Raw genomic sequence first — 288,358 nt, 5'->3', positions numbered from 1 at the left:
GATATCGGTAATGAAACTCTATAACAAATATAGCTTACGGAATTTACCCAAAAAGAAACTATGGCCCGTTCCGCATATACAGTTAATGAACGTGCGAGACGGCCGACTTTATTACTTCAATAACTACTTCCTGACCTTCCAGTCCAACTCACTTTCCTAATCAGAAGCTACGTTCTAGTTATTCGTATATACCGTTTTGGCTTGAGGCACAGCAAAATTTAAATGTCAACGCCTATGATGCTATATATAGTGTCCTAGGAATGGGGCAAGTCTAGCTCGGGTGGGAGAGTGAACGTGATTCCGTGAAAGCTATGGTAGACGTAGTGATACTGAACAGAATATCAATTATACCGACGTCACCTTACTGCGTTGCCCAGCCCCGTCTCTTGACAAAGTCACAGAGACATGGTCAGACAACCCACGCATCATGTTATGTAGAAGAAGTAGATGTAGCCAAGTCGTTGATTGAGCCCAATTTTGTCTTGACAAAAGGCTAGTGGATAGACGAATCATTCACGGAGTGAGATCGAAACGATCCTTTGTTTCCCTACAACAATGTTCTACGTAGTCTGCCCAACGTTTAACTCCGCTAAAATAAACCTCTCGTAATATCGTAAAGAAAGTTGCATTAAATTGATTCGAAATCGTGAATGAAACACCTCTCCTGCCTCACCGATCTTCATCGTATCCAGCTAAACGACCCGTCATCTCCATGTTCGTTAGCTTTCATAACTACTAGTGCAGCTACAGTCAGGTATGACAATAATGGCTGTACGAGAATAGCTGGTACTGGATAGGCAATAGGAAAAAAAACAGAAACTCCGATAATCCATAGCAGAACACGCGAACTTCTGGACGAACAGACGAGGGGTCGACTAAAAGTCGGCTTGCATTTCTCACGTAACAGTTACTTATTTTCCGAAGATTCGATCTCAGCGCTATAAAGCTCCTCTTCTTATACTCGTTTTGCGGTTTTGGATCGTCAAGTGCCCAGGCAGGATCCGGGTTGAATTGTTGTGATGAAGTACAAGTGCGTGTCTGTGTAAGAAAAGGAAAGCAAACCACCGATAAATGGTACGAAGTGCTAGCGGGCAACAGCGCCGCCTCAGTGTAGTCGCCCTACAAGCGAGAAGCAGGCGAACCCAGCAAACGCCGAAAAAGGGCAATATCCGATATCGCGAAGCGGAACGGCGATTTCGGAAAGCCATTCAACTAGTTGCTGGCCAAGTGACAAGTGAAATCATCTCTGTACTCATAAAGATTTGTCTGTGCAGGTTATAAACTAGGTCGATATGCGTGAAAAATTAGGTAAATTTTAAGTGGAAAATGCTACTCCTGAGGACTACCTCAGGCGACGCTACTCTAGGGCAGAGTCACTACGCTTAGCTCGTCTCAACCTGAGCTGCATTAGCGGTAAAATATATAGGGAATACCATTGTCAAAACTGCATCTTTATAGATGCAGCTATTTTTAAACTGAGTACAGACTGCATGTATTGATCTTCTTTATTCTCTATGTCGAATGAGCTAGGCGCAGAGGGTGAAGCCATTCTTAAGATCAATTCGTATACATCCCTTTGTATATTGTGCTTGCACGAGACTATACTATATTCTATTTGAGTTTTTCTAAGGTTTCTGCAAATACTTTACAATTGCTGAACCTTCCAATTCCCTTAAAACAATACGCCGCTGACAGTGCATTTACTAATCATTCTGTTCTTATGGTATATATGACTTACACGCAGTGGGCTGAACGATTGGTAGGTGGGCGTATTTATGAGGGCATATGCACGATCGAAGAAAAGCTATGCGTGCCGAATCTATTAATTCACTACGGCTAGTACACAGGCTAACAGCCGTACACAGACATAATCATCTACTCAGTTGGAGGGCCGCACAGGAGATGTTGCTCCACAGGTACTCCGAAGCAGCCTGGGGGGTGTCGTATTTGCTAGGCCGCCAATGTTAGGACTGGACCGGAGTAGCAGATCCGAGACGACGGTTTGGAGGTGATGCCACGCCAGGTCATGACATCATGATGTCCGAATACCCCGCGCATAGAACACGTCCAACCTCATCCACTTGTAAGAAAGACTTGCATTATCTGCTACGTGAATAAATGTGATAAAGATAACGTCGAGAGAATTTTAGAACGCCAACCGTGTCTAGCCGCCGCTGCAGCAAGCGTATGCAACATGTTGCAAACAACTATGCAATATGTTAAATAATTAAATAGAGTTATTTCAGCCTGTTCCGCGACTAATCTTTTCATCACGGTAGATTCACTACAACCTGCTAAACGCTTCTGTGAAGGAGCTCTACATAAAAACGTATTGCATAAAGCTGGAGATTGCAAGGTGGGGCATATGATAACACTGATTTGTTTGTTGATACGACTCTCTGCAGTGCTGCCTTTGCTTGATTAAAAAAATCAGTCAAATTAGGTGAGCCACCTTTGAGTTCGTTACATTTTAGGAATCTCAGAATCTCTTGAATCTTTACAAAGGAACGAGTTTTATGTGTAGGACATGATCACAGGAGATAGTTAATATAAAATAAAACTAAACTTGGATCCCCAAAACCGAATCTGGTCAATTTGGAGCCATTAAACTCTATGAATGTAATAAACATTCTCCATAAATCCGAACGGTCATTCTTATCACCTAAATAACAATAACAGTAACAGCAATAGACAAGAAACAGCTAATCATATCAATGGTCTTTTACTAAGACGAACACCTGCGTATGTACCTCGGACGAAATATAATTCATTCATTTATTCTTATCGTCGCGTCCTCCTCCTTCTATGCTTGTCGACCTTCGTGTACACATAGACGGCTACACTAGACACGAGGCTAACTTAGGCATGAAAAACCTAGCCTAGTCTTCTTTTTGTTTTTTATAATAATTAGAAAGTTACGTTCTTACCAAAGATGAAACTTTTATAGACAGTTTAAATAGGTAAAAGTCGTCTAACTGCCGAAATTTTCTTGCAAAATTAACCCGTGGAATTTTAACCGAATCTTACGCTGTTCATGTTCTGGTCGATTTAGATGTCTAATTAGGCTGACTATATTCAGCCATCTGATAAAGAGGCTAGTGGCGATACCGGATGTAAGGCTCAAAAAAAGTAGAGGCCAACTAGCTAATTGGTGCTATCAACTCGCCTTGGGTCTACTGCAAACAGGGCAAAAGCTTAAAATCAATGTTGTAAAATGTGAAATGTTTATTCCTAAAACATCAGTGCAAAACTAGCCCGCTGCGCTAAATGTTTCTTCAGGCGCAGCTCTCGTGTTCTCATTTACTGTTTCAATTCTACCAGCTCCCTTACCACAAGGGACGTCACACAGACATATATGGGTAGCGAGACCCAGACACCCAAATACGTTTGCAGTAGCACACTGAAACGTAACAGGAATGTTCTGTTGTCTCAGCTTGTATTGCGATGAGCTCTGGCAATACAGTGTCCTATCATAGAGATTACCCTGGCTAGCAAGAGAAAAGAGAATTAAAGGCGTACATTACCTGGCTTTTGATATCGAGCAACTAAATGCGCAGTTGCTAAAAACCATTTCTAAGAAATTTCAAAGTGCTTTTGTCTCCTTACAGATCAACAGACCTAAAGGGCAATCTGCAGCAGGGTGTACAGGGACACTTGTTAAAAACTTCTTCTTAGGACTTCAAAAAAGACAAAAAATAAAGGTATAGAATTTGGCTTATATTTTCGATTTAGTGTGAGAAGATTTACAGGGGGTTAATTCCGACAGCTCTATTTTCCCATTGGCAAAAGGCTCGCTCTTATTCTCAACAAGCAACAATAGCAGAACCATGAAAAATCAGTGGTTAATATATAATAACTGCGCAGATTTACTTAGCTACCGTTTCCAACATCGTTTAGTGCTACTGTTTCTTTAGAAACAAAACGACTAAGGAATTAAATAACAAATTCTGTCTAGTACAAACCGCTGATACAGTACGAAATGTTCGTGTCTTATTTACTTTGGGGTCTCTTAAACCCGGAATCTATGAAAACACTCAACTGTCTGTTTTGTGAAATCGAAAACTATATATATATATATATATATATATATATATATATATATAGCTTTGGGTTTAGTGCTTTAAAACTTCCTAAAATTTGTCACACGGAATGTTTTTGCCCATGGGAGGATTCTACAAAGGATAACTTGTGGCCAGCAGTGGATTGTTATTGTCTAATAGACTCAGTTGTCTAGATTTATTTTATCCACTTATATATATATATACTTTATTACTATTATATATGTGTGTATATCTGCTGTACGTTTGCGCCAAATGCGTTGCACAAAAGAACGTACCTTTCGATTTTTATGATATATGAAAAGATTCATCAGGCTTGTTTCATGGTTATAACTATAGTTTGTTTAATATGGTTAGAACCCGACAAATGGGTAATTAAAGAACCGCAAGAGATGACGAACCGATCATGGAAAGTTAACAGCTGATTTTTGCAATATACATTGACGCAACAAACTAAATAGTAATGTATTTTAGTCCAACAAAAGAAACCTGCACAGCTCTAGTAGCAATGCCAGTTGTTTTTGTTGGTTCAAAAAAGGTAGTGCTTATTATATGAAGGTTCTATCTCATTTATTGCAATTTTATAACCTTGATTAAATATTTCTAGTATCGACTGAGCATCAATTACCTTGTAGTCTCCTGTTCATTATTAGTATTATTATAGTCTCAGATTGTCACTGTCACTATTATCGGATCCGATTATGATTGTGCCTTCGTTTACTATCCTCTGGCCATCATCGATCAGACTTTCGCACATAGGCAATCACTAGAGACGTCGTCACCCTCTGTGAAGATTCAAGAAACTGCATTGACATGTGTGTCGTCCGATCAGATTTTACGGTACACATCCATAGGCAATTATTATTCACTAACGGGATCTATTTCGCCTCGCTGTGGTAGCCTCTACAGGGTAAAAAGATGAGGCCCCGATTTTGTATTCCGGATATCTGATCAATTGCATCACTAGAAGAAGTAGGTGTTAGCACGGCAGATGATTTCCTATAATTCAAGACTCGATACTTCAGAAGAATAGGCCCATCGGAGACTTAAATCATAGAAAAGCTAAACATTGGCTGATTTTCATTTTGGCTGGAGTTTGTTGCGCGAACTAGTTGACAATCTGCTCACACGATTTTACACTACCTATTTAAATTATCCACGATAGAGTTAACGTTGCAAACAATATAGACAACGATTTAACCGCTAGAGGGCTTCAATGATGGTACGAAGAAGAGTTTGAGTAATCCCATTATATCGACATGCTCTTATTATAAATTATTATTTAAACTAATTTTCGATCTTCTGCTTATACATTACCTGTATATAGGTGGTGGACTCCGCCTTTCGCTATTCGCACGTTGGCTTTTAGCCAGAGCGCATTTTTACAAGAATTTTTTTTACTTACGCTTCTCTGAGAACTTGCAATAACTGAAAACTGACATTAGACGGTTGATATAGTTTGTCTAAGGCACAGCTGAAAGTGGCAAAGTTAGATCAGAATGTCAGAGCAAGATCGGGTATTATACTGTATTCAAGGAAACGACAAGTCGCGACACGTACATAAATGTAATAATATATCATACACTTTTGCAAATCAATCCCCTGCGTAATGTCGACGACCTCGGAGGTAATATGCCAACGGCTTATACGAGGTCAGTAAATAAGACCAAGGTAAAAAGGTTCAATTATCTACGGCAGTGAGGCGTATTAGAATATGGTAGCCTCTTTTCTTAGAATTTGACCTATGTCCCCTCAACTGCCCACATTTTGAATTTCAGAGCGGATCGGTTTTGTTAAAGTTTCTAAAATTCATTAACATAAGCGTACAAATTTCGCTACTGTATTATTTGTCTGCCCATGCGGCTGTACTGAAATTGGGTAAGTTCAGATCGACCCATTCATAGACTCCGAGTGATTGTGGCCATCTAGCAGCTCAATGTGCAGAGAGTTTGGCAGATAGCCAACATTTGGGTTACTGGGTTTCAGATGGGTTGGGTCTTTTAACAGAATTACTTTCTATAGGAATGGCGTTAGCCTGTCTATTATGACGTTGAATTAGCGTGCAAGGCCTAACACTTAGTCTAATTAACGCTCCTATCACTATATGTGGCATTAAATCTGTTTCACAAAGAGATCATAGATCATAAAGATTAAAAGTAGAAAACTTAATGAATCCTTGTTAATACGCGCTTCTAACTTATTCGAATATAACATATCAATTGTTGATAAGATACTATATTACACTGGCTATAGTTAAAACCCAGTAAACTAACCAGTTAAATGTATCCTAAATCATAATCGAGCCGGAAACCATCGCACTAAGCTCAATTTGTCGTTATAACTCAAAAAAAAAAAAGAAACATGTTGTCGATACGGCATTTCTGTTTGGAGTTTGGTGAATACAATTCTAAGCTTTTTTCATAGAAGCTATACAAACTTCTGGCGCCTAATAGGTCAAAGGAAATAATAGCCAAACATACAAATCCGGCCGATTCCTTGTTATTACAAAGTATTTCATTGTAAAATATGTATTATCTAATTATAGCCATAAAATCACTGTCACTTATTTCCTAGATGCGTAATTGCAGTTGCCCACTGATGGCGCCTATCTGAGCCTTTTGACTGTCAAAGACAAAATTAGCCATTCCACATATGCAGTTCTTCTTTGTAGAAAAAGCGTCTTATCTGTCTGTTTTCCGGCGATAGCTTTAATCCTGAATAGATCTTCATATTATGAGGGGCGCAGCATAGATAGCACCAGGTCCTTCGAATCATGTGCCTAGTGCACTCCACTTTGTATTCAGAGCCTTGATAATAACGTATCTGGACCCATCAGCCTTACAGCAATAGAATGTTGATAAAAAATTTGCATATTATCGACGTTTATAAAGTTGTTTCTTTCTTATGTAAAGCTTGGTTTTTTTTTATTATGGCTTCCGTGTCGCCTTGACAAAAAAATTCCTGTACTTCATATGGTTCGCTGTTATTGATGAAGTTGAATTGATGAAGTTCAAATCTTATAACCTGCAATGCCGAAGCAAACCAAAACAATACAAGACGTTATAACAGCACTATTTTTATGCATATATATAGGCCACCAAAATACTACTTTTCTAGACGCCAGCCCTTCTACCAAACAAGTGTGGTCATAACCTTAAGTCCAAACTAGATAAGATAAAATTCGTTCAACAGTGGAAGAGGACACGCGATTACCATGCAATCTACAGTGTTTATCTAGCGTCAATCGTCACACAAAATGATCCTTCAGGTAAATGTGCAAGTCATATATTATCAGAAAGTAGTTTGTTATGTTCCGACTACGCGTGTGAGGCTATCATCAACGAAGCTGTCAAGAAATGAAAATAGCACACTTATTATTCTTGGTTCGATGCCAGCTTCTTTTTTTTCACCGTTATCGGCAATCCTCCAAGAGTTTGCTATAAGACTACTGACTGCTTGTCGACTAGAAATTCTCAAGGCTCAACGAGTCGCTTCAAATATGGCGCTTTTCTAATGTGCCAAGACGATTTATCATCTACTGACGTTTAAGGTCATGAAAAGATTTTCCTTTTATATATACTCATGGCTTTACGGCACGCATAGTTAGGTTAGTAGGCGGCGGGGGATTCTGCAGAAGTTGAATGTAGTCTCAGCGAATTCGTTACGAGCTCAAATATAGCTCTAATATATCTACCTCTAGGATTTATACGCATGTGAAAGGCTTAGGGCTTCATCGGGTTCAAACTTCATCTTACCAGCCGATCTACGTGAATGTAAAAAGTCGTTTTTCCTACAAAAACACACCTGCAGAATGTGTAAATAATAGGTTTCATAAATGCATTGTGTGACCTAAAAGGTGACGGCATACGGCATTTATCTAAAATAGAATATAAATGGAGGACGGAGTCTTTGATAAACATAGAGAGGTGCAAGAAGATCGCTAACTCGACTACTTGATTCTTGACTGGGTAAAAGCAAGTTGCTGTTATTATTAAAAAAGGCAGCTGGTTTGATTTGTCGAAGAGGACCTGGAACTACATCATTTAGAATAGATAAAATTGGATATTTAAGTGGTTATATTTCCGACTCATATCCAATATTATTATTATTATTGTTTATGCATTAATTAATCAAGATACTTTGATATCTCAAGTTATACCAAGTCACTTATAATGACAAACAGACAAAAGGTGTCAGTTGGTTTACGTCTCCACGTACAAAAATACGCTGTTATCACAAACATCATCCATATTAGAAAATAATTGATTACTGTAAAGGTATTCAGCGTTATCAGGGGTTTTAATAAGCTTCAACAATGCTTCCGTATAGAGGGGTATTCTCGTCTCTCGTCTCCGAGTCACTCTGACTGCCGAACTTCCGCTCGGCGCGTGAGTTCCTTAGACGGTTCTCAATGCACAAAAGCTTCAACCTTGCCTTCTACTATCTTTCTTTTACTACGCCATGCTTCACTTACCTATTTGCACTGCCCTGATGGACGTCTGTCCTCGGACAGTGATTTCTCTCGTTCAAATCTCCGCAACCTCTCACTACGTTAGGCCAACACTTCATAGTGCAGCGTATTTTACATCAGGGTGCACTTCTGTCGAGTTTTCTCAGTGAGCGTATCGTAGATTCTGAGAGGCGTCGTGCATTAATGACGCATGGCTGCATCAAAATACGTACATGGCTAAATGAACTGAGATAGCTCAAACGAGTACTGAAAAATTTTTCTAAGCTATTCCTCGGATCATAAAATTTAGACCGACCAAGAGAGTCGCCCATCCGGAAAACAACGGCCTACTGAGAGGTACTTACTTGGTTTATTATGTCAATCGGTGAAAAAAGGTACCCGCCTTTAGCAAGAATACATGAATGTATGATTCCAGCTCATATCACCTATTGTAGTCTGGAAGTCGAGCTGAAAAGAATATGCTATTAATATAGTACCAGAGGTAATAAACGAAAACACCTTTTACTCTGTATCACCTTAGGCGGAATAAATGGATAAAACAATAAACCCTTTACTCAACTAGGACAAGCATACGCGGTAAACGCCATATCGTTAAGTACTCATCTGACTGCCTACATTTTAAGCCGCTAGAATGCTGGTTCAATGGCCATCAATCGACCAAAGCATAGTTGAGCGAGAGGATGAGAGGCGTTGAGTGCTGGAAAGGCTAATATCCATTGCTTATATACGGAGGATGGCTCTACGTATGACTTATTTAAAAAAGGTCTTTTTTCAGGGACTAATGTATTGAAGGGCACTGCTTTAGCACGTTCCTGAATCCCCTCATCACGTTTTACATTACGCTCTATAAATGATCTACTTATAAAACAAACGTGGCATTATTTCTCATACCGTCGTTTGTCGTCGAAAAGGAATCCAAAGCGAAACGTACACTGTCAATGTCCTCTTCCGATTTCGTCCTCGGGCTATTGTTGTGACAGTCTATTATACAATAATTCTTAATAGAAATGTCATATGTAGCACCGTCTAGGAGAGTTAAGTATATTCAAAATGCCCTATCGGAGCTTATAAGCGTCGCTTAGGTGCCCATTAGGCAATAGAAGAGTTGAGTGGAAAATGATAAAAACCGACTTAGCTCCTAGTTTTTGTATATGTTTCTAACGAATATTTCTTGGACGCACATACAGCTGATTTTTATCCACTTTGAGATTTTACAAAGGAAAATGACCACGATAACAGATGGTGAAACAATGTTAATTGATTTCGATATTACCCCCCCCCCCCAACGGATATCTCGGGTAATTGCGTAACATTCGAAAAATTGCCGACATTAGAAGATTTTTTTAAAGAGATATGCAATTGTATGGAATACTCTTGGTTAAATAAAATATAAAATCAGCCATTGTCATAGGTCGTATCATCGATCAAGAGAACTATCGTTTGGGCGATGTTAATAAATTGTTTTTAGAAGGCAGCAAGGCACTTAGGCTTTCACATATGACGCTTTTTTTCTATTAAGAAACATGTTCGCTTTTATGCAATCCTATTTCAATTCGTTTATATAAAAAATTGAAACAGGGATCGGATGAATCTCTATAAATCCGGTCTGTATGCGCCACAGGCATGTGACTAATTTCTGAGCACGGAACAACAATCAGGAGTGTTAAACGTACTAGACGTGACGAGGCTTAATAATCATTATTTATTTATTTGCTGTTTCCACGAACGAATTGCGAATCTCGATTTTTACAGAAAGCCCAGCATGGTTTTCTGCAAGGTCTACGTAGGCCGTCTTAATTTTTTTAGCAAATAGTTATCACGAATAGAAACGGATCAAAGTGCTTTTCCTTGTAAATGACAACTGCACGATTTGTATGATTGAGGTCACTGAGATATCAGGTTATCCGACCTATTCAGGCTCGTTGCCCAGTGTAAATGTGCCTGAAGAAAGACTCAACTGTTTTTTTCTAATTATTCTCCTTTCGATCATACAATCGAGACATAGTCTATTTCACGAATCGTACTGTAGACTTCATACATAGGTACCACGATATTTAACTAACTACTAGAGACACACGCGTGTGATCTGTAAATTTCAAATAATATCTATAATAATCACGCGTGCTCTAATTAGATTCGTAATTATCCATTGCAGGATGTAGCTCAGTAATGAACTATACATTTCTCACTGCAGCTGGACGGATTTTAGACTAGACGTAGCATTACTATTACTGCAGACACGACTATATATATATATATATATATATATATATATATATACGCTCTCCTTCAAAATTCAGGCTTCCAACCAGAAAACGTCTCAGCAAAAATTTCTTTGTAGATGTGTAGGTAAGGCCTGCATTTGTAACCACTTTTATTGAAAAAAGTTGTTTCGCCATGTATACATATTGCTCGGATAAAGTATTAAATCGCAAACGCGTGTCTCACTTTAAAAATGACGTAAATCATTAACCTGAAAATAGCAGAAATATATTGGTAATGAATTTGTTTTCTTATAGAGAAACTATTTAGTGAGAGTTTGTATTATAAACCCATACCATGGCGGAAATAAGACGGGCGGCAGTAGATGCTTACCGCGATACCTGTTCGCCGTTCATAGTAAAGCATTCTAGCAGTTATTTGAAGGCGCACGTTCATACTTCTGCGGTATTGTATCAGATCAGAGTACACGCACCATATAAGAGATAGCCTGAAAGAATCGCGTCTCCGATCCTCACCAATTACTATGAAAACTCAAGCAAAAACCCGATGATCTGTGAAAAGCCAAGACTGTAATACAATATTCTTCTGTTAGACAGACTTGACACTAGCAACTATGTAGCTATTCAGACGTACAATACACTCCGACTAAACTATCTAGGTATATATATATATATATATATATATATATATATACACACAATGCAGAACACCTGTGTAAAGATAGCAAATTAACGCTAGTCGTTGTCAAATTTCCGTCAGAGCAACTTACATTTGCCTGGATACCTATCTTGAGCTGAGGCTATCACGGTGCCACAGGCCATGTTATACATCCTAGAACAAGCACAAACTTTACCTCATTCAAATGTAGAATAGCGGCTTACTGTCTGGGATGTGACACACAATCGAAATACCCGATTCAAAGAGCAACAGAGACTGCGTTGGAGAAATAGATACGCTTTTACTGCATAACACCCTATACCCCCGACCTACTCAGGTATCGAGCCACTTGGCTACGGTTGTAGGAAAATCATAGCAAATACTAATTATCGTAATAATATAAATTGTTATTGGAAAAATTTGCTCCGACAGTCACACTACAAAATTTCTCTTGGCTAGATTATTATTATTAAATAAACAATTTTAAAACATAATTCAAAATGCCCCGTAAAACTTTCTCAGATTGCAACTGTATGCGACAAACGTATTTGTTTTATATATTCTCTCTCACTTGACGCAGATGAATTCTGTGCGTAGCTATCTAGCATTTTTAATCGATATTAGTCATGCCAGCTGCATCTATTTATCTTCATTCGTTCTCCCCTTTTGGCCTTTTCCTGCTTGGTTTCTGTTATGCTCCCTGTTCTATTGACGGGCATGACGACGCAGTAAGTACACGAGGTATCTACGTCCGCTGTAAGACGTGCTCAATCACGTGCCGTTGTGAATGTTGCTCTGAAATTGACAAAGAAGTATTTTTGACCACATATCGTTCAGCCATCCACTGTTGATTGCGCGACATGTTCGACACTGTTATCTTGCAGAATGTTATTCTTCGTGGCTTCCTGTCGCTCGAAGGTGTACCTGGTAAAGTCATCCTCTTTCGTTGTTTGTGTGTCCTTTCGCCGAACCCCATCCTCGCAAGCTTCTGGCCACAGTTAAGTATGAGTGACGTGAATGTCACCATAAGCAGGGAATCTAGCCGAGGGTAGTTTGGGGTACGTCAAATGAACTAGGCGAACAAGGGAAGAAGCAACAGCCTCTCGGCCCAATAACAGCTATGCCTAAGGAGCAACGACGATGAGATGGGCCTATGGATCACTCGTGGTTCATGTGAGAACCTGGTTACCTCCAACTACGGTGCCGGATAGCATTGTATGTAGATTCCAATAATACGTTTCACGATGGCAAACACAATCATTTATCATAAGGCAGATTTTACATAATACCACTGTTCCCTGTAATTTACTTTCTAGGTCATGTAAGGTTTTTTGATCGATGACAGAAAGCAATTTGGATCCTAAGAGAATATCTTTTAAGAATATTTTCCATGTTCGCGTTATGCTTATGATATTATATGATGTTGTGTTACTACAGATTATGCTGTGTTAAATTATATTAAAGGTTCCAATTAGTTCACTTTTATATGATTTTATAAAAACATCAACTTTATCCAGATTATTAAATATTTACGCTAGTTATAAAACAAACACACACACATACACACATATATATATATATATATATATATGCTCGTTAATGCCCTTGTCTTTCTGTCCTCGACATGGCGTGCACGATTGTACATACATACTGAATTACAGATACAGAGAGTGCCAGCTGGATAATACTCAGGTAGAAAGTAAGCTTTTCGTGACTTCTTTTCGGTTTGCTTTTCGATTTGATCAAGCGAAAGAAATTACAGGTGGAATTGGGAAAGATCAGTTATTTGTTCAACGCAGATCTCTGCTACAGTTTATGTTTTCAACGGGTGCGGGGAACCGGAGATCTGTACACCGAATCAGGGAAAAATCCATATTGGAAGCCGACTATCCATGATCTATAATAATGTCCTATGGTAATGAAACGGGGAAGCTGACGAATACTCCAATAAGAACAATTATAGCCTATTATAAGTAACTTTAAATACTAAATAAGCAACTTATATTCAAAATAGATATAAATTAAATACAAGTTAACAGTTTTAGTGATATGAGTTTTGTTGATTAGGTGCGAATATATATATATATAGGTGAAAATAAGGGTGAATTTTATTGATAAGCGCTGCCGCTTTGGCGGTATGATGACGTTCTAATGTTGGCTGAACGAGTTTTCAGCCATCAAGGCTAAATGAGCCTGTGAGGGCACGTTTACCTATAAGCAATATGATTGTATAAGTACCTTTATGTGGCTATTAAAAGCTATGGAGCGCCTTTATGTAGGCAGAACACAAAAAGTCTGGCAATTCACATACTGTTTAAAATTTTCGCGCCCAGACACATACTACGCTGTTCCGCTAAGCAAGCATCTGAAACTATCAGTCGCGCTTCTACCTTAATAATCCAGCAGAAAACAGTTGTATGCAAGAATTTTTTTCAGCACGTTAAAATTCAGTATATACAGGCGATAGGGCATATCTTTTATGAAATTTCACTTGAGTCTCATACATTGTGCCGTATTACTGTGCACTAACCTACAAACATGTTGTAGTTCAATATGGGAACTCGTATTCCTTCCGGGAGTAGAAATAGGCGAAAAAAAATGTAACAAAAATTACCTGAGTATCTATTCGTTTTCGAACTACCATTCGTGACTACTAATGCTTGGTTAAGATAACATAAGAACGGACTGCAAACTGAATAAAGTAAGTTAAAGCAGGTGCGTATGCTACCTGGCATTCGAGACAAACTTTTACAGAGCAGTGATACGTGCCGCGAGACGACAATATAAATCTAAAGGAAGTTTGAAATTTTGAAGATGCGCTTCTAGTTTTAATGATAATCTCAACGCACCAGCGGTTCTGCAGCTCTTTGTGTCCCTTGCGCCAGAAAGAAAAGAGACCTGCGACAGATTTTGCAAACATGGGTTACGTTAACTATATGACTTGACAACAGCCGAAAAAACCACGTTAACGTACAACTCGGATTTGTATCTCTCCAACTCCAGTATACAACTTGTAATTAGGAACTGAAAACTCTTTCGATTTACGCCTAGATTTAGGTGTGCATTGCCAATAAATACATAATAACATTCAAAGCAGCTTGCTTCTGTTAGATTATTCGTTTCCGTCTGATAAAAAGCACATAAATTTATTTCGAAATAGATAAAAGTACATAAGTAATAACTAAATAAAAGGGTCATATGATATTGCCTTTATATATATAATTATGTGTCTATCGAAGTAAAGTAAATGTATTAAGCTAAGGAAAATAGAAATATATTTAACCATTTGATGTTCGTAACATCACAGCCTTGATAATTCTACTACTACTTTATATATTTTTTTTAACTGTTTTTACTTTTTTTTTTATTTATCAGTTATGTTAACGCTGCTTGTTATCTAACTCCAAACCATGGTGTCATTTCTCTATTTCAACTTCGATGACCCCGATTCCTTTAGGCCTTTTATTGTTTATTTGCAAAAGTTCGTATAGAAGCAATAGTCTTAAAGGACACGGCCAAATGTTCGCACTTCGTCTACCGGTTTTTGTCCGCATGGCTAAAAAGGGTTAGAAACGTCATCCGTAATTTTTGCTCTTTCTCTTCTGTTTGCTGGCGTTGCATCGAAAAATGAACAAAGAAAGAGGTTGCAACACATTTACGTTTCGCGTCTGTGACAAAAAGAATACATATACGTTTCCATGCGCCTACTCCATGTAGGTCCCTTTCTGTCTTCACATGTATACATAAAAAAGGAACAAAGTAACAAGCCGGTAACGGTGTCGTTTAGAATGCGACAAGGCACTATTACCCTATCTTTCTTATTTCACTGCTGTAAACTCTTTTGAGCCGCTATAATTTCGCTAAGTCTAAGCCTTGGTTCGACAATTAATACTTACTGCTCAATCAGAACTACCCCATTAGGAGTGCTATGCGTCACAAGAGCGTCAAATATTATAGCATTTTTTTAAATTGCTACGCTATAAGTGCGTCTATTGACAAGCCAATGTCGAATACTCAGCGTTCTAGCGTAAATCAAACGGGTGCGTATTATTAATCCTTTCCATCCACTTTGTGACGACTACGGCAGTGAATGTTTTGGTCATTTAAAAAAGCACCAAATCTGAGAAAGATATTAAACATCTGCCTGATTTTTCGAATGGCGCTCGCAAAGATAGTAGACTGTGAGTCAATTTGTAAAATGTCTTGTAAAAGTTAGAAAATCCTCGGGTAAGGGCCTCAAATGATTTACTGTGTTACAAAGTGTAGATGGATTGAAGTGTATGCGGTCAAAAATGTTCGTAAGAATATCACGGTTTCGAAACATAGTATTTATTGAATTTAGTCAAGCCGCACTGACTTCTACGAAGACAGTAAAAAAAAATAAGTACTAAGTTCCCCAAACTAAGACACGCAGTTTACAACTGAACCACTAGTTTATTGACTTTTGGGCGCGACTATAGATTCCGTAAAATGCTTTAGTACCGCCGTACTAAGTCAGTTACGAAAGATAGATATCTCTATGAGGTTTTTAGAGGCCAGGTTAGGATTGATTTGTTGCTAAATAAAAACGTTTGTGAAGGATCTGCGAAAAAAATCGTTATCGATTTTTGTGGTAAAATCGTCTTTTGGGCTTTGAAGGTTTTCCTATCCTCTTAAATACTGGTTTACATGCCGAATAAAGTACCATACATTTTCAAAACGAAATTTTGATTCTCTAAAGCTCCCAGTCTAATGACAACTTACATTATTTCTGAGGGTTTGGATTTCTATTGCTTTACAGTAAGCAATGTTAGCCACTTTCGAAGCTATGATAAATCAACCGCAAGGACAATATTGGTCCTCAAAGCTCTTATTACCCAGATTCGGTCCTTCTAGGTCAGAAACTTTTTGCTTCTGCAGCTATTATTTGGCCTATACGGCTTGGAGAAATTTTCCGGTACAGCACTTTGTGTCAAGCTAAAGTCTTACGTGGGTATGAATTGCAAGGCTATAGGCTTCCACCAAACTGGAATACCATGTCACAGGCAACATTTGCCTGCTGGACCTTGGCTTCGCATTGCTTCGTATGGCGTAGAGTTGACAAAAGAAGCTGGGCTCGTTGAATAGCTGCTTGTCACACGCCCACTAATCCCGTTTAATTCCCAGCCCGCGTGCCTATATATGTGGAATTGCAATGACGGCCAGCCTTGTAGACACGCGAACATCCTCGAGGTGTCGACAGTAGTGCAGATTCCCCATGTGCTCCAAGTTTCTGCTGCGTGCTCTTTTATAATCCGACAGGCTTTCTCAGCATTACTATATTGTTTTAGCTGTCGCTAGTTATGTACTCTTGCGGACACCGCGACGGCTTATGTCGTCTTACAGACAGACCAACTCACCGTTTGTGCCTATGGCTCGCCATAGCTTTCCTATAACCACATTCCCAATGTCAACATTTCAATGCCATTTAATGGTTAGACGTGTTCTGCAGTAACAACTATAGCTGAGTTGACTTTTTGCTTACGTATCGCTCTGTGCAGACCTCGAAATGTCTACAATGTGGGGCACCTGAACGATCGTTGTCCTAATGTAAATGCAAATTGCGTACAAATTTTCTTGCTAGTAATGCCCTACTAGTAAACTATAACAAGCGAACAGAACAACAAAAAGTGGGCTTCATTGAAGACTACTTTCCGCAGTGTATAACATATGGTCATTGGTTTATAATAAGCGTGAACTTATTCATCTCTCATTTTTACCTTTCTATCAACACTGAATATATTTCAAAGACTTATAATCTTTCGCCGGATGCAGTCTTCACATTCGGGCTATACGCGTGTAAAAAAGCCCTAGTAACAGTTACAAAACTTATTGATATCTAGCGTTTAGTGAACAACTCAACTTTCTTTTAGGGTGAGGTACATAGATGAAATGCCTTCGTCTAGATTAAAAGTTACATCTTGAACAAACTTACACTGAATACTTTACCATATATATATAAATATCAATATTTAAAGGCGCAGTTTTCGAGACACGGTAGTGAAACAGTAGTCACAGTAATAGATAACTAGTAAGTTAAGACATCGGTATTATTTTATGATCACCTTAGAGTTTTCGATGTAGATAGGTAATTTCGTAACGTCAAAAGCCTCATCTACGATGCGGAACCCCTGAAGTTTCATCCGAACTTAATGACGTTGATAAATTTTGTGCAATGAATTGATAGGCTCTTCGGGGCATAGCAATTGATGGCAGCTTTGAGGAATTGCGCCCGAAACTCGATTTTTTTGATGATAAGTCGTGTAGTTTTTTTCGGCCTGGCCACACCAACTCTATTCGCAGGCCGTCTATTATAATTAGATCACAAAAATCAAGTATTTACATCACAGCGGTATCCTGACATTCTTAGCACTTTGGTATTCTAATGCAGCGTTAAGACCCTTCAGTTTTAACGAATTGGTAGGATACTTTTGCAAGCATATTTTTCAGGATTCAGATTTTATAGAGCTTTATGCGATATATTAGTTCGACCGATAGGTTCGCTGCCTACGAGTTTTTTTGTATGTGTAGGGCTGCATGGTCTTCGCGTTGCACTATCCGTACTATACACGAATATATCTACACAATCAACTATCTCGTAGCGTACGATACGCTAAGTTATTATACATGGATGTTGGTACAGATTCTTAACATTTGAAGATTCGAATACTTAACTTTATGTAATTTTAATTTGTTACCGCTTCTACTGCAAACGTTTACGTAAGATAGTGCACACTAGAATTTGGTTGGGGTGAAATCACTCGAGGGCAGCAGAAAGCTCGCGTGGCAATGACATGCGTCTTAATATTTCCTTGCGGCTATTTTTTTTGAATTTGGGTTTCACGATCGCTTACCAAACAGATAATGTAGAACACCAACAGGATTTTTGAAGCCTATCAACACGTCCTGCCAACGAATCGAGCTTCAGCTATTAAAAGATCTGTCTTCTATCATACAATACTTAACGTAGCGCGTTGTACCTTACGCATAAGATCTTTAGCATTCAGCAAAGAGCGAGACATCTATTTATAGATCTGTAAAAGTACGTATGATACATCAACCAAGTTAGCTGGTCTTGTATGAGGACATCATTTATTTTGCAAAAAACTAATTAAGGCTATTAGTGAGTCTAATTAATAAGTTGTAATTATATGTGTATGAGGGATACGTGAAGTACAATTACTTATTATTATTATTGTGCTCGGAGTGGTAAGTATTCTGCAAAAAATTAGCGGGTATGCCCCCCTGATTTTACTATGTTTGACCAATTCCATGTGCACCATGCAGTGTTACGATTGCTCCTAGATCAGGCATATATCTGGAACTGTTATTTTAGGAGTTGACAAAGGAATAATTTTTGAAGATGGCCGAAATGGTCTGCATTGGCAGGCTATTAGCCAACGTTACGTATAGGCATAGATTGTCCAAGGCTTTTATGCAGCGATGCGTAAATTGACCCGCAACCGTTCTCTGCTAATCGAACTTACGTAAAGTTCATAAGCAGTGAACTTTTTGCAAGTACAATGTAGGTTTTTCATATACAGGTGACATGACAATCTTTTTTTGATGGCAGATCGTTTAACTGACTACTGCGTACCGATGGGAGACTATGTTTTTTTCGCAGAATATGTTATTGTTGAATACAACAGCTCTTCACATTTAGCCGGTTAACAACAAGCACTCGACTTGTCTTTTCCGCGATTATACACAATAGCTTCGTATACTATTACATACTATACTTAAATGTTCTACTGTAGCAATAACACTTTGTACAGCATAAAGGTGTACGCTAATAAAATGGTACATTTTACAGTCAGTTTTGTTATTACAAAATTAGAGGTCGGACCTATTCCGAACCCAGAGGGAATCTGATGAGAAACAAAAATACGCAGCTTATATTGACGTTAGAATAGACTGATATCTATAAAGCGAAACTTCATACCAAGTCGACTGCATAATATCTGGGCTATCTGGGGTTGATCTAACTTAACTTGTTAGATTACTCTGAAAACACGAGCGATTAGGGTAAACGCCAAACCCCAGCACATTGATCTCCTGTCTTCGTCTAAAATGCTGTAAGTTAACTAGTAATTTCGTAGGATCAGTAAACTGCAGCTTTAAACTTTATCGTCAAATCTATTTCAGTTTCTGCTCGTGGCTACCGAAGGGCGAATGCTGAGATTAAAACACCAGTCATCTATGGCATTAGCCTGCTCCATGTTCTGGTTAGAGGTATATTTCTCAAATTGTGCATTCGAATAGGGTAAATCCATACCAACATTCAGCTTTATTGGCAATGAACAAACGTATTTTGTCATTTTGCTTCTGTTCCATCCTCCATCTGAGCACATCTCTACTCGAAAGAATTGAAGTCCACGACAACACGACGAAAATGACATAACTTCTGCACAAGTTTTAAAACTGTAAACTGATAAACAACTGTGCATGTACGGAAACAACGGTTCCTTCCTTCTTACGAAGCGATGGCACAATCGTTTTTGGTAATACATTGTTATTTTATTATACTATAATGTATAATATTCTTTTATTGGAGATGCGTTCAAAGGTACGGCAAGCCTGCCTCCTTCAGCGTTGGGGAATCACCTGTTTACAGGGTGCTTCAGAGTGTAAATCCTAGGTGTAACTATCGAAGGCTTCGTTCCATTTGCTCTCCAATTGTCCTCGTGTTCTTTTAAGTAGCGGGAAGTTCTTGCGACAAATACGGCAGTGATGCCCATGATCAAGAGCATACCTATACAGCCTGCGATAGCAAATGATTTACAGGATGGAATGTCTTCAGTTCCGGTCTCCTGGACCTCAGAACTGGTTCCAAGGGTTTTAAAGTTGCGTCTTCGGAAACGATCCTTCCTTTTAAATCTCGCCTTGGGATCGTTTTTGGAAAATTCATCATTGGCTGTTGATCGCGATGTCTCAGTTATGTCAATGCGCGAGCTTTCAACGTCTGAACGTGTCATAGCTACTCCAGCTAACTTCGTTTCCAAAAAATATAATGCAATATAGCCTTCATTGCAAACTTACACAAGGCCGCAGGCTTGTAATTACAATGGATTATGCTTTCCGGTGGGTGCATCCACAAACTACAGATTAGGACGAGCTTTTTGTATAAGCTTCTTACTTTGATTACAACACATGGTAAATAAACACACAACCTGGAGGGACTAGATAGTTGGAGAAAGTGTACCAAAAAAAAAATAGACAAAAGATGGTATCGGCACACAAAATACGACCCTAATAATCACGCGAACATGACAAGCTATGAAGTCTGTAGTGTTACTGAAGTGACACTGGGAACTGAAGCAACCTTAGCCGGGTCGTTCAAGCAGAGAAAAACAACGCGCACAATATTTCCTAAAGTTCGTAGATAAATCGGAACAGTTTTATTTATTTCAAGCCATTAGCGCATATTGGCGGAAACTAATGGTATTAATGGTAAACCTGTCAAGTCTTTCAACGCTTAATAGAGTGCATTTTCCATTTATTTTTTTGAAGTGTATTTTGTCCTGTGGACTAACCATTGCAGCCGGTCAGGGCATTTCAAACGAGGGTGTCCACATAGAGATGAAACGTAATTGGCCTTTTTATTTTTCCGTACAATGATTGAGGATAATAGATATGAATAACAACAATAAATAATACAATACATTGGGTTGGCCCTCGTTGAAAATTACCGTTCGTAATAGAAACTTCGAACTTTTATCGAGCGACTTTAAGCTTCTCTCAACGAATATACGCTTAAATCTAGTGAAGGTAGCGTATCGAAGGGCATTCATCCATATGACCGATTCCGCTTTACTCTAACGGAGGAGCAAAGCGACAGACCAGGTACTTTCCATAGAAAGCAGTGTGACTATGTTGTTGACGATGAAACAGTAGATGCGCCATGATTAATGGAAAAAAAAAAGGGTACTGTTTTTGGGCAGATAGCCTGATATGAAATACCCACGCATATATAATAACGCCGCGAAACGTGAATCCCAATACCTTGGGAGCTTTTTAACGATATAAAGCACATAGGTGTACAAAATTCGAGATACAAATTTGAATTAAAGACAATTGCCCTTGGCAGCAGACGGAAATTTCCGTCCGGTAAAAACTGTCAAATGCTACCAACGTGTCATTATTGCCTTGGCTAAACTCTTAACAGGATTCCTGGGTCTGTGATACTGTTAGTGCTGCCCATTTAGAATCCGTGTCGACTTGTAAATTTTAGTCGTAAATTTTAGTCATCGTTGTATAAAAGTTTGTTTGGTTCGATTTCCATTTGCTACGTTCATCGTCCACATAGCGGTTCATCTTTGCGACGAGAATTGCAGTGACGCCCATGACCAAAAGCATACTCAAACACCCTGCGATAGCAAATGACATACAGGATGGGATGTCCTCAGTTCCTATCTCTAGAACCTCGAAGCTCTTTTTTTCGAAGCCGACGGCTTTAATATCGCTCGTTTTGTTCCATTGCACATTTTCCCTTCGATTTTTTTTGGTAGTCGAGTCACCTCTTGCTGCAGCATATATTGTTTCTGTTGTTTCAATGCGGGAGCTTCCGGAGCCTGAAGGTGTCATAGTTATCAAGGTTCACTTCGTTTCTAGAAAACATAGTTCGACACTTACGCCACTGCAAAATCATATAGCTATCGTATATAATAATGTAGGGTCCTATTTTTAGTTGTATGGCAGAATAGTCCTTTGCAAGCGCATCTAATCGGCTGTTATCAACATTGCCGAAAGGCTAGCTGAAAATGTCAAAGGCAAATAAAATGCTTACTGCAATTTCAGCCAAAAAAGTTTTACAATAAAATGTGTTAATTTTTTGAACATTTTACAAAATCATTTGGTGAACAAACAAATGGCGCTGACGTAAATCGATGACGAGCTAAAACTACCTAAACGGCTAATTTGTTTAAAAAAGGGTTTTTCTATAGACAAAGTCTTTTACAAAATAACCGAATTTTGACAGAAACATAGGTTCTATATGTAGATACAGATACAGTAGATTCCTCACACTTTCGTGTTACAGCCCTGAGATTTACTGATGAGAGCGCGAAGAGCTGCGAATATCATCCGGATCGTAACTGTGTGACAAAACGAACCAGTCCTTATTGCGGCAGTGCCTTTTGCAGTGCAAAAAGCACTATGGATTACATGTCCTGAGTAAACGTATAACCGTGAAACTACAATGCACGTTTCATCCACCTGCTACTTCTAGATGTAAAATAAATGCATATAGTAATTGCTCGTGATGTAAAAGTGGTAAATATATAATACAAGTTTGGAAAATAAGTCGTATGACTTATTTTCCAGTAAGCAAATAATGTTTGATTTTCCTTTCTTTCAGCACACGACACGATATGACTCCACGTGACCCTGTACAAAGAGTCATTCTTGTAATGATTCCTGCCAAACAGGCTGTTTGGGGACTTGAACGCGAGGGGTGATGCGGAGGAGTAGTTTCCATTAACGCAAGTAATTACAATAGCCTAGAGCTCGTCCCAAAGGCTAAGTTCAACCCCTTTCAGCGAGGACGATGGCCGCGAACGGTTTTCCCATGAAGCAGAGACGGCTCAGAGCTAACCTATAAGATGGTCCTTCGAAAAACAAGCGGCACACTGCCCCTTCTGCCGCTGCTCTCACTGTTCATGCTTTAGATATATTGGTTCGTTGAGCGGGACACGGAAAACACCGTGGGGTGGAAAGAGCGTGCAGCGGCCAATGCGACGTTATCAGTTTTTCTGCCAGCAGGATCAATAGATGCATGAATTCCTGGAACACTACTAAGCATGGCCAGTTAGACTGCAAGACCAAAAGAACGTTTCTTTTCCGTTAGCCCGTTCGTTCTGTAGTTCTGTGAAGCTGTGTTTCTTAAAGTGAAAGGTCGATAGCAGGCTCCACCTCTTTGTCGCTGCTGGCGTTCCAACGACCACTTTCGGACAGTGAAATGAAGCTTTTCGGTGGTAGTATTGCTCCTCACCTTTGCGAACGGCCACATGCTGCACTGTGTGTCGTATGAATACACGATGGAATGGTCTTCTGTTATCGCATCATTTCGTTAGTTCGGTTGCTTACGGCCTTATTTGACTTATCTGACCGTTCCATACCTACCTAGATTGAGTGTACCGACGTGGAGCTGCCATTGCCAGAGACCGACAACGGTGACTCAACACGTTCTTATCTTGACACGCTTTCCTACATTCTGTTTTTCGTCTCTATGTTTTTTTACGTAGTCTATTTGCTCCCAAACGGAACATCGAAATGGCTAAACCGATTCCAAGTAACGCCAGTATCATACTCATTGCAAAATTTATTAAGGCAAAAAAGAATAGACAGAAACTGTTACAGAAAGTTTTTCTTCGAAAAGACAATAATCCAGGATAAATTCTTGCTCACGACTACATTTATGATTGTAAGTACGCATTATTTCTCGTATGTCGTAAATTTATAGGCTCCGCTCAAGGCCCAGAATGGGCTTGCGTACGCTTGAATTTTATATGACGCCCAAACGAATACAAGTTATAATGACTTGCCGTGGCTTTTTCGCAAAAGTAACTTTACAGCTTGTCTCTAGTCAGAGAAGGTAGAGACAGGCTCTAAAGTTAGCTCGTGTAGAACGGTACGATTTAACTATCATCCTTCAATCTATTCCTTCGATGTGCTCAGATCTAAACTTTTCTAATTTCCAGCTTAATGGGACACAGGGTAGTATCGATAACAAGCAATTTACATACTGGGGTAACGGATAGGAATGTTCTATTCCTTTCAATCTTGCTTATTTGTTTCAACCACAAAAAAATAGAGTTCATGAATACACAATATGATACATTACTATATACTATTGAAGAATCTTCTTCGTCGTAGCCGATTTTTTCGCGCACAAATCTCTGGAGAAGAATTAACCTTGACAACAATAACATTGTCCAGATCACCAAATTCAGTGCTCTCTGGGATACATCAATGAGACTGTGTATTGTGGACCGTTGATTCTGGGTTGTTACAGGTTGTCAGATTTCTATATACATTATATAATAAAGATTGTTGAAATTCGTAAATAATACTGACCAAAATGTTAACTTCTGGAACGAGCTCCAAAAAGCCGGACTGGCATAAAAGTATATTGTAATATAATATAAGTGAATTTTACGGGTCTTTTTCCTAATTGCTCACTTAACCGTGTGCGATGTAACTGCGAACCCAATTTTGTCTCCTTTCAAATTAAATCAAACAATACAATTTTCAAATAGAACAAAATTAAAAGTAAGTACCACTGTATAAGGCAGAAGAAAGGTGCACCAACTTAAACCCGTGTTATTATGAATTGTGGAAATAAAATAAATGAAATGCAAAAAACTTGTTAGGCCTAGTAGGCGTTGGAACTTGGCCCTAGTTGTAATTGTTGGACATTGAAAAACGGAAAGCTCTAGATGTAGCTTTAAAATCCCTTTGTCTTTACTTAGAAGAATATTCATATAATTACATAGAAGAAATCTAGCGAGAGACGTCTAGAGATAAAGTTCAATGTGTCTTACTTATTAAAGCCTTCAGACACAGCGAAACTAGTATTGATAGAGGCCTTAGATACAATGAATACTAAATATTTAAGAACACTTGATAAATTAGCGTCATCCAGGTTGGGCTTCTGCTCATATTTGCTCGTTGTGCCCCAAAAGATAGCTCGACAAAAGGAAGCACACACAAAAGAATAGGCTCACACTAGCGATGGGGGCTCGACAACTGAAGCGGAAATGGGGACAGGTATACCAATAGTTTTTTGCATGCTAAAAAAAAGTACGAAAATAATAGAGTTAGAACAAAGTGGCTGTCATCATCCCGCCAATGGAAATAGGGAAAATTGACTAACAGTGGTTTAGTCTATAGAACTCACTATGTTAGCTAGCGATCTTTGTTGCGTATACTGTAGTGTAACTCGAAAGATTGTTTGTATTACGTTGTTTGTACATTGCTTATCAAAGGCATTATTATTACAGAACTTATTTTTATTAAGTGGTAAAGTTGTTACATATTAATAATCAGTCTGACTGTATTTGCTATATTAACGATGTTAACTTGATGACACAGCAAGCTGGTAATACCAAGATTTCGACATAATATAGCTTTTTCTTTAAACAGCAGCTTGTTTGGAAAATGAACGGCTTTTGTTTTTTTCTGTATCGTCCTGATTAGCTGGATTATATTCATGGAAATCATGGCATTATTTCAGTAGGCAAAAATGGCTTCCTCTTTTATCACCAAAGGCCCCATCAACGAGCTTGTCCTAAATCGAAATATTGTCTAGTGATGTTTCGACTCATGCGAAGTTTACTGTTGTCCATCTTTAATACAAATTAAAACTATAAACTCTAATTGCTTTTTATTTGGTCGCATATTTTGAGCGAACCACTCTTTGGTTAGCTTTCAGTTCGATCGATAAGCTTCAGTCGAAAATCACCGCGTAACGTCTTGTTGGACGTACGACAGCGGCGAACAGGGCTAAGCCATATTCAAGGAGCATTGCAATTTATCCCTGGAAAAGTTAATCTGAGTAAACTTAACCGCTTCAGGACTGCTAGACTCTAAATATGAACTTGCTGCGTCCATCAGTACAATCTTGCGGCCGAATTTGTTTTTTTACTGTATTATCGATAGAGTCGAGCGCTCTGTATTCTGTTGTTGAAGGCCGTGTCAATGTTTAGAACGTTTCTATTGTCAAGCTTCTAGGATAGTCATTTGCATGGTTTTTTAATGCAGCTGAGAACGATCGTGTCGGGGCTTGATGTTGTTAGCCCCTGGGATTAACAGAAGTTGGGTGGCTTCTTTAAAAAAAATCAGCATCTGATATGTTTGATACTTGGGATCATGAAAACAGAGGGCCACAGATGGCAAATGTACCGCTAGGTATTACGAAAAAGCGTTGTCTTCGGCTTGAGTAACAGGGTTCAACTCATCTAGGGCAATGCATGTCGAATCACTGATCAAGGAAAATACACAATGCCAAGTGATTACAATGACTTCCCCTTAAATATGGACCGCTGAGTGGTTTGCTAACATGTGCAATGATTTAACATGGATTTCAACTTTATTTATGATGCAACTCTTTATGATGTAACATGTTGCCCTTGGCGATGCTTATTCGCTAACTTGTAAAAATTGACATTTATCTATACTGATGGACGTCGGGTATGGTCTCAAGCTACTAGTTGCGTAGAGCTCAGGAAACGAATTCACTTTTAGATTTACGCCTATGAGAAGTTACATTCCGCGTTGCAACAATTGCCCGGATCCTTTTTCGATCTACGGCAATAGATAGCTCACTTTCAATACATTACGGCTACTAACAATGTCAGAATGAGCCCAGGTGTATTGGTTTGAGTAAGTTTTAACACACAACGCATATAATTGTGTGTGAATATAACGGTATTATCGACCCTCACGGTGAATGTGTCAACTTGTAGAAAAGACAACTCCAAGAAACTTCTACACGTAGCTATTTAACAAATTTTCCAATTGATAGCTATCTTTCAAATTATGTTAGAATCTATTGGGATTTTGTACTAACTATTCACTTCATTCTCAGAATGACCATGTTCGTTACTCAGCGCATAGCTTTCCGTTGCTGTTGACCTCGTTACGTGCATCCGAGACATGAGCCTTCATTGAGCAAAAGCCTAAAAAACGAAATCCATTGGAGTGAGGTGCGACGTTCGCGGAAATCAGCCTACTCGGCTTCGTCTCGTGGCTTTTTATCTGTTTACAAACAAGTCAACTAATCATTGAAGAGGTACAAGTATAACATAACAGCGCACAGTAGCGTCGTCCTTTTGGAAGGAAAACACTTCACGTTGAATGTTTTCATTAGTTCTAGTAGGACATTATTTAGGCTGGAGAAGGGTTCTGCTCGAGCGCTGGAGATGCCGTAAATTCATCGAACCAATTCTCTCAAACTGTTAGACCTCTCTAGGCTAAAATAGCCATTTCGGTACCCAGCAACGCTCCTCAAAGCTAGGGCTATCAGCCATTCTAGGTGAATTAGGTAAGGCTAAGTAGAAAAATTTGCAGTGCGGATATTATATATAGTTTGGCTGGAAATTCTCTAGGGCTGATTGTGATAAAAGTAAAGAGAAGTCCACGCGAAGTACGACAAGTAGGTAACAATTTCACAGAAGGTACGCAACTAAGAAATGCATATGTGAGTGTACGCCAACTATGTATCTAAAAAAACCTGTAGCTAGAGAATACGGGAACTTGAAAGCCTGATCAAAATCAGTAACAACGAGAACTTAAACTAACAAATATATGAATATTTAGATCTATTCCTTACCCATTATACATCTGCTTGTTTCAAGTGGAGGTAGCATTATCTAAAATTGTGTGAAAAGCTAAAAAAAAAGTAAAAAAAAGCTTTAAAAAAAAGGTAAAAAAAAGCTAAGATAATATATTTTACACATAGACATATTTGTAGAATTGGTCAGTGTGAGGCAAACTCCCACCTTTAAGCGACGAGAGGCTCGCAGTTATGTTTACGTTCAATATTGCCATTCATAGTTCATTGTAAATGCACCCAATGAAAAATAAGGGGACGCCCCCTAGCATGGCACTAGACGTTTGCGCCTGATCATAGCTGATAAAATATACATAGGACAAATCCCACGTCCTTGTGCTAGCTCAGTGGGTAATGTTTTTGCTTGCTAATCTTAGGGACGCGTTGTGGTTTAGGTTTTACCCCGGGCACAGACGCACTTCCTTTGAGACCCAATTGTCTAATAGAATGCTTTACGGCGATGCTGGGCCCCAACTCGACCCATAGATAGATAAAAATTAGGAAACCATATTACATATGTGAATTGAGATTTTTTTTATTGAAAGGTACATATAAATCTTAAAACTCAACACATAAATCGTCACTCAAACTTGATCTATAAAGCGTTTCGATTAAATTAATATCATGTACCTATAAAAATAGATTATTCCTATCTTAGGCAAAGACAGCCGGTCGGTTTTAACGTCAAACCTTTCACCACCTAGTTCTATTAAATAAAGCTAACCCACTTGACGCAGTTGAGAACGTATTACTATTTAAGGTTTGGGGTATTCAGCGCAGTTACGGATAAATACGTAAAGCCAGTTGGAGATGACATATTGTTCAGATCATTCTATCTCCGTCACTAAATACTAGCTTCATTCGGACAGTTCAAGCGTTGCTTATCTCTGCGGATCGAACAATCATCGAATAAAGGATATTTCGAAAACAATCGTTACTCGTATTTAGCTTAATTTTCTGTATACGTTAATGGTGAACTATATTACTTATAATACGAATTATTTTATCGGAGAACCCAGAAACATGCAAGGGACAACAGAAAAAAGTCAGGTCGTCTGAGGTCGCTTTGTTTGACACATTCACAGTGTCGGTAAATGAAAATCGTGCTCTGTCACGATGAGATACAGACACGCCCCTGGGCAATTTGCAAGCACTAAGAGTAATAAATACGAAGGCGTTACCTTCGTTGATATGATATGGCTATTCAGTATTCTTTCTTAACTTTCTCACTGCGCGGTCACCTTTCGTTGAATGATCGAAGGACGAAAGTTTATGCCAAAGTAGACACACTTTAGAAGTTTCCGACGTTTCAAGAATGCAATTTCTCTCCTCTGATGGCTCGTTAAACCGCCTCTACAAGAACCCCGCAGACTACCATAAAAATATCCTACTGGCGTTACCTGGGTTCGACTGCACTCTTATGAAACCTTCCGCAATATATCGTTTCGTCTTTTGAATTTTACGAATGGTTACTGGTTTTATTAGCGTCGGTTTATCTTAAAGCGCTCAGTCTTGACGACAAATCACTATTGGGAGTGAGTCACGCTCACGCGCCGATTATTGCCATAAGGTAAAACAAAGATTAGTGCTTCAAGAGATTAAAGTACTCTCGGGAGTCTTTAATCCCTTTTAAGTTAAACTTTAATCGGGAGTCCATCACAAAGTAGAAAATTCGCTTTTCTCGAACGAGGCAACAAAGCTCAGGATGCTGTTTTGGAAAGCAGGATCATATGCCGATCCGAGCCGAGCGACCTACTTCTTCTCTGAATTGATAATGGTATTTCCGATATTGAATCGATTTACTTATCCCAACGTGAGGAACTCGATTATAGTAACGTCGTTTTACTAGCGAGCCACCTTTGTGCTACTACACATCATAATATAGAAGAAACCACACAGACTGAAGGCCACTGTCATTTAGGGACGAGCAGAAGTAGCAGTCGATATTCTGCTTCCCTGGGGCATACCGTAAAAGAGACGCTATAGCGCTTTTGACGAGATAGTTTCCGAACTACAACGCCCCCTCTTCAGCAATCGACTTGGCAAAGCGCCAAAGAAGTATTAGTGCTGCAATGTAATGTAGTATTTTCTATATAATAGTGTTTGTTCTGTTTAAGCAAAGGCCATTAAGAAAAGTACGAGCAAAAAAAAGAGACGCGCGCTGACCACCGATCCCTGCAACCAGTTCTGTAGGTAGGTAAGTAAGTTTAGCTTCATAAACTATAAATTCGGTAGCTTCCTATTGCTAGCTGATTAACTGTAACCGTCTTGAAATAGGTCACTTGATAAACGTGTCTACTCTACTAATATTATTTCACCAATGGCTAATTGAGGCTATATGAAAGCAAAGTATACATATCGGAGGTTGCCCTACGAACAATAATTAACATACCTTGCTGTCAACGATAGTGACTAACCTCACCCGATCCATATATTGTCGTCCTTGGCCTTCACACAGCTACGGCTTTTGGAACTGAGATGTTTCAGCCCGAATAGCAGTGATATTAGACAACCTGTAGGATGAGTTCCAGCAAAGCGTGCAGGACGATTCTTTGTTTAATGACTTTCTTTGATCCTTCCTTACAGAGAGGAAGTCAGTTTTAATTGACTTCCGCTGTCCGACCCAACAATGGCCAAAGGCTCTGTACCCAGCCATTGGCCATTTCTATTTCGAAGAAGCAAACTCGCCAGAAAATAATATGGCTGGAGAAATTTAGTTAATTCTGGCATTTAGTCAACAAAACGTATTGGCGTTAGTTCGTTTTTATCCGGACGTTACTCGCTGTGTGTAGGCTTTGTTTTGCTATGCGTTGCTAACCACGTTGAGGACATATAATTGCACAGAGGGCAAAGCCTGCAGTTATGAACATCTAGTAACACCACGATCCTATTGAGGGTTAAGTGTGACCAATGTAATTGAAAAAGTTTTTTCTCCCCGAATCGGTTATTGTGATAGGAATGATCTTGACAATTTATCTTGGCTCTATAAAGCGCATGCAGAATACGAGATCACTATATGGAACGTACAGAATCTAACTATGGTCATATTTTTACGCCTGCCAATCCCGAACTATATGTAGTGAAAGCTATATATATATATAACACTATATATAGCTTTGTAATCTATAGTCTAGACTAAGCAAGAACGATCAGTTACATTACCTTGAGGTACGACACGACCAAAGCATAGTGGTAGCTCTATTTCTAAATCATATTGTTCATCATGTCATACGAATGTTCCACCCTTACGATTGATACGGTACATGGGCATAGTATTTGCGTCGTTTTTTCATACGTACCAGACCTTCGATAAAGGGGTACAGCTTCGATCATGGACCGACACATCTAAATTCTAAATAAATATTCTGAAGGGTTTTTCTGAGAAAGGAACAATACTCCAACGTGGAGGCAGCTTCGTTCTCGAATAATTACATATCTTTAGTATCCAGGTTCATTATACTATACTTAATTATAGAAAAACTAATAAAAAATAACAGTACTGAATACCGACGTCCATTGTTAGCGAGTGAACCATGGCCATGGAAACTCAACACAGTGTTTTACGAATGTATAATCCTTTTCTTAGCCGTGTGTTTACGTAGCTTTGATATATACGCATCCGCAAATTACATGTGTGTTTTTTGGTACCGCAAAATCAACCATATTTTCCAAGAAATTATTCAAATCCAGGTAAAAGTTTATTTTCGGCTTTTTCCCGGCGAGTTCTCAAAAGTTGGCTCATCACAACACCGAATACAATCTGCACAATCGCTCATAGCGATTCGTTTTTAAATAATTTTTTTCTAACGAGTTCCTTGAGCGATTTCTCAGTTGGAAACACGTTGAACGTCCATGGAAAATCAACTATTATCTTTTGGAAACCGGTGTTGCCTCATTCAGCACATCTCGATTCGTTAGGCTACGTTCAAGCTCAAACAGCATCTATGAGAGTAGATACTTCGGCCGTCTTTAAGTGTAATGAACACCTGCTCACAGTTGTTGGCTGTTATAAATTGAAACATTATTTACGTACCTTATAAACATAGTACCCATTAGTTGCGTGCAAATAATAGTTTGTCATTTCTTAGTAACAAACAGCGTTCCTGCCGTCTAGCGAAATTATGGGGACGACGTAGACTACCAGATCTTAGATCAGCCCATATTTGCTTATGTATAGTTGAAGAGCAGAACGGTATGAAGAGGCTGATTTTTTTGGCTGTGCTGGAACGTTTCATGATAGGGTTTTCGATACGAGGAGTGGAGTAGGTTAATACAGTTCCAAAACTTGTCGATAAGGAAACAGAAGACGACGCTTTTAGCGGAAATGGGTCGATGGATGCGAGCAGTTAACAAAAATAGAACAATACGGCAAACATAAGCGACCCACAAAGACATTGAATTTCGCTTGTTAGTAATTTGGTGAACATTACCCCATTTCATCGATGAATAGGGGTGGCAAGCTGAAAACAGCAGGTATCGAGGAATCATGCTACCGGTACCACGCCTAAGACCAATATTGAGCTTCAAAGGTAGTTTTAAGGGACATCAGACAAACATGAAACTATACTATACTGATAATGCGTTAACTACTAAGTAGTCAAATAACTAACTACAAGCAAGTAAACGATGGGCAAATGATTTACGTAAAAGCACAAAACACACATTCTGTACATTTGGGTCATGTACAAATGATAGTAGATCAATTTGCAGACAGTATAGGCTGCACCACGGAGGCCTGGTGTACTCTGGTCGTCATTTTTTTTGTATGCGTGGTTTTTAAAGGAAGTTGCCTCATTTGCTTTGGCGGGTCGTAGGACCAGGCCCGCTACTAATCATGTCGCACCACGGAAATATTAGGAAAATAGAACGCAAGCAATAAATTTGGCATTGTGGAAGAAAGAAGCTGGTGCCAAAAATGATTTTCACTTTACTCCTCTAAGAGCTCCCCTACATACGCATACTTCTGTAAAATCCGCAGTGCAGCTCCACTGACATAAAACGTGCCTTTTGAGGATTCGACCTTAGTAGTAGATTGAAATGCCCAAGTACGTCTCTGAACAGCTGACATCTTAAAAAGATGTGCCGGTAAAACTCTAGATTTGAAGCTTTATCTAATGGCAATTAATTGACGTTTCCGGTTTCGAAACATAATAGTATAATCAACGGAACAAATCAAGTAGGAAGCGCAAGGAAGGATTTACGCTGAATGCCCTCCAAAATACTCGTGAGGCCTCACATAGGACGTTTCTTTTCTCATAACGCCCTGTGTATCAACATAATGCATACACAGGAGCTGCGCGAAATCGCTAGCGATCAGTGATAACGTACTTCGGAGACCACAACGAATAAACTCCGTTTAAGGTTAAGGTAAGGTAAAAATTGTCTGATGTTTAAATAATTTAAGCATAGTGGACTCGATGGTCTGTTTGCATATAAGTGAAGCGGGTGCTTATCTCGAGGCCCTTTTGTGAGTAAGGATTTTGCTTTCTGCGAATAAGTTTGGAATATAACGAAAAAAGCTGGTAGATGCCCTGATCTGATACCTAACTCAATAACATGAGCCGACAAAGTTTCATAAAATGTAAGGGGTCTGAGGAACTATACAGTGATAGTTTCCTGTCTCGTCTAGAGTGACTCTACTACAGTATTCCCACTTTAGGCCACCACCAAAGGCCTTCGAGAATAAATTTTACTTCATTAGCTTACGTCATTAAGAAAGTCGTAGATGCATGGCCTAAGTTAGTTGAGTTCCACTTTCATGTTCCACCGTCAACATGTCTTAGAGTATGCTTTTCGACACGTAATCAGTACCAAGCGTGAAACGAGTAGCTTAGTTGCGACGTGTATATATATAATAACATGACTATTTCTAAAGTTTGGATAAAGGGAAAGTAAATGAACGTAATTTCAACAACATGAAAATAGCTTTTTGGCCCCCTTGAGGACGGCTAATGAAACTATGGACCATCAAGGCGCGTTTCTAGCTATAGCTAGTGGTAGGTTAGCTAGCGTCCATTGTTCAGGGAGTATAGGTTGCAAACTCCATTGTATATTAGTCCCTATGACAAACTGGCAATCATTGCTGGGCTATTCCATAATTGAATGAGCCACAGAAATGTTAACGACGGCTTTGCGGACGATTTCGAAAAAGTGCTTGTGATTTTAGCCAGGCCACAATGACGTTGGAGGCTATGTGTACGGTAAATACTTTACAGGGCGGCCTTCCCCTTCGCTGAGAACAGCACACTACGAACAACAGTTCGTAGCGCACTAGAGGGTTCGAACAAAAGCTTCGTTTTTCAGGCGGGCCGTAACTGGGTTAAAGAACAGAAGAATCAAGAATATTATCCTTTAGCTCGCAGCGAACAACAAGGCTACTTTAAAAATCTTTAAAAACAAGCGCCTTAAATGCAATGCCGGTACGCTTCTTTAGCAGGTGTTTGTCGCTCAGAGTAAAAAAACGAACCGCTAACATCTGCCCCGGAATACCGCGACGTTCCTATACGCCCGGCGTAGATCATGAAACAAAACGCCAGCTTGTGTTTTTTCATTGTAATTTCTAATAGGCCGTCCGCTGCGTATGCGCTTGTCTGACAAGCATTGGTATACAATACAATTAAATGAGAAATGGGTAGGAGATTGGATTCGAGAAAAGACTTTTTGCGCGCATCGCCTCCTGGCTCTCCTGCCGATTTGATTGCATTAAGTCTGCACTCAGCCTGACGTAATATACAGTATAGAGCAAGAGTTACCTCGTTACAATTACTTTATTCCACCTAACCTATTTGCAGCTATTTCATAAATATGTCCCAATATGAACGGGCTTGATTGTATAAGATAAACTATAGTTCGATTGCAAACACAGTGTTCTAACCTCCTGTTCCGTTATCCTGCTGCGGTGATTCCATTTCCTTTGTGTGGTAAATTTAATAGGAACATGTATTCCGTTGTAGATATTCTACTTCGTGTATTCCATTCAACCACGGAGAGGTTTTGACACCCTGAAAAGATCCTATCAGCCTGCTTTACTATTTGATTCGTCTTATGCCCAAGCGGGCACACACTGTGACGCTGTAGTTTATCGATACCGGCCAGGCAGCGGATTACAATCTTTCTAAAATTCTGATTAAAGCTGTAATTAAATTCTATTATCTTGTTTCAGCAGTGAGCGATTACGTTGCTAGGATTATTCCATTTTCCCATTAGAATGTCCTAATAATTTCTTTTTCCGTAATTAATCCGTAAAAAGTGCGTTCTATCTGTCCTGCTGCTTAAAGAACTAGCTGACCTCGATTTCGTAAGTGACAATATAAAATCACATGCAGTCAGCTTGTACATGTAAAATTCAGCTCTAGACCTCTTATTTTCGCTGGTTTTAATTGGAACAGTGTTCTGAGATCAATCAGTCGTATAACCCGAACAACCGAATTAATTTAATCGAAGAAAATGCAGCGGGTATGCCAAAATAGTCCAGATCTTATTAAGCATTTTGCAAGCAATATAAGCCTAGCATTACACCCCGTTATCGAAGCGAAGATATATTTGTTTCGAAAATGCATGTATATATATGTACACATAAATATTTGGGACATATCGCCAAAAATCAATATTATGGCCTTTAAGACAAAAAAGCCTTAATCGTTTATGGAGGAAAATTTCATTGAATCAGTTCTTTTATACACAGCTCTATTTAAAACGAAGCCTTAGTGACCCGCCAATAAGGAGTTCGCAGGCTTTGCTTTGTGCCATTTCGACTTTTAGGCCCGGTATAGGCTTAATAAGCCAATCTGGTTGTTATTATCGGATACGAATCGTTCCAGCTCGCGTCAAATAGGCACAAGCTAAAGCTGGGCAGAAATGCTTTCCGTTGAAGGCGCCGTAACGCAAAATGCTTAGGGAAAAATATTCTGATAGTACCGATCGTGAGAAGGCTCAGCCTAACACAAGCGATTTGCTATGAGACAAAAAAAATCGTATATCAGTTGCGTATACCGATTGTGGTAGTTTTATTGAACGTAGCTAGCTAAATTTTGTTTTTGTTCTGTGGTCTGAACCAAAAGCAAAGTTTGAAGCTGAGCAGTGACTAAGCTGATATGTTAACTGATGTATTATGTTGACACCGGTAGTCAGGTTTTACCAGGATTACGAGCCAGTTTTGGAAATTCCATAAAATATGGAGCGATAAAATTTGTATAACCCACATGAGCTATTTAGATTTCCTACTGCCTACCTTTCGACTAGGTTCACCCAGCTCGTTGGATCTATAAGAGAGAGAGAGAGAGAGAGAGAGAGAGAGAGAAGACCCAGTCACGCGGCTCGCATGTGGCCTTTAGAGGACAATATGGTCGGAATCAACCGACCTTTTTATTCTCGCGAGGCTGCTAAAAAATTCTAAGATTGTTTACCCAGTCAACTCGCGTTGCAATTCTTCAATAAGGCTAAAGGTTTCAATATCACAAATATCCTCTCTTTATATTCGAACGGGTACTTCACAGTTTTGTCGTTGCCCCCCAATCGGGTATTGTGCAAGATATCCTGCCCAGTGTTAATAAGACACAAAAGTAGGTGACGTCAGTGCATATTCATAAATTCCCCAGCAGAAAATTGTATTCCGAAAGCGACCTTAAAATATGCAGGAAGCGAAGAGGGTGGTGCTTGGGACAGGAATTGCCTCTAAAGGTAAAGACAATAAGACGCAAGCTGAACTATGTACCGGAAGCTACTACTGCAGCCTCTGGAGAATGGAAGTGTTATTTAATAGTATGCTACACTCGAAACGTTTGCAACCCAAATAATTTTCTAGAGTTCGCGCAAATTGTTTGAAGAAAAAAATCAATTGAAGATAGAAATGTGAAAATTATATCTGATCATTTCGAAAGCTAGAAGTCGAGCCAAGATCAATTCCAGCAATCATCGATGAAAATGTTTTCTGTTCTGCATATATAATTATAATACATTTCTCTTTAAATTGTATTATGGGATTGTGTAGGATACAACGAATGAAGAATAGCTACTTTATTAGAACAAATCGCCGGATACTTAGCGGATGATTTCTGGGCGCATCTGTTGTAGGATCAGTTATGCGAATTAGATAGATGTAATAACGATTTATACTTCAATACGGGTATTCCCATCCGTACATAGAATATCTGCTATTGATTTCATTAACGTAAAGGGCCCCTTAGCAACTCAAATGGCGGAGCCACTGCCAGCCAAAGCAAAACAATCAAATCGAATTTGATAGATGGTATCATATGCAGTCTTTGTCTATTGAAAGCTATAGTGCCGCAATCAGGACATGAGGTGCTTTCTTTTGTGAAAATGTGGGTATCTATCACATTTTTGCGAACACAATCATAGTTTATTTTAACCTTCCCTATGCCTTAAATTTTACGTCCGCCACCACCGTTAGGCAATTCCATCAGATGGCTGACTCGATACCAACATGAAACGAAGTCTGTCTGTGTATGCCCGGATTCGAACCCAGACCACAGTGTGTCGTCAAGATTAGCAGACAAAACCCCTTGTCTATCATCAAAATGCGGTTACGACGTATTCAATTGATCGAAATGTGTCGTAAGCGAAACTTGCCTATCGTTTTTTTTGCTTTTTCAATTTTCAAGAGAATATTACTCGAACTTTATTGCACCCAGTACTCAATTCGCTACTCTGAATCACTTGTTTCACCTAATAATTGTTCGGTTTTTGCATGGCAAAAGCTATTTATACGGAGGTAGAATAGATTGTCTAACAAAATACAACGATCAGCCTCTGTTCACGAAGCGCTTTGATTTGATATGTGACGGCGTACTTGAGAGCGGCAAACAGCGCTGATCTTAAAACGCTCGCAGGCGAAACAAGTCAGAGAGAAAGAAAGTCGGAGTCCGGCACGCTGCCCTTTAGTAGAAACGGTCACGTCGTCTTTGCTTGGTTTGCATGCTCGTTGAGAACTTCTCGCTCGTCAATACACATTAGGGAGTTCGCCGTACCAGCGACCTGTTCGTTCACTGTTCACTGACCTATGCCCGTTTGCGCACCGTAACGTTAAATTTGTCGTCGTCCGTTGCCGCCTACTGGCTTCGCGTGCACGAGTGAGTGTTCATAATAAGCTCAGCGAATAGGGCACGGGGGTAAGGGCAATTTCCGTTGGGGCACACTATTGTTTGCTAGTGGCAGCGTCGGAAAAAACATCCTCGTATCTATTCAACGGCCCTTCATTAAGGAACGACGCTTGAGCAACGTTCGGGGCTTTTGTCACAATCTGTGTTCAATATTGCTCGTAATTACTAGACGAACTCACGGGCTGTATGCCTGTGTATTATTTCCTAATACCGTTGCGATAGTTCCAGAAGACAATCGTTCTACTGCATTTACCTTATCTACATTTATTTACCCTTTAAAATTACTCCAGAATAATATCCGCAAGTACAATTCTAATAAAAGACACGTTCACAGTTAATCATTTGCGATCTTTTTAAAACCATATTGTGCTAATTTCGTTAAACTGTTGTGACATTTTAGCTCGAATATATCCGTAACGGGTTTCAGCTCTATGCCAAAGTGTAAAATGACGTTTTATCATTTCTGAGAATGTACATACAAGGTATAGTTTATAGTCGTGCCTTATGGTTATGTTAGTACATACTGGAGAGCATTCTTGAATTACGCATGATTCAATAATCCTGAATTTGCGATCGTTTACCTATAGGCGCTTTTGACGGTCGTTCTAATAAATCCACTTCGAAATGTACACTCTGTGCTTCATGAAGCAACGTAAGGTCAGGGTCAAGATTATATGCTTACGAAAAACAATGAAGCAAACTCAGTGGTTTAGAGTTCCCTCTACGAAAAAGCCGAATAGAAAAAAAAAAAGACTTCACAGTCGCGAACTGATAGACCATGATCTAAAAAGAAGTCTATGAATGCGTTTTTCCTCATCTTTGTATGTCTGTGTATCTATAAATGTAGCGAACTGGGGAAAGACAAACGGCGGACCCTAAATATGAAATGCTGCTCTGTCGGCAATGGCAATACCAGCAACATCTTCTGAAAACCGCTGAGTCAATCCCAGTGGCAGAAAGCATAGTACGCTGCTAACTAGAGGGGACCTATCATTGAACTTCAAGAACGTTAGCACTGAAATCATGCTCGTCATTTTTCTTGTGCCTTTTTTCTGAAAAATAAGGCTCATGCCGAATAGATTTCGCCCGCCCTGTCTACAATCAGCTAGTAATATGAGTTATACGTCATAGTGTTCCGTGTCTAACTAACAAGGCTCTTGGTTACAAATAAGCTACTCTTTTCCAAAAAACTGGCATTACCTATATTTGATTACTTCATTAGGGACATAAAACTCGTTGTCGATGTGTTCTTGCTGCTGCTGCTGTACGCAAGACATTGGGGGACGCAAGAGCATAAGCTATACAACTGGGGATTGATTCGAACGTCTCATACTAAAAAGTGGGGGGGGAGGGGGGATGTGACCTTGATAGTAAATCAGGTCAAAGAGAGCCCACATCAAATAAAACTGAACCCTTTTGAAGTGAGCCGTAGGGAAGCTTGGTGACCTCTAAGAATACAGTAACTACGTTCCGCTTTTCCAAGCTACTGTTCGTAATCAATAGGTCGTATATAGATAGCTTTTTTCCAATAGCTGGTGAAGTATGCCTTGACAGAATCAGACAGATGTCTGATTCTGTCAAGAGAGATCTATGACGAAGTCATTGCTATTTGTAATTTTGTCATAGCGTCAGGCAGTTTCTATCATAGCGTTGTGGTTTTAAATTTGCAGATGCCATCGAAATCTATGTAACCTGTACAAAGGTCGCTTCACATAAAGCTAGTACAATATGTGTTTAGCTAAGACCTGCTTCTAACACAAGTGAAATGCCCCTGAAGCAGAGAAACTACTAAGCAAATGGGGCGTGACAGCAAGAAATGATGTGTATAACAAGCTGTTATAAATTTCGATAAGTTTTTTTCAACTGCGGAAATTTTGCGTCTGCATAGAATAAGACTGCATTGGCGCAACGATGGGCCATTGATGAGTCAGCTCACCATAGTACTAAGAATAATGTGATAAAGCAGTGATAGATGGGTTCAACAACGTTCACTGGCGAACTCATGTATTGCGTTCGATGTAGTGAGAACTTCGAAAATATTGAGGTCGTGCACGAAGCTATTGTTTAGAATTGGTACGGCACGGTATAAAGCTATTCCGTTCGAAAGACACGAAATAAAATGACGTTTGTCACGCGAAGCTGCTTTTCGAGGCCTTCGAGCCTCGTACAATTACTTGATCAGTTATTAGTAACGTGTGCTTAGAAAGAACGAAGCTCCAGCAATATAGGGTTCTTCCTCTGTGTAGCAACAATGAAATAATTTATAAGCTCTTACGGTCCATCACCGTTTTTGTTTATTCGTGTTCGAATAAGTGTTCATTCTATGGCCCGACGTTTTCTGAAATGGGCCAATAGAATGAATTTTGCTCATTTATGTTGTGAGTAGATGTCGTTGGTTGGTTGGAATCGGCGCACGTCTTAAGTTTATCGATATGCTTTTGCAGAGGCGTAATGTATAAAGTACACTCTCTATTTTGGATCGTAATTTTCAACGACGATAACGATACACCGACCCCGCATTCGTCATTTCAAAGAGGTATTCTGTACGGTTGGACATAAGCGATATATATATATATATATGTATATAGATATGGTAGTCGACAGAACGGTGTCGAGTGGATACCAGATAAAATCATATCTATGATCGCATTTTTGGGGCTGGCATATAAAAAGCGCCTAGTCACTAATTGTTCCACGGAGGACTTGTAAAAGTTTGAAAGCTGATGACGGGAAAATACAATCAAGATGAAACAAAATTTCCAGTCTCCCCTTTTTTGCTTTTAGGAAATGAGCCTACGAAGTGATTAAAACATGAGTTTACCTGATGTAATCAGGAGCGGGCGGACGAGTATTTTTCCTATGCAGATTTTTCAATAACAGTGTCATCGTAGGGGGATTGGACAGTAAGAACAAGCTACATACGCTAATCAATGGTTTTTCTTTTTGTTTTTGCTAAATGCGAGTCCGCTCTTTGATCCGCACAGTTGATGTTCCAACAGAAACATGTAGATGAAGCATTCAAAAACAACGCTCGATGTCGCAGTTATCCGCTTCAGCTTCGAGGAATCATCTTCGCTGATAATTTAATGAAAATGCCGTGACACCAAGCCCTTCCCCAAGTTTCTATACCGTCATTGAAAACTAACTTGAGAAGTTCATAGGGCGAACCATAACCGACAATAGAACTACGATGCAAAAGGAGAAAAAAAAAGGGTTCATATAGTCCTTATAGATTTTCGACACGACCGTTGATTGAATAGTGCTCAATGTTGCTTTACATGTTTAGAACGACTATATTCATCTAGATAAAATAAGTTGGGGGACTGATTACTAACAGAGCAACGAGTAACGCTATAAAATCTGTGTTGTTGTTTGGCCAAAGGCAAGATCACAATACATGAGACAGAAAAAATGTAGCAAGTTCATGCTTGTTCTTCATCTTAAGGGACTTCACCTATGAGATGCATCTTCTGATGTCGGCTCGCTCGTTACGTTGCTACCCACATAAAGGAAACTAAGAAATTTTCTCGATAGAACCTGCCACGCCTTCGTTCAACAAATAAGTTCTAATTTTGTTTTCGGTCCGCCGTGGCCTCTTGTGCGGACGGTAGTCGATAGTTTTGAGAATACGCATAAATTAATATATGCCCCTTAGGCAATTGCTTAATCAGTTTTTAATTAATTTTGTTACAGTCAGCCTACCTATGATTGTGGTTAAGTATGCTAGACATATGTTCCAATATCCAGTGCTACCAAACAAACACGTTAGCGCCTGCCTATCAAAAATACACTAGGATCTATCTGTCGATCTATATGCCAATGACTTGAGGACCATAAAAAGGCAAAACGTAATCTTCTGAATAGATACGAACGTATAGACATTTACTTTGTCCTGGTAGTGGGTTCGTTCAAAAGTTAGTTGAAACGTGTTCAAATAACTTTCTAACATATTTCTATGTAGGCAGGGGCATTTTATAAATCATTTTAGATATGAATAAGTTAAAAAATACTGTACTGGAACGGCCTTTGTATGACATCTCATCTATGCCGCGAAGCGAAATACGGCCCATGCCTTATTAATTTCTATAAGCTGTAAATTAGCTAGCGATTGTCTTTCTCTAATTTGACTAATTGTTATATGACATGGGATGCAAAACATCAACAACGATCTGCTTTTTGGTATGGGAAGCGTTTAATATTTGTAGTCGTAGTCAATGCAGTCACACGAAACCCAAAACACCGCGTTTTCCATGAGCGCATTGCCTGTATTGCGATACTTCATACAGCGCAATATCAGTATGCAGATCGGTATATCGATATCTATACCCATATATATATGGGTATATACATATATATACTGAGACGCTTTTAAATATTTGACAAAATGTTATCACTTTGTTTTGTACGTATACATGCAATAGTAACTCAGTATGATGTGATCGGAACGTCGGTACAGCTGCACACCCGGTATTCGCTGTATATTTAGAGTGCACTATTCTTTATTATATTATATTATATAATAATATAATATAATATATTATATTCGGGCGTTAACAGTGATGCGAAAGTTGCTAAATTTATGATAAGCTAATTATCTCGTAATCAATAGAAGAGCCTGAATTTACGCGTTTGAGGCATGTCTTATAAACGATGGCCTTCAAATCACTATCTGATACAGGTTTAGTCTCACATTGTCATTCTCAAGAGCTGAACCACTAAGAAGCACGCTTAGACCCGGCGTAGCGCGCTTTTTTCCTGAAAGTGCTTGTAATTACGACCCAACGAGCAGAAATTCTCGTATGTGATTACTTTTGCTAAATATATATATAATATAAATATATATATGCGTCAATAACTAAAATGCGTACAATCTCAACACGTCTGATATCTAACTTCAAATTCAGCGTCTGAATGACAATTTTAGCATTGAAATACTACAGCGCTTTTTATTTTACGTACGTAATCTGGGCGATAAAACACATATCGGTTTATAATCAATAGACACTTAAACGTTTCTAATAAAGCATGCAATGTTTAAATGAACATTTTTTAGCATATGTTTATAGCGAAATTTTAATAGTTATTGATAGAGCATTAATAATATTGAAGGATAAGATCATGTGCTATTTTTTTTTTTGTTTTTCAGTAGTTTTACAGTGCTCGCCATTTTGGCAAACAGATGTGGTTAAGCGTCTTCTCATCGAAGCTGTTTCTTCGAAACTTTATGCATAATACGTCTATGCCAGGGGTCCGGAGGCGCCTAAATTGCCTTATTGGAAGAATCTCTACACAAATAAGATGTCAGTCAAGAATCGAACGTATATGAAAAGCAGGCCAGAGCTTTTATGGTTTAACTTGTTAATCAAAAAGCAGGTTACTTACCCATACTGACTGACTGCAAATGAATATGATAGAGTAATAGCAAGGGTGCAGATAAAGCCACACCCATAAGTCTTATGCATCATATGTATAGAATAAGTGTTATATGTATATATAGAAAAATATAGGGAAGGTAGCTTTTGGAAAATGTAACGATGTAGTAGTAGATTCGAGCGAGTACGTTTACGTGTGTTATCTATACAAGTGGACGGAGACTTTTCTCTCTTTAACCGCATTGAAAGGACGAGCAAAGGTTCTTCAAGGTCATGCTCTCTTACAAATCGAAAAGCTCGGGCTTTACTTGAAGTACTGAGGGCTCACGAAGTCCATTTAGGTACTACTATCACTTTGTGCGCCATACAGATGGTAAGAATATTAAAACAATTTTAAGCCTATTCTCATAAATACCCGCCAGGAAGATCACTGACTTCCAAAAACCTCAAAACTTTTTCCATATTTCCCACGCGGATCTCCCTAAATTGCCAATGAGTTCGTGGGTAGTGCGATGAAAGTGTCACGTCGTTAAATGACGGCTTTAGCACTAAAGCATTTGTTAGACGATGAATTTGAAGAAATCCTTGATTTTGTACTGCTTTACACTTCTTTGTTCGCAGAAGATAGTCGGCACTAATTCTTAGGTCAGTTTGCGCTACGACTTTTGTCCGTATGTCATCGAAATGTGCCTTAAGTATTAGCCTAGGGAAGCCCGCGACTTCACTCTAGGCCTGACGAAAGTAACAGAATAGCCTGTTTGGGCGCTGCGTTTGACTATGGTACGGTATCTATGTTTTAATCAATAAACAAATGGTTTACATTTTGCCGTAATTGATTTCCTACTAATCTGGTACCTTGTTTCTCTTATCGTGCCCCCATCCTAGAGAAGAGTAGTACAATCTGATAGAAGAAAATGAAGCATTTCATATTCCGTTACTGCGTTGATTCAAGACATGCTATTCTAGCTAGCTGTATGAATTCAAGCTGACTAGGGAAAAAAAGTACATTTGGGGGTCGCGCTGTTTTACTGCGGTTCAATGGATCATGCACAGTTGTGTCGTTTGTCATACGAATAGATGATGGAATAATCAGCTTTTAGGATTGCGATATGAAAGATAGACAAATATAGCGGCAGATTACGAACTTTTCAGTGATTCGAAAAATGCTTGTCAACCATTGATACTAATCAATTATTTGCCGAAAATGATACGTTCGATGGAATATGTGTCGTTTGGAAAGCAGCAAGAAATCACTTAGGTACAGTTGTGCGAAAAGCATCTCTTCGTCGGAAACGCTCTCGCTGATTTTCCTAATTTTCGAATAGATTTTAGACGTTTAGTTCATTCTTGTTATCGCCAGATTTGCATCGAATAAAATTGACGATTCTCGGAAAACTGATTCATTGCAAGGGTCATCTCCTCAACTGCGTTATGTAAACCGGGCTTTGTGTTTTAGCTAAGAGTAATAAGCCGCGTTGGAACGTAGTAGATTTTTGCCTGACTGGTTAGTCGCTGTTACCCTCTCCGAAGTGTATCATACGGCCTATAGTAATTACTGTATATGGGGCATACCATTTCTCAGAACCCAAAGGCTTCATTTTAACAGTGAGCATATGTGCTATAATTGAACTTGAACCCCTATGAAACGACCACGTCTATTAGAAAACTGGCAGAAAACAGATTTATGCTTTTAGATGTGTGTTGTTGGACAATGCCTGAAAAGGCCATGGGCGATGCCATATGTGTGCTTTTGCACGCCTCCTGCTAAAAACGAACGTCGCGTGTTTCGCCCGCTTTGCCCTAGATCGCTTTTCTGAAGAACGGTAAAACATCTAGGAAGCCATTTTGGAGACTCATCAACTATTCGAAAAGCATTTCAACTTGAGATTAGCAACGGTCGAGAAGAAGCCGGCCGATACAAATAACCAATGAGCTAATAGTTTTTTAATAATGTGAAATTAAATCAGCCAAACCGAATGTTCGAGTGGGCAGTGGAGCTAGTGAGTAGTAGCTGTGATAAGACACGAAATACCACTAACTCCTCTCTCTCTTTGTTATGTGGACGTGTAGCGGTACTTTTTGTTATGGCTTTTTCGGTATTTTAAGCAGTGTGGTATACGGCTTTCGTTATCTTACGCCAACGTAAAAATAATAATCCCTAGGCTTTCGATACGGTATTACGGTGTTTCTGCCCTCGACGACCTGGTGGTCCGGCTGGTCATTTTCCATACACTCAAACAAAGTACAAAAACGTTTCCACGAAGATACTGTTACGGGTGACTGCTGTATCTTTACCGGCAAGCGTCCATACTTAATGCTATACATCTTCTATATTCTACGCTAGCCTAAATTCTTTTTTAGCTAATCTCATGCCATCTCCATTTGAAGGTGGGAGGCAGATACATGCATCGTAACACGCACGGTGCGTATTGAAACAGGCTCTTCGGTTTCAGCAATAGTATGAGTAGAGATGTTAAACAATACAATTAACCTCATTCGTGATCTCTGGTAGTTTCGTAGTAACAATAGCAGCATCACTGTGGCAATGGTACAATATTAACTAGTGACACGGTCAAACAAGCATGCAATGGCTGCCACTACAGCCGCGTTACTATCGCTATACGCTCAATCCATGATCAAACAATCATGGTAGAAGCGCGTACTGTCGGAAAATGTGTATCATTGGCTATTTTGCCATCTTATCGCTGCTTCTTTTATCGTAACGCAATATCTTTACGTTGAGAGAAAAAAAAAAGAGGACACGGATCGACAAGCCATACCCGACGCGCTCGATACCGTAATATTCAATGCGTAACGATCCGTAGCAATAATTTCGCTGGCTACCGTTGCCACAGACGATTGTTAACTCAACTGGGGGCCTATTCTTTCTTAGTTGGAAGAGGAGGCGAGCGCCAGCCAAAGATACGGGACGGGAAACTGACACGGGACTAAATTCACCCTCGCTACTGCCTCCGCCGTTACCATGTACGTTGCGTGAACGACGTCTCGCATACAAACCAGTGGAGTTCTCCATGCATTACTTGCAGTTTAGAATAAACTTCATCGACTCTATAGGCCACCTTGCCTCTACTCTAGCGCCGTTTACGAAGGCTTGCGGCGGCTGCCGACTGCATTGCTAGTTAGTCCATATCTAAGACGTAGTTAAAGCATTATAGAAAACCAAATATATTAGTGCGTCTACTGATAACAAGTGACCTGTTATTTAACTAGTTGAGTTCGTGGAATTCGGAGGGAACTTGTCCCGTAACTAGCTGCATGATAACGCGCGATCGTCGTTGCCGGTAGCACATGCACGACGGCTTGATTCGACAGCCACAAAGGCCTTGGCGAAACTAGTGCGTGCGGTCAGCCCGCTAAAGTACCGATGACAGTGAAGGAGACTGATATCGTCGAAGATGCTCTCTTGCAGGAAGGCCTGAAAAAATATCGTAAATTATTACGTAGAGTAAGTATATATGCAGTATAGCGGAGGGAGGGGGGGCATCTTAAATGCACTACCTCAAACGGTTTCTGTGAATAAATGAGTTGGACACTTTGGCTATGAAGTTAAACTTACTCAAAACATAATTAGCAGACAAAACTCGACCGGATCATTCGTTTCATTGCCCACCATGCGGATACTCTAAAACACGACACCGTAGCATAGTAAATGATGCAACAGATCATTGATAGATTGGTCAATTGGGTATCGAACACACGAGCTAGTCATGAAGCATGATGCCAAATTCGAATTATTTGTAAGCACAAATAGGCTGAGGTGGGCCGATAGTACGTCGTAAAGGTGCAGCGTTTTCGCGTAAAGCGGCGTTGTACTTTGTGCCTAAACTTACATTCGCCTCTTTTTCGTTCATTTAGTCAATCAGTGATGACCTGATACCGATGCAGTAGGATGTCGCAGTAGTAACTGTAAAATAACTTTTGAATTATCTGTTTTATTACTATGTACTTACTATTGAAATCTTATATGATGATATAACTTCTTGCCGATTTCAAAAGTTCGTTTTCATTGGGCAACAATAGTCAAAATGTCAACTTCAAGTGTTCTGTTTTTGTGGTGGACGTTAATGATACTATCTATCAACTGAAACGTACGGTACACTTGTTCTCGCAGTAATTGGACAAAGCTGTACGATCCGTCTCTTAAACACGACGAGATAAATTTGCGAAGGAAAAGTTGTTCAACGTAGTGAAATTGTCAAGGTGTTTCTAGTATATGTACAAATTACTCAGAGAATAGTGATTTCTATTCTAGAATACGTTTTTCGTACAGCTTCGTCGCAAGGCTGAGTACGATTGACTGGCCAGATCGTTTTCACATTAAATGCCGTTATATGTACTGAACAGTAAAAAGCTTACTATCGAAAAGCGACTGCGTTTTCCTATTAGAAAATGGTGAGGATTTTTCTTGAAAAAAAAAAATGGTAATTTATGAGAACAGCGTCCGATAAGTGAAATAGATGACAGGGGGCTTCTTGTAACTTCCCAACTGTTTTTTTGCCATTCGAGTTTCTGCTGTGTCGCGTTGTAGCTACCTGTTGTAGCAACCGTTGTCGCGGAGTAGCTACCTCGCTTACGAGTTTTAGTTGTTTGACTTGATCGTTTTCTCCGACCGTTGACAATACGCGCGAATTAGGACTTATGACGTTATGTTATTATTTGCAGCAACGGTTCATAGTATTTAATAGTAAAACCTTCGTTGACGCAGTGCCTAAAAGCCCGAGTAATGTGATGTTGCAATAAAAGACGAATATATTTCACGTTTTCTATTGAATAGCACGACATATATATATATATATGTCGCACAGAGTGTTATTTGCCGAGAAGCCTACGTTACGAAAAACGATTCGTGGGGTGGCGTGGCGTGGTGTAGTTTTAATAGGTTTAATTTTCCGTACTTGTAGCATATAAATATGGCACGAAGGAAGTATGGTACTTTATGCTACGAAGACTTTTTACCAATGACCTAGTAAAGAAAAACGGCTGCTCTGCAGCGGAACTACTACAGACGTATAATTGTGACGATAGAGTCTCAGACGAGGCAAGATGACCGCTACGCGAAGATGACCAATATCATCGAAACGATGCGCATATTTTTTCCGCAGGGACTAGTACACACTCAGCACCCGTAAGGCACTCAAATACGACAAATAGTGGCATACTCTTGATTCGGTCAAGAAGACTTCATAAGCCCAGATTAGACAGACAGGCCGGAAGGGACATTGTGGTCACCTTCGATTAGCCATATCTATCGCAAATGACTTGAGTCACGCTGCCCACTATCTAAACGGGCTGGAACGATTTTTGGCAAAATCTATTATCTAACACAAATAACATCAATAAGAATATTCTAGATAGCATAGAAAAATGTGTGTATTGGCGTAACGCTGAATCGTATGAATTGTTCACTTGATGCCGTTCTTAACGCTGACAAACGATCTAATCTCTCGCTCCCGGCGGAATCTACTGGCTTCGAACAGTCGAACCTATTATATCACGTAAGGGTGCTTGCTATTTAATGATCTAGCCATGGTAATCTTCATAGCAGTACAGCAGGCAAAAACTACTGCAAATCTAGCTGCCGCTAGTCGCTGCCTCGAGTGGCTGGCCCTCGTCGCGGCACGAAGTAGACTTAGGGATTCCCAAATTTTTCTTACTGTTACTAACGGGAAATGTCACGGAAACTGTGATGTTTCGCGCAGCAGCTTATTTGCCCTATTGGCACCGACGCGACTATCGTGACTCAGTGTATTATCGTACATACGTTTAATATTCTGTCGCTTTACTTTTTGTCATCGGTCAGACTCTTGCGTACGGACGGTCGTTCACAGTTGCCCTCTATGGGCAAAATCGCTACGCTGCGTTTAAGTGAGATCAAATGTTACAGTGAAAAATTATGGTAACTGCTCACCTGGAAATTTGTTAGAGAAGGCCAAATCAACCTTGCCTCATTCTGACGAACTCCACAAAACGAAACCATTTGCTTATTGAATACGCCGTAAAGACGATAAAATCTCCTTTCCTATAACTGTACTATTACATGTAATCGTGTTAGTTGTATCTGAGTAACACTGTAAATTGTTGTGGGTTTTAAGCCAAATAGATTACTTTAAAAAATTGAAATAAACATGCAACTATGTGGCAAAGATCGTTGAAGCCGTCCCGTTTGCGGTACGTCTGGTTGGTAAGCGTGCGTCGGTTGCAGGCGGCCTCAGAGAACGTGCTAAAACTTTAATTTTAACACTTAGCTTAAATCGCAGTTCCAAACTCGTCGTAAAGGAAAAGTGATATTTATTTGATTAAAATTCACAAAATGAATCGCGTAAAATTACATCGGTACTAACTGGAGCAAGATGAAACAGCTCCTTTCTTCTGCGCGGGAATTCTGCGACTGCTGGCGACAGAGCCTTTGAGGCCGACTGGCTACAAGCAAGCAAGCAAGCAGCAGTTATCAGGTGCGCCAAAATCAGATTTTTGCGCAACGCATAGAAACTTATTATCAAATAGCAGTAAATCCTACAATAAACGTAAACTAATATACTAGCATATACGAGTCAGTAACTGAGCGTCAGTCTCAGTGCTCATATGTGGCCATCTATCGATAAAAAAAAGTCCTAAGAGCTTTTGTTCTTCGGACATAGGTTGACTTGTGATGCGCCTAAAGTAGCCTGAACAGAGACATCACTTTCACCTGATTTTTGTGGGTTGGTCAAGTTCCAGCCTGGAGACGGTTGCGGTTTTTTTCATATTTTTCCCATCGAAAAATAACATGTTTTTCTTTGTAGAAATTCTTTACTCTTCGTAACGTACATCGTTGTGAAAGCTGTGAAACGGATTAACCGAATAGCTTAGTGAGACAAGGGCAATTAGGTACTGGGTGGTCAAGGACGCTTAAACGGCAGATTAAAGCTACTTATTAACGAGCTAAGAAAGTAATAAAAGCCTAATTGTTACTCCTCAATAGGACTTTTTGTTGAGTAACGCCTCAGAGACAAATTGGTGCCACGTTGAGGGTCAGAGCTAACCTTTTTTCTGGCTTATACTGGGCACTTCAGAGATTTTTTAGTTAGCCGGCAGTTAGCCGGACGGGACGATTGGGAACCGCCACAGACAATTTAAGTAGGAAAACGGAATTGCTACGAATTGTAAAGCAGCATAGGTTTGAGTGAACTAAGATAAGGATATAATTAGGACAAAAAAAATAGAACAATGAAATCGGGCTGATAGAGTTGCTGTATCTGGCTTTGCACGAGCTGCAGTCTGCCTATAAGTCCCCACTTAACTGGAACTCTTGCCCACGTGCGGACCCACCATTGGGTTGTTATCAGAAGTTTTATTCTCCGCTTTTGGTTCATGGGAATTTTCTAGGACGGTTAATATAAAAGTCATAGGGTGTGTGCATTCGCTTTCGCAGCCTTGCGATTCTAACACGCGTCCTTTCGGTGGGCATTAGTGTTTTTCTCCTTGGAAGAAAATCGTTCTCTCTCGTCGGGTCTCTAAAAATCAGGTTGCGCGCATAATTTTTCAAGTTCATATCCACTACGCTACCCAATATTGCACTTTTTTTTCGCCCTTCGCCCACTGTAGAAGGACCGTACGTCAAAACGAATTCTTAACCTGTCTATCATTGTGTCACTCCGTTAATAAATAGCCCTGTCCTCCTGTAAAAACGTTGCCTCAAGTTATTAAATGTAATGCAGGTTTTTTTGTTATAATTGGTCAATTAATATACATAGACAAATGCATTTCATATATAGTCAAACAAGTCTTGAAGCAAGAAGAGACAGCTATTTATTTCCCCGGGATATGTGTGTGCATCTTCGATACGTAAATAATGCATTATGATATATGTATCTCTGTCAGGTTGGACTTGCCTTCGCATGAAGTTTCGAACACTATTTGGCTCCAGCCAATGTTCGCTCTCTACATATCCTGACTAATAGATCTTCTGAATAGAAGTAGTTCGGCGTTAACAAATTCAATCTACAGAGGTAACTTAGAGGCTAGAAAAAAGTTAAGTTGACTCAGTGCGCTGTCATGCACGAACAGTCTAACTGAAGTTGTTCCACATTAAACTATGAACGAAATTGTTGCACCTATAGGCAAATAACATCGGCGAGTTCATAATGGCGAGAAACTTCTGATCATTTGTAATGATATTTCAACCGCAAATAACCAGTGCCGCTATACTTTCATTGTAGAATTATAGACACGTTTTAATAATTACGACCCGTACGCATGCGTTGTATATTCGTTTACGTATTTCCTTGTCTGCGTTGAATAGTAAACCTTCAAATAGCGAAGGCCATTCAAAGGAACGTAAGCTTCTCTTTTGTGTGCATGCCTTTTACTCAAATTACTCCTGCTATAGTTAAACATGTAGGAAAATGTTGGATGAAAGGTCGTAGTACAATTGTAACTTTCAGGAGGCTGACTTTCAGCACAAAATAAAATACATCCACGCCCGACTTCTATTCAAACCGCCTTACGTATCCCTAAACTTTCTAGGTATAACCGTTACCTCCGAAATAACAGTGATTGCCCTGTTACCAGGAATCTCGCAATATGTTTATTTTTAGTATTTTTCCAGAAAATACACAAACATGGTGGATATTTTAACAAGCTATTCTCCATAAAGAATGCAACTTGGTAGGGATAGATTGCGATGTATTCAGAGTTACTCACGATTCGGATATCGGTGGATGATCGAAAGGGGTCACCTTTGTCAAATGCCTAACTGCAATGGAGTCTACGTAGCTTAATAATGTTCTGGGGCTTAAGTTAATTTCACGCACACTTTTTATAGATTTGAGAATGGCATCAAAGTACAGTTTCCTCCAAATTCCATATCAAGCGCTTGCAAAGCAGACGCTGCATCAAAAATGCAAAATTATTGGTTTTATAGAGTCTAGGGACGTTATGGCTTCGAAGCTGCCGGTATTTTTTATAAACAAAAAAAAAAGATGTTCACTGTTGTAACCCTATTTTATAACAGGGATCCTGTTGTCGTTTCGACTGTACAACGTTGTGCTTGCCAGCGTTTCAGGGGATCCAGTCGAAGGTCACGAGAGAAGTACTGGTTCTCGGACTGCAGCTAGTTGGTGATGATGTACGAAAATCCCAAAGCTGCCTAGATATATTCAAATCGTTTTATGCCACAGACTTACTTTTATACTTACTCAGTACCATATATTGTGGTCGTCCGCTACAATTAAGGAATCAGCTGGCTACCGGTTATTCATAAAATACCTGTGCATAGGTAGTCGTAATTAGAGTGCACCCATTATTCGAAAATGGTGGTGTCACAATGCTGATTATTTACAAATATGTAAGTAATTAAAACTGGCGCCAAAGTTCCTAATCATTATCGCTTCGCCTATATATTTATTTGCATTTTCCAGCAACGATAGCGTATACAGTAAATACATATCGCCAGGTTAACCTTTGATAGAATGTATGTACTTCCATGCGGCATTGGATGCACTCTTAACCAGCATAACGCAATGATCATTATAATATAGAGCAAGCAGTATTTCGAAAAAAAAAAAAACGAAGAGTACAAATGCGAACGCTTTCGCTTGTTGCATCGGGGAAGATAGACAAGACATGATACTTGTAGACACTGAACGATCAAATCTTAAGCAAAACATTCGTGCTTCAAACCATTGCATGTACGTTCAGTTCATGCAGCTCAGCTGTTAATATTTCAGCTTTGAGATTTATTGTAGCGACTAGATGCTTATGCTCCCTAAAGATAAGGGCGTCGTAAAAAACGTACTTCTTTGCTTTCTCAACATCAACTACTACCTCAGCTAGAGATACAGTCTCTGATACAGCCATACCTACTGTTGAAATCATTTGAGAAGTATTAGCGAGCTGTCTAGATGCCTAGTTGGGTTGTGACCGTTGTGGATCGTAGTTATATTGAATAGACACTTCTAGTACGTGTCAATAATTTTCCTAAGATATCGATTGTTATCTCACTACAATCTCAGACACAAGTAGAATTTTCGGATTTGGGTCATTTATATATTATAGCAAAATATATGTGTATATTCAGGAACCTCCGTTCGGAGTGTCGGCTTGTCTATGCGACTATGTGGTGGCATCTGCTCTATTTAGAAAAAGTCGACAGAAAAAAAGACACACAACTATCTCGTATGCCTGTTTCTACTACCATGTAAAAGTTTTTTGATCTCGATGACCTTTTTGCTGTATGTTGACCCAAGCCGTGATTAAGTACACTGTCTTTATGGAGGTATCTGGAGGCGATAATAGACGACTGCATTTACTGCCTTAAATCCCGCTGTTATATTGCGCCGGCACGTAATGCTATTTCGTCTGAACCGTCATCGATTGGGCTAAAATGGAATTTTATGACAGGAGTTCGCGTGGTCAATACGAGATTTACTTTGGTAACAAAACGACGCAGCTTTAATAGACTTCAACGTTCTTTAGGCTGACACCATCCTTAATGCGATATAGGTTACGCAGCACTACGAATCCTTCGTGTAGCTGTTATTTACGAAAGAACAGATGGACTCGGTCCTCGAGTGAAATCTTTAGCCCGCTAAGATATAGCATAGTTCCAAAACGTACAACTATTAACCTCATAGTTCAAAGGCAGCCCTGAGTAGCCTCTGTGATGCTTAACTTATAATCAGTAAAAAGGTTACCTAGTACACGCCTAGGAATTTTCTTTTATTGCTGACGTATACGTGATAGCGGATCGATTTACGACCTTATTTACATGGGCCAGATATTATTTTATAACTACATTTGCAGACGGTGGTGAAACCGAATACAATGATATTGTTATGGTATGCCTACGTGTATATATTACAAAAGGAACAAGTCAAAATAATCATTTGAGAACTCTTCTCCCGTCTGAGTCGAATTGAGATTAACGACAAAAAATCCCTCAGTCTGAAACGAAGCCCATTTGATGTATTTTTTCGTGATGGGCTGTTTTCCAGGTAGACGGCGAGGGTGTCATTCCTTCACTCGTCTTTATTGCAAACGAGGTATCGTTCTTAATGATCATAATGCTCTTCGATCGCTTGCGAATCAAAGCTTTACTTGGAATCGACAAAACAGTCAGCTATCATTGGCAAATTTTCTAGTTTTGCCCTCCAACGACCTAATCCCGACCTCAAACTAGTTTTTTTTTTTTTTACTTTTTTACAAAAACATCCGGTTACAAAATATGTATTGTGTCACATATCGTTTTATAGAATGAATCGGCATAGCTAATCCGAGTCGAGTGTAGCTGGCGGGTAGTAACTATTCAAAGTGAGATTTCATATGTCCTAAGTGCAATGCGCAACACATTAACACAGCTCGCTTGAGTGTCATACCCATTGAATGGACATAAGGGGATCTTCACTTATGCTCCGTTTCGTCCTTGTTTTAATGATTTGAAGTACATTTGACCGCCAGGACAACTGAGGTTTGTTCAAAGTGTCCTTTGTAGTAAATAAAAAAAAAGTATAAAAGGTCCGAAGTTATTTCGAAAACTTTTCTATTGCAGATTGCGTGCATTTGAACCTAGTCTGGGTTATTTTTTTAAAGCACAGGTTTTCTACCTTAGTCGTGTTAGTCTTAGTCATTCCCTCCACTTTGCCTATCGTGCGACGCAGAACTATTGGAAAATGCAAATGTACCTTTACTCCGACATAGCAGTTGCTTTATTAGACTCTCTCTTAACGAAATTAAAGAATCATAATAATAACAATAATGTAAACATTTTTTTAATACATATCGAGAATGTGGTGTATCATTATGTTTAATTAGCAATAAGTCAACAAGATGAGCATTATAGCGTTCCTATACAAGTAACATTGAAAACTCGGTAGGCTTCATACGGCTACTTCAAATTCAAAAATATTGTATAATAAAATGTGTTTCCTATGGCAAGAATAAAGTTTCAGAAAGATACGGTATGATTTTATACAAAGACATTTACTCTTTGATGGCTTAAAATGTCTCTAGAGTCGGCGGAACAAAAGTCAACCACCACAAGGCACCAACATAATTGCTCTCGTTTCCTTGGATAGCAACCTGTTCGCTATGCGAACTTTACGATTGAGTCCTCAGACGCGTCGCCAACACCCTGGAGCGGCCGAACGGTCTGAGGTCCAACAGGTGTGAGGTTTTGTTAAGGTACCATGTAGCTTTTCCTTGTTGGCCTAAAGCCTTCTAAGACCACGAAAATGAGACATCGCTGGTGAAGAACGCTACAACAGTGACAAACCAAGTCAGTACTTCTTCAACGGACGTACGGCGCTAACTGTCTTCTCGCGAATCATAGAGGCCGATTAATATGGGAAAGATGAAAATTTACAAGGAACAGCCACCAGGAAGAGAAGCTTCGTGTACCCATTCCTAGAAATTGAAACAGAGAGTTAAGTCCTTGAACGTATAACTGCTTAATATCGAATTTCAATAAGGTCTTTATAAATAATTGCGCTGTTCTTTTATAAGTTACACGAAAATATTTGCTCAATCAAGTTCTTTTTTGAGATGACTCTATGGAACATGAAGATCTAATGTCAAGAATACGTCCGTATGCATGGTTATTAAAATGCTGATATGCACTATGGTCATGCATATCGGCATTTTAATAGCGTTATGTCGTTGACACGACGAAAACTAACAAAAACATAACGTTTATCCCCTATTGAAATACAAATGAACTCATAACGGTTCCGTCCAGGATTTAAAATAGGTTTATAACGGGATGGACTTTATCGATAGCACTTTTTGTATAAAAATGGCCTCTTATCTAGAAAAAAAAACGGTACAGAGAACCCAGTCCGTGTTAAGTAAGCGAATTCAGTCATCTACCATAAGAAAATAACGGATGCGTTTACCATATTGCGTTACATCACGACAACTATTTGTACCTAAACATACATACCTTCTCTTTTCTACCAGATCAACGACGAAATATGGGAACATCCCGAAATCCGCTTTGTCGAACACCGTGCACACGACCTTCTGACCAAGGTATTAGAAGAGCATCAGTTCAAGGTGACACGCAACTACATCCTAGAAACGGGCTTTCGTGCTGAGTTTAGTCCCGAAAGCGGGAAATATGGTAAGACGAGTAGCAACAGTTTCAAATGCATTTAAAGAACAGATCGACCTAATCCAACATGACACGTCATGGTGGAACTTTTTATAGCTTGCACATTTACGTACTCCTCCAACCTAGGCGCGTATCTGCAACGTTTCATGCTCAGCAGGTATACAATGCAGATATCGTACGCACAGAGTAAGCGAATGTAATAATTTAGATTTTTATTTATTTTACATACGAGGCGCGTAATATGGCTTACAGTGGACAATTTAGAATCAGTACATTAATGGCCTCGAACAACCTTTTGGAAGCCTCTCATTTCCTCCAAAATCACAAGTCTGCTAATCCCAACTTCGTCCAAACACGATATATATATGACACATGAGGCCAATATCAAACAAACTACTATAAAAAGAACAAAGGTTTTTTACTCTTACGCCGAATACTATACAGTACTGGTAGCTACTTTTAACGAGCTTTGACTAAAAAGTTTTCAAGCTAAAAAGACGTGTGCCTATTAGGCATATTTAAGGCGCCTGGCTGGCAGTCTCTTGAATCGGGGTTTCTAATACAATCATCTGCTCCAAACCGTTCCTCTGTGTAACAGCTCGACTAAATCAAGTAATCCGTTTATGCATTTAAAATATGTTTTAGTTGAAATTACATCTTATTTTAAATCTTATCTGAAATTACGCAAAGATGGTCTACAGCTGAGCAAAAACCGTTAGGTTCGTCGCCGTTTTCGACAAGCGTTCAGTATCATTTTGTTGTAAAAAATTTTTTAAGCAGCAGCTTATCTTATCTATTCTGTGATTACAAGTGACTGTTATCTTGAAGAATACCAGCCCGCTATGCGGGTCAAGTAAAATACGAGCTACAAGACACTATGGTAGGCAGCACTTAATTTTTGAATTAAACTTGATGCACTCAGGATTTAATGTTTTAAACGCTACTCTATGATTTATCACACGTGTATCAGACGTAACATATAACGCGTTATGCGTATATTGTATTGAAGCAGAAATACGCTCCAAATGTCCGTATACAAAAACCAGGTAATGATAAACAGCTTGGGATTTACCTGTGCCCAACACACCCAAAAGGGCTTACGCGATGAAAATCAAAGTCTTTGACAATTTCTATAAGGAACTGTAGATTTTCAAAAAGAAATTCGAAAGGCTAGGTTTACCGTCATAATTTTTCCATACAATATAAAGCTCTTGTAACCATCAAAACGCGTTATTGATTGGGATTCTGGGTCTCTTTTTCTGCCTTATATTGATCGAATCTGTTTAACAGCTGTATATTCTCGTAACTGCAGGTTAGGTAGACTCGAATCAGAGAAGGGGGTCAGTTTAGGTTAGCCTTATGGCAGGCGTAGCCTGTCGTTGCGTTTCTACCGTTAGAACTTTCTTAGCTTTAGACAGGTCTCAAATAATTTTATTTAAGTATTACATTGTATATAATTGACTGTTGTTCACTATAAATAATATGTGCCTATTGTAAGTCGATATGCATTAAGCTGAAGCGGATCTAAAAATGTCCGATTGTAAGAATGTAAAATGTCATGAAACTTTTATGATAACAAGTTAAACTGAGTAAAAGTTCTAAAGTTATCAGACATATACGAGAGTCGTCATTATCACGTCCATCTTACAAATGCTTCATGTAAACAAGGAGAGGGCATTATTTCCTTGCATAAAAACACTAAGATTAGTCTATATTAATTAGCCATTAATTATTTTCAAGGAGAACGTTAAATGTACGCTATGTACGAAACGCTTGATGATGTATTCCATATTATCCCTAACTGACCTGATTCTGAGACAGTTAACATCCCTCAGCCAGTGTTATCTTTTCTTTTATAAGTTAGTGACTTAGGCTGTTTTATGCCCTAATCGCCAACTGAATTTTTAAATTCTTAGGCGACGAACAGTGTAGTAATTCACGACCGCAAAGAACAATAATGTAAGTTAAAAAAATGATATTTTAGATTTCAGAGACACGAAAGTCAATAAGCCCCGCCTTTACCGTAGGTCACCCAATACCCGATATCAGTATAGTCGAATATATGCACGAATAGATATACGTTTGTCGCTAAGGCAGGGGCATTCATTACTAAGCTCTGATACGTTGAAATAATGGCCCGACAAACAAAGATGGCGACATACCGCAGCTTTGTTTGTCTGGCCAGACAGTCAGAGACAAGCCTCCCAAGGTCAATCTTTAGCCAACTACCTCTTGTAATTGTTTATCTGCATTTACGAACAGTCGTAAGCCGTAATTTTAGCATGTCGCTGTTAAGTGATATTATAAAAGACTGCGCGAGTGCGTCCAAGAGCCCCTACGTAAAATGTAGCGGGTATTCACTGCGATCCCGTAAAGCGGACGTTGCTAAGCTTCGCGTTAGCTAACGAAATATCAGAGTAAATCCAGGACGGCTTGTGTTAGATTTGCGTGAAACCAATAGCCTGGGTACATTCGTTTTAGTGGCAATATAGTTAATATGGAAATTCACATAAATGATCCCTTTGATTGCAATTGAATAGGTATCAGAAATAGGGTACTGCCTGCGTTTGCCAATAAGTCACAGCAAACACGGATCAATCGATCGTAACGAGTTAAGATGCTATTTGCTTCCAGAGTATTGTTTTGAAAAGGCTAGTAATACGGTTAGTAAACACGAAAATGGCTCCATTTCGAGGTATAATTACAATCATTTCAGTTGCCTACTGAAAAGTTCGGAAGAACTACTTGGGAAGCAATCGATAACGCCCGATTAGTTCGATAGATGGTTAGTAGAGTATAAACACATTTTCAGCTGCAAATGTCACATACGTATCCGTTTAACCTGCACATAATATTTACTTGAATATTTTACAGCGTCTCTGGGCCCGAACGTGTGCTTCATTTGTGAGTACGACGCCTTACCAATAGTGGGTCACGCGTGTGGGCACAACCTCATTGCTGAAAGTGGCATTGCAATGGCCCTTCTCACTCAGCATGTAATGACGGTACGGTACTAAGTTTGCTAGGGAATTATATTCACAATTAAATTCATTTAGAAACAGTTATTTGCGCCTTCATCGGATTCAATGCCGTGCCACATGTCACATACTGCCACTGTTATAATCACCTTCACTTCGTCTCGACTTCGATAAACGCGTAGTCGCGTTTATCGAAGTCGAGACGAAGGCGAGACGCCGATTTACTGTCGCACACTATGACAGCGTCTATACTATACTATAGTTACATATCTATAAGTTCAGAATAAGCCAGACGTAGCAAGTACGTTTGGTATGATTACTCCTGAAAAGGTTGATTTTCTTACTATTGGTCACCATATATGGCCTGCGTTGGCTTACTACAAGTTGGTCCTTGACACTGCGCACAGCAAACTCATGGCCTTGCGATGACAGGTACGCGCTGGGATGAATAGGGTTTTTGGTGCTGAGACTTCCGTATGATCGTTCCGATCGATAATCGCCATATTCTAATAAGCAGATGTATGTTTTCCGGTATTTTATAACCGACCGTTTTTTACTACAGAAGAACATGGCATATTGATACTGAATAAATCTTCCTTACAATGTACTATTCGACAATGCGTCAGGTGGAATGGTCAGAATAGCTACATTAATCATAGACTATCGTTCCGGTTTCATAACCTGCATGATAGGGCCTGGTCAATCGCTTAGGACGAGCGCAAGCTCGTAGTGAGCATTTAGCGCACCGTCCTTACTGTCAGTGGTATCTCTATGGCGCTATGGTATCCTGGACTTACTTTCGTGTTAATAGATTGCCATTTTTATGAGCTATGTTGCAGTCGACGTATGAATGTCTTTACTGGGATCAGCGGTTAGCTGTCGTATGCCGTCAGCGAGGGTTCCATGTAAACAATTTTTTACTGTCTCTACGGGGTTGTTGTGATACGTTTTCACTAATAATCCATAATATGAACTTTTTTAACCTCAACGTTCAGTGAATAGTATAGTTTTAGTATAGTTAATTTATATCCGAACATACCGCGATTACGGCTTGAAAATAGATGATTCAGACCCCGGCCAAAAAAGTTGGATTGGAGACAATGACAAGCAACATTATAAAACGGGTGACTTTTTTTTCCAGTAGAAAATATGAAATCTACGATATTCATGGGAGCTTGTCAATGGCAAAAAAAAAACGATGCTCATTTATTGTCGTTGTAGGCGAACTGGGCCTTTCGTACAGAAAACAATATAAATGTCATTGATATTAGCAAGGGAATGCTCCGATACAAATCGATAATTATACTCATTATTAGTATCGAAAGCTACGATTTTTCCCGTGAAATCTATCACAAACATGAAACACTGTGTGTCACCATTAATGAAATAGGGTTGGTAACTAGCGGTTTGTGTGTAAAGCATTAGATGGTTCTTATTATAGCATATATTTACAAATAATTATCAGTTTAAAAGATCATTAAGTTCGCGAGTCCTGGCGTAGGTGACTTGAGCACTACATAGGGTACCTATATTATTAGAGCTATATAGTAGAAATGATACATCTAGCTTAAATATATTGAGCTCTATTGATGTGCCTAATTAGAGATAACAGCCTTCAAATAACGTATGGATCATAACGACTTACGTACATATGTATATATATATATATATAGATATAGTGCCATCCTCAAAGTTTGCTTTATATGAGTGTGAGTAAGTTTAGGTATGGCAGATCGATAGGCTTCTGCTATAAATGATCGTCAACTTCCAAAAATCCCTTAAAAAGTCCCAAACGAATATATATCGAATAGATCTCAAACCTCAATCCTACGTATTAAATAAACGTAAAATTTGTATTAGTGCAGTCTTTGTTTGTAATCAATCAGTATAACTGACCACCTTACAAGGCTCGCTTAATATGCGAAACCCTTATCAGGCGTAGAAAGAGACATAGTATTATAATTTTATTAACAAATAATGTTTCGCTTGACTGCATCAAGTATCATCGATCGTTCTAGAAACTATCTAGGCGAACTAGGGATACCTGTACAAGCATTGGGTTTGGCAGGTATGGCTAATAGAATATACTGTATGTACATCTATGTAGATTTGTCCTGGGAATGAAATATATTTCCATGTTGCCCTGCTCCAACATTTGCAATGTACATATTAACCTTAACAGCGCGGCTGCATACACGGAAAGGCAAAACGGGATTTTTTAAGTAGCAACTGACGTTGCCACAACAGATATATTAAAGGAAAAATTATTCAAAGAAACACAGAGCTTCGCAATGATCCCGAGAACTCACTGAAGTTGTTGATGGACAGAATCAGGGATGGACCAGTTTTTCACGCCTTTTGCTGTTATTGTGCTGAGGTTTGGTATTCATTTCAATATTAATCAAGATACAGTATGTTGTTCTATAGCAGCAGCAGCAGCTATATTTCATCGCAAGATTGTTAGTCAATGTGTGTACCCACGATTTTAATCTATATTTTCAAGAAGCGTAATTAGTTATGCGCTATGTTATTAGTTAGAAGGTTTTTATTTAGTAGAATACGTAATTGTTGAAGGCCTGGAGTGTTTTTGGCTCAGGATATCACCAGGAAGGATTTCGTTCCGAAACCGCTCCCATATGAACGGTAATGTAACTCACTGGACCATTCAGCTTATAGAATATAATTAGTTGAATAATAGGATCTGTCGTTGAGGTTATGAAAGTGTTCAACTTCAAGTAGAAAGATGCTTGGTCTGCTTGTGCTTTTAGGCAACCTTTTCTAACCAGTTAGGCTGTTTATTAACAGAGTAAGTCTTGATGGCTATCATGACGCTTCCTTTTTTTTCCTGTCAGTTATCAGCCGTATAGATCAATTTGCTCCTATTTCGCTTGCCGGGTTCAGACAGCTTATGATATACTGAACTGCAATAACTCGCGTGCCTTGGATGGTTCATATAGGAAATGAGTCAAACAATTGTTTGTAAGCCTGGACGGCAATAAGGCACACCTAATAACCCATGCACAGTTGCTGTAATGTTTATGGCTAAAGAGATCATCAATTCCTCTAGGAGTGCCCATCTCGATACCCGGGGAAAATCACTGTCATCGGCTCGCCTGGCGAAGAGGGTGGCGGTGGAAAGATTATTATGATTGAAGCGTTTAATGACGTCGACGTGGCAATGATGCTTCATCCATCGAACAAAGGAATCCTGCACACTGAAAGTATCTGCTCGTCAAGGGTTAGTTTCAGTATTATGTACCTCAGTTGAGTATCCTAAACGAAGTCTTTGTGAATCCCACGGCACCATCAGCATCCATATAGGTATCATGGCCGATTAGTTTTGCTTTACAGGAACACTGTATTAATACTGATTCTTCTTCTTCTACATGGCAAAGATTTAGAACGTAAACTTTGCGGAGCGTCAACGTCAACGAAAATTTACAAGTAAAAATTGTTGTGCAGAAACATGTACGCACCGATATTCTCTCAACTGGCGTCGTTTCTTATCAAATTTATTAGAAATATGAAAATGTATGTTGTTGGACAGTTAAAAATGTGTAATTCATTTTATTTATAATGCTTTTTCTGAGCATAGTACCTTTCGAAACAAATGGCAAATCATAAAAGTAGTCATGCTATAACCTAAGTTATCGGTTGATACCATAGTAAGTTCTCAAGACAGCTGTCATTAACCGTAACGCACTTTTGACATTAACTAAAAAAGAGCAGAGAACATGTTTTTTAGTGTGCCTAGGTTACTTGAGACAACTTGAGACAAATAATACACAAAAGGACAGACTATTCCTTTCTTCACATACGACGGCGTAACGATGACTTTTTCCATAGTCGTGTTGGGGAAAATGCTTTACCTATTAACTTCTACCGTCCCCTCAAAAATCGATTTACACCTTTGAAGCACCCCGTACGTTTACCCCCTGTTATAGATATTTGCGGCATACTCCGGTAAGCGGCCTGAAGAAACAGCGCATTACTTTCCTTCGCTTGATCGAATGTTGCCTGGGTCCGAGAGTGATGCTGCTGTTGCCGCATACAACGCGATACAGGTCCTCAGAGCTGAGATGCCACATCAATGGCGAATCGGAGGTGTGTATCAACCGGATTTCTTATGTAGACGTAGCTTGGTGTTGTAGACGGGTTTTCAGCTCCACTAAGACAAACGCTTGAAAGCACGACATAAACGTAGTTACATAGCCTGGCCAAATAATCGTGAAACTAATTGAAAATACTACAGTTTGTGACATCGTTCCGTAAAATGGGTACAATGTTCGAATCAAACTGTAATGAAATTTGCTTTCTTAATACTTCTTGTGTACATGTAAATAACAGAGCTGCCTCCGAACTGACTGAATTAGAGCTCGTTCCATTTATAAGCCTTCAATAGTTCGGAGCAGCCAGTTTCTGATCTACGTCAAGTAAAAGGGCCCAAATCTAGTAGGTTCCCTTAGTCGCGGATAACATAATTCTTTATTTGTGCAGATCTACATTGGTAAAGGATAACAATCAATTCAATGATGGGTTAAATATATTGATTTGAGCACTGCCGTACGAAAGTCCTTCAAACGAAGTCTTATCCGTAGACTTTTTCGCTACTCAGAAAAACGGACACGTGCTAGGCCAACGTCCACTCACTTGACAGTTTACGCCATGCCGCTTGTAGACGTATATGTGCTTTGTGGGAATTTTCGAAACAGATTTATTATGCAGTATTTGCGATTCTAATATATTCGTCTCCAGGACCCCAGGCAGATTTCTCTAGGACTCGTTGTATTTTCAGTAGTGCAACTTGATTCGGAGAACGACTGTGCACGAACATTGACCGTTGTCGCAGAAGAGTGTTTTGTGTAAAATTCGCGACCCTTATTAACTAATTACATCATCTAAATGTGGTATCTTTGTAAAATGTTTGCTATTTATTTACATGATTTAACAGCTGTGATAAAAAAGATCGATCACTCGCTGGGGTTGGAGATTACATACCGGACGTTGCACGGGGCTGACATGTCTGTACTTTGCGCACGCATTGTTAAATGTCTTGAGGCTGGAGGAGCTGCCGCTGGATGTCAGCTTGACTGGCGCTTTACTGATCCATACCTCAATATGTGGCCCAACATCTGCCTCGGATCCACAGTTTACAGTTATCTCAAGCGACCAGGTAAGCACTACATGTTCTACTTAGGCTCAGTTATTAAACCTAAGTTGCTTGGATTATCTGTTTTGGGCATTGTTAGACAACATTTTCTTTTGCAATCTAATCAGCATAAACAGATATCGAATTCATTAAAGACAATCCGATATGCCTTCCTTGAAAAATGGCTTTTAAAATCCAAAAAAACTTATATATACTTTTAATGACGTTGATCTTTTAGAAATTCTTTTTGAATACGGACTAAACAAAGAGTTCAACGCGCTTTTGTCAACCGATATGGGCAACGTTTCGCATTTGGTGCCATCTATACATCCGATGTACTACATCGATACGCCTACGTCCCTACATCACCCAGATTTTGCCAAACAGGTAAACGAACGTTGTCCGTAAAGGCAACATACATTCACGTTAATTTTGATGTACTGACATCTACTTGAGAAGCTTTATATATTGTGATGCGGACATTGGGTCCCAGCAGCTTACTTAATAAACGTCTAATAGTAGAAGGCTGTGGAAGAGCAAAAATGATTTATCAATGCCATTTTTAATATAACATATGTGCGCCCACGACCTCTATACGCACCTGAAGCCCACCCCTATTTGGGATCCATATGTGTACTCAATCTTGGAAGGGAACCCAATATAACGCATTAGCAGAGTAGTATCTGCATAAACGCTACTACTTAAATTAACTTAAATTTCTCCTTATTTCCCTAAAATTGGCTTATGCAGACATTTTCTTCCATTCTCCAGCCCAAAGCAGAAGCTAATGAATGGTTCGTTCCATTGTGTGCATATGTAAAATCAAGGTTCGTGATCGACAGTATTCCCTATATAAACCGTTATTTTTTACACAAAGCCCTCTTCGGACCGTTGAGCTTATTGCATTGTTGCTTTTTGGATCGTTTAGAATAAAGGATGTGGAGGGAAAAATACGCCATATTGACTTTAGTCCGAATACCTAAAGTCTTCCTGAAACAATTGAGACTTCGTTGAACAAATCAGGAAAAGGAATTAATTTAATTTACTCTTCCAATCGGGAAAGGTGCTATCATCCGAGAAAGGTGCTTTACTCGCTTACGATATCCCATGCATAACGAACCTCCAAACTTATCGCAATCTATGACTCTTTTCCCTGTGATTATTACTGTGTTCTTTAAGTTCGAATTCAGAGCTTCGCTACATTACGATAAACAATTAAGAGAAGCTTGTATTTATAGGAACCGTCCAGCCAATGCCGAACGAATCGTAAAATTCGAAATTAGTTAAAAGCCATTACCTAAAACGGGTACACCTTCAAATACACGCATATTGCAGGCGAACACACCGGAAGCGGAGAATCGTATGCTTGACTGCGCCCAGGCAGCTGCACACACAGCCCTTAAGTTGCTCAGAGACCCCAACGAGTTACTCAGGGTAAAAAAAGAGTTCCTAGAAAAGAAGAATTCTGCACAAAAGGACATATAGCCGTATTAATAAAAAAAAAAATCGCAATGTTATCTTTTGTCTTCCCCTATCCAAATGTGTTAAATAATTCTAGTTAATGTTGTGTTAGTTAATAGCATCAGAAGCGAGTGGAAAAGATCTGCTGGATGGAGCTATTGCAGCAGTATACAATATATGCAGCAAGAATCTTCGTCGTAACATGCAAAATATTGTTACGGTGTCCAGATGTCATCGTATTGCTGGCCACGCTGAAGCAAAATTTTCGCACTACGTTTATTCTACCCTGTTATTGAACCTATAGCGATGCATGTACCGTTAGGACTTCAACTGCGAGTCCCATTTTCTTGTTAAGCTAGCATCATTTCTAAGAAGCCACCATTATTATGGATATCGAGTGAAGAACGTCTAAAGTATACTACGAGAGATAACACTGTACTTAGCCAACTAACGCTTATGTAAATTCTATAATATGCAGTACAAATCCGATCTCAGAACTAATCAAATCAAAAGGAAAAATTTCATCCTGCGATTTACACAGGTTCCAGTAAGGCACAACGGACAGCTAAGGAGAAAAAAAAGGCCTCAGAAGTACACACTTCGTCGCATCAGAGCACGAGGAATTGCACAGGAATCGACCCACCGATACAATAAATAGCTTTCTAGATATCGAGCTTAATCTACGGTTTGCTTGAGAAGAGTCATCTATAAGGCACACTGTTTACTTCTACACAGCATAGAGCACAGGTGTTTGGTCGAATTATGTGCTCCAAACGACTAAGATCTTACCGATCTGAAATTTAAGTGATAGCTATTACGTCAGACTGTGTCGATCGGCCTACACTAGAAATATACGGAAACCAGAGGAGCCCGTGTAGTTTACTACAATTAAACCACCGGTGGTAATAGACCCGAGAGTCCGGATAAAGACCATGCACACAATTTATGAATATGAAAAGGAGAATTTTTTTACTGCAGCGGTACGCATTTAGATGACAATTCTACGACGCATCGTGTGATGTCGTATATTAAATTGTGCGTCACCTGTTGTTTTTTTCACACAGCTGTTGCATAGTTTTAATTCACCGAACAGAATTTTTATTTAAATGTCATTTTTTTTTAAAATTTAAAATCTATTGAATTCAAATACGGTGTTTAATAGTGTTTTTAAAACGTGGTAGGGCCTGTTCTAACGAAACGGTTCTTGCACCGTCATCTGGGTATTCGAGGTAGCAATGTAACTCGTACACGAGAACTGTGAAAATGTATTTTTCAAGCTATGAAAAGTTAAAGATAGATATTTTTAACTGCTCGCACGTATGTGAATGCATACGTAAATAATTCAACGGATAATGTGCAAACCGTGAGCCAAAAAAATGTCGGTGTGCTTATCTCATTGTGCCTCAGAGACGCGAAGATCTATCGTCCTTACCAACTAGCGCAGTGACCAATGGTGCCGGTTAGGACAATAGTCTTCCTCTTCGTCGAAACTCATTTGACTTGGGCTAATCTTATCCAATCCCCGCGTGCTGTAATGCCAACTCGTTTAGCATAATGTTCCCTATAGATAAACGCATAGTTTTAATTGTGGAAGAACCTTTCGTTCATCGACAAATTGCTGGAAATCCCCAGTCGATTCCGATGACACCCAAATACCTCTTTCTTTATAGAAATGGCCTTGCCAAGCCACATTATGACACATTAGAACTTTTTGAAAAAAGCGCGCTTTTCATACAAACAGTGGTCACCTACATAATTTTTCTCAATTTTTAATATGACGAACGATACGTCCTTCAACCATGATAAATAAAAGACCAGCTGATGATTACGCATGAAACTAAAGCTTCAGTCACACTAAAAAACAGCAATAAAATTATCATTCCATTTAATAAAGGTTCTTGGAACATTTCGACACGGGTAACTGTAGAGCGAACTAAAGGACTCGATATAGATTTAGGCAGTTGCAAACAAGGTTCTATAATTTCGAACATGAGTTCAGCTACTATTTAGATTTATTCTTTAGACGATCCTGCTGTTCAGACCAGCTAATAACGTTTTGCAAATTGCAAAAAAACACCCGCCGGAAAACAAGCTATTCTTGTTTTATCGTCTCATTTGTTTCTTTCACTAACTTAGTTCCGAATTTGAATATAATAAAATAATAACAGCAGTGATTCAGAGTGACACGTTAGTCTTAGCTACAACTTATCGTTACGCACGTACAGATGCTGAGCAAATGATGATAAGCAGATAGATGAGATGATAGAAAAGATAAAGGTGTAAAGTATTTTGGAGGTAGGAAAGATTAGACGGGCTGCCAGACGACAGCTTCTGCCTGCTGGAGCCACTTTGAACAGTCATCTAACCAGGGAACTGGTGATGGCTATATGAAGGCAGCTTACCGCAGCCAGCACAACTCATCCCGTTAGTCAAAGATGACGAGTACCGATTCTAATCCATTTATCTTTCTCAGTTCAGTGTGAATACTGCATGTTTGTTTTAGGTTTATTGACGTTCTTTGTTCCTTACTAGTTCCTGCTAGTAAGTAACGATGCAAAATATCTGCTCGACCTTTTCAACCCACCTTCGATCCTGCGCTCATCACAATACAATCATTCACGTGTGGTCTAGGCACTTTCACAGTCGCTTCTACGACAAGTTAATTCATTGTCCTACACGAAGTATTTGACCCATTTGCTATCGCTTTGGATATATCGGAAAGGTGCCCCGTCGCTGATACCATACCCACGCGACACTCGATACTTAGGTCACTTGCCTACAGACTATATAAATGATAGCCGTAAAAAAACACTTGGATCTCTCTGTTCCTGTAAACAGCTACATGAATAATTGACCAAATCGTATTCCGTCAATGTTAGGCCCATTCGATATTTTATGCACCCTTTCGACATATGTTCGCTTAGTCCGAAGTGCTTCGCTTAGAGCGAAGCTCGTTAGCTTTCTGAATTAGTATTTTTCTTTTTAGGCCACTTCCAGCCCAGCTTCTTATTTAGCATTATTGCATGCTGATGAAGTAACTGTTCAAACCTATTGAGCTCTTCAGAGATGACTACTTGAGCTTCTTCACGTCGGCTTTAGATACCGCCGCCAGACCCTACAGAAACCGGCTGCCGTTCTGCTGACTGACGTTTGGCTCATTTACAACTAAAAAATCAAGACCCTTCTGCGGCCATGAGCAGATCATGCTTTTGTTTGGAAACCACTATAATCAATAACTCGCTGGGGGTTTAAGTCTCTTTGAATCCCGTTTTTCTCGTAGGAAAAGGAACTGTTGTCCGGTTTCTACTATCTTTTACGGTCGTGGCAGTTTTGACGCCATCGCAGTCCGTTGCCTTCTCTGTAGTGCTGGGCCGAACCATCCAAAAGTCGGTATGGTTTACCTGAAGACACTGCACATGGAGTCAAGTTCCGTGAAAATAACCGTGAAATATTAAATGTCTCTTCAAGAAACATGACATCAATACCCTCAATATTTAATGCGATACCTGCTAAAAAGTTTGTCTGAAACTTTCACTATCTAAACATGTTTGCCACTTTTCATTTTTTCTTTTACTCTACATAAATCGGTCTTTATCTTTTCCTTCTAGTTAAGATATGTTGCAACGCGACTACCTTTGGTTGAAGTATTGGACCCCAGCTGCCTTACACAATGCTAAAATTTAATGTTATATAATTTAGAAATACTCAATAACTTTTCCATTGAACTGAAATAGAAAATGGGGCATATAATCAGTGGTGATCACTATGTTATCAAACTATCACTATACTTGTAAGATAAAATCATATTCAGTGTTTAGAGGATATTTTTTTTTATTTACCTAATAAAAAGCAATACATTTGTTTTCTGCTTTCAGCTCAGTCTCACATGATGCTATTTATCGGCCCGGCGGGCTCAGTTGTCAGCTTAATAATCGAAACTTGGCTCTTTCGGTTCATCTTCGGTGTCACTCTTGTACTGTGTATGATATATCTTCTTTTATAAAGATCTCTTTGCTGTTCGTCGCTAAGCTAACAACTAGGGTAATGATTTGGTGGTAATGAAGGGATTTCTTTAAGCACACGTAGCGGTCGAGCAAGGACCGGAACGTTTCGAGCCTTTCATTGCGCCTGTTGCGGGATCTACACACCACCAACTGCCTCCGCTGCATTGGGTCTTCCTGAAATTAGCCAGAATAACAGTTGATAAAATTCATCATGGTCAGAACGATCATGTCAAGCATTATTCTCCGATCAATGTCACAACGTATGGCTTGGAAAAAAAATTCGGCGCAGCTCCTTTCAATCACTGATGGAAGTGGGTATATTCGTGTAGTTAACACACAGAGGCTATCACCTATTGATATACGTCGGATACGACATCAGCAGTGGTAATCGGCTTAAATATTCTAACTTGAACGGCCTTGTCGGCTATTGTCTATGCAAGAATCTTTTCAAATTCTTAAAGTAATGCTATGGCATCAAATCTTACTTTTTTTTCTAAATTATTATTGATTTGACGACCCCGAGAATCAGCGGCGGGGTAAGTCGCGAGCCGTACGGCTCTGTGGGACTCCACAATACTAGTTAACCGTAATGGTCTTAACCCATAGAGAAGCGACGGCTCTAAGAGGGCATCATATGAGCACCATCTAGTTCATTCTGACCACGCACCCATTTTCCTCGCTACTTTTTAATAATCCAGTCTACTTTTGTGAGTGCAGGGGCATGCCAAAAGATTAGTATTCTTTCACAATGCGGACGTTATTCTAGCCATCTGCCTGTTACCGTCCCCGTTGTGAATTATTCGAGGGTGGTTGACAGCGATTGTTTATCTACCTATACGTTCATCACACTGTCCCAGAAGTAAGACAAAGCTACAACAGATTTGCCCTTATCGAGCCATTTGATAACAAAGACACCCGCTTTACGTCGTTAGACAGCTCATGAGTTCATTGCCATTATATTTTCACATGTTCTACATAATTTTATGTACAATCGCCTCTTTTAGCTTTCGAGTAGCCTTAATGAACCGCGACCTGACAAATAAGGACATACACAGAGTAAGGGCTGTTCTTGGACTGGTAGTGTATATATGTATGCACGTATGACGTGTGTTGAACGGTAAAGACACAAGGGAACTAGCTTGTTTTTTCCACAGTTTCGCTTGCCCGAGAGTTGCTTTTTCAATAGCAAATTACGTTTCATAAAAGCCATTACATTGAGTTATAATACATGACCACCAGGGAGGCTACATGGGCCAAGTTAGGGTGACGTTGTATGCTGTACCACATTTCGAAAATCATGTATAACTAACCATATATCCTAGAGTCATGCGTGACCGCGCCAATTGTATAGTCTTCTGTTCGGGCAAGTTAATTTTGAAGAATGGTGCTTCCCAGTCAAACCGCAATTCGCTAGTTCACTGATATGTTTTCCATAAAAACCCTGGTTCACACTGGCAACAGAAGTTTATGTGTACCTATCGTGGCTGAATTACAACCTAAGATTTGCATAATTTGATAATAAATGACTATGAAGTATCACCCCTCTTAACGATGATCACGGACCTTTAAAGAAAGATATATGATATATATATATATTTTTTTTTCAATTTTCTTGAGTGAGGGATTTCTCCGCCCGAAACCATTAGCAGCCCATATAGCCACTTTATGGGCTTAACGACATAGCTGCCTTCGATTGACATTTTCTCGCAAACAGACGAGTTGTAACGCTTCCACGTAGGCCACACAATAGCATAGTCTTTCGCAAATATAGTTCGTTTTCTTGAGCAGCATCGATCGTGTTCAATACTATCGTTGAACAAGTTTTTGCCTTTTTCATCGCAATAACTTACGCACTAGTGATGGCTACGCACGGACGAGTCATTAGTTACGTAAGGGTATGATTTATTATGGCTGCTAAGCCCTGTCAAACACTGAACATTACTAGATCAATGCTGGTTCAGGTCATGTTATATATAATTAGCGATCCTCTACCAACTCACATGAACAAGCCTATCGATTTATAACTATGTATGTACACTGTGCCTAATTTAAACTCATCTGACAACTTTATCGGCGTAATATAGAGTGTCACCTAGACTTTACTCTAGATGCCTATAGCAGCCAGGCGATGACACAACACCTGTGCAGCATGCGTATGTATGTATGTGTGACTGACTGACACTGTCGATATGAGCACCCTCTTTTACCGCTTATACAGTTCTACAACATTAAAATTTGTCTATCTCTACCACCGCCTGTTAAAGTAGCGCTTGCGACTCCACAAGCAGCATCTTTTGCAGGTTGAGCACATAGTTACAATGCAGTGGACTGCACAGACGTAAGAAGAATATCGAGTGCATGTCCAAATAGGTCGCATTGTTTTCCATTTTGAACTGTATTTATGTGTGCGTGCGCGCCTTTCTAGGAAAGTAATGAACGTGTAGACCTTTTAGGTACGTCGCTACACGTCGTGGCACTTCGTAACCGGCCATGGTGTTTTGCGGAAAGCATGCGGAAGCGACTGGACTTCGGCCGCTAGGGCGAAATTGCCCACCCAGACGTTCGCGCAGCCTTCCAGCGTCTTTTTTTCATGGCACAAAAGCACCTAACGTAGTTTTGATTTTTTGTAGTTAGATTTTGAGTCACTCTGCATCAGAGAGTTTAGGCGACGAGAAAAAGCAAAGTAACCTACGGACTACTCCGGGCAACCTACTCCTACGGGCTACATCAACACCTTACCCGTTTGATATCACTGTAGTGTTGCGTGTTTAATGTGCCTGCATTGAGATCGACAACTTCGAAGACACTTAGTGTATTTCGTAACACGTAAAACGTTGAAGATGAATCATACGACTGTTCCACTGAATCATACATGTCCAAGCTGGAGTCTGTTCAAGACTGGTCAAACTTACATGTATGTTGTATTCGATGCTAATGTTTGCGTTCAACTTACTTGAAAGATCCATCGACTTCACAAGCGAGGCCAGTCTGACCACGCTTTTTCTCGACGTTGTACTTTTCAAGATGGCAGGCACAGGTTTTAGTCCTCTTCGAAGCCTGTTTGATTATTTGACCCTCGGAATCGTAGCATAAGCAGAATCTGAAAAGTTAAAATTTTTATAAGTAATTATTATTGTTATGCGAAAAATAGTTAGCTAGTCGTTGGTAAACTTTCAGTTAGGTAGCTTCCTGCGCTAAAGGTTCACTAATTTATCACGGCCTGTTTGTGAACCTAATCCATTTACATCCACCACTTGTTGCCTTTATTCGAAGCAGAAAGAAATGTAAGTTGAAGTAGTTATTTCTAGTTTTGCGCAGCAGTAGCAGTAGTATGACAATAACACAGTTATATTGATACTTGCCGTCCACCGCCTACAGCAGGGGGAAAGCATTGGAGAGGCTTATAGGTTCCGTCGTCGTTACATTCGACCACCATGCCGACAGTTTCAATATTTGTCTGATTGGCTTTTGGGTTACTTTGGTTGCGGAGTGAGTTTTCACGCCTACGCTGACATTCGGACAAGCCTGCGCTCATGGCGCCACTGAACGCAACGAGAGCCAGCAGCTGAAATTTGGCAAACAGTTATTGCGCATATTGTTATGACTAACAACTGCCAATTGGGACCTAGACAACACAAATCCGTGTACTTTTTCTATTCTAGACATAGTTTAAAATGTCTGTACTGTAAAAAGTCTTTAACGTAGCTAACCTAGACCATGCCAGGGGCGCGACATCTGTTGAGTTCTGATAGCTCCAAATAGTTGAATTTGGTTGAGTGACCACCTTCATCGTTTTTGATCTCATCGTGTAATATTTACGATTCGACAGAAATCTACAGTAGCATTAACTAAAAAAAACAAGTAACAAAGTGGTTTGCGTTACCACGTAACGTTACAAGTACAAGAACGTAATTTACGTCGGCGTCAGTTATCGTCTCGAAGGGCTAAATCTACTGGAAATTATTTGTCAATCTGGACGTCATTCTACACAGGCTTTAATTATGACTACTGAATAGTTGGTTCTCAGCGATGCTGTGTATACATTGAATAGTTTATATACGGCAATGCAGAAAAAAGGAATCGGTCTCTAAAGATTCTGCGCTGCCAAGACATTCTCTGCAAAACATTAAAAAAAAAATCGTTACGTTGAGGTACAAATAAAATGGCATAGGTATTCACCGGTTATCGCTAACAAAGATACGGCTGAATAGAAAAAAGCAAATATAAAACTTCGGTGTTTTGCACAACAGCGCGCGAGGAGATTTCACATTTGGATATTTTTATTTATATAAAGTGAAAATACTCTAAAATTATAGTGTTCCGAACTAAGTATATTATTAGGAGACACTTTATGTCATATATCTAATGATCGAAAGCAAAAAATTATACTTAATAGCTAAGTACATAATTACCGCGTAAAAAAGAACTCACAATGAAGGTCCTCATGGTGATCAAACGTTTAGCACCAAGCACAGTACAATATGTTCGCTTGCAACTGCAAAGGTAGTTTGCTTTCCTGACACCGTATATACATTTATATATGTATATTCATACGTACATATAGATATGCATACACATATATATATATAGATAGATTATTATATATATATACATAGAAATCAGCGCACACACGGCAGCTTTCTGTCCAAGCTACAGCAGCGGCGGCTGATGAACGGCGCTGTGTAATTCCGTTAATTCTTTTTGCGCAGGGTGAAGCGACTCGCTGCTAGCGACCCCTAGTTAATTTGGCACAGTTGTATAAAAAAATTTGTCGCTTTATTAATGATGCTTGAATGTGTAAGGTTTTGTTATTAGGATAAGATCGACTGATCTACGTTTACAGCTTGTTTCATAATTTATGATTTCAGATTATCATAGTTAAGCAGGATTTTTCGAACGTAGAAATACGAGGAGAGGACCACGAAGAATATGATTTATTTTTTTTAAAGTTCTACTTGTTAAGAATAGGCCGTTTCATATTTATCGCTGGGGCTGTGTGTTTTTTCTATAGTACACAAATATGTGAGCTACTGAATAACTAATGAGAAAGAGCTTTCGTATTAAATCTTCCATACAGATGCTAGAACGTACATAATTATAGGAAGTGAATTTCCAGGACAAAGTATTCATCCTTGGTGTAAGTTTTTTCCGCTAGAAAAAAATCAAGCACATCTTGTTTGACCTAAGCTTAAAAGCATAAGCCGCTTTGTTGAGTCCGAAGCTGCAGGTCTCAATATCTTCCAATATGAAACATCGTGATTTCGGCGGACCAGAGCTTATTAGTTTTCACCGCCACGTTTGTTCAGTCGATAAAAAGGGAGAGGAAATGGCCATCCGAAGTGCGACATATCCTTCCACTCAGATTAAAATACTCTGCGATGCATAAGCATATTATATACTACGAGTCAATTTTTCAAAATAAAATATGGTTACCAACGCTGCTACATACCTGACTATGCGTCGAAGCCAAGATCAACGCCCGTCGATAAACTTGCTCTCGCATAAATCTAACCGGCTTTTTCTGCCATTGAAACAAAATTTTCCGCTCTCAGAAATGCAACGATCGCGGGCAAAGCGGACAACGTAACTCATCGTTCCGCACAAGCCTAAAAATTGATTCCCTTAACCAACCATGTAGGTCACCTCATTCTGTAAACTTAATAGTGACAAAATGTTTAATTGCAATTTTTGTACAAAAACTTAATATATACGAACTTTACAATCGCAGCTAGCTAGATAGCCTTTGAAAGAAACGGTTTATAGTATAAATGTTTGATATGATTCGAATGCATTCCGCTGCATCTTCTTATGCCACACCTAAGGATCCCTCACTACATGCAGCTTGCGCCCTTTCCGTTCCTTGTACACGGAGTGCCTGCGCCCCTGTGTGCGTGCAAGCGGTGTATGTGATTGGTCAACAGCCATCCATGAGCTGGATGATATCATGGACAGTCATGTTTTGACTGGAAAATGCGACCGTTTGCCGTTTTGACTCTCGCTTCCTGTCCCCGTCTAGCTGATCGCATTGCCGCCTGGATATCATCACTACCGATGCCTATCTGACACCATGGCACATCTTCAGCGGCACCATACGAGAAATTGCAAGAGGGCTTCCTCTGGTGTGCAACAAAAAAACACTCAAAGCGAGACCGACTGGAACGGAGGATGAACAAGCCGTCACTCGGTCCGTGTCGACATGGTGTCAGGCTCATTCAGTCGGTATATAACGTCGCTATACTATCTAGACAGCTATCGGTAAATTGCATAATGGCCTCCGGCTGGTAGGGATGGCGATAGTTAACGGTGGAAGCTATCGTTGTTTTTGTGTACTTATGGAGCGGGCAGAACTGTCTAGGTAGTACCACCGGCAGTTGCAAACGAGCATGCTTTGCTTCCGGTGCAAAGCCCGCATAGAAAAGTCACTTCCTTTTTAGCTAGCTACCGTTTATTAGGTGAAACGCAATGATAACCGCACACTACAGTCGAACCATCTACCTACTCAAAGTATTAGGCGTTCCCTGAAACACCATTCCGTTAACCACGTGCCGCTGTTTTAAGACGTTTCAAGTGGCTTATTTATCGTAAGAGTTTTTAGATAGTGATCATCGACTGATAAATGAACGGGAAATAGAACAAATCTAAGGAGTCTACCACCTTTCTGTGGTATTCGTGTGTTTGTCGCGAGCTAACAATTCACATCTGTCGTCCTTGAGTCGATGCAAATCTTCTTTCTATTGAGAACAATGAGAATGTCATTTGCGCAAATACTATAAACCACTGTAGCTATTCCATTACAAGGACTACGTTTAGTCTATTGGTGATCACAGCTTTACGCCGAAATTTAGAAAAACTTTACGACGTCATACTATTGTGCAATATAACGATTCAAGTGCGTATTCTTAGAAGAGATTGTATCAGTATTTTGTTTGTGTTGCGTTTTACCAGTGGTCCAGTAAACGAGAATACACACGACGCTTTAATGTACCAAACAACATAAATTAATAGTAGCAACATTAAGTTTTAAATAAACCAGAAAATTTAGTGGGCCTTTATCTGTTTTTTCAACCGGATTCCCAGTAATTACTAAACGCATCCAACATCCGGCTAGACTACCGTCATCTGCTACTTCTCATACACAGCGAAGTTCCAATGGGGTAATCTTTTTCTGCCAGCATCATAAACTCTTGTACGGATGATAAAAATTCGATACTTTGACAAGTGGTAACGTGTATTGCTTTATGATGTTTTTCATAGCCGTCAGTGCGGTTTAAACGTCTGGAAACATTACCACTAATATTTTCGTTTTTTCGATAAACAATTTTTGTTTATCAATGACAGAAACATAATGAAGGCGTTTGTTTATATGCCACTGGCACTGGTGAACATTGCCTTCACTTTAACCAGTTGCTTCAAAGCGTTAGGAAAAGGCGTTTTATTTATTTTCGATTTTGTATCTACTTTTTAACACAAAAAGTCGGTAAAACGTACACATCTAAAAACAGCGTTACTATAGAGCCCTGTTTTCGTCGCTTTTCTTCAATTTTACGAAAAAAAAAGCACCCACTCCATTTTGCTTCGGCGTCCAGTTTTACAGTATCTAAACGCCTGCTATACCTTGCTTGTAAGTTGTTAGTCTTTTGTTTTTTACTTATCACTTACACTTACACTTTAGGCCTACGCTAGATAGGTTTCAGTAACAAAATCTAACAGGTTGATCATGTATATCTATAAAATATAAAAGATTGTTTAATAAGGCCCCGAGTTCGATTGCCAGCAGACTGAAAGAAAGTGGAAAGGAATCAACTTCCGCTAACTGTGTCTAAAAACAGATTAAACCGCTTCAATAAGCTCATAACGTCAGTTTGATCTGCTGCTCTCTAGTTAACAATCTCGTCACATTTTAGAACTGCAAATGAAAAAAAAAAACGAAAAATCTATCATCATAATACATGACGAGTAATAGCTGTTGTTTTTTTTTTTTAATTTTCCAACACTCAAAACAACAAATGTATATAAATACGTCGGCTTTAAACGTTATCAAGCTTAGCCAGATTTTGGCATAACTGGCACCGACTCTTCGTTAGTATTGAAAATAACTTCTTTAAGCAAATAAGCCGACCAGCTCCGATTAAATGCAAAACGCCAAAAGCCCGATTGCATAAACGGACTTCCATACAATCACGATTCCACCTGAAACGTTACGACTGCGAATAAGTGAAAACCGCTTAACCGATGCTACTTCCTATGCGTACTATCGTACCGACTGGCTGAATTGCCATAGATATTACTCTAAAGTAGCGTTTTCTCTTTTCTATTTTTCTACGGAAAACTTCAGTCCAAAAGACACACTTCTTACACTACAGAGCCCTTGCACTCATTTACCGCTCGACTAAAACTTGTTCGCGTTAACGACACCTAGCAAGAGTAAAGGTACTTCTTGTGCTTGCTTGATTATCGCCACACGATATCGAGCAAAGTAACTATGTATATAAGCAGATTCTGCTTGCACCACAACGATCCTTCCACTATTTCCCCACGGGTTTACCTATTGCAGACAGGAAAGCCTCTGTCAATTTAAAAATCTGTATTTACAGACGTTCCGACGATTTCAGCGTACGGCTATAGTGTGGCCACTTTTTTTTTCGGCCGGACAACGATTACTCTGTCCCAGTTCAACGCTCCACTTGGAGGCGGAAATAGAACTACTAGGCAATCTTTTTTTTTAAACAAAAACGCAGGAAAAAATGTCGACGCAGTTCATATCGAAAAGAAAAGAAACACTAGTTTACATATGACTGTGTTTGTTTACGGGTGTCTGCCCACAAACAACGATGAGGGAAATAGTATAATAGCAATAGTTGCTCGCCCCGTACGTTAGGGGACGTGATTTACCGATCCAAATAAGCGCAAATTTTTTGTGAAAATAGGGACAGGGATGAAATGATCGTGACTTGAATATGGCAGCCGCATTCTACTTCTCGACTACCTTATATTAGGTACATATGGGTGACAGTTCTGCGCACATTTGAAATAAGATAAACTGTATACAGGAGAGTAATTGTTGTTCGGCAATAATTTCCTTATTTCTGTTACTCTCGATTTTTCTACACAAACAAATTACATTATTATTACAAGCAAACACAGTACGTTGTTGTGGCTAACAGTTGAATTGGTGTAATCAAGGGGCAGCTTCAATGTACAGGTTAATTACTTCAGCTCACTAGAACTTTTATTCTCAATCGGATTTCCTGTTCCGCTTTTTCGGGCAGAAACATCGTTTATTTAGGATGTTGTACTAAGGAGATGCGTTAGTTTCTTTTCACAAATTATTCTGTGGTTACGTCACACATAATGCCGCAACACTGTTTTAATACAAGCCCGTCTAGCACAAACGTTGTTTAGAATATACTTCAACTTGCTTCCAATGGTTGTTATTATAATTATCGTTATAATTACTTTTTAACCTGATTTGGCAAAGCTTCAAAGATATAATCAAACATTTTTTTTACTATAACCGACTTGATCGTTGCTGCTGCCTTAAATTTCCAAATTTTTGTCCTAAGTATTATCTTCGATAATACAATGTCATAAGTATACGTCACCGCCTTCACCTAGCTAATTGTGATCGATACCTTTTTTTTTTTTTTTTATAATCAATCCTGATCCGTTTGTCGGACAAGCTACTCCATGATCACAGTACTGTCATTAATGCCAGACAGATAAGCCAGCAAAGTTTCCACTTTATGATTGCTTTATATTCACCTATATTTTTTTGTTGCCTTCCTGGCAATCAATGACAGTTGTACAAACCAATCCAGTGCTATCACTGTCAACACTTACTCCCAGGCCTCATTTCAAAACAGCGGTCAGAAGTTTAATAAAGACATTTAAATAAGGCCTGCTTATGCGCCGTATCGTTTGTCTTTCTGTCATTGCAGAAGCCTGAGGGCAGTAGTGTCATGATGAACTGCAAACCAAATAGAATTTGCCACACGCTTCCAAGGTTTATATTTTAATAATGATTTTCAAGATAGGTAATTTTACAGGACATAGTTTCTGTTACTTGATCACAATAAATATACATAGAGTGCTTACCGCGATTTGCCTATCGGACCTAGGGACACTCAACGAAGTGGTTTAGGTTCGAAACCAAATGTGGACAGTGACACGTCGCTTTGTTAGCTGACGCTGCAATGCCAGGCATGAAGAACTACTATACGCGAAACGAGTCTTAACGGAAAAGGAGACCAGATGAATGCTGCCTCAGAAAAGATGGCCATAGTTCGAACGACGCTGCCAGATCTATACGCTAACTACTTTTTCGAAAGAAGGCGCCATTAGCGTGCTGTCGCGATCCCGGATCTACGGAGGACGTCAGGACTACAGAAAGACTGCGGAGAAGGACGAAGCTGTAAGGGCGCTTTAAGTTATCGCCGTAAGAATGGTAGGTTAGTGGAGTAGGTGAGTTGCTAAGGACGCAGCCACAAGGAGGAGACGTGAATGCTACGTGGATGTAGCATAGCTGGTCACGCTGACGAAATGTAATGACGAAGAAAATGGACGACGAGTAGCTGTCGATTCAGACGCGCGTTTAGGGTATAAAAGCCAATATTTTGTCTGTTTACGACTAACTGCCTAGTACAATTCATGATTCGGTAATCAACATTAGTTAACTTTGTCATATGCTTTAATGGAGTTGTGAGTTGTATAAGTTATAATGCGCTTTCCTGATCCTGTAATAGTAATGAGTAAAAAGTTTGTGTATGAGCAAGCTTCATTTTCTGTTGAAAGCTAGCCATTTAGGGTAATACTTAGCCACAAAACCTAACATTGGATTGGTTCATTCGTCCAGTTTTAGTTCTGTTACTGGACGAGTGAGACGCAACACTGAAATGCCGCAATACTAGCGCGTGCGTTAATTGTACGCATAAATTCGAAGGAAGTACCTGGAAAAAGCTCCTCTGCCAGAGATATTGCACAACTGAATTCCTTTCCAAAGAAAACGCTTTGTTCGTTTTAGCGTTGAATGCTTCTATTGTTATTTCGTTCAACATGGTGAAATCCTCTAACCCTCTGCATAAGAGCATTCAGATCAAAAAGTATACGTTTATTCATCTACTATTTTTTCCTGAACTACGATGGGAACCAGTTCGTACAATCCGAAAGCTTGATCTTTTCGTCTAAAGATTAGGCCTGATATCCGCGAACGATCCAATCAGGACACAATGACAGTGATATTTGTGATGGTGTTTTAGTTGACTGTTGATAAAATATCTAGTAATCGTGACCCTATCATGTGAAACCTTAATTTATTTCAAAGCCGCCCGAAACTAATTATTCCTTAACAAAATGAAATCATGAAAGGAACTAATGTATATATATTAGTTCTTTTCATGACTGCCATATTACGCTACGCTCACTAAAACAGCGTAACAGCCTTTCAAAAATCCAGTTCAATTCTGCTTTGATAAGTTAGATATATAAAACGAATTTGTCAAGCACACAGCAGCATTAGAACGTGAAGGACGATTATAAAAGCAAACCCATGTAGCACCAAGAACCAACCATTTCTCAACTTGACCAATGACTTGGTGCCAGCCTAATGGGCTGGATATAATCAACCATACTTAAGAATTTTAACCGGGTCAATATACCGCAAGACTGTGTCTGTCGTAGCCGTAACCACCTTCGAGGACAGTCGAAATTATTTTCCGAAGTTTAGTGAAAGAATTGCTCGCAAAGAACATATAGTAATTGTAGTAAAATATAATTCCCTATCATCATTCATTTATATTAATTTCCTCACCTGTGATCGGTGGAAGTCAACAGCTTCAATAAACATTAATACATATAAGATTAGCCATACGTGGACTGGTGTAAAATTAAACAACGACGAAAGAATTAGATATATATGTGTGAAGTCTTAATATAACAAATTGTGCATGAAGAACTATTTGCACAACCTCGAGATTATCTGTTCACGCTAATGAGCCAGACTGACCAGCAGAAGGACGTCAGAGAGCTCTACATTGCGCCGAATCAGCGGTCTCGCAATGTACGATAGGTACAAATCACACATCGCCTAGACAGCAAAGTAAGTCGGCCCCTTAATATATCTTCAGAAGGAATTATTTATTATACTTTTTAGGTCTGCGCCTACTTTTGCGTTTTTTCTAATCCAACGCTGAGGGTTCGTCTTTTTTAGCCGACCAGTCTTGATAGTCAGAATCAGCATTCCAGGTCTTCAGCAAGCAAAATGGTTTTAGAAAGCAGGTACACGGAGGGATTATATCTACCGATGAAAAGTCCCATTACTCATTTCGCTTTCGTTCATTTTAGTTTATCGAAATTATATGCGTTAAAGCTTTTCCATATGGCTCCTAAGGCATTAGTTGCAATAAAAATTAGCTTGACCTTGAACAGGCGCTTGAGTACGATAAACGTTGCGGAGCCTGATGATTGCCGCTAACAATCTATTTTCACTGGATCATCGTACGACATGTAAACTAAAGTTTTTTGCCATTGGAGGAGATGACGGGCCGTGAACGAAAACTATCGACATTGGTCAACTACGACGTCAGCGACTGCTGTCTAATCTACATTTTATCGAAATTTAACAAGACTGATTCACTACGAGCCATAGATTGGAGACAGTGTCATGAAGCCGTTTAGGGTACGTAAATTCTTCTATTATCATATGAAGTCGAGAGACTTTTTATAATTTCGGGATGCTTTTACGATAGGATAATGCCAAGATACTAAGGATCATAGCTTCTGTCTAAAAGTTCAGCTTCAGTTGGGTGCCGTAGTGGTATCATTTTTTTGTATTAATTATTCGCAAAGAAATAAATATGTTAGATATTCAATATGATATTATCGAACTATGCAAAATATGCTGTATGAATATGCTGTAGTTATTAAGACAGTGATTTAATAGATATTTATAATTATTTCGAAGAAGTTGATCTCGGAAAGCATTTACGTACGAAAATGCCCATATAAAACAGGAGTCGTGAATTGAAACGCACGAAGTCTGCACTGCAGCGGAGACGATAAAAAAGTAACTTACGCTCACAGCGAAGTTATGGATGGAATTCAATGCAGAGTCATCATCGCGCTTAAGCTGTTTGTAAAAGATGAAGATAGCGTAAACGTATATGTCAGTTCAATAACGCTGCTATCCATCAAGTTCTTTGTTATTCAAAACGCAGATCTGTAGCATTTCACTAATCTATATAGACACACAAGTTGTTTCAGACGCTCTGATTTTTCAATATCTACATAAAGGCAAATTTTGTTGCTTTTGAAAATGGACACTGCGAATTAATGGCAAACTAACTATTGTCTAACTTATAATTCTCACACAATAATCTATGATCGAGCTATTAGTAGCCTTTTCAGGATTACACCTGTATTGACATTGACACTGTATATTGCACTATTTGCTAGTCCTGCAAATATTGCCCTTATCTCTGGAGCCTGTCTTTTAGGGCTATGTTCATTCGTATAGGGGTAGCAACTATCACAACAAATGTTAGTTCGGCGAACTTCTTTTGACAGATTATAATTTTTGTATATTCCGTATACTTGACAATAGCAGCTACATGTTAGCACCACCCAAATCAAAGTATCATCGCCTTATCGCTATACAAACAAAATCAATTCAATTAATTCACTTCAACGATATCATTTATGAGGATACGACAAGATTCTCGTCCGTCTACATGAAGCCGCCTGTTAGAAAAGTAAACGTTGACGTTTGAGAGTTAGCTATGTGTCCCGAAGTGTCAGTGAGACACCCATCTAACCTTGTTGATCTTGGTCGGCGATAGACGTATACTGGGTAATTTTTATTCGAAGCACTGGCGCTTAACCGCGATTTTCGCTCCTAAAAATCTATCGGCCACAGAACACCGACTTAGATAAGGTTAGAAGGAAGATTTCTAAGCGGTGATATGTATATCTGTTTGGCAAAGCTGTTTGTGTCAGCGTGCTGCATTTAAACAACTAGGTTGGTAGCACTTTCAAAACTAAACGAACTATCGAGCATCAGTAGCGATTTGAAACTGCTAAGCGTTTAATAGATTTCCGCTGAAAATAAATTCTGCAAAACGATCCTAGACGCACGCGAAGCTTGCTAAGCCCCAAAGTAAGCAAAAAACTATTCAAATCAAAAAATGAGATGCGTATTAAAAATTAGTTGAAGTAGTCTCGAACACGAGCGAATAGTTGCGTTTTCTTAGCGTTGTAGAGCTATAAGACTAATTAAGTACGACACTTTTTTGTCGCAGTTCGTGCCAAAATGTTGACGTACATATTGAACGCCGAACAGAAATACCTTATCTTCTATTAGTCTACTCATATTTTCTACGGTTTTGAAAAAAGGTTAAGCGTATTTTCCTCATCGAAAGTTTACCGATTCGGATATAAGATCAAATCAGGATGAAACAAAGACTGCGGACAAATCTCAACGTTTGGCTATCAGTTCAATGCACTAGTAAGAGAATATAACACACCATTTATACTTGATGTAAACAAAGGAAATGGCTTACGGGTTTCGTTCTATGAACCGCTAAATAGCAGCTTATTGTTTATAGAATTTATATACCTACATGTAGTTCTGTTAATAATAATAATAGAAGAGAAATATTCGGTAGTGAGAATCGTCCTACTAGGACAGCTAGATACATAATTCAGTCTAACGTCTTACCTCCCGTCTTACGTGTATATGTATGTATATATATATATATATATACTTAATAAATTACCTAGTACGCAATGGATGAGATAAAGACACTGAATGTGATGTGAACTGTTCGGCAAAACTAACGAGAAATATGGTTTAAGGTAAAATTTTTTAATTCATTTTTATTCTGTAGTGAAAGTGTCACAGCTAATGAACCTAATAACGGGCAACACGATTTCACCTTACGTCCTAATATGGGCGTCTTCCAAACATGTACCTCGGGCAGTCATGTTTCAACAGGGTTTTACGTCAGCCGGCCGCCTTGTTCGTTATACCAATGCACTATTTAAAGTTGAACCTTCTTTAATTGAATATAATGTGATTTGAAACACAAATACGATAGCTGCATGGAAAGTACATTCGATTCATTGAATGTCCTATCCACACTCAATCGAGCATCCTGTCGTTAATTTTATTATCCCGTGCAGTCTGTGTATAACCTATTCTAACTGTCCGAATCTATAGAAGCTGATCGTTTTTTTTTTTTTTAGAAGACAACAGATTTCGTTTAAATGAAGCCGCATAAAGCCTTTTTCTGCCTGAGAGGTCATCGTATAGAAAAGGCGGAGCTTTATACCGCCTATCCGTGTTACAGTACGCGCGAGAGAGTGTCGTACAAATCTGGCTATAAGACAGCAGACGGTGATCACAATAGGATATTTTCGACGACCGTGATCCGAGTTAGCAAGTAGTACCAATATGGAAAACACATCGTCTCAAATAGAACTAGGCAATATGTTGTGCCTTCAAGTTCTTCGATATAGATATATGTATAGCTATATTGAAGAGGTAATTACGAAGACTTATTCATGCAGCAGAAGCAGCCAAAGACTTCGAGAAAAAATATTTGCTCCCTAAATTTTACTTGACCATATTTTTAGGGGCTAAAAATAATTATCTAGAAACACAGCAGCTTTTCATTAACAGTCTTCCATCAAATTTCGACACCGTTCGCACACGCTGTGTGTGTGTGTGTGACTGCTACATGTGGACTGGCCTGTCACGCCACTTAATCCAATGCGAACCTATGGCAGGCTCTACTGTGCCTCCTTTCCACGAGAACCCTTGCCGTTGGTGAAGGCAAACCTTCGCAGGGGCCATCGCATATTGTACTAACGGTTTTACTTCGACCCTCATTTTTCGTTATATAACGGTATTAACACGAGCAACGTTTAGGACCTTTCATGAGTATGAGTGAGCTAAGCGTTAAAAGTATTTGATCTGCTGAAAGAGATTTCATTCTGTCGTTATAATTAGGCCTTAAAAGTATGTTTTCCTTATGCGGATATGAGCATTGTCAACCAGTGTAAATTTTATAATATTAATCCCGTTCTTCCGTTACCGGATTATGTCCCACACAGTAGCAGTGACGCTTTACCAACACATGATGACAATGTATATATTGTTAACACGTATTTGAGATGCGAACATTAATATTTAGAACGGTGTCATCACTTTTAAGAGCTATGTTTTTGGCAAAACCATTTCAGTGATCGTGCATTTGGGACCAGCTGTTACAATCGATATCGTCTACCGCTGAATCACTTTGAAGACGAGAGGAAAAACATTTAATCCAGCTGAAATTTCTTACATCCAACCACTGTGACAGTCGATCCATATGTTTACGGATGTTAGGTAGTACTCCCAAAGCAAAACGCCGCCTATCGTATTCGAACTGAAGTTTTAAGTTGAAAGTGACAGGATAGTTGCAGAGGCAGTGTCAACGGTGCATCAAGCGTGCGCACGTAATTGGCCGCGTTCAGCGCTGTCGTCACGATCACGTCCAAGCCGCGGCTTGCTTCAATAGCCCCCCTGCCAGTTGGTCCGTCACTAATCAACCGCTGTTCTATTGCAGTATTCGACTGAAATGTTATCAACATCGGGAGCTGGGGGGTTCCAGATGGTCGCATTATGGACAACTACGCTTACATTGATAGTGCTTACGGCAACCGGGACTCGTACCACTGCGAACGTCAGGACCACAGCAAATCATTCGACTATGGCAAGTCAGTGAAAGTGAAACGTTTGGCTATATTCTAATTTAATGATGATATGTTTTGAAATAACTGGCTATTATGACCTGTGTTTTATAGATATACCGTCACTTTTCTCTTACCTATATTCGAAGAGATGCAATTATCATTTAGACTAATTAGACGCACGATTAATTTGCAGCCCAATTCGCAGTAGAAGCTTATGTGGAGCTATTTTTTTTTTTTACTAAACTGTCAATCATTCTGGCAATGCAATACAGTAGAATACAACAAAGCTTTCACCACCGCGCTCAGTCACCGTTTCACAATCTGGAACGTTTATATAGGAAAATTATTTGTATTTGTAGGTTGTAACGACCCCGCAATGGTCGCGAGTCCCAGCAGCTTCATATTTGCCCAAATACAAATTTGAATTATTTTTTTTTACTAGTTAAAAAAAAAGCTAGAATAAATAAAAGAGCGGAAATATGTTCTATAATAGTTAAAATATATTTTTTTTTGCTAATTTTGTCCATCGCAAGAAAGGAGTCGTAAGCTCGAACAGCATCGAAAAGCTTAAAATGAATTAGCAGAAGCAAAAAAGAATGTTATTATTATTATTATTATGATAGGTCTTAATTATGCATGATAAAATCAGCATTATTTAAAGCGAATTATTTTCGACCTACGCCTCACTTGCAACCGTAACCGTGTTATCATACAAAATTTAACAAAAACGTCCAATAAAATCCATTAGATAGTCGCCTTACAGACAGTTAAATCAATGAAACTATTTTACCACAAAACGAGCAGTTGTGGATCATCTAATTGATATGCATATTCTAAATAATCTTGTTATAAAAAAGCTAACCTAACGGACAATTTCAGATCGTGTCCGGAGAGAAGCTGTTGATCTGCGGTCTGTTTATCAAATTCAACTCGACAACGTCACAAAAATCCAAATCAATGCTGGACCACCCTATACTGAGTTTGCTACGGTTAGTGTAATTGCCGTATTTACTTGTTTTTGCTTATCAGGCACCCGTAGACCAACCCCTTAAGTGATAAGGATTTAAATCAGGACTTAATTATCAGCCGGTGGGTCACTGTAGATTCATCATACATACGTTGCTTGCGCCGTGTTACTTGAAGTGCTATAATAATTTACAATTTATAACGTGGTTACAGCTTTTTTTTTTTTTTTTAGACAAACGCCTTTTGAATTCTGTTCTAATCTCCCAAATAAGCGGAAACATTCTCGCAATAACGATAAGCGCTTCGTTGTACTACCCGAAACTTAATTTTATCTAGTAATAGGGTTATACTGCAATGTATTATAGATGGAAACAGACAACGCAAGTTTAAGTCTTTCACCTAGCTGCTGTTCTGTTTTAGGTTGTAGAGTTCCTCTTTGCTTCACATCGCTCACGTTGGTCCTAACGTTAGAATAGCCGTTAGATACACCTGAGGCTTTTCTATGAACAATTTAAGCTTTTCGCAATCAATCTATTATTTTTGATAGTTATGATCTGAAGTAGTGGTCCAAAGGAAAAAGGAAAAAGGAAAAAGGAAAAAGGATCAATATGTGAAAAACACGCTTTTTTTTGTCCACAATTAATTAACCTCTTTATGACTTCACGATTATACAAGCGCTAGAATTATTACGCCCACGATAATAACAGCTTTGTTTTGCTCACGTTTTTAATACACTATCCGGACATCTTTTTCGTAAAATTAAGTTTTTAGAATTACGTCTGCAGTATGGAATCGAGAGTTTGCCCCATCTACTAACCCAGGATTGGCCATACTAAATTTAGCTGGGTTTAACTCCAGCACACCTATAAAACAACGAGACAACTATACGAGAATCTTTGTTTTGTTGCCGACGCCCTGAACGTGGATGACTCTAGTTCATTTTATGGTTACGGTGGCAATATATCCAAAGAGCGCATTAGCCACCTGGGCCATGCAGCCCCAGCACGCTGTACGGGAAAGTTCATGTTAGACGATAAGCTCAAATAAGGCGATCGCTGTTTGGAAACCGAGTTTCAAAAAGATCCCAGTCAGAAGTATGTAAATGGGAAATATTTAGATAAAAAGTTGCCTCGTATGCATGGATTTGACAGATATTAAGAATGAAAGCTAATATTAACAAGATTGCTCTTTACTTCTAAGTTTACTTCAACTTACACAACAGTTAAACGGTAGCGCTCGGTGTCTTTAAAACTAATGATCCTTTGTTGAAAATCTATAAAGCCAACCATTATTCTATAGATCAGTATGTTATATAAACTTCTATTTATGGTAAACAATCTATTATGTAACAACATATGATCGCTATCGTTCAAAATACACGTACGGTCAACTAACGGTATATGTTCTGCCAACTTGTTATGTCATCCAAGGTGAGCCCTCGGGTGCTTTCATGTTTCATGTACGATAGCGATCTATTGACAAGGCGCTGTCCGTATGTGCTACCTTAATCGAGAACGACTGGCAAATCCCTTGTTGTATTTACCACTGCAAAATATCGGCCAGCAGTACGATTTATCAGATTATCAGGCTTAAACTTATTTCGACAAATCAAAACCCGCGCAGTTAGAAAGTTTGAATGGGTCTGCAACAGACTGGTATTGAGTTTTTTTTCTATCGATTAGATGCTCATTTAACCCAGTATTCGTCAGAAACAAGATCAATATAAAGCGAGCCAAATCAAATGCGTCTATAACATATTAGACGGGTTCTATTCTGTCGTACACATTTCGCAACAGATTTATGTGTTTTGTGATCGGACACAACTATCTTGTGACATTCACATGACCTCAAATAGGCTTTAAGACAGCTAGTAAGCAGCTAAGCGAAACAGCTTGGCAATCTTTGAAGCTGGCCGTGTCGACAAATTTGAGACTGAACAGCGGGAAGGGGGAGGACGCAGGGGTTGATTCAAATATGGCGTACTAAATAAACGATAATATTCGTCATTCTTTGTACGTCAATCGCTGGGTGATGCCATATGATAATATTATAGCCCTCTTAAGCTTCATCTAAGAAGAGATAGCTTGTCTTAGAAATGAATGATCTTTTCCAGTAGATCTGTAAAATCGACAACCGCTTTATAAGCCACTGTATCATGTAAAGTTTTGCTTATGCGGAATTATGGCTGTTGTTGGCCAACAGTATACGGTAGAATAATCCAGCATGCTCCAATGCTCACAGCTGAAAACCAACAGCGGGCGCAAACTACAGACGGCCACTTGTACGCCCCTGCCCGTACGCTCACCTAAACATTCGCATGAAACGGGAGTATTGTAGGTCTACGATCGTCGTTCCGGCTATTGGCGCCGACTACGAACCAGGAGCTCGGCCCGCCACTAAATTCGAATTGCTACGTTGGTCGACCTCAGCTAGAAACTTCTCCGCTGTTGTTACCTGTGGTATCGCTGCAGCTTTATCGTAGTTTTATCGATCTCTTTCATCAGTTCCAACAGTAAACCATCGAACATCCTTAGCGCTGGGCTTGACGCCTTTAAACGGCCGTCGTCCAGGATATACATGACAACGATATCCTGGCAGTGATAGCTATATATATATATATATATATATATATATATAGCTTGAATAACTCGTAGAGGCTGATACGTCATCGGTGATCCGTAGAATATAAGTAACACCAGATCTACCGATCGATCAGGCGATGCTAATATTCGTGTTATTTTTATGATGACGATATCTGAGGCAACAGATCGTGCTATCAACGATTCCAATAACAGTCTTTGTAGAAGCGGCAGCAATTGAACAGGATTACCAGACTTCGGTACATGATTACCTAATTTTCAGGAACTTCGATTCGAGGTGAAATAAGGATGTCGTATTCCAGTAATTGGTAAGCTTCCAGTAATTGGAAGCAGAAGATCTGTCCTCACTGTGGAAAACCAAAAGATACATTTTTACAAATTTAAACACATGTCTGTCAGAGCAAGGACACCCACCGTAATTTTCAAAATATTTCTTACGTTAATGGGAAACTGTAACCTAAAAAAATTTTTTTTAATAGAACACTTGTCTCTCAGTTGATTCCATAAGGGTATGCATTTTTTTAAAAGTAATGTTCCCTCTACAGTAATACATATACACTGTTAAATCGTTAGCCTTAATATCTCTGGTAGCAGGCTATAATGCTTTTTAAGCCAATCAGCAACAAGTAACATCGATGTCTTATGACCTATGTCATAATCCTCAATGCGTTTTAAAATAGACAATACTTTATATATCCATTGAATGAATAAAGTGTTGCCTATTTTGGTGCAAGCTGTATATTTAGTTATGCATTTTCATAAATTCAATTGTATTTTTCTATTGTGTTGCGTAGAGGGAGATATTTTCTGTAAGTTTGAAGTTCAGCATGCTATTTAGCCGTCTGAGCCTGTTCGCCGATTTAAAAAAAAAGTTAAATTTATCAAGATTGACATGTTCAGCTTTTGACTCGATGGAGCAACGATATATTTCGATGCTTATATGTGCGACTGTAAAATGATGTCGTTCTAATTACTTGGTTTGAAAGGTTTGTATGTCAGCCTAGAGGGTACCGCCAGCCAGAATCAGGCAGCGTTGCGGAGGGTCAATTTTTGAGATCCCGTTTCAAAGGCCTACAAGTTACACACACTTACAATGCTAACAAGTTCAGCAGAACGTGAATTTACACAATCAGCAAAAGCTGTTTGACGACAATCTAACGTTTGCTTTTTTTTTGAAATTGCATTTCATGTTTGATTCTTTTATTTCGAAGCTAACTGGCACAATCCACATTCGTTTGGTTCGCACGCATAGCATGCCGATATTGCGTCATTTATCTAATCAGGGTATTAAAAACTTTGACTGAATACTCAGAACAATGGGGTTGTTGGTGCGACCTATCTAGTCAACAGTCCCCAGAAGTTCCTCTGTGTGTTTCTTCCACGATGGCTTAACAAAATCGATGCGATACTCACGTTAAGTAGTCCATTTAATTTATTTTGAAATGTTTCTTGCGCATTACTTGCTTCTTAGTTTCAAAAAGCTCTAAGTCTTATTGTAATTTTTTTGTTCATCATATTTCTTAAGCGCTTTATTAAATTTCCAAGCACTTAAGTGTCGATTCCCTTAACCGTGGTCGAGCCATTCGTCACTGAGATGCCATTGAGATAAATTTTCAATAATTTATTTTCAGCTAAACTGAACTTTAACTTTAATTTTAAAGTTGACGATCTGAAAAATTTTGATTAACAGAAAGATACTTGTTTTTCCAAAAACAAATATACAATCGAGATGTTATCCAACTATCACTGAGATAAACTATCTTAGACATGTTGTACTTAAAAAGTATAATGTATATTCGTCCCGTTATTTGCGTACCCAAAAACCAATATATTTTTTAATTAGACCGCCTACGATCAGTCGAAACAACTGTTAGCCTTTAGCGTACTCAGATGCCAAATGGATCAATTCAAATGAGAGGAAGTCAATAGGAAAAGGCAAAGCAAATGCTAATTTCGTGCTTTTTTTCAAGTACGTTAAACCCACTTTGCATTGTTATGTGCCTTAGATTTGGGGCTGTTAATGCTTAGTGCTATGGAGGTTTTCGCGAAGCATGCGACGAACAGAATTATATATAAAGTTCTATTCACTGAGTTCAGTTTAGCAGACGAAAACAGGTTATGTCGTGCCGATTTAGAGTAATAGAATTTTTCGGGAGTGAGACCGGGAATAAAAACCCACCTATCATTGTATCAGTTGTCCCTACGGTAGACTGCCTGGCCTCCCTACCGTTTTATGCTTTCTAGGAGTTTTCTGCATCATCTTACCTGTTTCTGACACTGTTCTAATTCTGTTTTTGCATTTCAGTGTCTAGCAGAAATGACTGAAGATGAAAAGGTTTGTAGAGCTGCAACAAGTGACGCCCGAAATATGAATCTATATCAGAGCTACCACCGAATCCGTACGGACGCGTAGGGTCGGTTTTTTGATCGCGCATGGTAAATTATGTCAAGGCTGCGACCGGTCTAAAGTCAGACTAAATCGTTACGCGCGGTTTCTGTACTAACGTAAATATCTAACAAAAAAAAGACCATGTTACATATAGTTTCAATATTATTGATAGAAATAATACTCTTTTACATAATGTATACAGTTTTAACCTAGATTTTAATATGTTTCAGAGAAACCTCGTGCTTGCAAAGGATCTCAGTGGGGTAATTATACGCGCATAAAAAAAAGCGAAGAGATTGGTTCTAGTTTCATGATAAAAGTCTAACAGTAGTTGAAATTGTTTTTTTTAATGTAATCCTTTAGTTTTCTTTTTGAGATTTACACTAGCGTTAGGTCATCCGCCAGCCACGGTGTAGTCGATCACAAATAGGCAGTTTCCTTTCATTGTTAGACATCACGATAATATTATTCCTGCACTTTTGCAAAAATAAAATTTGTTTTACTGGTATTTACGACCAGTTTGACTTTAAACACTTGGACCGTAGTCATTCGAGCAAAAATGCTGACAGATCAAATCACGCACAATAGAAAACCTACTTTCTCTTCTTTCCTTTGTGTTTTGTGATCATTTTCTAGGGTTATTTTCAGGGGGTAAAACAGCACAGAATCATTGTTCAACAGATCAGAACGGTGTTAATTTTTCTTGGCAAACAATAAAACATGTACGAGGCTTATGCTTACTACGTATCTAAATTTGGCAGAGCGTCGCGAAGCACTTCAGTGTTACGTAATAATTCTGTGCTGTCTTTAAGGTCTCCCACTATGTACTAATAAGTACCGCAACAATTATAGCATAACATGCGCTAATGCTACAGTAACAATGCTACTATCGATGTCCGCCATTGCAGTGTGGCAGGGATGCAATGCGCTTATTTGAGAAGCAGGTAAAGCGACATCTCGGCATCCGGTCAATGTCGGACTTACCCTACGTGGTTGGGAATCTTTCACGAGTAGACCATATGACATCGCGTATCCTTAAACATATAGAAAATGTCGAGAAACAGATGCGACGAATGGATAGAATGGAGGGAAGCCTTTTTCATCGGACTCTGCATAATGCACAGGACGCCTTCAAGTGTGTAAACACGAGTTACAGCCTTTGCGATAGTCGTCTGGGGGCAAAAAATGTCAGTCTTTCTGGTCTTCATAGTACATTGCAGTAGTTCGTGTTTAATAAGCATTAATACTATTTCCTCCGAAAAGTACAAAAGTACATTACATTCCGGTTGAAAGGCTAACCAGAGAAATCGGAAATCGGTGTGATTAGATGACTAAAAATATACATAATAATTATAATGATACTTTTCATTATAACGACGAAATATACATGTAATATTGCAATTCAAGGGGCGTTGGCGAAATGGCGAGTCTTCGGAGTTCCAACCTCGTCAGTAATATTCAACACTTTTTCAAGGACTTTAACCGATCGATGAGCAACTTTGATGAATTAGCCAGTAATTTCGAAAAGAAAACTTTAAGTGATACGACAGAAAGTATGGCTTCTGGTGCAACCCTCAGTGATCTCGATGTCATTACGAAACGATTACAAAGAGATATCTACAGTCTTCACAATCTGACGGAAGCATTACCTACGCTGCAAGATGGCCGCCGGCTTACGGACCAGACTGTAGGGAACTTCACTTTAATGATGCGAAACCTCACTATTGGGTTACCCGAACTGGTGAGTCTCTTTGATTCTTCATCGTGACGTCAGCAATGTTTGGTGTAACCCAGTCTCTAGCTAGAGCTAAAGTGAATTGAGTGTTCAGGATCAGCTCACCTTTAATCGGGCAGATCAGTTCTATATGCATATGTACAAATTGCTTCTCGCATTGCGACAGAATTAGCACTACTTCTAAAGCATTTGTGTTATGATTATTGTAATAATGGATTTTGTTTTTAACAATTTTAATAAAAGGATGTACACACAAAAAACCGTCGATAAGCCAAGCCGTTGGTAGTCGTTGGACCTGTCGCGTTCATTCAGCTATACTGTCGTTCAGATAACAGTTAAACTGATCTAGATAAGCATGATAAATACAGCTTTTTATACATTCTGTAATGAACGACGTAAAAAATTCTCGTCGCCAGTGTCTTTAATATCTGCTATAGTAGTGTGCCCACATTATTGGATAGGCCTCCAGTTCCTAACAACATTTATGATTTTCTCAATGGGGGAACTGGACCCATATGCTGGTTCAGGTTCCTTATTAAGAAACTCAATGTCCCAATTGAATTTCAATTGGGACGTTGAATTTCTGATAAGACAGTCTGATAATTGTTTTCATAGCCGCTAAATTAAAATACAGGTTCGTCGCATGGGTCCACTACGAGATCGTCGAGGAGCCCATCAGATCCGGGAATTCATGTCTGTGGTCAACGATAACATGCATAACGTATCCATGAGTCTGACCGAGCAGCCGCTACACAGAAATGGCCGCAGCGATATTTTCTCTGCTGTCGATGGGTATGATTTAGTGAATTAGCATGTATAATGTGCTTATTCTAACTTTGTCTCTTTAAGCTGTATGCTGATGTACCTCGCATTAACAAGCAATAAATATAAATATCTGTAGTTCGTATTACTACGAGAATCGTAGCAGTTGTAAAATAGGATTTGGTTTCCGTGCTTAACTTTTCCTTACCCAACCTAATTATTTGTGTATCGTTCTGTTGTACGTTTGTGGTTCCAGTGGAGTCCACTAACGTTTAAAGGGTTCATGATAAGCTCGCAATCATTTTCGTCTTCTTTGGTAGCTTTCAGTCTGCAATAGGACACATGGGAGCCGCGTTTCACGATCTCCTGCGAGGCACATTGGCGTTTATCAATCCAACGTCCTGGCAACCTATTCTACCGCTGGTATCTCGACCTTTGCGCGAGCGCCCCTTGTTAGGAGCACCTCTACTAGGGCAGCCCTTGCTTGACAGACGAACAGCAAACGACGAACGAAGACCACTAGCCTCACTGCCTCTGCTGGGCAGGCCGCTCAGGTATACAGGCCACTGCATGTGCCTCAAAAATAAAATAAATTTTATACGATTCTTTTTGGAACTTTGTTAGATTGTACTTCAGCGAGATTACTAAATATCTTTTTACTGAAAACACCAACTCAAACTATTCTTTTACTAGGTCAAGTTCCTGAAGCCAGTTGTTTCATGTATGTAGGCCTTTTTAAAGCCTTACTTTCTAAAAAGGCGATTTTAAAAAGAGAAGGTCGATGCTTGCATACTCGAAAAAAACGTTTGTGAACAGTCTGGTCAAATACGAAAGATACGACCAACTCTCGATTAGTAGTTTTTATAAAAGAAGTGTTTCAAATGGCAAAAGAAGAATATTCATATAAATAAGTAAATGTCACCCGTAAAAACATTATAAGAAACACCGAAGCCTATGCTAAATGTTCGTAATGGCCCGTCTACTCAGTTTTATCGCGTACTAACCGCAAATATTTACAGGCCTCCCGTGGGTCTGTTGGCGCTTCAGCGAATGGTGGAGCTGGGCCTAGGTCAAAGGCAGCACCAATTTTACCCCTATGAACAGCCAGATATCAATCCAAGGAGACGTCGAACCAACAAAAACAATGACAATGACGAGGATTCCGACGACTCAAAAGAAAACCGCCAAAGGGAAAGGAAATCCAAAAAAAACTGAGATTAGGTTGTACAATAAGTGGCGATATTTCCAAATCTCAATGTAACCATCATAACTAGCCTTTGCACTATTTAGCTATATATTGCTGTCGAAAATATATTATGTAGGCAACATAAAATTGGAAAATTTTTCGTCTATGTTAGATACACACGGAAGACAAAAAAGAAAGTTCAATATTTATATAATATTGCCAATACGTATATCGACGTTTTTTTTTCCATATTTAATATTGCTTCGCTATAATTTTTAATTTGGCCAGGTATAAAACATACAAGCTTATCTTGCAGAACCAAAATATCTTTGCAGACCGAAAGAAAATATTTGATATTTCGGTGTAAATAATAACGCGTTTATATGCGACGTCCTTATAATACATGAAGAGAAATCTGCTGATTGTTTAGAATTCAAAATTTGGTTAGTTATTATAGGTTATTCGGTGAAGTTATAATAAGTAAGCGATTCTACCTACAAAACGCTATCCCTATAGGAAAATTCGGTGCGTGAAATCCTCGGAATATTTTTGTAAACTATCCGGTAAGTCGTTCACGTAATAAGTAAATGGCCAACCCATTATCGGCAGAATGATTTAGTTGGTTGAATAAAATGTACTGACCCAAGTTATGGCGAAGTACTCAGTCGACGAAATCTAGGTACAGGTGAGGAACTGATCATAATTATCTACTATATTGTTTTTTCAGGACGAGGTGAGTGAATTTGTTTGTTAAATCATCAACTATAGGTATGGTATCACCTACAGTACAGAACGAGTGCTTTGAAATTACAGATCGCCAACAGTGTCCTCTCCTTCGTTCATCGATACGTCTCTATCTGTCATTTGGATTTGTTTGTTTTCTCAGCCATTTTTTCCGAGCCATATTTTTTCAGCCGAAGTAAATTGATGGCTTTCAGATCAAGATCGAATCCAGCAATGTAAGATTGCCTCATATTGCGGACAAGATGTTCATTTAACGCAAATCATACTGTCAAGTAAGACCCCTCACAAAATATCTTGCGAGTCGACAGTTGACATTATAGAAAATGCGTATATTAGTAGAAAAGTTACCCTCTTTTTAACGTAACTTTTTTATCAAGCATCTTACGTAAATAGCAATCAGCTTTTTTTTCGGATATTCCACTCGAGTTAAGTTCAAGCTGACTGAGCGTGCTTAACCTATCTACCAGCTGCGCACTTCAGAGTTCGTCATTCATGACGAATGAGAATATCATGACGTAAACACATATGAATGGTAATAATATAGAAAACTAAATAAATAGTGTTTATTTCTTCTCGTTAACTTTTCATCTATTTACGTGTTTGTTAGGCTAAATAAATTGGAAAATCCAGATAGAGAATTGTTATCGCGCGGCGGATTATATTCGTCCTTCGAGGGACAAGCGCCAGGATATGCTGGCTTCATCGCACATTTGAGCGTGTCTCGTGCGTATGGGTTGACACCGTGGCTGCATGGGCCTTAAGGTGTAGACTAGGGTTCAATGGGTATTCGGTGCTACGTCAAGGTAGATGTCGAGTATCTGACTAGAAACTCGTTTATATTCGGCAGTATTTCGGTCGTTCATAGCAATACTTTTCAAAGTAGTAACGCAATGTTATTATAGGATCTATATTTTTTGTCGCTCTATATACACTTTCAGTAGACTTCATTTGACTGTGATTGTATAGTTTACTAAGGTGCTCTCTGTCAATAGAAGTCGCCTTATTGGGGATAATGGCCTAGCAGGTAACCTTATTATGGGTTGACAGCTTGTTCTGAGGGGCGTTGTGCTGGTCGATACGCCCCTCGAGGGTTACCTTGAGGCTCATCTTGTAGAGGCATCTTTTCCATAAAGGTTTGGTGCCTGCAACATTGCGATTTACAGCAAATGCATATTATTGTCCTGCTTTAGCGAGCTTCGTTTTTATACGGCTAACGGGATCCAGAGGAGCGACGAACTTCAGGCACCAGTATACATGGTGAATATACACAAATAGATTACAAAACTGGCTATATTCATTTAACCTGCTGGTAGTTACTATAAATTTTAACTATAATTACCAAAATAAAAAAATCACTCACAGTCCTTGCTCCTTCGTGTTATAATCGCCTTTTTCCTCACGACTGCCCAAGTGGCAGAAGCAGAAGTAAACGAAGCAAATGAGCAGAACTGTTGGAAGGAAGATTCCCAACGCAATAGCAACCATCGATGTAATATGCACACGAGTACCTGAAGTGCGAGGTATTGTGGTTAGCAAAATTGTTATTGTATATTGTGTATTGTATTGTGTATATTGGTTAGCAAAAAAAAAAAAAACAAACAAATACACGTATTGTTCACACTTATCCTATGGATTAGAAGTAGAAAAGTTTAAACAATATGGCTACAAACATAGCAGCACATACTTGCGCAGATGGCTATAAGTATTCGGTCCGAGTTACCTTAGCAGACAGCTTAACACTGATCGTAACGCCAAAAATCACTTCCCTTACTTAAAGCAAAAAGGGAAGCATGACTCAATCCGAACTTACTCTTGCACGAGGCGTTCTCTCCCCATGACCACAAACCCGTCTCTTTACACTGACGGTATTCGTGACCGTATAAACGGTAGCCCTCCTGGCATGTAAAACGAACAGTCTTGCCTACGAAGTTTCTGATTTCCGATTTCAGTCCGAATGCAGGTTTATCAAGGGCCTGACAACGAATTTCGGTCCGTCTCACCTCCGCAGAAATAACTCGAGCCGATGTTTCAACGAGCTTCGTCGTTGCTGCATAGGATTTGCTTCCAGTCACAATGTAATCAAAGCGACACGCCCGCGATGTTGCACAAATCTATTTAAACAGCAAATATTAATAAGAACAAACATTTACCGACGTCCTGCTAGTTCCTGCCCAAAAATGCACAGGATATAATGCCTGTCGGATCGATACTGTCGTTTTTGGTAAATGTTTGAAAGTATACATGGACGAAAGTCCATCCAGCGTTCAGTTACATGTAACTAAATGTTAAGCAGCTTAGGGAAACGAAAACTATGAAAGGGTGCCTACTTCCTCCAGATCCCGTTCGCGAAAGGTGGCATTTAAAGGAACTGTGATTTCCCGTGAAGATACAGAGAGCGGTCGAAAGTATACATTGTCATAATGGCCAAATTTATATCCAAACAGTTGATGATTGAATAGTGATGCTGATTCGTTAAGTCGATCTGAAAAGAACACAACAAATCTACTTTCTTTTTAGCGTGTCTCAGTAGTGGTACAAGTTTGAAAGCCAAACGTTATTCATCATTGCATAGCAGTATACGTAGGGAATTGCAATCAATTTTGCCTACGTCTCTTACGTTATATAAAACGCGTTAGTTTGCATAGGGAGCGCTAGTGCACAAAAGGATTGCCCCCGGCTGACTGAACGAGATGCCCTGACTTACGCCTGTTTCCGAATTCGCTATCTGTTTCGATGTCGGTTTGACTCGCAAAGTTTCCGAAGTCTCGTTGATCGCCAGATAAATCGTTGCCTGCTCGATTATCCCAGCTTCCTAGCAAACCGCTCGTGATATTCTGTAATTACGCAAGGTGAACGATCACAAGTAACCGTGCACTTACACAAATACGCGCGTATAAGTGTATGTTTAAGCCATTATACAGCGAATCGTACAAAGCATATCGGCTCAAACAGGGACTGTAACACGTAACGGTCACTGCACAAGTCAGGATAGCACAGCCGCTCAAAGTACTTACCACGAACTCGATAGGCAGGAACACATTCAGAACAAGCTGCTCGTTGACCACACTGACTTCAACTCCGGCGCCTGAGTCAAACATGGCTACGATCTTCGACATATTGTAATAGCCAGTAGGCTGGTAAATTGATACGCCTATGAAACAAAAAAATGTGGACTCGAAATTTTTACACGTTCTTGGGCTTATATTTGCCTATTTATTAGCACATGCAAAAAGAGCCGCAGGCGCAGCTCAGATGGGAACATCAATTAACGTAATGTACGTCATACTCATAGAAACATATGGCGGTTTCCATCACAGCACTTCTACCACGCGGACGACTCGTACCTTTGAAGTTTTGCGTTCTCATTGAGTCGTCCCAGAAGTAGATATACTCATTATCTACAATCAGATACATCTGATACTGCCATCTCGCTACGAGCGGACGAAGGTGGAACTCAACAGTCGATGAGACGTTATCTCGAGCAGCAATACCTGAGAGGTAGGTCCCGTTCATAATAAAGTCAGAAGCATGTTCTCGTTTTCGAGACTCAAATCGACCTTGGATACTGAGTTTGGCTTTTTCGTTGTCAGCATGTACAAGCGAAAATTCGCCGTGTCCATTAAACGTGTAGTTGGTTCCGTCAAATGTGAGGAAATGCGGATCGCCGAAGACTGAGGCGAAGCCAGGCGGCTGGTAGGCGGAACAGTCTTGCGATGTGCGGTACCATTTGTACTTTTGGCACGAACTCGAATCATCTTTATCGGGTTGCCATTGACAACAGGTGAAGAAGGGCATCATGTCAGCCTGCCAGGTAGCAAGGGTTGCCACTTTTGAACGTTGATTGTACGGCAGGATACCTGTATCATAATTGAAAGATAAGTTGTCACGATAAAAATGAGAATCAAATAGCAGTCAGCTTACTAAGAACTGATTACATTTGAAGTAGTTTTTCAGAGGCTGCGATTTTAATGTTCTATCAAGTGTGCTTTCAAGCGTGAATCAGAGCATAGAATTATAATTAAGAACAACATGATTCATTGAACCAGCAATTTCAATAAACAAAGGATTACATCGAGAGCTTCTGTGACGTGATGTAGCTTTTACCGTAACTGAAGTACCGGTGTGGCTTGCCACCATACATGCTGTCTGCAGTGAGGATCAGCTCCCCCTCAGGATCGTAGCAACAAGTTTGTCCGGAACCCCCTATGCTAGGCCGTCCTGACTTGATGCACTGAAAAGCCGTCTTGTAGAACGGATCGCATTTTCGGCTGTACGTATTGCAGAGTGTATCGGGTGCGAAACGGCCCCGATCTAAGTCCGATTGACGCAATGTACATGGGCATCTGAATAAAACAATTTAAACGTTTCACCAGAATAAACTTAACACTACATATGCTTCTAGGCTGAGTCTTCTAATCCCATTATAGGCTAAATACTAATACCGTTCTTTGCTAATCCTGTTCATAACCAATTCCCAGATCATTTGTGGCTGTAGCTGTTGATGCGCTAACAAATCGAAAACGTTAACATCTTCTCTTCGTTACGAAGTTTATTCACTGTGTACTCTAAAGCAAAAAATATTACATGATAGTAGCCGACAATTAGTAGAGCGGGCAGGACAACGAAATGCAATATATGGGGGCGAACTTTACACTTCTTCTTTTTCATTCTTTCTTTATATACGGTTCAGTTAAAACATCTGTAGCTAAAGTAAAAATAATCAATGTACTAATTTGATATAAATAGATACCAAAATATCACACCTCCTGAACTTCTAGAATGGCTTTAGGCCCTATCTCTTAGGGCATCATATCGCAGCTTTTGCCTGGTGAAAAAAACGTACCTCCAGAGTGTGATCGCAAATTTATCTCCTTCTCGTTCATGTTCGAACCAATCGTTGCAAAAAGAATCCTTCCAATATTTGCCAAACTGATATTCCCACTGAGGCCAGAAATACCATGCTAGAGGCATTGGCCGACTCCAGATCATCCTGAAAATGTTTATCGATCAGTTTTTACATTGCTCGTGTCGATCCCGAGGTCGACGATGTCGTTTTGTGGATCCCCCGACATGCCATTATATTCGCATGATTATTTTCCTAAGGTTGGCTTTATATCACGATAATGTTAGCAAGACAGATGCAATAGCGTGTCTAAGGTATATATTTGTTTTAAAACTTGGTTATAAACTTTTACTTACGGAGATTTTTCATCGGTTACTAGATTTGCCAGGTTTGGATTCGTAATATTCACGCTGATAAAGCCAAACTGCAGGCCAAGCTTCTCACGATCGTTAGCGTTTGCGTATCTTGCAAGATTAAGATTTATCTCGCGATCCATTACAGTTGCGGTGCTTAGTTGAGTAATATAAGTTAGGGATGGGTATTCTTGGTTATCTTTAAAGCCCCAAAGATGAATGCCAACTTCTCGATTGTCGTCTAGAAATGACGTCAGCTTGTCGTACTTCCATTGCAGTCTCATGCTTTCAGGTTTCTCCTCTTTATCAGCGTCATTAACAATAAGAATGTCCTCGCTCGCAAGCTCCGGTGGCTCTGATAGAGAAACAACACATACAGTTTTAGTTTCAGGTTCTTGGTAACGTGGCGCATATCATGCGCGTAAATTCAAAAATCAAATCAAATGCACATACGTACCCACTATTGTAGCGTCTGTCTTAAATGAAAGATATGTGCCCCTTGCGAGCAATGGGGCAACTTGTATTCAATAAAAGAAAATGTCACTGCATTGATTTTGTGACGTAACCTTGCACTTACGAATGTAGAAACGACCATAGAAAAAGGCGTCACCTCCATCAATGGTAACAGTGAGATCCACGTAACCATGATAAAATACTTGCGGCATGTAGCACGACACATGATGGCGATTTCGGTAGATGGCCGGAAAACGACCACCACTCATATCCTGAAATTGACATTCTATCTTTGCATGCTTCGGAAAGCATGGTCCTGTTACATTGATCATGGTTCCGCCGAGCATATTGGCGTATTTTGGAAAGAATGATAAACGGAGTCGCTGAGTAACGAGTTGGGGATCCAGCTCTGTAATAGCATTCAGAAAACACGGACATTTTGTCGGACATAAATAGCCTCCTATTAAAGTCTGTGACCAGCTTTATCGTCGCAAGCTCCGATGCGTAATGCGTTTTTCTTTTCATAATTGATAAAAGATTATATATATACACATGTGTGCAACCTATTTTGCAGATGTCTCGTACCCCAGTTGACACATGTTCCTGTATAGATTTCCTCATTGACCTGGAATATGTAACGGCCCTTCATTTGTTCATCTCCGCCTTCTGTAATCTGTGAGACTCGAGGCTGCTGTGAGTACGGGAAGAACTCGTAAGCTCTAGTAGTGTTGCCGGCGTTGAAGCCAATGAACGGATTCAGACCGTTCGTACCGTCTTTCTGTAACCGTGACCAGATACACCAGACCGTGCCGAAAGTCGGCATATTATTATTGCAAAAATACGAAAAGCTCGAACTACACGAACGGAAACAAAAGCTGACCCGGGTGTGATCAGGCAATGATAAATAATCTGGCCACCGAAGTGCGTAGTACCGATATGCTCTGCACCACCAGGTAACGGACTACTAAATTTCCGAAGATCTTTTATTTCGCAGTTAGAGAAAACAATAAATAATAGCTTAAGTTTGAACTAATTAGTTAGCACCCATATCGATACGGTGATATCTATCACGATGTGAATAGGAATGAAGATCAGATGATGCGGAAACATAGACCGTTGTAACAAAATAGATTATCGTCATTGCTCGGAGCAATTACCCGATCTTCAGAAGAGATCCAGTCGATTTTTTCGTAGTTCAGCATAACGTACGATCGGATTTCATCAGAAGCGATGACTATTTGGAACGTGTTGGTCTTCTGTTTCGGGCCACGCCTCTCGAGTTGTGGAACCTGAAGTATTTAGTAGAAGACAGTCAAACGAACCATAACAATGGAACCACCTAATACCGCTTGTATATCCGTATCGGAGAAGTTAGCGTTGATTGAGTGGACGAAAATTATTAGCACGCTATCGTGCAATTGCTCGATACATTCTAGAATCTAGGACGTGAAACAGCTCTTACCGTAGTATTTCTCCAGGTGGCAATGAGCGCAAAGGTCGGCGCAAATCCCTGGGAACCAATCATTCCGCCATTGAAGTCGTCATGAAGTCTACGCTGAAGCCAGCAATCGGTTTTTTCATGGATACTTGTGGGGCAGTTTCGGAGTTCTCTGCACACAATATGACAGTAGTATCAATAAAAATAGCGCAGACAATAATATTAATGCGCCGAAGCTCTAGACGAATATGACTAGGGCGTGGTTATCATAAATTTTTCCCAGAATTTCCGTAAATAGCATCGTCTTTACACGAGACTTGACTTGGTCTGCTCAAATCGAAATTCCAGTTTTTCGTTATCTGGCGATGTAAGTTCAATTTAAGAAATATCCTAGGAGATTTCTGGCCGAATGTATACTCTTACCGGCGCTTTTTAATCTTAACTAGTCGGACGTAAAGCCCAGACTCTGCAACATCCTTGTCGAAGACTTGATAGGTTAGCCATGCTGCGATGATGGCTGGATCCTTCTCGCTGAGCGTGTCAGCAGGCTCCAGCGGGAATCGAACCGGCAGTCGATATTCTTTTGGACCTCCGCCGAAATGCACATAGCCGTTAGTGTGGATCTACATTGGCAGTAAACAATTCCAAGAAGGTCTTTTTAGTAGCCTTTAACTCGAGGTCGATACTGCAGCTGTTGTCATTCTCCCCGATATATTGATATATGACGCACAAACCTTGATATATTTGTAGGCAAATCCAAAATATGGCAGGCGATTGGTGAGTGACATCTCGTGTTCCGGTTTTGATGCATCTACAGGCGAGGAATCATTTCTGTCGTACGGGTACATAAGCATATTTCGAAATTGACTGTATTGCGCAGGTATCTGTTAAGGCATACAAGAAAAGAACACAGTGATAGATTAGTTGAACGAAGAGCTTCAAATGCAAAAAACGTGCACAGGTTCTAGTTAAAGAGGTAGCGATCAATAGAATGGCAATTACTCAGATTAAGTAGTAGTCATCAGCTTGACAGGGCAATTTATTAAGACATATTTTGTTCGCCAGTCACTTGTGCTTGCTAGTTCTGTCACGATATGTTTCGTGTGTCTGTTGACAATCTATCATGCAGCATAACCTCGTTTTATCGCAATATAAAATAATTTCCTTTACACACAATTTGTGTAATATGTGTGCTTATCGTAATATAAGCATATGATACAAAGCACGCATTTACCAATAAAAAACATCTCTTTATACACACCCCTATACTAGAAATCCTTTCCTATCTTCCAGTCTCCTTACCTTGGGATAGTAAGTCGCTTGCTGCGATCGATAATCAGCATTGAAATTGTTTTTTGATTGAGAGGAGACTTCTAACGGTATTAATATTAACACACTGGCTGTGAGAAGGCTGAACGAGAACAGCGAAGGGTCTAAGTCCCGCCCGACTGCTGCTTTAAGACCGCCCATTTTGTTACCACAAACGACGCCGCCGATCTTCTTCTGCAGAGATCTTATCGGTCCTTTTTGACGAAGCTAGGTTATAAAAAACATTAACTGAAATGTTAATTGTAAACAAAATCTAGGTTACTGGAAACTGTGTACAAGCATACATCTTGTCGTTTTCGATCGAAACAAACCAAGATAGAATAGAAACGAAAGCTCCATTAACAAATGACGAAAATACCTGAATATTCTATAGTACAGCAGCAGCAGACTCTAATTGAGCTCATTAAATCGACTTTAGAACGGAATATCACTGTTTTTCCAACTCCGAATGCCTTGCTGATCCTCTGGTAAAGAGGTCGTAAGACTCGTGTTCAAAATCAAACTGGTTAAACTAAGGCCTTTTTTAAGCGCGTATTTTTCTACCATTGAAATAATATGATACTATGTACCAGCCGCTACCCTTTACGAAATTCAGCTAGCAGCTCGTTATGTAGTAAGATCTTTTCAATTTAGGCGGTTCTGAATACATCAAATAGTTCCATTACCATAATGATACAACGGTAAGATGTTTGCCTACTAGCCGAAAGAGTACAAATATTAGCTAGCTTTGAATCGATGTACACACACCTGGATCCTTCACCAGAAATCCAGTGAAATTTAACAATAGAAAACGCAATGAACATAGTAATATCTACTCCTCGTGATCGTTTGTATGGGGCATGCTACCTTAAGTGGTCCTTGCTAGGACAGCGGTGCCATAGAAAATATAGTCGAGAAAGAGCTTTTGATTCTCTCGTCTTGAATGAGATTTTCCATCAACTTTAAGCGGCTTGTGTCATGACGAGAAGCATTTTCTAAAGCGATGCTTAACTACAGGAGCAAACTGGAAACTCTAATTTATGCCTAAGCGGATTCTTAAGCTCGCTCTAGGCCATTATTATGCTATTTTCCGATCCAATACAGGCACTAATTCACTTCTTAACAGACGAATAGTAGATCTCAAATATTCCGTAACGTTCTTAACGACTCTATGATCGATTCTTTTTTACGTTAAAATTTCGCTGTTTAGTGATGCAATAAAACTAGGACACACGACGTAATTACAAGTATGTTGGTCACACGTTATTTTGAGCTGATTTTTCGAACACGTAATAGTTGTGCATCAGCTCAGGTTGGATAGGAAGGTAGGCCACTCTACCCTCTACTCACTTCGCTTGCTGGCATAATAATAACATATGTATTCAGAACCTGTAATAATTCACGCATAAAAAATATACCGAGATAGGTTTGCTGTATATTAGTAAACTATAATATACCGGCTTTCCATGATCTCAACAAACGTGCGGTTTTCATTACGATGATGTAAACTAATCTTGTATAATCACTACGAGTAACTGCTGCGACCCTGTCAGTCAAATCTACACAGAGATCTAAGTGAAAATAACGGATGTAATTTAAAAGTTAATTAATTTATTTACATAATAATACACTTCGTGTTGTTATTCTGCTGTTTTTTTTTTTGCTGTAGATAACGGTCCCTGTCTTGCTGCATGGTTCAAACTGTCCGAAGTGCTTTCGTATTGCCTGTAAGGCGCCTTCGATCAACGTTTTGGCAAAAGTTCGTCCTAAAAACGTTACGCGGCCCCTCTGTTTGATTTCAGTTATACATTAACAGTTGGCTCACCGCTATAGACTGACTCTGGCAATCGTCTAGGTGACATGTATCCACAATGGTAGATCCGGTTATTGATACGCAGGCAATTTGTAAGCAACAAAATAATCCCAGTCGAATCAGTATGAACTGTTCTTATGAGTGCCGTCGTCAAGCCATGTTTTGTTCTTGTATTTAGGTTCTCGAGTGATTGATTGCCAAACTAGTGGTACCTGCCACTTACAACTCCAGCCATTGCCCTCAACCGCAAGAGTGATTTATCTATTTATTTAGCACATTTAACCAAAGCAATGATAAAACTTTGCATTCATCATTTATTCTTAATCGTTCGTGTACGCAGAACACAACATGATCCTTCAATCTAACGATCCTTCTTGATCCGATCATGTAGTCGATCCATGATCTCAAGGCTCCGGAAAGGTCCAGCAGAGTCGAGCGAGCGGCCAGTTTGTCCAAAGATCATCTTGAAGCCCATATCAGTGAAATAGTTCACGAGCACACGGGTCATCTTAATAAAAATCACGTCCCACTCGGCTTGTTCAAACATCCGCATAAATCCACCAAGAAACTGTCGTGACTGCACTGCGCGTCGAGCACGCACATGGGTAGGGTTAACTTGGTTAGAAGCGGGCTGCATAAAAGTTATCTCACTTCGATCGGTACTATCATCATTGTACCGCACCAGTGAACCTAGCACTGAGGGTACGATAATAAGTAGTATGATTAACAGCTTCGCTAGCAGACTGGAACAGAGACACATCATCGTGCCAAAGTCAGCTGAACGTTTGAACTGTCTAAGTTTTCCGCGATGGCTGGCTTGTTGTTGCTATTACTGCGCGCCGATGGCAGTTTGTCGGTGATACTGGATCGTTCGGTTCGGCCAATTGAACGAAGTCGGGCGATGAAGACGAACGCTTCAACAGGACCAGCATTAATGGATCACAGCTGTGCGGGGTGCGCGCTTTAGCAGCGCGTCACCTCTTTGCATCGCTACGGCATCGGCGACCGCAACGGTAATGATACAACCGACGATGTCTGCCTTCTCGTCTGTGGTGAAGTCCAGTCCTGACAAGAAAGTGGGGTCTAGGTGCCTCCTGGTTCGCAGTGGCTACGCGCGAAGTCATGCCATCGCATCTGACTAGCTGAAGACTAACTGATATAGCTGAGCATAAAACAGCATTGGTAACCTAGCGTCAGTTTATCCGAATTCGAATGACTCTTGTTCACTAGTCCTTCTCCCGCCTTCTACGGTTCTTGCTTTCTACTATAGCTATATGCTCCGTGTTCGACGTTCGTATTTCGTTCCTGCTTGGTGCCAGCAGTCATTTCAGCTTTGCATTTTAAATCAGCTGTCAGCTGGGGTCAGCGTGTTGGCCTACGCCAAGTGTTTCTTATACTATTAGCTAGCACATATTAATATGTTTCAAATTTTTGCGGCGCTAGCTAGCAAGCAAACAAGCAAGCAATATGTATGGATGCCTTCACGAACGATTCCATGTACCGATCGAATGCTCAATATTCCAAACTCTTTCGTTCTGCCTGGTGTCCTCCTTCTATAATCCGGCTAGAAAGAGTCGATTCCGACATCCATTCCACACGAAAACTAAGACAACGTACATATCACAATAGAAATAATTTATACATTAAAATGTAGGCATTTATATTTCGTAGCAGTGGCGCAAAGAGACATATCACCGTATATCTGTGACGTCGCCTAGCTTTCACAAAACCGGTATTTTTTTTTATTGTTGCAGGTATTTTTTTTATAATCATAACGAAACAGAAAAAGGCTCCGGTAGCTTAATTCTTCTACGACAATCTCAATACATTTGTCAGTAGTGCATCCGCAATTGATTACGTTGACCCAATCCCCACAACCATAGTACTTCGATTTATAATCACTGCTGTGTAAAGAAAAAAAAAAAAAGAAAAAACGATTCGATTGAAGATCAGAAAAGAACAAAAATACTCACGTGAGCTAAACGATCAACAGCTATATTAGTCACAAAAAAGTTAGCTTAAGAAAACTTGTTGGATCCGTCTTGCTGCCAGTGAAATCGACGCTAAGTTCTGGTAGGGCCCCCTAGTGCTTCGTGAGAGCGCCGAAAGACCAATATTTCTTGCGTCTGTCTTCGTGCCACTGACGTAATCGAGCAAACGCTTTTTTTTAGCATCGCTTCATTCGTTTTTCCTTTGCTTATAATTCTATTTTCCCCTGGTGACGATCGTTCAGCCATTTACTGGGTCAACTGGCTATAATGCGGCCAAATATGCCGGAAAGATCGATACAATCAAATTATGTTAAATTGCCGAAACACATTTTCTATGCTGTTACCAATTAAAACGTTTGCTAATAAACTGAAGATTAAAAAACGAGCCTCTGAAGCAGTCAGTAAACGCAAGCAGTCTGGTAATTGTAACTGTCGCCGCCTATTGGAATCGTATACGAGTAACGCCGGCCCTGATCGAAAAGCACGCATGTGCTAGATACCGTTTTGTATGTAGCTCGCAGACTCGTCAATGGAGCCAATGTTATTAAATTTGACGGTTTGTACATTTAGGTACATTTAGGTTGGTAATATATATATATATATACACCGGGCGAAGCAAAGTCTTCTGGCAGTTCGACCGACTTCACTTAACACGTATGAAAAAAAAAACAAAGAGATACGTAAATTTTGGCAGTAAAGAGCGTATTTAATTGTAGAACTATGTTTTTTTGGAACATCATTGTCATTTCTATGCTCTTCCAATAATGCCGCGCCGACAACGTATGTCAAAGATGCACTATCTATAAAAACTATAATTATTCAGATGGTTCGATTGACTGATATCAGAACGTCCTAAAATATGCCTATAATATTATTATTCCATTGTTCGATCCAGTTGACTTTGTTCTTGCGTATTTTTTGCTACGTCACCAGACGGGACCCACGATTAAAGAGCTACTTCTCAAGTCTAATTCATCGTGTAGATATATGAGTATACTATAAGAAATTGACTTGCGACGCTATCTCGTATACTGTGCTTGTTTGTTCTATTTCTGCTTCAGCTTTACTCTCGATGAACAACGCTGTTCTGCAGTGTTTCGTTGTTAAATTTATTCATCCTTCAGACTGGGTCGTTTTGGCATTACGTTAGCTGTGCTATAGTATCGGTGATTCTTCTTCTGATTATCGTACGCGTACCTTTGGTGTGACGGAAGGCGTCTACCATCGAACCGGCGTGCTACATCGGGATCGACAGCATCCTACCAGCAAGCGCCATATAATTTTTTCTGTTGCTTAAAACGCCGTATGAAAGTGAAAGCGTACCCCCCCAGTTATTTACAAGCAGCAGGATAGCTTGTATCTGCTGACTGGCGGCGCAGGGATGAACTCACAGGTAAACGGGTCCAACGTCAACTCTCAACCGGCGCACGTCAAGTGACTAGGATATTTTCGCCTATATATACAGAGTATAGTGCCTCAAGTGCGTTGAGCAGCCACCTCGCGCCGAACGCACTGGTTAGTTTGGAAAAATGGCCACCGACCAAAAGATCTGCAGACAGTGTGATAATGCCGGCGTAGTTGAACGCTAAGCTTCAAATCTGCCGGGTTGTACGGAGCAGACTAGAGGAGTGCCGGAGTACCGGCTGCATTCTAGGACGCAGTCTAATCTAATCATAAATAATGCTCAAGTCAGCAGTTGGTTTTCATTTCGCGATGACTGGTGCAGTGAATCACGCTAGTAACCGACCTTGCGAGCGCTCCTCGCCTGTGACTCCGCTGTGACAAAGGAAGGCATGGACCTCCGTTAGGAGACTCGATGGCAGACGCCGAAAGCAAACGTGTGATTTGGCCACTCGTTGCGAGCCAAAGCGGTATTATCCACCACAGCTATGTGCTCGTAGTCTCGTCGCTCATCTTAGGACAAACAACTGTGTGTTTACAATAAAACAGTCGCTAGATCCACTGATCTGAATGGGTGGGCGATTCCCCACCGATCGGGCATAAAGAAAGACGAATATAAGAATGTAAAAAAAAAAATACATTTATATGACGCACGTTTATGATTTTTACCTTTCATATAATCTCATTCTTGTTGAATTTTTTTCACAAATAAAATTCGGGCCAGGTTATATATGCAGCTAGAAGTATTTAAGAGCATTCGGGTGTTGTATTAATTGCGATACAATTATGTAACAGTGCGGCAAATCGGTCCAATTATAAGTCCCAAAATTGGAAGTGTTTGTAATAAACGAAATTCTTTGAATAAAATGTATGCGATACATTCATCTCCGCTTATTCCGCAGCTCAACCCGATGGCCCCATACAAAAATATCAACACTACACTCTAGCAAGGATATCGCGTCAATTACCATCTGAGTTACGCACAAGAAGGGATCAACATGTAATTATTACCACACGGTTTTCGCCAATAACAGGTGCATAGACATTTATTGACGATGGTTTCAACAAGGGTGATAAGCCATTCGTTATGTGGCAACGTGTGTCGCCAACGGCTCGTTTGGAAGAAGTCCTTCCGCCGGACTCATCGCGAAAAACAACAAACAATGATTGCCCAATGCAAGAACTATCCAGCCCAATAGTGCGCCTAGGAACACGATCTTCAGGAAAGAGTCAATAATTGTCTAATAAGGCAGGAAATAGCGACGAATCCGATATTCGAACTATTTTTTTTTTTTTTTTTCGTTTCTTCTAGAGAACTGCTTAGATGCGTAACGGTATTTGCTAGAACACGGCTGTCATTGCCAAAACAAAAGCCACCCCCGTATCCAACAACATCGTAGTAAACGCTGCCGTTGGGTCACCGCGGCAACTCATTATGCAGTAACCGCACATATATATATATATAGTATTTCCATATTTCTACCTTTTCATACGTTCATTTTCGATTTTTATATGGCTTCATTTAGGGATAACTTGGGGATACAGATAATAGATGGCCCGAGCTAAATTATACGGAAAAACGAATCCAAATATTCAATAACTAAGACATACAAGTGGGTCAAAATTAATATTTGTCTTTACTCCGAACTTCAGGATGCACAAGATACGAGATCTTCAAGTTGGAACACTACTTAAACACTTCATTTTGTAAGTTGATTTGAATTTAAATTAGAACCGAAGTGCGTTCGTCGTGCTCCGTAAAAAGACGTACTACAAAAGTGAAACAAGTTATAATTTTAGTGAGTCACGCCCACTGGTATGTACAAAAGGTACATATTCTTCTCGATTTAACCCAGCAGATCATACAGCTGCAGTAGCTTTGTCAGCACTTAAGTGAATGCACGGAGCGTTTGCGACAATTATCAATAGAGCGTCTTGGGTTTGAAACGTTGCAACCGACAAAACGTATCCCTACTTTTTCCATTGGACCGTACCGTGGAAAACTGAGATCAGAATTGGCCGATATAATTAGTCTCATTACTAACACAGTTGATTTAGTCGATCAACAAGCACTAACAGATGCCCTGATTGCACGGACACGACTAGTCGCCCTTTTTATATGGGCTCCCGCCTCACCTTAAGTCCAAAGAGAAGCAAAAGTCCAAGTTCCAATTTCAGTACACGTTGTTCGTAGCTCTAAACAGCAGAAAGATGCACACGCTTGGGACTCACTGACTCAAAACTCCACGTATTTGAGAAAACTTTTGGATTCCATTTAGAACGACACCAGCCAGCACTCTCTATCGACGACAATTGAAAAAACCTGCAGCTATAGCTTACCTCATGACTGGAGCAGGCCTTGCTGCGGTAGCTGGATGCCGTCTCACAGGTTGCTAATGGGGGGGGGGGGGGGGCACCGAAACGGGGAAGGCAGTGCCTTTGTGAAGCAAAGACAATAGCTCTATTCAGCCACGCCCCTATCATATACGAAGGTGGTTTGAGTGGATGACTACAATGGGACTTGGCCTGCCAACATTGGAGCATGGGAGTTGGGGCGAGGGAAGTGTGGCCGTAATAGTCTACTCTTGACTCATGTATCGACTAGCAGTTTCTGCAGCAATTTTGCCTTTATAGCATCTCTGTAGTTCACTGGTGAATAGTTTAAGACGTCTATGGGTACAGTGAACTACAATGGGCTGCACGTGACCTGTGGGAGTTAGTTGAAGAGAACATCATTCATGTAGCCACCCGTCACGTAGGCACATATTTTAAGCGTTCATCAGATGTTATATTCTTTCGGCAGTCATTACCGGTCAACGCTACACGATTCGCTATTCGATACATATTGCCCCAACCGTGAACTATAAGTAACGCATGCTCAAGCTGTTTACGATGGACCGCAAGCATTACGCATTGTCAGTGTGCACGACGTCCAAGTTGTGCGTAGATCAGATGTGCTCCTTACCAGTAGATGCATTTTATAGTAAGAGAACTCCTTAAAAAAAGATTGAATGAAAAAGGGGAAAAAATCACATGTACATTAAACACAACAACGTCGAAAAAGAATAGGGAAAGCTCAAAAGACGTCGAGTTATTAAAAATGTATTTTTGTTTTCGAACAAAAGACAGACATTTGCAGGAGCCGAGGTAGGTGCCAAAAGAATATTTCTTATACCTCCATGTTGAAATACGTGTTCCGCTTAAACGTGTTACCACTTAGTGGGCGTAGTGTGCGCCAACAGCATATGGAACATACTGCGAAGACAGAAATGCGTTTGAGAGGCTCGTAGGATAGAAATACAATACAGGTATACTGTAAAGTCCACCATCTACTAGCAGTTAGTCAACGGAACTCAGCCGCCTTTATTAATAATGGGGTTTTAATCTAAAGAACCAAAACTCCTTAAAGTACGACCATCGTTTGGTGGCAAAGCTAACCCGTTTTTACTTTTTTTTTGACATTAAATTCAAAGTAGATCGAAAACTCGTAGCGATTTGTATGGCGTGCTTTTTGGATCATAGGACGTTCAGCCCGTAATCGCCCAATATATAATAATTAATTAAATAACTTTCCCATGTATGTTTTTGTCATATAGACGCTGGTAAGATAAATAAATGTAACTTTTGCAGGGAAAACTCCATAAAGCTTGTATCTAGCGTACAATGTTAATAGAAAATCACAATGAGCGATAGATAGTAAACAATATAGGAGTATCTTGCCTACGAGTGACGTGTTCGACGACTGTTTTGATCTCATTGGTAGGAACCAATTTGCCAGTAAACTTTGAAATGTTAGGTCTGCCCATGTAGCGTAACTTAATTAACTGGAAATATATATAGCCTTATTTTAACTAACATTAATAACGTAAATGGGATCTATCCATAAAAGCTTTTCCGTACAACTGAAGAGAAACCATGTATGTGCTTCTGTCGAATATGATAAAAATGTATTTTGTATCCATCTTGAAGCATGCCATCAAGCTTTAGAACACCTTCGTTGATAATGAACCTTGTAAAAGTCGATGGTTAGTTTGTAGAGTGTCTGTTATCACAGGTAGAAAGGCTAGAAACTAGCACCCGCTATCCGACCTGGTTGATACGATTAAAACAACAAAACCAGTGGCAGTACGAAGTCCGTTCCGGCGAGCTATTCTTTCCTTGTTGATTTTACTACTGCGGACGTTACCAGCAGCCATGCGAGCAACTCCTATAGCAAACAGATCGAAACGTAGACGCCTTGACTCGGTAGCTACACTGGGCAGGAAGCACGATAAATTAGACAGACAGCTGAAGCGGCCACAATACACAGCCATCGATACATGCGTAAATTTAAAACTGAATGTATTAGGAAAATGGTATTTGCCTATGAATATAAATGGTGTCACATCTGGTGATGAATTTGCTGGAACAGGTCTAACCTGCATTGATAGTTCAACAAAATTTTATGCAGGCATGAATGATATTGCATCGGAACAGCGTACAGTGATGTTTTATGAATCACCGTTAGTGAACTTTGAAGACAAGCTGCACCCATTATCTAGCTAGTGACAGCTCGTTGAGTCTTTAGTTCCGAGTAATCTATCCTTAACAGACTCTTTAATTCATTTTATAGGCAACGAACTAACTCCTTAATAATTGTCTTCTTCAGACGAGTTCAAGCAAAACGAACAGATGCAAATCAGGGTTATAGCAATGGTCAAAAGGCCGGTCTCTAGTGAGCTGAACTAGATTTTTATATTCCCTTTTTAGCCTAAGGATGCTCATATTTTTCGCCTTGTTCCTCACGCTAATAGTGCATTCTATTCCTTACCCTCGAATAATAACGGGAAAAATTCATGTCCAGCGTAGTAAGAAGCCCAGAAGAATGACTTCTACATTTTTTGTTCAGAAACAGCGACCACTTTAACCCTCTTTGAGGCTGTTCGTGTAAAGAGTTTTGAATGTCCTTTAATTGTTTACACTTATTGTTTTAAACCTCTGACACAGCTAAAAACACAGTTCACTCTAATTGTTTAAGGCATCATTTGAGAGTTATACTAACAATACATACTGGTACTAATCAGAATACAACGAAAAAGCAGTACGATTTCTTTGAAAAAGTCATTTATTTTTTCCATATGTCACATATATATATATACTCTAGGAGGTGATTTATTGGAAAATAAATCATGTTATGTATTTACTTATACGCTATAGTTTATTAGCCACACTGTATTGATTTATAATCAATTATTTTCGTTACGATAACAACATGTAGTAATATATTGTTTCCACTATTCTGTAACCGGGTCAATATAAACAATCTTGTTTTCGATGTATAGCATCACTTCAATTGAAGGTAACATTCGAAAAGCTCAGTACCGTTTACAGAACCGTTAAATAACGGTTCTTCAATATTAGCATGTCAACTATAGACCCATTGCTCTCCAGTATACCTACATATATGCACACTGTCAATTAATTCGACGTCATCGAAGTTTACAGATGTGTTTAGAGTACTAGTTTTCGTGCAATTGCAATATTCAAGACTTTTCCAAGTTAGCACAATAGTAAATCTGATCCATATATTTTACGTGCCGGAATACATTGCTCTACATACAGGATTTGCAACTAAGATTGCGCGTATCTTACAATTTTCAAACAATGGAGCATAACAGGTTCACGCTGAGAAGGTAAATCATCATGCGATGCATAGATCCTACACACATTCAGCGCTTTACAAATTCTTTAGAAATTGATAAGCATAACTTCTTACAATACCACTTCCGGCATTTTGAATGACAACTTGTTTGGCTAAAATTATTTATCAAAACATTTTCGTGTTTTAGAGACGTGTAGTACTCCTAAATATTCGAAATACATGTTCATTTTCTAAATTTGATACCGTAATGTTTACATTAGCAAGTTTTGATACTAATCTATGTTTGTGGATAATTCACACGACGAAAACATTCGATCGAAGACGACTTCTCGACGAAAAAGTTATGTTGCGTAGTAAAATCTAAGTATTTGTTTATTTACTCGCTTTGCTATCAGGAACACTTGTTCCGTAGGACCCTTGGATGAGGCTTATTTCATGAATTTTCGTAATAGCTACTTGTATTAAGGGTTCGGTAAAAGCATGCTTGACTATGACGTCAATTTGTGAACGTGACAGTTCTTACCGTTTTTGATGGCGGTACCGAAACTAGATGCAGGTAAGCTCAGGCATCATCGCCTCATGCTTTGTCCACATTCACGGACATTGTTTTCCGGCTAATTTTTTTGTTCATAGAACTTACCACCGCCTCGTAATTAGGATTGTATATTGAATTGATATTCTCATCTTATATATAAGATATACACAAAAGATCATTTTGTTTCTCTTGTCATTTCTGGTAATTGTCTCCTAAACAAAATGGAGAATAATGTAATTAAAGATCAGCCACAAAGTAATTTTTGTTAGCAGACACCAAACAACGATTCTTTCAATATTATTCCATATGACTGTAATCGGGTAAAAATTGAACAGGTAAAAGGAATAACGAAAAAGAGCTAACATGTCACGCTTTTCTACGAACAAAAAGACTTATTTCTAGAGATTTCTATAAGTGGCAACTTGTAAAATACTATCATGATTTCGTCGATCACGCAGATAAAATGCCAGAATAGTCAAGTTATTTTATGCCCGCTGACGATTCAGTATATATATAGATCATATTATTTTAGATACAGAAACACTAGCTACAGTAGAACACTCTATAGAAAGGTGGGAGACCTAAAGGACTCACGCCAATTCCTCGAACGAAAATTCAAGAAATATTAGTTTGATCTAAGTAAAATTACGATCATCTAAAGAGAAGGCAATCAACCTATTTTTTTTTTCTTCATTTAAACATTTTTTTTTTCAGTGAGAGATTTAGGAAAATACCTCGCCAAAGATGAAGTACTGAAGAGGCGCGCCCTCTATATGCGATTTAAACGCATAGAACTCAGTCTATTAGAAAAACTTGAGTTTTTCTAAAAATCCTCTCGCTACCGTGTGACGTGAGACAGCGTCCCATCTATCTGTTATAGATACGATAACTGCAATTTTATATCCACTGTTTATTTACTCAATTTACAATTATAATGAAGTGAATATAAATGGTTTTTTTTTGCGTTTTAGGGTACCACTACTACTGCTACTACTACTACTAGGGTACCACTAAAGAATGATCGATACTGTATTTACACAGCCCCAGAGGTCGCTCCCGATTCAAGTTCCGCCACTGACACATAGTGAGCACTTTGAGTTACTATAGAAAAGCTATATTTGTATAACCTCAAACATTACTAGCTAGCATTCAAGTTTCGCTTATGCCCGTACATACAACGGGTCAGCCTGTGTAAAAATAAAACGAGGAAACGATAATGAAGAGAGCTGTCAGGGATTCTATGCAAGATGTAAGCTTCGCACGCGCATGGATGTCAATACAAAATGAAACCGTCCTTTCGTAAATTATATGCCGGATAAGTTCTTCAGTATCTATGTTGATGAATGATGTTATTAAGACATTTCCTATCTGAAATCTATATAAAATATTTACCCAAAATAATCGTAAGCAGCATATATATTAGCAACCATAGGTCCTACCTCGATATTTTTTTCTAACTAAACATATTATAGGATGCAGCGTTTCAGGACACCGAAGCCATGCTTGCAATATTATAACTGCATAATTGAGACATAACTGCTCATTGGACTTACGGGGTCTAAAAATATATGTATGAAATATCGAAGTCACCAATGTACGAATTAACGCGTTACATATTAATATTACTAGTAAGATAAAAGGTAGAGGTGAGAAAATGATCTTAAGTATGAATGTGTATATCGTGCAAAGGCAAAATTCGATACATTTTGGCAATTTTTTAGAACGCTATTTATAACTTAATAAATGTTCTAGGTTTTACGTCACGCACAGCGTTCAGTGTTGCTTCAGACGGCCGGCTTTTAGCATCAGGCAAAGTGCGTCTACGCCCAATTTCGAATTTAGAGCATTACGTGTCTATATACAACACTTATACCTAAAACAACTTATTAATCATTAACTTCACAAACCAGATCAGTGGATGAAATGGCACAAGCGACGTTGAGTAGTAGTACGGTGAAGTACTAAACTGATGAATAGATACAGCGCTAAGTATCCATGAGTTAGGCAAAAAGCTCCTCAAACGACAACTTGGACTCATATGAGTATCGACTAGCACCTGTGCCCCCTCATCACATTACAGCTGAAAGACCGATTTGACTCTCCAAGTGCAAGTTATTTTAGTATCTTTGTATTTGTATATCAAAAGGATACTCATAATTATTAAAAAAGAAATTGCCTTGCCTGCCGTAGAACAGTAAAACTAAGATACGTAATAATAAACTAAAGGTCAAGAGCTAGAGGTCCAAGTGATACGATGATATTTCTGGCGTCCTACTTCTGTAAAACGTCAATAATATACATCTTACCGACATCTATCTGAAAAAGCAAAAATTGATGACCAAGCGTGCAGTACAATACATACGTCCTAATGACGTTCACATATAACTGCAAGTTTAATCAGAGCCGAATTCAGTGAAAATATAATTAGGACAAGTCGTAGTTTGCTGCAAAATTATTCTATAAATGGACTTCTACCACAAGGTTGCCTGCATCGAGTCCTGTGAATTCGTGGATAACGCCATGTTGCGCAATACACGAGTATTTGTCCCGCAAGTAAATACACACTCTGCGGATGATTATAGCCTTGAAAATAGACGGCGCCAGAGATGATATCCTCTCAAGTACGCATAAATTAGGACGGACACTCGCAAATCAGCATTAATCAAATTCCTGGAAAATGTCGCCTGATTGTTTTAGCTCGGAAGAAAGTTTGCTCGTTAACTCGCTGGCAACAGTGGGCGGTTTCACCTTGGCAACTAGGTCTCCGATGATTACAAAAACGTTATGTAGCAATAAACGAACAATTACTTAGATCAACTCTACGGATGATAATGTTTGGATGCTACATTGTATTGAATATATCGATGGCGGGCTTTGAACCCGCAACCGTTAGCTGTTTCAACAGGGAACTCGCTTAGCCATGCCATGACGCACGGTAGTAAACATTACACAATAAAATTCGTACTTAAGCAACCTATACTAGATATAGTGACGTAACTATTTTTAATTACGAACAATAGACTACGAAGTAGAATGTAAAACATTTTTTCAAAATCTGAAGATAGTTTTCTTTCGAGGAGATTAACTGAAAGGTAACAAAGTGTGTCGTTATTACGCGCAAGGTTCTGTAATGATCAAAAATTATTTCAGTATATCAAATATGGCGAAATCTTATCGTGTGATGAATTCTGTCACTTCGTGGAAGGTGGAGTTCGAATGCTCATTTGGACGATGGACTAAAGTTATCAGTGAAATGACGGCAATGCTGCACAAGATCACTAAGCAATAATCAACACGCATAACTAATGATTAGATAATAATTAAAAAATTAGAAGTAGTTGTAAAAAGATGTTCGGGTTTTGTGTAATTTCTTCATTGTCGACAATCAAATACATGATATCTTAACGGAATGATTTGTATCCATCAAGAAAACTTAACATAGGGTGAGATTTTCAGAAACGGCCCGTGAACAAGAAGGGTAAACTTTGAATCTGAAGTTTAACCTGTTCGTTATCAGGTTATCAAAGATATGAAAATTCCACCTGTTTGGTCGAAGGAGATCTTCGTAGACCTGCCCGAAAAGATGGTGAGAAATATGGCGGTTACCCACTCACTTGCAGCCTTTAAAGAAAACCATGTGGATAAATTAATTGAAAGAACTGTCGATTAGCCATACGTGCTCGAATGCAATGCCATATTGTCTGTCAAAGGCACGGAGCGAACAATTTTGTATAAATTGTACGAGCGATAATTGCACGAATATCTTCAAAGGGGTTGCGCTATCAGAGCTAAATTTGTAAGTTAATCAGGCGATGGGTGTTTGCCAGCAGCTTGTGCACAAACCGAACCCCTATGTCATTTTACTTCATCCAAAATCGAACTCATCTGGACTGTTGTTTGAGACGGATCAATTAATGCTGTAGGGAAACGATAACCCATTCTCTATAGACAACATGCCTATCTATTATGCTACAAAAACTCAGTGTCTGTTTGCTCGTGTGTTTGACGCAGAACAACCTCGTAAAAAAACACTTCGCATCGAACCAATTTTTTATGGATCGGAAGAGGATATCACTGGGAAGATCCATGCAAAAGATGGGGATAATTGGATGAACATTTTTGTCAGGGGAATTTCTTTTCCTCGCAAGAAACTGATCGTTTTTTCCGATTTATTCAAACGCCATTAAAAACCTGCAAAAGGTTCTATTGGCGTATTGTTTGCTTATACAGCGACAAACTGCACAGAATGGTTGCAAAATTTGATGTTCTCTTTTTTGTTTGGTCTATCGGTAATCTCTCCCCAAATAGATCATAATCGATGAAATGTCAGGTGCCTTGGTTCATGTCTTTCAAATGAAAGAGCACAATTCCTTTGAAAGTTAGTTTAGCTCCATATATCTCGGTTAATTTAATACACGAAGTCATTGACGAATATTTCTATAGATGTCGAAGAAAGCTGAGGTGAGCTACATAAGAGCTGGTAAGACTCCCGTCAAAAAAATTTCCTCCTAACAAAATGGTAACTGAATGTTTACATGGAGGTTTATATAAGAAGTTTCATTCTTGTCTTCCACCAAAAAAGTGGATTTCATCGTAAATTGAAAATATTACGATATCCCAATGGGAGTTTTCGAGTAAAAAGTGCCGCTTAAAGGCTGAAAATGGTCTGATTTTATACTCCTTATACGTTCTGATCTATTGCTCTAGGTACTATCATGCGATAGTACCTAGAGTAGTAGATCTCAATGAGCTGAATAGAAATACTTATAGTTAAAAAGAATTTCAGCGTGAAAGGAGCACAAAACTGAAAGTAGCATCTGTTTCCCTTATGTTATGATAGTGTGAAAGTCTGTTCGGAAGAAAAAAGCTATTTTGTGACCAGCGTCAATTGAAAAGTTTAGGCGCCTTTTTTTTGGTATTACACTTTTGTATTTTGTAGAACATTTTAGTAGTACAACTTTCTTCTAGAATGTTCTCGGAAATATCACCAGAACGTTTCTTAAGGTACCACTTGGTTAGTATCATTCTTCATACCAATCTCCATGAATCTCAACGAGCCGAATAGAAATGCAATACGTCTGCCTGTACCTAAAATTACTGTATCAACATAGAAGTCTATGTAGGGGTCGTCCCTAGTACCAATCAAAGGCTCTCAATGAACTGAATCAAAATGCGATATATGCTCGTGTACTTAAATTTTAGTTTTTGCTACGAAAGGACCATTGGAGGATGAAAACTTGACATGGCATATTTATTGAGAAATTTTTCTTGTCGTCCATCAGTAGAATCCTTACGAACTCAATAATATTGTAACACATCTCTCTATAAATCAAATAAATGTTTCTTTAAGTTCCGTTAATTATTTTTAGCACGAAATATCAAAAATATGTAAATGTTTATCATAAAAAATAAGAAACATTTTCAAACTTTGGCGACATGCAACAAAATCATCATGAAGTCCTTATTACATTGTTATTTTTTGAAGACCTGCAACTACTTACTGTAAAACAAGAGAAGGTAAAAAATCTTTAACTTTTAATTACGTTTGACATAATGTGCGTCAATAGATCTCACGAAACATTTTTAAAAAATGTTTGAACCTCGGTTAAGTTCTACGGACGTAATCAATACGTTAATTGACTCTATCAGTGGCAACGTCTATTAAAACACGCCTTAGAGGTCGGTCGACGACTGATCCTGTTTATATTTATGCCAGAAACAAAGATAACCAATCAGCACTAAAACAGTCCAGGAGTAACATTGTAATAACGTATCGAGAGCCAACATATCGCGAGCGAAAAAAATCTCGGGCTGGTTGAGTCTCCTGAACGGCCTAAAAAAATAATTACAAAAGAATGATGGGTTAGGCGGAGCATGGGGCATGATGCAACGGTATAACTGTTATATATTTAATATAGTTTATGTTAGGCCGGGCGTAACATCAACGGATCAGATAAACTGATGACAACACAGGCGCGAGGAAAAGCCTCAGTTAATAGCCTCCTAATAACTAATGTCATATATTTATTTTATAAGCATATTTTTACTCACAGTTGCGATATGGGATGTAAAATATTATTATCGTTAAACAAATCGCGTCCGCCGATTTCATTAATCGGTTGCGCGATTCCATCGTTAAGACCCAGCGCCTGTAAGTGTTTCACTTACTTCATCAGAGTACCTAACGTAGTGTCCCTGCACGTATTTATGAGTATATACTATGTAGGGCTCAATAAAAAATTCTCAGTGCTATCGTATTGAGATCGCAAATGAATCTATGAAAAGGATCCGAAAGCAATTTATTTGAATAGGTCTCTTAATTCTAAACTGTTTTAATTATTTGAAATTTTCGATCCTAGGGGCTTGTGTTTGACTATAATATTCTCTTAATATATACACCACGGGCTTTTCATTTTGATAGCATTTGACGGTTTGCAGTACGTATGCCAAGTACATACGACTGAGACGACAATACTGATCCTATAAAAAAAGGTTTTGCTTCTGCAAGACAGGAACAATAAGATTTATTTTAAAATCTCTGTCATGTTCAAATTACTTTTCATTCATCATCACGTTCAACTATTCTGACAAGCAAGACCTATCAACTAAGAGGAGCTTTTTAGCAGCCGAGCTCTAAAGTTACTTTTGAAATAAAGTGATCTTCAGGTATTGGAGCTTCTATAGCTTAATCGATGCGTAAATATTGTGGAGTCTAGACTTGTGAAGACGTGTCGTAATTAATCAGTGGTAAAAACCGCCGCTGGAAGTATGCAGTCTACAATACAAATAAATTTGCATTGGTTATGTTCAATCATAGTGTCAGCTAGGTAAATAGGGCCTCCTTCTTTCCGAATAATCTACAATCTCACAATAAAGGCATTAAAAAGCTATGGTTACATCCAAAAAATGTCCAATCATAAGCTTCCGTCGATTGTATTTTTGGTGAGATGATTTCCGAAAGATTTTGAAAGCGCGATATGACAAGATACTTGTGACTATTTTCAATTACAATGTAAAGATGAGGGCATTAAAATGTGAATTGAATGAAGCCGACAAGGATAAGCAATACATTAGATATTTCAAAATAATAATTATGTTATCTTCGTTGGCTAGCTCTCACGTTATTGTGTACTAACTTTTTCTTAATGGTCTTTGGTGTGTAATTCCAAAACTTGACAAACATGGATGAGAAATAATTTACTTGCTACCAATCGGCACTACACAAATCCGATTATACATGTTCTAAGATGCTACCGTAAAGGCATTGAGCGTAATTAATCTAGGCATCATAAGGCTCTAGATCTTTTTCTTCTTCCTTCTCTCTCTAACCGCAACAGATTAAAGGACATATGACGATGCAACATGGTGTATTTATTAGATTTCGCTAAAGGCTTTAGGAGGCTATGTTGTTGTTTCTGATATTCCACCAAACTCAAAGATGGCTTGCAAATCCCTGTTTGCAATCATTTTAATCTCGTCGATGCAAATCAAATTTGCTGGATGGACTTGGCTCATGTATTGTACTACGAACGAAGATTGATTTAAATCGCTAAGACGGCGGAATGTGTAGGTCTTACTTACACCTTATTTACTTTTTTTTTTATAACTAACTTACAACCTGATTCGGTCTCTAGTTGACAATTTATGGTTTTTCGCTTACTTGCACCGTCGTCCATTTACTGAGCAATTGCATTTAACTACCTACTGTATCATTATCTCCATACCTGTTATACGTTTACATGGAAGCTCTTTTAGCTCTTTTTCGTGTGAAGCAGATTTAGGTGCTCCTACAAGTTTAGCACACTTTCTTAGTTGGCTAATTATTGTTATAAAATCTTAAGTACTTTTCCTTCAAATACGATCACTACAAAAATATAGCTAAAACCTATCAACTGATATAACAACAGAGCTCTTTGTTAATCGCAACAGTACCCGTTTGCCCGTGCCTAGTAATGTTCATTATACTTTCTCCCAATGTAATATATTGCAATTACATGAGTCAAACAAGAGATGAAGGACGTTACAGTATTTCAAAGATAATGTCAGCAATGAAATAAAGCTCATTAATGACCTCGAGTTTAAATAAATTTCATTTGCCTTTCCCCTTGGAGTGCTCGAGAAACAAACTTGCTAGCATGAAGGCACAAAAGAGAAAGTAAAAGCAACTAATTGTGGAGGCCACTAACGGAAATCTAGGTCGCAGAGCTTTTTCTGGAGATACCGTGCTTATAGTTACACAACCGACTCCCCCCTAAAATAAAACAATATCATTACCGTTAACAATGGCAATAAGCATATTTGCAATTCACACCCGTAGACGGATACATATAACTTGTATGTTCAACAGCAACAACATTGTGCACCAAATGAAATTAATTATTGAACGTGCTTTCAGTATTGATAGTGTAATGATACTGCTCCTAAAGCAACGAGCCCAATAGTCATACCGGGAGGTGTTGCTCGCTAATAAAAAGAAGATATATATGTAGTGCCCTAATTTAGCGTTGGTACACTGGCCTGTTCTACTGAAGTTGAGGCACGTTCACGGACCAGCGAAAGCGCCTAGCTAAAAATACCCAAGGAAACATGTGGATTCGAAAGTTCTACTTAATAGGCAGTCTTTATCTCTCATAAAACAATATTCGATAAAAGATTAGTTTGTAGAACGGGACAAATAATTTGCTCACGCAAATTGAGTTGCTGTCTGTCTTCTTGTCTTGAATAGATTACGTTACATCGTATCCAGATCAGACGTTGTCAGTGAATTCTGAAGTGCCCATGATTGCGCCGTTCTTCTCCTAGTTGCTGCTACTTGCTGGGAAGAATTTTATTTGACGATGCAGGATCACGTCAAAGGCAACAACGATAATAAAATTGACCTTGGATCTTTGGTACTAATAATTAAAATAAACGCAAGAACCCAGATGATTCGGCTATGAAACGAGAGAATGGCATTTGCAAATTGAATAAGTTCTGTGCTACAGGCCAAGTTTTGCAATTAAAGATGATAGTAGCTTATTGTACCACTGTCAGGCAGTGATTCTGTCATAATTTTTAGTGAACAAAGAAAGATTCATATTGGGTTATGTATAATGGTAGTAAAAATGTAGCAAATAATTATTAATCATTGGGCTTAACGAACTTATTATTTTGGTCCTTACACATGTGTCCTCCCATCCATAACCTTCTGAGAAATCAACTCTCTAGATATTTTTGTACCTATCCTTACTGTTGCATATCTGACTATCTAACCACTGGGACTGCTAGTGAAAGCTTAAGCATGCGGCACATAACCTATGCGAACATCACAATTAAAAATAGGCATGAAAAATGTACTCGCAAAAAATGTTGGGAACAAATTTTTAATGTTAGTATCTAGCCAATCGTATGAGTATAGTGGACCTAACGAAACATGTCGCATTTTTTTTTGAATGAGACACCTTTCTATTTGTATCGCCGTAGCTGAGATAATTATAGAGCTGCTATACAAGCTTATATTATAGTTATAAAAACCGCCTTTTATCGTAGTAGCAATAGAAGTTAGAACAGAAAAATATTATTTTCGATAACTTATGATTAAAGTTTGTGAAAACTTTTCCTTACCTCAACTACTAACTAGGTGTTCACAATTTTGGAATACTTAATACTCAGGGCTAACGATCTACAGGCCACATACATACGACCGACCACACTAGCGATGGAATGCGTCTCCGGCAAGGTCATTTATATCTTAAATAAATTAGTAAAATAGGGGATCGAACGACTTGTTCCACCATGATATGTACGATGACTACATAAATAATCGTGACTCTACAATATTACTGATTTCTACATTATACACAGCGTCTTCTTATATGTAGCTTTATTTAGAAGAGGAAACTACATACCTATTTCTAGGTTGATTAGAACAAGAACTGTCGGCCGACGTTTGCTGAATTCTTGTGACTTCTGCCATACGTCAAACTCCGTTAGTAAGCCAGCGATCAGGTGATGGTAGTTTGTTGCAGGGTGGTATCAGGGTTAGTGGACATGGATGCATCATCAATCGTTTGATACAGCATGGACAGATCAGCAGTTGAGGTGGCGAAAGAAAAGTTCCTTTTTTTGATAGGGTGGCTATTGCAACGAGAACTACACGAAACTAAAGCAATATTAATTGTTTAGACTAACGATTACTGTAATCGCTGGTATTCTCCATTTAGTGAATGAAAATGTATAAAATGAACGCGATCAAACGATATCGTCGAAAATGGCATCAGAAATTGATTATCTCTGTGTAAGATTGATGCTAATCTTTTCTAGTGTATTTTTATTCTAGTGAATGAGGAAACCCTCGCTACTCTTAAAGGCTCCGAGAACATCTATCAATAATAACCATCCGATGTGTGCCTCAATTCTCTAGTAATCATAGTGTGCACATACTCATTAGCCACTTTTGCTTTTTTACGCATTTAAAAATACCTATAAACCAGACAATTATATCTTATACAGACTCAACAGTTCTCTGAACTTCTTCTGTAGAATAGATTCTAGATAAATAAATTGGTCCATCGATACTTACCAACGGCGCATTATGCGCGCAATACACGGTTCCTCTTCAGCTATTAAATTCCGTACATAATGGAAAAATGTATACAAATCTAGAAGTATTTAATCAAAATGTGGAACCCCTTAGGTACGCGTTGATATCCCAATGCGAGTTATTATAACTACTGCTTACTAAACGCATATAATTAAAAATTACTCTCTTAAAATAATACAATACGGGATTAAGCTGCAGGGTCAAGAGGATTGGTTCATCTACGACAATTCACTATTGAGCTCTGCTAAAGAACACCCACGCTCTAGACCGTCTTGCGGATTGAGACTATGACTTCATTTTCAATTTTTCACACCTACTGGCAACCCGGCACAATGGTACTCCTTGATGATTTTAAAGGAAAGATAAGTAAACAATTAGATATATGCAACGGTTTTCCATATCGATGAGAACCATGTCTATAACACTTCAGTAGGAGTTAAACATTTTATGTTAGTTCATGCTAGGGTTCTCTGATACGACCTAATGTTCACAACTGTATTGTTGTGGACTATTTATTGCGGGTCCCATGAAAATTCCATATTCAGAATTTAATGAGCTGGTCAAGCTTATAAATTATTTGTACTTGGCATAGCTTATTGTCAAATACGTCTGTTAATGATCTGCAGCTATTTGAAGTGCAAATAATGTATTCGGATAAGTAAAAACTTACGGATTAATTGAAACTCCAATGTGTCTAGAAACCACGTGTGAAAAAAGGTGACGACAGCTAGATTAAAAATAACGGATCTACGCAAACAGAAGATCGATCGAAGAGCATCTTAATAATTCTAGAAGACTCGCAAATCAGAAGTCAATCAAATCAACTCAACTTCTTTGTAATAATAAAATCCCGTAAACAAAAGCTAGATTTTTTTCAGAGGATCCATGCTTATAGACCGACCGACTGACCCGATTAAATCCTTAGCTTTAATTCTCATATATATATATATATATATATATATATATATATATATAAGCGCATATTATATGATCCTATTTACAACTCAAATTAAAAAAACATTGTATTTATTGTAAATAAACAAATAATGTGAAATGTATATATTTTTACGGACGTCTGTACAAAAAAGCAAATTCTGGAATATTCATTTATTCGTTGCTTAAATATGATATTCCAAATGAATAAAAAATCCAGACATTCAATTGTATCTACCTCGTTACTACGACTAAGTTTTAAAAATTTTATGAAACTGAGACTTACCTTCTAGGACTGCTAAGATAACTTTCCAGATTCCATATATGTAAAAATCAGTTTAGTCCTTGAAACTTAATCCATCGCTTGTAATTACTTATTATTACAATTTCACAATGATGGAGCTCAACGAATATAGTTTTATTTTGAAGTATATACATAGCTACTTTAGATTACGCTGATCATTAACGAAAAATGAATCACCTCGAGCATTATACACGACCCATTGTTTATTAATGGCTCGTTAGAATATTGTAGAAGTGATACACTTCATCCTGTGCGCCCATAACGGCTACCTGAAAAGCAAAAAATTGTGTTTCCTGAACGACGTAATTATATGTTCAAACTAAGGTACATGTGTCCAGGAATTAAATGATTTCATAGCTAGTCATTAATTGCATACATATTTACATCGTAAATGATTTGTTAACATAAAGATAAATTGAATCAATCTAGTTTAAAAAATATCCGCACAAGCATATTTTTAGATTGAGAACTTTTTAAATTGAAAACTCAATTTTAAACGTGTCCCCGGAGTAATGTAAATAGACATCCCGGACTCCCCTAGGAATGAGGGCAGTGGTCTAATGGGAACTCTTTTATTAACAACCAGGGACTGGTTTTACATTTTAGTCTCACTGCACGGATTATATGAAGATATGGTGCTGGGTGTTCCAAAGAATACGTAAAAGCTCGTACCTCATAAAAAACTAAAAGGAACGAAAAAGACTGCAAATATTTAAATAATCTCAGACTCGAACTCCAGCACTGAAAGTGTCCGATGGCCTGGAGTCATATGTGTAAAATGGTTACATCGCAGAAAAATAATTTTTTTCACACGGATTTTCATCTAATTTGCTTGTTCAGGCCGTTGGACCACCACCAAAAAAAGTAAAGACCACTTTAAAGACATCACATCAAATGATTTTCCTGGTAGACTTGTTAACAACTCATGCCCCTCTTGTAACGCGGGTTAGATAAAAACAAATCGCAATCAAGACATGAACAACAACAGGCTTATCCTAGTACTATTTTATTATTATTTTCGGTTTACCTGAGTATTACAGTTGTCGCAAAAAACTGGATGAAATAAATCCGATTGAGGGGTATCGTCCGTTGCCTATGGTAAAAAAAATGGTTTATTAAAACAACTTCATTATGATCAATGCATCATTCAGTGTCAAAAACAACTTTCCTTCCTAATTATCACGATATGGCGGTACTAGACATCAGTCTACGCAAGAAGCTACGTGAGAATAAACTTGTAGAGTTTACAAATACATTAACTGGCTGCTCATAAAATTATTTTGAGTCAGTGGTAATTAAAGCAGTAATTAGAACCTGTTCCGTTGGATGGTACTCCTCTTGTGTATCAGCGTAACTTTTAGCGGCTCTCGAGGCGGTAGCACCCAAATCTAACCTTCGGCGCTTTTTACTTCTTTCCGAACATTCTCCCACGTACCTTTTTAAGGGACATGAGAGCTTTATGTTCTCATCGGTGCGGCAGTTCTCTACAAACATAGCGCGATACTGATTTCTGTACACCTGCGACACCATTTAACAATATCTTTCTCAATATATTGAATTTTAACGACTTAAAATTAGCACTCTAAAGCTTTGCGACCCAGCGTTATTTTTAATTATGTTATAAAAGATATAAAAACATTTTAATGAGCATCACTATTAAGAAATTTTTGTCTCTGTCACACGATTATGTACGTATTGATAGTTACATGTGTAATGCATGGTCTAAGAGCATCAGTTGTTTTATAGATGTGAAACCAGGATATGCATTTTTATATTGCAAAACCTGCTTTACTCGAAAATAAATCTATTGCACTAGCTCTCACCGCGTGTCGTTGGCAATCCCGACAGAGCAGAGTCATACAGGCAGGACAGTTCAGGACAGCATCACTTTGTCGTAAGGGGGCCGCTTCAACGTCTACAACGAAAATAATGCCCAGACACACAAAAGATATACAAGGAAAGAACAAGCTCAGAAGATGGCTTATCGTTAAAACGAAGGTAGAAATGGTCAAATAATCCCGTACTCTTAAATGAACAAGGATTTATATATATATATAGAATACGGCAGCTAAATTGGGACCAACTTTGACTGTTTGCTTGTCATAAAGATCATGCGCTCATCCACCATTTTTGGTAATCCGTTCTTTTTGGAATGAACCAGACTCTCCATGGTGGACAACAATGTCTTGTGTTCGCAATTTGAACGAAAATGAGCTATTATTCAATCTCTTCATGCTCAAAAAACTCCATTCAAGATTTTAAAAAAATCCACAGTTATTGCCAGATCATCCGGCTTCTGAAAGATTCAAGGAATATTTCTATGAGGCAAACCGAAAAAATCCTCAATGGATTCTCCATTTAGAAAGCTTCAAAATTTATAAAAACGGCTAAAACATCAATTTTTAATTCACCCAGATTTTGGACACAGAAACTAACGGCCGCTTTGGAGAAGAAAATATGAAATGTTGATCGTGTTATCCAGATAAGTTTCAGTTGGTTGTCTAGAGACTTTTTTTTCCATCTTTTGGACCTTTTTGGGCCCTTGCATGTATGGGTTTCTTGGCCCGCTATCAACCTAAAATCTACTTTTATTGGATTTTTTATATCTAGTGCGCTTGAACAACACTTCAAGGTTTACACCTACATATACCGCTTGACCCACGATTACTACTAAAAAGTAATTTTTAAACTAAAAAAGAAATATTTTGAGAACGACTAATGAGTACTTTAGGTCCCAAATTGAAACGGTAATCGCGGTGAATTGTTCTTCCCTCTTCTGAATGACGTATGAAGTTGCTTATGTGTGGAACACATAGATCGGATGCGATTGCCGGTCGGTATCAGTATATGCGCAACGAAGTATGTAAATAATGACTTTTAATGTGCATACATTATTTTACAATGACGACGTCACATAACCTACTATTGATGCTTAATAACTGATGATGTAAGTGTTTTTAAATTAACTAGAATAACTGTGCTATTATTATTAACCTTTTGACACGCTCAGTTTATCGTGTGTATATTCAACATCTATTCCGTCATACATTTTTGTCTAACTAGTTAGCAATTTGAGTCGTAAATACAGAGAAGCGCGACATGAGATCATACACGAGTACAGTCAGAGCAGCGACAAATGAATAACATAGTTTTTACCCCTAGAACTCTACAAGTAGTTCCTCCCTTCGCAAATAAGCAGAGGAGGCTTAGTTGATTGATTTCCATAATCTCCATAAGCGCCGAACCGCGTTCCAATATATTTATTCTATTAAAACTTCATAAATGGCAATATGTTTTCGTAGAAGCCGATCTCATTGCGATTATATCTGGAGAAATCAACAGCAATAGTGTGGTGTGCGCCACTGTACATCTACGTAACAATATATATGGGCAGATTGCAAACTCTGTCCAAAGTAGATTGAAGGCTCTGCACCGTGCACGGAGATAACTCTGCGCCAGAAAGAATGGTTAAGCGTTAGCTTGCAGAATTTGAGAATAGCACGTAAGATCTGAAGACACCTCGAGTATCGTTTCCAGGTATCGTTGAATAAAGGCAGCCACTAAACGATTCGTAAAACTCATCAAAAACATTAGCTATTGCGCACTGCAGGCTACTTGCACACAGTATGACACATGCGTATATATATAGAAAAATGACGATGTTGTAGACCCCACGCACTTACCGAAAACAATACGGAGGACGGGCTAACGTTGCATAAGAACATCTCGCCCGATACCATACATCACAAGCTAGATTGGTTGCACAACTGTGGGAGGTCCTAAACAGTGATAGCAGCTGCATACAAAGCTGAATTGCAGAAAGTAAATTATAGGATGTGCTTCCCGTTAAACAAAATTATAACAGGGCTTATTTTTAAACGCAACAATTATTTTCTGCGGATCGTTTTGCATGTAAATAACTATTACCATACCTATTCAAACCTATACTTCAACTGATAGCCTACTTTTCCCTAAAAGAGAGCCCACTTGTTCCAACCCAGCTTAGTTTTTCAGACATCTAAGCCTTCTCCCCCACTCGATACAACACTTATAGTTGGGATGATATTGCAGAATCTAATAAACTACCACTGCAGCTAAGCATAGATGCCTAGCTAAAACCAGAGCAATTAGTCAAGCGAAAAGCTTTTAGAAAAACTTACGTTTCTAGTGTATTTAGCTACCGAGTTAGCGGTCTTCATTAACTGGTATCTATAATATATACTGCTAGCCCCGTGTTCTCACTAAGCTATACTAGGAAGCCAAAGCAGACATCGCATAAAGGCTCTACAAGAGCCAGTTCCTCTCAATCACCAACCTGTTTGACGAGTTTTTGAAATGAGACTTCGGTTCTGCTGACCTCCGTGCAGATGGGCCTGAATATTTTGCCGTCGACGTTCATCAACCCATCGTTCGTCTTCGTCATCCAGAAAAGGATCGTATAAGGGGTCCGCGTCCTCGTCTACACCCATTGTGAGAAGACATCGAATTTCAAACGACGACAAAACTACTATTAATTTTCGCACATGATGATGTTGCTAGCTTTTGAATGCACAATGCGACAAAGTCAACATTAGCACGTAGTTGCAATAGAACATTCCGATCACCTGACATGTATTTACGGCTTGGTCTTTAGGGTAGTTTTTTCTGAGGATAGCAGCATTCAAAATATGTCACCTTCGTCGTCGTCGTCGTTGTCCTTCCTAGCATCGACGTTGACTTCTTCGTTTTTAAAAAGGTTTTCAGTGACCTGATGATATATCCTAGATGAACTGTCGCCCATTTGTTGTTCTCTCCGACGAGCCATCTGCGTAGTTGACAATTACACTCTCATTATTAGAGCATTATAAATTAGTTCGATTCTTTGCTTGCATTCTAACATACCTCTATTGTGCTTTTGAAAGTTGGTATTTTTATTAATGTGTTCAAATGTTTACCATTCACAGATCCATCTTTCGGTTAGTTGTATTCGGCAATCATGTTGGCGTACACAATCATCTGTTTGTCATTATGCAATGACATGGATGTTTAACATTTCAAAACTAGTACATCATATCGATGTTTAGCACTCCAAACCCAAATTGGCTGTATACTGATACACGCAATGAGCAAACCTGTCATAACCATGATGACAATCTTCAAGTTCATCTTGACAGAAAAAGTAGGGTGGCACGACTTACAAAATAACTGTTTCGAATTCTACATCCAGTATTGCCGTTAAACATTGCCTTAACTAGTATAACCTACCCAATACGAGGTATTTGGAAATATGTACTTTACCTTTCTAGTGAGTTCAGCCTGCATTTCCATTTCGAAATCATCAGCTCGTTCGTCTTCGGCCTCCGAATCGCTTCCTCGGATAAAATCATCGTCACTATCACAAAAATCGTAATCTTCATCATAGATTCGTTCCAATCCAGTTAAAGGCTCCATGCCATTCCACGTATTTCACCTAGCTGCCACGGTAGTTTAGGTAACGCTAGCAAAGAAGAACAAAATATGACACTTCCAAATGAAACAAAATTGAGAGCCACATACTAAAACCAAGTTGCTGGTTGTTTACTGTGTTTCGGTACATAGGTCTGAATTCACTCAGCCTTCTCAAGGGAAACCGTGTCCTTCTTTATTTTCCACTAGCCATCACTCTATCCTTGATTAGCGATATTAAATACTATATGTATGAAAAGGAACGAAGTAGATATGTAAGAGCGACATCACGTACGTTATAACAACAAGTGCTCCTAGCCTCTGTCTCCAACATGTGCTTAAACAATTTCACATTTCAGTGTTTTCAGTTTTAATAGCAGTTGCTTTTTTTTTAATTATAATTTTGTCACCTTCCAGATAGTCTAATCTTTGTTGCCATGCATCGAGCGCATACGAAACCTCGTGATAGCATTTATGAATACGGCCCTAATGTGAGACGTTTGCAAAACCCAGTGACCTTATCTGAAAGATAATAAACCCTAGATAAATGGCCCGTCTCAGCGTGAAACAGATCAATAACTAATCAACTATGTAAACGCATTGGACTAAACTAGGACTAGAACGAATAACACGGGCAAAATGACCAGCTTCTCTTAAGTCAAGTACGCATTAGTCATATTTCTACAACCACATATTATGAATTTTCATCGCCAAAAGATTTTAAGTAGTCTAACTGTTTTTAGTTTGAGTAAATGCTGGACTTACTAAAAATGGAGCGTTTCGTCAACGAATGCCGGCTTAGAGAGAACACTGATGCGTGCCGGTGATGTCAACAGCACTGCTGATACGGCTGTCTAAAAAGTGAGCAGCGGTTTAAGCGTTTGAATGACAGGTAGTGCTCTTTTAATCACTTGCGGCCGTGTACAATGTACTCACATAACGTGCTACGTAGGTTAAAAAGGGTAAAAGAAAGAATTTTGTAATCTTTAGAGCGACGTCCTATGCTATGTGGGATCGGGCTACTGTGAGTATCCGGTATCGTAACTAAGCAATTTTCTTGTAAAACAATGCAATCATAACTTGTAATGTAAACTTATTTATTGAGGATCAACAACAATCGTGTTTTTCCTTCAGTGAAAAGTCAGGGATAAGTCACGACAATATTTATCCGAAAGTCCAAGTGGCACCACGCTGAATCGTTAACACCATATTTGAATAATGAAAATATATCCAGCCCCGAACTACAACAACATACACAATTATCAATAAAGAAACGACCTATATACATAGTTCGCCTAGTTCGCGGGCAAGATAACACACCAATTTTGGCAAACATAGCATTTTTGGCTGATTCAACGAAATTATTAACTAGGTCTAGCCTTTGTCAAGCCAAAACACTTCGCGGATGAATTTAATTAAAAAATCTAGGTTAAATAAGTTATTTAGTATGGTGATAGAGCATTATTAAGAGGCTTTAAAGAGCGTGCATTCCGTTTTAGAATTGTTTACGAAATGGCGTTGTGTATCATAGCTACATCTAACGTTAGCAAGTTCATTCAGCAGCGTTGCCATGCATGCAGTTAGGAAGCGGTTAATTAAAAAACTACAGGAGAAAAGTCATCATAGAAAATTATTTTTCAGAAGACACCGTGGCAGATCGAGTAAATAGCCTTTGAGATATCAATAAAGACCATAGAGGAGGCCAAAAGCAGCTCCAGCGCAAAAGCGGGTGATGTAGCTATAGATACCACAAAGAGCCAGATCTCAGGAGTGGGAGTGAGGGAAATCACACTGCGAGAGTGATAAAAAAATAAATCGAAAAGGTGAGTCTTATGCTGACTTTTGATAATTTTTCTTAAAAAGTTCCCTACTAAAGTCGGTTATAGTTATTATTTGATAGTTCGTTGAAATATCGCGGGTGTCCTTAAATTTAAATTAAGGAATAAATCTGTCTACTTTAAACGAGGCCGAAAAGATATTAGTCTGACGAAATGAATGTATGTGCCAGTGGGCGGGCAATTACATGCCTTGTTTGTTGGAAGATTTCAAATCGAACAGCAGTAAGTTAGCTTTGAAACCTGCTTTCATGACATGCTTAATGCAAGAACTGGTTCTTTGGTAATAGGTAAGAAGTTAAGAAGAAGGCAAAGGAACGTTGGGAAAAGAGCACTAAGAAATGCGGTCGTGGCGAGCCCGGTGGAATTGCCGTACACGAACCCACTTTTACGAATGAAGATGTAAGTAATTTCGCTATTTCATTATAGCCTTGGAAAGACATGCCATTAGATTTCATAGTACTTCGTCGATAAGCTTTTTTGCACGGCCGCGAAAATTGATGACGAGGCGTTACAGCGATGTAATGTAAGCCCCGATTAATGTCTGATTGATATTTTTTTAATGCCTTGTAGCATGCATCTTTACGTTGTTGATTGGTTTTCTTTTTCTCAACTTGCCTAGAGTACGCCTAGAGCGACACAGCCGCGCCAAAAAAGTTCCAGGTGGGCCACTTACAATAAATAAAATTCGCAGTAATATAAATATTATACAGAGTGCCGCGGAACCCACATCTTTAAACTCGTATATTGCTAACCAGTCAACAGAAAAGCGTACTGAAATATCAATTGTAACTAAACGGAAATTTTTTTTTTAACTTCTCTATGCTAACTTTTAGAGGTAAAAATAGTCCATACTTTACATCAAGCTCGTTAAAGAATTAAAGGATTTATAGACTGCATCAAAAACAGAGACCAAGTGTCAGAAGAAAAGGAAGCCTCTAAATGACATTTTCACGAAACGACAGAGGCGCTTTTCAAATTTTCTTTTCTATATACGACACCTGCCCCAGTAAATCAGTTACAGTAATCCAACAAATGATATATTTTACCCGACTACGCTTGCACTAGCCTCCTGTTCACCGTATGGGTACATATAAAACACAAGTATGGCTTTTTTAACTAGGCTAAGATATTACTAAAAGGCAAAAATATTACTTCATGGTTCTGCGGGGTGCTTCAATGAAAACGAAATATATCCAACCTGTAGAAAAGTTTTTCGACTGCATTAATCATTTTATTTTTTATGTTCATTTTTTTGTAATTACTATAGCAGATTTCTATTTTACAGAAATTATTCAAGTTCGTTCGTCACTTTCCTTCTGGGTATATTCAGCTACAAAAACCTCATTCCATAAATCACAACATTCATATATATATAAATATATCTACATATATATTAAATGTATATACACGTAGGGACTATTTGCATACAAAAATAGGCGAAAGATAAACAACAAAGTGTTTAAATAGATCAACGTCTGGCCATGCTCCGTATAAAAACCTCCGCTTGCTTATCAACAAGCGCACATATTTTAAACTACACCAACAAGAGTACTTCTACGCTATAGAAACAGCCATTTCTGTTAATCATATATTGAGTACGTGGCACACACCATATATTCTCCAAGTTCTTATACAAGGTACTATCGTATGTGATGGTTTAACCAGTTTTGCATATCGATACCTGGAGTCGCAATATAATGAATATAAGTGTATTTTATCGGTAAACCCCATTATACTGGTACTGAGCACTGGCTGAACATACAGTACGTCTGGTTTTGAAACATCAGCTTTCTTAATTTAGATATAAACTTCAGATCGGTTCGCGTTGAAGTGTACATCTATTACATAAAATAGAAGAGCTTTTTTAGGCCGAGCGTAACGGTGAGACCAATTAATGTAGTCCCCGTAAATGTGAGTACATTATAAGCATGTCGATTTAACGACGGATTACTTCGACCCAAGATAAGCTCAATTAATACCATCACGATCCAATGACCGTCAAGAGTATGACACGGCATCGCGTTCAAGATGGCGAGCGCCCCAGAGAACGAAACTAAGTACCTGGAAATGAGATTCGAATATGACTTGCAAAAGCTAGTAAAATTAATTTGTCCTAGTGGTTTCATACTTACGGCGTAACATATAAGCAAAATCAGAGATACGTTGGATCCGTTGAAAGGCAAAATTATTCGAGCAATATAAGATGTTTGTGAAAATTCTCTACAGTATAGTCTTACCTGAGCAGAGTTTCCCAATAGTAAATTGTCTGGGATGAAGCTAGTGAAAGACCTGCTCGCGGTACATACTGAATGACACGCACTGCCTTCCAGAGTTCCTCGGGAGGCCCCACAAATAGCATATCCTGACGAACGTTTGCGCGCTAAACATAGTTCAGTGGAGCAAGTATTAAGAGAAATAATACACCATTTACTGTAGATAGTACATTTGAATGAAATCAAATATGAATCAGATATCGCTCTACCATATCATATAATCCGGCCTTCACATTCAAAATGTATCTATACAGGTTATAATTATCAGAAGAGTAGCAACAACAGATATAAGATATAGTTAAGCATTTTGGTTCACCATAGAAAGACTGCTTTGAAGGTTCGTTACCTTTATGATGAGTAGCCGATGTGAAGGGTGAGCTAGAATCGGTGTGGCGCAAACTTCTGAACCTTCAGCACAACTCGAAGAATTTCTGCAGGGCACACTCAGTTTTTGTAGACTGCGTCGGACCGGTAGGCACTCCCTAGATGAAAGTACATGCAAAAAAAAAAATTATTTAGTACGACAGATATTATCCCACAAGAACTGCATGTTTACTCCGACAGAAATGAAAAAAATCGCTAGACTTTTCATAAATGTATAGTTACGACAGGTACCTAGCTAGATCTGCACCATTAATCTTTTATATAATATTCACGTTTGTGGGGAATCATGTGTATCTCTTGATAACCACACAAAATAACAAAATAGAATTCAATTTTTACTGAGATCCTTTAGGTTTCCAATATTTTCATTTCGTCGACGTATTCTACTTACAAATCAGCATATCGTAGTCAGGGACACAGAAACGGTTAGTTGGATTACTACGAAAAAAACATGCACAAATAACCGCGCATACTTTGTTAAGTTCAAAATCAATAACTTATTAGAATTTAAACAATGATACTAAATTAACTGACGCAGAATTCAGGGCATACTTCGAAAAAAAAAAAATGATCAAAACAAACAGAGTTTTTTATAGTTAATAATCTGTTTTTTTATCTGTAACTGTCAAATAAAATCATATGTATATTCACCTTTGGGCATTTAGTTCAGGCTGAAGTGAAAAACATAAATCTGTTGATGATTCAACTCCGGGTGAGCAACACGATCTCTTTGAACCCTTTTGATCACCAACGCTGAAGTTCGTCGCGGTTACAGCTGCGCCAAGCACAAAATTTCGAGGTAAACAACCGCCCTCTAAACGAGACGCGACGTACTGTCCGAGACAAGATTCCCAATCAGTGGTACTACGGACTTCACAGTGGTTAATAGCGGTCACTTCGTCTCCAGGCCAAAGACCTCCAGGTCCCGCTGCACCTTCGCTGATAGATCCATCTACTGAGACGACCGCAACACCTGGCCGGAACACCGGCGACAATAACACCTAATTCATAACAGGAATTAAAACAGTCACGCTACTTGTGACTAACCCTATCTGTTCCTAGGTTGCAGCTTATCTATATTTAGGATTATTGCATGGATGAAACTAAAAAAAAAAAAAAAGTAGCAAACAGAAAGAGGCTTTATTATTTAGAGGCTTGAGACGCCGATGGTTCGTAAAAGCCTTTGAAATAGCTGCCTGTGATAAATCACGTTTACATGTTAATCGTACCGGATTTGAGGCTAAGAGTGCCCAGGCAACAGCGGCAATAACAAGGTTGTGCCATACTCCTCCGCACAAAATTCTTAGGCGACGCCATGGTGGAAGCGCTGTCAGTGGGTCCACTGGCAAATCAACATACGCTCCGGGAAATACCACCACGACAAACGCACCTACACCATTAATCCGGACGCCTAAACGAGAAAATGAGTAAGAATTTTTCGTTGATAAGGAAATGCATTGCTCCGAAGAAAAATTTATCTGGTCTAACACATATTTATTTTTTTTTTTGCATTTATCTATTAGATGAGTCTAGTGGTTGACAATAATCATGAATGATGACGATTCAAGAAACACTACGATAATGATCTAAGCCAGTAAAAAGTGCGAACGTATGATATTCAGTGGTTTAGCAAGACGTGAGCACGCGGCAAAATGCCCCGCGTACTGTGTAGACATGATCCGATCGAAAACTTTTAGTATATTTTTGTTCGATACATAAACGGCTTCTGCTGAGAAGACCATTAATATATCTACAGGCTAAATGTGTTTCCTCTTATTTACACTCTAGATTCGCTATATAAAGCCCATTTAAGTAGATTCAGAGAGTCAAGATGATAGACACCTGAAAATAAGGACGAACAAATATAAGACGAAAGTAAGAAAAAATCTACCTTCTTTGGAAGCGGCTAGAGCATGGCCGAATTCGTGCAAAACACTGCATATAATTAAAGTTGCTATATAAAATGGAAGATCAGAGAACGGTAAATTTATTCCGGGCAGTGCAGGAGTGAGATCCATTGACGAAGAGCTCCCCGATGATCCGGAGGAGGCGTCAGATGCTAAAATAACCAAATGAATTTCCTATATTAATTATCTTAAATCACAAGCTTACTGGTCGCAAATTAATGTTTGTCTTACAAAAATGCACTTACTTCATGAATAGACCAATCGAAAATGACATAGCAATGTATCGATGAAAATAGCCTAAGGTTTGAGCATATAGGGTTTGTTTTTAGAGAAGGCCAGCATCTTGTATGCATGACTCCAAGGGTTGCTTTCAGCTGAATGAAAAATCCTTTTTCGTAGGAATTGAAAGTTCATAATTAAAAAGCAACATTCTTATGCCAACTTTCAGATCATACCTATTTAGGCAAAAAATGTCACAAGTTACAGGAGATATTATAGCTATGCAAGAAAAACCCCACAAGCCAATTTTATGAACACAAAATTTCATTAGACCATTAAGCCCAACTTAACCTAAAAATCTAACGTAAAACCAAATTTCAACTGGCACCATCAAATGAAGGTTTCACGGCAAAATGATGTAAGTGGCCTAGCTTGAATTGAGAAAACAATTTATATTCATAAATAAAACTTAGCTCCATTAATGTTTGCTGCTTTAAGCAGATATTTGCCTTTCCGAATTTATCAAGGAAGCTTTAAGTTATCTATCACTCCCGTTAACCTTGATCATTTGACTAAATGAAATCTTACGGAAATCGGACTCGACGGAAAGTATCTTTGATTCACCTTCGGATACGTAGAGTATTTCCCACAATAGTGAGACAAAAGTTCGAGTTAGTAGGAAACAGGCTATCGGACAAAGTATAAGAGTTGCCACGATTCCAATATCGAACCATAGTGATTGCAGTGGTTTTCGCGAATACGGCATTCCCGCGTTAAAATACCGGTTCAGTCTAAAAAACATTACAAACACTAAGGTAATGCTCTTATTAGCACGACTACTATAAATATTCCTAATATCACTCCGCTAATTATTTCATTTGATTATTATTCTTACTTGGAATAATTTTTCCCACACTATGTGGAACGCATTTGGAAAAACCTCACCTTGTGGTATACCATTGTATGCGAAATAGCTTCACGTTGAAATTGTAGTGTCGTAGGTAGTCGAGATACGGCCTTACCATACACGACTTCAAAAGAACGTCGAGAAGATTGAAAAGTGTCCATACCGAAAGGGTTATCACAATGATCGCCAACATAGTTTTATCTGTTCGTTACAACGTAGAACGGTTCAGTGTTAAATAATGACAAAAAGATATATTTCTCGATTCGATATTTTCTTAATCGTTTAACATTCATGAAATCAAGTACCGCTCTTCGAAATTTCTTACCGAACGACACAGTAATCATTAGTAATCGTACTGCTCCACCTCATCCTGTGGAACAAAATTGTTGCCCAAACCCATTTTGAATATGCTTTTCTTTAAACACATCGAAAGTAATCTACGTTCAACATGGGGCTCTGGTCCCTAATCGTACCTGCCTACCCTGCGTCCTTAGGAACCATATCCCTGCCACAAAATTGTAAAACAAGTACCAGTTTCGCTAACTTAACTTCTTAACTTTACTTAGTTCATTGGGTTTCATGTGACGACTACACAAAACCCACTTGATTCACCCGCATTCAACGGGTTTAGACATGTTTTGCTCTTTTATTTACTCTTCACCGTAAACATCTCGTGTCAGGCGACAACTGAAGACCACTTAGTGAAGTCAGCATATATAGTGTACCTAAACTATTTCCGTTACTGTAGCAGCGCTATCCAAGATTCTTCGACTAGGTATCCGCGGGCCGTTCCACTTTAGTGCAGAGGTCAACTCATTTTTCCTCTGTCTTAGCTGCCGGACGAACATGGGCGGCTGGACGATCTACAGCTAGGTCATCTTAATGTTCGTCTTCTACCACCACCTGCAATTTCGAACAACAATAATGTAATTAAGACAATTTCATAGACGATATATAACAGGGGGCAGACGTACACCACAATCTGTCTCTTTATTTAACGCTGTTTGGAAATAGATTAAAGAGAAAAATTTTTTTTTATTTCAGACATCTTTCGTTCAAGACATACGGGATAACCGAAGTAATTAAAGAAAGCCAATTTAGATGTTTCGCTTCTTATACCATGAGAGAAATGCATGCCACATACTCTCACCGTAACCTTTTTTTCAGTAGAAAAGCAAAGCAAAAATCATGTTTTTATTTATTTGTTAAATAGGACCCTTTTAATGTAAAGTTCTCTACGATTAATGAGCTACTATCTACGGTTTCAGCGTTCGCATTTACGTAAGCGTTTTTCAAAATTTATTAAGTGCGCATTCCAATTTACATTATCAACAACCTAAAACGCTTTTCCATCCTGAAAATTGTAAAATCAAAGTAAAACTGAGCCGGACTGAGTTGACTTGTTGAGAATCGCGCGGCAAAAGCGGATATACGCTGTTCGGAACGTTCTAATTAGCCGATAGTCAAATCTGAAAGCTTTAGATACAATAAATGTGAAGCGCAAGTAGAACGGATCTAATCGTGCCGGTTGCATTGCCATGGAGAAACCCCTAGTCGTTAAACTAAATTGTACCGGTTCTTTTCTTAAGCTGCAGCATAGACACTCAGGGTTGCCAAGTTTAACAACGATTTAGTTGTAACGGGTCTAACCACGTACTCTCAGAAAGCCACTTTGTCAATACCACGCCTATGTTCGACTAAAATAATATGTACCATTAGGAGACATTTCGATCTAGAAGCGTGATGACATACTTACTCACAAAATGACGAGCACAGTTTATATAAAGTGCGCGACGTTGTCATTCGATTCTCGCACCACCACGAAGCATCCTGGAGAAAAAGTGGATACCGGATTCATTGTTTTATAGGCGACGGAAACAGAAAAAATTTCTAGGACCACGATCATTCTCCCTAGATATCGTTCCTTAGATGAGTTACGGTTTTGTCACTAACTACAGCTTACCTTTAATCATCACCACTGTTCTTATTATAATCTGACAGCGCACTAGGGGCATATGGTGGTGAGATACAGTGGCGCATAACTGGCCTTCGGCAGCAGCTGCAATTCTATAAACAGTATTTTCTAGAGGAAGATGAACACGGTACTGTTGTTGCTGCTGCTGCTGCTGTTGTTGCTGTTGCTGTTGTTGTTGTTGTTGTTGTTGATCCTGCACAAAGCGGCATCAGCTGATCGAAGGTAGAACGCCATTCGTCTGGCGTTAAACTTCGGAGTTTTTTTACCGTCGTAATGGTCTATTATTATCTAGAATGTTTTCTTATTAAAGGACTAACGTAGATATTATGCTCCTTGTTATTGCTGAGAATGATTTTAGTTAGAAACATCAGCAGTTGGGCTGTTGGTCACTTCCGTACAATGTGTTTGCACATTCTGAGAGAAGAAATCATCTAGAACACAGCTTTCGCTTCAGGACGTTGATAGGAAAAAGGTAAGGAAACCGCTGTTCCCGCAACTTGGATCGGTGACTGAGTCAACCAGTCCTGAAATCGAACACCCGTTACCGCTGCCTCGACAATTTTACTGTGTCAACCTGCATGAAATCACGTTCTTGCAGCAACAGCGCAAACACTCCCTAAAGGCACGTCACCTACTTTACGAAACTTCGTGTGATCCTGCTACTTCCGGCGGATTAGCAGAAAATTCTCTAAACTCCTCTCTTTTCGCCGGCAGCAACACGACGTCACCGTATAGAGCTACATAACAACTGCTGAACATGTGCAGCTTTAGGATGAGTCCAAACAGGTCGTACTTGGTCGGCCATCACGATGTTTGGATGGCACAACCGGTCAATGAGATACACTTAGTGTGTGCACCCAACAACGTCTGCTAGCGAGCGTCGTTGGACCCGGCGAGGCCCGACTGTCAGCGAGTTTCCGGAGAGGGTCGACCGAGAGGCAGAATGCTCAGAGCGACCACAATGCGTACAACTTGAAGGGGCCTTGACCATGACCTGGACAACGAGTTACCTTTACAAGGATGTTGACACTTTTGCCTGAATGAAAGTAAAGTTTAGCATCCGATTAATAACTAAGAGCCGATCAAGCCAAACGGCACCCGTTGCAGCGCTCACGCCCTCGACGTACCCCTTTTCCACTGAGTTTCCATTCGTCAAGTAGGTGCTGTAAAAATCTGTTTACAAGTAGAACATTTCAGCAAAGCACGCTACCCATCAAGCGTGGCCTATTTCTTAACTAATCTCTATAAGTTATTCTCGTGTAAAATCATGACATTTCACCGAGTGCACAAAATGCCGGCCGCTTAAAGCGCTTGGCCCGGGCCGGGGCCCACTTTGACGTTAAACTTGTCTGCACCGTGCCAGGGCCGTCTGTGTTTATATCGCTGTCCGGCTGAAGTCGGCATCGGCTCAACTGACTGACTCTAGTTGCGAGCCGCTGCCGCTGCAGCTGCTCCTGGCTGGCTGGCTGTTGGCTGAGTAGCGTGTAGAGAGGTCTGTGTGTCTGCCTCGGCGATCAGCTCCTGTGGTCGTCGCCGCGTTACAGAAGTAGTGGTGCCATACACGTTTCGTTTGACGTCAAATTCAGCCGAACGGCAGAGTTCTAGCTGGTTGTGCACGTGCGTGCTCATGTTACTGCTGCTTAGAGATACTTATAGCATTATAGATTTAATAGTGTGAAGATTGCGTGTATGAGTCCGCGGCGGAGAAGAAGAAGAAGACGACGACGACGACGACACCGACGTGGTGGTGTGCTACCGGGGGTGTGCTTGTATTAGATTCAATTGACCTGGGTCGAGAAGAGATGAGTGCGTGTTGTGCAGTGCATATCTATCAGTAGGATACGACTACGCCGCAGGAGAGAGAAATCGGTTAGCTACCACGGCTTTTGCAATTGCTGCTATAACTAAACCATACCGGCAGTACAAGAGAAGCTACTGCTGCGGCAGTATCTATAATTTCCACCACTGTGTTTAACTGTGTGTGTGTATGTGTGTACAGGTAGCCTATATTGGCTTTATTAGCTCGTCCACTGTCAGCTAGGATTAAATCACAAAAAAAAACCATTAACACTACCGAACAAAAGCAAACATTTACTGCGAAAAGTATTCAACTCCTTTTTAAAGACAAACCAAGAAGGACGAACAAACTGGCCAGTCAATCGACCGACCGACCGACCGACCGACAGATACTCAATAGTGAGCGACTGGGGTCCATCGTATCGAAGGAAAATATCCGTGCGATCCAGAGATCGGTAGCCTTGTTGAGCTCTGTACAACAGATTTTCTGTGTGTGCCCCTTCCTGTCTATCGTTATCAGCGTCGCTTCCTCACGTTCACCAAAAGGTACGTAATAATCAAATCAATGAGAAAATGAATGAAATGCGTATTGAACATTTTCGACGTGAGTTTATTACGCTCGTTAACTGCGACCTCACTGTACATGAAAGAAAAGCCAGTTTTTTTGGCGAACACTGATGAGCTGTGAGGGATGAGAAGTGCGGGTGAACAGTTGGTCGTTGCCTGGAAGACGACTGCGACAGGACGGCACGACGTTGCGGGATGTTTGTGTGTCTCCCTACTCTCATTGTGAGTGCTTTCTTATGCGCATTATAGTGGCGTTACTGATAGGGCCGCGATGCCCCGCTAGAAGACGTAGTGGATAGAGCGCTGCTAACTGTCGTCGCTGCCGCCGCCGCCTTCATTGTCGCAGGGATTTCCTCTATCGTGACCGCCTGTGGCCCGCTCTCGATTCTCTTAGCTCCCGTTGAAAAAAAAGACCAAATAGAAGAAACGCGGGGTCCATAGTCAACTATTTTATTCTTTTCTCGGAGCTGCTGCTGCGGGGCCCGTCGCCAGTAATACGAACGGACGGAACGACTGACCGAACAATCGTCGTGCATATCTCGTCGGCAACCTTGAACCGGGATTGCAACGTCTATCTGTCGTTTACTTCGTCGTCGCTATCGACGTCCTGATCATGACCTCGTCCATATCGATTAGATTCGCTTCGCGACTGACAATTATTATCATCGTATGGGCTTGGTTAGTTAGCCAGCCACTAAAGAAACGAATTCCTGTTATTTACCTAAAGGTTGTCGTTGAAGTACACTCAATTACCGCCCAGTGCCATGTTTGCCCCTTGTGGCTGCTTGCCTGTGTGTCTTAGATTTCGAGTACATCAATCGACGTATTCGTTAGCTATTGTTGTTGTCCTCGTCGTCGTCCTACTATTCATTCATACTATTGTTCTTAGTTAATATTTCTAGATGAGTTTGTGCCATCCGGCAATCGCCGCGGCCGCCGCCGCCGCCGCCGCCGCCGCTAGTGACGACGACCACGAGGAGAGGTAATCGACATCAGCTGCAGCAGCACGATGATCATCGCCGCCGCAGTCGTCATCATTGGCGATGTTGTTTGTCTACGATCGTCGCCACCAGTCGAGAATGCCTGTGTGTGTGACTGACTGGTTGGCTGAGCAAGTGTACTATTGTTTGTGGCATTTATTAGAGTATACTAGCGCGCTAGTGGCCTGACCCTGCGAACTGTATCTCCTATTATTGCCTTTGTTGGTGGTATGGGGCTATGCGGCTGTAGCAGTAGTTATGTTGGTATAGTGGCAGCTAGCGGCAGGCAGTTGTTTCTCTGACCGTCGATGATATGGGTATTTGCGTTTGCGTATACGTGAGTGCCGTCGACGTCATCATCACCATCACGACCACCATCATCGGCCTCTCAATGACCGGACGTCGCTCTATGGCTTTAGGCTCTCCTGTCGACTGATGAGCGGGTGCGCTGCTACCGCCGCTACTGCTGTTGTTGATTTGCAGTGCATTGAACCCTGTGGGGAGAGAAAGAGCAAGCGAGCGGACAAGTGAGTTAGCGCATCGGCACCGACGATGGTGACTGGCTGGCGGGCAAGCAGGCGATGCCAGCTGCCGACTGACTGGTAGTTAGCACAGCTGACTGCTGTACCGACGATACAACACTGCAGCAGCAGCACGGCACGATCGAGACTGACCGAGTAGCAGCAGCGCCAAGGCAGCCAGGGAACAACAGTCAGCGGCGTTGGTCCTTCGTCGGTCGTTGGTCCTTGGCTGGCGGTCGCTCGTCCAGTCAATCTTTCGGTCGGGGTCGGTCGGCCGAACAGCTCAAGAGTTGAATTGTGGCGACGGCGCTCGCGGCATTGGCATAGTAGTAACAGCAGTGTTCTGCGCTGCTGCGATGGACGCATGACCAGGGGACGACAGCAGTTGCCGAGTCTGCCCGGATCGGCAGGGACACAACAGGGCTGCCCGCGCTGTGATGGAGGGAAACGAGTGCGGGACCGCGGCCGTGCGCCGAGACTATTCGCTCGGCTCTGGCATTAGGCTTAGCGCCTATCGTGTTCTTGTGCCGCCGCTTGCTTTGGCTGTTTAACTAGCTGGGTCTGAGGCTCTATGATCTGTGCGCCATGCGCTATGCTCTGTGTTGGGTCTCGGCCTAACCGGGCCGACTCTCGCTCATTCCTGCTCCCTACGCCGCTATCTTCGCCACCGCCGCTATCTTGTTTTGCTGTTGCTGTCAGCCTATGCTGCTGACTGGGTTCGTCCGGTTGTGATCCCGCACGGCCGACAATGACGAGTCGGCTGAGAGCTCGACAGCCGTTAGTCGCGCTGGTTCAACGGTGCGCCCGACGTCCTCACGGTTTCGCGTCCGGCGCTCGTTTAGTAGCGGCTACAGCGTCATGGGCTTCTGGTAATGGCAATCAGAATAGTAGTTATAGTAATAAGAGGCAGAAAATTGCGATATTCTGTTCGGTAATGTTGCCGCATGTTTGAACAGGTACAGATGGCAAACATCAGAAAGTGCATTATGTGCGATGGACCGCACTGACTGATATCGAAAACCATTGACTGGATCGAGAAGCTATTCAGCGCGACGATCCATTGTTAGAATATGCATTCATTTTTCAAAGTCCATCGTAACGAAAGCACACGTGTGGATATGTGGAAGATAGAAACAACGAGACCGAACCTTCATCTAGAACAAAACGTTAAGGGATATACATGATAGAATAAAGCTTGAAGGACAGCAAAGAAGAGAACAAAAGCGAAGTAAAACTGAGGTGTGCTTTCCAATGCCGCCATGTTATATTTTCAACGAAATTAATGCATCTTAAAGATTTTGGAAAATTATTCAGTGTAATCTAGGAGGACTAGCGGCGACCTTAGGATTCCAGGCGTTTCTCAGAATACTGGGGTGCATTTTTATTTGGTAAAGGCTGCTCTGCGACAGGCTTCTCAAATCCAACTGATTTCTTTGTGTATAGGTATTCTGCTCAAATATTCAACAATGTTATTTTTAGTGCTGAACTATAATAAGCAGCAAAACAAAAGGACCTTCGTACAAAGAGCTGACCACTTGTGTCAAGAACGTATATTCCGGACGCAAAGGTGCGCCTAAGTTGATTTCAACCTGTACCGTGTTGAAGTACTGCGGTCATCACTAAAATTTATTAAGTGTAATTTAAAAATAGCGTACGAGCAATTGTTTGTGGTCGCTGATAATTCGTACTGTGGGTGGATAATTTTAGTTTTCGTCGACGTCGGTCTCAGTTGCTTTTATCGCTGCCATTGATCGGACAGTGGTTTGAGGCGGTCATCCTTTTTCTTTGATATTGTGAAAATATTAAACCATGGCAAATAGACGCTACGTTATGGTCTGTTTTTGCAGCCCGCGCAGTTCTCCCTTCAGTTAAAGCGGCTAAGAAATATCGAATTGGCGGGAAAGACACAGAGGCTGATCGCTTTGATTACAATCGCCAAAATCCAACCTATTCCTGTTTGGAGGCACACCACAGTTGTCAGCCACCCTATGGACGTATGTGATACCGGTAGAGAAATCGTTTGCGCTCATAACCGATTCCAACACGCTTTTTACATACTTCCTGTAGATGCTGCTATTAATGTTTGCTTCGTTTTCAGTCCTTAACGAGAAGGAACTAACTTCACAGTTTGACCTCCAAAACAGACCTAAGTATATTTATATACTCAGGTCTGTTTTGGACTATAACTAGCTCTGGGACGCGTCTGTGACCCACGTGAGCCTCAAGCATCTGTAAGATAAACAAGTTCGCAGCGCCTTTATGATTTTAGGCTCGAAGTCTGAGAAGCTCGACTCTATATTACATATATTAACCAGAAGTGCTGCATCATTTTAAAATTGAATAGTAATAATAATTTTAGAAAGGGCTCTGAAATTACATGCGTAGAAAAATTAGTGAAACAGTAGCTATTCGTGAGACTATATTCGTGTATTTTCAATGCTCTGAGCTGAATGACTGTATTTAAAATGCGACCTGTTGTAAAGGGATCGAGACCAATTCCAGTCGTTATTTACAGTAAGCCGTTAAACTCTCTCCGCTAAAATCCGGTTTAAAATACTATTTATTATTTTCAACTAAGGACAAGCGCAATATTTTCTTTACAATCGATGTAGCCTGTTTCTTAGAAGCGTACATATTCTCTTGGAGTGAGTGTACATATAATTTCGGTACATACTTCGGAGCACCGCAAAGGCGTCAGCTGTGTGCATCATTCCACTTTATTTCGCTTCGTTCGTTTCCAATTGCGGTAAATAAGTATCCGATTTTTTGGCTAAATTAAGCCAAATAGGAGAAAATTTTTTTTTTTTTTCCACTGAGAAAGGATTTTTTCCACTGCGCTAGGTCCATGACTAGCAATACCGCATGAAAAACAAAAATTTTTCGGCAAAGCCTAGCTGAGTATTAGATAAGTTGGCGGGTGAATCATGTGCAGCGCGGTATTTTTCAATAAGCAAATAGGCCGCTAGATATTTACACTACGTAAGTCTGATACTAAAGAAAGTCGAAGTGAGACTAGTGGTTTTATCAGATTTTTTTTTTCTGACTATTCAAGTAGAAGCAGCCTGTGTAAACAACCTCATTGAAGTGGTCAAAAGATGTACGCGAAGCCCACTGTTACGAACAATGGATGTTACAAGTTTTTAATCTGCTTATGTTTCTATTGCATCAGTGCCGTTTCCGCAATCCTGGCCGCAGTTACAGTCAACTGGCAGAGTACTATATTTTTACTTCGAGTTTTCAACAACGATCCTCAATCGCTTCAAAGGGATCAAATGAACCCGATGCCAAAATAAGTCTAAAACGGTGTGTCTTTCCTACGCTAGCGGACGAAATTCGTTAACCTATAATAATGAGCTTTGCAGATGACCTGAACTACAATTTAAATTATTAATATTGGAGAGCAATTGCTACTTGGAAACTTCGTCCTCACGCTGCAGATCTTCGTTGCTTAATTGATCTTGCTCTTCCCACACGTGTCGTACACTTTTCGTTTACTTCTAAGCGTTGATATCGAAAGACCCATTCGCATTTAAAGCAAACTTTAGATTTGCACATGCGTCACTAGATATAATTGAGATAAAGGACTACAGAAGGCATCGCTGACATATTAAAAACACGTGCCATACGAGCGAAACACGTATCAGAAACGCTGCTATAGCCAGGCCAGCCGCAAAAATATACTGCACGTGGAATGTGTCAAGGCGCAGTTTTCGTGTCAACGTCCTAATATCAATTATGAAATCTTCAGCTGACATTGACGAAACTATACTTTTATACTGGTGTGTCCTTCCGATAGTGGCCAGTCCTTCTTATGAAGTTACCTCCTTTGTTATGAATGGTTTCGTCCCCGTCAAAATCAGTGATAACAAAAAGGCCCGCCTTGCAGATGCGCCATCCTATACGCTCATTCTTTACAGGCTATTTGAATGCTCTGTTTGTAATAGATCACCGTAGCCTGTACGTCGACATGTTAAGGCGTTGCTTGATCATTGTCTGTTCGGGTTTTCGGTGTGTCGCGTTACCTGTCTCTGTTTACATGTTGAGCGGCAACTGTAGCAATGCTAGTGCCCATGCGCTCCTTTTCGCCCTGCTAAACTGTTGTTCCTGAATTTACGTTGACCGCTTGCTTCTGTAACCCACAATCGCTCTAATGACGGCGCTTCGCAGCCGCGTTATTTCCCGATAATTTCTATTATACAGCTTTGGCTGCTGCTATTAGCACTATACAATGACGTGACGGACGAAAGGGATAAGCGAGCCACAAAAGCAACGACGAAGAGGTCGTTGACGACGAATGGGACGGATTAACAGACTGACGGATGGAGCAAACAACGCACGGACGCGGATAAGGAACACAATGAAAAACGACTCGCGGACACACGTACGGCTTCTGGTACCGCCGTTCGCTAGTGGCGACGCCGACAACAACTATAACAATGGCAGCTGCAGCAGAAATAGTACTAAAAGAGGGAGAGGGAAGGCCACAGAGATCGAATCCTGCGATTCCGCCTGCCGCAGCGGCATTTAGCTCGTATAGGCAGAAACACGCAAACGAATTCCTATGTGCAATGTATCGAACGTCAGGCAGACAACGGACGAACGGGCAGACACCCACACAGACGTTGGCTAAACGGGAGACCGCCAGGCGACCCTTAACAACGACAACATAACCACCGCTGCGGACGCCGCTGTTGTCAGCACAGGCTCGGCGGCAATAGCCAGCCATCTAGTCGTTGTACCGACGGCGAGCCGATTTCATTGGAACGGAAAGACGCGTGAACGAACGAATGAAAACTGCGTTGTGCTACTGTGCACTAGAGCTGCGAGAGGGTCAGTGCACCGAAAGAGGCTACGTCGAGCGAGCGACGGCCTTTTGCTTTTCTCATGATAGTAACGATGACGTTAGAACTGCTGCTTCTGCTGTCGCTGCCCAAGCATGAACCATACAGAGAAAGCGAACGAAACGACTGGATCGATAGAAAAAACGGGAAACACCAGACATTGAAGTGATATAGCTGCTGCCAGTAGCTGTGTTAAGGGGTAACCATAGCAGAGCGAATACTTCAGCAACGCTCCTATGACTACGAGACATTTCATCGCAGCGTATGGGGTTGCCAGCAGCAGGTAACGCGGCACGCAGTCACGTCATGGTAACGCTACCGCCTCCGCCAACGGCGAATTTCTGAAGACACGTCTGTTGCTGTCACAAGCAACTGTTGACTGGAATGGTGTTACCGACCGGTCGATCCAACGTTCGTCTGCAAGGGCTCATGGCGCTACTGCAAAAGCAACGACACAAGGTGCTGCTGCTTGCTTGCATCAATGGCAGCAGGTAACGTCGGCCAGCCGTCGCGCCTGGCCTTTTCGCTCGTACTACGAATGCTGCTGCTTGTCCTATCATATTCAGTGAATCAGCGGCAGTTACAGCCCACAGTCGTTGTACAGCTGCTATAGAAAGGTCTACTGCAGACATTGTTGCCACGAGCCTCGTCATTGCGTTGGCATTGGTAACAGCTTGAGGTCGATGCCTGCTGCGCTGTCACGTCGCAAATCATGTAGTCGAGTCGACCTGGGAACGGCGTTACCATTACGAACAGCTATCATCTGATAGCAAAACGAAGCAGTTGTTAAGATTTTGCAGTGTCGGTCCAGAAATTTTTCTATAATCCTATAAGTGAAGGTATTGTAAAAGAAAAGGACGAGAGGGGAAGGTCTAAATGCCTAAAGTACCTAAAATACCTTGTATGAGGTTACTGAGAGCACCAGTTTCTAACATGCGTCTAAGAATGTATGTTCATGCATTATATTCGACAAAACGTAATAAGTGGTTCAATTTGAAAAGAAATGGTGTTGAGGTTTGCTATTGGGTTTGGTCAGGCAGCATTATACCTTGCCGCTGCAAGAGTAAACCGTTCGACGATACACTGAATCATCAAACTTGTAGGGAAACTTTCTTAATCCTCTATACACAGTGAATCGCACGATAACTTCAAATTTTCCAGAGGAGAAAATTTTTGTGTTTTTCGAAAAGAATCATTAGAAGGGTAGCTCACCAGAGGGTAGATAAAAAAAAAAAAGCTACATTTTTTGGAGGCGAAGTAGGACCCGCTACGGAATCCTACAGTGTTACAGACTGGCGAATTTTACAAAGTTTAACAGCTTTATTAAACCAAGCAAATGCATACATCACTTGATCCTTTCTCATCAGCAGGGCTGTCCTTACCTGCAGGGCCGCCAAAATCCTGGGACATCCCAAAGCCAGCGTAAGTCATACTCAAGAGTTTATTAAGGTGACCCTTGCTTTCCCTACTTGCATTTGAGTACAAGGATTTTAGAAAGGGAAGATTTTTTCGAAATAATGTAATTGACAGCCAAACGTTACAGTATAGTCTCATTTACAATGTGGAAAACGTTTGCCATACGTAAGCGTCTAGTACCCAACGTTCTTCTTCGTTCATATGTCCGTTTCGTTACGCCTTCCGTGCACAGAGCTACCTATATAGGCACACAAACACATACCGGCAAAGTCACATGCTCACTCACACAGACGTAAACTTACAGCAGGCACCAAATAGTGCATCTTTTCGTTATGGTAGAGATTACTTGTCCCTCTTTCATGCTTCTCGGTGCTGTTTTTTATTGTCGTTATCGCTGCTCCTGCTGCTACAAGTACTGTTAACTTTGGCAGACGCAAAGCCCGTTTTCTTTTTGTTCCAAATAGGAGCAATAGGAAGAAAAGAAGAAAAAAAATGCCGGCACCGTGCGCCCTGTTAGTCATTTCCAATAGCACACACATGGTCAAGTCCGTGTCCGTGCCATGTAAAGATCAGATATTTCGTCGACATGCCTACTAGCAGAGAGAGACAAACCCCCGTCACCGTACAACAGAGACGACCCTCAATCGTCCCGTTGAAGAAAAAATGCCTGTGTTACCATCATCATTATCGTCAGCGTCATAATCATCACGGCGATGTTCGCCAATAATCAACTTGAGGACACACTGCTGCTGAATGCCTAATCGAATACCCATCTGTTTTCCATACAGCCAAGTTTATTTTCCTCATTTTCTACTACTAATATTAAAGCACATCTCAAACGTTTTCCAACATCCACTTAGTGATGCCTGGCCCCCTGGCTCTTCGAGGGCAGGCTGGAGACGATTGCCTTTCTCGCTGCCAGGTGGTAAGACGATAAATGATGGTAATTTTTACTCGAAGTTGACTCGAACGTTTCGTAGTCTCAGGCAGCGATTAGGGGCCGCCATTGTTCTACTGCAACTATAAAACATCGCATATTGATACAGTGGCAAGGACTACAACGACTACCCGCCAGTCGGGGCAGAAGGGGACGCTTCTGCTCAAAACTGATTGGGTTGCTGCGATTGCTGTTGCTGATGACGAATCGAACTGTTCTTGGGTCGTCAGCCTTATCGTCCATCGCAGTAGATCAGGGAACGATTGTAAGCTGAAAGAGTAGGCACCTATATGCAAGCGTCTAAGTGTGCCTAGTTGAGCCATACGATACGGTGTCTCACATTTTATGACAAAATTGTCAAGGTCTAAGGGCCCGTCGAACAGTTGCCAACTGATTTATAAAGGCTGGTTACAATCAGTTCGAAGTCACTTCAATTCCTCGAGGCCAAGTGCGGTCAAATGGTTCATCGACAACAACAAGGCTAAATAGACAAAAAAAACATACATATTCGAGAATCAGATATATTGTACGTCAACTAACGTTTAGCTTTGTTTGATAGGCAAATGGCGGCACGAGCGAAGAGCTTACGTTTGGGGTCGAATGCTGATCAAGCAATGTGGTTGATTCCTGCACAGATTCCATCATTTACCTAAAATGTGCATCGAAAGGCGCCGATTTCTAACCGAAACGTGTATTTCTTACATAGTAGAGCATCTTGAAATTCCGTTGGTTACAATGCTTGCGTTGAAGCACAAATGTATGCTTCAAAAACGAATGTAGTTGCAATGGCTACTTACGTCGGTGTTTTAACCAGAAATGTGTGCGTTTCTGCCTCTAGGACTAGAATCTAAAATAATAATATCTAAAAAAAATAATAATAAACGAATGTGTTGTATTTCCGTCCATATATTGCCACAGTTTCCCAAAGTCAGTAGGTTTACATAGTATGCATATTAGCGATGTGAAAGTTGCAATAACGTTGTAGAGAAAGCCCTTTACATACTAAATGTTTACGCTACTCTAAGAACAATCCTTTTATTTACAAACGTCTGGTTCTAAGCCAAAATGTAAAAGCTCAAGTAGACCTCTTTTTGCAATGTCTAACGTAACAAACGAACTCTATACTCCTATCTTTTATCATTGTTTCTTTCTTATTTACGATTCTCGAAAGTACCGCACTTTTCTATTTTGCAAAAAGTAAACACATTTGCAGGAATGTTTATCTCGAACCATAACGAAGATAGATATTCTAACTAGATAAGGTTAGAATATATATATATATATATATATATATATATATATATATATATATATTAATGTGCTACTTTATATTTTATATGCGTTCAAATAATTTGTGCGGCTTTTACCCTGCTGTTTGCGGAACTCATTTCCCTGCCGGAACAGTATATCGAGAATTTAGGACCTAAGGTCCATTTTACCCTAAATTTAGAAAATGGACGCCTCGATTTACAAATGAATATTCGTACCACTGATCGATGTTTTAAAAACGAATCTCCCATGTGTAAAAATACAAAAACTACCCTAAACCAAATTGGCCGCGCTGGTAGACAAGACTGTCGAGAATGTCATTTCTCGCAGAAAGGAAATTAGACAGACGCGTATCTCCTGTGCGCTAAGGCTCGATGCCGTAAACAAGCCTTATTACAAGCGTAGCTCTGAAAAGTTTAGCTGTTCAGACATGTTGCTAGGCATAACTGTTTTCGATTTATCTGCAAACGTCAATTCGTTTGAAAATAAAGACAAGAAGCAGGACACAAATGAAATCTTTTAGAAACTCATTGAAAAGCACTAGTTACGGAGCACTGAGTCGCAGTGTTGAACTGCCAGTTGTGTAAATCACTGTCGACAACAAAGACCGTTTGCGTTTTGCTTGCCGTTACTTGCGTCAGACGGCTCCAGCCGCGTGGTCCCGTAACCTTCCAGCGCCACATGCATACATTGAGCTGATCGAGATTACCATGTAGTGCGCAACGTATTTTAAGTCGTGCTCCGTCTCTCGCTTACGGGAGCTCGGTAAACACGGCAAAATCTCGATAACGATCATGATCAGTGGTTACGACCTGTTCGTCGAATGTTGAATCTAACTTTGTTTTAACGTCTCGCCGCGTGTTGCTCACTCGTTGTCTCTGCTCGTTCCCGATACTGTTATCTCCTCGAAGTTCCACAATGGCCGCAGCCATCGTAGGCCTAACAACAGTAGCCGTTTAGGCTGCGGCCTGTTGTTGCTGTGGTCACTCTATTGGCCAACAATAGCAAAAACCCTTGCCGTAAACCATGCTCATGCCTCTTTTGTCAAATGCACGCGAACGACAAGAACAGCAACAATAGTAACAACATCGATTACTGTCTTTGCCACACAACAGAAATTGTCCGATACGGATCGCCATCTAGCGACGAAGTTGCTCGCCGAAAGGTGAAACGCGGCGCCTGTCAGTGTCTAGAGAAGCTTTACCGATAACAGGCCGGCCGCAGACCTGTTGGTGGATTTACTTGTCCGTTGTTTACGAACGCTCGCTGGTGGCAACACGCCCCCGCGCTGTCGGTCATAACACAGCACAGACCGACTAGATACCTAACTACTCAACCAACATGTACCGGCTGGGAGCGTCTGTTTGCATGTATCTGATACATTGCGATCATTAAGAAAGCAAGCAATATAACGCCGCGTACAATAACCAATACCAAACACATAGAGGTGAGGCAGAACGAAATAGAAGTATGTATGGGTGAAAGCTGCTGCCTTCAGCCACCCATCCAACTGACCAGCCACAAAAGATCAGCATTATATTTTAGATCTCACTGTTTAGGCCGCCGCAACCGCGAACGAGCAGAGTGTTGTCGAAGTTACTTTTGCTGTTATTCTTCTGGAGCTGATCTGGTACGCTGGTAGGGGGCAACTTTTTGGTACGATTTTTTCTGGGTAGAGGCTTCCCCCGTTACTGTGTCATCCGCAATCATTGTGAGAGTAAGATGGAGGAAAATGACAACTAAAGGTATAGCAGCGCCAGCATCAGTGCGTACCAGTTTTTTTTCTGATTTCGTTTGAAGGGGGAAGAACGACTATTTCGATCAGATCGGGCTACTGGAATAGTGGAATACTAGCACGTGTTGTTTTTTTGAAAGCGAAAGCCTTCTCATATTCATTGGTTAAACGCCGACGCGCGGAACGAATCGTGAAATGTTAATATTCAGAAAAGTCTGCTGTGCTGATATTTAATAGTGTAGAATGGGACTATAATAAATGACACAATGGTGTATGACGGCGTAGGCATTCTTCGTCACAAATGCACAGGCCGTCAGAAAGGATACCCGCGCGTTAGGATTTCCTTTATTTTGCTAATAACAATTATGTCTATTCGTCATAGATTATCTAGATCAATTTGAGCTATATATATATCCGTTGCTTAGTATGGACTCATTATAAACAGACGTAGGAAAACATTATTTGTTACACCCATATAGGCTGATGTTCTGTTGAAAACAAGCATGACGACATGGACATTATTTTTTGTGATTCGATGCGAGGGGCGACGTATGCCTCGAACAGCGCAAACAAAATAGGAATTATGCTTAATGCCTGTCTGCTCTTAGGTGAGGCTACTTACAGGAGTTTTGCGGATAAACAGTACTTCTGCCAAATGACTCATAATCAGATCGCGTCTCAAATATTGTTTTTGGTTCACGTAGTGATTATTGTGGGAGCAAACAGCAGTGGATGAGTTCTTTTTTGTTTCCTTTTGATTTTGCGGCAAGTAGGCCTTTTTCTGCCAAAAGGCATGAGGGACATTTTTTTCTCGTTGAAAATATACACATCGTAGCTAGACGGTTTCGCCTATTTATGACGAAATTAAATAGTCCGGAGTATATTGCAATGACACTATTGTTGAAACACTGCTACACACAACAGGTAAATGTCAAAAAAAAAGAGACTGTATAAGTAGATTTTTCTCGAATACCCTTTTCTGGGAGTCCTTTCCGTGTAGCCATCGTTCTTCTAAGTCGTTTGTCTTCTCAAAGTGTTGTAGTTTTAGGCTTGGTGCGAAAAACATAGCACAAATATTCAGCGATCATAAATCTGAAACACATTTTCATTTTTTCCTGTCTAGCCTTTAACTTGTCCATCTTTGTTTAGGTCTCCATAATCTGTTTAGTAATTGTTTGATTGCTTTGGTAGTCAGCTTTAACTAATCAGCTTTTCGGTACGGAAAGTCCTGTCCGAGTTTCTCTGACCGTATGTAGTTAGCGGCAGATCGTCCAACTTAAGTTGAAATCGCCCCCGTACGCCCATCTAATCGTGAATCTACATCGCGCGTAGCGCAGCCGCATAACTTCGAAATTCGTAATCTTCAATGTATTGCTCTCACTAAAATGGCTGACGGTAACGCTTCAGTCGACAGGTGACTTTCTTTATAATGTTCTCCGCGTCATCGCTATGAATCTCTCTCTGTACGCTTGCTTTGACGGCAGTCAGCATAGGCATAGCGTGGACGTGCTCGCTCCACGGCAACGGCCGCAATAAGCTATAATGGAACACGCGAGTACGCCAACGATGAAAACGGTAATAACGACTGCGATGATGAAAGTGATGATTGTAAGGTTTATGGTGCTGTTGATGGCGCGTATGGTGATATTATTCGTGGGCAAAGCTACGCGCGTATCACGAGGGTGAAAGAAAAAGAGCAACCGTGGCCACAGCGACAGGTTTTCGCTTCGAGAAGCGCAAACAGCAGCGGTGGCGACACGTTAACAAGGCCAACGTGAACAGCGACACTAGATCGATGTTGCCGCCGCTGTCTGTTGCGTCTAACCGATCGGCAGAACGAAAAGAAATATTCGAAGAGATGACCGGCTAGCTGAGTGCATGCTTTGGCATTGGCCACCGATATCGTCATTGCAGTTTCGTTGCGTAGAGCCTTGATTGCCAGAGTTAGTTGGGTCTATTGCAGTAGGCTGCTACTGCCGCTGCTGTTGCCGCAGAGCTGCCAGCAGCGGCCAATGCCTCCTTCGTTTGACGGATGCGGAGAAGGCCTTGAGACCTGTGAACGCAACAAACACAAGTCGACGACCTATTATTTACGAACGCAAAGGCGGTGCCAAGAAACGAAAGCGGCAGCAGCAGCAGCAGCAGCAATCGCAACGACAGAGAACGATTCTCCTAATGCGTGTAGTGACGCTCGCGTTTAATAGATTTCGGTGAACGCGATTTGGGTAAATAGGCGTACATTAAATCTAATACTGGCAATGTAGTTGACGACATTGTTCCGCCAAAGAGTAGTCCGTAAACCGAGCAACTGTTAGCCTTTAAGGCTCTATTAGTTAGGAAAAATTGTTACAGGCGATACAAAAACAAGCATCGTTTGACAACGATTATCTTTGCTTGGACTCATACTATTAGTATGGTATGACCACGATATGAAATGGTCTTTTCGTTGTGCTGCGCTTTGGATACACGTGTTGCTGTTACCTATAAAAAAAAACACTCGGTCATACTCCACCGCCGACAAGAAGCCGACAAAACGGTGCGATATAACAGTAGAGACATAGAATATAAAGATCCACGCTTCGTCCACTTTTTCCCGAGTCAGTTATTCCATCGTTTTTTTTTTTTTTTTTCGGTCAGACCTTAAATATTCACAAAAATTGCCATGGTGCACACATGTGCTTCATCATGTCCTGTCTTATGGTCAATACTACTGATTATCTCGCTCTTTTTTCTAAGTTAGCATTTATAGTTTGCCATTTTTGTGCCTAATTTTATTGGACAGCCGATTGCTAGCGTTGGGTTGAAGCTCAGTGATGCTTAACTGTTGGCAGAAATGTGAACGGGAACGCTTTTTGAACTATATAAAATGATTCTAAAAGATTGGAATTATTCCAATCGGAAATTCACTATTCTAATGGATAATAAGTGCCGCAGAGCATCAAAGGGAAAAACAATGTAATTAAGTGTCACAGAAGTATACGATACGATACGACGGGAAAAAGATATCTGGTGCCGTCTAGTGCCTAGACGAGTGTAAAATAAGCAAAGGGAATATGCAGTACGTCCTTTTTTCTTTGCCTGCAAGTTAGTGAAATAGTATGTTTTAGAAAACCAAGATTCGCCAGCATTTATTTATAAATGGGGAAATATTTGATGCATGCCTAGACCCACATCGACTAAGAACCTGGGGCTGGCGGGAGATTCAGGGCCTAATTCACTGTTGGAATTCTGTCTACTACGACTCTTTTGCAAACGTACCGAATGGGTGAAAAGATTCTAGAAAATAGTATCCACCTACCGAAAGTGAGTAGAAGGCGAACATAGAAACTCTGCCCCAAACGTGGCAAATGAACGAATTCTGCCACCTGGAAAATAAGTCTGGTGCCACTGTTAATATATGATGAGTATATGAAACAATGTCTTTTATGCTTATTATCAAAAAATGCTCTATTTTACTGGCGTGCTAGGTGAGAATAACGAGTTCACCTTGATTAGAGGCATCACCTTCCTACGTGCTTGTATTTTATTGTCTAGAATGATTTGCGCGATAAAACCGTTTACTAATTCCGCAATGAATTACTTCAATAATATACGTGGGAAAGAGTATAGATGTTTCTCTTTCTAAAAGACTATAATGTGTACCCCGCACATTTTCAATGCGTACCGGTATTTTTTCCTCGATTCTTTTCGGCGACGAACTAGCTTTAAATATCTTTCTCGTATATTCGAATGCAAGTAGCGTTTCTCTTATTATTACGGAAACCATTAACTAACAATCAAATCTCGGCGTTGCCAAAAATTACTAGCTAGAAAATTCAGGAATATACGAAATTAATAAACTGAGGAAAGTATAGAATAATCATTATTCTCGAGGTTAATATCTACTTGTATGATTACCACACCGTTTCATAAGTTTACTGGAGAAATCCCGGATAGGGCCAATAAGACCCACCCCGATTAGAACTCTAACAGAGACAAGTCGTTGATGCTATAAGATTAATTCTTAAACTGAAAGAGCTAAAAGAAAACATAGAAAACGAAATATGATCATCCCTCTGATCCTCCGAAGTTTTTCTATTGTGTTTTCGATCGATTCCCATCTAAGCTGCAAGAAAAGCACAGTTCAAGCCACTCTAACCAAAAAAAAATTTGACCTAACAAATGACCTGGAAAGGGCCTGCAATTAAACAACAATACTAAAGTGGTCAACGTTTTGTGTAATGATGTTTTTTTAGGTTAGTGGAGGGGACGCCAGTTGGCCGCAATGACATCGGGCTGACGGGCTGACACGCACGGTAGAGGTTCCCACTGTAACTTCTCCCGGTAAGAAAATTCCTATTTTCATTGTATTTTATTTCGTCGCTAAAATGTTTGTTATTATATATTTCTTACATGTTTTACATTTCGCGGTTACAAGGGAGCGATGCGTAACCCATCGACGTCTTTATCAGTCACATAAAAACGCTGTTCTCCAACCTTTGGAGTGAATTAAGGATTATTTTTGAAACGCTCTTGAAAATATAAGAAAGAGAGAAAGAAAAAGGAAAAGCATCCATGGTCATGTGTTGCATATTCATTTTCACGCTTGAGGTATCTTTTCACTTTTTCCTTTTGGTAATCGAATCAGCGTTCTTAAATCCCTTCCCTCCAGAAAAAATCTGCCGATTCATCGCTTCAAAGAATTAGAGTTTCGATAACAATGGGCTCAGGAATGACTTATGCACTGTGATATAGCACTTTTATCGCACTAAACCGTTTGGAGTTGTAACGGTTCTCAATATTGCTAGTTCAGCTATCTACTACTGATGATACCGAATCGATTAAGGAGCTTAATAATAAATAGAATCAGTATTAATTATTTCTAAAGTTTCAATGTGGGTCAGCTGACAACATTTCGGGTATTTTTGTATAAACTAAAAAATGCATCCATCATCCCACAACAAAAGGAAAGTTAGGTTTCGGCATTATGCTACTTCATTAACGTGCCATTGCGGAAGCAGCGATATCTAATTATCAAATGCGAAATATCTCTCCTCTTATACTTTTTTTTCTTGCATTAAAATAGCTACGCATGTATCCCGATTGTTGCATTGTCTTTTCCCTGCAGTGACCGCTTCCCAGCACTGCACTTACCGCTCATTCATATTTGCAGGCGCGTGCAAACGACCCCATAAAATGCTCGAAAAAATGTAACCCGTTTTGGTGGAGGTCAACTAAGACCGAATGCTACCGAACGCTAATGACAATCCTGTCAACGTCTATACGGTAGTCCGCCGGTGCCTCCACCATTAAGAAACAAACAACTGCTTGTATTTTGGTGCTGTGTATATGTGTGACTGGCCCTAATCTTCGATCTAGTTGGTTGCCTAACCTTCCTGACACCGTCCTTTGCTGCTGGTTCCTGACAGCTCCGTCGGTGCTCTTTTAAAAACGATGGTAGCTCCGTGTGGAGCAGGACTTGACAGATCTGCGTCAGTACATAAGTCCTGCGATTCGGAAGATGCGGAAGCCGAGGTGCGTCAAGCGTAAATGCATCACTACTTTTTTCACAAAATATTGAGCATAGAATTAGTTCGAACGATTTTTGCTGTTTTTTCGCATTGCAGGACAGTCAATGTGAATCAGAAGGTAAAATGTTTGTTTGTTTATTAAGTAGATACGAACTCGAAATTTCTGCTACTCTTCCTGTGTTTGCGCGTAGGTCGTGAATGCATTCAGCTCGTCAACTGGAGCGTCAACGATTGTTAGTTCGACCAGCAGAGGTGGCACGGTGATGGCGTTGGGTGAGACTGTAACAGATACCGAGGATGAAGCTGAGAGCGGAGTCGTCTCAGGCGGAACAGCCTCAACGAAAAAACCCGCTAAACGAGGCGAAGCTCATGGAAGGCGACGCAATGCAGATGGCACCACAAAGGTCGGCCCTTGTAGGGGGACAGATAGTATTGACAGCGGTCATGGTAAGTACGTCTTATGGCTTACCACATCCACATGATGTCGTTGACCGGCTTCAGGCCGACACATTGAAGCATTTGCAGAGAAACTGTATAATTGAGAGTGAGGTTGTCTGTAAATGTATACAGAGGATAAGCTCAATTGCAGTTAATTAAGTACTATTGAACCAGTTCGTTGAATTTATTGATTCTTTTGATAGAACGGGTATTTCGTCCAATTGAGGTGTGCGTCGAGACGATTGAGTCGGTGCAATGAATTGTCTAAACCCCCATCGGTATGAAAACTATGAAGCTTAATAATAATAGTTGAATCTAACACACTTTACGAATGTGGCAAAAGAATCTATGAAAGAAGACGGTTAACTTCGTCGGCGGTGGCCTTATTTTGGTAAATAGTTTATCGTGTGTGTTTCAGGCGGAGCTACCCCCGTGTCGACAACAAGTTGTTCCCCAACGATGGGCAGTAGCAGCAGCGGACCGGCGTCTGCATGTTCTGGTCCGCCGGAACGATCCATGTCTTGGACGGACGAGGAAGAACATACAGTTCCACCAAGCGCCCCGAGCACAAAGGACCTGATGGTCATCACAGATTCAGGTACAACCCGCATTCAGACAAGTAAAAGTGCACAAGAGCAAAACGTTATCGAGACCATGGCGTCACAACACGTGGCTCGACAACGACGGCTAGAGGACAATGAAGACTCAGAAATGGAGGATATCGAGGAGACAGGCATTACGGCAGACGACGAGCCTGAGATAGTTCTGTCGAGTCATCACGGACTTCCAACGACCGTAGATGGCAATCGTAGTGGTGAAGAACGCCGTCGACACAGCGATGAGCATGATGACGCTGATGAAGATGTTGATGAAGGACACGAAGTAGGCGAAGATGAAGACGATGACAGCAAACCCTTATCGCTGACAGTGGCGAATAAAGGACGCCCCAATAAACTTAGGGGACCGAGAGAAACCAGCGTCAACAATAACAGTGGAGCAGTTTCATCAAGCAGTAGTAATGAAATGCCAGCTCCTGTGGCTCTAACTAGTGCTGGTGCCGTATCGAATGGAGGCAACCGTAATGGGGCAGGAGGTCAAATGAAACACCGGGGCAGTCCTAGACCAACATCAAGCTCATCATCTCGTTCTTCGTGTTACAGCCCCTCACAAAGTCCTTTGATGCAGGTTAGTTAATTATCCAGTTATCTGTTGGCTAAAAATAAAACTAAACATTGGTGCGGATTTGTTATTGCAAATATGCCTATTCAGAAGCTAAGCGTTTCAAATTTGAAAACGAATTTTTTATTCACTTTAACTAACCAGGAAGTTCCATCATTTAGGCTTAGCGAATTTGGCTACTATTTGCATTATAGATAATAGAGTAGTTATAATTTCGATTTCAATATCGTGCAATCGAATTAATATGTAAAAGGGAATCTGATGTAGTTTTAAGTGAGAATATGGAACACCAGAGCAATAATGCAGCGATTGTCCTGCAGATAGAATGACCTACCGCAGTATATTTTACACCGAAGTTTACAATATGTAGTTCTATGACGCGGGACAATTATCTATTGATTTAAATTTTTTAGCGTACAACAACGCCAATGTATGCAAGCGGCGGTGGATCAAGTGGAGGAGGCTCCCTAGGAGCGGGGGCCAGCTCCTCAACATACTCCCCATCGAGTAGCCCCGGCGTACACCCACTACGCCAGCTAAGCATGAACTCGGCAGCCTCTTCCGAAAAGGTCGAACGACCCGCCGGCATGGACGCCGGACACGGAACGAACGATGGCCGAACTCCAGCGTCTGCATCTGCTGTGTCGATTCTGGAAACTAATCCTCCAACGTCAGCGCACCTCTTTACAATGGGCGATTTTGCAGCTGCAGCGATAAAAGTCGCCCAGGCACAAGGTGTGTCCCTGTCAGGCGCCTTTAGAACAGTTTATTTCCTTCTCCAAAGTAGCTAATATTTCAATAATTAAAAGGGCGGTTGGAAACGCCGGTTGAGCCTGCTATATTGAGTTCAATACAACTTTAATAAAAGTTCGCAAGGTTTTCATGTCCCAGCAAACCTGTTATGTCCTGTATGAGCCAGCAGCAGTTATAATTTTAGGTAAAAATGATGAATCTACGCACATACGTTCGCATAATACCACCAACCGCCAGCTAAATACGTGCCCTAATATCGATCGTATAGGCAGGCCAAACTGCGTAGAAAATTTTTTTCAACTTTTCTATTGCATTTATCTAGCGGTCGATTCATGATATCTATGCGTTATATCTTATTTCTATTTGATTCCAAACAACATATGTCCGGTAAACCCATTATTCATCGGTTCACCTACTAGTGCTGGACTGTTCTTCATGTTTAAGTTGTGTCAACCGCTTCTCCTGGCTGATATGTTTCATTGCACGTAACCCAGTGTTGACGAGCAAATATGTCCAAGCCATCTTCGTCAGTGCACGTGATAGTGAACGTTCCCGCGAACAACAGTATACGTTCATGCCCGAATTCAGATAATGTGACGTTTAATCACATCGACCCAATCTATGTGGTTTGTAAAGTGCGATCATCAGACCGTTACAAACGACTCTAGTAGCGATGTAGATACATGCGAAGTGGCAGTCATTGCAGACACACGCACTTATCACAGCATACGAGCACAGCCAGTAGATTAGCACAACAGGCTTTTCAAGGCCATGCTTTGGCCTTTCATACACGTCACTTAAGCCTTGGATAGGTGTGGTTGACTTTGTTGAAACATTGTTCAATTCACTATTTTTTATCAAGTTCTTGATGGATATCTTCGACGCATCTATGGGTCGGTAGGCAAACCACGTGGGCAGGTAAAGTTATTAGGAGGGTAAAGCTTGCAATACGTGACCTGCGTATAAAAGTAACATATTGGAGCGCTTTCATGTTTGCACACTCCTACAGTGCAAAATAGATGTAACCCTTTTGAAGTAAGCCTTCGATGCGAAACTCATGTGAAGGTTTCGCATCGAAGAATACAATATACCAGCACCAAGACGGATCGCCGAAATGCTAAGGAAAGTTCTCCAATGTGAGCTGGCTCATTTTTCTCTCAATATTGACGAAGTTATCAATGAAAATGATCGCCTGCGCGCTTGAATTATCTGTGACGGTACAACGGAACCAAAACACAGCTTGGCATCGTCTTAATTGCTTTTACAGTTAATCGACTTGCTTGATTAAACTGATTCTGATTAGCCATTTCTATTTCATATACAAATAATGAGGAATATACACGCACGCTTTAGTCGTAAAAGAACTGTCACTATAATAAAGCATTGAACTTTCCTGAACAGGAGCACGTCTGCACCCTTGAATTAACTTAAGAGACCTGTAACTTAATCGAATCCCTTTTTACTAACTGCTCTCGTTATTTTAGGCGTGATGCTTGCCAGCGGTGGGACAATCTCATCCACAGTTTTGTCCCATTCCGATGAAAGCAATGACTACGGCCCGCAGGTAGGAGGTCCTGGAACAGGCTCAGAACTAGATGGAGCTTTTCCATCAGCACTATTTTCAGCTGCAGGTGGATTCAGTCGACAGCAGCTCCTCTCAGGGCCATGTCCGATATGTGGAGACCGGATCTCCGGATTCCACTATGGTAAGAAAGACAGTGCGTCGTATCTTTGTACAGAACTATAAAATATTTTGGTACAAACCAGTAGCAGTCCAACATTTGCTTGCCCTTGCTTTCAGAATATTATTTTTGTTCCAAACATAAGAGAAAAATAACAAGTTCACAAGCGATAGAATGGTTCATGTAATTGCTTATTAAGGACTAATGGCGATCGGCAAGTATACGGACAAGATAGCTCGTCCGTTTTACCAGCATTGAAATCGAAGGCAACGATTACTGTCAAATTATTATTTGTTAAAAGCTTACTACTTTGTTGTATGTCTTATTTGATTTACACCTAATCTTAAACTGCCATTTTAGTGCCCAGTTTTAGTTCCATACACATAAAACCATAAAATGGTAAAAGCTTTCTTCTTAAACACCAAACATAGTTAGTATTTGTTTTAATCCTTTTTCTTCTTTATAGGTCAATCGTTAGCAAATTCTATTGTAAAATCGATTGTTTGAAAGCCGCTCCTGTAGAGGCTTTATAAAGTCCTTAAAATAACCTTTTCAAATTTTGGAAAGACCTGAGTTTTTCGGCAATTGTGAGATATGCTTGTCCCATTTAAACATTTTACTGGAAGTTTGAATCGTGTATAGATTTCACCTACGACTGAACAGTTGCATTTGACTAAATCAATATATTATTTATTAAGTAAGGTCGTGAGTTGTCGTTTGAGGATTTTTAAGCCGTTGCTGGTATCGCTGTGAAGGTTTGTGTGAAGCAACGTTTGGTGATGCGCAGGAGCATTATCAGTTAGTTCAGTGGTTTCAATGGTTCCCTTTCTAATTCTCCTCTCGTTTTTCCTATTTTTCATATATGCATATCATTCGAAAACTAGTTAATTTTCAGAAGCTGGTTCATTATTTCTAAAAACTTCAATTCACCTATTACAGGCATATTTTCCTGTGAGTCATGCAAAGGCTTCTTCAAGCGCACCGTTCAAAACAAAAAACATTACGTATGTCTTCGTGGCGCCAACTGTATGGTGCAGGTGGCTACCCGAAAGAAATGCCCAGCTTGTCGCTTTGACAAGTGTCTCAAGATGGGCATGAAACTTGAAGGTGAGTCAATTGAACTGCCTTTTGAAATAACGATATGAACATAAATCATCGAAAATCCGAATAGCCTCTGCCTTTTTTTCGTTTTGAGTATATTGACTTTTAATGCGCACTTGACGGTATCGTGCAGCTATTCGCGAGGATCGGACCCGTGGCGGGCGCTCGACCTACCAGTGTTCCTATGGTGGAACTGGATTTCCTTCGCTTCCGCCAACGACGCCCCCTCACGCAACTGGAACCAGCAGCGGTGGCGGAGGTATGACAACGCCGCCATCAATCAGAGACTCCCATTTCAGAGGAGATAGTAATCGAGGCGAAACTGGAGCCAATAACAATAGTGGAATAGGCGGTCATGGCCGCGAATCAGCTGGACCAACGCCGCCGCCAGCCTCGGGCTCAGCACACGACTCACTGCCGCGTGATATTCATGGCCATCTGAGAGTTGGTGCAGAAGCGCACCTTGAACCTATCGCTCTCGTGCACAAAACTAACAACAGGTGTGTATAAATTAAAAGCGGCAAAAAGTACCATTCATCATGATGTCGATCACCCTGTAGAATAGATCATCGACTTGCACGCGTATTGATCTTGTGATCAAAGATTAAGAACGATGAAACAACGGAAACTTGTATGGAAACCACGTATGAACCGTACGTACGCACTGAGCAGACATTTTGGCACATAGTTTTCTCAAAAAATAAATAATACATAATTATCGTTGCTGGGCTTGCAGCGTAAAAATTCCACGCACCTCATCATCATCAGTGATCACATCCTCGGAGCCCCGTGTCGCCTCAGCTCTTAAACACGCACCCTCACCGCATAGTGCCCCCACCGGAGCTTTAGCAGGTTTAGCAAGTTCAAGCGGCCTAGGCCCACTAGGTGCCGTTGTAGATCCGACACTTGGGTATCCTCCAGCGCTTGTTACTTCGCTTCTCATGCATCCGAATGGACACCATCAGCTGGCAGCTATGGACGCGACAGCTTCAGCTGTAGCCGTACAATCTGTAGCCGCACATGCGGGAGGGACAAGTGGGAGCGTGCCGTCATCCCACGGTGTCGGCGTCAGCGGACGCAGAGGTGCTCCTTCACCTATGCCGGTCAGTGAAACACACCACGCGCAGCACCCGCGACATGTGGGTGGACCGCCGACGGCTATGGACACGTTGGAAAGAGAAAGTAACGGACTAGGGGGTTATCAAAACGGTAACGCGGTCACACATCGGTTAAATAGCAGCGCGACAACGTTAGCTATAACGACAACGCCGCCTGGCGTAACAACAGCTGCTAGCAGACGGCGGGGTTCTGACACTGTACCTTCTGACGATGTCAGTGCAAATGACCAGGTACGAATAGTTCTAATGCATGTAATGTTTTTATCATGCCGCACGCACGTACGCTTTCTGTATGTATCTTTGTCAAAAAGTTAACCTCTAGCGAACCGTAATTTTGATTTACTTCAGGTGTCTTCTGGAGGCAGTGCTGGTATCCCACAACTGATTCAGGACATTCTCTCCGTGGAACATTTGTGGCATAACTCGGAGAGGAGCACTAACCCTGGAGATGGTGGACATAGTGGCCAGAGTACCACACGAGATCTTCATCGCGAGAAGGAAAATCATTATCAGCCTATTCATAGCAATAGCGAGATGGATGAAGTTGAAAATCAGCCATATCAAACGCACCACGCTTTGATAAGCAAGCACGAGAGACGTCTTCAACACGGAAGCAACGCCGTTGGCAACAACGGCGACGGAATGCGAGACGAAATGGAGCTAGGTGAGGAGGCCATGGAGGCCACTGACGACCCCCCGTCAGCAGGATCAGGCCAGAACGGTGGCGCGGGGGCGGCCAACGATCTGCTGAGCTCATTGTGCAATATCGCCGACCATCGGCTGTACAAGATTGTCAAGTGGTGCAAAAGCCTTCCTCTATTCCGCGACATCGCAGTTGACGACCAGATCGCCCTGCTGATCAATTCGTGGTGTGAGCTACTGCTGCTCGCCTGCTGCTTCCGGTCTATGGCAACCACAACTGGTTCTCACGGAAATCGCCCTGCGGAGTTGAAGGTGGGCCGCGGTCGCTCCGTGTCGTTGGCACAGGCACGACAGTGCGGGATGGGCCCCGTCGTGGAACGCATGCTCAACCTGACTGATTTATTGAGGAGACTAAAGGTTGACCACTGCGAGTTCGTCTGCCTTAAGGTCATAGTCCTGCTCACATCAGGTCAGTAATCGCATACTTTGAGAAACGGATAATTTAAAGTTCGCAATGCAAAGCTAAGCGGAAATAGCCGCGTTCCTATTCTTCTCTATATAGAACAGGCACTACCGTGTCACCTCAAATAGAGCATGGCCCATAAACTCTACCTGTTTAATTAGGAAAAAGCTGTGCAAGGGTACAGGTTTTGAAATAATGAACTCAATTTATTTTACAATTTATTTTATAAATTACTCAAGTCCCCTATGTACAGTGAAATTCATTTGAGATGGCATAGATAAGTTCTTAGAGGACAGCGTGTGCCAAATCTTGCCAGAACAACACGTAGCTGACAAGGAACTCTGCACCTAACCAAGGTGATAGTACGTAAATGGACCTATAAGAAAGTTGCGACGGTAGTTAACTTCGTGTCACCACATAGAGGCTTGGTAGATGTATGAGCGCTAACAAATCGACTTCGCTTGCCCCGCCTATCGATTATGCTTCTGCAGATGCATCGGGATTGCAAGACGCAGAGCAGGTTACGGCTGCGAAACGACGAGTTTTAGAAGCACTGCAAGCCTACACAGCCGCGCATTCGCCTGCTGAGCCAGCAAAGTTTGGCGAGCTCCTTCTAGCTATACCCCAACTCGAGCGGGCGTGCCAACTGAGCAAAGAAAGTCTCGCAGCCTCTCGCCAACAGGCTGCAAAAAGTCGAGGAGACGCGCCAGCACCTGGATTCAACCTCCTCATGGAACTGCTTCGAGGAGACCATTAACCCCATTCGAAACAAATCTCGGCTACAGGACAATGTAAATCTATCACGAAGGACAACAAACAACATGTTTATTGTAATATAACGCTATCTGAGCTGAATGCAATGAAATTAGATAACATGGAACGATTTTGCCGTCGGAAATTTTTAGCCAGATGCTCACAAAATATTGCCGAAAGGCTAGTGCGCCGAACACATTACTATAGTAGTTCATTTTCAGCTGTTCGGAGCTATCCTGGACGAAAGTCTAGGACCGATTGTTATTCTGATAACATGAATGGATACACTAATTTATTTATTAAAGAGTTAGTATTAGCGTAGGACACTACGTAGACCTCATATGGCCGGATTTCTTTAGGTGAACAGGCGAAAGATAGGAACACGGTAAGAGCCATAGGTTGATTCGTAGTAGAAGTCAACAATTTTGGTAAAGTTTCGCAGGTCAGGGGTGGCGTCATAAGCCCCCCTACCGGACTCCATATCAGACAACATGTTAAAAACGTCTCGAATTAAGAATAATTTAAATAAGGAGCCTTTTCAACCAAGATCGGCATTGACCACTACTACTAGTCTGAAGGAAATTGCGAATTGCGTTGATACGGGCCTAGCAAATGTGCAATTTTAATAGAATAGTTCGTTGCAGTTCCGAATGGTAAGAAATAGGTTTGTCTATAATTAGAGGTGGCTTTTGAAACAATCGATGTCGAGCTGGGTTGACGTAGGGTTGTGAATGGATCGTGCAAGACGTAAGACGCAAGCAGTGAACTTCTCATTCAGACTATTGAATTGAGATTGAATTCTCTAGATGTAAACAGCCTGACAGACAAGCAGGAGGATGTTTCGTCTCATCGTTGCCGACGTGAGCTTGCCTATATGGGATCGGTCAGTCACCGCGGAAAGAACATTAATCTTAGCAAGCGATACGTGCAGTACATTTAGAAAACAAAGGCCAAAAATGAACGCGACCGCATGGAGAACCCGTTAGGTGCAGCCCACGATGCAAGGAAACTGTTAGGCACACAGAACCGGTTCGTGATTGCCTACCTAAGACATGGTGTCTAGATAATGATAAAGCGCAATTACTGGATAGAACAACAGGATAAACACTATTTTCGCTGACAGAGAATTAACACAGCTGGGGGTACTAGTTTACGAAAAAGATCATATGGTAACTGTAGTAGGAATACGCTATAATGTATTCATGGTGGCTATCGCTTGTGGTGGGCCCGTGTCTAACTTACTGCTAGTCGGAGTGCAATCAAATAGTAAACGATATATACGTCCTTCAGGGCACATACAAATCGAAAGTATATATATATATATACGATATTATGTTCATACAAGTATCTTTGCAATTATTATTATTATTGTGACTTTATCCTAGTATATACATATATAATAGCTATTGACGTGCTAACAAACTGTAATATATAATATTTTTTTATACATGGTAGCACTTGAAAAGGTCGCTACTGTGTCTGGACGTACTGTTCATTCGAAAACTAATCATTCACCAGGAAAACAGTTCGTACTATAATAACAATGACAGTGCGTGCAAGAGCTATGCCCCTTCAGGAGGACGAAGGAAAGTTATCCGTTTCTTCCACACTTTGTCGTCGTATGTCCTTCTTTCATTTTCAAGCTCTAAAAATCTTACTTTTGCGCCGAATTGTCACCAGAGCTCACCTAGCCTGGGTCCACCTTTCATTTTTTCCATTCATACTTCACCCAAATTTTCTCACCTCGATATCACTTTTTTGTTTAATACTAACGTTCGATTTCATGCTCAGTTGTCTCTCTTGCTTCTTCTGGATATAGTTAACTATTTCCGTACAGCTTTCGGCCGTAAAATAGACTTTGAAAGTCTATTACTTATTTCCTTGCACATCTCTATTGTTCTCTTTCGAAAAGTTCGCGCGCTCGGTTTAGAAAAAGTTGATTGCTTGCAACACGTTGCCTACCGATGTCGATGAATTAGTATTTGTTCGGTTTGAAAATATCCGCGCGTAGTCATAGAAGTAGGCGCCATTTCACCGACTGAACGGGGAAAAAAGAGGCTAAAACTTATCTAGAGTGAAAATATTGTAATTATTTTCTATGCATCTGCATTATTACATCCGTAGCTCTTTGATAGATACGACGTTCCTGATAGTGGTCTAGCAGAACCGTGGGGTCGCTATAGGTGTTCTATGACCAGAAGAGCATGACGAAGGCTCAACATAAATACAATATAAGTAATTCTGTGAGAAATATACGAGATGAGACTGCATTATTGTATTTTCTTGGCAAATCTAGCCACTTGCCAGCCCTGTGATGACTGTTATAGAAACTGTGTACTTGACCAACAGCACGCTATCGGGCCAAGGGCTCGATTCGGGTGTGAATTTATGAATGAAACACGAATTAGCTCGGCGTGCGGCAGCCTCAACTTTCAAATATGCCGCCATACTTCATATCCACAATGAGAACAATTTTTATTCTGCATTAGTAAATTCGCATTAAAGATCTCCCTCCCTCTATACGAATCGAATTACTCGGCATTTTAGAGGCGAACACATCTCTCACTTGTGTCTTATGTCACCGAGGCTACGAACCGTATATGTTATTCTCTGTTACAAATCGCCACCATCACTGTAGATTTCAACTAAGACAACAGCGCTAACAAGAAAAACTCCTTCCCCCGTCAATTATCTGTGCAGTTTTCTAATGAAACATGTCAATTCTTCGGAGACAGATAATTTTTCACAGCGAGGTAACATCCGGCAATTTGCCCCTCAGGTTTCCTGCGAAGCAACACAAGACGGCAAACGGGACAGGGCAGCGTGAATTAAACAAATATGCCGAGACAGACGTCATGTAGCCGACTGAACTTAAAAATGATTCTTATACACTGACAAAGTTGCTATAGCAATTTATGCACCTACGGCTGAAGTATGGACATTTCCGGCTACATATATGTATTATCTATGGCGGACTGTAACCACAATTAAGCGATCAACTGTAGGCGTGAAATTTGAATGACTTCAAAAAAAGACACCACCTAGGCATAAGTACGTGCAACTAACGGAAGCCTATAGGACTCCTACTAAACCACGTAGCAAGACTTATAGACATCTATTTTTGTGTCTACAGTCTAGAACTTACATCAACAGTTGAGATGGAAAGCCAGGTCAGAAGCGAGCGTAACTAATTAGCAGAGCTAGCTGATAAACAAAACTATTAATTTTGCGTGCCCATACCCAGCTTGCGACATGAGAACAAAGACTTTTTGAAAAAATTCCTACATGGCCTGCCATCCGCCAGTGTATTTTCTGCCAAACATCAAAAGTATGTGGATGAGCCTTGTACGCAAAATCGGTTGAGTCCTTTTTTTCACGTCTTCTAGGAAAGGCATATTTCGACGCCGTTATATCTTCCTTCAGAGTGAGCATTCTCCACTTGCCAAAGGCCAAATAGAAGGTGTCACTGTTTGGCCCAGACTAACGAAAGGAGCGCAAAATTAAGAACCTATGCATAAACTTTTATATTTATACGTAAACAAATCCCACGCATGAATGTGTGTCTGTGCGTGTGTGAGCGCGCATCGAATGAAAGTATGTATGTGTATTTGTAAGCTGTGAAGTGAATCTTCTTTTTGTACCCATCACATGAAGATTTAGTATGAAAAAAGCAATTGCTGAAACTGAAATAGAACTTACCGAGTATTTTCGTAGCCAATTTGCGAGGACGAGATCATTTGTAGAGCTCAAAAAGAAGTGTCACTTTATACCGAATTGCATGGATTTCTTTACACACAATCGAACGGGTTCAACACAGACTAAGTGGTCCGTTAACAGTGGTGAACTTGGGATGGCTTGATCAAGTCGTGTTCGACAAGAGGGACCAAAGCAAATGCAAAGAACGGAATCACTTGCGAGTGGAATATATAAATTGACGATACTGGGAAAGGCGTTTCTTATTTAAATGTAACAGAGAATGGCTGCAGAGTTGAAACCATCTCTCGATTTCGATCGAAATTTCTCTTAAAAAAGAAAAAAGATGAAACCCAGTTTCTTGATACAATCACTGATATGACTCCATGTTTAACGCTCGAGCTTGCTTCGAATCCGGAACAAGTGAGTTTCTTGGTCTAATAATTAAATCAGCAACACAGCGTCACAATGAGACATTATTACCGGAATAGGTACTGCGAAAGGCTTTTTTTGTGAAGAAAGGCCTTTCACTCCATACCGATTCATCCTTCCACTGTACACTGACTCTTTTCGTATACATATCGTAAAAGCCTGCAAAAGGTGATGGATACGTTTATTGGCACATTCGTTGGTAGAGAAATTTGGACGTAGGTAAGGTTTTAGCCATTTTTGTGTCCCCACTTATGTATTTACTGCAATTACTAGTGGGCTTCTTACAGTAGGTACTACGATAAAGGTTACTGTCGGGTGAGACCCATTGAAGCTTCGGCCCAAATAGACGCTAGGACATCTAAGGGGATGAGACTATATGCGGTTCATTCTTAACCATTCGTAGTTCAGTCAGCCGATTCATTTAAAAACATTGTTATTATTATCATTGTAGAATTTTGTTTATTTTTTTGTTAAACTGAGAACCGAATCACTACTACAGGCTCAAAAGAACTAGGACAATTCTTCTAGATATTAGGTGATAAGGTTAAATAGTAAGCGAGGACTAAAATACAATTCATAACATTCATGCGTCTGGACACATCATCTTGAAACACAGCGGGCTATGCGGAAAGTGAGACAAAGACAAATTAGATTTTTATAAGAAGATACCCGAAAAACGGACCGCCACATGAAATAATATATATTTTATATTAGTGAAACTAAGTGTGCTTTTGTTAGAAGCAATCTAATCAGTCTGTGTGTACGTGTCTATGACCATACGAACATGCAAAGGTTCAGCACTGTCGTATAAAATTCAAAGTATATCAAATTGATTTTTCGACGCAGTACCTCGTTCACTTTCAACAAAAGAATGGCTCCCAAATGCCTTATTTGTAACTAAGAACGACGTATTTTGTAGTATAAAATGGAGGGGGTAATCAAAAAGAGCTGTGCAGGCGTCTTTGCTTTCAGAACCCATTACGAATGGGCGCAAGATAGCTTTCCTACATTTTTTTTAAATGATTTCACGTGAATGGCTAAAAAATAAATTTCGTCAGTATCAATTATGAACCAAAAAACAAAAGCGCACAGTAATTTTTGATAACCCTATAATATATTCATGTTATATCAGGGAGGCGTAGCAGGGATTATGCAGATCCGCGACATACCTCTCAACTGACCCAAGTTCCACTGGCCCGTGCAACGAAATGGGTGGTTAAAAGGTGCTGGCGTAAATATTGTATATTATCGAACAGGCTGGTCCCTTTATCTCCTTTTTTGAAGACGACAAAGCACACTGACGACACATAAGTCGAACAGGATTGTATTTATTGAATTTCGTTACAAGGTGCATTTGTACACGGACACGGAGCAGTGTTAACACTAGATTGTGATACCTGCTAGCGGAGGGTAGGAACTCTATCATTGAGCTCGAATTAGTAACAAACATGTCAGAAGGGTATATCCTGCTATAAATCAAATGTAACTCCCTAAAAATAGTAGTATTATTATATTGACATCGATCCATGCGATAGCAGATATAAATTTTTTTCTTGAAAACACCTTACGCAAGAAGGAAAAGATAATAAGTGAGTGACGAACTTTTATAATTTGCGCTTGACGAATGGTAGACTATAGATATTCGATCCGTACGCCCGTGGACAGCCGTTCTAATGAAGACATAATGCCTTCTGAAAAACGAAAGGACATCGCGCGGTATGAGTCAACATTCAGTCTTTGGGCAAGTCGATGGATTTAGACAGTGACTCGAATCAATGGGCGAAGCGAATCAATAGAGGATAACTTAGACAGTAAAACAGAGGGTTTTGTGGCCGGCTATACGAGTAACGTAAGTGTGTGAATACATCTTGCTTGGCTGTGTGAATGTACCGTACCGGGCGCAATTGGATATATTCTGTACTAAATGATCAAATAATCCCGGTTGATGCGAACGATGCATATAGGTGTAAGTATTATGAAAAGTGATGGAACATCAGTTACATATATCTATATATATATATATATATATATATATAGATGAGTGCATATCAGCAACAAAACGCGAAATAGGAGTGCATCATAATCAGCCGATTTCTGTGAAGAGCTAAGGCAGCGGCAACCATCAATAGGGGAAGCAGCAATGACTCTATGAGAAGATTCCAAGGAAATAATACTATAGCACTATATAAGCATTTTTAATGAAATGAGAAGCGGAGAAAAACAGAAACAGGGGGTTAACAAAAGATCGGAAATTACTCTGAGACAATGTGTGGCATAAGTATGCTCGATATAGTAATAAAACAAGCTCGGGACTATTGTATAAAATGCAGCCACCTGCGGTTTGCCGGTAAACAAATTCGATGAGCGAAAACGGTTCCTGCTCATTGTGCTTAATAATACATCCTTTGTCTATGTTTCTTTCGACGTGAATGTAAATTCCAAGCTCGTGATTTAATCTACATTTAGTTAGGAGTGATGATCATCGAGTTCGTATTGCTCGATCAATAAGAAGGCAAGTATGAATGGCTGACGGTCGTGATACGCTATTATGAATTTAAGTGAATAAACTTTTATGATTGATCATAATACAATCGAAGCAATAGAACGGTATGGTAATCGAGCAATACCGTACATATATATATATATATATATATATATATATATATATTTTTTTTTTTCAATAACCCCACATGTTCTTTTCGTAATATTGTTTTTCTCTTGGGTATGTGTAACTTCGATGTCCTATTTATTGCGTATGACTGACTGTGCGTTTCAATGATAAGTTATTTTGTGTGAATGACGACTGTGCTATCTGAAACACAATAACTAGTATAATTATTATATATTATCACTGCGACTAAAACGTATTTCCTGTTCAAGACTTGAGTCAAAATGACGCAAAACGTATCGCTTCACATTCAATATCCACATAGGGCAGCTGCCCAATCGTTACTCGTATGCAGTCGTTCTACCATACAAGCAACGGGGAGCGAAAATTGATACGCGAGTGAATTACGGATTTGTAACGCTTAACAGAATTTTAAATGGCGACAGGTGACTTATATAAGTAAGACCCCCAAAAGGCAAAGCCTTTTCATGTGCAAAGCATCGGAACATACAATTATGCCCGTTTTACGTAGCAGAAAATCATAATGAAACGAAGTGCATGCTCGTTGATAATGGTGCCGTGTTCATCAGCTGGGCGATGACGGTGATGATTAATAGCGTCAATCGAGTTGTACGAGGTACGTACGGAATGCTGACAAAATAGGAGTGCGTACATATAAAAAAACGGTATCAACAGAGCGACATTTGATAGTATTGATGTGTGCATGCGTGTTTCAATTTAGTAAACGAGTAATGATCGTGTGTGTGTGCATCTGTGTGGGAGTACTTCTGCAAGCATACATAAATATATATATATATACAGAGCGTGCATCTGCACATATCACGCCTACATACTGTACACGGCGGGTGGCAATACAACAGGCAGAACCGCTCCAAGAAGTTGCTAAAGGGCTCCTGTGGTAACGTCATCTGAAAGGCAGTTGGTTAAGACGAAAGGTGCAAGCAGACAGCCACGTAACGAAGCAGACGAGGAAACAACAAACAATGAAGAGTACTAGACAGAAGAGAGCAAACATGCAGAAGACACACGCTGGTCTTTACAAAAGAACAGCGTGCGCCGATTTGTGTGCAATGGTCGCGGTTTTGTTCAACCAGCCAAATGTCAGTCCACACTTGACAGGTGATCAACAGTCAGAGTTCGGAAGTAACGACTAGGAAATTATAAACATTTCCTCTCAACAATTGGCGACATTTAACAGTTTGGCCTGAATTTAGTCTGGCTGGCTATGCAAGCTGCCTTCCCCAGTGTTAAATAGTATTGATACTGACCGCACTATCATCAACACGCGGGATAGGTGCAGTAAACTTTTGGCCTGCAAAAATGGTGTTATAGTAAAATATATTATCGAGGTGAAAAAAGGCCCGACATTAGCGAGTGGCAAATAAGAGTAGGTCAACATCTGCATGCAGGAGTAGAACTCTCGCAAGAATCTCCATGATGGATCAATAATAATGACAAACGGAAAAATAATGCTAATAAATAATGACCGGAATGATTTCTATACATATATAAATATAGCTATTGCGCTCTTATCACATGATGAACGAAAATAACAATGCTAATGAATATTTATAATATATATATATATATATATATATATATATATATATATATATAATTGGTAGCGAATGTAGGAGCGACTGTATATAGTTAATACTTTTGTACGATTTTGATCTAATATAATAATAATAATAATATATACACAAACAGCAACAATAATTATAAAAACTTCAACAAAACAAAAATAGCAGAGGAGCTAATAAAAACAAATAATGGCTGCAAAAAGAAATGCAGAAACATTCTTCTATACATAAAGGCTGGGATGCAACAACACGGAAAAAACAATAACAACAACAAACATATAAACTTGGATCCCTCAACTACGGAAAGCGATAATAAAAAGAAATAAAGCACTGAATATAATCACATCTGTCTATTTTTTGCTTGGTATCGTAGTTTTTGCCCATTCAAGAACTGGCCACCTTAGATCCTAAACAATATGTTGTCCGAACTAGGCCTGATAAACCCTATTCACGGTTTATAACAAGAAAAACGTGAACAATTTCTCGGTTCAAAATTATTACTTAGATGTTCAGCAGCCTATATTAGCCTGTAGGAGATATGCGACCTATAATTTGAGAATACTAATTAGAACATCTATTAGGCGACAAAACTTTGTAGAATTTAATTTTTTTCGAAACTCAATGATTTCACTACTGTTTTAGTGGAAATGAAAAACTTAAGTGACACCTAGGACCCATATTTATTGTGCGAGGGAATAGATGTATACTCGTAGATATTTTCAATTAAAAATAGAAGACATGATGTTTTATTGTTATGTACTTCCTTACGCTATTATGACATAAGCATACAGATGAGGAGATTGTATAAGGTTAGCAGTATTTGCAGCTTAATAACACTCGTAAAAGAAGCGACGTTGGCCTTCATTTTCTAGAGAATTGGACACTGCGATTTAGGCTACAGGGGATTTGTGAGAGAGAAGTGATAAAACGTTTACAACAAGAATTGTTCGCTGCCATGCCATTCAGTAACCTTTATTTACTCATACTTATTTAGTACCGCACTTTATCAAGCAGACAATATAACTGGCGCAATGAGCACGCACAAAGAACATATGCGTAATTTAGATGGTCGTATCAGAATCCGTTTAGATTTTTTTTTTTTTCGTTATTTTACAATATGTCATTCTTATGGATATTAATGGGAATCACTACAAAGAATCTAGGCACTTTTACCCACAAGCTCATGCTATTCAATGTTTCCTTATATTAAAAGTAGTTTTTTCGAGGCTTGCGATACGCAACAAACTGCATGAGTAGAATTAAAAAAAAAACGTGTCAAAAACTAATTTTTCTGTAAAAGCGTGGCAAATTTAAAATATTATCACAAGTATTCAATAGCAACCACAATGGGTCTAATGTTGTCATTACATGCATCTCTAGCGCGGTTTTACAATTTTGAATCTCGCGCCTCCCGTTGCGCTATACACACAGATATTCCTTCTTTTTGAAGCAAAATTTTAATTACGTACGTTAAAAATTGATTATACTTAGTTTTCGAAAACTGTCCTTAAAGAATATATGATTTTAGCAAAATAACTCGGTTGCCTAATTCTAATTTTCCATTATAAGTCGTAACTACGCCCGCGTTCGATTTAAGCAGACGGCTTTGCACGGAAGTGGCATTTCAAACTGCTTGGTTTCAGCATGGCCGCTTCCTTTTTCTCGCTAAAGGCCAGGTGTGTGTGTGAGGCAAGCTACGAGATTTGAGTTTTTTAGCTATAATTTGTCAGTTTTCGCCAAGTGTGTACTTCACAGCGACCACCTATAGCGTTGTTGAGGCGTGGGAGCGCGCCTTCTTGAAAAATTTATGAAATTATCCTTTGGGCTAGCAAATTCAGATGATTTCATTGACACGTGCAGCACATTGAAAGCCCCCCTCACCGACCAACGTGATGCGATATTGTCAATAGAACGCAGCTAACCAAATCAGCGAGCTTCACCGAGGTTTTATTAGGGATAAAAGACTGTCGATGATTGTCTGAAAGTGTGTCAAGAGTCCTATGTGCTATAAAATTCTACTTTGTTAAATTCGGTTGAATGCTTTACTGCCGCTGACTGACCTGTCGGCGTGTTGTAATGCACACCCGGGTGTCACGATATGTTGTCTTTAGTCAGAGTGAACTAGTCCCAAAAGCTCAAAGTTTCTTGGATTAATTAAAACATAACTAAAAATTTATAAAGGAATTAGTTATAGGCGCTGTTTACTTAGCATTTTGCTTCCATAGTTGCTGAGCTGGTATTTGGTTTGTGCTACTGCTATTGCTTTCAGCATTTGATTATTTGCAGCACCTTGCATGACATGCGTTTTCATGGAAAAGACTGAAAATCATTTCAATTAAGAGAAATTGATTATACCATTATCGTGCAGTGCATCGCACGTGTCGTCCGTGTCCTTCAAAAGCTCTTAACCTGTTATATTGCATCATGGTTGTGTTGTGTCACCGATTATAGGCTTTAGTGTCCAGTTACAGTTGCCAATATGGGTATCAGTCGTGATCGCGCTCACAAACACCGAGCAACCGGAGGAAAGCGTGTTCAGATCCGTAAGAAGAGGAAACTTGAGCTTGGACGTCCCGCTGCCAATACAAAGCTTTCCCAGGGCACTCCTGCCAGAATTCGTACTGTTCGGACTCGCGGCGGTAACATTAAGTTCCGCGCCCTTCGTCTCGATCATGGTTCGCTTTCCTTTTTACTTCCAGCCTTATCGAATTGATGCTCAATGATTTGCGCATTCTCTTAGGTAATCTCGTGAATTACTCTTAGTGTGACATAATTCACAGCACAATGAAATATCGAGCGCTCTTTCTTACCAACGGTGTAGACTGTCGATTTACGAACTGGTACATGAAGCTTGTGTTAATTCGATGTCGTAAACGGCCTTGGCCGTTTTTCCTAGGTTTTGTGATTATTATCTTTTCTTTAACAACAGTTGTGCTGTGAAACTCGTATACGTAAAATATGATCACCGCTTAGTCAAGTCCGGAGCCGTTTCAAAGAATAAGAATGTTCAGCATTACTTTCCCCTTTTCGAAGGTATTATTTCTGCCGAAAACTACGAAAACTCTACTGACATAGACGTTCCTCCCTTAAACTTGTTTAGGCAACTTTGCGTGGGGATCGGAACGGTGCACACGTAAAGCCCGTATAATTGACGTTATTTACAATGCGTCTAACAACGAGTTGGTTCGTACCAAGACCCTTGTGAAGAATGCCATCGTGTTGGTTGATGCTAATCCTTTCCGGTTGTGGTACGAGAACCACTACGCCGTACCCTTGGGCAGAAAACACGGCACAAAAATCACTGACATCGAAGGCCTTACCATCGGCAAGAAGCGTTTGGAGAGTGATGCTCAAAAGGCTCTTCAGGAAAAAGCTCCTATCGATTCTCTCATGGAGGAACAATTCTCCACTGGCCGTCTGAAAGCCTGCATTTCGTCCCGGCCAGGCCAGTGCGGTCGTTGCGACGGTTATATCCTTGAGGGCAAGGAGCTTGAGTTCTACTCCCGCAAGGTAATCAGATCGCGTAAACACTCGTTTTATCAAATAAGCCATTCCAAAATAAACCATATTCTTTGATTAACGCTAATATTTAAGCTGTATTTCGCCGAGAAGAGTTTAATTTGTATGCTCGCTTGCTGGCAGTCAATCCTTAGACATGGAATTTAGAGTCAGTCATTAAACTCGAAGGTTTATTTGCAAGTAATCACTAAGAGAGTGATCGTGATTCTCGTTGCAGATCAAGGCCAGAAAGGGCAAGTAAAGGGCCGTCGATAGCAGGTAAAGTTAGCTCGATAATTATCAAATGTGCCGGCCGTATGGTACGGTGCGATGGTAAAAATAATAAATAACAGCCGTATGCCTATTGTGTTTACTGACGGCAAACGGGTTATCGAAAAAAAAGCGTGTTTTTCGTCACTAGGATGTGAAACCCTTGTTAGATTTATAGGAAAATATGAACTGATGGTGTTAAATTTCGGCTCTGCTTTACATCTAGCTTATATCGGGGATGAGGTTAAGAGGTGAACTTTTTTTGATCTGAGTACGCAACCGTATCGTATTTGGGAAACTTCATCATGAAGTGCTATAGAAATAGTCTGATAGTAAGACAAAATCAATAACAATAATTGATAAAATAATACTTGTCACAAACAAATGTGTTCTATTTCAATATGCTAATTTCACAGAAACATCAGTTTAAGGTTAAATTAAAACTTAGAGAATACAACATTACTTCTAATTTTGGCATTCAGGAGTGTTGTGTAGATCTTATACAACAGCTAGATAGGGTTCACTCACATGCTTGTCTTTCAAAATTCTCTATTAAAATTTTCGTCTCACTGAATACCTGCAAATACGTTTTAGAGTGAATTAAAACAAGATATTTTTTTAAATATCCGTAAAAGCTGTGTAATACAGTAATAAAACACGACACATTGTGAATGTGAAAACTCTTAAGTTTCCTAATATTCGTTCTGCTAAAACAATTTCGCTCCTCTTTGGTAACCTAATTACCATTTTTTTCCATTTTTTTAGTAAGAAAAACGAGTATGTGGCACAATTTCCGTCCTTCTGACTAGTGAATTCAACTTTGTGCTTTAGCTTAAAAATCTCCTAGTCCATGTGTTTCGAGAACGATATAAGCTTCAATAGTGCCCTGACTAGCGTTACTTCTAGCGATCGCCTCTCATTAGTCCATATTTAATATAACGCAACACTTTAACATGTTAATTTAAACAAAGCTTCGACATCTCATTTGGTATGTGAGCATAAGAATCAGAAGACTTTAGCGTCACGCATAAATTTCTATTAAATTACCGCAGAATGTCTTAAAACTGAACCGAAAGTAGATATGGAAATTTGATATCTAATTTTATACTTAAATTGCTTTAATTGCAGCGCCATAATATCATATGAAGGTGTTTTACTATTAAACGTGTTTCTCGGAGCGACAAGTAGTTCTAAGCTTGATATATTGCAAAATCGAAATGGCTGTATCGCATGGTACGAATGCCAATCTTGTTACTGACCGCATTTTGAAGATGAACGTGATTTTCAACGATAGACTCGGAATCGTAAGAAATTATTTGCGTAAATTCCATCCTGACAATATTGGGGATGATCGTGAATGACGGTATACTTAGGAGTCCAGAAAACATCAAAAAACATCAAGTCCAAAAAAAGAACTCGTGATAAATCTTTCAAAGAGCTTCACTTCTAAGGTGTGCTTTCACAAATTATTTTTGTAGCATTTGGTAGACCAAAAGTCTAGCCAAGCTCTTACTAGTTTCGAAAAAAAATTGTGCTAAAGCCAAAAAGAATTTCGAAAATTATTAACATTCAACTTTCTAGTGTGAGCCATAGAAAAATGAAAATCCTGTGTTCCTCTAGTAAATAAAACTTACTTTTAATGGAAGTATACAATTGAGTTCTACTAAGCGGTTCCAAGATTAGGTGTATAAGTACCTCAAAAGCTGGTGCTAACGGGTACATCGAGACACCAGTTTAAACTTGAACTCTGTCAGTCGTTGTTTACTATTTCGTGAGGGCTCCTTTTCTAGATTAAAAAAATACACAATTATGTTACATTAAGGAAATGTACTGATTTAAAAACTAAGAGAATAAAGCAAACATAACCGAACCGTATATATGGTTAAACGTTATTTTTACTGATTGGTATGCTCGAATCATGAGTTATTAGTTTACTACGTTAGTAATAACGGCTTTTTCACCTAAAAACGAACGTAGCGTAGAAATTTTAGCAACGCAGTTCATATATTCACCATTACTCTGCCCGACGTCTATTCCTCATCGACCTCGAACTGACATTTTCCATTTCTAAGATGTCAGTGAGCTTGGCAAATCATCTTTTATGTTTAGAGTTTTTTTTTGTTTTTATGTTCTGTCATCTTCAGAGTTCGTACCGCATCCGGCACAAATATTTTGGCAGCTTTTTGACCAGAACCTTTTTTATATCGGAAATAAATTTTTCAAGGGGATCCATCTTTATGGCCTGAACTCGACGTAACATTGTGTCCGCTTGATATTAAAATTGTGGACAACATAGAGCATATTTGAATGGTAGACGTACCTAAACAGTCGAGAGATAAACGAAAACTGGTATATTAGAAGAGGAATCGTCACTGCTTGTGCACCAATCTAATATTTAATTTTGTGAAATTGTGTTCAACAAAAATTTTATAAGGCATTGCAAATTGTCAGATATACTCCCGATTTAATGTTCATTAAAAATATCATTTTTGAGATAACGGAGTCACTTAATGCAATGCAGTATAATAATATCTAGATGGGAATCAAATTTGATTTTTAAACTAAACAATTTATAAGCCTAGATATACTTGAACCATCTTCCGAGACCTTTCCATGTTTACAAAATGCCGTTCTTAGATATAACGCTTCATGGTTTTGTTGTATTTTTAATTGATGGATATATAAAAGGTTCTGCCTTTTGCATTAAAGCCTATTTTACCTAAAATACAGTCGCAGACCCCATCAGCACACGTTCAGCCGCTTCTAAGTGTTAGGCCTTCAAAATTAATATAATACCCGCTCAGGGCCACTCACGCGCCGAGTTTAAAATCCGTTTTTTCTGATACAAATTAAATAAATAATAAATAAAAATAGTTAATATTTGCGACAGTGTCTTCTGAACTGCCAAAATTCACTACCAGACGCAAATAGAAGAACCTCAATATAATTATATCTGGTGGCCGGCGTGTTAATAGGTAAAAAGTTTAGTAAAGTCAAAAGTTAGATGGTGATGGACATTCATAAAAACGCCTTTCACGTTCTTGTTCTCTGGTATCTTTGTTGCCACCTGAAATATCTAAAGGTATACGTCGACGAAACGCGTTTTTATCTTTTTATAACGAACTTTTACCACTCTTATTGGGCTGAAGACCCAATTACACTTGAAAATACGCGAGAATGTCAGTGTACATTACACAGTCTTTTGAAATGCCCGAGGAATGATGTGAATTGTAACAGTACAAAGACAGTGAGGTTTACTGCTTCAATCCGTTCACTTTGGATTATACAGCTTCTCACTTCTTATGTGCAAGTGTTTTGCAAGCCTTATAGGTGCTTTCCAACATCCCTACCTATTGAAAATTACGGGACTAAAGCCACTGTCATCATTGGTAGTATTTAAGTCGAGCAATACAGACCGGAAGCATCTTGCTATATCTATAGCTAGACTATGATAATGTAATATCAAGAAAAACTTGTAACAGAATCCTTCGTAATATGGACCGCCGCAGACGTGCATGTAATCCCTGTTAAAACGAAAAAGATGTTTTACCTTATTCTGTTGAAACCATAAAAACAGCTAAGTTGTAGCGGTTCCTCACCAAACGAACCTGCATTTTCATGGTTTTGCTTGAGTTCTCAGTGATGTGCTTTTGTTTCTTGAAAATGAGAGCACTGGTTAAATCTGTTGATAACTGATGGAAACCCAGGCAAGAAGACCTTCAACAAAACAACAGTTTCTATCAGTGCAATGTTTTTAGGAACGCAAGTTGGCTAGTAAGTTAAATAAAACTCCATGAAAATATTTGACCTGAAATATTAGATATATTTCGCAGGGTAAATAAGGCTTGACAAACAAAATATGTGGAAATATAAGGAAGGTACACTATGTGTTCAATGAATGGTTTGCCTCTCTTTATGTAAAATTCACGGCTCAACACAATCCTTTTTGTTCGATTTCGAGAGCGCAGCTCTGCAACTTACTTCGGTACACATTTCTGTTTATCAATAAAATAGTGGACCAAAAGTCTTTGGGGGCTAAATGGGTCTTCAAAAAGGCACTTTCGCGCATCATATGAACCAACCTTTTTTACAATTCCTTAGAAGCATGCCTATTAACACGTACCATAACTGCAATGCAAAGACATACGTAATTCTTACGATTCGCTAAATTAGAAACCAAGTTCATTTACTGAAGTTCGCAGTCGATTTTCTGAAATTTCAGTTTTATGTAACCGTTCCTACGTAACCATTCCTCGCTTGCAGCGGCGGTGTACTGAGTTTGATTCTAAGTTTGTGCACAATCTGCAGAACCTTCATTCGAATAATTATAGGCAGACAAGAAGAGAAAGTACACTGTTATCATTCCTTTCTATGCAATAAAATAATAATACCAGCATTATTCATGTTAACGATGGGTCGGCGAAGTATTTTATTTCCTAATTTATACATATTGAGCTGACGTTTGTATGAGAATGTATATGGTTAAACACACTAATAATCTGATGACTAATTCTAGTGCTAAAACGCATTATAAAAAATAAGAATATATTGATTAACGTTCTGTACCAGTATTGAATCATAAGTCGTGGAAAAAGTCGTGCTGTTTTTATATACAATACAGACGATAATGAAATTTCAGTAGCAGTTTGAAGCGGTTATGAATAATTTTTTTCTAATTGGAATTTTTTAAAATAATGTTAATAAAAGAAATACCGATATATTCATTTAAGTTTCATGCGATCCAGATTTCACTTCTTGCCATTTAGCATTATAAATTTATTTAAAAAAAAAAAGACTGAAAAGTGACAGCTTCTATTTGTTACTAACATACCGAATCCTTACAGGTAATATTAATTTTCACAGCGGAACTGAATACTTGCATTGTGGCACTACCTAGGAGCGAATATTTTCAGGGTTCATCAGCGCAAGCAAATGTAGCCAGGATTAAAAATAAAACTCTCTACGTCTTTAAGTATGTACATATGTACACGAGGGAAATGTTGGCCGGCCGTCCTCAATAGCGACGCAGTACAGCCACTGACAACAGCAGATGGGTCGAGCGTATGCTTGTTTCAGAGGCTGTTCGCTGGTTCGTCGGTATTGCGTTAGTGACAAGAGCGCTGCGCAGACGCAACAGCAGTCGGAGAATCGTAACGATAATGATAATCATCCAACATAACAATAATCGTAACAACCTCCCAAAAGTCCTCGTACTGCCACTAGTCGTCATCAGCGTCGCGGCCGTTATCGTTGCTAGTAATGATCACCGCATCGTGTTATTCTATTTTATTAGCTCTTGATGTAAAGGAACAGAAGAAAAGGGAAAAGGCAAAGAGAACCGGGGGAGGAGGGGGCGGGATGGGGTGGTAGGCGAAACTGTGTGTGTTCGGTGTATTCCGCGTGCCCACGATATAAGCAACTAGAAGATCACAGGGATTCAATACTTGATCGAATCAAACGACGAGAGCGTTTAAAGCGGATTATTAAATTGTAGCTTCTCTCTCTCTCTCTGTGTTTGTATGTGCGTGTGTCTGTGTATGTGTGTCTCCTCTAGCTTCCTACTATACCTCTCGCTGCCTGTCGCTAGCAGTAACAAGTCTTATGGGAGTACGGTTCTGCCATGAAGCTAGTGCCTGCAGGATGCGGCTTTTCTGCAGTCAGCCCTTGGTCCGGCGGTGTCCGCACACTTTGTCGTCTTATGTTCTTCCCTACTCTACTGTAGCTGTTATTGTTCCTGCAGTTAATGCAGCATGGGCAGCGCAGTTTGTAGTGCGTTTATCTGTTGAACCCAGAGATCCCGTGGCCTGGGTTCGAATCCGGGCACAGACTCACATTGCTTCGTGTTGGGAGCTAGCTACGTAGCCTAATGTAACAGCTAACAGTTTAGACGTAAAACACGAAGCACATTTTCAGCATCAGCAGTAACTATCGGCATCGTCAACATCGGTGTTGTTAAAAAAAACCAAAACGACCGTACTGCTGCAATAACCATAATCAACAGAAAGACATAAACTGTAACCATTATAAGAATCACCCAGCGAACGAAGTGAGCTGGCTAACGGCAGCTGAGCATCGAGCTTTTTGACGTGCCTGTCTGTCTGTCGGTCCATTCCTCCCTCCTTATGCGCGTTGTCTCGCTGGGTTGATTTGAAGACGGAATATCGCTATCATTTTGTTAGAGTTATTGTTATGATTATCGTTATTGCGAAAAAAAAATATACATGTGTGTGTGCGTGCGAGTTTGTTTGCGTCTATATCTATATGATACAAAAAAGAGTCAAAGGAAAACGAGACGGGGAGGAAGCCATCACGTAGACAGACCGACCCAGCAAACAGTACGCTGATACAGAATTGCGCAGATAGCCATACCAACAATTGTAACAGCAGCTAGCAACTCAACTGCATCACACGGGCAAGCAGGCAGACCCTCCTGCTCGACTACATCCCTCAACAGACAAATTACAACTCGATGATGGGGCATAGACGTCGTCATCGTCCGTGGTGGCAGCAGTCGATCGACAACGAACCAACGAACGAACCATCAGTGGCCACCGCGTCGAACGGCGACGTCGGTGCTGTTCTATAATCGTCATCATTTTCATAGCAATAATAATAACCATAATAATAATACTGGTAGAAGTGATGGTAGCCGCATCCGAGCTGGAGATAGTACTAGAAGCTCTAGCAGCGGCAAAAGCAGCAATGTTGCTAGTCGTTGTTCTATAGTAAAAGTAACGAGAGGAAGGGTTGGCCGTTGCTGGTCGACTACTAGTCAGTCGGTCGGTCGGTCGGTTGGACGGACGGACGGACGGACGGACGGACGGACGGACAGACGGACAGACCAACCGCTGGACCAAGCTGCCGACCGTAATGATAATGATCGTAATAATCATAATAATAAACAACATTATTGCCGTCTGCCTAGCTGCCAGCCTGCCTGCCGGAGGCAGAGCGCGGCCTTATGCGATGCCAGCAATGGCCAACGAACATCAGACAGGCAGAACAACGACGGCCCCACAGCTCGAGTCGATTGCACCAGCAGCAAGACTAGCAGTGCTATTGGCGCCGTTTCATGTTCGTTCGTTCATAGCCCAGAGTTTCTTTGCTTCTTAGAGTCGTAGCGGTCCCTTGCTGCTTTGCCGGATTCCGCTGCCGTTTGCCGTGGCGTTATGGCCCGTAGTAAGAATGGTGGTGGCAACGGCGAAGAACGCAAGAAAAACCGAGGGGATGAATGTGCAGCAGGAGCAGCCCTAGTAATAGTAGCGGCGATATTGCTAGTAGTGGTGATGGAGGTGTAATGGGCAGGGCTTTTCGATGGATATCAGCAGCAGCATGTGCCATCTCGTTGCTTGGTTTGTTCTCTTAGTCTCTTGGCCAGTTTTTCTCTCTTTCTGCTTCCGTCTTCTTGCCACCACTCGCCTCTACTCTTGCTCGACTCTATCCGAACGAGCTGTCGGCGCTCAGAGCGCTTGCCTGTTCACTGCCATCGACTACTCCGTTGATGCCGTAACGTAAGCGACCAGGCAAATAGTGGTCGTCATGGTCGTATGGCGCTAGTAGTAAGCAGTCGAGTCAAAGCAGTTGCCACAATTCAAACCGACCCTTTGGCGGGGTTATCATCGCGGAGTCGCCCTAGGGACAAAGCTAGGGATATTGGTAACGTCTAACAGCTAGACTCCCTAGAAGCACACGCATGATACACAGAGCGGAGTAGGGAACGGTTTGCGCGCAACATCGCGAACCGTGCACAGAACGTGTGCGACACATCTGATCAGTGGCATCTGTGAGTACGCGCATCGTGCACTGATAGTGACATATCGCATTTGTTCGATAGTGCCTGCCGGATTACATGTTCACGCTTCATGGGCATACAGTAAAATATGGCACAAAATGCCTGCTCTGAGTGCTGTTCTATTTCTGTATGTGTGTGGTGTCGTGAATATCTCTCACATAGCACACTGTACGGTAAAGATGTCAGATGGTGCGAATAGATGTCTCTAGCATATCCCTAGATTGTCCCTAGGGTGCTTAAGGTGAGCACCGGTCTTCCCTAGGGCGAAATGGTTGGCAATAACTATTTGCTCTGAACGACCGGCCTTTATTACCACAGCGACTGCGGGTAGCAGCACTCCAACGCTCAGAAGCGAATCAGATGGCTGTGTGCTAACTTCGCTTGTTCTTTCAGGTGTATGTACATCAACGAAACAAGAACGTCAACCCACTGGATGTACTACGGCTGTTGCGGGCTGGCGACGTCCTATATGTCCGAAGAACGGTCGAGTTGTCCTGTCTTGGTCGTTGGATGTTAGCGTACCACCACACAGACGAGTAGTATAGTTATTCTTCTCCATAGAGCGCTGCTACCGCAGTATTAGGCGGTCGGAGCGGGTTCGACAGGAGGAGAGCTTCGTATTGATGCTGCGACTGTTCTGCTCTTGTTCGCCTGGTGTGGTGCTCGGCGGGGCCTTCGGACGCGCTCGCAGCGCCCCCTGGATGGAGATGGAAACCCAATCAATCATTGATTGTAAGATGGACGCCACTGTCGCTATGGCTTGGCTGCCACCAACGGCTGTATAATAGCAGTAGCAGCAAGAGAGCAGGCCTTTGACCAAAGGCGCTCGTACCCTAATCGAATTTTTTTCCCCCTACGGTAATCAGAATTTTTTCACTCAAATAAGTAGTTTTTTTTTAGCCAGACAACAGTGTTCAGCCCATGTGTGTATTGTGTTCTGCTTGTGCAGAGCAACAGTAAGAAGTGTGTGTTCAGAAGCGCGCGTAGCGCTCCGATCATTCTGTGAGTCCGCAAGTATCTCAAATTTTTCTACCCATGTAGATAGTTGCTTGGGCGCGTCTTTTTGGTGCGCGCGTTTTGTACGCGTACGTTGGTACGTTGAAGTGGCCGGTGCGTATGTGTTTGTCAAGGAAAACGACAGCGATGACATCAAATGCATCGTTATGTTCGTGTGTAATTAGCAGGCAGAAATCGTGTCGAGTGCCATCTCTGTATCGCGTTCATTTTCTATCTCGAATACAAAAGTCAATACAGTATCAGTCACATGCAGGTGCCTATCAGTGTTTCGAGTAGATGTGCACGCTGGGATTATCGCAAAAGTTCTCGATCAGAAAAAGTGAGAAGTGTGAGGTGAAGAATAGAAGAGTCCAAAGAAGCTCGTGTCGTGTGCGTGGATGTTCTGTTCATTTCGTGAGAAACTATCTCGCCATCGTTGCTTTCATCTTTTCTGTAGTGTGAGTAACTAGTAATGTATTTTCTAGTCTAAGTGCAGAAATAAGGGAAATGCGAACCTTGCAGAAGGATATTGCACGAGATGCAGTTTGTGCACACTTGTAATTCATCCCGATATTTATCAATAAAGGAACTTATGTCCTACACGGTCCATATATGTGAGCCGTCTGCTGTGAGAAACCGGTGTATAAGAATGTTCGGTACTATAGGTGCTGTAGCTTAAACATTATTAATTGTCAATCGACAATTCATCGACCTCTTTTCCTTGTTGATTTCCCACTGCTTTTGTGCGTTCACGAACGCCTCATATCATAGCGGGCGTACGTGAATTCTGCACTCACAACCATCATCAGTAGGTCAGGTGAACAAGTGTGGTGTTTAAGCTCTAAGCGGAAATTGTTATATGTTTGACCAATGAGTTTGTTAAATTTTTAAAACTTGAAGAACGAAAGGCGATAATCAGGGAGGAAGACGCAGTGGCTGGTGCATTTATATGAATGCAAATAAGCAAACATCGACGGAACGTAAGTCGCACGATCACCAATCTAATCAGAAAAACGAACATCACTATCGATTTATGCACTGGCAAATTAAACGTCTTGGCTGAATTACCATGACGTTAAACGTAGTGCTGCTCGATAATCTGAATTAGGTGACAGTGTCAGGTTATTAGTAATAGTGCGAATCAAACGCTTGTACTGAGGTACGTATTTTACACGGTTAGCTAACATGTGGAACCTAGTAAAAATAAAATATCGCAAAGCTACCGTTATTTAAGGTCGTAGATCGATTGTTTCAGGCAGTCAAATAACTACATTGAAATTTTTCTGACATTGTTTGTGCGGTCTAAAATTTTCCGACCTAAAAAAGAATAAAATGTAAAATGAATAGAACCTGCACGAGTGATGGCCGATCGGAAAAAAATTCGCTTAAAGTACCATGTAGCTTGGTGATCAGCTGTGCCCTTCTCTGTCGTCGTCCTGGAGCGAGTGAAACAGCTGATCGCCCACTTGGCTGAGAGAGATGATCAGTCTGAGTCTTTCCAATGTCGTAATACACGCAGAATCCTTCGCTATTAAGTGGATTATAGAAATCATTTGTTCCGATGATCGAATGCGTTTGCGTAATTTAATATACACATTTTCTAAATATTAGCGTACGTTACAATATTTACAGAGGATACTTACTTCAAACGAGGCTTTTCAAATAAAATTGATGTGTTTTTGGAACTACATACGACTGACTTTTGTTAACCTCAAAAATTATTAGAATGACGTTTTAACGAAACGCTATTTGTGTGGCCGAGGAAACGTCGGTGTTTTTACAGAGCATGTATTCAAAGATTCAAGGAATGTATATAAAATGATGTGTATTGTACAATGAAAATAAGAATGAACCAAGGTTACGATGATGAGCTTTGTGTTGAGTAACTGGACAATACGCTAAAACTACAAGGTGTCTCTAAACTTAAGGCGTCTCTCTTTTCTTATTCCGTAAGCATCATTAAAGTAATAAATAAAAACTGGCATTTGTGTCCTGTACTAACATGCCGCTAAGAAAAGTGTGATCCCAAATACCAAAAACCCATAGTATCATATGTAATTGAAACCCATATATATACAAAGCTGTTAAGTATCTAAATATAAATATTGCTTTATATCGACAATACATCAGCCATGTCTTGATTTTAAAAAAAATTTCTGGTTGAAATAAATCATATGTATGGATGTATACGCCATATGTATTATGTATTAATTATGCGCTATCGGAAGACATCCCTCCTGTATGATATATTGAGCAATTAATCAATAAAAACAGCTTGTTTTTGGTCTTTGGTGCCGTTGTATTCTTTTATTTAATATTCCTAACCTGTTCTATCGCCTGTAACCCCTCTATAGAACGCCTGTAAAATGATATAACTTTTCGCACCGACAAATTCGTCCTTCCAATAAATATAACTTATTTAAGTACTATCGGTATCCCTGCACAAACGCATTTTTGTACGCACTTTTAGCTTCTAACTTTCATGTCGTTTTATAAACTTTTTCTTTGTTGCTTGAGAAAATAAAAATCATCGATGCCAATTAGTCAAACGACATATACGTGATTCTTGTTAATGCTTAAACTTAAAAAATGTGAATATCACTTTACGAGAAATAGCCTTGAAAATGTATCATGTCGTGATCTTGGCCCTAATAATAACTGAACTAGATCATTATTTCCACTTTACTACTATCATATTCAATTACTGAACGTTACCCCTATTGTTATGACCGCTATATGTAGCTGCCGCTCTACGAATGCGTGAAAAGCCGACTTTCAGCGATACTCAGCGGGCTCTTATGGAAGAAGTATACAGAAGAAGTCCATATATCGACAATCAGGCGCGTCAGGAGATCGCCTCTAGGATTGGCATCGCTGAGGAACAGGTACTTAATTTCGATTTTGTATTATACTAATAACAGGCTATGTGAGACATTGTAAAGATACTTGTTCCTAGTTTGCCTCGACCGGTCCAATATAAACGTTGCTAAATTCGTTAAGATGTGTATATACACAGTCAATTCATCCTCGAGTAACAGACGCTGAATTGTTTAATAGTCATGTATTTGTTTTCTCAAGTAAGTTATCAAACTTAAAGTTTCGAGTGCTCGCAAGCCGAAACGAGCTTTGATGCTTTTATGGTCACCACCGTACTGAGACCATTGCTAGCCACACCCATTGCCAGTGCTTCTGTTACCCATTGATTTCGTATTCATTTACTTGTATATTAGTTATTTCTGCCTATTAGGCTAATTTGTTGTTTCTACTCTTCTTTGTTGATTAAACCTGATCATTCGTTTCTATCGTCACCTTTCGCTAAAAAAAAATTCGCTAACGCTATATTATGATGTCATAGTTTTCTATACAACAACCGTTGTCATTGGGAAAAACATAGATAATATGGTACCACTCAAGTGAGTTTTATAACGAATAACCGTACGGATATCCGTAAAAGACCATTACAGCCGATGGCACTTGATTGCCGTTGCACTCGTATGGTAACGGCATGAAGCTGTAACTGCAATCCGTTTTTCCTTCGTGAGGCAGTTGCTTATAGGAGATGACAGAAATATTTTCCACATAGTTGCCCAGGAATCTAATTATTTTGTTAAAAAAAGATTTTGATGATAAATAATTAAATCTAAATATTATATATTTATAAATATTTTATCTGCGTTATGGCTTTTACACTGAAAAAATGTAGGACTTTTGAGGTCGTTACTTAAGTTCTACGGAAAAATTCAAGTAGTGGTTTCATAAAATCAAACGCTTATCCGATAATCAAAATGTCGCTTCCTCCGGACTTCAGTTTAGTTTATTTTTATTGAACTGTTAGATTATAATCACCATTAGCCATTAACAAGCATATTCGATGCAAGCTATAAAGGGGAAACATTCGTTAGAGTTTGCCGAACTTATTTTAGATCATTTAATTCTCTAAGACATGTCGACCAGCAGATATTTTGGCAATTTGCATCTGGTTGCTCAAGACAACAAGCTGCTACGGCATTGTTACGGACGAAAAGAACTATCTAGGTAGTAAACTAGGTAGTAAAGTGTGAGAGCGCTCTGTAATTTGGTCGAACTCTTACTTCGACCACATTTCATAGTCTATGCTTATTCTATCACAATAAAATACAGAAAGCTTTTATTAACACAAAGGAAATTTCGCAAGATAGATGTACACTACTTCTTGTTTTGATGTTTGAACTACTTGACTTCTTGATGTTTTTCTACATATTTGCGAACCTCTACATATAATTCTATGCATACACAAGACTTGTAAACAATGAGAAACTGTGTCATACTGTATTCTGGTATATATAAGTGTTTTTGAAAGCAGGCTTTGAGACCCTCAGGAGGTAATATACATTTGACTGAACTCTGTATATGCGTTATTATAGTAATATTCGGAAAATCATACGTATTGGTAACGTAAAGGTTATGGTGCGCAATATGTGACTGTCTCTTTCATTCTATTTCCAGGTCAAGAACTGGTTTCAGAATCGGCGTGCTAAGGAGAAGCAAATGCTTCGCTGGAGAGAAAATGGAGCCTCAACGCCTGCACCCCCTCCAACCCCCGTACCACACAGCGCTTTGACAGCTCAAGCGACGGCTGCAGCTGCTGCCGCAGCTGCAGCTGCAGTAGCAGCTGTTGCGTCGTCGCATCAACAATCGACGTCCTCGTCCCGATCAGACGACGAGAGTACCACGAAACAACAAACGAGTTCACAGCAACAACAGCTGCAGCAACAGCAGCAACAACAACCACAGCAACAGCAGCAACCACAACAAGAATCACAGACGCAACAGCTGCAACATTCACAGTCAAGGGCGCTCCATCAGTCGCACCCGCAAGCTGGACAGGGCCAAAGTAGCCAAAACCAAACACAAACACAGCAGCAACAGCAATCTCAGCATCAAGGCAGCCAGTCGCAGGGACAGCATCAAGCGTCTCAGCAACAAACACATCCGCTTCAGCAGCACCAGCAGCAACAGCACCAACCGCAGCAACAGCACCAACCGCAGCAACAGCAACAAATCGCCCCAGCATCACAACAGCAGCGTGCCGGAGGAGCTCAAGTTGGCGGAGGAATGTCCGGCGCTCATTTAAACGTGTCGCAGGCCTCGACAGCGGCCTCGCTGATGCAGAGTTTGGCCAACTCGAGCGGCTTCTCCGGAGCAAACCCCTTGTCAGGGCTATCGCCCGCTGCCAGTTTACCAATGAACCTTGCAGCAAACTTGCCAGCAGCCCTGTTGCCGAACTTTCATGCAAACTTGGCCCATCTAGAGAGTAGCTTGCATTCGCCTTATCCTCGAGAATGGCCGCACAGGCAGCTCTAATTAATTTATGGAACAATGTCTAGTAATACTGAGGTATATATATATTAATGTGAGCGATATCGTCACTTAGCATTGCGCATACATTATGTATCCACTGAGGAATAACAATTTATGTCTAAATGCAGTAGAGTGTACATATGGTATAAATCGAGAAAAAAATTAACGTTAACTGTATAGGATAAGCATATATAGACAGGTTACTCTCACCGGCAAAAGCAGCTGTCTAGGGTAAAACACATGTTTCGCATCCATATCGCGAATCTAGAATTCAGTCGTATTAACAATAGCTTCGTAGTCCCTATTTAACCGTGTATTCTCTCCAATGTATATGTAGATGGTGTACATTTTGAATTTCTGTTAACTTTCCATCAATGTACCATAATAGATTCCTTGATTTTATGATTTGGCCGAGAGTGAAGAAGAAGTCATATAGACGGTTCTGTTATTTTGAACTTAAATCATCACAATGCTAATGATATAACCTAAATGAAGCGGATACGATGGACACACACACACACAGTCACAAATGAGGGAAAGCGGGGAACGAACGAGAGGCAAAAGGATGGGGCTACGTGTATCATATTCCTATAGGTTATTAAATTGTATGTGCATTCCATGATGTGATTAATTAATATTATTAACGATAATAAAAATTCTAATTACTGCGATAAGTTGCGTAGTCTGGCAGGCAGCATTTTCTGTCTGCGAGCATCCTCAGCATTCGCTCAACTAATAGTTATTATATGTCTGTTTTGGCATGTGCGTTTTTGTCATGATTTTGTTTGGCAATGCAACTCAACTTAAAATGTACGTCGTTTTGTAACATTCTGCTGTACGCTGCATGGTCCGCAAGTACAAGAAATACAAGTTCCTTTGTAGATGTGGCCTACGTATGATATCGACAACTCGTTCTAGAGAAAAAGGACTGGGGTTTTACGCAGAAACACATAGAAGTGCTAAAGGAAAGGTTGTGTTAACCTGAATGATATCTCGTCCAAACAAAAAATCAAATACAGAAGAGAGTACCTCGCGTCTGCCAGCCAGTGTCGACGGCTGCTATAGCTCGCACTGATATAACTCATATCGAGAAATGCTGAAGAATTCATAAGGTTATTAACAACAAGATTCGATGAAGGTTAAAAGAGGCAGTAAAAAAGAGATTTCATGTTAAACCAAGGTCCGTTTTAACCGTTTTTTCCAAAATAAATATAATTTTAGGTTGACATTGAGGTAGCTTTCAATATTATGTGATCCTGAGGGTTTCTCTTTGCCTGGACCCTTTATCATTGAGCAAATACGACTACTTATGTCTAAACAATACATAAATGTGTTATTATCTAGAAGCTTTCAAATTTCTGAGCAATACCACCCCATGTCGTTCAATAGCTCTCCTGCAGTCTATTAAGGGATCATTTAATATTAAATGCAATAATGTCTACATAGCTATATTAAAGCATAGAACGATTACTGCTTAAGCACTATCAGTGTGTTATTATTGTCATCGTCAGTTCGCCATATGACGATTAATCAACTGGTTTCATTAGATAGATTTTGGGGTCTAATTCTTTAGGCCTTCTAATGCTTTAGTTGAAAATAATTATTGCGTTATGGTATAAGTTATTTATGCTAGCTAATTTTCGGATTGAGAAGGCTATATGTTTACTATGTCAAACATGCTCATAATTCTTAGGGGTTACATTTCAGATATGGTCAAAATTATTCCCCTATGACATCATTAATAGGCTACCATAAAGCAATAGTGGAGTAGTCATTTAAAAATAGGCCATCATTTCATCCGTGTTTTTAAGTTCATTAAGCAGGTACGTTACCATTGCACCATTACGGGACCATCAGAGTTGTCCTACCACACGTTTCCCCTTTCAGCCGCATTGGTCCTGTAAATAAGAACAAGCGATTTGTTTGACTACGATTATTGTGAGAACGCTAATTGGGCTAATTTCATCTCGTGAGTCCTTGGCATTGTTTTTAAAATCCCAGTTTACTGTGCGCAGAAAGAGTGGCTTAAAGTAGAGATGGAAGAAAAATAAACGTATTTGTTCTTAACTATAATGAGTCCTAAAATTGATTAACCACTTAATTTCACGTCCTTTTCGTGCTTCTGTGCAAAAAAAGAAGGATTTGCAATTTTACGAATTTTCTGCGCCCTGTCACTTTTTGCCTAGTGCACATGCAGTGTAGGTCCTACAAAATATAGGGAGGATGCTGCTGAAACACTCGTTTCTGTCATATAAAAAACCCGTAGTTAAACTGAGGACAAGATAAGGAGATAATTCCTTCTTCGAAATATTAGCGCCAGGCATAAGTAAATATTATCAAGTAAACGATGATTTAGGTAATTTATTGGTGTGAAAAATCTTTCAAAGCCATAAAAATTTGACCTGAGTACATGCAACGATTGTTTTAAAAATAAATGCAAAAAGCATGAGGCGGCGACTTGTGTTGGAAGTATTCGGCACTAAAATAAATCTTCAGATATTCTTTTTATTAGCTTTAGGTTCGAAGAAATCGAGTCTACAGCAAGAGCGGGGCCACAGGTAGATAGGCGCTAGAAAACGTGTTACTGTAGATTGCAATTGTTTCTCTTGACAAGATAAAAATATTTTTTCGTTTTCTAACAATAACAAAATATGATTCTCCCTTAATCAGCCCGTTTGTTTATTTGAATCGGGGTCAAAAATTGCTTAGCAAAAATATTCTTCGTGATTAGTTATTACTAGCCCGTGCCGAACACAGTAGTATCGTTTGCAGGTACATTATTACTGCGATATAAAATTATCATATAGTGTCGGCCATATACAGAGATAAAATCAACATTCTTGACTCTTCTTTGCCGGGTAGAGTATTATTAGTATTATCATTAACATTGTTATCATACCCTGCTGTAAGAAAGATGATCGGATCATTCTTCGAGCTATACAGCCCGTTCGCTTTTGTCTCGTTCTCGAAAAGGCGTTGAGCTCGACAGCAGATATGTTACGGCGACGCCTCAACGACACAATACAGTGTTGTCCGCATACATTCACACTTGACCCAGACGACTGCACGGACAAGCTTGCAGCCTCTTTTCTCGGTCCCTTGACCATCCACGGCCATCTGTCGTCATCTGACCCCTGTTAGTCCAAGCAAAAGAATAACTTTACAGACTCACCTCGAGGCAATATCATTAGGGCAATATAGGAACGCTGCCTTCTAGAATAACAGCACCGCTGGCCACGGCAGGCTCACTAAAGCGCCAGTTGTAACAACAATACTGCTACTAATAATGATAATAACTACAAGAATAACATCATTATTATTTGTTGATTGGTATGTGTTATTATCATTGTTGTTGTGATTGCTGGTGGTTGGGCGTCTGTCAATGGCGCCACCAGGTGACAAAAACGGGAACTCAAGAGGTGCAGATAACGGAACACATATTTAACCGGCATTAGGCTTACTTTGCTATATTCCATAAGGTTTTATAGCAAGACTAGGTTAATCATTAAATGAATCCATGTGTCGACCGGCAGTATAACGTTGTGTAGACTGCGTTTTTTTTAGCTCGAGTTAACACGCGTAATTGCAAACTCCGTTCGATCTTAGTTTGAAAAAGACGTTTTAACGTACCTTGTAAAAGGAAAACTTATTACAAGATTTCATGTTTTATATTGAACAGCGATTTTGTTAAGAGGACTGCAGCAATGCTATTGTGAGGGCCATTTGCTATCAGGTCGAACGTTAACTACTATATAGCAGTTTAAGGTCCCATAAAACCTCATGAAATTCGATGCTGATATGTCTAAATAGTAAAAATTTTAGTGTTAATTCACCGCCTATCTTTGACCTATGGAAATGCTATTAAGTTGTCTTCCTAAAAAAGTATTAGATTCATAATTGTTTTGAGAAGCGTACAAGGGTATATTGATGCTAGTACAGACATAATTCAGCCCTTACAGAATAAATAGAAATTCCTTGGATAGTTGGGTGGACTGAAGCCCTGTTATATATACTTCAGTATATATCGTTTTTACCAGCGCTGCGTAAGTAATCACGTTGATTTCTGCCTGCGCATTGAAGTTATTCAAATTTTAAGTCAATTAACGAAAAAAGAGCACAACTTATCTAGAACTAAGGCAGTCTATATAGATTTTGCAATATCTGCAATCCATCTGTGTAGGTAAGCAAAAGCAGGAACTCAAAAAACTTATCGAAGGTAAACAACCTGTTATATCTGTGTATAGGCGCCGTGTGTACGTAATTTGCATAGTAAGATATGGAATGGCTCGCTTAGCACGGTTCGCGTGTACCCTTCTAGAGAAGTAATAAGTGTGTAAGTATGACAGTTGTATTTTCTGTCGTTACAGCCGATAATTACGAAATCACTATGTACGCGTTGAACCTTTTTATTTGGTTGTATTGTGCCCTTATTTTTTTTTACTGTGGGCCATACGTGGTTTTTCGAACCACTTACTACTTTGGTTGCGCAAGAGCTGAACGAGATCTACTGGCTCTTTTCAAGATGCGCATGATATATGAAGGAAGTCTACTTATTTCCACATCGTTCGGTAGTTCCTTTTAGAAAGATTCAGCCAGGTATTAGGAAAATTACTGTTGTTAACTATTCGTTGCGTTGAAAAATAGTAGTTCGCGGATACCTACTTTGATTATTATGCAAATAACGATATATAAAAATATATATTTGTATGAATTATCTATCAGGGGTGACAAAAGCCAACTGGTACCGACCATGATGCCGTAAATGCGTTTAATGCACGAAAATAATAGTAATACAAAATCGCATTATACCGTATCGATTATTAAGTCTGATATAATTTAGCGCATGGTGAACGCGATACGTAGGCCATGCACTTTTCTCTGCTTGTTTTGTGTGTTATTTCTTATCTTTCCATTTATGTCAACATGAGGGTACATTTTTTATGGAGCGCGAAAGGTGCTAGAGAATAAGGAATTCTAAGCGATGGGTGGCAAGTGCATTAAGAGAATTTTGAACGTATCATAGCGAATTAATTCGGCAGCGGATGGTCAGAAAACAATTTGTCGCTGGGCGTAAACAAAAAAACTGCTCACGGATATTCACTATATTTAGTATAGTTTATTTGAGTTGAAAGGCTAATTTTATATCCTTTGTTAGGTATAGCCCAAAATATATTTTTCTTTACAGCGCCTAATGCCTTTCGGAATAAGTTTGCCATTTTTTAGCGTCGGCAGCAGTTTTTTTCTTTGCCAAAATAACAGAAGAAAAGATAATCAGTCGCTTCAATACAATTTTTGATATATACATGCGAGGCCATATAATATATTGTCTTATTTTTTTCCAGATCGATTAGCGCCTTTTTCAAAAACAAACGACTTTTCATCGAGACGCCAAGGAATTACCTGTAGAAGCAACTTCATAGATTTCTCATGAAAACATCTAAAGCTAATAAATTCGGCTTGACAATGGCCTAAGTTGAAGTTTTCCTTTTAGTCATACGGGCTATCAAATATGGCATTATAATATAACTACGCAACAGAATGATCACTTACAATGATTTCTTAATTTTAGCTAAAATTTTGCTCAGTGAATTATAAAGGAGACAATCTCCGAAAAATGCAACAATTGCAATAATAACTATTATAATACCAAGATCGGGAATGGTACCGTATAACCCCTTCAAGTAATTGTCTAGTAAACAGCAAACGGCTGACAAATATCCCGCCGATTCAACTTATTAAAACATTCTTTCCACGTAGACGGCTACGTCGATGATACGTTATACGATTAATGTGTGGGTGTCTATTCTATATTACATTGTGCGACTATTATTTGTAGATCTTCAGATGTTGAAGAGTGCGGTCGCGAGTCTAGATTTCTTCAGTGGTTTTTCTTCACTCTGCAATCCTCAGGTAAGTGTTACCGCACTACAGTCGAGAAGCCTTTTATCGGGTGCATTGGTGTTGGACAGTACAACAAAATTTGGTATTAGGAAGGCCAACTGACATTGAAAAATTAGGGTTTCGGCTCAGGTCAGGGTCACATTCAATTGTATAAATATGTACACAAATAAATATCTAAACCCAAATATATCGTCTCTTTTGCTCATGCGTTCTCAGTCTACTCACATAAATCACAGGTAACGCAACTTAATCATTGTCTATTATATTCATATACTAATTTTACAGTCCCAAATCCCTCCGACACCGCGATGGAGCGGAGAGAAGACATTTTTTTCGCCCGAAGAAAAGGCCATCCTCGAATCATACTTTAGGTAAGGGTTTTGGATATTTTTTCATAAACGTGCATGCTGATGGGTAACGCACCTCGAACCAGTGAATCTCAAGAGTATACAATGCCGGAAATTCGCAATCTATTATAAAACCACGCTGCGAAACTCCCACTTGTCTTTTTACCACACCTAAGTTACCTGTTTGTACTGGCGTAGGAATACGTATATAGTACACTTCATGCTATTAGGGTACATTGAATAAACTAATCGCCTATAGTTAAGTAAAAAGGAATTAATCCATCATCTATGTACCGCTGCATTAAGTTCCAGCTATAGAAATATGTGCTGTTAGTGCGCAGGTTACAGCGGTACTAAATCAGCCTAATGGACGAAGCGCAGGTTCGACAATGTGTTTTTGAGGCAAACATGGTATCATTTTAAAGTTGAAGGTAGATGTACCTGGTCATAGTTTCCTTATATCTTTTACTTGCTATTACTTATCTTTAACGTATTTGCTCGTTTTCTTCCAGAATGGATAGATATGCCACCCGGGAGATGTGCATTAACATTGCTAAAGAGCTTAAAGAGAAAACAGGCAAGCAGGTAAGTCGCTAAAAGATAGCTCGGCAGACAGACGAAGCGTTTTTCATTTTCAGCCACTTTTCAAGATTCACCGCAAAAGGTTGATCGCCAGTAAAATGGTCAACAACTGCACGACATTGGAGATACACATAGTAAATATCCTATTTGATACCATGACGTTCGTCTACATGTTGCGATCTATTTATTTTTTCTAATTGTTTAATTTTTTTTCCTTTTAAAAATGCATCTATATACATTTATCTCTTCCTCGTACTAGCTTCTTCCTTTTCCCCTTATATATATATATATATACAGATGGATAGATAGATATAGATAGAGACGTCTGGATTTTCTTATTCATTTTGAAGCTGACATTACTTTAAAGAAGTATTACGTTATCTACATATTTGAAAAACGAGGAACGTTATTGTTGGCCTCCCGTTGAGATGTGCCACATTATCAGAAGAGTGTTGTTATTATTAAGTAATGTTAATCCTGGATTCATAATTGTTTATTGATACTGGTGTGGCTAAAGTGTAAAACGGCTCATTTGTGTGGTTTGCTTTATGTGCGTATGGCCAGTTTGCTATGAAACTGGCTGGAATACCAACAGTATGTGGCTACAGATGGAGATTCCGGCTTCTTTCGTTTAAAAGAGTGTCCCTCCGTGCGTGTTCGCTTGAATAAACTAACTACCGTTCTTCCGTGAAATATATGTAATCTTTGATTTGATCTGGGTAATTCATTGCAGGTGTACATCTGGTTCCAAAATAAGCGTCAGCGAGAAAAAGCGAATCACTAATGATCTACTTGACAACGCCCGACCAACAAACCAATACAAAAAACCTTCATCATACGAATTGTTACGGTTAGTATTACGTTTTCATTCCTGCGGTTCATAATTTAGTGCCATGGCCGGACCTCAGACGTGCGTTTACGCTACATCTTCTGGACGCTGCCTAAGTTGATTTTCGCATGCCCTGAATGACACTACGCGAGCTCAAGCCAGATATTTTCTAATGGAAGGGTCTGAATTGTCATTCGTGAAGTGTTCTGTTTAAAAAAACGAGTTAGCTTAGGTGAAGATCCAAAATTATAGTAGCAAGCATAATTTACTCCTGCGTCACTACCGTACGGTAGTAGCTAGGAGGCAGGAGGGGGCCCAGTGACCTCTGCAACCTGATTTGATATCTTACCATGCAATAATTAAACATACCTAGTAAGAAGCCGTTATACATCACGCCAAGTGCCTGTTCTCATCAAAATCTATATACTGAAAATATTTTAACCAGGCGTTTTTTGGATCTAAACCTTGAAGTCAACCGAGCGCGTATAGTCGGGTCAGTTTCTGAAAGGTAGTCGTCCTTAAAAGTAGATCGTGTAGAAAACTTCGCCCCGGTTTACATTCATTAGAAACGAAGATGCTCATTCGTACTAGATCACAGGTCAGGCTTGTTTGAATTATAATGTGATTTGAAACGTTATAATTCAAACAAGCCTGTAGCCCGTGGATTTTACGTAGAGATAGGTGTTCGATTTGTAGGTAGATGTTTTTTCAAATAATTTTTCATAATTTGAAAGGTGGTGCCTTAGATATTGTAAAATTTTGCCTTTTTTTTGTGCTCTAGGTTTCCTATGGATTGCCTAAAGGATTCTTTTTCTTCTTCTGATTTTCGAATGCTCATGACAATTTACCATTGCCCAAAACTATAAAGTGTAACATTTGCTGATTTTGGAATCTGCCCGATTATTTTCCAGTGCGCCCGCTCATACGGTACAGCCAGCTTTCGTTGATCTTAAAGTACTATTTCTAGCAAGCCTAGTACTGAGTCTCGACTGAATTGTAGTCTTACCTACATGTAGCGATTCTGATGCCGAAAAGAAATCTCGGTTCTCGTAATATGGGGACGTTAGGCTATAATCGAATCCCGCGGTAGTTTTCTACATAGATTTATGTATATTCCTACATGGAAATGAAAATCTTTAGTTCAAATGTATGCGTAAAGCTATAAAGCAAATCGAAACATGCATACATAAATGCAGAGCTCAGTTGTTTAGATTAGTTTGATTGTTCGGAGGTTAGTTGTTTGTCGCACACCTATGCAGAGAAAAATATGGGTGTAATACAAAATGAAAGGTAAAAGAAAATACATAACCGCGCTCTGACGCTTTGGCAGATACTATAGAACTTGACGAAATCGTATAACCCGGTTATAGAAGATGTTCGTAAATATAACAGAGCATCAGAAAAAGTATCGATGTGTGAATGTACTGCGAAAACCTGTAGCCTAGTACGTCGCATGCAACTAAATATAACGGTATATATAAAGTGGATAACAAACGGCTCACTGTTGCATCAGTGGAACAGCGCGCCCGGGGCGCACTTCTGCAGAGATGACAATCTATTCTCCGAGAACAAAAACAAGTCAATGTTGCGGAATTTTTTTTGTCTCGCAAACTTTTAGCTATTTATACTAACTAGATTTTTAACCTGTAGCGGGAGTATATCTTGATGCTAATTGTACTGTGCTTGTTCATAATTTGCAGTTCAACTTACCAGAAAGTTTCCCGTACAACCGCTGATTACGTTGCTAAATAACTGCGCGAAACAATCGCAGCAGTTGTTTTGTATATATTACGAGGCCATAGGCTGAGTTATGTTTATGGATTTGTTTATTGCCAATTCGCATTAGTTTCATACTTCAGTTCCTCCAATCTAACACTGTGTAGGTGGGTACTTGTTCTGGTTCGGACGAGCTCCTCGCTGTATTGTGTCATAATTGCATAACATGAGAAAGGGATGTGTTAAAAATTCAGTAGTTATGAGACGGCAACGGTGCAGGACAAGAGAAATGCTAATCACTACTAGGATTGAGCTTAAGGACAAAACAGAAAGGTTTGTAAAGATGCCTGAAGATAAAAATCTTATCGTGTGCCATTCGAAGCTCGTGATATATGGGAATAAATTTATCATACGCAGATGAACATGAATGGCTCTAAGGTGAGTGGTGTCTTTTAGTCACCTCGAATTGTTTTCATACAATTTCTTGGAGCGCCAAACGACCGAAATTTAACAGCAAAACCTGTATTCGACAAACATCGCTTCAACTACATTTGTTATCGATATTATCCATATCTATCAGGAATTGCGTCGCTCTGAACTTTAGCAGCTGTAGCTATTCCCTTGTTCCTCTATAAATATCTATCGAGTAAATGGATTGGTTTTTATGTTATGTTTATCATCGACTAAACTTCCCGCTAAATCATCCGCTAGGAAACGCTTTCTGTTGTTACAACATGTAAGGAGTTTACTTCTACAATCATCGGTACCGATATTGATTGGACTGTGGAACTTCGTTAAACGCCGCAGGATCAAGATTTGGTCGCTTAGTCGCTAAGAGAACACTAAATGAAGGCTTTGGTTCCTTTGCTTGATTTTTCAATAGCAGCAGCAGCAGCAGCAGCAGCAGCAGCTATGAAAAACAACGTATTGCGAAGAATGCTTGCCCTGACGCAGGGCAGCGCCTTCTGATAAAGCGAAGAGTACGTTCGTATAATGTAAACACCGAGCCTTTGCTTGACCACCTACGGCAAATGTCAATTACACGATAAAACAGGAAGGTTACTGGCAGACACTGAATAATATGTTAAATAAATATACGCGATGAAATAAATTACGTAAAAATGTAAGGTCTTCTGGGTGTTGTAATTTACTCGAGCACTAAGGAAAATTCATAGAGGACTTTTAAAATGTTCGTACTATTATTAATCCTATGAAGAAATAAGAGTTATATCAGTACCCGTAGTACGTTTTGATTTTAGTTCTACCAATGTGCACTACATTTCTTTTTGTAGCTCTAAAAGCTCCTTTGCAATTCTCGCAAAATGATTCCCGCGATTCAGGGCACTTTTCGGAATTCTGCATGTCATAGTTCCCCACGTTTCATGTTTGGCTTATTAAGATTGCCTTCCTCTTACACTTAGAAATGAGTCAGACAGTAGTTAAAAGTTTCGCTCCAGCATCACGTTCTAAACACGCAGGGAAGATTTCATGAAAAAAGACTTTTTACATTTGAAAAGCAATAGAGGAGCATTGCTTTCAGCTGATGAACACGTGTGCCAATAATCGTAGGACACGGAATGATACGGTCCCACAAATGAAATGCCCATATTAAAACGGTTCATCGCGTGCTAAATATAATTATATTTGATCTCTCGACTGTTGTGAACCGCGGATAGAACTAAGAAATAAGTGTTTAAACGTAAGGTCGACTGTCCAATAGCAGCTCTCATACATGAAACATCTGTGTCATCAAACCTGACCCTAACTATGAACTGAACAGCTCCTTCTTAATCGCGTCACACATTTGAGACTACTCTAAGGAAGATGACTAAAAAGACTAATGATTAATACTTCTAAGTAAAACAATCAACTTCAAGCTATTTCTACTTTTTTCTTATTTGAAAGTTTTGTATAGATTTAATTATTCGAATTCTAAAATAGTATTTAAATGACACAGATGGCTGTTTTCGACCACGATCAGGCTTTGTCACAACTCTAACTTCCTAGAAGAACTCACACGATGTTACATCCAGGTTCTTAACTTGCGGCTGACTCTCACCTTCTATTCCTTTAATCTAAACTGACGTCAGACAACCCGACCTCTAAGGTAACATTATGATAAAACTGATAAAATATGACGAAATTGCTCATTTGTTAATTTGTTATGAGGTACATTAAATTAGAAATTTACTTTTATCACAACGGTAAAGTAACGTCAATCTACTAGATACCTAGCATTCGTTGAATGCGTGCTACCCAACACGATATATTATTGAACATTAAGGTACAGTCGTTATCCATGGCATATACCGCCCTCCTAAAGACTCACTGTTTGAGAAAGACATTTCAATGTGGAAAATGTTCTTCACGTCAGACGCTTGACAATTTACCTGAGGGCTTTGGCATGAAGGTGCCATTTGGCTTAAAAATAGGATTTCGGTCAGTGCTAACTAGTGGATTGGACGAAGACTGCTGTGCTAAAAATGGATCAACATCTGAGCCCTTATGCGCAAGCTAGTTATATTTCTTCAGCATGTATATGAGAAACCTAATGTGTTACTGGAAAATAACGCGCCATCATCATAAGTACTCATTCAAGTTTAAGTACTCCATTTTTCACCTAAAAAAGGGAACTTTTTTAAATTAAATCTGCTGCCATACAATCAACCTATATTTGGAGGCATATTGAAATGATTAAGGATGTTGTTTCAGGAATGAGAAGCCTTAAGAGCAGAATAAACCTCATGTTGTGAAAGCAACATAGCTATGTAATCCCCATAAAACGTTTTCTAACTCTATAGTCTGCATCTCGAATCGTATCTAACTTGATGTGTAAATTTTATAAATAAATTACAAGGCGACTGTGAAAAAGTGGGTGATTCTTCAACATTTAAAAATCTCTCGCGAAATCGACCCGGTTTCTACATGCTTTTTTCTACCTAAAACTCCAGCCTACGGTGTATGTTTTGTTTTGGTTTTTGAGAGCTGATATTGCTTTTAGCAACTATGTGACTTACTGCGAACAATAGAAGGAATTATAATCTAGCATAATAGATTATAATTCCTTCTACTGTTTTTTCACTTAAAACCTTTTGACTTTCTGCACGAAAATGACAAGACCGTTTGTTTCTCGTGTATCCTACGTTAGTCATTGCAAAAAGCCATTCCAGGTTTGGTAGGTAATACTAACGTTAGCTCAATGAACTTTACAGTCGATAAGGTGCCAGTGATTGAATGATCTTGATTTCATTGTGCCCTTTTATATTACGCAAGCTGAATTATTCAAATCTGATCCCTGTCAATAACAATAATACATGTAACAATGTTCAAAATATCTAATTCTATTTAGAAATTGATTTAAATCTATATGTGTTACATAGATGTCGAACACAGAGGTCTCGAAATGTCATATAGCCTTACGGGCCACGAATCAGGGTTATTATGATAAAACTTAGTTCGTTCTGCACCCTGCTAGTGCCTGTAATTCTTGGTCATGCAAGAAACTTTCCAGAAACGTCAAATATTGTAATAAGACGAAACAAAAGGTGCTGTGTATTGGCACAGCATAAACATTTATGTTTCCAAGAGGGATTGGGTGATACAAGCAAGCATCACCAGGACAAAGTCTATTTTATATGGCTTGGTGCGGAGCTAAGCAACGACCGTTGGGCTTGCTTCTGCCAATATTACTGCATTTTCAATTCCTCTCTGATATCTATCTCATTGAATAGTAGTACGGGTTGGTGGGAGAAAATGAGCTACCGGATTAATTGATCGTGGTCTCGTTTCAGTTCTTGGTCACTCTTTTTTCGCACTTGCTCTTTATTCGGGCAATGCCTGACTAGTATATGAAGGCAATTCTAACTGTACAGGCTTTTTTTTTCTTTAGAATCAGAGATATTTCTTTTGAGTATTTCGTCCAAATTTGTTAAGCATGTAGCTATTAACTGATTACTGGTAAAATCATGTGTTTTACGCGATTATGTTCAGTTTAAGTATCTCTGGTTATAAGAACTATATGGCGTATGATCGTTCATACGTTCGTTAATTGTTCCTTTCTTATATAAATTATCGCTTATCATGACCTGACGGAAGCCATCCAAAACGCGACGAATGGAGAAGGAAGTTTCGGATTTAACGATAGCAAACCGAAAAAGCGTATCGAGAAGATAGACCATCGTATAACCCAGTAATAATGACCTAAGAACCGGGTAGTGCGTAGGCTCAGAAAATACCTAACATGTGCCCCATTGCTGTGGTGAGATCGCGAGGCGCTACAGACCGATACGTGGTAGAGGTTCAACTTGCGGATCACTTTCAGGAGAAAGCGTTCAGGTCCTCCCATGAAGCCTCCAGTCTCGTTGAAGCCCGAAAAGTCGGTCACTTTATAATAGCAGCACGAATAAATTCAGATTCGTAAACAGGATGCTTCTCAGGCTACTTTCGACTTGAAAGCCTAGTTTTATGCTTAGAGAGGAATCTGGTTTTGAATTCGGCAATCCTTCGGCAAGCGCCGTATTCAGCAAAATAAGCGGGCAGAAATGCAAGTTCTGCCGTTCGGAGCTTGAATTTGACATCAACTTTCGGGAACTGCGCAATGAAAGTACAACTAACTTTATGCGATACTATGAAACTACAAAGAAAAAGAAGCACTTCTAAACAATTATTTTGAGATAAATAGGTAATGCAGATGTAAAAAGTAAAGGGGCTCGTGTCACAATCCAATGCTTCCTTTGTACTTCTATAAAAGGACTACGCTGCAAGCATATTACAATGTATAATTTTACAAGTGTATGTTGGAAGTGCAATATACCAGAATTTAATTAATTTATCGAACTCACTCTAGATTCATACTGTATTTCTAGAATTTGTCACAGGAGTGAAAGGACCTGAAAATTACTGACCATGACTGTGCGCACTTAGTTCGTACCTGCAAGCTTTTCCATGATTTTAGAGCTCAGAAGGCCCAGCAATATCTCACAAAAAGCATGTTAGGTATCGTTCTGCGACCGCTTAATTGGACCTAACGCCTTTTGCTGTTCCCATGCTTTTCCCTGTCAGATAAGACACCAAATGGAGACAGGTTTCTTAAGCTCAGAGAAAAAGGAAACAAAAGAGGTGGAGAGCGACAACCTTTAATGAAGAGCCTTTGCATTTGAAACCAACACCTACCACTGTGGCATCTCTCTTTCAAAAACTTACATAGTAATAGCGTAATAACGGGTTATAGCGTCGGATAATAGCGTAGAAGTCGATTGTACTGTACCGCAAGCTAGACAGCTTATGCTGATGATCTACCTTTATTAGTTTGTGCTGGTGTTTATTTTGGACACGAACACAGTTGTTACCAGCAATACGAACTTGAATCATCAAGCAATACGAAAAAAATGCCCAATGGGTCCCATAAACGCGAATTGAAGACTTTTGAACCATGCTATCGTATAGGCAAATATTGGACGCTATACACAACAGGTTTTAAACCACCGGATCCATCTGCGATGCCCCGAGAAGTAGTAGACCAATAACGACGGCTTACGAAAGAAAATGTTAGGAATTGGCTAATCTACTTAGAATTTCGGTACATCCATACGCTGAGCTTCTGTTAAACTAGATGTCTCCCGGGCATATTTACACCTCATATATGATACACTGCATATGTATTTATAAGCAATGAAGGCTGTCAATTCAAGCATTTATGACGTGAAACAAACCCTGGTTTCAGTCCACAAAGCCATTAAAATGACAACAATATTTAGTCTTGGACGTACTAACACTAACATATTATATAACATAGTGTTGTAGGGATTATATTAAAGTATTTCTATTATAAATGCGTTCCGAGATCTTTGACATATAATTAGAGTCGTACCTACAAAACATAGTTGAACTTATTTATCACCTCACAGAATTTTGCATCAATAAAGCAATTTATGCAGCACCTATATTTGGGTTATCTCGATAATTCCTAATTAGTTTTAGTACAGATGTAGCCGTTGTGTTTCTTTCGACTTATGAAGGGTACACGCTGTACGCAAAGAACACCTACTTGTGCGCGGTTGTCTTTTCGATCGGGTGGAGAGCTCTTATGTTGGGGGCCTGCAACATTTTTTGGACAAAAATAACCGGTTGCACGAAAAAGTTTGCATGGGCAGCTAGCTAAGGTGATTACGGTCTTGTCACTCTGTTTTTTCGATAGCAGTATTGTAGGGAAAAGAAAATATCATGTTGTGTTGTTTTAGAGGTCAGCCTGGACTGGGGCTAGTGGACATTCATTGCTGGCTACCTACATTAATTGTTCAATGATGTCTAATCATGTTAAAACCTCATTATGATCAAGAAAGTATCGTAGTTTAATTTTATAGCAGGATCACGGAAATACCAAAATAGGAAGCGTATTGAAAAACTGCTTCGTATAGCACGATTTTTTTCGCACTGGGTAAATCCACAAAGCAGGAAACGAAGCAAATGAACTCGGCATATTTTCGAAAAACACGTCATTAATATTTCAACAAAAGTCTAGCGTTGCCCAATCTTACATGAGTTACTCGCAGGTTACATCCAGCGACAGACACTTCAAGAAGAAGGAGCTCAATTCATAATTGGCCATTCTTTTGAAAAGGCAGAGTCTAGCAAATATTTTTTTAAATCACATTTTAAATATGTATACATACACAATTAAGCGATCACAAAGATTGCGATTTAAAGCATCTGGTTAATGTGTGCACAACGCACATTCTAAACTAATTACACAATGAACCTAACTTAATTTGTGAACATATTCAGTGGCTCGAGTATGATATTAAGTGGCGCCTGGGCCTGCAGCCACGTATGAGCGAGGCCTTTGTTAGTTTCTATGAAGCCCAAAACGGGTTGGTGGCTTCATCGTTTCAAAATCGTTTCATCATTCGGTATTCGTGCGTGCCTGGCTCTCCGCCTGAACAACCTAGGTAGGAATGGTGGGACAATGCATAAAGATAGAATATTTGTGGCATAGTATACGACTATTGCAAATATTCTAGGCTAGGGCCTGGTCGACCATGAGTTGACGTACAGCTCCGCGGGTACGGCTCGAGAAGCCGCTAGAGGCGGTCCTGTGGTGTTGTTCACATCAACCTTGATGTGCCTGTCTGTGTGTGAATATTTATCGTTGCTCTTTCAACCTACAGTTGCCCTCCCGATGTATATCAGACTTTCAAGGCAGACTTGATAAAAATGGTCAATGACGTGCACGAAAAGATACATTTGAATCTTACGAAAGTAAGTAATTTTATCCGCATAACAAAATTTAAGTATTTCTTCTGAACTGGAAACGCGCAACAATAATATAAAACATTGTTGATGCCAGGACTTAGTTTCAAAGGAGCGGCTCTGGAGCTGGAACGGAGTTGAGGGTGACGGGATGCTTACATCTGGTCTAAAGTCTATCTACCACCAAAGTAGCGCACCGGTGCTTATAGGCATACCCAAGGTGGACTGAGAAGGTCCAATCACTGTCCAAATATGCTAAATAGAGATCCAGAAATATTGTGTGCATATTAAGCATTGTATCTAATGATGACGCTTAATATCTTAACTAAATTCTCTGGCAAGGCATGATGATAAGAGCTAAGAATATATAGATCCTTTATATATATATAGAATATAAAGCCTTTTTTTTTTATGTTTTATTTAAGCCAAATACTACAAAAGCGAATTCAGTTTTTCGAGTATGTATGTCCAAGTACGCTAATAGTACGTAACCAAAGCTTTTCATCCCATCGAATTAAGGCTCGCTCCCTGAATAAGACAATGCTTTTCCATTCGGTGAAATAGGAGAAGCTTATACGTCCGTTTGGATATCTTCGAACTGGCACATTATGCTTTTATTATGTATGAGGTAAATGTACTAACAGCGTCCTATTGTCGAAATGCTTTTTGCTCCCTACAATGGTAGGTCGGTTAGGTTAACAACTTTGACCGGCCTTGTTTCTGTACCGTGTGTAGTAGAGTGGACAATTCCGCTTCGGATGGGAGGTTTTCGTGCTATACGTGGCTGACCGCCAATATATCTAACGGCTATGGATCGTCCTAAACACCGATGCCCTGGCTCTCCCGAGCTTCTAGCCGCCGCTGTTCTCTGCCTCATTCTCTTTCTATTTTCCTTGTCTCTATCTAATCATATGGTGGCCGAACACGCCGACGATGACAGCTAGGGGAGCGGAAAAAAACCGGGCTCAAAAATAAGAGGGATACCGCCTATACCATATTTACCTGTACTATATTTTTAGCTGGAAGCTATATCAGAAGTCGCAGCAATCCTAGGTACGGTTACAGTCGTAGTGGCGATGGTCGTCACAGAGTCCTATACCAGCAGCTGCAACAGAAGCATTCTGTGAGGGCCCTAAATATATATCGCGCGTGTGGCATAAAATGTGCGTCGGCCAGGCTAGCGCTAGGGGCATACCGTTTAGTGTACCAGATGGCCAGTGTACTGGGATAATGTTCCATGATACTTCGAATGAACGATAGAATCTGCACGAAGGGGTTATTATACCGGGTAAGTGCTGTCATTGATGGCAGGAGCATAGAATAATATATGTGGAGACACATAAGCACAAAACAGTAGAGCCACCAACCAGCATAAATCTAATGGTGTAGCTCTACGTTGTTTATTCCAGAGATATAACGAATACGTGTTCTTTGTCGAGTACATTTTAACACAAAAAAAAAATTAATGCACAACAAGCGGACAAAAAAATGCGGTCATAGTTGTATAGGATATAAGTATACATTTAGAACGAAATAGGCTTCAATAAAGAGAGAAAAAGAGTAGATTAAGAGTTGCAATGAATACTGCTCAAATTATAAACCAAACCGTAAAGCTATCGTCGACCGCACTGTGGGTTTACTTTTCTTTACCCAGCAAATTTCGTTTTACATATTGTCTTATAGGCTCATTTTTTGCCGCCGTGTTATTGTTCATGTCTATTTATTAATTTATATTCATAATAGGTGAGTCGCTTGAGAGGCGTAATAAAATATATTTGGTACTGTTTGCATATTTTTATATTTCGTTATAGCCGCAGCGAAGTTTTAACGCCGAATTTTCGTAGCGTGCCTTCGTATGGTTGGTCCAAAAAGGACCCGCCTCTGCCGAGGCCAATGCGGCCATATTCAAAATATGATTGGTTCTATTTATGAGGCTAAGCATTCGTTCTCAGTCCTCATAGAGCTGCAAGCCTGCTTGTGAGGCCTACTCAAAATATGATTGCGGCACGAAAGGACGACTGGATAGAAGAGGCACCTCCCAGCCCTAAGTAGGTTGTCTCATTCATCATAACTGGCCGCTCCTTTCTAAAGAGATCAACCCGTTTGAGTATTCGCTTGCAGAACCCACCCAGTCAACTCACTCAGCCAATCATAACGAGTTATCTTTCATGAATAGATTTATTATCTTATCTATGATTTATGCTCTTGAAAAAGTTTTCTACAGATGTTCTATGCATGCAGGTCGAGAAAGATCGATAGCGTGAAATGAATGCTGGAAAAACTTGACAAGCAGATACGCTGATATAATCTATAAGTATGTGTCAGCTGCTGTCTTTGCGCTATAGTCTACACCAAGTTCGGAGTATTTATATCGCATTTGCTTGAAGCGTCCGCACCTTTTCAATACAAATGGGACTGCACCATAAATATGTGCAGTGGGCCTCGGTATTACAATTTCCCAGGACAGCTAAATAGCACATAATCAGTTATTCGATTGATAGATCACAACCAGGCACGATATTAAGTAATGAAGGATGTTATTTTGATTCACGATAAAATGATGTCGGCCAGTAGGTGGGTAGTACCTAGCAGGAACGGCATATCTAAGTATTTTATGATAGAGAAGGAAGCATTAGGCCATATATGGCGTGATGCAGTCAATCTAATGGACACCAGTGTTATATAGACTTGGAGAGACCATTGCTACTAACTACATTTGTCTTTGTTTTAGTCGTCTAGATACGGACATTTGATTCGCAATGTGCTTAGTAATAATAGCTCAGCCTGTGTATCTAGCTACGCTGTACACGGGAGAAGTACATAGCATTATAGGCCAAAACGTTTATTGGGAAAATACGGAGTTTTATCTAGCTGCTAACGAATTAAAATTATTTTTAAAATAGACTTGTAATTTTTCTACGTAATTTTTTGACATCTGTCCGTATTAAAGTTTGACAAATTTTACAACAATGTGATATGTTAGAACAATCTGGATCAAACAAACCTTCCAACATGTGTTTTCAAATTTTTTATAGATTACATAAAATTTAGTAGGATAATATTTGCGAGTCACATGTCTAGCGAGTGCTTAATCGTGTGAATGTATCCGTTCTACCTAGCAATGACCTACACAATGAACACTTCCTGGTACTTCAAACGCGTCAGTTGCGTCAGACATTTCAGAATCAACCACAGTTGGCTCCTCGTGTCTATATTTTCGACACTTGATTGATACTGCACCTCTGTTGGATCGTGCAGAAGTCAGCGGATTGCAGGTACCTCTCACTGAGCGGTCGATCGCATACGCCGCAATACGGAAGAGATCAATTTTGACAAGCAAACATCTACTGCTTCTCATTTACCGTGGAGTCGAAATTCGTGGAATAGCACCAACAGATTACAGATTGCTCAAGGCCATAAAACATCGCGACCCATATTGTTTCGTTTTTCTCAATGCGAGGCAGAATCAAAGCCGGGGTTCGTTATTTTCATCCAACGTGGGTACCATGCAGATTGACTGTAGTCGCTTAAATAAGTTGCAACGAAAAATCCTTGCAGGAGCAGTGATGTCTGTGTCGAAGACGGTCGATCGCTAAAGACAAAGGTTATCGCGCCGGTAAAGTGACTCGATTTAGCTGTGGTCTCTTCTAGCTACGACCTGGCCGGACGACCTAGAATTACATACATATATATAATAGCGTCACCTTTTAAGAAGGCATATATATATATATATATATATATATATATATATGCCTTTTTTAAAAGGTGACGCTGGGTATTGATTAGGTTAAAATGAAATCACGAACTGCGACACGTTAACTTTAGCGTGCCTACCTTTGACACGATCAAATCGAACTGCCAGCTATATTTTTCGTAGACATCTTCATCATTGATCAGCGTCGTCAAGGAGACACATAAGAGGACGCTAACGTCACGCTGTTTAGTTGATCGATACAGGCTTTGGATTGTATTCAACTGCAGAAGACCTGGCCCATCGAGCTTTCTTCAAAATGGTAACGACGATCCGCCTATCTTCCAACCCTAGAGTTAGCTTAGTGGACATACAGGACTCAAACAGTGACGATCGTGAAGACTCTGTGAAGAACTCTTATCAACCTCATAAAGAGGCTGCTTGGCTGCTTCCATTCATGAATGTATAAAGAGAACAGGTAACTTCATCTTCGCCTTGATAAGGGGAGGAACCGAATCGGCAGGTAAAGCTAAATGCATCCTTTGGGCGGAAATAAATAGCTAAAGCCCCGGCCCGCAGTTATCTTTTTGCGCTTTAACTTCTACCGTCACTACCGTTGTGCTGGATGTAACATAGTGTTAACCGAATCAAGAATACCTATGAAGGATGAGTGTGATTGTTGTGGACGGCTATTGTAGACTATAGCGAATAGAAACAATCAAAAATACCTCTAAAAGCTAAATCAGACATAAAAAAAATTTCCTCACGCTGTCCCCCTTATTCTGGAGATATTTTTCTAAGGACGCCTGATCGTTTTTCACACCTCGACATTGACTATCAAGTAATTTTGGCGGCTGTACTTCTCTGCATACACCCTGAATATATTATCGTTATATGGTAACTATAGACACACATGCTTTTTTTTGTGAACGGCACGAACTTGTTTTTATGTCCTTTTTTGATCGAAGATTCGGGTTTAATCAAGCGAGTTTGGCTTGTAGCTGGAACGCTTTCTACGATGATCATAATATTTTGTGGGGTCACATTCTACTATTATTTCTATTCAGTTCTGAAGAGTAGGACATCTGAACGTTTAATATTGCCATGTACTTGGCTACGGGCAGAAAACCAGATCAACAAGCAAGAGTACAAGCAGTATCCGTTTCGTAGGAAAAAACATAACATAGGGCTTTTGGTAGCGCAGGAATAAGAATATATATATATATATATGAATTTCATGCTTATGTTTTTATGTCGCAAATATAAGTCGTGGTGCTTGTTTTAGAGAATTTTTTTCTATCGTTAACACATATTGCCGAATTCACCAAAAAATGCCTGTGTATTGGAAGAAGAACTTAACTTCAAAGGACAATAATTACTTTATTAATTTATTTTCGTGTCACTATTTTGGCTGAAAAGAACAAGAGTTATGATAATAAAAGTTATTTTTTTCGCGGTAATTAGGACCTTCATTAAACGTAATGAACGAGACAACTTTGACACAATGCGAACCCTAAAAAAAATTAGCAATTTAAAATTACTTCTCAGATGTTCGAAAATCGGGGGAATTTCGCATTTTAACCACCTTTCAGCATCGCAGCGTTGGCCTGTTTAGGCCAGCTTTAGAAACACTGATTGAGTTTTTAATAGCTACTTTATAAAAGTATATGTTGCGTTTTGATAATATACACTAGGTAGAAGGAAAAGAGTAGGCTTACAGTTGGGTTTAGCATAAACCTACGAAAAGGAAAAAGAGCGTCTACGGATGAGAAAAATGTTGGCTTACAGTCCATCCGTGTCTGCTTCAACAAAGAAAGCCAATTTCTTTCCACTGGAACCCTACATTCGCCAACAGGACACATATGGCCTGCTCCATTATAAGGCTTCTGTTCCTTCCACTACAAAACAGAGCGTTATTGCCGTTTCGGGAAATCTTTCTCTACGCCATTTCCATATACTAAACATATTTAAACAGACATCCACATAATCTTTTTTTTTTCGCTTCTGAAGACAAATCGATCTGAGAACACAAAGCCTAGTGTCGAGATATTCTGTGCAAACCCCTACTAACGAATAGGTTAACACTCCAAAATTGTACAAACAGGGCTGAGCGAAAAAAAGCTATAAAAGTTGAGAAGTAGGCAAAGAGCGCGCACCTTCAATCCATTGTCATAATCCGGGTAAAGTGTCTTTTCAAAAACACCAATATAAACATTAGTACAGTCATATTTAGCTTAATGGAAACAGATTGTTATGGCATCTATAACCATGGTATAAGCTTTAGAGCTTCTTTTTCTTGTTGGTGACACGTGTACGCCTCATACATTACTTAGCTACTGTATCAAGACGGCACAATATATACATACGTATTTTAGATATCTTCATAATGAATATCATCTCAGCACTTCGTTTCATGGCTATATATATATATATATATATATTGCGAACATTTTAAAAAAACAAACATAAGAATTGCTTCTTATTATATAGGGTTTTCGGAGAAAGTTCTGCGGTAAGCAATGTTTGTATGAACGTGTATTTGTAGACGGTCACTCAAACGATTGTTACCAACAAATGCTAAGGATTTGGTATGCTGATTAGGTGCTTAGGAGCCATTGTATACTGTTTATACTAAGATAGAAGTAAAAATAACAATCGAGGTTGCTCCAAATAGTTTAAAAAATGGTATTTGTCCCCTTTATGTTTTACTGCACGATCACGTCATTGCCGCAGTAAATAATGTTCGTGAGAATAAACCTAGTAAGTTTATATCAGCTCTGCAATCCAAGAGGACTTGACGTCAAATCTTTGTTTACTGAAGATTGCCCGATTGCAATAGCACACCAGCAACCTTCATATGTATTTGTGTCACAAGGCTGAGGAACAGATGAAGTTTCCCAATGGTGACGGGGAAACGACAAATTTAAAAGCTGTACAATAGTACTTCAAAAAGCAGACGCCAGTGTGGTCTGAGCATATTCACGGGAAATGCCGACATATTTATTCGCCTTTTAACGAGATAAAATGTTGGAGAATCTTATGCGTTCCCACTAGCTCAGGCGAAACGATACATGTAAAAGGTTCAATAATTAAGTGCCTATAAAGGCTTTTAATGTGGTGGTCATTTTTGCAAGAAATAGCGTAACTAGAACATCTCGTATAGGGCGGTGATTCAGTCAGATGCGAGACAATGTTTGGATTTCGAATTTGAGGAAGACCTTGTAAGAGCATGCCGTAGGCGTATAATGTCTACATATGGTCATAGGAAAAGTAAAGTTTGCTTTATGACACACACTATACCCTGACCGACAATAGGTAAAGATACGTACATGTGTACTTGGATCAGATGTGAAGAGATAATATTTTTCATTGTCGTTTGCACGTCGGCACCTAACGTACATCTTGTTGAAGTGTATAGAACTTAGGACCAAATCTTACCAGCATACCATATAAATAGACCAGTGTTAGTTGAAAACATAGATTTGGAACGTAGCCGGGAGGGCTTGGTCTGAGTAGGGGATCCAGGGGACTACTAGGCCGAATCGTCTGGCGATATGCAGCCCCTCGTTATGAAGGAGACATTGCCGCGAACGAAGAAACGAACGAAAGCTCAGTGTACTGTCCGCTCGTCTGCAGCTCCGTGGCGTTTGCCATCCCCTGAATTTATTCCTATGCTCCTTGTGAATATTGTACCGAGTCTCAGTTCCCCGTCGTCGCCTTCATTTGGTCCTAAACAACCCCATGGAATGCATTTAGTTTGCTTCATAAATGTCTAACATTGGTATTACATGAAAAACTTCAGCCCCGTATATTTTGATTTTGCTGGGGGTGACTCTAAAGGTCGGCAGTAAGAAAACAGACTTAAGGCTCTATTATCATATCTACATATGAGAAAATAACAAAACAACTTTGGAGTATAAGTGGTATGGCATTGTCCGTTCAGGGCCCAAAGTGCTTAAAATAAATACAGGTCTGTTTTGACAGAACTTTTTATTAATTGCGTGATCCTCAAGTAATATTTAATTATCTGCTTCATGGTCACTAGGTAGAAAACTTATATTGTTAGTTTCCAATATACTCTCTGTCCTAGACGTAGTCGAATTTTAGAAATGTGTTTTAAAAAAACCGAGCAAACCAAATGGTTAAACATAATAAAAGCCAATAGTGTGACTATAATAAATGCTACGATGATCATATGCTGTATATAAGTAAATGAAAAAAGTACTACAGTCTTAGACATTTTATAGTTAGAATAATTTTTTCACTGAACATATACGAATATCTTTTATCTGTTTATTTAACGAAACTGTTTATTTGTTTTTAATACTGTAAAATAACTTACTTATTATCGCTTGACTGTTACACAGACTATATATTTTTGTTATGTGAAAGTTAACTTTTAGTGAGTCCCATTCTGCCTCTAATAATTGAGCTGATTGCGAAACAGATGTATATAATAATCTACTCGCGGTAAAGTTTATATACTCAACTGGTTCTCTTTTGTATGACCGCTGAAATAAAGCTCTAACTTGTGCTCGCCCACAACTGAATTTTACCTTCAGGTAAGCTATACCACTACTATTCTCTAGGGGTAGTACGAACGAAGAAGCTAATGAATATGTGGGGTAATTCCAGGTTAGATTTTTTCTTTCTCTCTGATTGCTCGTCAAATGTGGATAATACACAATTTTTTTTTAGCAAGCCATTTTTTTCACAAATGAAGCAAGTGTTCCTACCTATTATGAGCAAAACGCATCAAATCTCAATATGGTATCTGTTTGTTGTAGCAATATAATAATAGGTCGATGAAATAGGTTCTGGGTTTTTGAAATTTTACTGGCTAAGATGGTGACCAGATTCAGTGTATCCAGTTTTGTGTGCAACATATCGGCTTGAGATGAAGCGGGCCCTTGATCTAGCCTATTCGGCGGTCAACTGTAAGGATGTGCAGATATTATCGACTCATCCATAGAATATTTGACAAAACAGTTTTTTTATCTTTCAGCCGGACTCCAGAAGCGCGATGTGCTGTTGGTCGTCCAGCTATTTTAATCTTGCTACGGTTGTACCATGTTTTAAAGACGACGTCATGGGGTTCACTATTCCGTATGGTTTGAAGAAGTCTTCACTGGTGCTGCCTATAAATCTTCTCAGTTCGTAGCTGTCTCTTTCTTGCCTTTTTTCTTGATTTAATACTGCGGCTTCCTATTTAAGTCATACTGAAGTTTAGTTATTTGTGAGCTCTGTTTTCACCGGCTGCTTTCGTCAGAACGGCTTTTTGGTTCGTCAGTCGCCAGCAATAAGCTTTTCTTCTTAGGTCGGTCTTACGTATGGCCTTTCTGCCTACTTATGTCTTATGCCACACTTTGGGATTGAGCTCTTCCCCACATGTTTATGTCAGAGCAAAGCAGCCGTTGGTTTAACTTTTTAACAGAATTTGTTGTAGAATAAGTTGTGCGAAAAAAAACAGTAACTCGACCGAAATTTAGTCGCTTCACTGTCTTCTATGATAATACTCGGATGTCTAGCGCGACGATCCCGTCGGTTAAGTTTTCCCATTACTAATACATACGAATACAGACCGGAGATATGTATATATGTCCTGGGGACGGCATTTCGAAAGCTTTCGTTCAACAGTCAAAGGGGGTCCCTGCTGGCAGGCGTGGCACCGAGAGAACACAGAGTAACGAAAACGTGAACGAATTGCGCCAAGATGACAGTACACAACATTGTAAATAGAATAGTATTACGATATACGGTAGGGATTAGTGCCATTAGGGAACCGTGAATCGCACCTCAGTACTGTGAAATGAAATTTACAGCAGGCAAGCAAATTTTAGCTTGTTTAACACGGCTTCGAAGCATATATTACCGATCTACTTTGTAGCTGGACTGTTCCTGTGATAGTTTAGTGGGTGGCGTATTTGCCTGCTAGTCTAGAGACACATCGTTAAGTTCCTTAAGTTCGAATTCATAGGCATACATTGACAGACAGAGTGCGTCTCGTGCTGGAAGCCAACCGTCCGACGGAATGCCTAGTAGCGACACCGGACATAAAATTCGAAGCATAAAGAGGTAGGTAGACTTAACTGCAATTGACTTAATTAGCTAAGTTATAATCTGACATAACCCTAGCGTGTGCTTTCTGTTGGCGTTCAAGTTTACTAAGGTGGTTCTAGCCTAATCGATGACCTCCGATTACCACCTAGGCAGATCACGTCGAAAAATGCAACATTGCAAACAGTTATTTGCTCATTGAAATTGTAGCTTTTATGATCGTTATGAGGCTAAGTGTCTTATCTTGCAACCTCATACCGCGAACCTTCTGTTCGTCTGATGAGCAAAATGTTCGCCATGATCATACGTCACAATTGGATTCAATTCTGGATAGGAATTTAGGTTCAGGTCAAAGGCATTTCTGCCACATCTTGGCTAGCTTGGGATATTCTTCGCGTTATTCCGTTCGTTGTCATTGTGACAACCCTTCGATTTGGCCAATTAACGTTCGAGAAAGCTCGGTTTTTAACACTGGTTTGCTATGCTAAAAAATCTATACGATCCAAGGTAAAAAAGAAAGTTCCTACCCAACTTGTTTTCAGTCGGATGGCAAAAAGGGACCCGATTTACGAATATAAATCTTTGTTTATATTTTGTTTTTGCCCCCGTAAAGCCTTGAGGGTCCCCTAAACCATCCTGAAAAGTCAATCAAATAATTGTTCATTCTTTATTGAAATCTCCAAATATACAGGTAAGTTTTTCAAGTGTATTACAGTTCAATACATCTAGTTAGAATATATTGTATAAGCAAAGTACATGATAGATTATTCAAAGTATATATTTTACAATATCAATTACCTATTTTATTGTATGTCAGTGTTTATTCTAACTTCTTTGTAAATCTATGGCACACTATAACACCATAGTGAAAAATGACCGGGTATTCTTCTAGTATTCTCCAAGCCTCGTTAGTATCCTATTAATTATGGAGGCTTGGACGATTTCTCGGTTTGATTGTCTCGCTAAAATATATCGTGGAAGGGTTTGCCTATTTTGAACTGGATTGCAATCGTTTAACTGGACGAAACGGCCTAGAGCATAACCGAGATATTTTACGACCTTGATCAGTTATTCAAGTAGTAACACTGGGGACCTTTGAATAGCGCTCGGTCAACAACCGACCCCATGGCTGGCCAATTCAGCTAACAATAACAGGGATCCTGACCCACCTGGTACTAATGTCAAGGACCTTGTGCTGAAATCTATTGCTAGTAAAGGCTCGACCAACAGAAGAAAGCCTCGTTATCTTAGTGCTGGTGTCTTTTAGCGTCCCAAAGGTTGCCACAAGGCATAGTATCTGATTGGCAAGATTGTTGATACGTTTGTGTCGCCTCATCGCGCATGCCGTCTCCACGTGTAATGACAAAATATTTCGGAAATGTTTATCATAAATATAATTACAAAGAACGATCAATGTAAAGACAAACAATTCTAAGCCTAATATTTCATGAAAGTGCTTCTTAATTTAACATCGTAGATCGCACCCCTATCAGAATAAACAGAGAGAGAGAGAGAGATAATTTGTGAGAGTTTGGCGTGTTAATAGCTTGCATTATTTTGGCGTTGTCTTCCGCTGTTTTTAAGATAGATGCTATTGATAGGCTTCTTACGAGGCAGGACTAAAGGGATAGATAGCTGATACAATTTTCCGTAGCTGTTCATGTAAGTCCTAGCTTAAGTTCTTGAAGCTCGAACGTGCCATCCGCAAAGCTCAACAATCAGAAGTCAAACAAACACAAAGCAACTTCGTAAATGGTTAACCGTTTTCTTAACGGACCGTCTATCCATCCGAAGTTCTTCTCCGTATCAGGCCACGTAGATCCTAAAACAAGTACGGTTCCCTCCCACTGGATTTCGAGGTGAGCTCCACCCAAACGAGGCATACATAGAACTGAGCTACTACTTGACAAGCAACGCTGTAATTTCAGACCACGAGCCCGTACGCCAACCATCAGTCTCATGACGATCTGTAGAATCAGGAAAATGCTCGACTTCGTAGCACGTGCGCCTCTAGTGAGCATTCAATAATCAGTTTGTTGATCCACGAATAAAGGCTATTTTTTAAAGGGGTACGAATAGAACTGCAAATCAAAGTATACGTTTGGATCCAGTTTAATATTTGAATCTTTATCGCGCTATAAATGGTATAAATTGGGACTCTATATGGCGGCACTTGATTGATTTTCTAAAGCAAACGCTTAAAGATGACCTATTGTAAAAAAAAATCAATTCATTAAGTCAATATCTCAGCTTCTTGGACGTCTTAAATGTTTACGAAATGGATACGATCTAAGTCATTAATGATAAATTTGACCTATGTATTCTCCCATATTGAAATCGAGTTATTTGGCTTGAAGTAACAGCTCGTAGTAATGATTTATAATTGAGCCTGATATCTTCGGCGTTCGCGTACAGTGATAACAGCTATTGTCGTCTTGCAGACGTAAGTCGTAAGTTTACAAATAATTCTTTGCGGACGGAAAAAAATCAAAAAAAGATCCTAAAATTGGTCTTTAAATTATAAAATTGTGTTTTCTAGACGCAAACCGTGTATATGACGTGCGACGTACTCGGACCAGCCGCATCCAAGCCAAAAGATTCTGTTTGCCACCGTCGTACCCTGAAATAGAATTCCTAACAAATCTAGCACATGCCGTCTTATGCTACAACGTCTTATTCTTAATACTTCGGTCCTCAGAGTTGTTTTTTAACCTAGGTTTTTTCAAGTAATGACAGTAGCTTCGAAAAGTAAAACGAAACATAGATTTATCTGGTTTATAATCTGAATTTATTATTTATCTTTGCTTAAATTCCTGTTTCAGTCGTCCGCTAGTAATAATCGGGTGTATGAATACCGAGGATGAGATGAAATGGTCTGTAGTAGATAGATTATGACTATGGACTTTGGCACAAATTTCGTCGAAGGAGATAGGGACTTAGCGACATAAGAGTGGCAACTGGACGGATTGTGCTGGTAGATGCACCCCTATCTATGAAACATTGCAGGCTTAATACGGTAGTGAGTCTGCATCTCCTAGTCCTAAAACACCTTGCTATGCATTCGTTACCAGCTGTGTAGAAAATAATAATTAGGTTCGCTAGACCGTGGTTAGGTTTTGGCGGCACAGTTTACCGTGATAGTCAGGATGATAGGATGTCTCCAGCAAGTTTCTTCCATTTGGTGCAATATCATATCGGCTGCTATGATTTTTTCATAGTCTGCAGTGCTGTGGTTCCGCTTTATACTTTACAAAAGTCTATATTGTCAATGAATCATCCATTTACGCGGACGTAATTTACCAATCGACGCTGATGTTTTCCTCTTGTTTAGTATGTTTAGCACAATTTGTAACAATAGAGTACCCTTTAAATTTTGTGTATCAGATATTTTTATTTCTTTTTATAGGTTGAATTAACTATCAGATCGTATCAGTTAATACGAGCAAAATCAAGCCAAAGTCAAAGCAAATAACAAAGAGTTTTCTGTTATTTCAATTATCATAGCATAGCATGATTTGATATAGGTGAGAACGTCTCGTACCCTGACAGTTCATGGTAGTGGCGCAAATGACAGATACTGAATTCAATATCCTTGCCAAAAAATAATCATCGAACACTGGTAAGAGTAATTTACAGGTGCTGCTATTCCGTTATTTTTTCACGCTTTATAATTAAAAATATAAGCAACAGTTTATAAAGAGATATATTTATGGTTGCTAACAATTCAGTTGTTACGTTGGTTATGCTAATAGTTGTTGTGGGAGGGGCAAACAAAAGTAGATCTGGAAAAAATAACATGTGTCTTAACAGGAGATTTACTTTTTTTCTCATTCATTTCATGGAAAGTTCATTATATATATATATATATATAGCGATAGATTTGCCTTTTCTTACCTTTTCCTATATATATATATATATACAAATTTTCATTTTGATACCATATGATATAATTCGAGATGGTTGTTCCTGACGTACTAAAGAACACGTCTAGTATTAATCGCTAGTCGTGAATAGTCCGTTCATAGACTGCGTGCACCTGCAGACACACGTAAATTACATTTACGCTGGTGCATCAGCTTTTTTTGATAGTTTGCGCGGGAAGAGTAATCTCGTACCAACTAAAATCGACAGTTTTAGAATAAGCCCAGCCCCAGACAGTAGACAAGGCAACGTTTGCTTCGCGTTCGTGAGGTTGCAGGTAGGCAAATAGGTAGGACGTAGATAGACTGGTTGGGGTACGTACAAGCGGTGCGCAGATAGCCACACAGGAGGAGGGAAAGTGCACGCTTGCGTTCGATCGGCACGCACCATAGTGTGCGCCACTATCTTTGTTATTTATGTGAACCTAGAAAGCTGACTAATCATAAATCTAGTGCTATAAAATATTGCCTACGTACCTTTTTCCCCCTTTCCGAGAGCCTTTGTAGCCCCTTTTTCTTGCCTCTTAGCTTGATCCACCATTGACATGACCAGTGCTAGGCCAGATCCTGTCTGGCTGGCCTGATAGTCTTACCTAGTCTAACCACGGTTAGACCATCGCCAGTCAACAGCGTGTCGGCTACTCATTTGACGTTCAGCTTAAATGGCAGAAGCGGTGACCGTTTCTTCCACCAGTATCTACAGCGTCCCACGACGACCTAACCATGGTGTATTTTGAGTTTTTACCACGGACACCCACGAACACTTTCATACATACCAGTCCGTAGGGGTATTCGCGGGTATAGCTACATACCGACCCGTTCACACACACATCTTAAGATATGAACAGAATTCAGATCAACATTGTAATATTGACGGCGCCAACGTCGGTAACCGGCGTCCATGTCGCGCCTTAGCAGAATGAAAGGTAAGGCAAGCGTTGTACGGTACCTTGCGCGAGCGGATGTGGCAAAACCGTCTCCAGGTCAAGTACCGTCGCCGCCGAAGCAGCCAGGTTGGTCCAATTGATAACACTGACGTGTCCCGTACCAGTTTATCATCTCCGCCCTCCCAGCCCTTTGCTCTTCACTAGCAGTTTTTCTCAACAACTCTTCCCTGATATTTCTTCATTTCCTGTCCCGATTTCCGGGTTTGTCCCTTTCTTAACTTCTTGACAGAGGCGGCACCGGCAGCGGCGTCATCGATGTTGGCTTGGTTCCGATAGTAAGCTCTAAGCTTATAGTATTTCTACGTGGCGCGGGCCTTTCTGACCAAACCCCACTCGTTGGAGCTTCTGATGTAAAGCGGCGTAGCAAGAAGCATAGGAGATGAGACGGGCCAACCTGTCTTAATAATGCATTTACTTCCTTTGCTGACGGGCCTTAACTCTACCTCCGTCCAAGTTTGCTTCGCCGTTTCTCTATTTCCAAGCTGAGAGTGTCGTCTTCTCGAGTCTGCGGGCTTGTAGACCGTTGTAGCCTTCGAGGCCCGTACTAACTGGGCCTTCAAGTAACCCAATCTCCCAGACTACCAACCTACTCGTTAACATACAGCGCGCGTTCTTCAGCAAAATTTAGTCTGATTTGTCATCTCTCATGTTTTCGGCTATCTTCAATTATAAATCGCAAGCCTGCTACAGCTTACAACAAAAAGGTTTATAGTTGTCATTACGGTAATAAGCTTGTATGTGGTAGTTTTCATGTCTAGTTTGTTTCGTGACAGCGAAAAACGTTTAGATCGATATATGTATACAGATATCTTCCCCTCTTCCGTTCTAGCCCTTAAGAAAAGGAAAAAGACAGGATAATTAATCTGGCAAGCATTGTAAAACGACACATTCATCTTTTTGCAGGGTGCGAACAGTGAGACTTTTTAAGGTCATCCCAGTGGATGGCAACAAACAATGAACTAGAATATAAGGCCAATTTAGTATAGGTTAACAACTGATCAAGATAAATTTCGAGAGATAAGTATATCAATAAGCATAGCAATGGAGGGTGACAATAGATCGTGCTCGTTTCTGGTAGATGCAACATGCCACGCGAATTCTCAACTTTGCTAAGTTGTTTAAACACCTAGCTAAGAGATGTTAACAAGATTTGCAGTTAGAACAATAGAAGAAACGCTGATGGTCCCTAAGTAAAACACGTCTGCCTCCTAGTAAAGTACCAACGGAAACTGACCAGTACTACCGACCAAGCATCAAATCAGTACCACCGATGTCCACTTGCACTAACCGTCACCGAAATCTGAGTCATTCTACAGAACGGGTAGACATTTACCACCCAACCACCCTACCGCCCGCTCATCCACTCATTCATTCATACGTAGCCTTTAGACATTCACACGCTCGACAGACTAGATGATCAGCTTAATAAATGACTTGCCCTCCTCTTAAGTCATTTACTGGGCTAGTCGTCTTTAGCATGGGGGCGATCTTCAACATATGTAACTCTGTTAGTAGCCTAAATGATACGTCGTCTATTTGGTACACAACAACTGCGAACCTAGCCATCGTCATCAGATACGTACATGAAGTTCGTGCGCGAGATTCTTGATAAACCAAGTGTCTTTAGATTGTGGTTCATATTCAGTTGCGTGTTGCGATACCATCTAGTCCGTTATATTATAGTAAAATTGAAAACAATAGAGATCGTACAATTATCGTGCAGCAAAGAATTTGTTTAAGTGGAGGTAGATGCGCTGATAGGGATGCGGGGCAACGTCAATAGCAGCAGACGCGTCAGCTGTGGTAGTAGAAGTAGTACAGCCTGTCTGCCGGGCAAATGAAAACGCTAATAACAGCGTCAGCCGATATAACAATACTTGTGTCATTTATCCATTTTTCCCCCCTTGTTGGCCTCTGGTTTTCTTAGGTCGAGCGTTCTTTGGCTTACCTTCTTGTGATCTATTAGTAATAGAGTCATTGTAGGCAGTTAATGCGAAGTACCTATCCTGCCATGCAGCGGAGCGTCGTCCGGCCGGCGGGAGTCGACGGTCAGCTTCCATTATCGTGCTGATCTACAAGTACGAGCACATGCGTATGGCTCGACTTGCTCTATATCCCCTTGTGTATCTGCCATTCCTAGGAACGGCGTCGTTGTTTCCGCTACAAAATATTGTGTTGTTCATCGCTGACATCGACAACATGCTAGCTGCTTTTACTTCTTCTGTCAGTTGCGTGTGTCCAACGGTCGACCTTGCCTAGGCAACGTTAGCACTTCTAATCCATGTATGTATACGGAGCCTCGTCCCGTCGACGGCGTTACCACCATGCGGTGCATCTGTCTGCTGATGCAGCGACAACCCACAGTTCAGCGCATATCTCCACTGACAGCTAGCACAATAACTGCCAGCAGATCTGCTACGGCAGAAGCAGATACAGACCAGCCAGCAGTGTTTGTACGTATAGAAGAAACAGGGAACAATCGGCCGAACTACGGACCGGCTAGCTTTAGCAGCAGCGGCGGCGGCGGCGCCGCCACAACACGGACCACAATCGTGGCCAGCCTACATACAGCCTAGTGTCAGAGTAAGAAAGCAAAGCGAGCTAAGTATTCGTTTGTCTGCCAGCCGGCCAGCCAGCCAACAAGCAGAGCATCACGTGTGGCCGGCCGCCCGGCCCCCTGCCTAGGCGGCCTGCTGCTGCTGATGCTGCTGTTGCTGGTACTGTTGGATTGCTGCTCTCGTTCCGTGCGTGGCTGGCTGTGGCCTGTGGCCCCGCCTCGACTCCGCTTGTCCCGCCCATTGCGCATGCTCGCAGCGATAGTTGTAGCGATGGCCGCGGCGGAGGCGAACTCAGTGCGGACACGGCGAGCACGGCAACGGAAGCTGACGACAGGGTACCCTGACGTACGGTAACGGCGGCGGCGGCGGTGGCGGCTGGCAGCGGCCAGTGGAGACTGTCGTTGTTGTTGGCGTTTTCGTTGTGGTCGTGGTCAGCATTGACTAAAAGGCCGACCGCTACCGTTGGAAAAAACTACATACACACACACATACCAGCACTCAGAGAGCACACGACACTGCGGCGATGCCGACAGATCGACGGACGAACGAATGAACGAACGAAAAAAACAACCGACTAACAAAACACGCCAACGACAACAACCTGATCGGCCGACACACGGCTGCTAACAACGTAGAGCAAGGCTGGCTACAGCAGTAGCAAATGCAGCAAGAGTGCAGACTTCTGGTCCAGCGCGAGCGTTAGAAAGCGAACGAATAGCAGACCGACAGGCCGAAAGCACCAAGCTGCCGACGGCCCTAGCTGGGTTTGGTTGATTCTGTTGAACGCCCAAACTGAGAACGGGAGGACGCACAGAGGGAACGACAGCTCTGACGACGTTAAAAAAGACTCAAGGAACCCAGAGCGTCGTCACGCAGAGGCGGCGGTAGCAGTCATGACATGACTGGTATCTCCGTCACGAGATGAGGGAAGGCTTACCGCTACTATTGGAGAGATCAAAGTAGCACCTAGAAAATATACACAAATGAAAAAAGGGATGATGCGATGGACAAGTATATAGAATATATACAGTTCGACAACGCAGCCGACAAATCAATAAAAACAACACGAAAATAAAGATAGACACCTACAATGCTTTACCAAGTTGTTGTTAAACGAACCAGTAAAACGAACTGTCATATGCCAGGCAGCGCAGCGGAATTGAAAGCGAATCTTTGGACGCTCCGTAAAAATGCTTAAAATACCGTAGAAAAATCCTAAGATTGCAGTTATAGCATATTTTTGCTCGCGATAAATCAGCTTGGTTAGCAGCGCAATGGCTAGAAAGTCAGCCGAGGGCGTAAAAACAAAAAAACATTATCAATTTGTAGCAGGTGGAATAGAAGCGTGCGAAGGTAATTTCCGTATCATAACATGGTCGGGGCAGAGTTCCACTATCTACTCAAGACAAGTCTAGCAAAAGCCCAGCTCGAGTCGTGTCTATACATTATGTACAGTTATCTATTCTAGAAGTAAACCGAATAAGGAGGTCAGTAAAGTAACTTGAAAACTTTACAAGCTAGCTATTTAAACGTGTTCACATATGAACGTAGCTATTTCTTATAGCATATGTAGTCTACTTGCGATTTTTAGCGCATATTCCATATATGCAAACATGAATGAGCTCAGTCCCCTTCTGCTAGAAGAGGCCTAGCTTGGAAATTGTTCAAAAAAATTGTTTATAATCATGCATTCTTAATGCGATACATTTTTCGGTCACATCCGAACCCAATAACGTAAGACCAACACTCCAGGACCGATATCACGTTTAGTTCTAAGTCTTGTTAACAGGCAGCGTTCAAAGTCTTATCCGTGAGGGCACTTTATAAAAGTGCAACTACCGTATGGGTAATATGGTGGAAATGAATATTTACCCTTTGCCATACAGTTATATGCGACTGAATATTGTAAGATTGCAATTGTACTATACGACCACATTGTAAGATGTAAATGTACTATAAAATCAGTAGGAAAGACGTATCTCTTCGGGCTAGCAAGCAAAAATCAAGCTGTTTTTATCTTTCATACACAAGGGCTAGAATATTCTCTATATTTGGTTCGCGCCATTGGTAGGGCAAGTGCGTGTAGCCTGACTCTGTGTGTATGACTGTATGTGCAAGAACAGTGGCATCTTTGTCGAAAGTAAGACCCACAACTCTTGGGTGGTGGCAACGAGAAAGAGTGTGTTAATACCGGAGAACGGTCAACCATCTCTGCCGCCCCACTTCTGGGGTGTTGTAAATAGCTCGTCCCCTTTGGCCTCTTCGGCCCGCTGGGCCTATCACCATCAGCAACATCTGGGAGCATCTGCCGTCCTCATAGCCTGGGAAGCCCCCCCCCCCCCCATACTTCTACGAGGACCGCTTCTTCTGCGTAGCACTAGTTGTAGTCACAAAAGAAACCTCGAGTTGACCGTGTAGCTGGCGACAACGACGCTGGGAACCGACTGGGTAAAATCATGTTCACTGCGTGTACATATGCATGTATATATCCCCTCGATGGGAAACTAGCGGAATGGACCAATTGAGTAAGAACTAACAAGATACAACACCGTGGATATCTGTCTTCATATATATATATATAGGCTTGGTGAGGTTCTCTGTTGACCCCAGCATAGCGACCAAAGCATGCACGTCGGTGAAGATGAATAATGCATTTAGATAATCATCTGGTTCTGTACCGAAAAATTATGACTACTGCCGACTTCAGTTAACAATAACTGGGTGACGAAAGATGGTCGGCGAAAGCGTGTCCTAAAGATGAACAGCATGTTACTCGGACGTCTCGACACGATCGACATGGCGTATAAATATATTGATCCGACACGGTGGCATTGTTAGAATGTGTAGATTACTTAAAATGAATTATTTGTTGCATTATTTTAGACATAGGATATGATCAACACTAGTACGGACGAACAGAATTTATGAATTTATATTGAATGTGTTCAAGTTTTATGACGCAGATCGAGCAGACGGCCCTTAACGTAACTTGCGGCGAACGGACCGACCGAGAGAAAGCATCTGTTATCAATATTTTTTTTTCATTACATAAGTAAATACCTATGATTTTGGTGAGGCGATAGTAAAAACGTTCTCGGCACGTCGCGCAATGGCACGGGAACAATCGCTGCCACTGACTGAGATCAGAGATAGATACGCTCCCCGACGTCGACCAGCACAGAAGTGTCCCACGTAAAATTGAAAACGTAACGAACATTTTTAGCCAGACGCTGGTTCCATAGTTCCACCGCTGCACTCCGCTATCGCAAGACACGAGCACAATTAATTTTATAATAGAAGAACGAACTGATAGAGAAAGCCAAGCAATAGCAATTTCCTACAGATGTATCAATTGTCCTCATCATATATACGTTGTTAGTTTCTAAAAGCTGGTTGACTTTTATCTAATTCAAAGGAACATGCGATGCTGCTGCTTAGATAGCTTCGAATAAAATGTATGAAAGGACTGAGTAAACGAGCTGAAAACGTTTTTTCTCGCCCTAGCTATCCCGTTTCGCTGCTATCCAGCTGAAGCGAGTGTGTAACGCGACTCACAACTCGATAAAAGGACGTTTATACAACCAGACAATCAATTTCTAAGTACGTTTGTGTTAATTTTGGATTTCGGACAGTTATTATTTTCGAAATTGATTAATTAAAATTAGAGGGATCGCGCACGTTCATCGATGTCCAGAAGGCCACAACTGTAGCTCAATTATACGTACACGTAAAATACACCTATCAAAAATGGCGCTTTTTAGCCATTGGCCACAGACGTCTGAGCACTCCACCACACTAGGCTTTGAGACATCTGTTTTGTCCTAAGACATTCATCTGGCCTTAGCCTTTCAGGGACGAATGAAGCAGATCTTTTTTCTAGCGTCTGCCTATACATGTAAATAGAAACATGCGTATGTTTAATGTGCATTAGAATTAAGTGATGAATTTTGTCGCATTGTTTGATGGCCCATGCGTGGGCATTTGTCAATGTTTTGCTTAGAAACAGTATCGCTATTAGTGCGCATTCAAATGATGGACGCACCTTCAACAGGTCTGCAGTATACATACTCCTAGACAAAAGCTATATCTCTTCAGTCAGTTGGCATCTCTGTTTCTTCAGATAAGCAGGATGTGGATCCGATATGGATGACCCGCGGTGGCCATCGGCATTTTATTCTGTGACGGCACTACGACTGATTTCGCTGACAATGAATCGGACAAAACAATGAACTCATCACTGTATTAGGTTATAGCACGAGTCGCAGGGTCCGTTTAATTAATCGACCCACAACAGCCGCTAGTGCTCTTATGAAGACGTACCCCTCTATCGTTCTCGTCGTTGTTTGTTCGTTGGCCACGCGTGTAACTCTTCTGTTGCCGCTGATACTGCCTGGCTTAATGCCAATATCATAGCTGTTGCGTTTTGCTCAGCTTTTTTTTTTTTGATATATTCGCGCTAGCTAAACGTCGCTTAAAAACTGTATCTGTACATGTTGGTAGTGAGCTCTGGCGGCAATTTGGGGCCCGCTCGAGGCCGGCCGCATTTAACCAGGCTCTACCAGGCGCGCAGCGACCTGTCTGTTACTGTCTAGCTAAAAGAGACAAAAGCTAAAAGAGAAGGAACTGTCTGACATGAGCGTTTAACGGCAAGCCCGCATACAATACTCCAGATAAACGCGAATCTGGCCTCGGGTCAAAGCAGCTACGTCCTACTTGACCGAAGGGATTCCGTGAAGTTATCCATCTTAGAATGCCGTTTGCGTGACGCATGCGTGAATTGTGGTTTCATTATAGAGACAAATATATTGCGGCAAAGCACAAAAGCACGTAACCCCTTCGGCTATTTGTTTTCACAATGAGAAGTTGACCGCCACGGTGCCAAGACGTGAGCGCAGAATGCCGTATGGGATACTGACAGAGACCAACTATTACTTCCCATCTAGGCAGGTGAACGTTAAAAGCAGCCGTTATTCGAATCGGACCAAGTAAATCTTGGTCAATTTTTAAATCATGATACAATTGACCGCCTTAACTGATACCCTACAAATGAAACATTTCGAATTTTCGCTTCGATACCTAAGCCATCAACCTCCAGACGCGCTAATCGATGCCCTACGAAGTCCTTAGTTTACCAATGCGTTGAGGTAAATGTTAAAAACAGTACTATATTTGATTTTTCATTTTGATATTCTATCGTCCTACCTCATTGTTCAACTCGTCTTCCTACGTGTGAAGTACGAAGCAGGACCTTTTGTGATGCTATTTTATGTTGGACTTAAGACTTATATCTAAACATTTGTTTAACTAAAGCATTAGCATCATAATCAGGTATCTTAAATAACTATCCTAGTGAGCGTCGTTAGGCGTACGACGAGTTTTCCATTTGCCAATGTACGTTCGTAAGCGCTGATCACATCAACTGTATTTATTATTTTTTATCGTGTTCGATAGAAGAATGTGATATTATATGCATCCACTGTATTGGATAAGCGGTCGTATACTATATCGGCCTGGTCCTTGTGCCTCACCTGGTGGGAGAGGCTGATGTAACCCCGCTATGGTCGGTGCTGGTGGAAAGAGCAGTAGCAAAAGAGACAGGGAGAGCCTCACTTAAAAATTACAAGCGCCAATAAGAACCGCTTGTTCACATGTAGTAGCATTCGTTGCTGCTGTTGACGTTGCTGACGTCGAAGTAGACGAAGAAAACAGCGGTTGGTTTCGAGTGGGCCAACCAGCCAGCCAGCCAGCCAGCCTCCTCGCCCGTCGGCCGGGTAGGCCCATAGCTATGCTGTACGAAATACGTCGCACGTTCTGACCCAGCACAGAATACGTATTCTGCGGTGGAATCGTTTGGAGTGTGCTTAACGTACAACAAAGGCGTACGACGTTCGTTCCGCGTCATGGGGTTTTGTACTGGCTCTGCTCATTACCGCCGGTTTCAAGTCCGTTCATCGCTGCAAGCAGTGACGGCCACACTCTGAACAGTCGTCATGGCAGGAATAGCTACCTCAGGACATTCGAATTCCAAGGGGAAATCAACGAGTGTTATTTGACAACGGCTGGCGTTGGTGGCATCTGATGGGTACGGAAGCAGTTGAAAATGTCCTACCAGCGGCCCATTTTTGTTTTGTCTTCCTTCTACCTTCCTTCACGTTCCGTTTACAAGCTGCTTCTAAGTAGACAAAAACACGTTGAATTGTGCACGACACTTACGCCACCTGTGTAGTTTCGGTTGCGCCATACTTTGCCGACGACGAAGGCGGTGAAGTGATATCGGGCACTCTACGCCGTTTCGCAGACCGCCAGCCTGATTATGAGCGTGGCCCCAACCGTCGAACATATCTGCATACAGACTAGCGTATTTTTCATATGTAAGATAACTGGCTGTAAACGAAATGATGTAACCATCCGCTCCATCGCATCAGACTCCTGCTGCCGTTCACTGCCGTTCTGACGCTCTCCGCTTGCTGGCTGGCTGGCGGTTCATTCGAGGTGGTAGCGTATGACGACAAACGGCGCAATTGACGCAAAGGAACGAATGAACGAACGCCAGGAGTGCAACAAAAGCAATAAGAAATGCAGAGACAGCAGTAGTACTATCAATACTTCTATTATCAGAAGCATGTAAGATTGCGCGATAAGAGCTATCCGACAATCGAGGTTTAGAGTACACGGCGAAGTCGGCGGCTTCAGCAACGCTGTCTACGGTGATGACAATAAACAACTGACGGATAGACGACGGACGTCCGTGTGTACAATTTGCTCCGACGATAGCATGCTGATGGCACAGTAACCGAAGTGGACGGGAATAAAGAGGATAAAATAAATAAAGCTTTACGTTGTAATGCGCTTAGAGCGAATTCCCACAACGCAGCATGCACCGAGCTAAAGCTGTAGATCGAGGGAAGCGAGGCCGCTGAGCCTCAACCTTCCATTTAGGTTGAGGCGGAAAAAAGATACCTAGCTGAAATTTCAGGCCCGTCTATGAAGAACGCGCTCGCGACACTTTACACTGCCATGGAACGCAGGTTTTTGTTTAATAGCTTCCAACAATGGTAGCAATGTAAACCGGGTGACATTTGTGGGAAATTGGAGCACATTTTTTGCTTGTATTAATAATATTAGGCGCTCGTGTTTTACAAAAACGTAGCCCGTAACTTTCAGCTCACATGCAGTAGCAGAGTTATCTAATGGCGAGCGAGGTCGGTGTTAGACGAAGCGTTCCCGTATAGACATCAAGTAACCTGCCGCTTATAGAGTATTATTATTTGTTTTGTGAAAACTTTAGCTGGACCTCGATCACAATCGACACAGACCATATCCTCGATTAAGTAATATGACGCAGAGGAAAAAGAACACCGGATCGAAGTGCGGTATCTTCATTAGGAAAAACGCTAGCTCCTGGCGATAAGAGGTGTCCTGAGATACTGATTTGTAACATGAATACGATTGTTTATCTCAAAATCGTTCACGATAGAGCAATTCTTATAATTAGAATGCATGAAATCATTCATTACTAGGTAAGTCTTTATTTTAATAATTTTATTATATATAAAATAATAATATTTTAATAATAAAGTAATATACCTTGTTAATGTATGTATATATAAGCTTGTAAACTAGAAAAACAGACAAGGATTCGATATCAGGTTCGTTTGTGTTTATATGAAATCACTGATATGATTACAGAATAGCATTGATTTTCAGCTTTGTTAGACCATCTTTTGCATTTAAAAATGATAGCTTGAGACGGAAAAGTATTGGCCCCATATTAGGTATAATAATGTTGTTTTAAACAACTTCAACTTTAATGTGCCCCTACTAATGAAACACATTTGGCATTTTACTAAACTTGTGCTGATAAACGACACGATACATACAGGTGTGACCTTATATTTTTTGTGCATTTATTGTAATGCTTTGCGACCACTCGTGCTTAGTTGAAATTGGAAATAAATTTAAGGCCCTTCAAGGTACGAATTAGCCCACTAAACTAAATCCTAGTTTGTTCCGAAAACTCCCCTCAAAAATTTCATGGATATTGAACTGTGACTGTAGGAAATTTCACATATTAAACATAGGGTCAGTGGTGTATAGAGGAAAACATCGAATGTCCTTGGATTAGGTCAAATCTATGAGAGAAAGCAGATACGTATAATCGTCGAAAACATTCCTTTGTCGAAATCGTTTTGCTTGCGACTGGGCATAAATATATGTCCACGTTCAGATGCGCCGTAAGTCAGGTAGGGCTATCTCATATTTCTTATCATTATTCGGAGAGTCGTAAAGGTTGACGGCTTTGTTTTCAGCGTGCAGCACGCGGAATTTATATGGGCACCATTTGCGCGACTTCCAGCGCACACATAATATAATTACTCTAACGACGTTTTCATAGTAAGCATCCTTCTGCCTGCAGTTAATAGAATTATGTCTCACGACGAGCCAAAATTGTGGGGCTGTCGTGTCGAGGAACTTTCAAGATCCACAAGTGCCTCGAGCTGCCCAAACCCAATACGTTGTATTGTGGCGTCGATCTGCCGTTGCTGCTGCTGTTGCTGTAGCCAACTATAAAGCCACGCCAGTATGTAACTCTGAGTTGTTTCAACTTAATTTCACCTTTTTTTGTTTTTACTTAAAGCGAAAAAGAGGCAATGCCCCATTCGTTTGTCGTATGAAGTTCGTTACAGCGTTTACCATTCGCAGCAACTGTGATATCATCAGTGCCACGACGCAATGTGTTGTAGCATAAATTCAACCTCTTTTTGCTGGGCCATTAGGGGGCTAATGACGATCTTACGAACGCAAATACCGATGACACAGTCATAATCAACTCCGCAGCCAAACGCCATGTTACGCTGTGTGCATGTTTACCTGTCGGCCGTTGATGCGGTAAGGATAGAAATAACGGAATATAGATTCGCAACCTTTTATACTGTAGATCTGTCTATATGTTACGTCGATGATCTTCAGTCAATGTCCTATTGCACGAAAGCCAGGAACATGGAAGGAGAGAGGAAAGCTCTGCACAAAGCAAGCAAGCAAGCAAGCATCGCCTGCTGTGACCAATGCTCTTGGTAATAATAGTGCTAATGGCAGAAGAAGGATACCAACATGCGGCGTCGGCATCCTTTTTCGTGCTAAGGACGACCTAACAGGTCAACTAACGCCCACCGATACACACATTTCAGCATATAGTACTGGTGGTGTTGTTGTTCTTCATCATTGACGCCGTGTTGCTTTTAGCGTTCTCTGTTATCTCATCTCCCATTCAATCCTTAAGTTTCCCCAGCTTAAGTTTCTTACGTGAAAAACAGAGTGCGCATACAGGACAGCTCAAAAGCATCACCTGTATCGTCATTTTGATTGTTGCCGTCACCACAGTCGTCATCCTCATCACCATCCTAATCATCATTATTCCTTTAATCACAATATAGTGATATTCATCATATAACAGTAAACAAATAACGTCACATTGGTGTTCTGCGTCGGCCTGGCCATCGCGGCTGTGGGCGCAATATTTGCTCGGTTTTAACGCTTTATCATTGTATCACTACTCGTCCCATATAAATGTGTCTTCTTCACACAACCGTCGCGGGCACTTTACAATTCGCTCGGCATTTCAGCCGACTGGCAGCATAAACAAGGCATCGCACTTCACCATGATTTCTGCTGCTGGCCATGATAAACGGGAAAAAGTCGTGAGAAGTGATAACCCCCCAGAGGTTGGCTCTGTCGGTGGCTCATTGTGGAAATTAGGGTCTCTAAGTGTTCGCTTATTTGCCTACGAAGAGCGTTCACGTGAGTCGTATAATAGGAAACTGATCTGCCGCCCATCCAATGAAAACAAAGCAATTATAAAAAATAGAAATATAAATATATGAAAGGATGAGTCACTACTTTTTGTATTTAAAAGAGGGGAAGGAACGCAAAATTTCAGGGGGAAAGAGAACGTGGTAATGATTAGATAGTGCGTATCGGAACTCGCACGATGGTAAATATACGGGATGATCAATACGAGATACTTCTGATAAAAATTATTCACGCTATCTAACAAGTGATTACTGAGTGATTTAAAATCTTATATAACAGTATCGATACAGGACATCTTTTTGCCACGCCAGATATTCGAAAAGATTAGATCAATACAATTTTTATATCTTCGTTCCGCGGGATAATGACCTCCTGTTCTAGGAGACTGTCAAAATTTCTAGCGGAATCGCCACGAAGTACTCTAAAACGCTCGCATGTCGAGATCAGGCGTCTACCTTATTTAAAATAATTATTGTGACAGTTATTTTTAAGAAGGGCTCAGAATAATGGGCTAGTAACATAGGGAAGCACCGCATGCCTAATATTTGGAGGACTTGTTACTCGTTGTCTTCCGAATCGCCTGATTGGACGGTTCTCTAGAAGAGCCGTCATAGCTTCTTGAAGGCGTTCTTTAACGCTGCCCCTTCAAATGAAAATAGTTTATGGGCGAGGCTCTCCTTTCAGCAGCGATTCCTCACGTGGCTTCTACAGGAGAATCTACAAACTATTATAAACGAGATAAGTGGCTCAAGTGGATAAAGATCTGGCTGCGGAAGCCAGGGGTTGCTGGTTCAAGCCTTGTCGATGATATATATATATATATAATACGATATGTGTATTTAAATGAAAGTGACTTATTTAATAAAACAACGACGCACTTTGAGGCCAGCTTTCCAAAAAGGATCTCTCTCGTTAGGATCCATTCGACTATGACCGACTGACTAATCGTTCTTGCCTTCAGTTAATTTGCACGACTTGTACAAAATGGCAAACATTGAAATAACTTATAAATTGCGATGGCTAGGAATAGAAGTTGAATTTTTAGAGATTTGGAGAAATAAGTCAGAAAGCGGTGTAAACGTCAAATTCCATGAGATGATGATAGGTGGACATGGTTAATTTAGTGCACAAACAATTTACTTTCATAAAACCTGTTAGGCCTTTTAGGACGATCGTGATATTATAGCGAGAAAATCTACGCACCCTGAACCGTATGACCTTACACAGTACCCTCCGAAATGCAGCTTCCATGCACGCCGTTCGTTTCATACATTTTAAGTAGGAACTAAAATTGAGACTATATATATATATATTATAACAAAGGTGATAAGTTCTCTTTTCTACACACAGATTTCGGCTACGGAATTGGGTAACAAGTTGGTTCTGAATGATTGCTGATCCTTTTTGATTCTAAGTTAGCTGGTATTTTCCTCATTCAGTTAAAAGATTTGCTCATTAACACCTGTTAATTCTGATGGTGTCTCCATTCTGTGTGCAAGACAATGTGTATAATGGCATTGTATATATGCACATCGTGCATACTCGCCTCTCTCGATTATCAGATTCCGCTCGGTGTTTTTTCATTGTGATTTCCCTGTTTTCTACTGTAGCCGATATAGCCTACTTTGTTTTTCTTAAATTTGACTTTTTGTTGCAGATTGTTTACGCGTCGTGTTCCGTCTAATTACTTTGGACCTTATGCGCATATGCCTATTACGGCGCAATCTTTACTTTTTATTCTTTTGCCCCTCGGATGACGACAAGTTTTCAGTGCATAAACTCAGTATCACTTTTTAGCTAATTCTTTTGGAAAATTTTTTTTTTTATTACCCCCTACAAAGGACAATAATTCGACATTTCACCTATTAGTATGATCGCTACTGGGAACAACATTTTATAAACTCGGGGCATGATCTGACGGGGCTTATGTTTTTGTGATGCGTCAAGATCAAAAGAGGGGTCACGCGATGATGATGATGATGATGACTATCGAAAAAGCGTTGTTACAAGAATTTTGTTTTTCTCCAAAGTTTCCTGTTGGCCTGTCTCGATCGGTGCACATTTAGGACATGAGACACCGTTGTTGCTTAAACGTATTCGATCGTTGGTAAGAGGAATAAAAGAAAAATTGATCAATAGAAAATTTTCTATTCAAAAGTGAACGCAATGTTCTGTCTATCCAGTTCTTTTATGGTCAATTTTAACTTACCCTTTCGCCAAGGTAAGAGGTACCGCGATCCAAGTTCGGATAAAAGTGTGTCCATATGGCCGTATTGCACTTTTAGTAGAAATGCTACAAAGGTACCTCGTTCAGTTCCTGCAGAAAGAATCACAATAAATTAAATGATAATCTATATAATGCAGTGGTGACATATCTTCCTCATGAACTTAGAGATCCAGATTCGAAGCCAGGCGTAAGTAGACTTTGTTTCGTGCTGGAAACTATCCCTCATAAAGACATAATCAGACGGGAAAACTTGAGGTCATCGTAAATAAAATTAAAGCATATATTTACATTATAACATGGCTCAAAGCAACTATTAATTTGTATGAAAGAGAAGAGTTTAAAGTATTGTCACAAGTTGGATCAACTTACGAGAAAGAAACAAGATTTTTTCGCTTATTAGCTACCCCGTATTCGACTTTGTTCCATACGTTTGGATTTTATCACGTATAAATGATTACTCAAAAGAAAGTATTTTGTATAGCTTAGGAGATTTCTTCAATTTCAATTACAACTTCTTCCAATAACGATAAAAATTCTTGTTCGCATTACGGCTTACGAATTACATCATACGAAGTACTTTTTTAAGTAAATATTCACCGCAACACAAAAAATTCAAGCAACGGTATCTGACAATAGTCGTCTATATTTTGTAAAGAACAAAAAGGATTAAGTATCAAAATGGCCCGCATGTCATGTACTGACGTACCTGTATGTGCTCTTGATACGCTACGTGTTTATCTGATCTTTATTCTGCTATTTGTTCACGAAGTTAGGCACGTATCTAGATTTTCGGCTTCCGTGTGCCTCGCGTTTAGTCTGATCGTGGCTGTCACAAGCCTTAATGGACGGAAGAGAGCTTGTCAGAGGATGGAAAAGCTATGAGATTAATTCTAATTATTTTACCATTCGAGCATTGTTTAGTTGTAGTGCTTGACTGGTACAGACTTGTTGTCATTTTGTAGTTAATCAACCCAGTTATCTTTGTTCTTTACCTAACAAAAGGTTAAACCGATATTGCTTTGTCATTATTATTGTCAGCACTATTATTCGTAAAAATATTTCCACCCTGACATAATATCCTGTCACTTTGACAAACGGAATTAGGACAAACGGACATAAGAGTACCTTCGACCCAATAAAGTCAAAAGCTTCCTATCTGAACATCCAGGGTCAGTTGTCGCTAATGTTATTTTCCAGAGCTGCAAAAATGGGTCAACTTGACTTCAAAGTAATGCAACCTCTACTAGCCACCCTCGCAGGAATTGCCAGAGCCGCAAACTTTTCCAGTTCTATAACATCTTTCTCATTGCCAATTTTCCTCGCAGACCCATTCTGGGCAGAACCTGTTTCACTTGTTGCCCTCGGGACTGCTTATTTCAGATATACAACACTAAGGCTGTAATCAGACAAGGAGCATTTTAAAAAGCAAGATTAGAGTCAAAAATGAGGTGCTACGTTCATTTTCGTTTGTAACCCAAAGCACTCTATATCTATATAGGGTGCTGTGGAGTTGATGACACTATCAAAGCGGGTAGACACAGCATGCGGACATCCGGGTTATGGGGTGAAGTTGAAAGCTTTCGACCAGTCACCTCTTTATTGCCTTTAATATACCGGTGCTTAGAAGAAAACAAAAAGTACAAAAATGCCAATTTAGCACATGATATAGCAGTATTACTTAATGATCTCCCGAATTAAACTGAGAGACGAAATCCAGGTGCAGAGCAAATGCTATCCCCTTTCATTCAGTCAGTAAATATAAACTGTTGTCGACATATTTTCACTACAAAGCTCGACCTTCTAGTATCTAGTAAAACTAGAGAATATAAGGACCTATCGTTTGTTTAGCTGATCTAACCTGCAAGGCATTTAGAAGGACATCGTAGCCTTATGTTCCTCAAAAAAATTATACAACACTATTATATAATGCTGTCCCATTGAGGCATGTCTAGTTGATATACCTTTACGAAAATGTATAGAAAAACGCCGGAATTATTGTGCAACGCACGCTATCATCAATCACATGGGAAAAACATTTGTGATACACATTCAGTTGTAAATAAAACTAGAGTCATGGAATCGACATAAAAAACATTTCTGAAGCTAATTTACTCCGAAACAAAATCAACTATCAAGCTAAACGAATAAGGTGCCCATCTTCGTCCGTGTGGAAGGCCTTCTGAGCGCTGGTTTTTAAAAGTGGTAGAGATCATCTTTCCGCTAAAAACGCTATTACTTTAAAAGTACACGATCGACTATATTTGGTACACAATTCGATATACTGGATCATAAATCTATTAGATGTGTTGTCAACCTATATGACTGCGAACGGAGACACAATGCCGTATCTCCGTATCGCATAATATCTTTGTGACTGTCTGTCTGACTTTCCGATATCCTCTTCGCACGTCTCACACTCATTTATCTTTTACTACGTACGTATATCAGGCCATATAATTATTGCACGGCTATCCCATTTAGAACGGTTCAAAATGTACCTTTTTTTTTTTGGAAATAGTGGTGACAAGAGCAGGTACCGGGACCGAGAGCAAAAAAATAAATGTCTTTCAAAAATACCGCTATATTCTTCTCTGGAATGAAAAGATCTTAAACCTCGTACCAATATAATCTTATTATCTTGAGAACAGTGTATCACGTATGTTTATCGCAAGCTAACAGAAGCTTGCATTTTAGAATAGAAAAATAGAAATCCACAGCATGTATTAAGTGGCTGAAGATATTTTGATATAAACTATTCACCGAAGATCAGATCTTGTGAACAGAGGCGTTGCTAAACCTTTCCAAGTTTGTCATCTTCTGACTATGGTTTTCATCAAAAAGAAGGGGCGCTAACCGTCGCTAAATGTGTTAGGACAACCGCAATGTCCTAATCCTCTTAAAAGTTTTCTCGAATAGCGCACCGCGGGGTGGACAAGTACATTGTAGAATATAAATATCAATCATTTGCCAATAACAGAACAAACAATACTGAAATAACTTTGCACACATTCAAACATAGAGTAATCACAATTTTCTTTTGCTTATTTTTATTGTGATAGTTAAGCTTTCGACGCTTATAGTCTAGAGCAGAGTCATATAGTTTCTTCTAATGGCAAATCCAGCTTAAATCAGTCTTTATATGTATGCCAGATGTGAAGCTAGCGCTTCACCTTCTAGTTAAAGTCTTAGTCTAAGATTGAGGCCCCGGTCAGCTCTTACGTAAAATAGCCACACATCCATGTGTTTAGTCTTTTCAAATACAAATGTTTGAAAGAAATCAAAATACGTTGACTCCCTAGCAACGCTTGCGCTCGTGTCAACCTAAGTGAAGGGAATAACGGTCGCACGTTATCCTGCACTTATGGTGCTAAAATAGAGCGCTTTCCAGCAGACAAGAGGATGCAGGGAAATCTCTTTCAGACTTGGTTCAGCTTGGATATTAATCAGACGACTTCGTAATTACAATACATACATCCCGCTCTATATATCCAGCCAAAATCCGTTTTCATGCGAGCTGCAAAGCACTACTTTCACGAGGTGGAACTGAAGAAAAAGGGCAAAAAAGAAAAAGAGGTCTAAAATGAGAAAGAAGAGAACAAGCGTCGGCGACCGCTGTAGCAGCCGTAGCAGTGGCTGAGATGGCGTGGCTGCGTCGCCTCGAATTCCCGGAGTTGCTACCCGTCTCCTCGATTCTCTCGCGTTCTCCTTTTCTCTGCCCGTTTCCCTCTTCGAGGTCTCAGAGCCCGAGAAGTCCATGCGCGTACTTACTGCTTACTCGCGAGGGTAAACGGAGGCGGCTTGGCTCATGTCTATGATGGTAGTACCACTACTGTGGCTAGATGACGTGGTAGGATTGTGCGAATGAAGGGGAGACTCACCAGGCAGTAAGTCGGCGCCGTGACTCGGGTCCACTGTCCCAGTTCCCCCGGTTCCCTTCAATGTGGGTCTGCTACCACCATCACTACTACTAGTGGCGCGGCTGACGGTCTGTCGGTTGATTGGTTCGGCCTATGTTGATCTGCGAGCCCGGCGACGCTGGACGCCCGATGACGGAAGATAGCAGCACAGAAGCGCCCAGGATCGGGAAACCGAGAGACGGAAAGCTTCGAAGCCGACGTTTGCGCCCTGGCACGACTGCCTGCCCTGCTCATTGGGATATTGTCGACTACGATAACGGTGCAGCAATTCGCTTCGTCCTGCGCCAGCAGTCCGTATGGGGGCAGAACGCTCCCTGCCGAAATGAATGGAGTTGTGAACAAGCCCGATGCTGGTACAGCGGCGGGCCGGCGAAGCAGCCGTCGGTCTCAGGCGGAACGAGACCCGGATACACTGCATACAGCATAGCTGCAGGCTTTTGAGCCAGTCCAGGCAACGTTAGAAAGACGACGACGACCAGCAAGCCTAGCTTGCTGCTAGTTGCTCGTGAGAGAGTCCAAGGAACAGAGAGGAAGGGCGAGAGCAAGAGGGGCTTGTGTTTTGCAGCAGCGAAGTGCGTCGTCGAGCGAATGTTCGCAGCAGCGTCTCAGCGTTGGTGATGGCAGTGGTAGTACGCGCAGGCTGCTGCAGTGCCAGACCGCGCTGCTCTCTTTAGGGAAGACTGGTACGGAGGGGGTGGTCGGTGGATCAATGGATGTATTTCCGAGAAGTGCTTTATTGCTCCCCCCACGTCTCGTCCCCAAGCGCTAGCTTGCTCGATCACTCTCCCTCTTTTCCTCAGTCTCTCCTGATTTCGCAGCCAGCGGCGTAGTGACGGCAGCTTCAGCCAGACTCAAGCAGCCCGCTCATCCTGAGAGCTCGTCGTCCTGAGGACGACGGCAGGCCAAAAGCCTCACCTCAGAAGAACAGCCAGACCTCCAGCGGTTGGCACAAACTCAAGCAAGCCTGAAGCTTGGCCTCACGGACCCCTTACAGCTCTCTCTGTCCTACCCCTCTGCTGGCCCCCAGTCACACTTCCCATACTACTAAAGAACCCTGTTGGCCTTCTTGTAGCCGTCGGTTGGTTCTAAGGGTGTAGGTTTTGCCAAGCGGGCAAACCTGCAAGCTAGTAGCTCGTGCTAAGGCTTAGCTGTTCCTGTCCGCTAGATTCGTCGAAAGCAGCGACCGACTAAGGGCTGCATTCGACTCGGCCTACTTCGTCTCTACCGTTGCTGATATCTGCCTGAGATGAACGCGTTTCCTTAGCTCACCTTACACAGCGTTGCCTTACCCTGAACGCGTATCCTTCCGTACCTTTTTCGAATCAATATTGACCAGAGAGCGCAATAGATAAAAGGGTTCGACAAACTGTTACTTGAGGGTTCGGGATCGAACGAATTCGCCTACACAGGGGTCAAGCGGATATTTTCTGTCGTCTGCAGCTATTACTTTATGGCACGTATTTTATTCTGTTATGAGCTAATTTACTTAGCCACAAATTATCAGATTTTCAATGCTCCGATCACTCGTACTCAAGACGCCTAACTGTCTGACCTGTCTTCTAGAGCCGGTTTTTGCTTTGATAACCGCACGTTTGCTCAGTGGCCGTTCCATGCATAGCCAATTAACGAACCCATGCATGCCCTTCCTATTATAGATTTTGAATCGTACCTGAATGATGAGTTGCGAGTTAGACGAATCTTGGAAGCATGGAAGATTGTATGGATATGATCTATGCACAACCTTCTCATCCCTAATTTAAACTAACCGTTTTATAGAGTTCAGAATCAACCTATTCCTATGCTGCGACCCTTCTCTTCTGAGTAAGAAGTTATCTGTGTCCTACAATCGATTTTTCGAAAGGCGGGCCTGCCGTGTAGCGGTAGTATGTTTGCGTTCGATCACCTATCTAGGACGATCATCAAAATGGCAGGACAGAGTTGTTCAAAATCGGTTTCATTTCGAAAATACTTGCTGCTGGCTGACCGAATCAGTTAGTGTGCATATAAATACACCGCTACCAGGGCGGGATTAAATATTTAGCTATCAGACTGATCGCGGCATGGCCTGTGCGGGTATCTATCCGTGTGTAAGTTATTCGTGAGAAAAGAAACGCAGACTCTCTATCGCGTTTGATCCCTGTTATTACAAATATTGAAAAAGCGGTTAATATAAGATCTCACAGTGCACATTCTCGGAAATGGCACGACGTTGCCCACTTACAGCACAAGTCGAGACTCCAGCGGAGTCTGTGCAAGCTGCTGGCGGAACAACTGGCTCTGGATTTAACAGACCATGCGTATTAATAGGCACGCACACATACAATGTACGTTGCATGTACTGTAGTCGTACAACTGTCTTTGTACGCAAGGTCAGCAAGCCACTTAACTAGCTGTTTGAAATTAAAAATAGCCAAAATCTATACAGTCACGCTAGAAGTCAGTTTTCCCCGAGTGCCTTCGACCTTTTATGTAAGCAAAGCTCTTTCAACAAGGTATCGTTAGACATATAACTACATGTATAAATATCCTTTTGTTTTTTAACCTAATTATTTTACGATTGTTTCAGATGCTCACCTACTACTGAAACAGAAGGTACACAGTTGTTCTCATGAAAGTGGGTCGATGATTAGTCATGGGCGAAAAGATGAACAAAAACGGCCTCTACATCCCTCCAAACATTTCAGTTAGATAACTAGTAGATTTGTCGTTTGTTCACAGCAGGCTGTTAAGGACGCGCCTGTTGTTTGGAAGTTTTCTAGGACTACTAAGGTCAATGGAGAAAAAGAAAGTAGAAGATACACCTCTAATGACAAGATGAAGGGCGCCGTTTTGCCGAATGATGGGATTTTTACTTGGTCCGCGGCAGCAGTAGTAGTAGTAGCAACAAACGATAAGGAGCGAAGTGATCTCTAAAGCAGGTCCTTTTCGCGCCGCTTTCACCAAGAACCCTTTTCGTACCGGTCAGCAGAACTCGTCATTTGCTTTTAAGTCTCCCAGGATTATGCTAGGACACTATTCATACTCATCTTCAATCATGATAAGCAAGGACACGATCTAACCAGACGTAACAGGTTGGCAATCCAATATCTGCGGTATATTTCGATGAATAAGATTCAACTAGCTGAAAACGTTGGCCCAGATAATGCAGTTTACTACATGTGCATATGTTTAATGTACCTACGCTTCCCTTTTGACCTGGATAAGGATCGTTTTATTTTCACCAGCTTTCTGTATCTGGTATAGTAAACATCTGGTCGTACTTTCGAAACCTCTGAATCTATCTTTTCAAACCCTGAGAGAATAGTCGGTCGAAATCTTTGTGAGAGCTCCAAGGAGCCTTTCTCATTGTCTATGATGTGGATCGACAAGACAGGTCAGACCCTAAGAAGATAACTATACAGTTTAATATTGACTAACTATTAACTGTATTAGTTCAAGTTAACGTCTTAAAGTCGGTAGCATCTCTTATCACCGAGATAAAATAAGCCATTTGTACAAGTATCATCTTTCTCGCAACACAAAAACTTGGTCAAAGTATAATCTTGACGTCTCCATGTTTGGACCAAAAAAGGTTTCTTCACCAGCGTAATTTAGACTAGGCAAATAAAATAGTAATAATAATTAATCCAACAGCTTTTTTTTTATTTTTGACAGCACGCCACTTCGTTTGCCAAAATCGTGAGACCCAAGGCTGCTACGGTACGATTGCCCGAAGTGATTTATTGCTTTTATCTTTAACTCTAGATATGTTTTTCCTTTCCTTTGCAGTCAAAGGGCTTGTTCAGTCTTCTACAAAGGGACTACTTAATTTTAGGGTATTGAATTCGATGAATCGTATTCACCAGCATCCATTGATAATATCAAGATTTAGGACTTTTGGTACTTCTTTCTTAGCCTTTAATCAAGAGTAAACCATTTTAGGTCATAGCCTTTCATAGAAATGGCCTGAGATCCTTGAAAATGGTGCCTCGATCAATTCAAACAATAACGCAGTCGCTTTTTTGGGTTCTCGTCACAAGATTGGCCGTTCAGCAGCTCAACTGAACACGCATTTAAGAACTTCCAGTTAAATTGGGGCCATATGGAAAAAGAAATTTTAACCTCTTGTACAACCTAGGTATACATATATGCTGTAATGGAATAAATAAACAAAATATGGGATTCTAATCCCAGCTATTTCTTGTTTTTATTACATCAATAAAACCAACTTCTTTAGTAGGCTCACCAAAGGTGGTTTAAACTAAATAGGTAGTAGGATATACATTAGTATGAGTGTAGCCTTTAAAACGCTATAGCACAATGAATATGTTTCCGGCCTGTCTTAGAATAGTCAGTAGCCTATAAACACCTTTCAACCAAGTTAGACTGGTCCAGTTACTATACGGTATTTAATTCCCTAACTCAATTTATCTGTTTGCTACTATCAAGTAATAAATCAGACCTGGGGAAGTGTTTGTTAGAGAAACAGTTTTCGAGCGGTGTGATCGTTTACGTAGTATTACGTTTTTCGTATTTTGCAGAAATATAACACCGTGAAACATTTATGTAAGAGCGATTTTCGAAGTTACTAAATCCCAGTCGTTTTTTCTATGATTTGTAAGTTTACCTTACCTCTTGCCGTACATTGTACACACTCCACTCGTAATTGATACAGCACAAAGCCAACTCAGTCAATGGTAAAACGAAATAGGTATTCCATCAAGCTTTTGTGTAATTGTGTGAACTTCTTTCAATTTCTTATTCCATTCATTTGATAAAGCTGAGTGTTCACTTCCTCATGCCTCAGTACATTACAATGTAACACGTGCAGAATAATTAAAAAAATAAGCGATACGGTCTTAGGCGTTTCGCGTCAGTGTCTACGAAACTTGGATATGTTTCGTATTGGACGACTAACTTCTTTGCATACTTTTGCTCACCTTACTACCGACTAGATACGATCACATATATCATACCCGTGCGAATGATTGATCAGGCTCAACGAGTATTGCATCTATAGAAAGCTCCGAGGAATATTTCACAAATCACCACCGTCTGTGTTGTCATTTATTTGTGTTTCTACCTGACACACGCACAAAATATAGAATAAGAAGAAAAGGATAGGATACTGCTATATATAGAAATGTCAGAAAGCTCTAAATTTTTCCTTAATGTTTTACCAAGCGTCGGGTGGGGTTTAGAGAGTGGTCTATCGCGTTGTATGAAACTGCTATTGCTGTTACAGCCACAACAAATGTGAACGGCTTACAATGAGCATGGCGTAGCCGTTTGAAATAGGAAGGTCTTAGGTGGATACACACTCTCCCTTTTCCGCGAATTCCTAATAGAAGAGCGAATGAGTGACATAAACCCGACCTATTGGCCCGGCAAATCCCCACAAACTGTGCTTTTTCCGCTGGTCGTTCTACAAGTCCAAGAACTCACTCGTAGCTTGCACCGCTCTGTTGTTCGTTGTCCTAACTTCAGATAGCGAATGGGTAGCAGCCGGTCGGTCGGTCGGTCGGTCAATGTCGTCATTCCACCTTTTCCTCATGAAATATGCCCGCAGAAATCAAATGCCACTGCCAACAGTCCATATAGATAACTCCATTATCGTTGGAAAGAAAATGCTGTGATGAAGGAACTTGATAAGCTTTTCATTGATGAGACCCAACAGATAGAAAACAGGGAACAGCGAAGAATATATTGCCACGTGTCACGTTGCGTTGCCACTCGACACCGGGTTACCATTCGGGATGATAAAGGTGAGTCAGCGCATCGTCAAGCAACGATCGAATCGAACAAATCGAACAACACTTGCAAGACAGCTTTCAGATGAGAAAAGTCGTACTGCAATGGCCTGCCCGCTAAACCTTTGGTTACAAAGGACGACGGCACGCAGGGCTACGCTCTGCCGAGTAACACATTTTTTTAATAAAGGCGTACTTGAATTGATTCGGCAGCGCTGTGATGCCTATCAAAAGGACCACAGTCTATACTAACAGCCTCCTTACTAGACCTTAACGATACGAGCATTATTGATGAGGCGCCATAACAACCTTGTGTTATATTTCTTCTCTTGACGACCGGTGTACCATTACGAGTTCCTTTGAAAAATAACTCGAAAGTTATTATAGGCATTATACATTCGTTACCTGGCTCATCTTATGCTTCACGTTGCTTTTATTCGAGCAGGTTCGTTCAGGATGCACTTAGATTGGCCGCTGCAAGTTTGCCCGATTTCTCCTGCATCCTTGATAGATGCACCCAAGCCTTTTTCAACAATTACAGATTTCGATTTCGTATTATTTCGTACCTTAACCATTTCTACCGCCAGATAATGCTGTTCATCTGTGCTGACGACTGCACCATAGTATCCTACCTGTGGCGTGGGTGTCAGACGCCCAGTAACCTGCACGATCTGCTCGTCCCGACAGATAAGATCTCTATGGATCTATCTATGGATGTATTCATTTGCGTAAATAACGTTATGTAATATGTCGTTCTCACCATATAAACAGATAATGATACGGGAGAGCGCTTATATGCGGCTGTTGTGCACGTTTACATTGATTGAGTGTAAATTCACGTTGGTTTGTTGGCGTTATCTAATGAGGCATGCTGATGATGCCGTTGCCGTAGTTGCCGGGCCGGCAGACTTCTACTCCTACCCTACTTCTGCTGTTACAGCCCCTCTACCCAGCAGCAGCACGACCCTGCAGTAAAACAGACCAAAGTGCCTTCCTAGCTTCACATCGCTGCCTTGACTGCCTTCAGTTAACTCACTACATTCGAGCCTTGGTTACCCCCCTTTTCCGCCTCCACTCGGCCCCCTACGCACCCTTGACGCCCCATGGGAAACTAGACCACCACTTCCAACCAAAGCCACGCTTCCAGTAGGCCCGCCCGGCGTGCGTCCCCTTGGGTAAGCTGCCCGCCAACCGCGTCCAAATTCATTCATCACTCTGCCAGCATGGTAACATATTCTCTACACTCTGAGCAACGTTGTGGCCTATGCGTGACGGTCAGCGATAGGCAGACTGTTTAAATAGTAAGTGGTTTCCAACGCGGTTCATACTTAGTCGGATTGTTTAGGACAGATTAAGAATTTAACTTTTAATTTATTGGTATTAGTTATTTAGGACTTTATATAACAAACATTAGGTTCGGTTTCTGTCGTCGACGTCGAAGGGGTTGCCAATTTTGCAACGTACCGATCTAATATTTAACCTATTGTCGTTTCCCCCAAAGCCCTGTTTTGTCATCGGATTGACTATGTTGTTTCACATTTCACAGATTATAAAGTGTAAACATTCACTGGGTCAGACGAAGTCTTTATAACGGTTCACTGACTGGTGCGAGAGTTTGGCGCGTTCCTAGTTCATGCTCCTACGCCGCTAAATGTAGGGCGAGTCGCCGTACAATTCATGAGTGTCGAGCTCGTAGCGGCGCGACGCATGCGCATTAGATCGCGGGTCTCGCTGAGCTGTGAGGGCGGTCGGGTTGCCTGAGGATGAAGGGAGTTTCGAGGCTAGACAGAGGGCGCCACCGGTCACCTGAAAGGACATAATCCTAGCTCTGGCCCGGAGCGTAAACCCAAATGCGGGGTATCCGACAGGCCAACAACGATTCGACTAGGCGGGGTACACCCACCCGGCCGCCAGTCGGCCGACCACCTACCTTGTTGGCTTATCGGGCCCCTGTCGTACAGGTATGGCACAACTTGGGTCAGGACTAGTTGGCCGAATAAGGAACACAACAGAGCCGAAGCAGGGAGAACAGGGAAGGACGTAGCTTCAGTTTCTACGTTAGCTTTCGGAGAAAAACTTGAGGTATCCTTGGATGTAAATATTTCTCGATTTATAATGCTGCCCTACTGCATGATTGTACTACGAGCCAGTGCCAAGGGAAATCTGTCATCTGTTAGTGCTCATGAAATAAACGAGTTTAAATAGAACAACTGCATCAATTGCGGACTATAATGTTAAGATAATTATCCACACGCGAAGGCAAATTAATTGGTAAGATAAATAATAGTACTTCAATAATAATAACAATCTTTTTTTTTTAGTTTTCTTATTAGGACATAACCATACTGTGTTCCCAGTCATGTAGATAGGGGCGAATTGGATAACGTTATTGGTCAAACTAAGTAGAATAGAAAAAATAATCCATTGATAATAAACATGTGCCATGTGCCACCGCTACGAAGTAGCATTGTACTTTATAAATAACAACGCCTGCTTAAGCCACATTGATAAAAATCTATTGGCCAGTCAAGTAGCAGTTCATTACGGCAATGTTGCATTTTTTTGCAAACGGTACTTAGAGCCATGTTTTTTTAGCTATTATGATAGAAGTAAATCTATATTTTTAGATTTTCTTCCTCTGGGCTATATTTATATGATGTATAGTGTCAAAACGAGGTACCCATAACGTTCCGTAAAATCGAGGATATGCAGTTAAAAATAATAATTGTTAGCATTGTGCTATCTTATGCAATAGGGGAACGAGAAATCTAAGAGATATTTTCGATTGCAACGAGACAACAAAATTTCGGTGCTAATGTATGACTAATTTGACTGGGGCCTGAAAGCTCGACGAAGGTGCTCGCAATAACTAGGCCTAAATATATCGCCGATGGTAAGAATATGCACATCAACTAGAGAATTTTCTCTATTGATTTACCTTCGTCGTTTAACATAAATGCGCAGCAATTGTGGGTTACTAACTTATGTACTTATACACGTGTATACATTCGCGTTTGTTTTCTCAGAAACATCGGCATTCACAACGGAACTACCTTTTTCCGCTTAGCTATTGCGTCGTTTGTGAGATATGACGCTGTTTTTCCTTTTCTATCGCATGTTATCATTATTACATAAATTGTCTGCGGTTACAATTGTAAAGAATCAACCAAGTTACCTTGCGGTTAATAACAAGTATAAAGCAGGACAAGCGTGGTACTACGTTGTTTTCGGTCTTCTGCAAATACAAAAAAATCAATGCCCCTCCTCCCCAATACTCTGTCCAGTCTAAAAATTTATGTATACAACAATTTATACCTGTGCCCATCAATTGTTTTTGTTAGCTCTGACCTTTGCGGCCTCTTGCCTACTCGCCGCAATTCAAAGATTTTCCTTATTTGCGCGTCACCCAAGGCCCTGCATCCACCAATTGTAACCCGTCGACTTCTCCGACGCTGTCATCATTTTTGTTAGTTCAAATCGCTTGCTCTTACAAAGCAAAGGAGAACAAAGAAAAACAAAGAGGAACAGTTGTGGCGTGTTACGCCATAACTGCTCCTCTTAGGAGAAGCCGCTAATGCCTCGCGGCAGCAAGCACACATCGATCATGCATGATTAAATCTATAATGTTTGCCTAATGAATTCATCCTTGATGCTATAGGGCACTGAACGGCGGCAATGTCACAAATATCGCTAAACATTCAAGTTAAACGAAATGTAACATCACGCCACTTGCAGATATTGGCGACATATTGTACTGGGTGCGCCAGCACGAGCATTGTTCGAAGCCCTTGCCGTGTCTGGCAGATGATTGAAACCGGAAGTTCTCGTAGCCTTTACATTAGGAACACCGAAGGCCGAGTCATGGTAGTGTACCTCAAGACTGAGAACCCTCGTGAGCAGGGAGACCATAAAAAGCGTAAATGTGGCAGAACAGAATTTCTTTGCCTTTCAGAAATTAGCCGGGAAAGCCACTACATCCTTATCCGAACAAGGGTAAAAAGACATCCGGGAACAGAGCAAGAGGGAGAAAGCTGACACAGCGCGGGCTTTATCTATTCATTATGTTAGATTAGCTTTGATAATATACTTTGTTATATCGAACTGATCATAGTTCTGGATTGTAGGTAGTCAAAGAAGCTGGTAATGTCCAAATTTTAACGCTGATTGCTTTCAAAAGGCAGACAATATTGAATTGCACCTCAGTTATCTATGAACGTAAATGTTATGGCATCATTATTAGCAATGAGTCAAGGTAATAACAGCCACGGGCAGTATTAGGTCGAAAATCAGATTTGCCGTTAAATCACTAATATTTTCCATTTATAGGACAACGTTCTCTTAATCCGCTTAATAGAATCTAAATTCAAAGTTGGGTCCGAAGTATACTTCCTCATGCATGTTAGAGTATTCACATTTACGCGATAAAATTACGCGATAATATATGATAAATATGTTTTTATTTCTTCAAAGCTTTCAGCCTTAAGTGTGCTTTCGTATTTTAGAAGTGATGACACACGTACTCGTTGTCTTGAGATAATCAGCGGCCTGTGACACCTATTATTTGCTAAAAATATAGCTTTACAGTTTTAGGTCCAAACGGGACATTAATAGAGAAGGATGATACCGAAATAATTCTGTTCTCTGTTTCCCTAGAAAATAACGTTTGCATTATGTATTTGGCTCAAAGACGCAAAATAGCGAATGCTTTTTCGGGTTCTGTCTATGAAATTAGAAAAAAAAAAGTCAGAACAATAGGACTAGTTGTTTAATATGGGTACAGATAAATTGCCTTTGCCGTTTTACCTTAGGGTAATTGCTACAGCAGAAATACCACATTAGGTCCAAACCGCAATATTATTTTCATGTTAAGACGATCGTCCTCGTGGTGACGTATCTGCTTTCTAAACTTGAAGATACGTGGTGATCTAGGTTCGAATCCAGCCATTTGAACTCGGTAACATTTTAAACGTTTAGATCTGTTAAGAGAAATCGAAATAGAACGTAAATGCACTTTGCTCGGTGTTAAGGGCAGTTGTCACTAGACCTAAAACTCGAAAGCAGTGTACACATTATTAATATTTATCTATATTCAAGGGGGTGGTTGAGGGGTTTAGTGTGGGGGGGGTGGGGGGGGAGGGTGGCTAGTTTAACCTCAAGTGGCGTCAAGCTTCTCTTATGTGCGCACAAGACTGGTATTGAACATCGTTGTTATTACGTTTTATTCAATAATGAAATATGAAAGTTTATCAAGAGAGAGAATACTATTCAATATCCTGCGTTTTGGCGTTGACAGCAGTCAAAGTTGGCTAGGACATAAATACTCCATTTGGGGTTTCCGTGATACAATAAACACCATTTTTTCAGTAGGAAGATTGTACTAAAATATGTATCGATATCAAAACTCATGGTTTTATTAGCCAAGTGGTATTTAATGTTAGGTGGTGCTACGAACTAATAAACATAAATGTTTAAAACTCACCCTTAGCTATCGTTTTTTTTAAATGCTCTGAAATATAAACATGGTGGGCACACACATTCAACGATATTATATATACTTTGTGTTTAAGACAGTATCTACAGAAAAACAAATATTTTAACGAGTTTTTTCCGGTTTGTAGCGGAAGTGATATTTTTGATATTCACGGCAATTGCAGCTTCTATTAAGAACCTAAACGACTAACCAGTCAGTTTTGAAATATCCCCAAATAACTTTTTAGTAGTCACTGTGTGTGAAACAATATTGTAAACATAAACTAAATAAATAGGCAAATGCTACATACGAAAAGTTCTTGCGGAATTGAACTTTGAGCTGATAGTAGGCCAAAAGTTCTAAAGATACAAAGACTAACGGCTAAAATGTTAAAAACGTATACGAAGCCTTAATAAAACTAACCGTTTAAATTTATCTGGACGACTAAATTGGCAATTCATATTCTCTTTTTTAAAAATATTAACTTCTAGCTCAAAAATCTAGTTGTATCAAGAATAGTTTAAGCCATTTTGATCATTTTTCAAGCCCTTCAAGTGTAAACCTTATTAAGAAACCATCGGTTTGCCTTATGAAGGCCTTAATTAATAAAAAAAAAAAAAAAAAAGAAGGTTATTTTTTAAGGATCCGTCCAGTGTTAAAAGATTAAATAATAGCTTATTTTCACTCAAATTCCGAACAGTATTCTTTGTGTTGGAAAGTGTTATTTGTATAGAAGTAGCCACTAATATGTCCGCTAATGAATCCCTAAGAAATTTAAGGTTAGTTGTCGTCCTTGGAGTTAAGTTACTACCAATAAAATATTTTGTTCTAAAAGGCCGATTGCACGACCTAGGCTTCAGTTAGTGCATCAACACTTCAGCATTTACCTAGTGATGATTGCAATGTAATAGCGGATCAGGGTAGCAACGGTCTATATAAGCCTGACTTTTCATTCTGACGCGTTTATCAATAAAAGCAGAAATGTCTAACTGCTATTTGGAAGCTCAACGACGTGTCAATGAGCCTTAGGCTGGTAATTCCGAGGAAGACTCGCTTTGGGTGGAGTCTTCCTCGCCAAAGAGAGGTCGTCAGGAAAAGCTGAAGATGTCGATGTTCGGCAGTCAGCGAGATGCTACAGTGGTTGTGTTGCGCATAGTAAATGACAAATTATTTTGCATGGGGTACTTGAAAGATCATTTTGGAAACTTGGTTTTCTGCGTATTTAACTTATTCCTTTACTTAATAATTGGAGACGCTTATTTTCATATCTATTCTGCGTTTGTGACATTGTTTACATTTCAACTGAGCTAGTTAATTGAAATGTTCGATGTTATTAAACCATTTTCGTACTGTTTGTCACGCTCAAAAACACACAGTTGAAACAATAAGAATTTTAGGCGAGATCAAAATCTCACAGCGCAACTATGTTAGGGCTTCGAAACCCGAAAAATAGATTCGAACCAGAGGTCAGTCACTGAAGGACCACACCGAGTCTATAAATGACAATGATCTACCAATCTGTGCAATCATCTCAAAAGTACTTTTTGTACAGCTAGGAGTTAGTGGCCACCCTGTCCTGAGTTGTCCGCATGAGTTTCTTTAGCCTTAGGAGAATATTCGTCTTTTAAATTGGTTTGAGTGGCACTCTTTCTGCATGAACAGACGCAGAACGGTAAAATGGGGGGCGCACTGCAGAAAATAGAGGAGTTTTTTTCACAGAATCGATATCAACGAAGAAAATAACCTGCACGCCTATACGCTTAAGGATATGGTGGGCTTTCAAAAAATATTCTCATTTGAGCTTTTGAAAGACATTGAAGCGATGAACGCAGACTACAACTCTAAGTAGACTCAATATGTAAAATTGATTTTAAAAATTGGCAATATAGGGTCTCTGGAAAGCCAAGAGACAACAAGGCAATCATATTGCAAAGTAGCATTTGACTTCACACAGTTTTGTCGATCCTTAAAACTCTGATATACCTCGGACGGGAATTGTTCCGCCTCCAGATTACAGCGCAAAGCTTACACTATCCAATTGTGTTGGGACTGATCCGCATATTCAATACATGAAATTGATCGCCGCCTGTGTTCGCCAAGATTGCCTAAACTTACCAGTTTTTTAGAAACCAAAAAAAAGAGCGTTATAAAGGTAAAGTGGTTTCCTCTCAATCTAGCAGCATCTAGAGCAAGTTCAGAAGTAAGATCATTTGCGATCGCCCTAGTAGAATATAGTGTCATATACCCTGGTGGGGAGCTAGGTCCGCAACAAATGTAGGTACGGTGATAATTGCAGTTATCGAATTTGCTCAAATTATCAGGTCGATCCATAGATAACAAATGTTTTCTGTTTACATCGTTTTTCCATTTTATCTGATCACTGTATGTTTGCTTCTATGTATCATTCGAAAACGTTCTTCGTCCTCGATATATACGGTGTAATTTCATTGTACAGTGGAATGGAGTTTACGTCCGATTCAGGCTAAGCCTCCAAATAAGTTGCAAACAAAGTAAATTTTCGACATCTGTTTTATGTGATTTCTTGAAAAAATTGCTGAACCGGCCCGAGATGAGGACGAACTGCAAAGACGACTTCTGAAGGCTTTTCGAAGTTAAAAGATGAAATGTCTGACTTGGAAGGCATATTGCGCCCCCTGTCGGCCATTCAAAGGGAATGATAACCCCAGATACCAAACGACTTGCTACATGGTTAAAAATGATGAGCTACGGAAAGTAGATTATATTGTCTACAATTTATCGAAATTTCGAAGTCTAACCGTGCCAGTAAATTTGTGCAGAAGTGGACAATAAAATGTAGCTCGTTATTACATTAGCATCTCGCACGACACAATGGCAAATGTCCACAGTGGATCGTTACGAATGACGAAAAGTGGCGTGTTTATATCGTGAGCAATGAATCATGAAACAATGGATAGGTCCGAGAGGAGGTACATCAAAATCCCGAATTACACCAACGGGAACACGATGCACCTTTTGGCAAGGCTGGAAAAGCTTTTATACTAAGAAACGCTTGAGAAGAGCAAAACGGAACTTCAACATGGGTCGATTGCGTCAAACGAACGAGGCTATCCAATAGAAAAAAAACCTGCTAGATGAGGCAAAACCAGTGCCACGATATACGTCATGAATACTGTGAAAGCCACCTTAATAAAGCTTAGAAGAAAGGTTATATTACAGTTTCATTATATTCTTTAGACCTAGCTTCCGCGTTACCATCACGTCTTTTGAACACCGGCGATTAAAATTAATAATCGTACACAATTGACATTGTAGGAGGTCTGAAAAGTTTGTTAGGTGAGGCTTTTAACGCCAGACCTGCTAGAGAGCGACGCCGAATACACAATAAAGTAATTTATTGTTGTAAATCAAGGAAAATGCTAGTAAAAAACGGCTTTTACATATGCGCGATTTTCTCTTCATAAAATTATTTCTTTCAACTATTCGAACACGAAGTATGCCAAAGGCCACTGTCAACAGCTATTTTAAATTCTTTTGTTAATGAATCAGTTAACAAATTGCAGGAACAGAGAAAATGTTAGAGTTATAGAATACCTCGTTTGAGTAAGAAAAACCTCTGAGAAAATCTGGCATGTAGAAAATGAAGCGGTAAATTGAATAGGCTTCAGTTGTTGCCCAAACATGTAAGTTAAGTCAACTCGCTATGCAGCAAATGTTTTAACTGCCAATGGAAATTATTTGCAAACAATACCGTATATATATACTGTGGCTTTAGGGATATTTTACAGAAGTATAATTCAAAAGTAAAACACTGATAAATAATCAAGCACAATGCCAACTGAGAGACAGAAAAAATGGTTATACACTTTTTGACTGGTATCTGCGTTGTAAGTTAGATAAAAGCTGTAAACGAGAACTGGTTACCTCAGGGAGTACGCTGTTCTGTTGTTCGTAGTAGTTCGTAGCCGTTGCTCGAATTAGGGGGTGCGCGAATTGGAGATTACTGATTTTGTTTTTATCTCAGCGGTTTTAGGTACGGCGGAAAAAAACAAAAAGAAAAAACGCTGGGGATACAATGAACTGCTCAATCCGAACGAATCAAAGCTAGCTAGCTGAGAATGCTATTTCGGCCGATATTAAACTCACTACAACGCAAACAGGACAATTATCAGCATTTCTCTTTGATGAAAAATGAAAGGTTAAGGTTGGCTTTTACCGTGTCAAGGGTCAAAGCTCATCAAAGAAACGCTTAGAGCTTAAATCTATTATTGACAACAATAACCGATAATAATTGATTGAAATTATTAATATTAAGATATACTCATTGCTTAACCGTACCATTTGTTTATGATGTATCTGTTGAAGTAATGTAAATATTCCGTGCAGCTAGAAAACAAACAGCTTGCCAATCCAAGGCAAAGACAATGATTCAAAGCTTTAAATAATATAAGCCCGCATTTATACCTTCTTGTATTCATTAGAGGTGATCCAAGTACTTGAGCCAACTAGCGATGTAGTGATCGATCAATATGTTAATTTTTTAAAGGCAGCATAAATACAAAAAAGTAAAAAATTTTTCTATATAAAAAACGTCACTTACAGTAAACGCTGAGACAATTCCAGTTTAATACTGGTTACTTACATTTTTATTCTGTTAGTCGTAACGAAGAAATCAATCCATTATATTGTAACGCCTGTTGCGGATAAACGTTGTCAAAATAACGAAAAACACATACGTAACAAACATGCAAACAGGGATGGCCTATATGCATTCGTGGTACTGGCGCTACCAAAACGGTTAAGTACTAACAAATCTGTTCTTCTGCCTTTCGTTTGTGTCTTTGTTTATCCAATGTAAATTCTTGACACGATTGGTTGGCGTAATGATTTGTTGTCCTTTTTGCGAACAGCCTTTTTTGCCTCAGCCCCTCCTACCGCATAGAATCACTGAACAACCTATCGTCCACTTTCGGATTCGCGTGTCATACCATCGACTGTTTATAGACCTGCTCTAACAAGATGCATAAACGGGCGAAAAGAAATTTGTATCCAAACGTGGAAATCTGCCTAGCTGTCTCTTGATATATGGGTGTCAGTGTTTATGTCATTGATTTCGATTCATATGCCGCTCTATCCTGGTAGCCACGGCCAGGATTATCAAGATATTGATACGTTTCAAAATTAGGTAAGTAACGGGTACTTATGCTAGGCAATTGTTTTGTTTTTGTATTGTCCATGCTGATATTTGGCCGTGATGACAATGACGCGGTTCAGAGCGTCGCATACGGCAACACAGATAAGAAAACTCTGCGAAACAAGCACTGCCGAAGTAAACACATGTTTTGGCGCTTAAGTTGCCCAACTTAAATCTTATACTGATATTATCCAATGCTTTTGAAGGAGCTTGCCAACGGTCAGTGGATTGCATAAGACGAAAGAAGGATCGAAGTATCATTAAGTACAGCCTTGTAATATACACATTTCATTAAACTTGTACAGCTTTAAGAGATCGTAGAATATATACACTCACTTTTAAAATATGCCCTAAAAACCCTATATCCTCAACGGCTGATCTAGGGCCAATTTAGTACCATTACATTTCATTATACTTATTTAAATTTAGGAAGAACGCGGGAAAATATATATATATTTAACGAAGAAGAAATCGTTGTAACTGAAAGGATCGCTACAAGTAGACTTATTGTTGAAACAGACGTTACAGAAAATAGAACCTACATTCCTCAACTGTCAGCCTATATCTTTTTTTTTTCCTCTATGTAAAGCTTTTTATTATTTTTCCCTTCTGCCAGACAATATTGTACCCTCAACCTATAAATGCCTTCTCTTCTTTATCGTATGCATGAATATTTTACAAACAACAGTTATTCATTTTTGACTGTGTATCTCGAGCAAACAGGATTCAGGCTAGACAGCTCTGGCTCTTCGGTCGTATTCATAGATTCAATAGCATCTCTAATTACAACCGTTTCATTCAAGTACCTGCACAGAAGGACCGGGCCGCGATCGCTGGGCGAATTAAAATAAGGATGGCTAGTTGAATTTATCTTCACTTGGACGCTCTGGGGGCGGTCGTTTTATCGAGTTTCATTGAAGCAGAGGATTCAATAGTTGAAGCCCTGCGAGACGAGCAAGTAGTGGTTCTCAGCAATGACGTGTCTACACTCTGCTAGTTTTTTTTTCTATAATAGATTACTTCGGTATGCATAGACTGTACTAGCTTGGCGCCCTGCTTGTCATCGTTCGAGTTAAACGAGGCGGCCCGGTCTATTCTAAGAATTAACTAGTTTATCTATACTGATTACCACAACATATGTCAACCAGCCAAGTGCTCAGTAAAATGCGACATGCAGTTCATAGATGTAAGTTACTACGAAGTTAGGCATGGATTAGCTAGAAATGAATTTTCGATTCCAACCCATTACTTTTAGCGGGCCATTTTAGTAAAACTCAAGTTGTCCGGCAGCTGACTAATACATAACCCAGCGCGTGAATCACTTACAAATCCGCAAGCCACATAAATTTATCTGAGGGGCCACGCCTACGATGATGTAAACGTTACGAGATAAACGCAAGACTGTTTTTCAAGGGAGAGAGAACGTGAGTTTCGACCACAAGCAAATGTTTAGACGAGAATTACAAATTAAGTACACACAACTTCTGTTCGTTATGTTCGATTTTCTATACATTTCGTCTCAAGGGCTAAGTATGTTAACGGATATTGCACTGGTCTTAATTCATTTTCTAGGCTGGTTCAGACAGATCGCACAATCCCATTTACATTGCAGGTCGTCATCGTTTGCCGAAATTTACTAACAGTCAAATAATGGTCACCCGAACAAAAAAAAGTGACCGCAGTGCTCATACTATCTACTTCGGCCCGACTCATATAGATACAAGCTCACACAAGACCGACAATACAGCGTTGTCCAAAACTTTCCAGTTTTCCTGGACGCGTTGGCAGTCAATTAACACAAGCTATTTTGTCCAGAGGACGTTACTGCCCCAGTTTGCCCAAGTGAATCACCTTCATGAACACGATCGTATTGAATCAAAATAACCCATTGTTGTATATGCGCGAATACGACCGCCGATCGAACGACAGTTGCAGAGGCTGTGCCAGTATGAATTATCACGTTATTTGTAAGTGGTACTTCAATCCTTTCTGATGGCCGCCCTCGTCAACACAAGAGTGACGGGTACTGCAGCACGCATTTAATCTATCGGGTCGACCGCTTGAGCGTCCGAGCCTGCACAAACTACAACAAGGTAATAACAGGACAACGAGCTATTTAGAGTCTACGATACGATACGATCGCTCCTAGTATAAGATACAATTCTACTCTTGGTGCCATTGCGTCGGTGAGATCGCATTATCGAAATCGTTGTCTAAACTGGGTCCCCATACGCTAACCTTGCCCAGAACGGGGACTAGGAATGGATTTAAGTTAGTTGCTGTGCATTCACAGGCCATTTTCGTAGAGGATTAGAGGTACGATACTTTGTGACGAAACCAATATACTTGAACACGATATCCTCTTTAAGATACCTTTGCAATACATTTAATACGTTTCTGCCGAGCAAAATTTCAGAAATCGTACATTTAAGACATTACTTTGATCATTTTTCTATGCATGCATGCGTGCGTGCATGCATGCATAGAAAAATCTGTGGACCTACCTCTGTGGACGTAGCGTACATGGAGCGCGGTTGAGAGAGGATACGTGAACTGCTAACTTGAAAGAGACAGATATTGATAGTTTAGAATATTGTATAAATACTAATGAACATCTGTGAATCTTCTTCGAATTATATTACTCGGAACATTTAAGATAAGAAGAAAAAACTTCGAAATGTCTAATCGGCTTTCGACGTAGCCGCAGTTAAGTAGCTCGTGCATTTATCGTTCGTGTCGATAGAAACCTACTTAGGGATTGCCTCAGTCCTCCTGACATTTGATGTCACTTTTAAAAAGTCAGTACGATTACTCCGACGTTCCGTACCGTTTCTTTTTGCTGAACCATGATACCATGTCCAAAAAATCGCAAAACTCTGCATAGCTACTACAGGACAATGCAGAGGGTCAGGTAAGTCAAATGCTGCTACTGAACAGCTTCGGTTTCACTCTAAACAACAATGTCGACTGGTGCCTGTACGGTTTATTACATTGACACAAACAGCATAAGTAGCTTTCGTAGTTATCGCCGTACCTTGCTACGCTTCTGGCCCGCCTTCACGTAATAAAAAAAAATCTAGATAGTACATGCGTGTGATTTCTGGGAAGCTTTTCATAGTTTTGTTTTAAACAGCCTCGATGCAGAGATGTGGCCATAACGTCTAGTGATGACAAACGAAAAATGAAGCAGATGTCTAATAATGAAAACTTGTTGAGCACAAAACAGATCTGTCAATCAAAATAGGATTTAGGCTTAAGCAAATATACTCCCCCACCCTTTCCTACCTGTAAAATTTCTAAGACCCGTACGCGTTTTACGCTCCAGGGATAATGATGCCGGTGCAGCGAAGAGGGTGCAAACACATACTATATTTTCATAAAGGCCTTTATTGTGAATCATATTGCTTCGTGTTACAGGCGAATTGTACAGTCGGCTATGACATGGCGAAAAGGTTTGTCGGAAAGCCTTCAGAGGCACGCGCACGATGTCTTAGCCACACTTCCGAAGCATTCGACCACACTGCCTCAGAACTCCTTAAGGGTTTTTGTATTAATTGATTCACTGAAATGAGAAACGTAATCAACACCGAAACAGACGACCATACAGGACTAAAACCCATAGATTAGTTATAAATCTAAGAAATTACAACTGAGGTTAGATGGAACGTATGTTGATCTAAACAGTATCAAATGAAGTATATTCATTTCGAAGCTGCTGCGAAGTCAAACGTAAAAGAGCAAGGAGGATGACATATCAGGAGTCGGAGACCTCGTTGAAGGCTCTGTTGCCAGAAGCATCTTCAAATGGCCACAATAGAGTGCGACCGGTTTACGCTTTTAAAGGCGAGAACTTACAGCCAGCTTCTATGCTTGCAAATTTTCCATACGTGTTAGCATTTCTATTCCACAATAGGAGGAATAGTGGAAATCTCGGGTTGCAGACTTTCCGGCTGGAATTCGCAAGGACTCATATGAGCCAAGGCTAACTTTTGAGTAGAAGTTAGTAGCTGAATCAGATACGCTTCCAGTCTTCACTGACGAGTTCAATTCTTGCTAATAAACATTACAGTTTTTCCTCTAATGAGCTGAAAAACGAAAAGAACGCAGGATACATAATCTTTAGTCGCTCCAACTACCAGGTAGGCTCATTTGTGAAAGTGCGTCTGCGTAAACGGTCGAGTCACTGCTTCCAAGGGCCTCGCTTAGGCTAACCAGAACGGTAACAATAATCACTAATAGTATATGGTCACTATTGGATGATATCTATTAATTTGACGCTGCCAGCAACGGCGTCGGCAATAGGCAATTCGTTGTTAGTATGTATTTTATTTTTTTATTCGAACGAAAACCTATTTATTAACTCTAATCGTTAAGTATCTGTGTGGCTTAATACAACGAACCCTAGATATGGTAAAAGTTAAATTAGAGAGATAAAAGCATACTGATATTTAATAGGCAAACATTAACAGCATCAGAATTTCGAAGTGAGATAAAGTTAGTGAAGGACAATTGACGGCATCGCCTTTGCCTAGGTGCCCTGGGCATCGAGAATCGAGTTCTGCAGATTCCGGTTTTAGGTCTCGCACCGGACTACACTGGAAACCTTACGTGTTTTATCACCGACCGTCGATAGTCACCGCAGAAACTGACAAAATGTTCATAATTGAGCTATCGAACAACACGAACCTGCAGGCATTTTACAGTACACAGCTCTTAATGAAATACGTTCCTTGGGTATATCGTGGAGCCGCAATACTTTTAGTTCGCTGTGCACCCTAGCTTATAGTCTTAATTTGAATTTGTGTTGTTAAGCACAAACTATTTTGTTACATTATTTGGATGTAGATTATTATGTTCAGGACGAATAATAATATTAGAGGAATATAATTAGTTACGATACATATACATAAACAGCCTTCACAAGTTCGAAACAAAAAAATCCCTAGCGTAATGGCTTGTTTAAAGCTCCTGAACCCTTAACCTGTGTGGCGATGAAGGAGCATTTGTTTAGTAGCCGAGTGACATCCTAGAAATGACTGTGATCAACCTAAAATGATAAGTACAAAGTTAAGTTTCGATAAAATAAAGTTAAAAACCATCAGCAGCAGCAGCAGCAGCAATAACATCATAGTCTCACCGAACGAGATCTAACAAAACATCGCGGACTATTCAATGGTTCATCTTATCATCGTTGAACGTTCTTCACTATAAAATACTTCACTTTAGAGCTATATTAGCCTATGATGAATGAGATCGTGACGGACAATGAAAGATAGCTTAAAGGTTATGGTAATCAGATGCAAGCTACAGACGGTACTGTGTATTTATAACCTTGCTTCAGATGAGACTGTGGCGCATGCTTAACGCAAATAAGCAGTGGCTGCTGCAATGGCGGTTCGGACTTCGTGTTACGAATAGTGCAACCGAGACATATGCCCCCTCCCAGTATCGATACAACCACTAAAAGCAATGGTCCGTGTGAGAGATTCACTCGATGTTAATTCAATAAAAGTTATTACACCGCAAACAATTTAGGAGAAGCCCAATGTTAAGGAATGTTTTCAATCTCCATCAAAGCCTCATGACGTCCTCAAGCCTAACCCTTATAATGTCGAAGTATTCATGTATAGCCATCTTCCCCAGAACAGCGAAAGGCTAGGGAAACTTCAACCGTAGCAGGACTTTCTGGTCCTGTGCCCGAGCATCCTCTGCAGGTGGTGCTCGTCCCGCGATCGCCATTTGTTACTTCACTCAACGAGCCAGCCTAGGCCACCGGGTTTCCGTGCCTAACGTTACCACTACGATTACTAATGTTGTATTCTTTCTGTTCTCCAGATGCTGGATGTGCGACTGTACCTATTCGTGGTTGTAGGGGCCTTTGGGTACGTAAGCTCGTCGCTGTGTGTATATCTCTATGTATGTAGGTGTGTGTCTGTCTATCCGTCTGTCCGCACGTTCACTTGGTTCTCTGCCCTATGCTCCCCTATACGTGTGCGGTATGTGCGTTTGTATAAATGCACAAGCTACTAAATGGCTAGGGATCACGCAAAGGGCCGTTTCGGGGCTGTCTTGTAGACGAATACCTACAACTAGCGCAGCCTCGGGCGGATGATTCGCATTGTCGCAACTTGAATCGGGCTGAAGCAAGACATGGCCAGGCCAAGCGGGGCCAGCCGCAGCGACTGCAGTGGCTCCTATCTATCGCTGGCCGACGAGGCAGTTAGCCGCGTCGCACATGGGTTTGCGTTCGTATGTGTTGGGCCTTTGTTCATAAGAGCAGACAAACCGCCTGCGCAATGTTCTGCGCTGGCAAAGCCGAACGCGGAAGCGTCCGAAGCCTGCCAGCAGCGACACCCAGCCTTGCCAGTCGACTGCGACCACGAGGAACCGACCAGCCGCTACTGCAGCCCCTGCTGTGCTGGTGGGAGGTACTCCTAGTCTTTTGCTCTCCTTTTCTTACCTCCCAGAATTTGTTTTGCCGCTCTCTTTTTGCTCGGCTTTTATTTTTTCTCGTTCGTTTGTCTGTCCGGTACTACTCGTCCGATTCAGGGTACCTGTAAGAGCGCATAGCTGAGAGTTTCCTTTCAACAACATTTTCATCTTTCTTCCTTGCTGAACGCTTAGACCCTCGTTTACCCCCTGCCAACAAGAAAACTACATGATGGTCGTGGTCTGAGTAAACTGCTTTCCGTATGTCCGTGCATCTGTTCGTTGAAAACCTGTCTATATTCTTGATCTTTCTATGGAACGCGTATGCGGGATACAACGCTCATTGAAGGTACGATACGAGGCGGTGTGGGCCTTTCATGAGAGCTTTGGGATGCACTAGGATGTATTTCGACCTGTGAGAGTTTGTCCGTGTCGATGTGATTTGTACTTTTGCACTCACTGTTGAGTTGCGGGACCGAGCACCCTGCTGGGTTCGTAACAGCTTGACGATGCCCCTAATTGAGTGGAGTTCAATCTTCGATGTTACTGCTGATGGGAACACATGGCAACCAACTATTTGGAAGAGAGAGAGAGAGAGAGAGAGAGAAAGCGAGAATGAGAGAAAGGACAGAGAGAGTAAGTGGTGGTCGCGTTAGCGGTGGCAGTGGTGGCAGTAGGAGGGCGGGCAAACAAACACGCGCACGAGCGTCAGCGCTGTTCTTCGTTCGGTCCTGCATCTGCGTGCAGAACCATGCCTGCCGCCGGAAGGCCATACTGTTTGTACATATCTACGGGTTGGTACTATCATTCTCTCCCTTTACGTGCTCCTTTTCCTCGATCCCAGAGTCTCGATTGGTTCCTCTCGCCTTTTTTTCGATTTGGTCCTCTACCAGGGACTACTTGCGTGTCGCGTCTCTCCTCGCCACTTGCTCCTCTCCAAACAACTTACCACGACCGCGCCCGCCGCAGGTCGCCGTTATCGCTACTGCCGATGTGGGAGTTGTTGCTGGTCGTTGTGATGGCGAATGTTCTTACTGCTGAGATTACTGTTGTCGGCGTTGCTTTTGCTGCCGCTGCTGCTGCTGTTGCTGTTGCTTCTGAGTACCTACAGTGTGCGTGCTCCTTTGGATTTGTCACGCGCTAGCTGAGCAATGGGGCCTAGCGAACTACCGCTGGCGTGGGGCGTCTGCTCCTCCCGATGTTGCCACCGGACACGAGCGAGACGAGCTTGCTTAGCCGCCGCCAGCAACCAGCCCGATTCCGCTAGCGCCTGTTGGTAGTTCTGTTGCGGAGTCGATAGATGACACAAAGCGTTCCGCTTCACTTTCGACTTGTGTTGCGGTCTGCATCGCCTAGAAAAACCTTTCTCTGCCCTGACGAGGGCTCCTGTTTCTTATCCACGCAACTATGACAGGCCAGGTTTACCAGCAGAAAGCATCGTATCTAGTAAAAGCAACAGAACGGCATTAAGAGGGGTGGCTCCTGGCCAGTTTTGCTGTCTTCAATTTACGCGCTTTTCTAAATTCAAGCCTAATAACAATGCATCCTATGGCCGCATTCGCATTGGTCTCGAGGTTAGTACTACTGTTGCTAGGGGTGTCTGCCAACCGCTATTGTACATTGACATGCTATATTATGTAGCGATACCTTTTTCTACGTAGCAAATGATATATCGAAATGTCAGATAGCGTAGTCATAGTTTGCTTGTCATTTCATGCTACTATCGTTTGCTGTCTCGTTTCTTATTATAATTGAACGACTTATTATTATTATTATTATTATTATGGGGCATATTCGATAAATCGGTACTGTTTATGTGACAGACACGAATATTCGTTATTACGGGTAAATAATTTTCTTACATTCTGTACGCTACCTTCTCCGTTTTGTATAATATCCAGAACATTTCGTTGCCCTACAGTTTCTATGGAACCCATACGTATCAGTCGGATGTGTTTACAGCTTGTTTCGGACAATCCCATCTAGAAAGCATGTAGATTTCATATCGGCTGTATCTGTTCATCCACATCTCAATAATTCCCAAATGTAGAACACGATCAAATCGAATACTAATATTAGGCTCACCTTTCCCTACAGATTTCTCCATGTTTCGAGTTTTACGTCCGTTATCGCCATTACGCATTCGATCAGACAGACGGCTGACTTTAAGCATGCTTGGCCCGAGGCTGGACCACAACGTCTCTCTAAGATTAGCGGGAAAGACACGTTACCCACTACGCTATCACCGCGACGTCCTTACATGACGGGGATTTTGCACACATCTATGACTCCCTAGCAGTACGTACGTTTTGTTATCTTATTCACATAGTGTCCTTTTAGCCAAGCCTCCGTGTACCTTAGCTATTTATTTGCTGTTTTCCGGAACTCTGTTGTTAAAAAAAATTCTAGTCATACGACTTCGTGTGTATCATCAAATGGTTTCGAGCCCAGCTCGATTTTAAAACGTAAGGCCCCTGCTCTTCTTTCGCTGCAGTAGTACGCTTTTGTCAATCGACAGTTAATCTGTACCAAAGCGTTTTGATAGCGGAAAATTCTCAGGACCATTCAATATCAATGTGTACGTGAGGCCTTACTTCATTGTTTTTACCACTGTAAGTAACTTCATAAGACTCATAACGATAGCTCCCTCATTCGACTGTCAAGTGACTTTCAGATTAGTACAATAGTGGCCTAAGGACAAACTGAAGGATATCAAAAGCAAGAGCTGAGCTCACATTATGGAATGGAGGAAGAACCGTCACAACAGGTTCATGAAAGATATTCGGTATACTTCCCACTAAATCAAGCATTCAGCTCTTAATCTAATCGAGACGCGGACAATAGTTAGTACATTGCTTTTAATTGACAACACAAATTCGTGCAATATTGCTTGCAAAATAATGAGTTCCGGTGCGCCAGAAATTAGGTGAGTCAGCACACCCATTTACGAAAGTTATCAATGTGAGATAAGCCAAAAATGGCTTTTTTTTTTTTTAAATTACATTCGATTTTTTACTGCTAAGGTGTCGTCTGCTTAGTTCGTGGCTTGGTCCGGTCTCTTTAGTTTTGATTCATTCGAATAGACAAAACACCCTTATGATTTTGCAGATTTTCAGGGATCTAATTTATACGGGCAGAGAGAGCCAGCATTTGCTGTTCGTCATGCACCATATTCGTCCGCTTTAATCAGAGAAATCTGCCTTCCTATTGTTTTTCTCGTCCCTGCCTATCGCTGCCACTGCCTGTCTGCCTGCCTGCCTGCCTGCCAGCCAGCCTTAGAGCCTTGTCGCGGCTAGCCAGCCAATCAGATTGCTCGCTTTGGGGAGATCATCCGTCATATTTGCTTTCGCCTGTCATATCCGGCATTATTATTATTCTGGTTTTGCCACCATAGCCCCATGGTCCGGCAATTATTCTTGGTGCTGCAGTTGCTTTCAGCAATTGGCCCACTTCTGACCACCTCAAGCGATAACAGCGTTTGCTGTAAAATAATTCGGCCACCAACACAATTGGCCAGCAGCTCCTATACATGCATATGTGCGCACGGATGGCATGCTCATGGATGTATCTCAGGGTATATGCCCTCACCCTATCCCCCGGGGTCCTTCCGTTCACTGCTGTTCTATCGGCGGCTTAGAACGCTGTCATCAGTCCAGGCTGCTCGCTTTATCTTCGCCCGACCAAAACAAGAACAAGAAGATCAACGATGTTTCTGTTTTTGTCCGTGCGTTGTCGCCCCCTTCGTTGCTTCTCTATGCGCTACTCCGTGTTATAGGTGTCTGTCCCACTATAATCGTAGCGTATGCATCATACATAATTCCCATCCGAACCCATTCTTTCTATCTTACTCCTCGTCTTTCTCTCCCGCCAAAAGGCCCCTTACACATGTGCCTGCTTCTTTCGTTGGTCCTCGTCGTCGTCGAACGAAGCTGTTCATCATCAGGAATCATCATTATCGTCGTCGTCGGCTGCTGGTCGCCGGTCGCCGTCTGCCGATTATGGTGACCGATGAATGCTGCAGCGACCGAACGATGGACCGGAGAGAGAAGCAGCAGCAATCGGAGGCAGCCTTCAGCCTCTTTCAACCTATGAGTAAAGTATGTATAATACAGGATGACCTAAGGGCGCCTCGCGCTGAAGCCGCGATCCGACTCCGTCTATCTTTGCTTGAGTTTCCATTCACCCTCGCTTACTTTTAGGTTTGGTCCGGCCAGCTAGGCCGTCTAGATCAGCTCACTAAGCGACAATGTCGGCTTCTCATGCTGCACACACGCATATTCGCTCACACCGAGACTCACCGAAATGAAGGCGCGAAGTGCTAGTGTGGCCTACACCAGACATACGGCTCGCCACATCAATCATATTTTTAACTCGGCCAGCTACCGTAGGTGGCGCTGCGAGCAGTTTGAATTTCTCGTCCAATGGGCAGGCGAACTGGAGTTTGTTTAATCCATAGTATGGCGTCGTCGACCGCATTCGATGAGCGTCCGTGAAGGGGACACACACACACACTCACACCCGCAAAAAGATCTCTCGTACAGCCGTATCAAGAAGCAGGGATGCATATTTTCTGTACCAGTGGCCATACAGGATAACGATAGCATAAAAAAGGGAGCAGACCAATCTCAGCACCGGCGGGAATGGGTACGCAAGCGGGAAGCCGAATTTATTTTGGCGCATTTTTTTGAAATGTCCTTATCTTTCTGAATGGGGACGAACGTTAGCATTACGCAGCCATTTAAAAACGCAAGCTTGTGAGAGAAAATGCTCTAACTAGTCATATTCGTTGTTCCTTCCTACACATTGGTGATAAACGTCAATACTATGAATAGTTAAATTTACTGCATACGCGTTGCTTGACGTAACGGGTGTTATGGCGTGAATAATGCTTCTAGTAGTAGTAGTAGTAGTAGAATAACGCCATCGATCCTTTATCTCAATGAACTAGCTAGTTTGCTGATACAACAAAATTAATTTGGGTGCCCAAAAAATGCGACGGGTATTCTGCATAGCGGTATGCGGCAAATGTTCAGAAACACTGTTATCGCTTTAGAGTAAAGTTCTGAAGGACGTTCGGCGTAGAGTACTATGCAAACGCCTGCGCGCTAATGTTGTCCAGATCATTTAATCCAATTTATGAGAAATGACTTCATCCAGACATTCCTTCCACAATGTGTTAGATATAGACGGTAGTTATAATCAGTAACAGGTAACATTCATCTATCGGTCACGAATCAAACAACACAAAATGTACCATACAATATTATTAGAGAAATGTATACATTCAGGCCAGGATGCTAGGGCAGATTTGATATTAAATATCTTACATCTCCTAGTAACTAATGAGTGTTGCGCTGAAATTGTACCTTTGAGCTTATCTCTACAACGAATTTGTAATCTAAAGATCCATTAGTCACAGAAATGAAGGCGGGATTCAATACGAAACAAATAAAAATTACAAAGATAGATAACACTTCGTCAAGCTGAAACTTCAATGAAGCATAGCAGTTCGGCCCAAGACAGGTGAATTTCGTTTGAGACTTGCCACTTGTAGCGCGATGGTCAACTGACAGACTAAAGGTTGTTCCTAGTGATGTATTTTGTTTGCGTTTTACTTGTTTATGTTTTATGGTCGTATAATTACAGTCGTATCGTTCTGCCGACGTGTTTGCTTTCTAGAGGAGAGGTGGGGTCAAAGACAAAATTTATCATCGTTGTTAACACTGTGTACATGTAAGTTGAGCGATTAAGCAGGTATACCTGTGGTGGCTTTTTAATGCTGGCATAATTACTTTTATTGCATATATTATTCGGTAATATTAAATAGCGCAATATATTACCACAATCATCTGCAATGCTATATAGCTCTATTTCCCGGTGGGGAGAAGCAAGAAGAGGACATAGGATATTGTGTGTACATGCTGCACACAACGAAGTAATATGTTCATCAGCGTCGTGAGCGCGTAATGCATTGGGCGTGCTGTAGGATCTATAAGAATTGAATCCCGTTTTGTTGGTTATCGAAGGTTACTTGTGCTCTCTGCGCGAAACAGGGTGCACACACAGCCGATCGATTTAAGCTTCCGAATGCGAAGAAAAATCGTGTGAATCTGCCCAAGTGTGGCTGCTCGGCTCACCGTTGCGCTGAGAGTTGTGTCCCTGCTGTTACTCATGGTGGTTTCTCTTCCGAGAGCAGAATCCGTGACAGCAGGAAAGGTTCAGTTCAGGACGGGCCTGCTGGTTGTAGCTTCGCATAAACGACGCGATGTACCAGGCTCTTTTTGCTGGCTTGCTCATTCGTCCGTTTGCCTGACTGCCCATATGGGTCTGTTGGAAGCTGCTTTCTTTTTGACTGATCCGACTCGCGCCAACAGCACAGCCCATAATCCCTTTTTGCACATGCTAGGGCTTGCCAAACGAGTGAGCAGCACGAGATAAGGTTATTACCATAATTAATATTGCCATTACTACTATTATTTTGTTATCATCATTACTATCAATATATAGTGTCGATTTGATATTCAAATAGCAATGAGCGCCAGCTCTACGATTCGCAAAAACGAGATATGAGGAAGAAAAAAATTTTGAATTTTCTTAATGGCTATCCGTCAACGATCTCATGTCGCTCGATGATGATATATGGAACACAGAAACTGAGTACCCTTCACAAACAAAATAGGAACAATGGCGGCTTGCTTCAGGAGGCAACCTGCTGTGTTAATTGTTATTTCACCTCGTGTTTCATGAACATGGTAGTTTGCACGGTATGACACGGCCGAGCCATTCGCGAATCGGAACCGTCGGCTTGCGAAGCCGGAATCGCTATGCGCTATATCTCTATATGCGAACTCTCATATGTACACAAATGCTTCCTTTGTATGAGATGAAACAGTTGCAAACCGGTCTAACATGCGCTTTTCCCTTTACGAAGGGCTGACTTCTACTAAATTACAAAAATAGCTTGTGCTTGCAGAAAAGGCATTTTCAATTAACGGCTATTAACGGTAACACTAATCGCGAAATGTTCGCTTCTACATCTCGTTTCGACACATCATATTCAAAGTGTGTAGATACTCTCAGGCTGAAAATGAATAGATCTCAAGATGAAGGGAAGCGCGTTGACTTTCTTATTTTGCTATGGTAAGATGTAGCAACAAAGATACGCAAACAGAGAGCTAAGTCAGTGTGCGTGACTCGGGGCAGACACATCAACGCTTGGGTCACGAAACACGTTCTGTCAGCTGTGTGCACTCTAATAACGTTAGCATCTTGCGCTGTCGTCACAACGTGAAATACGCAGAACTTGGCAGAAAACGTTTTTGCTCCATACGATCTTTTACAATAATAACAGAAATTGATTACGTCTGGCGCAATCAATTCTTATTATTAATATCGCTCTTTTGTGCTGTCTAACGAGATTGTCGTTTGTGCTTAGTCTGTACACGGCGACGAGTGTTTTCACAGAGTGGATGACTCCATCGGGGGAACTGTTTCTACTCCCTAAACAGATTCCACTTAAAGTACTCCTTCATACGAGGTCTCGACAAGTTTCCGTGACAGGGGGCTAGTGGGGTCCTACCGAGCTAGGGAACCAACGGGAGGTGCTGAGAGTTTCTGTATCTGAGTCCAGCAGGCGCACTTCCGTTTCCGGTCGGGCAGCTTGCTTTCGCCAGGCGAACGCTACTTCTCTTCAATTGGTCAGCGCGTTGTGCAGTATTCTATAGGCGATCACGCTTTCTGTAGTAATGTGTGATCATTGCTCGCTCACTTGAGACCTCCTTTAAAGCGCAAGTTTGAGTGGTTCTGTTTGTGGTTTGGGGGGGGGGGGGGCAAACGGGCATCGTCTCAGGCTCGATCAGACTAGCCTTTGTGCCTCTTTTGATGGCTGGCGTCCACCATGGTAGGTCATCGTACTTTTGTAGTACAGATTAGACCGTGTGAGCTTTCAATAGGTGTTCACACTTACGGCAGCTGCTTTTGACCGCCGACTACGCATGTGGTTCAACTAAAATTACCAAGCAAGCGGTACTGTTGTGGCTGGTAGGAGCATGGGATGTCTTACTCGGCTACGTAACTCTCGCTGGTACATTCGTCCGATAACTGTACTGAGCCCCGGGCATCGTGGGAGCTTGGGAGATACGACAGTATTGCTGCAACAACAGCAGCAGCAACTTTGCGGTGATAGCTAAGGAATGGGAAAACTCGGCCATTCGACTGCTGCTAGAGTTGAACATGGACAGGAGGCAAAAGCGGGAAAAAGGGGAGACGCCGTAGGGGATTCCGTTCCCGGAAGAACAGCGGAAGTCATTACGGGTGTCCCGCCGACACCGCACGGAAAGTTCAGCATGGCCAAAGTAGTAGTAACGGCCACGTCCATCGAGGCCAACTTACACCGATCTCTCTTGTCTCTCACTGTCTTCGACCCCCTAGCTCGTCGTTTTGCTGTGTCCCCAGCGTCTTCGTAGTCGTCCTCACTGACTGGTCGACGTTGGTGTTTGCTTCTATCGTGTTCGACCAAGCCTGTAACGCGAACGGCACGCCCACTGACGGCCATGGTCAACGGCAGCAGCCACAGGGATTACACCTCTACAAAGGCTACTCCTGCTGTCAGTTGAGGAATGTGTTGGGCTGGGACATTGGGCGGAGGGCCACAATAATAACGAAGTCGACGACAACAGCAGATCTACTGAGCTCGCTCCAATGCAGGACATGTCTATGGAGGGGTGTGAGCGGAGCGGGGTACAACATAACGCCTTTCGCCAGCTCGGCTGATGGGTTGGCCCGTTGCCTGCTTGCCCCTTCATACAACAACCGTGACACTGCCTTTCTTTAGGTTTACATCATTTTCCTCAGATTCGAAGATGCTGCTGACTGGGGTGGCTGGCAGGAGTGTGCTGCGATTAGCGCGAAAAAGAGACGGATGCCACAATTCGAAGCTTTAGGGAAGGCGACGAAACGCACGGCGTAGAGCCTTCATGGTGCAAAAAGTAGCAGCAGCAGCAGTGTGACCAGGGGATGGATGGAAGATGATCCGCGAATGACGACGGAAACGACCCCGTCTCGAATGAGCGATCCTTCGGCCAGGACAAAAGTAAAGAAGGCCTTCAAAGGGAAAAGGGAAGAGCCTGAGCACATTGACGCCGGCAAACATCAACATCTGGATTTTTGAGCCAATAGGGATTTACCTTGTTTTTAGCTTTGTATTGAGATGCGCCCTCTCGTTGTGTTTTGGTAAGAGCAATTAGAGCCCCCTTTCAAAGGTTCTTGCCAACGCCGTGATACTCAGACAACAACAACGAAAGCTCTAAAGGGAGCGTAAGGCGGCAAGTAGATCTCAACCCAAAGGCAATCTTTTAAGCCTGGCTTAGTAAGCTGAAGAATGACGGAAAGTAACACGCTCGGAACAACAGAGGAAACCTTCGAATAAAGGAGATATGATGCACGTTAAAGGACAGGATTTGCGTCCAAAATATGAGAGACCGTTGCAACGTTAGTACGGCATAAAAACAATGAAAGTACGTTGCTTTAGCACGTCAATAAGTACATACACTGAGCGCCTTGAAAGCACCCACAAGCAGCAAAATACCTTACACAATTCCTTAATCGATTCCTGCAGATAAAACTGTCATCGGTGCCGTTTGGGTACTCGTTGCATAGTCATGTATATACTTCAGAGGAAAGCATAACGGATTCAGAACAGTCCATCTATTAGGATAATGTTCCTTCTATTTATTCTTCCAACTCGAAGCTTACTACTATCAGTCAACGATTATTTTCCGAACTATCTAAATGCACTTGCAGGTTGGCTTGCAGTAAGAGCGAATATATAATACGCAGCGAATATATAGTACGCAGGCCCGTATGCCGCCAGGGAAGAGGATTGTACTTAATTCGTAGTGGATACGTGTGTCGTCCAGTACTGAGATATGTTTCTTTTGCCATTCTCAGCCGTACTTGAGTTTTGTATCTGATCCGTATTGAAAGTTCTGTTCTGTTTACCTTGAATTTATTGACATATAGCTTGTTGAGTACCTTCACTTTGGTAAGTTCGCCCCAAAAATGTGGCACGTTCGACCCACGAATTCTAAACTTTTATTTTCCTACAAATGCCTATTGCAGTAATTCATAATGGTCATCGCTGCTTTGTGGTATCTTTTCGATTTAAGACTCCCATAGGTTTCCTACGCACAACGTCAAGACAGCTAACAAGGTTTATGAGAATCCAGGACACTTGAGCCCAGCCAATATATCAGATATTATAATTTACAATTCTCCCACAAAAACTATAGGTGTTGTTACTACCAGCATTGAAGGAATGATCAATGATGTTTAGATAGGTGAAGTGCGGGAGGACGCGACCGGGCTTAGCAATTGTGACGTTTTAGTCTGACGTTCCCGCGTTGAATAAGACACCTAATCGGTCTTGCCTATAGGTCTGTCGGGGCGTTGGCTCCCTGAGGCGTGTCGGGTACTTTAAAAAGAATTGAATAATGATCCTATTGAAATTTCGTCTCATTGCGGCACAATTGTCAGGGCTAGAATAGAAAGGTATATCGAATGGTGTTGTCACAGCAGGTCTTCATTTGCTCCTTCATGTCGAGCTTGGCGTCGTTACTTGGCCACAATCATCTTCTTGTTTTTTTCTGCTTCTCTATGTGCTAACAACTTTTCAGTTTATTACCATCAACAAATATCAGACAGAAAAATGGCACAGGATCTTATGATGATATGACAGAAGAGATTATCAGAGGGTGGTAGTCGCAGGGTTCATTTTGAAACAAGGAAACGCAGCACAGAATATTGGTCATGACAAAATTTTTGCACGACACTGACTGATAACATAATCCTGAAAAAGCCCCATAAGCGGCATACTATAGGAAGGGCAACAAATTGATTCCACGAATAATTATGATATCCATTTAAACTATACCACACATAAGTGAGCTAAACTGTACAAACGCTGCTGGAGTATTGTGAGACGATTCTTGTAACAGTGAGACAACGTTTATAGTATTCCAGTCAGACTCCTTTATATTTTACGTATATGTGTTTAGCAATCGATGGACGATTGTTTTTACTGTTTGCCAAATGGGCGGCCGTCCTAACTTACTGATGTTCACCTAGCGTTTGCCTCTACTTTGCCCCATAAACTAACCCAATTTTCTCTTACCAAGTTAGCAACTATACAAGGAAAAATAGACCATATTAAGGCGAACTTGAATAAATTACAAACAAACGCATTTTGGTAGGTTTTTTTTTTTGTAAAAATAATCTCCAGCGAAGCTTTATATACTGTGTGCTAATAAACAACAGATCTACTCTTTTTAGTTAGCGAGGGATGAGGGTACGGACATTTACTGATGCACTCACTTCCTTATAATATGCAGGATAAATTGAAGTCACTAAACTGCCTACGAAGCGTTACAATCCAGCCCAGTTGTCGAGCAGGTCGATTGGGCTCCATCTGACTATACATCCAATACAGGAAAACTGTTCAGGAACAGGTGTTCCAACCATGCTATTAGTGTCATATCCGTATCGTTGCAGATCAAACAGTGACTGACTAGTCTCGTTACCGACAAGCCATCATCACGTGACGACCCAGTATCTATCGTTGGATAGGGGAGTATAGATAGTACAGTAAAAAATGATAATGCTATATAGATATTTATCCATACATGCGGACCTATATAGGTGTCCCGCTCTGTCAGACGATCGGGTAGAGACATACGTCTAACCGGTCTAGGTCTGAGTAGAAGCACAACAAAGAGCTATGTATCATGAATTTTATGATGAGTGCGGTATGTTTCATTAGTGGCCATTGGGCTGTCGTTAATAGTTGAAATCGAAATAAACTGCAAGTTTGTGTTGGCCTACGATGTTTTCTTCCCACGCCACTTTCTCAGCAATTATTGCTAGCTTGCCGCTCTTTGGGCTCGTGCGATTGTTTGTTTAAATCGAGGCCAAATTTATTTATCATATTTGTCACACTTCTTATGCCTTTGGCCGGTCTTTTTTCCCGGCCGACAAAGCTCGGCGTTCTGTTAGATTTGATGTCGAAAACGTCTCCCTCTGGTATTGAGACTATAGAAAGAATGACAGACACTCTGAAACAAAGATATAGTGGTTGCGCATTTGGCAGTGAACTTTTTTCTCAAAGACATACCCGTTTTCTGCGCGTACGCCGATTTCCCGCTGTTCGCCTATATGCCGTCTTCCCACTTCATTGTACATATATATTATCCTGCCGAGCAGACTGAAAAAAATAACCCAAAGAAGAGAGCTGTTGGCCATATATTCATGAACAACAACTTTCTTGCTTGGTAGCTGAGCATCTGAAGGCCACCGACCACTTACCCTGGCGTTACTTACTTCTGCTTGGCCAATCGGGTTACGGCATCATCCCTGCAAACTGAATGCATTAACGATGAGATAATAGCAAACGATCACCGTCACTATCAGCTGCAATGATGATGATGATGATGATGATGATGATTGTAATTATGACGACGGTGATGCTAATTGTAAATGGTAATGTAATCATTGTATGGTGATGATGATAATGGTCATGATGCGATGTTGTGTTGCCGTAGCAGCGATGGCGCTGGTGAGCGTTACGGAATATTGGTAGATGTTGGTGATGCCTACGCCACCGCTGCGACGGAGGCTGCTAGCGCGCGGGGCAATTTGTAACAATTTAAGTAAATTATAGCTGTCCGACAACACTTGAGAGTGAACAGTGGCGAAGGCGGCAGCGTCAGTTGGCTCGTTCGTTTGTCCATTCGCCCGACTGTCCAACAAAATCGACCGTAGCAGCGACAGTCAGCAGCAACAGCAACGTTTGGAATGATTGACGTCCATCGCGGCGCCCTGGTCACGGCACCATCCCGCTAGGAAACGCAGCATCATGATTCAGCGCCATCTTCTCGCCATTGTTGAGGCTATGTCAGACTGACCATCCGTTCGTCTGTGGCGCATTTCGTACTGCTGCCGGTGGCAATCCTAGATGATCTCTAGCGAGATCGACGACGACGATGATAAGGATGGCCGCCGAATGTCGAGCAGTAAGCGACCAGAAACGCAAAACAACCATAAACGCAAAAGTACTACAACAGACAAACAGACGAACTAATAATTACCGGCCAAAATTCGACGTTGTGGTAGGCTTTCTCTCCCATTATTGCTACTGGCACTGCTTGACAACTTGCGCGCCATATGCGTGATCTAGCGCTGTGGTAAACCAACTTACTTTCAACCCCTCAGCTTTTTTTTTTTTTAGTCCCGGCCTTTGTCTGGCACTGTTTATGTTTATGCCGCTATAGTAACATTGTCTGTTAATTCCGTATGACTATGACAGTGAATGGCCATTCGACTTTAGACTCTTTATGCTTGTCGATGCCCCATTGTATTATTTGATCATAAGGCATATGGTGCCATTGATGATGATGATGAAGCGTATCGAGTGGATCCGTTTTGATTCGTCCTCGAAAAAGTAACTAAGTAGGCCCGCCTTTAGGACATCCTTACTTAATGATCACCGATCAGTGTTTAACTGAGAGCTAACTAGGAAAACGCGTAGATAGTCAGCTATGATCAGGACGAATATCGGTGGCAAAGCTGAAAGTCATTCGTTCTCTAAGAGCTGTGTCCACGATAGGCACGAAACACGAGCATAGAAGCACTGTATTTAACCAGCCGATTTATGACGTATTTCTTTATTATTTTTAGGCAGAGGAAGCGGTCCTAAGCTCAGAAAAAAGGACCTTCGTCTGTTTCGCATAAATATTTATCTAGCTATAGAAGCAACGTTACTTTCCATAGATGTGTATCGATTTAACGAGATTTTCGTTCTACAACGGAATGGGATGAGAAGTCAGTGAATATATGTAAACAATAATATACTTCATTAATGTTAGATGTGCATTTATTACTGATTTCCGTTCATTCAGACTTCACAGCGTACGCATCATCGGAGTGCGTTATATGCACCTTTTTTATGGTCTCCTCCACGTAAAACTTTCATACTAATATTTTCTTCTGGAAAGACGGCACCAGACGATATAGGCATGATGTCCGTAACATTAAGCGGTAAGCTGGATTTAATATGCACCAGTACTATAAATGAAATTATAGAACAGACACCCTTTTTCGTTTGAATGTGAGTGAAAAACTGTTCCCGAGTTCAGGTTAATTTCCTTCCATAGCTTCGAGTATTTCCGCCTGATGGTTCCAACTATTTAGATTTTTGTATATACCATTTGAAAAAAGATCATTAGAAATCGGAGAGTTCTCCGGAATATATCCGGAAAGTAAACTAAAACTATAACCTTTTAATCAACAGTTTGTTAAAGCAGGGAAAATCTAGGACGATATGGCAGTCTTAGCTACCGTTCACCTGACACAGCCCACATCAAGAGACCGTTTCTGAGAACTCCTCATTTAGCTTGACCGAATCTAAGTCCGAACGTGTATGGTGCTGTGACGACTTCGTCGATCGCTTTCGCTCGCTCTCTCTCTCTCTCTCTCTCTCTCTCTCTCTCTTATAATAATGTTGGATATAAGGATGGACCTATCGTACGATCGTCCGACAGCGAAATCGACCTCATCCGTTTGCCGGTCTTATATATACATCGCAGCTTCGCGCACAGCCCAGCAGAGGGATTCCACTGGCCATTCAAGGGAGGTTTTCCTGGTGAAAAGGGCGCTACTGGTTGGCTCAGTACGCTTCTTTCATTCCCCAAGTTTGCTTTTCACGGTCCTGTACAGTCGCTACAATTCCTCTCCTTCTGCTGCTGCACTCAGACATTGAATGCCACAGTGTGTAGGGGTAAACCGAAGAACGCGTTCGCTAAAGAAGCAAGCGTACGGTCCGGCAGCTCTCGATTCGTGAAAACGAGGCAGCGCAATCCAAGGAAGGAAGACGGAACTTTGGCACAGCATTAAGTGATCTAATTCCCCGTTAGAAAGAAGGCGCGCTAGGGGCCGTTGGAGAAGCAAAGTCAGACTCGGTACCTTAGCTGCAGTGGCAAAAGCAATGACAGGATGAAGGCTACTGGCGGTGGTAGGATGGTAGCCGACTGGAGCTGTTGGAAACAAGCGAGCCCTGAGGAATCCCTGAGGGCCACTGGCGAGAAGACGAGCGCGCGGCTAGCCAGCATCCCAGCAGTCTGCACCCCCGTACTGCTAACTCCGGCCCTTAGCCGGCAAGTAAAGCCGAGGCAGACGGGACGGATTCCTGGAATCGTCCTTCGTCAGTCGAACAACCACTCCAGCTCGCCAGGCTTGCCCCAACGGCTAAGGAAGGCCTAGGCCGCTACCACCAGCGTGTTGGCGGCTGCTCAGTCCTCCACGCACTGCTTCGCTCTCCATGTCTATGCGTATTTGGCTCTGTCCGTCCCTTCGTGTCAGTGTGTTCGTGTGTGAGTTTCGCTTAGGCCCAGGGAATAGGGAAGACTGGAGGAGATGGAAGAGATCCTGGATAGGATGGTTGAAGAGACCAGACCCCTTCCCTAGCTACTCCCTTTGAGGGATGTTGTGCAGCGTTGGAGTAACAGCTTTGCTTCCTCCAGGGGGTTTCCTTATAAGGCAAGGCGACTGCGGCGGTCGAAGCAGTGGCACGGTATCTTGAGCCAAACGGCTCCGGATGTAGGACTCTCTGTTACGGGTGCTTTTGAGGACGCGAGACGCATTCGAGAGTCGGCATTTCCTGGAGCAGCGTTATCATGGAGCTGGAGGAAAAAGAAGAGAGCTATGAAGACCAAGAACACAAGGTGATGGTGAGAGTACTAGTGGTCGGTACCTCACAGAGAATGATTTCCCTTCAAGTGGAAAAGCATGCACTCTCCCATCCAGACTGGTTTAGGGCCGAGGGCGACATTCTCGCCGTACAAACCTTCTGGCAATCCTGGATTCTGTTGCTCAGCTACACTTCGAGGCGCACGGATCTAGCAGTTGAGAGTTTCATTGTTATGCAATCAAAACTGTACAAATGATTAACTCCAATAATCTTGCAGAAATGTTCCATGATGTCATATTAAGTTGCTAAAGGTCACAGCATGCCTTCTTTTCCTTTTTAGTACGGCGGCAACAGATTCTTTATTGGAGGAAGAACTATGTGCCTTTCACCTATGAACACATATGTTTCACAGACGTGAGCAGCAGGCCAAAAACAGTGTGGCGGTATAAAAAATATCCGCTTCGCATGCAGCGTATTATAATTATGTATCATAAAAGCGAGCATAATAAAAGAGAGCTAATTGTAAAGGGCTTGCTGCTATTTTACGCCAACATACTTAGCATTTATAAATATACTTATTTCATTTACGAAGATTGGTGCAGGTAGTCGTCGAAATGTGTGACCGACCCCTCTAGCAGGCTTCTCTAGATATTTACAATTAATCGTTATGATTTTTACACAGTAGATCATCGCAATGCTCATGATACTTCACGTCACGATAGGTTCACGTCAAATATAGGTGTACCACAATAGCAAGATGATGAGATAAACCCGCTTGCTCGACGCCATTTAGAGAACGCAAAAGCAGAGTGCGGACAAATACTATTAAATAACTTACGAAATGTTATGATCGTAAAGATGTTTTCCCGACCGATTACGATAACAGCTTCGACAACCCCTCATGCAGCTGAATAACAAAGGGAGACGCCGAACTGGCCATGGTGACGGCGGTCCACAGCAGCGCAACTCTATTATCAAAAGAGGAGGACAAGGAGATTAGAATTATAATTATAGCTAGGTAGAACATGGGGGACTGACAACGGTCGAACGGCCAGTGGCTGATATCTCTATCCGGTGTCACTCACAGCGGTGATGCCGATATCTCTTTGTTTACTTTTTATTACAACTCTGTATAAATAAACATGTCGATAGAATTTTTCTCGACTAGTTCCTAATTTGGTTAGAGCTAATTTCCACTTATTTTTTTCCCGTTGTTCCTTATCTAAGTTGTCCGGTCGTTTTTCTTGGACCTAAACTGTTCTTTAACGAATAGTCGAAGCACGAACGGTGTGCCCCTGTAAAGTCTTGGGGTAGCTCGCTCGAGCCTAATCTCTAGCAGGAGTCATCCAGGATTGCCTGGCTTCAGTCGGAAAAAGCGTAGAGTTATCTATGAACCTATTGATAATTGGCCGTCGCTATCTATACGACAGCGTTACTAGCCTAGCTAACCCGAAAAGCAGTGCTGAGGGCATGTTAATACCGACTAACAAACAACTTCAGCAAATGCGAGTTATAGAGTGGAATAGGGAAATGCCCACATACTGCCGCTTTGATTGTTTAACATATTTATAAGAACAAGAGAGAAAAATAGTTAGATATTAATAAAATAGAAAAGAAGTGCCGCATTACGCAACAGTAACCTCAGTTTTTAGATAGCTGTTTGCTGTTCGGCCATGTTGAATGTTTTGTGCTTTTTTTTTCGCAGTAGTCCTTTGTGAGCTGACCTGTAGCTACATTCAAACTTTTTGCCGACGATTTTAACGTATATGATATATTAGCTAAGGTAAAGAACTACCAAATGAAAGCTTCTCTCGATGCTTAAGGTAACTTATGCTTAACGTCCTATTTGAAATATAAATTATTGAACGTACAACTTGACGTGCGATGTATTATTTCTTTACGACATATAATTTTTACTTTGGTAAATATAAACGATAGTGAACTATACCGTAACTACAAAAATGTTATTCAGTTATATTCTATCTATACGATCATGCTCTACCGAACCACTAGCTACTATTTATTTCGCCTAAAAAACTTGAACAGATCGAATCCCCATTTATCGTACCAGAGCATTTTTGCTTGCAACAAAATCCGACCTGGAACACGTAACGTTGTTAGAAATCGCGTACTTATTCGGACATCAAAGAGCGACCACGCCCTTCCACGCTATTAAGTTCCCATGAAATTATCCCATTGCACTGCATTTAAATCCATCGACTGCTCATAGAATACAGCTTTCGTACTGGCGGAAAAGTACTAAGGAAAATCTATGGGGTAGCTTAGAAACCGTTGACGCCTCCTGAATCTGAGATTACGGCAAGTCCAGTCGGCTTTAATTGGATCCTATTCAAGGCGTATAAACGATATTGTCATAGATAGTATGTTCAAGTGTGTCAACAAGTCCTCTAACCGATCGAGTCGAGTAAAATGAGGCGTCGAAGTAAGCATTTGAACCATACGGCCTCCCTATGCATCCCTATCGATCGTATCCTCTAGCCAAACAAAGGGTTATTACCTTTATTCGGAACAGTTTTGTCAAACCGTTGCAATG

At 40.5% G+C, this 288,358-nt stretch overlaps 9 protein-coding genes and 5 long non-coding RNA genes across 42 annotated transcripts; 9 read left to right on the top strand and 5 right to left on the bottom strand.

Annotated features, from left to right (window-relative positions):
- Positions 1-46,109: 46,109 nt before the first annotated feature.
- LOC111243743 (xaa-Arg dipeptidase-like) lies at positions 46,110-69,358 on the top strand. 2 transcript variants are annotated; one of them, XM_022789885.2, is made up of 10 exons: positions 46,110-46,235; positions 46,482-46,716; positions 56,205-56,367; positions 59,233-59,363; positions 62,404-62,574; positions 63,281-63,440; positions 64,288-64,509; positions 64,724-64,872; positions 65,821-65,919; positions 66,488-69,358. In XM_022789885.2, the coding sequence occupies exons 2-10, from the start codon at positions 46,636-46,638 to the stop codon at positions 66,602-66,604; spliced, it is 1,293 nt and encodes a 430-aa protein (XP_022645620.1). In that variant the 5' UTR covers positions 46,110-46,235; positions 46,482-46,635; the 3' UTR covers positions 66,605-69,358. The 2 variants fall into 2 exon arrangements, with proteins under 2 accessions (XP_022645620.1, XP_022645530.1); XM_022789795.2 differs by lacking the exon at positions 46,110-46,235 and having other exon boundaries at positions 46,248-46,716.
- Positions 69,359-69,752: 394 nt separating this feature from the next.
- Positions 69,753-75,552, bottom strand: LOC111243854 (U20-hexatoxin-Hi1a-like). 3 transcript variants are annotated; one of them, XM_022790285.2, is made up of 5 exons: positions 74,382-74,541; positions 73,661-73,798; positions 73,313-73,515; positions 72,904-73,050; positions 69,753-70,124 (listed from the first exon to the last, which is right to left on the bottom strand). In XM_022790285.2, the coding sequence occupies exons 3-5, from the start codon at positions 73,483-73,485 to the stop codon at positions 70,019-70,021; spliced, it is 426 nt and encodes a 141-aa protein (XP_022646020.1). In that variant the 5' UTR covers positions 73,486-73,515; positions 73,661-73,798; positions 74,382-74,541; the 3' UTR covers positions 69,753-70,018. The 3 variants fall into 3 exon arrangements, with proteins under 3 accessions (XP_022646020.1, XP_022645841.1, XP_022645930.1); XM_022790106.2 differs by lacking the exons at positions 73,661-73,798; positions 74,382-74,541 and adding an exon at positions 75,400-75,552; XM_022790195.2 differs by lacking the exon at positions 73,661-73,798.
- Positions 75,553-82,593: 7,041 nt separating this feature from the next.
- LOC111244981 (uncharacterized) lies at positions 82,594-96,545 on the top strand. Of its 5 annotated transcripts, XM_022792670.2 has the most exons (11): positions 85,805-85,962; positions 86,187-86,331; positions 86,552-86,702; positions 87,558-87,667; positions 92,550-92,579; positions 92,864-92,896; positions 93,542-93,768; positions 94,041-94,374; positions 95,003-95,160; positions 95,451-95,684; positions 96,150-96,545. In XM_022792670.2, the coding sequence occupies exons 3-11, from the start codon at positions 86,564-86,566 to the stop codon at positions 96,343-96,345; spliced, it is 1,461 nt and encodes a 486-aa protein (XP_022648405.1). In that variant the 5' UTR covers positions 85,805-85,962; positions 86,187-86,331; positions 86,552-86,563; the 3' UTR covers positions 96,346-96,545. The 5 variants fall into 5 exon arrangements, with proteins under 5 accessions (XP_086833086.1, XP_022648405.1, XP_022648392.1 ...); XM_086976960.1 differs by lacking the exons at positions 85,805-85,962; positions 86,187-86,331 and adding an exon at positions 82,594-82,623; XM_022792657.2 differs by having other exon boundaries at positions 86,187-86,702.
- Positions 96,546-97,590: 1,045 nt separating this feature from the next.
- Positions 97,591-113,219, bottom strand: mesh (sushi domain containing 2 mesh). Of its 5 annotated transcripts, none has more exons than XM_086976957.1 (18): positions 113,001-113,219; positions 105,450-105,683; positions 104,882-105,031; positions 104,571-104,770; positions 104,172-104,319; positions 103,867-103,998; positions 103,295-103,487; positions 102,834-103,118; positions 102,260-102,611; positions 101,904-102,050; positions 101,165-101,403; positions 100,405-100,917; positions 100,075-100,211; positions 99,765-99,894; positions 99,388-99,542; positions 98,871-99,171; positions 98,421-98,568; positions 97,591-98,202 (listed from the first exon to the last, which is right to left on the bottom strand). In XM_086976957.1, the coding sequence occupies exons 1-18, from the start codon at positions 113,202-113,204 to the stop codon at positions 98,094-98,096; spliced, it is 3,777 nt and encodes a 1,258-aa protein (XP_086833083.1). In that variant the 5' UTR covers positions 113,205-113,219; the 3' UTR covers positions 97,591-98,093. The 5 variants fall into 5 exon arrangements, with proteins under 5 accessions (XP_086833083.1, XP_086833084.1, XP_022648361.1 ...); XM_086976958.1 differs by having other exon boundaries at positions 105,450-105,704; positions 113,001-113,128; XM_022792626.2 differs by lacking the exon at positions 113,001-113,219 and adding an exon at positions 112,797-112,994 and having other exon boundaries at positions 105,450-105,704.
- Positions 113,220-113,269: 50 nt separating this feature from the next.
- LOC147758484 (uncharacterized) lies at positions 113,270-123,599 on the top strand. Of its 2 annotated transcripts, XR_015318735.1 has the most exons (3): positions 116,403-116,857; positions 117,808-117,920; positions 119,987-123,599. It is a non-coding gene; the product is annotated as an uncharacterized LOC147758484 (long non-coding RNA). The 2 variants fall into 2 exon arrangements; XR_015318736.1 differs by lacking the exons at positions 116,403-116,857; positions 119,987-123,599 and adding an exon at positions 113,270-116,332 and having other exon boundaries at positions 117,808-119,828.
- A 5,149-nt stretch (positions 123,600-128,748) lies between these two features.
- On the bottom strand, positions 128,749-135,003 carry LOC111246369 (E2F-associated phosphoprotein-like). Of its 5 annotated transcripts, none has more exons than XM_022795856.2 (9): positions 134,845-134,970; positions 134,375-134,601; positions 133,933-134,131; positions 133,330-133,459; positions 132,971-133,114; positions 130,479-130,570; positions 129,970-130,173; positions 129,683-129,748; positions 128,749-128,924 (listed from the first exon to the last, which is right to left on the bottom strand). In XM_022795856.2, the coding sequence occupies exons 3-9, from the start codon at positions 134,083-134,085 to the stop codon at positions 128,862-128,864; spliced, it is 852 nt and encodes a 283-aa protein (XP_022651591.1). In that variant the 5' UTR covers positions 134,086-134,131; positions 134,375-134,601; positions 134,845-134,970; the 3' UTR covers positions 128,749-128,861. The 5 variants fall into 5 exon arrangements, with proteins under 5 accessions (XP_022651591.1, XP_086833090.1, XP_086833089.1 ...); XM_086976964.1 differs by having other exon boundaries at positions 134,490-134,601; XM_086976963.1 differs by lacking the exon at positions 134,375-134,601 and having other exon boundaries at positions 134,845-135,003.
- LOC147758483 (uncharacterized) lies at positions 134,961-136,983 on the top strand. Its single transcript, XR_015318738.1, has 3 exons — positions 134,961-135,103; positions 135,721-135,902; positions 136,205-136,983. It is a non-coding gene; the product is annotated as an uncharacterized LOC147758483 (long non-coding RNA).
- A 126-nt stretch (positions 136,984-137,109) lies between these two features.
- Positions 137,110-144,394, bottom strand: S2P (membrane-bound transcription factor site-2 protease). 3 transcript variants are annotated; one of them, XM_022795836.2, is made up of 11 exons: positions 143,571-144,394; positions 143,364-143,437; positions 142,333-142,510; positions 141,646-141,731; positions 141,289-141,491; positions 140,466-140,633; positions 139,804-139,985; positions 139,226-139,575; positions 138,537-138,672; positions 138,155-138,297; positions 137,110-137,978 (listed from the first exon to the last, which is right to left on the bottom strand). In XM_022795836.2, exons 4-11 carry the CDS (start codon positions 141,723-141,725, stop codon positions 137,759-137,761), a joined length of 1,482 nt encoding a protein of 493 aa, XP_022651571.1. In that variant the 5' UTR covers positions 141,726-141,731; positions 142,333-142,510; positions 143,364-143,437; positions 143,571-144,394; the 3' UTR covers positions 137,110-137,758. The 3 variants fall into 3 exon arrangements, with proteins under 3 accessions (XP_022651571.1, XP_022651554.1, XP_086833085.1); XM_022795819.2 differs by having other exon boundaries at positions 141,646-141,808; positions 143,571-144,393; XM_086976959.1 differs by having other exon boundaries at positions 141,325-141,491; positions 141,646-141,808; positions 143,571-144,389.
- A 138-nt stretch (positions 144,395-144,532) lies between these two features.
- LOC111247269 (uncharacterized) lies at positions 144,533-179,964 on the top strand. Of its 6 annotated transcripts, none has more exons than XM_022797996.2 (12): positions 144,533-145,925; positions 161,881-161,968; positions 163,054-163,159; positions 163,347-163,602; positions 164,012-164,778; positions 165,186-165,507; positions 167,010-167,231; positions 168,147-168,314; positions 168,442-168,808; positions 169,045-169,657; positions 169,775-170,537; positions 171,023-179,964. In XM_022797996.2, the coding sequence occupies exons 3-12, from the start codon at positions 163,079-163,081 to the stop codon at positions 171,286-171,288; spliced, it is 3,825 nt and encodes a 1,274-aa protein (XP_022653731.1). In that variant the 5' UTR covers positions 144,533-145,925; positions 161,881-161,968; positions 163,054-163,078; the 3' UTR covers positions 171,289-179,964. The 6 variants fall into 6 exon arrangements, with proteins under 6 accessions (XP_022653731.1, XP_022653719.1, XP_022653749.1 ...); XM_022797984.2 differs by having other exon boundaries at positions 162,798-163,159; XM_086976955.1 differs by lacking the exon at positions 144,533-145,925 and adding an exon at positions 159,692-160,181.
- Positions 179,965-181,178: 1,214 nt separating this feature from the next.
- RpS8 (ribosomal protein S8) lies at positions 181,179-183,469 on the top strand. Of its 2 annotated transcripts, none has more exons than XM_022787797.2 (4): positions 181,179-181,297; positions 182,073-182,296; positions 182,722-183,131; positions 183,358-183,469. In XM_022787797.2, exons 2-4 carry the CDS (start codon positions 182,101-182,103, stop codon positions 183,379-183,381), a joined length of 630 nt encoding a protein of 209 aa, XP_022643532.1. In that variant the 5' UTR covers positions 181,179-181,297; positions 182,073-182,100; the 3' UTR covers positions 183,382-183,469. The 2 variants fall into 2 exon arrangements, with proteins under 2 accessions (XP_022643532.1, XP_086833094.1); XM_086976968.1 differs by lacking the exon at positions 181,179-181,297 and adding an exon at positions 181,404-181,565.
- Positions 183,470-190,883: 7,414 nt separating this feature from the next.
- LOC111247788 (uncharacterized) lies at positions 190,884-199,001 on the top strand. Of its 5 annotated transcripts, none has more exons than XM_022799160.2 (4): positions 190,884-191,172; positions 191,575-193,157; positions 194,920-195,062; positions 196,663-199,001. In XM_022799160.2, exons 2-4 carry the CDS (start codon positions 193,127-193,129, stop codon positions 197,518-197,520), a joined length of 1,032 nt encoding a protein of 343 aa, XP_022654895.1. In that variant the 5' UTR covers positions 190,884-191,172; positions 191,575-193,126; the 3' UTR covers positions 197,521-199,001. The 5 variants fall into 5 exon arrangements, with proteins under 5 accessions (XP_022654895.1, XP_022654884.1, XP_022654926.1 ...); XM_022799149.2 differs by having other exon boundaries at positions 190,884-191,422; XM_022799191.2 differs by having other exon boundaries at positions 190,884-192,039.
- LOC147758482 (uncharacterized) lies at positions 195,974-200,849 on the bottom strand. The gene is made up of 2 exons (XR_015318739.1): positions 200,417-200,849; positions 195,974-199,415 (listed from the first exon to the last, which is right to left on the bottom strand). It is a non-coding gene; the product is annotated as an uncharacterized LOC147758482 (long non-coding RNA).
- Positions 200,850-204,343: 3,494 nt separating this feature from the next.
- LOC147758481 (uncharacterized) lies at positions 204,344-208,023 on the top strand. The gene is made up of 3 exons (XR_015318737.1): positions 204,344-204,481; positions 205,081-205,197; positions 206,088-208,023. It is a non-coding gene; the product is annotated as an uncharacterized LOC147758481 (long non-coding RNA).
- Positions 208,024-269,222: 61,199 nt separating this feature from the next.
- Positions 269,223-276,657, top strand: LOC147758480 (uncharacterized). The gene is made up of 4 exons (XR_015318830.1): positions 269,223-271,642; positions 272,166-272,366; positions 272,733-272,853; positions 273,177-276,657. It is a non-coding gene; the product is annotated as an uncharacterized LOC147758480 (long non-coding RNA).
- The last annotated feature ends 11,701 nt before the right edge of the window (positions 276,658-288,358 follow it).

This window comes from Varroa destructor, unplaced genomic scaffold, assembly GCF_002443255.2.
Source record: "Varroa destructor unplaced genomic scaffold, Vdes_3.0 BEIS01000001.1, whole genome shotgun sequence".
Taxonomy (NCBI): domain Eukaryota; kingdom Metazoa; phylum Arthropoda; class Arachnida; order Mesostigmata; family Varroidae; genus Varroa; species Varroa destructor.
This window is presented reverse-complemented; position numbering and strand designations above follow the sequence as displayed.

Coding starts and splice junctions, on each gene's coding strand:
- LOC111243743 (XM_022789885.2), top strand. CDS start 46,636: ATGACAGTGAAGGAGACTGATATCGTCGAAGATGCTCTCTTGCAGGAA. Junction 59,364..62,403: donor TCACTCAGCATGTAATGACG/GTACGGTACTAA, acceptor CAATTCCTCTAG/GAGTGCCCATCTCGATACCC. Junction 62,575..63,280: donor AAAGTATCTGCTCGTCAAGG/GTTAGTTTCAGT, acceptor CCCCTGTTATAG/ATATTTGCGGCATACTCCGG.
- LOC111243854 (XM_022790106.2), bottom strand. CDS start 75,453: ATGCGAGAGCAAGTTTATCGACGGGCGTTGATCTTGGCTTCGACGCAT. Junction 73,516..75,399: donor TGGCTTCGACGCATAGTCAG/GTATGTAGCAGC, acceptor GCCAAATTTCAG/CTGCTGGCTCTCGTTGCGTT. Junction 73,051..73,312: donor CCTGCTGTAGGCGGTGGACG/GCAAGTATCAAT, acceptor TTAACTTTTCAG/ATTCTGCTTATGCTACGATT.
- LOC111244981 (XM_086976960.1), top strand. Junction 92,897..93,541: donor TTGCAAAGGATCTCAGTGGG/GTAATTATACGC, acceptor CCGCCATTGCAG/TGTGGCAGGGATGCAATGCG. Junction 95,161..95,450: donor ATTTTCTCTGCTGTCGATGG/GTATGATTTAGT, acceptor CTTCTTTGGTAG/CTTTCAGTCTGCAATAGGAC.
- mesh (XM_086976957.1), bottom strand. CDS start 113,204: ATGCTCCAATGTTGGCAGGCCAAGTCCCATTGTAGTCATCCACTCAAA. Junction 102,051..102,259: donor GTAACCGATGAAAAATCTCC/GTAAGTAAAAGT, acceptor AAACATTTTCAG/GATGATCTGGAGTCGGCCAA. Junction 98,569..98,870: donor AGAGAACGCCTCGTGCAAGA/GTAAGTTCGGAT, acceptor CTCGCACTTCAG/GTACTCGTGTGCATATTACA.
- LOC111246369 (XM_086976963.1), bottom strand. CDS start 134,085: ATGGAGCCTTTAACTGGATTGGAACGAATCTATGATGAAGATTACGAT. Junction 133,460..133,932: donor AGGCTGAACTCACTAGAAAG/GTAAAGTACATA, acceptor TCAACTACGCAG/ATGGCTCGTCGGAGAGAACA. Junction 130,571..132,970: donor TTCAAAAACTCGTCAAACAG/GTTGGTGATTGA, acceptor TTTTCGTTGTAG/ACGTTGAAGCGGCCCCCTTA.
- S2P (XM_022795819.2), bottom strand. CDS start 141,800: ATGTTGGCGATCATTGTGATAACCCTTTCGGTATGGACACTTTTCAAT. Junction 141,492..141,645: donor ATACAATGGTATACCACAAG/GTGAGGTTTTTC, acceptor AATGTTTTTTAG/ACTGAACCGGTATTTTAACG. Junction 139,986..140,465: donor TCTAGCCGCTTCCAAAGAAG/GTAGATTTTTTC, acceptor TTTCTCGTTTAG/GCGTCCGGATTAATGGTGTA.
- LOC111247269 (XM_022797996.2), top strand. CDS start 163,079: ATGGTAGCTCCGTGTGGAGCAGGACTTGACAGATCTGCGTCAGTACAT. Junction 165,508..167,009: donor AAAAGTCGCCCAGGCACAAG/GTGTGTCCCTGT, acceptor TCGTTATTTTAG/GCGTGATGCTTGCCAGCGGT. Junction 168,315..168,441: donor GATGGGCATGAAACTTGAAG/GTGAGTCAATTG, acceptor GGTATCGTGCAG/CTATTCGCGAGGATCGGACC.
- RpS8 (XM_022787797.2), top strand. CDS start 182,101: ATGGGTATCAGTCGTGATCGCGCTCACAAACACCGAGCAACCGGAGGA. Junction 182,297..182,721: donor CGCCCTTCGTCTCGATCATG/GTTCGCTTTCCT, acceptor AAACTTGTTTAG/GCAACTTTGCGTGGGGATCG. Junction 183,132..183,357: donor TTGAGTTCTACTCCCGCAAG/GTAATCAGATCG, acceptor TTCTCGTTGCAG/ATCAAGGCCAGAAAGGGCAA.
- LOC111247788 (XM_022799160.2), top strand. CDS start 193,127: ATGAATGCAAATAAGCAAACATCGACGGAAC. Junction 193,158..194,919: donor TAAGCAAACATCGACGGAAC/GTAAGTCGCACG, acceptor CGCTATATGTAG/CTGCCGCTCTACGAATGCGT. Junction 195,063..196,662: donor TTGGCATCGCTGAGGAACAG/GTACTTAATTTC, acceptor TTCTATTTCCAG/GTCAAGAACTGGTTTCAGAA.